The sequence below is a fragment of the Dasypus novemcinctus genome, chromosome 29 (genome assembly GCF_030445035.2).
Source record: "Dasypus novemcinctus isolate mDasNov1 chromosome 29, mDasNov1.1.hap2, whole genome shotgun sequence".
Taxonomy (NCBI): domain Eukaryota; kingdom Metazoa; phylum Chordata; class Mammalia; order Cingulata; family Dasypodidae; genus Dasypus; species Dasypus novemcinctus.
This window is the reverse complement of record NC_080701.1, coordinates 17,093,886-17,382,243: the sequence shown is the minus strand read 5'-3', so window position 1 is coordinate 17,382,243 and position 288,358 is coordinate 17,093,886. Positions and strand designations below refer to the sequence as shown.

The following is a 288,358-nucleotide window of genomic DNA, read 5'->3' as shown; positions in this document are numbered from 1 at the left end:
TTAAACCCATGGATAGAAGTGCCACGTGGTTTTTCTCTTCTCTGTGGAGGTGTGCTATGTCACCACAGCCCCTTTTCTACTGATGACTTGGTGCTAAATGGGGCTTGATAAAGAGCAATGATCAAGGCAGAAAATCTGAAGAACTCTAGGTGCATGATATTTGAGATAACCTTCAACATGAAACCACTAGAATGAATGGTAGAAAAATACAGGGTTCTAGCTGTACCTCTTCCACTTTCTATCTTGTACTTTTAATATCTTGACCACCAGTTTCTTTGCATTCTAGTCAGTTCTCCAAATAATTTCTACCTAGCTGTCTTCCTAAAAGGCAAAGCTAATCATGACACATCCCTCTGTCAAAACACCAAGTAATTATTTACAAACCAATGAATAATATTAAAATTATTTAGATAGACATATAAAGTCCTTCACAACTGCAATACCGATGTCCTTTGGAAAGCGTGGACAGTCTCTCTAAGTTTGCTCCACTCAACCTTATTCTTGAGGAATTGCCTGAGAAAGACAGAATGGAATGATCAATAGCCTATGATATGACCAAAGGTGAGTGATGATGATTGATTGAGACAATTTGATTCCATCTCTGAAATTTACATGAAAAAATATGGGTGGGATCTCTAATCGTTAGAGAAGTAGCCAGACAGGCATGAAGAGTAGCAGGTTTGAAATAATGGAGAGAGGGAGGATGAAGGCTCAGAGCTCTTGCTGCCATGATTCTTAGAGCTTTTTTTGGGTTCCAGATGCCCTCCCTAGTCCAGGCTCAGGGCCATAGTTCTGCTGTGGTTCCAGCTCTTGGAAGACAGCTGGGTTATTTGCCTTTGCCTGGGTTGCCTTGAACCCTGGCTGTATAACTGAGGTCCTTGTTTAGTTACTCCCTTGCGTATCTTGCAATAAACTCTCCCTAATTTAAGTGAATTATGTCAAGATTACTGGATCCAAACATCACCACCCCTTACTCCTAAATCTCTCATTATAGGAATAAAAGAGCAGCCTGGTTCTAAATTAACTTCATCTGGCATATGCCTCTTCTTTCTTCAAGACCCAGAATAAATATACTTTCCTTTGGGAAGCACACAAGCCAAACTGCCCCCAGGCAGAGTTTTGTTCAACTTCATTTCATACGTATTTTCTCCTATAACTATTACCGAAGTCACCACGTTATAATTCCATTGTTCTCTTATTGGTGTCCTAGACAGAACCCTTCATGGATAAGACCGTGTCTCATTCATTTCATGACCTGGTATTTAGCAGAATCTGCCATATGGTGGAAGCTCAATAAATGACACATTGAGTAAATATGTGGATGAAAAATCTTGAATGTTTCCTTCCATATCTCTAGGCTTCCTAATCTTAAAAATGAAAACTTGGTTTTGTTGATTTGTTTGGTACCTTTCAACATTTGATGAATAGAACAAATAAGCAGAGCACTAAAACCTGTACCCCACAGCCGCTCCACAAAATGTTGCCAAAAGATTCTTCCTTTTATCGTTTGATCACTTAAAATAAATAGCTCTGAAAAGGAAAGTGGTCTTTTTCTTGTTTAATGTACACTCTACAAGGCTTGCTTCGGAGGTAAACCCACACATACAGGTTTGGCAGTATACATTCTGTGCCATTATGAGGACACAGAGAATTTATGAATTGAAAACTGGGACAAATGAAGCTACAGCTAAGAAGATATTTATGGGGATAGAGGATAGAATATTTTTAAATGTGTATAGTGGATGTTATGGTATATAGCCTAGTTTCCCCTTGCAGGGTTAAGGCAAACATTCTCCCAACTGCTGGAAGAATTGGCAGAGGATGATGACTAACTGAATCACTTTCTGGGAACTGCCTTCTCTGGAGGAGCCCTTCCATGCCCAAGTCATGAGTTTCACTCAGTCAATAATAAGTCAATGTGGTGGGTGGTGTTGGGGAAATAAAAGTCCAACTCCCTTGCTTCTAGGACAACTCTGAAGGGTCATTTCATGGTGGGACAGCTCTCACTAGGATCAGCATTGTACTTCAACACTCTTCTTTGCCCAGTCGTGGTTCTCTCACTTCCCATCAAGAGTGATTCCTGAAGGCACTGTCCGATACACTTTTTATGTGTACATTTGCCCCAGAGACTGTTTCTTCTGGGACTAGATCTAAGACCCTGGGTCTGTTCTAGATCAGTCAGTATATTTCTTGTGCAGCCTTATTCTTTAGAGCTGCATGGTCCAATACAGTAACCACTAGGCATAAGTGAGCATATAAATTTAAATCAATTAAAAGTAAATGAAGTTAAAATCTCAATTTTTTTGGGCAATGCTCACCACATTTTAGTATTGAACAAAACAGATATAGAATATTTTCATCATTACAGAAATTTCTATTGAACAGTGTTACTTTAGGATGCAGAACTTCAATTATATTTCCCAACCTTTCCTCCATTCCTAACGCAAACCTCAGGTGATCCCTAGTCTTTGGTTATTATTTATCCAGTGTTGCATCATTTCCCAAAACCCCATGATTACTTCTGAAATTGTATTCCAGTATCACTGTTCTATTTCAGAGGGAGTGTGTAGATCTGTTTTATAGCTAAACGAGTTTAACTTTCATTTCCTTCATGAAAGCATCTCTTCTGAGGAGGGGATGTGATAGAAGAGATAACAGAGATGTCAAACCAGGAGATTCTTGGTCCCTCATGCAAATAACCTTCTGTGATTCCCCCTCATCGGCTTTTGGAGAAGAGTGCTGAAGTCTGTGGCCCGGCAGAGTGTTCATGGCCTCTGTCTTCTCTGCTGGACCTCTTTCAGAATCAGCTCCTACTCTTCAGTTCTTCATGGTATGGCCCCTGTGAGGAGCAAGTGGCAGGATTCTAAAAAACTCTAAGAGGACATAACAAGGAAGCTCATTGGAAGGTCACTTCTACAAGTATAGAAATAAATGTGGGAGATGGGATGGAAGATGGAAAAGAAATAATGCATCAAATTGAAGTTAAGGATAAATTTTCTCGTCCATTTCAGGGGAAATTGAATGGCAAGAGGTATGAAGGTTTGGTCTTGAATCCTGGCTCTGTCACTTACAACCTATTGAAACTTATGTAATTTCCTTCGTCTCCTTTAGCCTCAATTTTTCATCTTTAAAATGGGGCTAAGATATATTTTGGGACTTGAATGAGAAAATGTGTAAATTTTATTTACATTGTACATAATAGAATGTAGTCTGGCCCCCAATATTTGTTTCTTCTCTCTACATCCTACTCAATAAAGTAATACAGCCATCTTCCTCAGATGCTTCTTTCATTTCTTTATTATTATTATTTTTAATATCTTTTTATTTATTTATTTTTTAATATTACATTAAAAAAATATGAGGTTCACATATACTCCCCCACGCCCCTCACCATACTCCCCCATAACAACAACCTCCTCCAACATAATGGGACATTCATTGCATTTGGTGAATACATCTCTGAGCACTGCTGCACCACATGGTCAATGGTCCACATTATAGTTTACACTCTTCCCCAGTCCACCCAGTGGGCCATGGGAGGACATACAATGTCCAGTAATTGTCCCTGCAGTACCACCCAGGCCAACTCCAAGTCCTGAAAATGCCCCACATCACATCTCTTCTTCCCACTCCCCACCCTCAGCAGCTACCGTGGCCACTTCCTCTATCTCAATGCTATATTTACTTCCATTACTAATCACAATAGTTCCAGGATAGAATATCAATAAGTCCACTCTAATCCATACTCTATTCCTCCATTCTGTGGACCCTGGGATGGTTATGTCCACTCCACCTCTGTATCAAGAGGGTGCTTAGATTCCACTTGGATGATGGATGCAATTCTCCTGTTTGCAGTTGTAGGTACTCTTGGCTCCTTGGTGTGGTGGTTGACCTTCTTCACCTCCCTGTTAGCTGGCTGGGGTAAGTCTCATTTCTTTAAATGAACTAGAAACAATAGTCTCTATATCTTTACCTTTACTTTTGTTTTACCTTAATCCAAAAGTATAAATAGTGAATCATATATTAATAGTACAGTAAATTGGAATGGAATAATGCAGTATAAGAAGACAGTTTTGAATATAGGCTTTCAAGCCATACAGACATAACTTTGAATCCTGGCTCTGTTACTTACTTTCTTTGTGGCCCTTGGAAAGTTAGTGAACCTCTCCAAGACTTTGTTCACCTGTAAAGTGAAGTTAATAATCGCATGCATCTTGCTGGCTTTGTGAGAATAAAATCATATAATATGTGTACAGTGCTTAACTCGATGTCTGGCAATTCCCAAGTTCTCAATAAATGCTAGAAGCTGCAATGAGGAGGAGAGGGAGGAAGAAAGGAAGGATAAGAGGGGACAGGGATTGTAAAGTTAAAGAAAACTTTAAAGAAAAATTATTCTTTATACCTTCAAACTTCAGTGGATCCCACTTCTGTTCTTCACAAGGTGAGACAGTGAGCCACAGTTGAATAAACAATGGTGGAGGTGGAGGGGCATTAAAATCCCTGTGTACAAATTTTTTTCCCATCACCTTCACCACTGTCTAGCATTTAAACAAGTAATTTCAATGGAATCTCCCTTCTCTCGTCTTGAAATTAGACATGAAAATACACTTTCAACTGTGTTGTTTCTTCATCTGGTGGTTTCTGGTACTACATGGGTGGTATTCAAAAATTTTAGCTGAGATAGAATCAATACACGTGAACTTTTTCCACCCCCTTTCTTAGGTATCCAAAAGGGAAAGGGAATTAAAATTAATCAAGGATCTACGATTTGAAAAGCGATTTACATATGTTATTTTCATTTATTCAAAATGTAGTACAAGGAGAAAAAGATAATTACCATTTTGTAACACCTCAGAAGCAATCTTGAAATAGCTGATACTCCCGTGACTATGTACATATAGACACACACACACCATTCACACACATATTCTCATATGTGGAGATTAATACCCAACATGTAGTATGTGATTGCAAGTGTTTGAATGAAACATTATTCTAGTTTAGTGAATATTTTTATTTTCTAGTTTTATTCCAGGTCACTTAATTTAGAAACTGTACAGATTCTGTTTTGTTCATCTTGTTTCACTAAATAAGAAGCAAAGAAACAAAAACACCATATTTTGATTTGGTTTATGGCTCAGTAAAATAATAAACCCAAACAAAGCAACATAAAAAATCCTAAGGGCTCAGTTTTGGACTTAGAATATTAGCTGTTTGTTATGGTTTTTAGTTCACATTTAGCCTCACTTATGTCCCCAATAATTATTATAGCCCTTTTGATTTGTGAAAAGGATGGGTGTTTCTTCCTGTTATAGAATGATTACTTATTTGTTCTATTACTTTGAAAGGCTTGTGGGTCTGGCAGTAAATTGAAATGAAAATGATAATTTACAATGTCCTCTTTGCAGTTGATTCATCTTCAACTTCCAATGGTCTGCGACAAGCATGGCAAGCCCATTTGTGCCACCTATACTTGTGTACGTCCTCTCAAGAGGTGAATGCCCCTGCCTATCTGAAAGTTATAAATTGGATCTCTGTCATTGTTAAGTGAGGAGGTAGGGACACAATATAGCTTAAGATAACAGCAGACACATACTAGATGCCTGAATGGAGCTAGAACAGTAAAAGCCCTGTCCTGTTTTCAACAAGACATGTGTGCAGTGTACATAGAGCATATAATTTTTTTAAACAAAAGATCATTGACGAAAGGCACTGCATTGCAGAAGGTAAATAACACAATTGAAGGAAAACAAATCTGCCTGAAATGCTAATATCTATTTGTCCCTGTGGGACACAGGAAGAATGTTAATAAAGCTGAGTTTTGGACCAGTGATTCTGGCCTCTGTGCTTATTTTATAACCAGTAAAAATTTTAAGAATCATAATTTTTAAAATAATTTAAAAATAACTTTTACCCCATTCTCCTATTCTTACTTCATGTAAGTTAATTCAAAATATTATGAACAATGCATTTCTCACTGGGCTTTTTCATTCCTTTGCTTATATTAAGTGGCTTTCGGTGACTACTTATATCAGTTCAGCAATTACATTGTGACTTTCTAGCTCCATTGATACTTTACTTTTTGTAATTCATATTCCTTAACTCCTTAGGTTTCTGTATCTGTAGACATAAATCTCTTTCCTTAGTCCTATTTAGTTTATTATCCCTGCCTAAATCCCTTGTCATTTTCCACACTTATCTCTATACTTGTAATGGCTAGCTTTCCAATTGTCTCCCTTTCTTTCCTTCTTCTCAGGGTTGAGGGAGGGGGAGAGGAAGAGAGGGATGGGGAGAAAGAGAAAAAGAAGAGAGAAATGAAATACACACATTTGGTTTAGAGAAAACGACAAATGAGAGAGGTGATTAACTAGGTTATTTCTTAATGTTGCCATAGTTTAAGTTTCCCTAAGATAAGAATCTAAATTCTTCCTAAGTGTTGATAGTTTTTTGGGGAAGTGACTATAGGAAGTTTAAATGACCAGAAAGTTATAATGAGATAGGAAATGGGAGAAACCCCCTAAAGCATGAGTTAGCACTGGTTTTCAGTATAAGAAACTGAAGCTGAATCCCTCTGGTGACCCTTGGAGAAAGTGTGCACAAGGCACCTGAAAATTGTCCCTCCCAAAGGTAGGAGAGCTGAGGTATTTAGCCATTGATTCTAAGTACCTTCTGGTTGAACATCAGTTATGGCCTGGGACATTAGCTTCTCTGCATTTCTTGAATCCTTAGGGCAGAAAACAGAGAAGTACTACATCACTTGAAGTGAAAAGCCTGTCCACAACAGCTGTACCTGAAAAAAGAGACAGATCAAGGGTAATAGTGAAGCGGGGTGCCAATGGCATATGCTATCACAGCAAATGACTTAAATTTTCCTTTAGCTAGCAGAAGGAGGTACCATGACACTGGAATTAGAGCCAGAACATTGGGGTTCATTAAAAGGAATCAAATTTAAGACTATCTATTATCTTTCCTACTCTCTCACAAACACACAAATATACAACTACACATGGTAATGATGGATAGTTGATATTTAGCCTAGGAATAGAATGAAATATAGAGATAAAGAAATAATGTATTTTTTTCCCCCACAACAAAATAGGGCTTGTTTAGCTAAACACTAGGACAGCCCTGGGAATATCAGAAACTGCAGAACACATCACCATTGTAGCTGAGGGCTGAGATGCCACATAGCTGGTGCAGTTAAAGTGAAGAGCAGAGGGAAGCAGCTGCTGCCAACAAGAAAATATGAAGAAGAAACTGTCTTATTAGGTTGAAGTAACAGGGGAAGAAATGGAGGTTACACAGCTTAATTTATTGAACACGTGTGTATGTACTGTGAATCAAATAAATATGATTCTGAACTCATACAGGCTGAGCAGACTTCAGAAATAGAAAGTGTGTGTATGTGTGTGTAAAGATGGGTGAGAGAAAGAGAGGAACAATGCAAGTATTCAAATGTATGATAATACAGGGAAGTTATGGCAGTTTGAGATTATTTATGAATTCCAAGAAGAGAGATTATGTTTGTAAACTGGTCTGTACCTCTGGGCAGGATCCCCTTTGATTGTATTAGATTCGGCTGAGAAGTCTTCGACTAAATAGTGAAGATTAGGATATTGATTTGGCCATGTCAGTAGGGTGTAATTCAGGTTGAGTCCGTCCTCTTAGTGGGTGGATATAAACTCAAGAAGACACAGAGGAAGACACAATGGAAAAAGAAAGAGAGATAGACATGGCTGAGGAGAGAACTTTGGTTCCACAGTCCCGGGAAGAGAAAAGAACCATTTGCCTGGTAGCTTTCTGCTGATCTGAGGCAGCCAGGAAAGAAACAAACCCTATACTAGTCACAGCGGAGATCAGAATAAGCCAGGCCCACAAAGGGGAAGAAGGAAAGAGAGACCAGGCCCGCCATCTTACTTCAAGCTGTGACAACTGACTTGGGTGAGAAAGTACCTTCTATGGTACCTTGAGTTGGGCTCTTTAGGGTCTTGTAGCTGTATGCTTTTACCCCACATAACATGGCCCAATAACTTCACTAAACAGAAAGCAAGAATTTGAGATTGGTGTTTTCAGGTTTTATTGTTGTTGATGTTGTCGTTGTTTCCTGGGGATACTGCTATGTTTTGTGGGGGGGAAATCTCTAGAAAAATCAGGCAATTATGTTGGTCCTGATACCACTATATGGTAAAATTATGTCTCTTTTGTCTCTTCAAATTTCCCAAGGCTTGGTGCTCTGCTACAACTTGGGTTTTAAAGATACTATCCAGAGGACTTCATCTATATTCCCAGTTGTAGAACCTTGCTACTATGTTAACTGCTGTGGTCTTTGTAGCTCAGGTTTGACCACATGCTTGTATTCTAGTATTTGCTTGGTCAAATTTGACTTCTCTTGTGATAATTAGGGCTCTTAGCCTCCGTCTCTCTCTGCTGCGGCACTGTTAGTACCTCTCAAGCATATACTGTCTGTGTTCATGTGCCATAGTTTTACTTAATTCCCATTTTGAGTTTCACAAAACTTAGTGAACTTTTCTTCTGTGTTACTTCATATTCCCTGAAAATTATGGTCTCAACCATCCAATATAGGTTTAAAACAAGCACCAAAGAGAAAAATCAGAAAACTAACCACAAAGCAGTACATGTTTAGAGGTCTTTGTTGGATGGATGAGTGTACTTGGATTGATATACACCATTTATCAGAAGCAAAAACTTCCTAAGTTTATTCAGAAAAACTATTAAATTCCTTACAGGTGCTCCCTTGTTATTTCTCATCACTTATCTTTAGTATGCCCCTACTATGATTTGTCTTTTTTCCTTATTAACTTTCTACTGGACACCAATTATAGTTCTTCAAGAAAACCAAAGACAACTCTCTATCAAGTCTTTCTGCAGGCGAAATTATGCCTTTTCTGTTTGTTTGTTTTTTAATAATTGAAGATGAGATATAAATACGTATGTGTTTTTCCCCAAAAATGCATAGAAAGGAATACAAACACATTTCTGGTATTATGCAAATTTGTACAGAAGATTTATGAATAGATGTATGAATTGGGGTGTGTTTTAGTTTCTTAAGCTGCTTAAAGCAGTTACCATGAAATGGGTTTGTTTAAACATGGGAATTTAGTAGTTTACAATTTGAGACTGAAACAATGTCCAAATCAAGACATCATCAAGGTGTTGCTTTCTTACCAAAGGCTGGCTGCTAGTGATCCCGGGCTCCTGTCACAGAGCAAGGCACGTGGTAGCAGCTGCTGCTCTCTCCATTCTCTTCTGGGTTTCTTTGCTTCAGTGTCTTGGCTTCCATGGTTTTCCCTCTCTCTCTCTCTTTGTCTTTTTTTTCTCTGTATCCATTCTGTTTAAAAAGGACTCCAATAATCGGATTAAGGCTCATTCTGATTGAAGTCGGTCATACCTTAACTGAAGTAGCCTCATCAAAAGATCCTACTTATGATGGGTTCACACCCACAGGAATGGATTAGATGTAGGAATATGCACTTCTGTGGTACAAACAACTTTAAACCACCTTTGGGTAGAAACCATAGACATTTCTTTTTTTTTTCTTCTTTATTTTCTTTTAAATGTTACATTCAAAAAATATGAGGTCCCCATAACCATAGACATTTCTAGCTTAGTGGTATAGAAGAAGTGGGCTTGGAAACTGAGGAGTCAGGTCAGCTTAGTCCTCTGGGGTGGGTAGAAATAACCAGTCTCGGTGACTGAGAATGTAGCGTATTTGAAGATCTCTAGGCTCTACTATCTACACAGCCTTAACACAACACAACAGATCCAGAGCAGACTGTGATCACATGTCTTAACCTAAGAGTATACCGCTCTCTGGAAAGTTCCTGTTGAGGTCACAGTGAAAAAATCAAGGATTTTGATAGAAAGAAAATAGTATGAGCATCACATGAAGCATAAGCAAATGAAGAAACTAAATAGACTCTGTTATACCACATCTGTTATCAACTCCCTTCCAAGATACATCAGTACATCATGCCATCATGGGAGAAATGGAGGAGTGGGATGGGGTTGACTGGCTGGAATAATATCTTGGGGAAGTTGGTCAGGTTGTCAAAGCTGCGGGCATTATTCTGATTCTGATTGTTTCCCTAGTTTTCTCCCAGCTATTTTTAATCATCCATTGCTTGTTTCCCTTCTGGATCCTATTGCCCATTGTCAGAATGGAATGGTTCAGATTATCTCTAATATAATTTTCATGGTAATACACACCTTTGCTATATAACTGAAAAGAGGCTTCCATCAATGGCCACACAGATGGGACTAGCCATTGCCCTCTTCAGTACTTTTTCATGCCCTCGGGGATCTCTCTTACATTTAGTTGTCTTGCCTGTTAGGTTGTACATATAACTTTCATCCTGTACACTTTAGGGGTGGGCATCTTCAGAGTCAATGCACAGTTCTTCTGCCCATACTGGATAGCATTAATCATGTAGCTTCCTCTGCAGTCATCATTCTCAGACATGCAATCCACCAGGTTCTGGACGTTACAATATAAGAGTTTTCCAGTTTCCTTGTGTTAACCTTTCAAGGCACCCTCAGAGCTAAAATATCCCAACAGCAACCCCACTGACCTGATTTTGACAGGGATAACATTTCCCTTCTCTCAATCGAGAGAAAGTTGATAGAATCTGGGGCTCTGTCCTCCCAGTCTGGAAGGGTCATTACTGCAGGAATAAGAGAAGAGGAATCTTCAGTCCCATTATCTTCTGAACTGCCTCATCACTGCTCATGTTCCCCACGTGGTTCATAGCCAGTTCATATGTGTGGACACCAAGAATGGTTTCAAGGTTGTGCATAAGCTCCCACTGGGTGTCCAGGATGTTCTCAGGATATAAAGGAAAGAGCTCACTATAGGCAGCGGTAGTAGAACCCTGAGCCCACATTCTCATGATAAGGATCTGTTCTTTGGGCTTGTTTTAGCAGGGAAGTATAGACAATGTGTGCAGGTATCTAGGGGAGCTAGATTTATTCCATTAGGATAGAGGAAGTCAGCTCTAGCAGTTGACTAGAAAATTTGTATATATTCCACTTCTTTTAACATTCCTACCAAGCACCATTTTATCTCATTTGGGTCCTTTGAGGTTCTTCTGTTTCAATCTTTGTCCTGATGTTTATTGGATCTGGCTTAACTTAAGAAGACATCAGAAGGTAGTGGATGTAACTCAGTGGTTGAGTGCCTGCTTCCCAGGTATGAGGCCCTGGGTTCAATCTCAGCTACCTCTAAAAAAGAAAAAAGAAAAAAGACATCAGAGAGAAGGGGTCACAGAGATATTTTTGTTTTACCATCCTAACCTGTGATATTTCTGACTTTATGACAAAGCTCAGTCTTAGGCCTCCCTGCAATGTTGAAAATTCAATAACATGCAATTAGCTATTGCCCTGGCATATATTTGTTGAGAAGAGTGGGAGGTACAATATAAATCTTGGGTTCTATCCCCATCAATGATGCCATTTCTGTCCATCTGTCTAATTGCTATTGACCATGGAAAGCACTTTTTGACTGAGGTGCAATGTAAAGTAATATTGATTACAGTAAATGAACTTTTCTGTAGTCACTTGGTCAATTAAGGAAAAAAATATCTAGAGTTGCATCTCATGTAACAAAATCCAATTTGCATATTCCTGATGGTAGCCTGAGTTCCTTGGCCTCGGCAAGGATATTTGAAGTAAATCTCTTCTTTTATTTAATATTGAAATCTCATTGCCCTGAGAGAGAAGGCTAGTAAAATATAATTCTGTATTCCTGCTGTAAATATAGAACAGAAGGGAATTAGAACAAAAACAGATCTCACTTTTAATTCTTCAAATAAGAAGCTTTGCTGCATGCATTTTTTATCAAAGCAATATACATTTTATTCTAGGTTAACAATAAAAAAATCCATATCAAAAGGATATCGGGAGTTTGCAGCTGCTGTCACACTGCAAGAAGGCTCAGCTCTGATTTTGCTGAGATGACTGATAATGATAGCATTGTAGGTGGATGAAGCACCTTTCACCTGAAATGCTTTAAAGAAATCACTCCTGCCAGCTGTGATTGCTGATGCTTAGTCCTCCAGAGACTTAGATGCAGTAACAGAAGTGCCGCATGGGGGAGAAATGGAGAGGAGAAAAGCACAAGGCCATGGGACAGATAGAAACTTATGGCTAGTGACTCATTCAGCAACAGGGAGGAATCCATTTTTTTTTCAGTTTTTTATTACATAAATGTTATGTAAAAAATATAGGGGATTCCCATATGCCCTGCTCCCAACCCTTCCCACATTTTCACACATTAGCAACATTCTTCCTTAGTGTGTTACATTTGTTACAATTGGTGAACACATTTTGAAGCATTACTACTAAGTGTGGATTATAGTTTACATTGTTGTTTACACTCTCTCCCACATCTTTTTGTAAGTTATGGTAAGATATATAATGGCTGTATCTTTCATTGGAGTGTCATTCAGGACAATTCCCAAGTCTCGAAAATGTCCCCATATTACACCTGTTTTTCTGTCTCTCTCCCCTCAGAACATCCAGTGGCCACTGCCTCCACATCAATGATAAAAGTTTCTCCATTGCTAGAAGCACAATAAATCTATAGCATAATACCAGTAAGTCAATGCTAGTCCATCATCCATTCCCCAATCCTGAGGATTCTGGGATGGTGATGCCCATTCCACCAGGGAGGAATTCTTAAGTAATGCAAGACTCTTGAGATTTGAACATGGGATCTGAAGGTTTACAGCCTAGAGATCTGTTGTGTTAACCCATTCAGAAAAATTCACACAGGTCTTTGATCCCAGGGCCACAGTATTCTTGGGGTATAAAGGAGGAAATCAACAAGTTCAAAACACATTTTCAATCTATCCCTTATAATTTTATTGACTTTCCATGGTAATATGTTCATGAAAACAAAAAAGCAAGTGAGGTGGGTGCTCAATGCCTAGAAAATAACTGTATCAAACTAAAATTCATAATTCACTTTTTAAATAATGTATTACAGTTTACCATATTATATTATATAATTTTTTTCCCATTTGATGCCCCAAACTGTAATAAGTATCAGGTAAAGTGAAATATTTTTGTTTTGTTTTGTTTTTTCTCTGTTTCAGAAGTAGAAATGAAGGCGTGTATAACTTAATTTACTTGTACATAACTATGCAGGTAGCAATTGGTTGTCTGACACCAGATCAAGGGATACTATTCTTTAGAAAATGCTGCAAAATAACAGTTGAGGTTACTTTCATTTTGCTGACATGTGTGTCTAACATTTCCATGGAAAACTTTCTGCTCCTATGCCAATGAGTCTCAAGCTCCTAATTCACTAAGTATCTCCCCTTTATGAATTTGAATGGGAAATGACTACTGGAATGTAATCTGTTTTAGAGTTTTGCAGTTTGTTTTAAAGTTGAAGCGCACATTCTATAATTTGAGTAATTCATAATTGACTTAATGATGAGTCTCTTCTTGTGCCAACATTAGTCAGGTAAGCTTTCAGAAAAAATGCTCCTTAATATGTCTGTTTTATAGATTGTTCAATGTATTTCAGGACTCTGGTTTCCAGACCAAACACAAAGAACATTTTCATTATAGAATTTGATTGCTACTAATTTATTATAAGACAATAATTAGTGTAATTATATTATTCTACTGAATAAATCAACCACTTATCCTCCATCCAGCTTTCTGCAGATACATTCCTTGCTACAGTTCTAATGTGAGAGTGGTCAAGGCTTTTGTCAAGCTGTAATATATGCTGTAACTTTCACCATATGGGGGAAATCATTTAACTATAAACTTTCCACTCACCCCTTTAACTTTGTAACTCCCTTATGAAGATTAAAACCATAGTCAGAAGATAAAGTGTTTGTTGTGCTTTACCTTGGTAAGCTGCCTCCTATGGATGATTGAACAGGTTGCAAACTACACAGTGATATTTAATGGCCTTGTACCCACAATGATGAAAATGATTCTTTCACTCAAAACATTGAGTCCCCACTATGTGTATCTTTTTGAGTATGGATATAATTTTAAAAGATAGTCTAAGTATCTATTTTGATAGAACCAGTATTTTTGTGGAAGGGAGAAATAAATTATGAAAAAAGAAAATGTATCAGGTAGCTAATTGGTATAATTAAAATAAAGTGGGTTGTTTGAGAGTAACTTGAGGACTCTTTCATATCAAGTGGTCAGGGAGGGCATGACATTTAAACTATGACCTGAATGATAAGAAGAACCCAGTCCAACAATGATCTGTGGAAGAGGATTTTCAGTAAGAAAATAGACCATCTTATGGTCCAAAGACCATAAGATGAGAACAAGCATGACTGGAGTTTACTGGTAAGGAGAAAGTGATATTATATAATGTTAGGGAAGTAAAGAGAGGATGGCAGACTGTGTAGGTACTATCTGACAAGAAGAAAGGGTCACATGCTATTTTAAATGCAGTATGAAGGCACCAGAGTGCTTTCAGCAGTGGAATTACATGGCCTGAGGGGTGTTTTATAAAGGGTCTCTCTGAGTGTGGCATTTCAAATAGAGGGTTGGCAGCTAGGATACTAGTAGGAGCTGCTACTGTCATCCAGATGCAGAGTAAAGATTGCATGATTGAGGGGAGCAACAATGACTGTAGTCAAGATATGTTTTGAAGGTAAAGTTGAGAGAATTTTCTTAATATAGTAAATGTATGATCTGTAATAAAGCAAGACATAAAAGATAACCCGTAGGTTTTATTCTGAGTAACTAGGAGAACTGAGATGAGAAAGTCTGATGGAGAAACTAGTTTGTGGTGTTGAGTTAGTGAAATAGAGTTATTAGAAGAATATACTAACCTTAGGATTCTTTTTTAGATATTCGAGAAAGAGATAGAACTAGCTGTTTGTTATACAGGTTTGTGATTCAGGGAGTTATTTGGGGGGTAGAAGTGTTAGTTTATTCAATTATAGATTAATATCAAATCACATAAAACATCATGAGAAAAAAATATGGGCCAATATCTCTTATGAATATAGTTGGGAAAATCTGCAACAATATTCAAAGAAACAGAATTCAGCTACATAAAAAAAAGTTATACACCATGACCAAGTGGGATTTATTCCAGAAATGCAAGGTTGGTTCAACATATAAAAAATAATTAATGTAATACATTATATTAATAGAATAAAATGCAAAAATTATATGATCATTCAGTAGTTGCAGGAAAAGCATTTGGCAAATCCAATACTCTTATTTAATAAAAAAACACCAAAAAACTAGATGTAGAAGGACAATTCCTTAAGGAGATTAAAAAAAAAAAGCACAGATCACACATAGTGGTAAAATATGAATATTTTTCTTCTAAGGTGTGGAAAAAAACAATGGTATCCATTCTCTACACTTCTATTCAGCATGGTACTGACGATTCTAGGTAGAACAATTAGGTAAGAAAAAGGTAAAAAGGACACCCAAATTTGAAATGAAGAGTAAAATTATCTCTATTTGCAAATAACATCATCTTGTATACAGAAAAGTCTAAGGAATGAGCTAAAACAACTCTTAGAGCTAATTAATGAGTTCAGCAAGGTTTCAGGGTACAGAATCAATATACATGATCAAAATACAGAATCAATATTATTTCTACTCACTAGCAGGGAACAATCTGAAACAAAATGAAGTTAAGAAAATACTTCCATTTACGACATTACAAAATTAAAATAGGTAAAAATACATTTCACAAAAGAGGTAGAAAATTTATACTCTGAAAAATGCAAAACATTGCTCAAAGAAACTAAAGAATATCTAAATAAACAGAAAGGTTCCCCATGTTCATGAACTGAAAGACTTAATATATTTAACATGGCAGTACTGCCCAACTTGATCTACGAATTCATTGAAGTCCCTATAAAAATCACAGCTCACTTTCTTTGCCAAAATTGAACAGTTGACCCTGAAATTCAAAATAGTCAGTATAGCCGAAGTAATCTTGATGGAGAAAAAGCTGGAGAACTCATACTTTCCCATTTCAAAACTATTTCAAAACAATAGTAATCAAGACTGTGGTAGTGGCATAAAAAAAAGACATATACATCAATGGAATAGAATTGAGAGTCCAAAAATATTACGGCCAATAGATTTTTGAAAAGGATATCAAAATAATTTAATGAAGAACCATTTTCAACAAATGGTAATGGGACACCTGGATATTTGCATGCAAAAGAATGCAGAGGGACCTCTTCCTCACACCATACAAAAATAAACTCAGAATGGATCATGGATCATAGACCTAAATGTAAGAGCTAAATATATGAAAATATTTCAAGAAAATATATAGGAATAAATCATCATGACCTTGAGTTAGGCAAAGCCTTCTTAGATATGACACCAAAACCACAAGCAACAAAATAACGAAATAAATAAATGGGACTTCATCAAAATTAAAACCATTTGAGCTTCAATAAGCACCATCATAAAAGTGGAAAATCAACCCACAGAACAGGGAAAATATTTGTAAATTAAATATCTGATAAATGACTAGTATCTACAGTATATGAATAACACCACTCAGTAATAAAAAGACAAATAACCTGATTAAAAATGGGTGAGGGAGTTGAATGCAAATTGCCAATAAACATGAAATTATTTTCAAAGTCCTTAGTCATTAGGAAAATGTAAATCAAAACAACAGTAATTACAGAGTCACAGTTACTAGGATGTCTGTAATCAAAACTACAAATAACACCAATTGGTGAGATTGTATAGATATTGCTAGTGAGATTGTAAAATAATGAAGTCATTTTCAAAAACATTCGAGCACTTCTTCAATAAATTTGAGTTCTTATGACCCAGTTATTCAACTCCTAACTATCTACCAAAGAGTAATGAAAATATGTCCACACAAAAACTTGTAGACAGATGTTAATAGTTTAATATTCAGCCTATTCATAATATCTAAAAAGTTGAAGCAACCCAAATGTACATCAAGTAGTGAATGGTTAAACAAAATGTGCTATATCCATACAATTGAATTTTAGCAAGCATGAAAAGGAGTGAAGTACTGATACTTGCTGCAAATTGGATACTACTTGAAAACATTATGCTAAATGAAAGAAGCCATTCACAAAAGACCACATATTGTATGATTCCACTTACATGAAATGTCCAGAATGGATAGATGTATAGAGACATAAAGCATATTAGTGATTGCTAATAGGTACATTGTTACTTTTCAGGGTGGTAAAAATGTTCTAAAATTTATTATGATGGTTGCTCAATTCTGTGAAAGCAATAATTTTTCATTTTATATAGGTGAACTGTATGGTATATGAATTATATCTGAATAAAGCATTTTAATAAAATAAAAAACTTATTTAAAAGGGGAAAAGAGTTAATACTGGCCCCAATAAATGTTTACTTCTAATATATAAGATTAAAAAGAAATATATTTTTGGCAATAGTAATCCCTAAAAATAGCAAGACAGCTATTATTTCATCCAAGTAGTCCCTAGCATTTGATGCTGTCTCTGTATCTGCTCACTATTCTTATTTTCTAATCTGAAAAACCCTTATACTGTCATTTTAAAGTGATCGTGCCCCAAAGTGAGCCTAATGGGCCAGGGTGGGACAGGTCTACCACGTCCATTGTCCTAGATTACCCTCTTATAAACCAACAATTCGACTAGATCTCACCTTCCCTTTCTAACAACTCACAAAACATCCTTGTATTGAGTAGGTCTAATCTATGGACCAGGACGAGTATCAAATTCACTTGCGGTAATGTAAATAAGTCACTTTCTTTCACTTGAAAATTGTCTTCCAAGTCCTCTCCTATGCTTCATCCATTCTCAAAATTCCTTGTTCCTATTTCAGGAATCTCATTACTTTGAGCTTATTCAGAACACAAGTCTGCTTCTTAATATCTCTTGACTGTTCTGCAGTTCCATTTGCTTGTTAACAAAGTTTCTTGTACATTTTTTAAGTCTGAATCTCATTTTCTTTGAAAACTGAGAGATTGATTTATAGTTTTCAGGTGATTTCGTTGTGTCATAAATGTCAAACTGAAATGTATCTTTCTTTATTCTTTTCCTTCAGAAAATTGCTTAGAAAGCCACATTCTTGTTGAATTTAGCTTTTCTTTTTTTAACAAGTTCATGTGCTGCTTTAGATTTCTTATAACATTTCTATAATAATTTTATTGACTCATTTCCCTCATATTGTTTTGTAAACTGTGTTTCTCCAAAAACTTTCTACATATTCTAGTTCTCTATCTTGTTGCCTAAATTTTGAACTTTAACAAACTAGCTTCTTCCCCTGAAGTTCATCCTTCCAATCCTCTCTGACTGTGTAATGGGTTTAACATTAACTAGTATTTGCTAAATGCGTGGAATAACCAAGTTCTTTCTTTTATTTGTCATAATTTACATTATGACATTTAATCTTTACACAAATCTTATGAGGTAGGCCTGCTTCTGTAGATGTCAGTTGAGTTTTGATAAGTAAAATACTGTGGGAAGAAGCAGTCCTAGTGAAAGTCAGCGTATGTTGGTTTGGTAGGAACAGAGTACAGGGTATGTGGGGGTGGGATGGGGGGGTGGACTAGAGTGAAGCTAGAAAGGCAGAGACAAGGCAGAGATCTGGAAGGAGGTTGTAAGTTCTATGAAAGCAACAGGGATGGTATCTTTAAGCATTTGGCAGGGGAATGATCAAATCATATATGAATTTTAGAACAATAGCCCTGCTTTAAGATTTTGTTTCAAAAAGGGAAAAAAAGATATACTGCACATGTGGCCAGACATTTGGCAAGAAATATAACTAAATCTATACCTATATCAGTATTTCTCTTTCTTTCATCTCTCTTATCTAAGTGACTATTATACATGTATTTTAAATGATAAATTTATCATTAAAATAATAATAATAAAAATTACCACACTGGTGGAAATGAGGAGAAAAATTGGGACCCAGGAAAGGAAGACCAAGAGGTAGAATTTAGTTGTAAGAGCATTACAGTGATAGAGGTGAGAGATAAATGAGCATGTTCATAGAGACAGAAAGCAAAATAGTTGTGAATAGGGGGCAGGGGCAGGGGAAAGGGGGATTTATTGCTTCATTGGTACAATTTTCTGTTTGGGATGATGGAAATGTTCTCGAAATAATGGTGAGTTGTGTAAGGAGTCAGAGATGACTAAGTTTTCTGATGGAGTGACTGGGTAGATAATGCCTCATTTATAAGGGAAAGTTCACATTCCCAGTAGTTACATAAGGAAGGTCAGATTTAGAGGGAAAGAGATGACTACAAGTTCAGTCATGTTTAGGCAGAGTTGTCAGATGGGGATGTCAAATATTCGGAGCCAAAGATATATGATGTGAGGGGTAGAAGTTGACATATGTCATCATTTAGAATCTAAATTTTAGATGAGGATGTAGGAGTGTATGCTATGGACAAAGGAAATAGTATGGTAAAAGAAGAGGAAGAACACAAAGTCTATAACTTTGGAAAACGTGAGCAATTACAGGATTGAAAGAAGGTATCTGCTCATCTTCAGGTATTTGAGAAGAAGGCAATGGCTACATTGTTTGCCTAATGGTGGGGCTGGGGATCTTTCGAATTTGCACTGACACCCCAAAACTTCCAGTCTCTTGATCCTCTCACTTACACCTTAGTAATATGCTGTCTACTTTTCCCCTGGGAGCTGACACAAGTTGCGTCTGAGTATGTCTGAAAGAGTTGATTGTCTGCTCTACATTACTCATCCCTGACCTTTGAGTCACAGTGACATGCCTCTGAAGTTTGCCTAGAATAAAATCTGATTCCAGAATTTCTCTTTACCCACACTTTTCTCATATTTGTCTACATTAAATATTTAAAAATCCTGCTGCCATTTTGGCTATTTCGATCACTGGACATATTTCTAGTAGTTTGCTGGGAAGGGTTCCCGTATTTGATTCTATGTGCAATATAAAGATTGATGTGCAACAACCAAGTTGGACTGTCTAGGCATTAACCATTAACTACAACAACATCAAAACTGAGACTAAAAATAGATGTTCTTAGAATTTATTTTAGTCCTTCTAGCTATGTCAGTTATGAATTAGGAGGGTGAACTTGGACTGTCCTCGAATTCTATGCTGGTGACCTTAGTACTGAGCATAAAGCTTCCTGGATGAGTGCAGACTTATTGATCACTCTGTAGTTTAACTCACTTTGTATTTATTGTCAGGACTGCACAACTACCAGGTTGCTATTTATTGTTCCACTCTTTAATTGTGCTGCGATTCTATTGTCTGTTATTGAGATCTATAATAACTCATTAACTGTTTTATGTGTGTATACCTTGTTTTCACAGTTTGTATTAAATCTTGTTTGAAGAGGAAGCATGTTTTATACTTCTGAATTCTGCTGTTTTTGGAGTAATGCTGAATATAAGGAATGTACTCAATAAAACCTTTTTGGTTTATTGATCAATGCATTGATTCCTTGCTACCATTACTATAAAACCATGCTAGTTCAAATAGAAATCCTAATGACACGTTTGCCTGCCTCTTAGATTTGTTGTCAGGATCAAATCAGGTATTAAAAGGGAAGCTGCTGCAATGTTACACTACGATTATGGAGCTGTATTAGATTATTAAGAATAATTCAGTTGAAATTGTTCTTTATTTTATAGGATATTACTTGCTTCCTACTTGGAATTTCATCAGAACAGATAAAAAAAATTCTGAGTATGCACTGCATGGTTTGGATCTAGTTAGGTGACTTTGAAAATTTGCTCAGGTCTGGGCTAAACACAGTACAGAAGACAACCCTGCAAACTTATATAGATGATTATTTTTCAGCTCTAATAGATAGAAACAAGAAGCGTTTTTTTTTTTGCATTATTTATTGTAATATACAAATGAACTTGTTTTGTTTTTGTTTTGAGGGTTTAATCACCTTCCTTTTGGTCACCAGGAAATAAACACAAACACTCAGCTGTATTCTCAAAGCTGTACTGAGTTCCCCCATGGACATCACAGTGATTCACAGACACACTTGGGTATAGTCTAAATTTTTAAAGTAAATATAATAGTTGATGTTTGTTGGGCATTGGCTGACTACTAGTTAGACTATGGTAGTTCACAGTTTTGACACCATATCCTGCGCCATTCCTTTCAATGACGTAATTTGTGAAGTTGAAGTTTTGGCAGTTACTGTGATAAAAAGTAAATAAGATATGAAAATCAGTGTGAAACAGGAAGTGATGGTTGTAACTTACTTTCAGATTCTAAGGCTTGAGAAGCTGTGCAGTGCCTAACAGATGCACATGCCCCTTAGTAAATATGGGGATGATTTATGAAGTAACATTGTTGTTTTTTTTCCTCTCATTTCAAGTGTATTATTTTTTTCTGACAGCTTCTAAGTTATTAAGACATAAATGCTAAGTTGCTTGGAACTAATTTTTTAGTAAAGTGAATTGTTGGGTGTTTCTTTTGGCCCATGAGTGCCAAGAAAAATTAGTGAGGCATTAAGGACACTTAAAACCTAGAAAGATTGGGAGCCTCTCACCTAATGCAATAAACTATTTTGAACTTTTACTTGTATGCACAGCTGCTTCATTTTTATGTTAATTCTTTGTTCTCCTATGAAGGTTTAGAGAGAGATTTTTTTTGAACAATCTCTCTAAATAAAATCTTTTATATGACCCCGTGGAAGGGTTTCTGATATATTAATGTAACTTTTTTATTAAGAAAGTCACCTTAGCACTGTAGGACTTGCGATCCCTATCTGTGAAATAGGAGTGTGGACTATATGATATCTTTGGTGCCTTTGTACTCTAGTGTTCTAAAAACTTAGAGGATTCTTAAAATAAAATTATAGAGTCATCCAACTGATGCAATAAGGCGGGCCTTTCACTCGTGTTTCAGGTGGGAGAGAGTAAGTCCTCAGTCTGGAAGCAATGACCTACATCTTTGATATGTGTGAGGATGGCAGTGATGTGACTATTGTCCAGTGGGAGGCCCTGGGTCAATACTGGTTGGCTCTAAATACTTGAGCCAGGGATAAGTATCTGTGGAGCAGACATTTTTTTTTCTACTTTACAATTTTGCTTGTGTCTTGTAGTGTAAGAAAATCACCAATTTGTGTATAGCAATATACACAGAACTCTGTCACATTCCAGCCTGTTCTTCCAAATGTCCTGAAAGTCATGTCATATGCATGAAGTAAGAGTTCAAAACCATTTTCCTTTGATACTTAAATGCAAACTCCCATGGTAGTTGTGTCAGGGAGGTAAATAGCTCAGCTAAATTGTGCACACCGGCAATCATCTGCTCTCTAGATAGTTACGATGATATAAAGGTCGATGGCATTACGTTTCTAATATTGCAATGGCTGCTTTTATGCATGAATAAACTTTTAATTACAATTAAAAAATACTTTATCATCGTGTCAATGCTATTTAAAGAATTATTGAATGCTTTCTCAGAAGTTGTTCTTTAAAGTTCTGCTTCTGTGCAGTATGCATCTTCTTTCATGCCTGTCACCTACCTTGGCTCTTTGATGCTTTGAATAGTTCTGTGTATTGTATTAATAGCTGTCATTTATTCGTCTCTTTTATCCTTTTTTATCTCCATCTTCTTGGCTCCTTTGTGGGCTGAACTTTAAATTATTTTCCCTCTTTCTTTTTACTCACTCCGCAGTTTCTTTCTGATGTTTCCTCACAGTACTTTCTATGATCTGTAACGTATTTATTGTTCTGTGCAGAAACCTTCTTACTGCCATGTTCATTTATTTTCCAATAATCTTTATTAGATCTTTTACTTTGTAATTTTTTCAATTCTTTTTTAATCCCTTTTTTATGCTAATTCATTTCTTTATTTAATTCTTAGTTTGCCTCATCTCTGATCTTCCTTTGACAATGTTATTACAGTTCTCTCTCATCATCTTCGCTTCTCTTGATGTTCCTGGAATATGATTGTTCCACTTTCTTTGACTTGTTCAACGATTCCACCTCTCAATCTCATCCCCCTTTCTTGGCCTTCTAATTGTGAATAATTCATACTCTTAGCCAATCTCTTTGTCTTTCTCTACTTCCTTCCCTCTTATTTGTTTGGCATTTTTCTGCTCCAAAAGGCTCCCTTAGCTCTGTAAGGGAAGACTTGACTGTTCTGCCTGAATATCTGAAGCTTTACAGTAAATAAGGCCTGAGATACACTCTCCTCAAGGTCAGGTCTGGAGGCTACCTTTGTGGGTTGAAGGAAGAGATTCCAGTCAGGTCTAGTTGCCTTATTTCAGAGGTCACTTATATGGTACACATCCTATGATTTTAAATATAGGCCCAAGAAAATACAGTGGATTGGTGGGTCCCTGGCATGTTGGCTCTCACTCCCTCCAGTAGATACTGAAGTCCAGGCTTCTGAGTGACACTTAGAGTGAAAACACCTTTTTTGTCCTCTGCCCTGTGTATTTGCTAACTTAGAATGAAGAAAAAAAGTATAGGGAATAGACAGCTTGTCACATTCCAGGTTTTTCATCCATCTTTTTAAGGCTTGGCTCTTGCTTCTGGGTGAGGTATAACAAATTTAAAACCAACTCATTCTTCTCTGAAATAGGATGGTCCTTGATTAAAGCGTATGCTTATCTAATGGTAGTAACATTCTCTAGGTAAGACATTGCCATCTTCCTCACCACTTCTAGGTGCAAAGCATCTTTTTAGTGTACTGTTTAGTATGATAGAAAAGCTACTGCTGCGTGGATCCTGGGCACCTGTCCACTGATCCTGCTGCTGTTGCGTGTGAGCGCTGAGTAGGTAGGACAGGAAATGTTTGTGTTGACAGTGAGATAGCTGCTGCTGAGTCACCCCTCAGAGCACGTGGCATGCCAGGCACAGCATCCAACTGTGAATCTGATCACTGGTGTTTCTGCCTGTGTTATGGACCTCGGGCTTCAGGGCAACTCCTGACGTTTCTTTCTCTAAGTTTTCTCATCCATAATATGAATTGGCTGTGCTCAGTGGACTCTAAAATCCCCTTCTGCTTTTCTCCTCTGTCATATTTTAAATTCTACCATTAAACATTGATTTCTTTTGGTTTTTAAAGCTTTTAGGTTTTCAAAGATTGCCATTAAAATGCACACCCTTTGGAAAGAATAACACTCTGTAGTGATTTTAGCTCATATCTTTGAGTGGGTTGACTGATATCCTAAGGGCAGTTCTTTTGGGAATAAGACATGGAGTTATCAACTGAGAGAAAGGGAGCCACTATGATCAGAAAGAGGCACAATGGGGTGACAGAGCAGCCAACAAACAAAAATAATCAAGTGATAATCTCTTTTAGATATATGTTTTCAATTCTTGCAGAAAGCCTGGGATATAGTACTTACTAAGTACACTTTACATACGAGAATACTGAAGCCGAAAGCTATGAAGTAATTCTCCTATAGTTACACAGGGAAGCAAAGGTTGAGGGTTGGAACCAAGGTTGTTTGACACCAGAGTCCATGTCCACATCATTTCCACTACAGGAGTTGCTTTTGGCCTTTCCTCCCTTCTCTCTCTCCCTCCCTCCCTTCCTTCCTTTTCTTCCCTTATATATTTATTTTCAATGTTACTCAATACGTGAGTTCTGCAAAAATAAAGGAATTTACATGGATTATCACATTCAGTCCTTATAACATAAATGTCATTATTTGTCAAATTTTCAAATGAAGATCCTAAAGTTGAAAGGTTTAAAACCTGCCTATGCACACAAAGCTGGTATATGTCAGAACAGATAAAATAGGCATATACAAATACATGGAATGTATGTTTTGGAACTTGCAGCAATTTAATTATTTCAGCACCTCACTGAATCACAATGGTCCAAATATCTTTCCATCTCTACTTATCTTCTATCAAATTACTCATTTTGATAATCTGTTTAATAAATTGGGACAAAAGCATATGTAATAATTTATCCTTCTACTCACCCTTACTTTTCATCAGCTGACTATTTCCTGGTGTGTCTCTTTGAAATTAGACTGCCTCAGTCTTTGATCTGAAAGTCAAGGTAAGCATCTGTTTTGCTTATTTTGAATTCTGTCAATTCAAAATTTAAAGGTATGCTTTTAAAGGTTAACATATCACATTAAAATTCCTGAAATACTTATTGTTCAATAACCAAACAATTTCTGGAACCAGATTGAAAGCAGTTTGCCTGCTCTCAATACCACTAGATGGTATTGGACAAATTACAACACCTCTCTGGGACACAATTTTCTTATCTATAAAACAAAAGAGTGCAGTAGATAGTCTCTAAGATGTCTTCCAGCTCCGAAATTACATGCTTCTAATCATGCTAATCCCTTTGTTATTTTATTTGAAAAACATTAACTAAGAGCCTATATTAAGCCAAATACTGTGTAAGTCATTGGAAATATAATCATTAACTCTTGCAATAGACAGCTAAGAATCTGCTATTATGCTCATTGTAGTAGAATACCATCTATTTATGTTTGCCACTTTATATATATTTTCCATACATTTATTCTGTCCTTACTTTTGCCACTCCCTCTCTTCATCCCATAGCTGCACATAGTTTTGGTCTCCTTCCCCCTCCATCTTTGGGCCCATTCTTTATCTGTCCAGATATCAGGGTTCTCCCATGTTCCATATATATATAAAAACATAGTTAGAGGTGGGCTTAATAATGACTTGAGTAGGTGCCTGGCTTCCTGATATGATCTGAAGGAGGTTTCTACCAGAATTTTATCTTTTTATTATTTTATAGTGTTTAATAAAATATAGTGATAATAAAGATTTTAGTTTGGAAGAAAATTAGCAATGGGAAAAGTAATAGGCATCAGACGTAGAGAGCAATTGGGTGTTTGGGTATGATAGATTTGCCCATTCAAAGTCTTTTGTGTACCACACGTATTTCTCATCCTACCATACCGTGAGCCATTTTAGTCTGAGAGCCATACATTTGCGTACAGTGGCCAGCTGGTTTAGACATTTATTAATGGATTGATGTTTGCACTGTTTGCCATTCCTTCTTTGGAACATGTCTTCTTTCACATCCTTGATCCCACACTGTTCTGGCTCTTCTTCCACTTCATTCGATGCTCCTTCACAACCCCCTTTGCTAGATCTACTTCCTAGGAGACTTAGGATATACTAATAAGTCTAAACTTACTTAAACTACCACAGCATCTTCTAAACTCCATACTCATGTATTTATCTGCCTTCTTGACATCACCACTTGGGTGCTTAATAGACATCTTCAAATTAATACATCAAAAGCACCTTTAAACCTGTCATTTACTAGTCTTTCCCATTTCAGTTTAGGCCCCTTCAATCCAATTACTTTTGGCAGAAATAGGGTTGCTAATATTTTTTATTTTTTTCCTCCCACACACCACAAAATCCATGAGCAAACTCTTTTGTCTCTAATTTCAAAAATATATACTGGATGTGATACTTATTCCCTTCTCTCTCATGAGAGGTTTATCCCCTTAGAAGTTATTCTAATTATAGCCAAAGTCATCTGTAGCAGTGAGATATGGTTATGAATTCCAATAATAGATATTGGATTATGTTTGTAATCTGGTCTGTACCTGGACATGATTACGTTATGATTAGTGCTTTGATTGGGCCACATCATTAGGGTGTTGAGAGTTTTTGATGTTGGAGTTTTGATGTTGGAGTTTGATGCTGAAGCCTTAAGCTGGAGCCTCAGGAAGTAAGTTCACAAAGGTAAAAGAAGCAAGCCCCAGGAAGAGAGGAACCCTGAGCCGGAAGAAGCAAGCCCTGGGAAGAAAGGAACCTTGAGCCCAGAGAGAAGCAAGACCCTGAGAGGGAGGAAGCCAGGAAACCCAAAACCTTGCAGACGTCAGTAGCCATCTTGCTCCAACATGTGAAAATAGACTTTGGTGAGGGAAGTAACTTATGCTTATGGCCTGGTATCTGCAAGTTCCTACCCCAAATGAATACCCTTTATAAAAATCAACCAATTTCTGATATTTTGCACCAGCACTCCTTTGGCTGACTAATACATCATCTTTTAAAAATATACCTTTATTCTAATTGGACTCCCTTGTACCTAACACATTGCTTTTCTCCTGCAGCTTTCAGAGCTGTCTCCTTGTTTTTTGCATTCAAAAATTTGATCAGTATGTAACAGAACTTTTTTTTATTTCTTCCAGTTTAGCCTGTTTGTTATTCTCTGGGCTTCTTGGATGTGCATATTCATGTCTTTTGCTAAGTTTTGGAAGTTTTTTGTCATTATTTCCTTGAATATTCCCTCTATCATTTTCTTTCTTTTTTTCTCTTTCTGAGATTACAGTAATGCATATTTTGGTATACTTCATAGTGTCCCAGAGGCCTCTTAGAGTATTTTCCCTTTTCATAATTCTTTCTTTTTTCATTTTTGCTCTTTTGCCAGACTCATATCAAATGTCTTGTCTCTAGTCCTACTGATTCTTTCTTCTGCCAGATCTAAGCTGCTGTTGAAAATATCCTGGGATTTTTTTCTTTTCCATTATTGAAAGAGTTGAGGGACAAAAAAGGTATAAGATTTAAAACACTAAAAAACAAAATGTCTAATGGAAGTCCTCCATTATCAGTAGTGATTTTAAATGTAAATGGATTAAAGTTTCCAATTAGAAAGTAGATATTGGCAGAATGGATGAAAAGAAAAAAGTATGGCCCAACTGTATACAATCCACAAGAGACTTAAATGCAAACACATAAGTACGTTGAAAGTGAAAAGATGGAAAAAATATATACCATGCAAGTAGTAACTTAAAGAGATCTGGGTAGCTCTACCATTATCAGATTAAAATAAACTATAAATAAAAACTGATAAAAGGAACAGCTATGATAATTATATATTGATACAGGAGTCATTTCAATAAAAAGACAAACAGTTCTAACTATATATTCACCTAACAGAAGAGATCCAAAATATATGAAACAAATATTGACAGACTTGAAGGGAGAAATAGATGTTTCTAAACCAATAGTAGGAGACTTTGATACACCACTTTCAATCATGGATATAAAATCTAGGCAGAAGATAAATAAGGAAATACAAGACTTAAACGATACTCTAAACCAACTGACCATAATAGACATATATAGAATACTTCACCTAACAAAAAGAGAGTACTTCTTGAGTGAACATGGATCATTCTCTAGGATAGACCATTTGTTAGGTCACAAAACAAGTCTTAATAAATAAATAAAATCACAATCCTACAATGTATCTTATCTGACCACAGTGGAATGATTCTGCATATTAATAACAGAGTATGGATAATTCAAAATATATGGAATTAATTGGTTGTACACTTAGCCAACCAATGGATTAAAGAGGAAATCACAAGGGAAATTAGGAAATACCTTGAGGAGAATGAAAATGAAATTGCAATATACCAAAACTTATGAGATGCAGCTTAGGCAGTATTGAGAGGGAAATTTAGTTCTAAATGCTTACATGAAAAAAGAAGAAAGATTTCACTTCAAAGACCTTACTTAAAAACTGGAAGAACTAGGAAAAGAAGAGAAAATGAAGACCAAAGTGAGCAGAAGGAAGGAAATAATGAATCACATAGTTTTTATTTTGAATGATGGAGAAGTTTTGGTAATGGGTGGTGGTGATGGCATCACAACATTGTGAAAGCAATTAACAGTACTGAATTATATATTTGAATGTGGTTAAAAGGGAAATAGATGGTATAAATATTACTAGGATCAAAAACTTTAAAAGTACATAGGACTATACAACAAACAGTGAATATAGAAACATGGTCTTTAATTAATTACATAATTATAAAAATATGCTTTCATCAATTGTAACAAATGCATCACACACCAATGCAAGGGGTTAATAATTGTGTGGTGTATAGGAATTCTGCATTTTATACATGATTTTTCTATAATCCTATGAATCCTCCAATAATAAATAAATAATACTATATAACATTTGATTGTCTTCCCTCTTTCTCAGATCCCTCTAATGTTTTCCCATCTCATTTGAAATGAAATATGAACTTACTGCCATGGTCCTCAAGGTCATACACGGCCTTGTCCCTGGGCACTCTCTCAGCTCTTCTCTTATCATTCTCACCCTGACTTTGTCCACTTTACTTCTCTGCACTTTTTCCTCTTCTTCCCACTGTGTCTCAATCCTATCAACCTCATTCTTCCCTCAGAGCTTTTGCTTTGACTGTTTCATTTGCCTGGGATGCTCTCTGCCAAATGGTTGTATGAGTAATGTCCTTTGCTTTTCATGTATAATTCTCCTCCCCACATTTTTCTATTAGGACCTTAACTGTGTCATACTACTGCCTTTTTGCCACTATAGTTTCAGATAAGAAATCAGCACTTAATCTTATTGAGCTTCCCTTTTATGGGATGGATCTCTTTTCTCTTGCTGCTTTCATTATTCTCTCTTTGTCTTGAGCATTGGAAAACTTGACAAGTATATGTCTTAGGGTAGGTCTATTAGGATTTATACTGTTTGGGGTGTGCTGTACCTCCTGGACATGTACATCCATGTCCCCCAATAGAGCTGGAAATTTTCAGCCATTATTTCCTCCAACACTCCTTCTCCTCCTTCTCCCACTTTCCCTTCTCTTATCCCTCTTGTATTCCTATAATGCATATGTTTGTGTGTTTCATGTTGTCATGTAAGTCCCTAAGTCCCTGAAATTTTTTCTATCTTTTTATCTGCCTGTTTTACTACCTGTCTGATTTCAGATGTACTGTATTCCACATTGCTGATTCTTTCCTCTGCCTGTTCAAATCTGCTGTTATGTGCTTCCAGTGTATTTTTGATTTCTTGCATTGTGCCATTCATCACCATCATATCCATTATCTTTTTATGTATGTATAAAATGTCTTTGTTATGTTCTCCCAGTATCTTCTTAATATCCTTAATCTCTTCCTTCACTTCATTAAGTTGATTCATAATATTTGTTTGGACATCTTTTATTAGTTGTTCCATGTTCTGTTTTTCAGTTTGTTCATTGGACTGGGCTATGTCTTCCTTTTTCTTAGTATGGCTTGTAATTTTTTGCTGCTGTATAGGTATCTGTTTATATTGATGGGTTTATGCAGTTTATTAGCTTCTCTTTCTACTCTAGGGTTTTATTTTGTTGTTGTTGTGGTTTTTTAAAAAGATTTATTTATTCATTTATTTCTCTCCCCTCCCCCCCACCCCACCCCAGTTTTCTCTTCTCTGTGTCTGTTTGCTGCGTCTTGTTTCTTTGTCCACTTTTGTTGTTGTTAGCGGCATGGGAATCTGTGTTTCTTATTGCTGCGTCATCTTGTTGTGTCAGCTCTCCGTGTGTGTGGCGCCATTCCTGGGCAGGCTGCACTTTCTTTCATGCTGGGCGGTTCTCCTTATGGGGTGCACTCCTTGTGCGTGGGGCTCCCTTTGCGTGGCAGGGCACTCCTTGCGTGGCAGGGCACTCCTTGCGTGCATCAGCACTGTGCGTGGGCCAGCTCTACACGGGTCAAGGAGGCCCGGGGTTTGAACCACGGACCTCCCATGTGGTAGGCGGATGCCCTAACCACTGGACCAAGTCTGCTTCCCATTGTTCTTGTTTTTGTGTGTTGTTTCACTTTGACACTTTGTTCCTCTTATTCTATTTCATTGCTGTTGTCTATGTTCCCTTGAAAAAAGAAATTAGGGCCAGAGAAAAGGAAAGAGATAATAAGAGGAAAATAATAATAAAAGTAATAATAAAAAAGGTAGAAGGGGAGCCATACAAGACCTAGGAAAATAAATAACATGAGGAAAAAGTCATAGGAAGTACACAAGAATCAGATTTTAAAAAAGTGGAATAGAAAAAAATGAAACAAGAAACAAAATAGGTAAAATATATAGACTGAATTAAAAGGACAGAATGATGAGAAGAAAGGAAAAGAAGATGGAAAAAATAAGGAAACAGGAAAAAAGAGTGAGAGAAAAATAAAAAAAGTAGAAGACCAAACAAAATGAGGTGGAATGAATGAAAAACAGCAGAAAACAAAAACAGAAAAATGAAGGAAAGAAAAGAAATTATGCAGATTAAAAAAATCAATAAAAGAAAACAAAGAGGGGAGCAAAGAAAGGGGAAACACAAGCAATAAGAAACAAAACTGGAGCAACAACAGCAACAACAACAACAAACAACCAAGGAAAAACAGTCTTCCCTTTAGTCGCCTAAGGAGCTTCTCAGGCTGCTGGTGTTCATCAGTGAGTCACCCTGCAGCCTGCCCTCTGCAGGTGATGTACTGGATATTAGCAATTAAAATTAAAAATTTTAAAATAAAAGAAAAAGGATCCTTAAACAAAAAAAAAGCAGATCCAAGAAAGCCTTGAACAAAAAGGATGTCTTTATGTTCCCTGTCATAAAGTATCAGATGGTTGCCTGATATGAGGTGGATCACTCTCCACCCACCTCATATGTGCCAGTCAGGAATTCCTCCCCTGAGCTAAATAGTCTCCTTGGGTTTATCAGTCTTGAGAAAGCAATCTGCCCCTATTACTCCCAGGCGTTTTTAGACTTTTATAGCTTGCTAGAGTCCTTCTGATCAGGTGCCTGTCCCTGCCCCTTCTCTACTCTAATTGCTTTCTCTCTCTAGGCAGTCAGCTGGGTTGTGACAGTCTGCCTGAGCAGATCCCCTCTCTCCTCTCCCTGTTGGGTCGGGGTCCCTTCCAAGATTCAAAGGGGGCTCAGCTGGCCAAACTCACCAAAAAGAAACCACTCTCCACCCTCTGCCAGAGCCCTCTCCCTCCAGGGACCGCCCCCTCCTAGTCCCTTGGCATCAGTGAGCCACGGGCACCAAGGCTACTTGCCATGAGGGTGGGGTATTATGTGCCGTGCCCAGCCACAGGGGTGAGCAACTCACCATGTTCTTCTTTATCTTTCCACCACCCTCCTAGATGACTCAGAGCACTGTCCCATTCCATATATCCAAAGTACCTCCTCTGTATATTTCCCTGCTTCTCTCTGCTTTTGTGTGTGTGTGAGAGAGTCAGTCCCTGCCTACCTACTCCATCACCATTTTCCCAGAAGTCTCCCCACATTTTTCTATACCTGCTCATTTTCTTTTATTTAGCAAAAACATATTTATAGCCTAGTCCATGTTAAGTAGCAATAGTTATACAAGACAAAACACAAAGAAAAAATTACAAGGCAGCACTTCTCAAAAGGCATGATAAGATGTGATGAAGTTAACTGAATAGAGAGTAGGGAAAAAAGTTGAGCCAGATAGAAAAAAGGAACATGCATAGAGGCCTGGAAATGAGAAAGAGACTACTGTTTGGAGCAGTAAAAGATCAGATTGGCTAAAGCCTAGATGTCAAAAGGATGTATGCCTGAGAGTTAAGGGGAAAATAATTCTGGAGAGGTGAGTGTCAAGTCATGAAGACCTTTAATCTTAGTTATGAGTTTTTAATTTTGTCTGTGAAAGATGAGAAGGAGACAGTGAGTTTTAAGCAAGAAATTGACCTCATCACATTTGTGATCTAGGAAGATAACTTTTAATAGAAGAGCAAAGATACTACTGTGACATGGGTTTTTTCTGTTTACATCTATCTTCATTAGATCTCTGACCCTCAGTGGTGCCATTGAGCAACTAGCTCCTTGCCTTTTAACTTTAGATAGCGCTACAATAATTTATCAGTAAAATAGAAAAACCACACACTGATTTACACCTGGATATTATACCTGTTAACATTTATTCTGACTGGATATAACACAGTTCATAAAACAAGAATAAGATTTGGAATTTGAAGACTTGGGTTTGAATCCAGCTCTGCTTGTATTGGGAGAATCATAACTTTTTGAAGTCTCTTCTTCCTCATCCATAAGATGAAACTAATAAGAATATTTCCCCTGCAAAATTATTGTGTGACTATAACAACTTAGTGAAATATAGAAGTCCAAGTATGTGAATTATAGTAATTTTCATCTCATGAGTGCACAAGATATTTGACATCAAATAATACCTTATCACATCATAAGCTATTTTTTAAAGATTTATTTACTTATCCTCCTCCCCCCCTCCCCCGTTGACTGCTCACTATGTTCATTTGCTATGAATTCTTCTGTGTCTGCTTGTTTTCTCTTTAGGAGGCACTGGGAACCGATGCTGGGACCTTCCAGAGTGGGAGAGAGGTGCTCAGTCTCTTGTGCCACTTCAGCTCCCTGGTCTGCTGTGACTCTTATTGTCTTTCCTCTGTGTTTTTTGTTGTTGTGTCATCTTGTTGCACCAGTTCTCCACTAGGGCCAGCTCACCATGCTGGCCAGCACTCCATATGGGCCAGCTGTCCACTCAGACCAGCTCGCCTTCACCAGGAGGCCCTGGGAATCAAATCCTGGACCTCCCACGTGGTAGATGGGAGCTCAATTGCTTGAGCCACATCTGCTTCCCTATAAGCTATTGATGCTAAAAGGGCAGAAGGTATTAATAGCAGCATACAGGATACCCCAAATCTCTCCGAAAATGGACCATCCAAACAGGAAATGATATACCATGCTAAGAGAGATTTAAAATACCACCCGTTACCACAATAAGCACTGAGAATGATGATCCTAAGAAAGAATGTTGCTGCTACAAGGAACATGGAAAATACACTGAGTAGTCAGGTTATGGGTTAGATATCAATAATATTCCATGGTTACTATTAGTATTTTAGTGACTATATTCAAAGAAAGTTAACTCCTTTTATTCAAATCAAGTGAAAAGGGCTTGGATCCTACAAACCCATAAAACTCATTGGTATGGACCCTGATACAAAAAATTAACTCCCTGGTAGAGACAATAAGAAACAGGTAAAAGAACAGCCCATGGATAAAGACCCTCACTGTACCAGACATATTCCCTTTGTAACTCTGACTGAATGGTTGTTGATTTCCCAGTGAGAAGAGTCTGGAAAGCGATATAGGATTTATATAATTTCCCTCTATGCTATCATCACAGAATGTTGGATTATTCACTCCTCAAACTTTTTTATAAACCTCATGAAATCACATGATAAAGAATCCTCCCAGGAGGGAGCAGCGAGTGATCATTAGGTGTGACGGAAATGTTCTATATTTTGATGGGGTGGTGGTGGCTATACAGATGTATGGATCAGCCAAAATCAACCAAACTCACATTTAAAATTTGTGCATTTAGTATAACTTGAAGGTAGCTTTAAAAAAGATAACTCCCTTAAGGTATTAAATGCACAGCTTATTAATTTGGCTGATTAGAATTTACCTGACTATTGAGTGCTCAGAGGAGCTTAACCTAGTAGGAGAGTTCTCCCCTCCCAACACTCACATCAGCTGTACAGGGTCTTTGCTGTAAAAGTCTGTTTCTGTTTCTCTATAACATATTACTCCATAAACATGAGAAAAAGCCCTGGTATAGACCCAAGCATCACTCCTTTTCCATCTGCCTTTGCCCAGACTTTTAACATTTATTAAGAGCCAGAAACAGTCTTTTTGACCATCTCATAAAGTTCCGTGTTTACCAAAAGCCATATTTGTACTTCTTTGCTGACTTTGGCCCTTACGAGGGCGTGCACACTTACGCTGGTGGTTAAGTTGCTGCTACACACTCCTACAAGAGCTAGAAGGCTGAGGAAGCCTCTAGTGCCCTTGAGTTCTGGTGAGAAGCCCTTCACGCTCCCTGACGGTCTTCTCTCTTTCCTAGATTGTTTTTTCCTTTCTCTTCAGGTCTGCTGAGGCCAGCTCAAGGCCAGAGCATTTCGTGTGTGTTAATGACAGATTGGGTGAAACTGAGAAGGAAGAATGGCAAAGAAGATGGACTAAGTTCCCAAACAGTGGCTTTAATTGCTTTTGCCTGTCAATATTGAGTCATGTGGAAGGACAGAAGAAGCGAGCCTCAGTATGGCTGAGGCCAGCCCAGCAGCTGCTAATAATTGAATCTTTCATGATTTGAATTATTTCGGATTTCTTCACCACCTCCCCACATTATGCCTTTACATTTCTTAAGTGTTTATCGAGGTTTTATCATGATAGGGACTAACATTTATATTGTACCTATAGCACTAGTGGGTCTCTAGGCAATTACAGAAATGACACATAAAATCTAATATATAAACTAATTAGAGGAAACCCCTATGCCCAACCACTTCTAGAGAAGGAATAAAAATGTACAGTAAATGTATCAAATTTAATATAGTTGGAAAGAAAAATGCGTAAGTATGAAATAATACCAATGTTCATAGTGGAGTGCTTGAGAAAATGTTAATACCCCTTTCCATGGATGTTAATGGATGTTATCTGGTGGCACATGTAGAAATCATTGCAGAGGAAACACATGAGGGGTAGGAGAGTTGGATAAACCAGAATTCTGGTCCTCTTCGCCAAGCACTACATGGCCTTGGAGCAGTGGGAAAAGGATGGGCTTTGGATTTAGACTGACTTAGTTACTTTTCTCAGCTTTGTCCCAGACTATACCACTGAATTTAGAAATATCATCAGGCTCTTTAACTTTTAGTTCTCTCTTCTGTGAAGTAGATTAAATAAGCCTTTTCAGTAAGGGTTGTGTTGAAATTTTGTAAGTGGTCAGTAATTAGTAGCTCTATTCTTACTCTGCCCCCTAATGTTTAAGCTTCCCTCATACTCATCGCATGTTCTTCTAATCGATGGTTTATAGGCCTGTCTTCCATGTTCTGTTTTGAGTTCCTGGAGGATGAGGACTTGGTTTTATGCATCTTTTTATCTTCTATGGCTAGTGTATACTTGTCACATGGTAAGTTATTTTAAAATTTTGAATGAAGAAAATTATCTGGTGCCTAAATTGTTTTACGTAAGTTAATGATTCATTTAATTTGCCTTAGTTGAGAGGCCAGGGGCCTAAGAAAACTGAAAGCATTTAAGTTATTAGAACGTATTATAAGAATCTCTGGGAATATAAGATTGACTAGAAAGATGTTCCCCTTGATGCTGAGGTAGCTGGGAATGATGGGGAAGTGCTCTGATGACCAGTCATCTCATCATTCTCTCAGGAATCCTACTCCTCCTGACTTTGATTATAGCAAGAACATGGAAAGTCCCATGCAGAAAGGCAGACCATATCATGCTAGACCCAATTATTTTCGATGTCTACCCATTCCTAAGCTGAGTTTATACCTACAGGTAGTAAGGTTTTGAAAATATATAAAGTATCAGATATAGGACCAAAGTCCTCCATTTACCTCCACTCATGATATTCTCCAACAAACTCCATGAGATACATATTATTTCCCTCATTTTATAGATGGCAAAGGAATACTCAGTAAATTTCCTTGGCTCCCATAAGCAGTAGTTTCCAGAACTATAATTTATATCCATATTGGGTAAGTTATTTTAAAATATTTAATGAAGAAAATTATCTGGTGCCTAAATTGTTTTACATAAGTTAATGATTCATTTAATTTGCCTTATTTGAGAGGCAAGGGGCCTAAGAAAACTGAAAGCATTTAAGTTATTAGAACATATTACAAGAATCTCTGGGAATATAAGATTGACTAGAAAGATGTTCCCCTTGATGTTGAGGTCCCAAAGACCATGCATGCTCTTTCCTTTATATCTTCTTGCTGCCTTAGGGTAAACACTAGAGGATTCAATTTATGAAAAGCATCTCTCTCTAGAATAAAACATTGCTATAATGGGTATAAAATCCCAGTCACCAAATAAAAGAATGAAATTTTGTTTTTTGCGTAACGTAATTTAATTTACATTAAGTGAGCTCCTGTGCTGCCAGGTGGTAGAAACTAAATCTCAGTTAATTCAGATTCACTCATTTAAGCTCTCCCCTCTTCTCTAAGGCCATGTCTAAGTTTGGGTGGGTGTGGGACGTTACTAAAGAGTAACTACAGAAAAGAGTTACTAAAGAGTTACTACAGAAAATATTTTGGGTAGGGAGTGCAGCATCTGGTTCTGGATTGTTATCCATCCATGGTGGCTTCCACTGAGATGTCATTTTTCACATTTGATTTCTAAGCATTCTTCCAAATAAATTAATCCTGATTAATGAACATCATCATGCCCAACAAAAGACTTTCCAAGTCTTCATATCCCTAATTTCTTGTCTCACTGAGTTTGGGGAACTCTGGGAAGTCTCAGGTCTGTTGGCTTAGGAACCAACCCCTACATACCATCTCTAATCCACTGACCCTGAACCATTATGGGCCAGGAACTCTGTTGAACTTGCCACAATTCAAAGACCTATCTGGAGACAAAGGCATGAGTCATCTCCTCACTTACATCCTCCAGATACATCCATCATTGTATGAATTTGTATGACCATGGGGACATGATACAAAATGTGAAAGGAAAAGATGGTAGATATGGTAGGCATTAGCGTCAAGGTATGAAGTGAAGCAGATAATGTGGTTACTGTCGAGCATTGTTACAATGTGTCCATCTAGTCATAGGAAACAGAAGACCATGGGGTAGCCTGGACACTGGTAACACCACCCACCCACATGCATTAGGAATTGTGATCACATAATTCACTCATTTGAAATCAAAGAAACCACATCTTGGCTGCCTTGAAACTGGTAGAGGCATGGACCTGCTTTACTATAATTTTGTCCCTGGATATGGAGGTAACCCTTACCATAAACTTTGCCTGACATCTAGGGCCACTTCAGAATGCACAGCATCCTTCAAAACAGCTGAGGAATGGGGTAAGACTTAGGGAAAAGGCTGACAATTCATCTTTAGCAGGATAGTCTGAGGTATGTTAGTCAACTTCCTTCCCTTTCTTGGTAGGTATACAAATTGGGATGTGTGGTTCAATTATTCATGAAAGCTTTCTATTTCAGAAAGTCCCCCACCTCTCAGAGCAGGATTGATAGCTTAGACTACCATGTCCTGAGGAATATCTTTGATACATCTCAACTGAGATCAAAAGGCTTTATCATTTCTGTTTTTTCTACCTTTTTAAAAGTTGTTTTTATAAGATATATTCACATATCATACAATCCATCTAAGGTGCACAATCAAAGGCTTTTAGCACAACTACAGAGTTGTGCATTCATCACCACAATCCATTTTAGACCATTTTCATTATTCTAAAAACAAGAACCCCATACTCCTTAGCAGTCACCACTCAACCCCTCTGTCCTTCCCCACCACTATATAATTACTGATCTAATTCTGTCTCTATAGATCTAGTTTATAAATCTGCACATTTTATACAATATGTAGTACTTTGTGTCTAGTTTCTTTCCCTTAGCATAATTTCAGATTAACATTTTTAAAATTAGAGAAGTTTTAAGTTTACATAGAAGTCATGAAAAATATACAACATTCCCATATATCCCCCTATTACTGATACTCTGTATTGGTGTGGTATCTTTGCTTCAGTTGATGAAAAAATATAAAATATTACTGTTAACTGTACTCCATAGTTTGTATTAGGCATACTTTTCCCCACATACCACATTATTATTAATCTCTTATAATGATTTGCATTTGTTATAGTTCATGAAAGAACATTGTTATATTTGTACTATTGACCATAGTCACTATGTTATAGAGTTCCATATTGTTTTTCTAAAGAGATAGCATCTTTATTTTTTTAAATTTGTTCCCTTCCCCTTCCCCTCCCCCACCCTGCTGTTTTTGCTGTCTGTGTCCATTTGCTGTATGATCTTCTGTATGTATTTCTCTTTTTGTCTTCTCTTCTCATCTTTCTCCTCTAGGATTCACTGGAATTCAATACTGGAGAACTCTGATGTGGAGAGAGGTTCCCTGTCAATTGCACCACTTCAGTTCCTACTCTCTGCTGCACTTCACCTTGACCCTCCCCTTCATCTCTCTTTTGTTGTGTCATCATCTTGCTGCATGACTCACTTGCATAGGCACTGGTTCACAGCGTGGGCACTCGGCTTGCCGCGTGGGCACTTGGATCACCATGCAGGCACTGGCTCACCATGAGGGCACTCATATGGATACTTGGCTTGACACATGAGCACTCAGGTGGGCACTTGGCTCACTGCACAGGCACTGGCTTGCCACGTGGGCACTGGTTCACCATGCGGGCACTCACACGAGCACTTGGCTCACCATATGGGCACTCGTGCAGGTACTCAGCTCACTGTGTGGGCTCTTGGTTTGCCATGTGGGCACTCATGTGGGCACTCAGCTCACCATGTAGGCACTTGACTTGCCACAGGGGCAGTCACTTGGGCACTCAGCTCACTATGCGGGCACTCATCTTACCCCATGGGCACTTGGCTCACCCTGTGGGCATTTGACTTCCACATGGGCACTGGCTCGCTGCACAGGCATGCTTTCTCTTCTTTTTCACCAGAAGGCCCCAGGGACCAAACCTGGGTCCTCCCATATGGTAGGTGGAGGTCTTAATATGTAGCCATATCTACTTCCCAGATTCCCATGTTTTAACCCCTAACTTTCCTTCTAATAACATACACAACCCAAAACTTCCCCTTTCAGTCACTTTCACACACATAATTCAGTGATGTTAATTATATTTACAGTAATGTGCTACCATTACTTCTATCCATTTCCAACTGTTTACAATCAAACTAATGACAAATTCTGCCTAATTAAATGTCCGCTCCCTACTTTCTACCCCATTCTATTTCCTGTTAACCTATATTCTAGATTCTAACTTTGTGAATTTGCTTGTTATACTTAGTTCATATTAGTGAAATCATACAATATTTGTCCTTTTGTGTCTGGCTTATTTCACTTCACATAATGTCCTCAAGGTTCTTCCATATTGTTGCATCCAGTAGTACTTTATTCCTTCTTAGAGCTGAATAATGTTCCATCATATATATGTACCATACTTTATCCATTCATCAGTTGTGGACACTTGGGGGTGGCTTCAATCTTTTGGCAATTGTGAATAATGTCACTGTGAACATTGGTGTGCCAGTGATCTGTTTGTGACCCACCTAGTGGGGGGATTACCAGAACATATAGCAATTCTGTAGTTAACTTTCTGAAAACCTGCCAAACTGTCTTCCACAGTGACTGTGCAATTTTACATTTCCACCAGCAGTGAATGAGTGTTCCTCTTCCTCCACACCCTCTCCAATGCTTGTAGTTTTCTGTTTGGTTTTGATAGTAGTCCTTGCAGTATGTGTGAAATGATATCTCACTGTAGTTTTGATTTGCTCTTCCCTAATAGCTAGTGGTGCCATTGAACATGTTTTCACATGCTTTTTTAGCCATTTGTATTTCCTCTTTGGAAAACTATCTATGCAAATCTTTTGCCATTTTTTATTTTTATTTATTTTTAAATTTTTATTAAATTTTTAATTTTTTAATTTTTATTTTTTGCCCATTTTTAAATTGGGTTCTTTGTATTTTTATGGTTGACTTGTAGGATTTCTTTATATAGTATAGATAGTAAACCCTGATAAGATATGTGCTTTCCAAATACTTTCCCCATTGTGTAGACTTCATGACAAGGTCCTTAGAAGCACAGACTTTTTAATTTTGAGGTGATCCACTGATCTATTTTTCCTTTCATTTATTGTGCTTGGCAGGTAAAGTCTGAGAAACCATGGCCTACAAGATCTTGAAGATACTTCCCTACATTTTCTTAAAGGAATTTATGGTCCCGGCTCTTATATTTAGGTTAATTTTTGCATGAGGTGTGAAGCAGGACATTCTTCAATTCTTTTGGAGGTGGATATCCAGTTCTCCCAGCACCATTTTTTAAGGAAGTATTCTGTCCCAGAGTATATTTGACAAGGCTGATATATATACCAAATATATATATTTGGCAGCCTTGTCAATATAAATTGAACATAGATGTGAAGGTCTATTTCTCAACTCTATATTTGATTCCATTGGCTGATATGTCTTGTTTTATGCCAGTACCATACTGTTTTGATCAATGTAGCTCTGTAATATGCTTTAAAGCCAGGAAGTGTCAGTCCTCCAAACTTGCTCTTCTTTTTCAAGATGTTTTGGCTATTCACAGCCCCTCACCCTTCCAAATAATTTTGTTAATTGACTTTTCCATTTTTGCAAAGTAGGCTATTGGGATTTTGATAGGGATTGTGTTGAATCTGTTCATCAGTTTGGGTAGAACTGATGTCTTAATGATAGTCTTTCAACCCATGAACACAGAATGGCCTTCCATTTATTTAGATCTTCTTTGATTTTTTTGTGCAATATTTTGTACTTATCTGTGTACAAGTCCTTCGCATCCTTGGTTAAGTGTTTTCCCAGATAATTGTTTCTTTTACTTGCTATTGTATATGGAATTTTTACTAGATTTCCTCCTCAAATTGCCCATTACTGATGTATAGGAACTGTATTTATTTTGTATCCAGCCACTATGCTGAACTCATTTCTTAGCTCTAATAGTTTTGTTGTAGTTTTTTGGGACTTTCTACATATAGGTTCATGTCAACTGCAAATAATGAAAATTTTACTTCTTCACTTCCAATTTGGATGCTTTTTATTTCTTCTTCTTGCCTAAAAGCTCTAGGTAGAACTTCTAGCACAATGTTGAATAATAGTGGTAACAGTAGGCATTCTTGTCTTGTTCCATATCTTAAAGGGAAAGCCTTCAGTGTTTCAAACATTGAGTATGTTATTACCCGTAGGTTTTTCACATATACCTTTTATCATGTTGAAAAAGCTTCCTTCTATCCCTAACTTTCAAAGTGTTTTTATCAAGGCAGGATACTGGATTTTGTTTATTGCCTTTTCTACCTCAATCATGGATATCATGAAGTTTATCCTCCTCAATTTGTTAATGTGTATTAAATGAATTAATTTTTTTTTGTTAAACCATCCTTGCCAGCCTGAGATAAAACTCACTTGATTATGGTGTATACTTCTTTTGATGTACTTTGATTAAATTTGCCAATATTTTGTTGAGGATCTGCGTATCTATATTAAATGCAGAAATTGGTCTGTAATTTTCTTCTAGTATGTTTATCTGGCTTTAGGAGGTAGAGTTCCCTTCTCTTCAATTTTTTGGAAGAGTTTGAGAAAGATTGGTATTAATTCTTCTTGGAATGATTGGTAGGATTCACCTGAAAGCCATCTCTTCCTGAGCTTTTCTTTGGGACATTTTTAAACTTTATTTTATTTTTTACAGATACTTAGATTATACAAATGTCACATGAAAAATATAGGGAATTCCCATATGCCCTGCTCCCCACACCTCCCACATTTTCCCACGTTGACAACATCCTTCATTAGAGATGTATAGTCATTAAAATTGATGAACACATTTTGGAGCATTGCCACTAAGCATAGATTAAAGTTTACATTGTAGTTTACACTCTCTCTCACCCATTCTATAGGTAATGGCAGATTTATAATGGCCTGTATCTGTCATTGCTATGTCGTTCAGGACAAGTCCCAAGCTGTTGGGATATTTTTGCTGACTGATTCAATCTCTTGTAATTGGCCTGTTGAGGTCTTCTATTTCTTCTGAAGTCCCTGTTCATGTGTTTCTAGAAATGTACCCATTTCATCTAAGTTTTCTAATTATATTTTTTAACATACGGTTGTTCATAGCATCCTCTTAAGATCCTTTTTATTTCTGTGTGGTAGTAGTGATGCCCCTCATGCTTATGTCTCATAGTATTTATTTGCATCTTCTCTCCTTTCTTTGTCAGTCTAGCTAAGGTTTTGCCAGTTATATTATCTTCTCAGAGAATCAACTTTTGGTTCATTTTCTCTATTGTTTTTTTACTCTCAATTTCATTTATTTATGTTCTAATCTTTGTTATTTCTTTCCTTCTTCTTGCTTTGGGATTTGCTTGCTGTTCTTTTTCTAGTTTCTCCCAGTGTGCAGTTAGGTCTCTGGTTCTAGCTCCTTCCTTTTTAATGTGGTTGTTGAGGGTTATAAATTTCCCTTTCAGAGCATTACTGTATCTCGTAAGTGTTGATATGTTGTATTCTCATTATCATTCATCACACCTAGAAATCCTCTGCCATTCATTTAATTTTGGAGAAAAGAAACATAGGCTCATTAACTCGGCAATGGAACTTATGGCCATCTCAGATCAGGTTCTCACATCTACTGTACTTCTAAGTGGACCAGAAATCACAGGGATTAACTCTCTCCTTTCACCTTAATCAAATCCCAAATCTGAAAGTTTTCATCTTAAAAATTGTATGTCCCAGCTCTCATAGAAAATGAGAATATACTGGTAGGAAAGAAACAGATATTAAGCAGAGAAATAAGAAGATAAGCAGGTAAAGTTTAAATAATGATAAGTGCTCTAAAATATGTACCAGAGTATTAAAATAGAAAATGAGGGAGACGGTGGTATATTTCTTTATATCGAGTTACCTGGGAAGCATTCTTTGAGGAGATTATATCTAAGATTATGTGCATTCTGAGAAAGAGCCAGGCTATGATGGTCTATAGAAGGGATTTACAGGTAGATGGAAAGGAGAATGCAAAGACACTAAATTGGAAATGATGCTATCATAAATTAGGAGCCTGTAAAGGTTGCTAGGGCATAGTAAGACAGGAGATAGTATGAGATATCATTGGTGGGACCTGTGTGGGGAGGGCAGAGAGCCAAAGAAAACAGAGGAATGGAAAAGATGGAAATAAACAAGTAGTTCATCTACTATGAGCACAGAAATGTGCATGGTATTGTCATATTTTTTAATATAATTGTGACAGTTTGAGATTACTTATGAATCCCAAAAAGAGAAAGATTATATTTTGTGAAATAATCTATTCACCTGGGTGTAATACTCTTTGATTGCATTAAATTCAGCTGAAATGGCTTTGATTAGATTACCTGTTATGATTAGGGCTTTTTTTTTTTAAAGATTTATTTTTTATTGATTTCTCTCCCCTCCCCCCCCCAGTTGTCTGCTCTCTGTGTCCATTTGCTATGTGTTCTTCTGTGTCGGTTTGTATTCTTGTCAGCAGCACCGGGAATCTGTGTCTCTTTTGTTGTGTCATCTTGCGGTGTCATCTCTCTGTATGTGCAGCATCACTCCTGGGAAGGCTGGACTTCCTTTCATGCTGGGCAGCTCTCCTTAAGGGCACATTTCTTGCATGTGGGTCTCCCCTACACAGGGGACAGCCCTGCATGGTACGGCACTCCTTACATGCATCAGTAACACATGTGGGCCAGCTCACTACACGGGTCAGGAGGCCCTGGGATTGAACCCTGAACCTCCCATGTGGTAGGCAAATGCTCTATCTGTTGAGCCAAGTCTGCTTCCCAGAGCTTTTTTATTTGACTATGTCAAAGGGCATAACTCAGGATGAATCCCTGCCCCCTTCTTGGTCTGATATAAATGGACACTCATTCAAGAAGACACAGGAAAAAAGAGCTCAGTCATTTTTGGTACAGCCATATGACAGAGGAAAAAGGCTCAAACAACTGAAGCCCTGGGGAGAGATGACTCATTTTTCCTAATAGCTTACAGTTGAAATTGGGAAGAACAGCAGACACTGAGTAGAAAGCCCTATGTTATCCTGCATTTGAAACTGGTAAGAAGCTGGACCCACAGAGCCTCAAGAAGAAGAGGCACCTCCGAAGGGAAGGCAGAGACAAGCCAGAGATCAGTGACAATCTTGCTTCAACATGTGGCAACTGACTTTGGTGAGACAACAACCTTGAGTTGGATTTTTCACAGCCTTGTAACTTGTGAGCTTTTACCCCACCCTTTATAAAAGTCAACAGATTTCTGGTACTTTATATCAGCAGCCCTTTGGCAGACTAATACAATAATTAAAAATTCAAGAAAATCAATTAATGTAATAAACCACACTGGTAAATTGAAGAAGAAAAATCACATGACCCTCTTGATTGATGCAGAAAAGGTGTTTGACAAAATACAGCACCCTTTCTCTATAAAAGCACTCCAAAAAATATATGAATAGAAGGAAGCTTTCTCAATATGTAGAGTGCATGTATGAAAAACCTACAGCTAGCTTTGTACTCAATGGTGAAAGACTGAAAATTTTCCTACTGAGATCAGAAACAAGACAAGGATACCACTAGATAAAGAAATAAATGACACCCAAATAGGAAAGGAAGAAGTAAAACTTTCACTATTTGCTGATGATATGGTCCTATATCTAGAAAATCCTGAAAAATCCACAACAAAGCTACTAGAACTAATAGATGAGTTCAGCAAGGTGGTGGGATACAACATTAATATGCAAAAATCAGTAGGGTTTCTTACACTACTGATGTGCAAACTGAGGAGGAAATCAGAAAAAAATTCCATTAATAATAGCAACTAAAAAAATCAAATATTTAGGAATAAACGTAACCAAGTACATAAAGGACCTATATCCAGAAAACTACAAAACATTGGTAAAAGAAACTGAAGAAGACCTAAATAAATGGAAGGACATTCTCTGGTCATGGATTGGAAGATTAAATATCATTAAGATGTCAATTTTACCCAAACTAGGTAGAATTTACCATTTTATTGCAATCCCAATAAAAATCCCAAAGGCCTTTTATTTTTGCCAAAATAGAAAAGCCATTTATCAAATTTATTTGGAAGACTAAAGGGCCCCAAACAGCCAAAAATGCCTTAAAAAAGAAGAATGAAGTTGGAACACTTTCACTTCCTGACCTTAAAGCATATTATTTAGCTACAGTGGTAAATACAGCATGGTTCTGGCATAAGAACAGACACATCGACCAATGGAACCAAATTAAGAACTCAGAAATAGACCCTCACATCTGCAGTCAAGTGATTTTGACAAGGTAGTTAAGCTCTCCCAGCTGGGCCAGAACAGTCTATTCAACAAATGGTGCTGGGAGACCTGGGTATCCATATCCAAAAGAAAGAAAGAGGCCCCATATCTCAAAACCTTATGCAAAAATTGATTCAAAACGGATGAAGGACCTAAATATAAAAGCAGGCAACCATAAAACTCCCAGAAGAAAATGTAGGAAAACATCTTCAAGATCTTGTAGTAGGTGATAGTTCCTTAAACCTTACACCCAAAGCATGAGCAACAAAAGGAAAAACAGATAATTGGTACCTCCTCAAAATTAAACACTTTTACACTCAAAGGATTTTGTTAAAAGGGTGAAAAGGTAGCCAACTCAATGGAAGAAAATATTTGGCAATCACATATGCGGTAAGGGTTTAATATCTGTAATATATAAAGAGATACTACAACTCAACAGTGAAAAGACAAACTACCCAATTAAAAAATGGGCAAAAGATTTGAAAAGACAAGTTGTCCAAAGAAGAAATATAAATGGCGAAAAAATACATGAAAAAATGTTTAAAACCACCAGTAATTAGGGAAATGCAAATCAGATATCATTTCACACCTATTAGATGGACCAGAAAAAGTCAGATAACTGTAAATGTTGGAGAGGATGTGGAGAGATAGGGACATTTATTCACTGTTGGTGGGAATGTAGAATGGTACAACCACTGTTTGCTAGTTCCTAAGGTAGTTGAATATAGACTTGCCATGTGACCTGGAAATACCATTACTAGGTATATACCCAGAAGAACTGAGCGCAGTGACAAGAACGACAGCTGCACACCAATATTCATAGCAGCTTAATTCATAATTGTCAAAACATGGAAACAACTCAAGTGTCCATCAACTGAGGAATGGATAAACAAATTGTGGTCTTTATACATAATAGAATATTATGCAATGGTAAGAAACAATGAAGTCATGAAGCATATGACAACAAGGACAAACCTGGAAGACATAATGTATGATTGCAGTATTATGAACTAAACATATGTAAACTCATGAAATTAATAATTAGAATATAAGTCACCAGAAAATAGAATGAGGGTAGAGCTGAGGGTTAGTCTGTGCAGAATTGGTTAAAAGATTGTTTGTAAATATTTGGAAATGACTGGAAGTGGTGAAAACATAACATGGTGACTAGTAGAGCTATTAGAGGGATATGACAGTGGTTGAAAGGGAAATGCGTTCTGAACATATGATGCTTCTTAAGCCCAGCATGTTAGGAAGATTCCTCTTCTCTCTAAGGGATCTAGTTCTAAATATTCATTAATTAATATTTCCAAAGAATGTTTGGCATATTTTTTTTCTGGTGGTAGTATCTATATTCAACTCAGCCAGGCAAAAGGAAGAAAGGTTCATTTGCTCTTTCCAGTTTTCTCCACCACAGCTGGGGTTGGCAGGCTAAGGAGTAACTTAGCTAGGAAATCAGGTTCTTTTGGAATATTCCCAAACAGTCTATATGATGGAAATAAGAAAGTATGGTAATTTTGAATTATAATAATTCATACTCTTACCCCCAGCCCCCACTAAGGTCTAAGGTCCAGAACTTAAGGAACATCATAACATGTTTAGAAAACATCCTCTTGCTTTTCACCTCTGAATTAAGATCCATTAATGTGAACCATTTCCACTTAAATGCTGCCTTCTGTCCACAATCCTTACTTGTACTCATGAATTTGCAGTGAATGATATATTTCAGAAGCCCTATGGAAATTTTATGGAAATGCCAATAGTTTCAGCCTCTCTGTGGGCTCATTTACTCTGTTTATAAACATTATCAAATGTCGGTAACTCATCTGTGATTCATTTTCTGACATTTAATTATTGTTCACTAAATCATTTACCTGAATAAAGGGAAATAGCGCAAAGGGATTTTAGAAATGTTTCCTGATGATATAATTATATCACTGGTGGAAGCACAAAGTCCCTCAGTAAATAAAAGAAAATGAAAAACACAAAAATGAGAATAGTAAAATTGATAGAAACAAAACTAATTGTAGCCACAATTTACTGAACACCTATTAAACTCAAGTTCTATTTGGGGTCAATATATACTTTTTCTGAGATAATACAGGAAAAGTTTGCAATGGAAGCATTACTATGGAACAATTCATAGATGAGGAAAGTGAAGTTTAGAATAATTTTGTGATTTTCCCAGGTCCACACAGTAGGCTCTGGTGGTGGAAATCAAAGCCAAACTCTTCCTTCTATACTATAGTGGCTCTCCTTAGCAAGCGCATTTTTGAGAACTGAAGAAAGCATCTTTCATGCTCAAATATTGTTTCGTGCCTCCTTAAACTAGTAAAAAGTATTTTGCAAACCAGTTGAGAGAAGCTAATTAATCAGCTAAACCAAGGTCCAAACAAGTAGCAAATTACACCAAAACGTATTAGTTTAAAGCAATAGTTACTATATCAGAGTTTCTACGTGTGAGGAATACAGCATAGCTTACCCAGGTTGTCTGCTCCAGAGTCTTTCAAAGGTGTAATCAAAATATCACTGGGACTGCAGTCATCTCAAGGATCGACAGGGGGAGAATTTGCATCCCAGCTTACTCAAGTGGGTGTTGCAGAACTCTGGTCCTTGCTTATTGTTGGACTGAGCTTCAGTGGTTGTTGGCTAGAAGCCACACCCAAGTTCTTGCCATTTTGGGTCTCTCCAGAGGGCAGTTCACAATAAGGCAGCAGGATTCATTGGAGCCCACAAGGAAACAAGAACAGCCAGAAAGAGAGAGAGAGAATGTCAGCAAATGGAAGTCATAGTTTTTGCAACCTATTTTTTCAAGTAACAACTCATCGGTTTTGCCATATTGTATTTGTTACAGTTGAGTCAGTAGGTCCAGCCTACATGTGATACTGGGAGGCAGAGATCATGGAGGTCATCTTAGAACTTGTCTACCACATCTTCCAATTTACTTCCAGTAATTCTATAGTGCTTGATGTGTCCTTCTCATTTTCCAGAGAAAAACACAAAGGGACACTGAGGGGCAGTGGTAGAGAAGGGAACAGCAGTTAGGACAGATCTCAGGATTCAATGTGCCCTTTTTGCTTCCATACCTACTGCCAACTTAGAGCTGATAATCAGATGAAAAATGCCTAGAAATGTCAACCTGACTCTATTTGACATCTATTCTTTCTCTCTTCAGTTGAACTCATGTAAGCAAAAACCTTCCATTAACCCTCTAAGCACCTTCTAGAGTAGTTGAATTTCCCTCAAAAATCAGTTGATAAAGTCATTCTTTAATATTGTATGCTTTTTATTGTCTGATGTGTACCCACATTGTTTGAGATTTTAACCAGAAATTCATTTCAAACCTTTGTCATTCCATTTCTCTTTTCAAGGAACCCACTGCATTCTCTCTCCTTGAAGAACAGGAACAATTTCCCAATTGATAGATGACCTCCCACTCTCCAAAGTTAGGGGAAAAAAACCTGTCAGAGTTCTGCATTCCATTCACATAACCAAATGTCTTCAGCTGATGTAATTATTCCCCTTTCTGCCTGACTTTGAACTTTGCCTCTCCTACATCCCCATCCTGAGCCCTGAAAATAAATTATTCGACATAGATGTTACTTTAGTATGTTGGAAAACAATTTCTACACATTAATAAACCTATTACATTTCTCCTTTGGAAATGTAACAAATTAATTAAAATCTAGAAATCTTTTGAGAGAAATGGGAAATGATGAAAGGACAATATCCTGGAGAGGTTGTGAATTAATTGTCATAAGTTTCTCCAGAGCCACTAAAGATTTCCCAAAACTGATACCCCTACCGAAATTCATAAGACAATAAAAAGGAAAAATAAATTCCTGAACGTCTATTATTGTATTAATTCATTCTTCAAATTTATGAGGTCCTTTCTTGGACTGGCATTGTCCTAGGCAGTAGGGATCAAATGTTAAACAAGACAAATCCCTGAAGTCTGGAACTTATGATCAAGTGGGGATGGTTTGTGGAACAAAAACAACCAATACAAGAATGCTTTGTCTCAGATCTGGACAAGTGATTTACTACGTTGATATATATGTGCATGTGTATGTATGTGTATATATGTATATGCATATATTGGCAATGCAGCACATCATATTATCTTGTTTCATCTTCACTTAAACCATGTTTGCTTTTTTTTAAGATTTATTTATTTATTTATTTCTCTCCCCACCCCCACCCCTAACCCCCGCCCTGATTGTCTGTTCTCTGTGTCTATTTGCTGCGTCTTCTTCTTTGTCCGTTTCTGTTGTTGTCAGTGGCACAGGAATCTGTGTTTCTTTTTGTTGCATCATTTTGCTGTGTCAGCTCTCCGTGTGTGCGGCGCCATTCCTGGGCAGGCTGCACTTTTTTTCGTGCTGGGTGGTTCTCCTTATGGGGCGCACTCCTTGTGCATGGGGCTCCCCTGCATGGGGGACACCTCTGCGTGGCAGGGCACTCCTTGGGCACATTAGCACTGTGTATGGGACAGCTCCACACAGGTCAAGGAGGCCCAGGTTTCGAACCGCAGACCTTCCATGTGGTAGGCGGACGCCCTAACCACTGGGCCAAGTCTGCTTCCTCTTAAACCTTGTTAATCATACTCAGTACTCTTATTAGCACAATTTGAATAAAGGAAATGTAAGAATGATCTCAGTCAAGCGGTTTGACATAATCACTCAAATTTTAAAAAGACATTCAGATACTTTAACATCATTTTTTGGTTCCAAATCTTTTATTCCACGTTGTGATAAAAATCCTGATGGCAAGAAAATGCAACAAAAATTGAAGTTTTTAATAAAAAAAAAGGAGACAGACAATGTTGAACAAAGCCAAGAACATTTCCATTTTTGTAGTTTCATTTTCACAAGAGAACTATATTGTCTTACCACCTTTGTTTTTCTATTCCTATCACCCACTTTCCTAGCTGCAACAGACTTATAAAATTCATCTCTAGCATTTCATTAATAAAATGGAATACATATAGAAAAGTCAACTGTTGGAATATATACAGAAAGGGGGAGCACATATATAAACATCTTGCTTAGTATCCATAGTTAGGTACTTGTCTTGCTGAGACTACTTGGAGATGTTTCCTAGGTATGGGTTTAATAATATAAGAAATATCATTTGCAAATGAGCAGAAAACATATTTTCTTTGAAGAAAACCTCCTCTGGACCAGCCCAGTGAGAGAGGTTTGCATCTTGCAAGCCCCTTAGAGGCTAATTGGCTTTTAAGTCATTAGAGCTTGTTCAAGCCTCAGTTGCACTCATTTTCAGAGGACCTATACTGGAGACTATCTGCTAGAGGAAGGACTCTTTCTGCTAAAGAATCTCTCCTCTTGGGCCACTGGCTGGCTGGCATATCTGAATATGGCAGTATTTAAAATTCTAGGTCATGCCTCCCAGTCTCTGAATCTTGCAGCAGCCAGAAGCAAGATACAAGTCCAAGAAAGTTTCAAATTCATTCTATGAGTGATGTCAATACGGAATTATGGGAGCAGAGAGGTATGTAAGATGGTATGAGTGATATGTGGTGGTAGGCAAACAAAACATGAAAGCACTTGCTTTGTTATTGATGATTCTAGTGCAGCAAGCCCTCACAACCAGCCAGGAGGCCTGGGAGCCTACCAGATCAATTTTATGGGTCACCTCATAGAGTAGACTCACGTTAGAACTGAGAGAGATCTCAGTGATTATATGGTTTGCTGGTCTTCATTCTTTGACGTTGTAAAATTATTTCTTGACTTTTTCAACATTCAATAAATAGTAAGTGAGTGCTTGGATTTTGGAGGCAATATTTTAGATGTTTAATATGTACCAGTGGGAAAAATGTTGGCAGAAAACTGTCTATCAGAGGGCTTACATTCTAGCAGTGGCATTTGGCAATAAGTAGGAGACAATAAATAAAACATGTCAAATAAAAATGGATGAAGAAAAAAGAAAAAGAAGAAGAAATAGAGAATGAGAAGGATAAGACCTGCAGGTGGTGGGTTGAATTTTAAGTACGTGTTCAAGGTAAACCTCACTGAAAAAATGAAAGTTCACAAAGGCTTTAAAAAGGTGAGGGAGTAAGTCATTTGATTGTGTGAAAGGGCCTTTCAGGCAAGACAGTTCCTGATGTAGGAGCAGATTCAGCTTATTGAAAGAACACCAGGGAGGCCAGTGTGGCAGGAACAGGAGGGTAGAAGTGAGAAAAGTGGGAGGAGATGCCAAAGGGATGAGGTCCCCAAGCCACTTGCAGGTCAGATCATTAGGACCTTTTCTTTCATGGTACTGATTCTATTAGTGATTTTGAGTAAGATGAGGAAATTCTGAATAGCCTGAGCATCAGAAGGGCATAGTCTGACATTTTTTAATAAGGGTTCATCTGGCTGTTGTGTGGGGAGCTGACTGAAAGGGACAAAGTTAAAAGCAGGGGAAGAAGGCTTCTCCAGGTGGGAAGCTACGGTGGCAGGCTCCAACAAGAAGATGAGACATGGAATTATTCTGGATAGGTAAAGGCACACCTACAAGATATCCTGAAAAATTGGGTGGAGGGTGTGAGTGAAAGAAGAGAATCAAGGATGACCTTTCAGGTTTTGGGCAGAGCAATTAGACAGATGGATCGGCTCTCAGTCAGATGTGGAAGACTCTGGATGGAGCGGTTTTGAAGTTAAGATCAGCAGCTCAGTTAGGAAGCTGATTATTAGACAACTGGATAGAGACATCGAGTAGGTCATTTCTTCCAAAGAAATCTTATGGAAGCACAATAAGTAAAAAAGACGAAAAGAGAAACCAGTGCAAATGAAGTGAGTGAGTGGAGGAAAGTTCTCACTATGCATCCTCACATTCCTATTCAGTGGCTTTGGAGGTACCCATGTAACATCCCAGAATCCCTCAGAACAAATTTTGGAAACCAATATTGAAACGATTCCCTGACAATCACATAGTCAATTAGTAAAAGAATCAGAACTTAAACTCCAGCCATTTATCTACCAGTCCGTTGTTCTTCGAAGAGCTATCAACAGTTTTACTCCAGATCCTTGGGATCTGCCTCGTATCCAGGATTTGGCTTCCATGGACCAGTTAAAATTTTTAAAAGCACCTTTAAATTCTACTTTGGTACTGCTAAATTTTAATGAACCCAGGTAAGGACCTTAAATAAAGAAATGGAAACAAACAGCAAAAACAAAAATTAAAAGCAAAAGAACAAAGAAATAACAACCAAAGAACAAATACACACCACTATCACCACCATTTCTGTAATACAGGAAATAATAACAGGTAGAAATTAGAAAGAATTTAGTATCAGAATGAGGGACAGGAGAATCTTTGTTAAGGACACTTGGCAATTTGATACTGGATTCTCAAACATATGTATCTATACTTGTATGTTTGTATGTCCCTTATTTTTCCTATTTTGCTTTATTTCTAGCAAGGGCATGAAAAATGCATCACAGAAAATTTTATCTGTAGGGTTTCCTAAGCCATAGTTCTACTGTGGGCATGTGAGAAAAAGAAGATTGTCCAAAAATATCTTGCGCTACTCATGGATGCGTCTCCTGTCATCTAAGCAATATTACCGTCTTCTGGTTTATTTTCACAGGACAAACATTTTCACTGAGGGACCAGGCCTCTAAGCTGGCTTGAGAGGAAAGAATGTTTACTCTAGGAGAAAGATGGAGTGATGCTCCATTCACCTCTGAACTCAAAAGAGCACGTTACCATTCTCTAGGCACTGAATGATCTTCCACTCCTTTATATTAAATGTTAATGACTATTTTTCATTATTTCACTTAATTTAATTCTCTTGTGTTTAGAAGAATTCAACCACCATTGTTTTGCAAGTCAACTAGGTGCCAGGGACTGTGTAAGACACCAGGGGTTCAAACATAATATGCCTTCTATAATTATACCTTTTATTAGAGAAAACCATGCAATGTGCTAAGAGTGCTAAGAGTGGTCAGAGAATTGCGTTGAAAGCGCAGAAAGAAAACAACTAGTGTTGGTGAAGGGTGAAGGGAAACATGCTATCAGAGGTGGTTAAGGGAGGAAGGTATGGTTGAATTGAAGTTTGACATAAAGGTTGAAGTTTACCAGTCAGAAACACCTGTCAGGATAAAGAAAAAGCAGGAGCAAAGGTAAAGAAATACGAAATGGCATGTGTGGGAGAAAACAATAATCTGGTTTGTCAGGAGATGACGGAAAAGAAGACTGGCCCCTGACTGTGAAGGATGTCCATGTCATGCCAAAGAATTTGAGTCTCATCCTGGTGTATTTTTATGCAGAAGATTGATGTATCAGATCATTTTAGAAAATTCACTCTGGTGGCAAAGGGCCTGCTGCATCCCTGGAGATACAGAGGAAAGACAGAAAGAGCAATCAGAATGCTGTTAAGAGATGTTAGGGTTCTAAGCTAAGTGTGGGAAAAAAAAGAAGTAAAGATTGAAGAAATGTGATCTTCGAATAAACACAAAGTAGTTGTAAAGGTTCAATAATCCTCTCCCTCTGGCATAACCTCCATTCATTTGAAAATAGCAGTATTAATTTTGGCAAAGTAAAGCATCCTAGTAAAATGTAAAATATGGGTAACCACTGCAGGCTGCATCCTGGAATCACTGTGATGGGTAGTAAAAGCCATCCTCAGCCAGCCGCTAAGTCAGACTATAGAAATTCTTAACAGCAATAATAAAATAATATAGCCCCCTAGAAAGTTAGAAATGTATTCAAATGCACAGATTTTTACTAGCTTCACACACTTTTCGTCAAGTATCCTGCATCTGACTTGCCACAGCAGTAAAGTGATATGTCAATAAGCAGAGAACAGGTGACATCAACATGAAGATGTGGGTACGGGGCTTTGTGTTTCAATGTAAGATTTACTGGCTGAGATCGTCATACTTGTCCAAAGCACACTGCCTTTTGACTGGAAATCTAATTTGACTTCCTTGATTTTTTCTAGAATATTAAAGCTGGAAATGCCAGAAATGCAATTTTTAAACTTAGGCTTATTTCCATTCCCTTATTTTATCTCTTTGAATAGAATACAATGATCTACCCAAAGTTGACTGCCTGATCGGGGACTGATCTAGAAAGTGACAGCTGTCCTGACTCCAAACCTTGTGCTTCCTTTGCTCTACGTCACTGATTGTCCTTCCTTGGAAGACTCCAACTCTTATAATGTGTACCACACCATGATTTTGTCCCTGGTGTGCTAATTTCATTTTCCATTTCCTCATTCTTCATGCAGTGCTGCCTCCCGCAAACTCTTACTTTAACTTAGTTAAGTTCCTTTAGGGTTGGAAATTTTTCTAGACCTTTTCCTCCCTCCTCTTTAGGTGTGTGCTTAAATTTTGTTTGGTGTTTCAGGGACTCTGCTCTCTAGCCTAGAAGTACATCACCTATATAGTACTTACTATTTTATAAGCACGTGATCAGAGAAAGCCCTTCTGTAGTCTGCTCATTTAACATCAATCTCTGATGGTGCAACACTTCTCCAGCCCAGTTACTATCCAAAGGTTTTATGTCACACCAGCCATTGTCTTTTCTCTTCTTCTGCAGGTTTTTCACAATCTGATTTCCCATCTTAGTAAAAATAGCTAGGTAGTTCAACATTTCACTTCCTTTGTAACTTGAGACTGGTTCCATTCATTATGTCAACAAATAATTTTGTGTCTACCATATGCTGGTCACTCTGCTAAGGTAAGGGGACACATGGTTGGCCAAAATAGCCATGAACTTCATTTGTCAGTGGGGGAGACAAGAATGAAATAGGCAAGCACATCAAATATAATTATAAATTGATAAAATTTATGAAATTAAATGAACATGTATACTAAGATGATTTAGTTTGCCAGTTGGGTTGTAGAACAGAGAGGAGCAGTCAAGAGAAAGGTTCATGAGAAACTGATATTCACCAAAGGATTGATCCTGGTGAAGAATGGGGAGATAAGCAGGACACTTCACACCAAAGGAAGACTGGAAGGACAGGGTATAATCTGGTTGACTTTGAAGAACCTAATGGCCAGCATGGCTGGGACAAGGTAGGCAAGGGAAAATGGGACAAAATGACACTGAAGAAATAGGCAGGAGTGAGATCATGCAGGGCATTGATCAACGTGGTGAGGCCTTGGATTGAACTCTAAGTGCAGTGTGAAGTGTGATAAGGGTTTTCAGTGGCACAATAACTAAATCAGCCTTTCATTTTAGGAAAATTACTCTAACTTCTGTGTGGATAACTTCTATGTTGGAGGGAGAGTCAAGTGCGATGGTGGGGAGACCAGTCAGAAACCAATTCTTGAATTCAGTAAAGAGATAATGGTGGTTCTTCCAAGATGGCCTGTGGTCTGAGCCTCCTCATTGCACATCTCTAGAGGCACTATTCATATTGTTGTCTACACCAACGGTTCCCACTCAGGTTCTACAATCACGTGGCCTACCACTCTCCCTCTCTCACTTTCATTTCTCTTTCTTATCTTCTTTCTTTCAGTCCTGGAGATTGATTCCTTTTAGACTCTGAATCTACCCTAATTATATAACCTGAAACAACATAAATGTTATTGAACTAATGTACAGAATGCATTCCAACAATAATTTGATAATGGTGTCATCCTTTGGCGTGTTTCTTCGATGTCTGTGTTACTTGAATTCTCTTTATTTTATCCACAATTTGAATTTGCTTGGCCAATTTGTTTTTATTTGTTATTAGGAATGCATGCCTCTCTTCACAAAAATAAAAACAGAGACAAAAATTAACATAAAACAACACAGACAAATCCACAAAATACTGTGGAGGGTTTTCAGAAAGAACTTGGGATGTCATAGTCAAAGTGAAAACTGTACTTAAATTATTTAGAAATTTAAAGTATTTTAGAGCTGGAAGAGAGTTTAGAGATCTTATAGTGCAACATCTGTTTTTAAAGATGAGGAAACTGACGATCGGTGAGGGGAATTGATATGGCTCAAATCACACAAACCAAAATAATAAAGTCTGTGGTAACCACAAATTCCTGACTGTTGGGTCAGTATTTATGTAATTATAGTTCACTGACTTTTGCTTTTCTTCCTTCCTCTATTTCTTAAATCTCTACCTTCTCTAAATACTGTCACCGTTTTATAACCATTATGATTTCCACTGCAAAAATCCAATAAGATAAGCAATTCAATCCTAAATAGTTGGCTAATGTTCCACACTAGTAGGATTTCACATTATCAATCGAATTGAAACAATTATTTTCCCACTCCAAGCCCAGCATTGTATTTATACGCACATATTTGGACCATAAAGGGTGAGCATTTAGCTGATTAAGATCAGCTTATAAATACTCCTATCAGTAATATTATTTACACCAAAGGAAAACCATCCCTAGTTTCTTGTTCAGCACTCATATTATACAATCAGATAGAAATATCGTTCTTGTAGTCAATGAGAATTCAATTACACCAATTTAAAGACTTGCATTAAGAACTTAATGGACTGTTTTCTCTCTCTTATTCTGTAAAACTCAGCTCATTTACCACAGAATAATTTAATGTGCTTTATTGAGATTTGACAAGTTGCCTTTGTCTTAACCTGTAACCTTTACCCTTTCAACAACCATACCCAACCTACAGTTTTCTGGTTAATGATAGAAATGCTTCAAGGCAAATACTTTCTTTATTTTATGACCATATTTCAAGCTTTCTTTTTTATTCGTGGTGTGCCAAAAATATAAACTAAAAAGATTCATATATTGTTGATCTGATGTTCTTGTTGCTTAGAAACAGAGGCCTCAAGATCCAGCATATCAATTAGGAGGGTGTTCATATTGCAGTGTATAAGGCAACCAACAGCTAGAGGTAGAGGTTACAATGCCCACAACTTACCCTGAATGTAAGCTAGAAAGGAGCTGTTAAAATCCTGGTCTACTGCTAAGTCTTAGCAGCATCATGAGTCCATTGCGTCAGCTGCAGAGTAGAAAGTCTTCATACAGTTATTGCTTTGTTTAATATTCAAGGCAGCTTAATCTACAATTGGGTTACTAGGCTCTAAATCTCCTGTAAATTTATCCTAACTACATACTTATTACGTGATTGGACCAGGTTTGATTAAAGGGCTTTGAACACAGTTATCCTAAGAGTTTCAATTTCTTTTCCTAGAAAAATACAGCTTCCAGGAAGGCAGAGAAACAGTAAAAATTTGAGAAGCCTTTAATTGGAACTTAAGTCTATAAGATCAAATTCATTATTTTCAAATATTTGAAAATAATGAATTTGATCACCACAAATATTCCTACACCTCTCATATTTGTCTAGTTTTCCACTTGGTGTCTGCTGCCATTGTAGAGGGATTCCAAACAAAAGTCACTGATAAGCAAGCATGGAGCCTCATTGACTCTAATTCTTATCCTACTGCACTTGATCACCAGGGCCAGTTCCCTGCAGTTAATAGCAGAGGAGGAAAGGCAGGCTTTTATAAGCAAAAATCTGTGTATATGTGTGTATATGTGAGGCTGTCTTGAGGTGAGAGAAATAATTGCTTTCTGGTATTTGTAGAAACATTTATGGAATATAGTTATACTTTAAAATATAATTGGGTAAACTGATTTCCTCATTGCTTATTCTTCAAGCACTTTTAGACTTGCGAAATGTCTACTCCTCCAGAAAAAAATTTATCTCTGACATTTACCCTTGAGATAACTATGCTGTTCATGTGAACTCTAAACACACGGTCTCTTCTAGTCCTTTTCTCTTGGCTTTGACTTTTTTTTGGATTCACAGTCTGCATATATGGTCTTCTGTCCATTTGCATTTTTAAAGAAACATATATAGAGCATTAATATGATGATTCCAGTTCCTACCTTTTCTTTCTTAAATCTTCAATTTAGAAAATGAAATGCTTTAATTTAAAGATGGGTGGAATACAAATGAAGTTAAAATTCCCAACTTTATTCTTTCTAAGGCTTTTAAAGGTCATAATGATGGAGGCAAAATCTTAAACATGGGTGCAATTTTCATGGAATCAAATACAAAATCAAATATATCTTTTTATATAAATTAATGTCGATTATTTACCATTTTTTTCAATATCTTAAAAGGTTTCTAACGTCTTCTGAAATCAACGGGGCTTCTTTTCTTAAGAAATAAATCTTTACTTAACGTGATCTTGGCTCCTGTTGAAATTGCTTTCTCTGTTTCTGAGATTGGTATCAAGCATCTGAAAATAGAAAGGCAGAATATTATTTCCATCTATTTCCATCTTTGCCTTATCTTAAAATGCCACCCACTGATTAGATAAATAGATGAACCAGATCCAGAAATCACAGGTTTGAGTAAACAGCAGGGTTTCAGGAGCTGCTTATCTCTTTTTCTTTTTCTTTCTTTTGAGAAATATATTCACTGTTCGTACTTCCTCAGGTACCCTGCATGGAGGCCTATGGAGTTGTAAAGAAAATGTGTACGAACAAAAATGCCTTAAGTTTCCCATCTGTAAATGTCCTTGACTTTCCATGAGTAATGGGCCCCTGAGGTAAGGTCTATATAGCAATTCAGTATCACTTTGAAATTTCCAAAAATACAACAATGGTCTTTATCACAAAGATACCCATACCTCTTTTGTTCAGTCTTAATGTTTTTCATCCAAATCCAGAAGATTTTCACTTCAACCACTTAGTTCTACTCTTCTTCATCCTTTGCTATTCCTAAAACTGTAAACCGTGTGTAAGATTGCTACGAAAGTCATTTGAGAAGATTTCCTTATAACCCCATATGGTGTTGTCAATTTGGGGGCAATTCATCTGGAGCATTCAATCTTGGCTGCCAGGTACCTTTACTTGTAAACTAACATTTAATTAGGTCCTCCTCTGTACCTGCGTTTGTTCTAAGTGAAGAATATTGTTTCATTTAATCTTCACAGCATTTTAAGGTACACATTTATTATTTGCATTGCAAATAGGGGAAAACTGATTTGAGGAAATGTGCAACCTGTCTATAGTCACGCAACAAGTAAGTGGAGGGTAGAAGATTTAACATTAGGGTATATGGCATAGAATTACAAAGGTTTTGTTATTGCTAGTTTTCTTCTTTCTATGCCTTTTAAAATTTTCTAAAATAAACATATACTAATTTAAAAATAAAACACAAACGTGTTATTGAAAAAACAAAAGAAAACAAAAAACTTTGCCTGTGTTGCTTACTTTTCTCAGACATGAAGATATAAGAAACTAGGGGTCCATTGTCTTTAAATATTCAATGATGATGCTAAGGCTTCCAGTCTGAACTGTGTCAATGAGAGCATTTATTAAAGTGGGTGAGTACTTTCTTTTTTTCTTTCTTTCATTCTTCTTTCCTTTCCCTCCCTTCCTCTGTTGTTCCCTCCCTCCCTCCTTCCTTCCCACCTTTTCTTCCTTCCTTCCCCTCTTTCTTTCTTTGGTGGCATCCAATTTGATCATTGCCAGGTATCAAATTGTGATTTGGTTTGGGTAACTCCAGTATGAGAATAACAGACGGTATTGCCTGGCCTATTCAACAGAGGATTTCCAAGAAGCTCTCAACTCAGAATACTACCATAATAAATTATGTAAATAAGAAGGCAAATCATATTAATGGGCCTGTGTCTGCATGCAGTTTTACAAATGGAAGGGCAGTTGTGTTTGCTATGCAAGAGTATTGAAATGGAATGCTTAATTACCCTTAGGTCAGGATAACAGAGAATATTATTGAAATAAAAAACAATTTGAAATCATTGTTTAAATATTTTATTAACTATTTAATAGGGTTTGGAGAGTAAGGATAGAAGGTTTTGCTGGATAATTACCAAGTAATGCTGGAGATTAAATGTGAGGAAAAGCTTGCAGCTCTCAGTGGGGTTCACATTTTCATGGGGAAATAATTTTATTATTTACGCTATGATTGCTTTCTTTTTAAAACATGGAGTAATTTCCTTTAATTTTTCTGGGGATGGTATTGCATAAAAGGATTAAGAAAAATAATTTGATAGCATAAACCTTTCACTTGAGGTTGTTATCATTGCTTTAATAACAGTTAATGTAAATGATCCCAAATATCTTAACTGCTCTGAATTATCCCCATTTGTGCATTTTAGATGGTACTTAAAGCTTTCAATCAATTAAATATCTGCTTATCTCTGACTGATCCAGTAGTAGGAATCACCTATTAAATCTATTTTATTTCTTTCTTTATTTTTTTAGGCTGAGTCTTCCATCTATTGGAAGAGTTCCCTCAATGTCACTGGGAAACTTTCCCCCTAATTCATGATTCATATGGCATATTGCTTACAAATATATTCATTCTTTTGTTCTTCCTTTCTTTCATTCTTCCTTTCTCTCCCTCCCCTACTTCTTCCCTCCCTCCCTCTTTCTCTACCCACTCCCTTCCCCTCCCCTGCCTTTCCTTTCCCTCCCTCCTTCCTTTCTACCTTTCTTCCTTTGGTGGTATCAAAACAAACAAAATCCACTCTTGCTCTTACCAGCACTTCCTAATGGAATCATACATCTGTATCAGAAAGTCATGGACTCTTAGGTCTAGAACAGAATTTCCAAAGGCTGCAAAATGAAATCAAGTCTATTCTGGTGCAATCTCTTCATTCTGGGGTTGTGCAGGTGAGACTTGAAGTGTCTTGTTAAATGGCAGGTTCCTAATTAGAAGCAGAGCTGAACCTAGAACACTTCCTCTCTTGAGCGCTCTGTGTTTTCTTTCTTTCTCCCTTTCTCCCTCCATTTCATTAGAAAAAGCCCTCTTTCTTTCGTTCTATAAGAGCTTCTGTTTTGTTCCATCTGTAGTCCAGCTTCAGCTAACAGATATTTTAAAAGGGAGCAGCCCTCAGATAGAGACTTGTTGCCTTCAGTCACCAACTTTTGTGATCCTGTTCTAGTTCCAGTGAATCACTTAAAGGTGTATGATATAGTGTAGTAAACTAGTGTAGTTAATTCATACATCACCTAGAATAAAGGGTCTAATGATGGTCAGACACATGACAGGGATGGAGGCTATAAATGGACTTCCCCTTTTCAGTGCTGGCCTGGTTCTTGATAGAGCTGAGTTCCTCATATGCCAGCAGCAGTGAACAACCTCGAGTCTTTATGTGGTACCACAACTTACAGTGACCCATTAATTCCCTGGTGGCAAGGTGCTTAAATTGACCCCTTTTGTTGGAGACGGGAAAAAATTGTCCTCATTAAAAGATATTAACTGTATGGTTGTATTTGCTTTTGTTGACTACCATTCATCTTCCAGCATTGCCATTGGTGATGAATTTCTGGACACCTATGGAATTGCAAATTATATTGAGCCGTGCCAAATGATTTAATTTATAGTGAAAGAAGTTAGCTAATGAATGGATGCCTATTGGATTTACAGATCTTATCTAATATATCATCACCCAGGAATGACAGTCTTACAGCTTTATATAAGCCCATTGAAAATGCAGCTATGGCACCGGCTCGAAGGCACTGCCTATGAGTCTGGGGTGCTGTCTTTAGCATGGGGTACAATATCTGAATATTCCACCAATATGCACTGTGCATTGGTACTTTTCCCACAGTCAATATTCAGAGTCAGTGTTAATGACAAGGAAATGGGGAGAAACCTCACATAATCCCTCCTACGTAAGCAGAAAGCTGCTTCACATATCAGTGATTTGGGGCTAATAATTAGAAAATTTTGGAACCAATGGATTAATGCTATTGCCAAGAAACACATCAGTGACTCCAATGACATAGGAGGCTTCACTGCAATTTAAGCTTTTTATGCTGCTGGGTCAAAGGACAATGCAAGAATTATACTGTTGGTTGTATAGATTCAAACTGACTGCCAAAAAGAAGCAGCCCTGTTACTGTCTAAAAGAGGTAGGGAAAAACATGACTAGAACACAGGGGATCACTCGTTATACTTCTCCATATTATTACATACAGGGGTAAACATGTATGGGGCTCTACTGCAGCCCCAAATGGGCCAGATTCCTTCAGAAACAAAAGTCGGGGCCCCTCCAATGAGTGAAGAACCCAGATCAGCTGGGACATGGACTGAAGGCAAGCAGATGTGTAGTAAAGAAGGGACACCATAGATGTCATCAACTGCCTTGGGTTCAGTTGCAGAACTGAGGACTATAGCCACATTCTGTGGACAGCATCAAGAGAAAAGAGGAAACACCTGAATGTGGCAGGTTCCTGTGGACTCCAGAGGCAGGCTACCTGGACTGCATGCTGGTTTACTAATTGTGGGGCCTCCTAATCTCATTGTGCCTCAGTCTTCTCCCCTTAAAAATGCAGATACCAAATGCACCTACCTAGCGCCATATAGGATTACATGAGATAATGTAAAATCAAGAACAAAGTTAAATGTTTAATAAATACCAGCTATTATTATTGTTCTTGTTGATTGATATATTTTCTCTTTTCATTCTTGTAGTATTATATATTTCTTTAGGTAGTTTAATAAACCTCTGCGGCAGCTTGCTCGGTCGGTAGAGGTGGGGTCTGGCTGCGGACGAGGGGTCGGTCCAGCTCTGGACGAGGGGTCGGTCCCGCTTGGGACGAGGGGTCGGTCCCACTTGGGACGAGGGGTCGGTCCGGCAGCAGACGAGGGATCGGTCTCACAAGGGGTTGCGCGGTTCGGCTGACGGGGTCGCCCGGCGAAGCCAGTGATGAAGGGGTTGCCCGGAGAAGCAGGCGACGAAGGGGTCGCCCGGAGAAGCAGGCGACGAACTGGGGACAAGGGAGGCCAGGCCCTTGTCGGGGGCTCTCAGGACTGGAGGGCGCACGGCAGAAGAACTACCGCGGAGACAAGGTAAACACGCAAGTCCACTTTATTGAGGGAGAGGCAACAGTTTTATAGGGGCTGGGGAAGGCTGATTGGTCGAAGCCACGCCCTGTTCTGATTGGTTGCCGGCGAAAGGTCAGTGGGCGGTACTGGACGGGGGAGGGGTGGTGGTTAGGGATTGGCTGTCGCTGTTGCTGGGGGAAGGGGCAGGGTTTAGGGATTGGTGGCTGCTGTTGCTGGGGTGGAGGGCAGACTTGAGTTTCCCGCCCACGCCTGGCTGTTGCTGCTGTCGGGGGAGGGGAAAAGGGCAGACTGGAATTTTCCGCCCTGCGCCTGCGCAGGGAGAAAGAAGAAGAAGGGTGCTGCCCCACAGGCATCATGTGGCGCCATCCGGGAGGAGGGGCAGCCGCGGAAGCATGGCTGCCGAGAAGGGGAGACCCGAGGGCACTCTGCGCCCATGCCGAGCTCCCTTCAGCGGTGGAGGTGAGTCCGAACAGCCACCCTATTATGGGGGCAGTGGCTTGGCCTGCCGCGGCTGCTCCCCCGCCAGGCCAGCAAACCACACTTCAGCCCGAGGGGTGACCGCAAACCTCTTTCTTTAATTGTCTCTACTATTGAAAGGAGGGATTGTTAGTGAAGTTGAACTTTACTATGGAGTCAAGATTATTGCATATTGATGAGATCACTGCAAAACTGGGGGAGGAAGAGCCATCAGAGATTTTCATTGTCTTACTTTTAGGTAGGGAGCATTCCCAGTAATAGGAGAGTAGCTGCATTCTGCTATTTGGGAACTGTTTATTTTTATATACTTAAATGTTTTTTTGAAGTATATTTGTAGAAAAGGGGATATTTTGGATGTTTTGGCAGGCAGAGTGTTGAATTTTAGTGAATGTTTGCCTTCTAATTTTATTCCCAATATTTTATTTTAATTCCTTTTGGAGAAGTGTACATTGAGTGTGTCTTGGTGTAAAGAGTAGAAACCCTCTCATTGTTTGCAGGGAGGCGGGCACCTGTGACCTAACCACGGCTCATTGGCTACTCTGGCTTAGAACCTTGACTCTTTTGAAAGTGCTGTAAGCCTGCAGCTAATGACCCACTCACAAAAGCAACACCAGTGAATACACTACCAGCAGCAGGGGCTGTGGGGTCGAGTGGCATTCCTAGTGACAACAGCAGTACCCATACTCACCAGCCTGTTAACTGTTCCTATAGTCTGACCCTAGCTGGAACTCCCTGTTCTCCGATCCAGATTTTCCAGCCTTCCCACTGATACTGAAATTTGCCAACTACCATTATAATAAATTGCCTTGTGCTTAAGTTTCACCTTAAGCCTTTTGCTTAAATTTCACCCCTCATTTAAAATTTTTTGAATAAAGCATTGATATTAAAAGATGGAAGGAGACTCCCCTCCCCCATTCTTTTCAGTGTTCACTGTTAATTTGTATAAAAAAGCGTAATTATAATTCCCCAAATCTATCAAATTATCATCATCCTGCTACTAAAATATCGAGCATCAATATTGCTTTTGCTATAAGAGGTAATGGAATTCATAGATTTTTCTGGCCACTTCTCTTGCCTTTGGTCTCCTATGTTTGAATGTCCCTAAAGGATTTCAGACATTGATGGTGGTGTCTCAAGAATAAGTTTATATGTCCGTTTAGTCCCTGATATAAATTTAGGAAAGTTGGATGCAGCTCCATTCATAGCAAATGATATTCTATTTGCATATTATTACTGACTGCTAATCTTATTCCTGCTGTCATGTGATTCCCATTATGTATAACCTTTTCATTTCTATATATCTTTCATTTGCTTTTATTAGAAATAACATCAATGTGGCATAAGATTTTTTATTTTTTATCAATCAACTTTATTGATACACATTCACAAACCATAAATCCATCCAAAGTGTGCTATCAGTGATATTCAGTGTAATCACATATTTGTGCATTCATCACTTCAATCACTCTTAGAGCACTTTTGTTATTCCAATAATAATAATAATAAACAAACAATACTCTTCACCTCTATGCTTCCCCTGCCATTTTTTCCTTCTCTCTAATTTATTTGTATTTATATTTTGTAAAAACATCTTTATATCCCCCATATTAGTGTTTCACATGAGGTTTTACTATTTTACACATTCCCATGTTACAGTTTTTAGCTTTTCTTTTAGTAATATACATGACCTTAGACTTTCCCTGTCAACCAGTCACACCCGTATAACAGACTGCTAGTTACCAACACCATGATATGCTTTCACCATTTCTATTCCTTTTCAAAGATTTACAAACAACCTTTTACCAGTTCTGCACAGATTAACACTCAGCTTTCCATGTGCTACCTTCATTCTATTTTCTGATGACCTATATTCTAGTTATTAACTCCATGAGTTTATACTATATATTTTGTTCATAATAACACAGTCATACAATATTTGTCCTTCTCTGTGTGACTTGCTTCACCGAACATCAGGTCAGGTCCTCCAGGTTCATCCATGTTGTCATATGCTACTTCATTGCTTCTTACCACTGCATAACATTCACTTGTATGTATACACCACAATTTGTTTATCCAGTCAGCAATTGATGGGCACCTGGATTGTTTCCAACTTTGTCAATCATGAATAATGCCACTATGAACATCAGTATGTAGATGTCTGTTTGTGTCACTGCTTTCAGTTCTTTGGGGTATATACCTGGTAATAGTATTTCCAGGTCACATGGCAAGTCTACACTCAACTTTCTTAGTAACTGCCAAACAGTTCTTCACAAGGGCTGTACCATTCTTCATTCCCACAAACAGTGAAGTGTTCCTATCTCTCCATATCGTCTCCAACACTTACATTTTCTCTGATTTTTTAATAGAGACCAGTCTAAGAGTTGTGAAATGCTATCTCATTGTAGTTTTGATTTGCATTTCTCTAATTACTAGTAATGTTGAACTTTTTTTCATTTGTTTCTTTGCCATTTTTATTTCTTCTTTGGACAATTGTCTTTTCAAGTCTTTTGTCCATTTTTTAATCTGGTACTTTGTCTTTTAATTGTTGAGTTGTATGATCTTTTTGTATATCATGTATATTAAACCCTTATTGGATATGTGATTTCCAAATACTTTCTCCCATTGAGTCAGCTGCCTTTTCACTCTTTTGACAAAGTTCTTTGAGTGCAAAAGTGTTTAATTTTGAGAAAGTCCAATTTATCTCTTTTTGTGATTGTTACTTGTGCTTTGGTTATAAGGTTTAAGAAACTATCACCTACCACAAGATCTTGAAAATGTTTTCCCACATTTTCTTCTAGGAGTTTTATGATTGTTGCTTTTATAATTAGGTCCTTGATCCATTCTGAGTTAATTTTTGAATAAGGAGTGAAATAGGGGTTCTCTTTCTTTTATTTGGATATGGATATCCAGTTCTCTCAACACCATTTGTTGAAAAGACTGTTCTGGACCAGCTGGAGGAGCTTAACCACCTTGTTCAAAATCACTTGACTTTAATATGAGGGTCTATTTCTGAATTCTCGATTTGGCTGCATTGGTCAATGTGTCTGTCCTTATGCCAGTACCATGATTTTTTTTACCACTGTAGCTAAGTAATATGCTTTAAAGTCAGAAAGTGAGAGTCTTCCGACTTTGTTCTTCCTTTTAAAAGACATTTTGGCTATTTTTGTCCCCTTATTCTTCCAAATTAATTTAATAATTGGTTTTTTCAGTTTCTACAAAAAAGGCTGTTGCGATTTTTATTGGCATGTATTGAATCTGTAAATCAGTTTGGGTAGAAGTGACATTTTAATGATATTAATCTTCCAATTCATGAACACAAAATGTCCTTCCATTTATTTAAGTCTTCTTCAGTTGCTTTTAGCAATGTTTTGTAGTTTTCTGAATACAGGTCTGTTATGTCCCTGGTGAAGTTTATTCCTAAATATTTCATTGTTTTGTTTGCTATTAGAATGGATATTTTTTCCTGATTTCCTCCTCAGATTGTACATCAGTAGTGTATAGAAATGCTATTGATTTTTGCATATTAATCTGTATCCTGCCACTTTGCTGAACCCGTCTATTAGTTGTAGTAGCTTTGCTGTGACTATTTAAGGCGATTCTAGACATAGGATCATATCATCAACAAATAGTGAATGTTTTACTTCTTCCTTTCCTATTTGGGTGCCTTCTATTTTTTTTTGGTCTGGCCTAATTGCTCTAGCTAGAACTGCCAGCACAATATTGAATATTAATGGTGACAGTGGGCATCCTTGTCTTGTTCTTGATCTCACCAGGAAAGCTTTCCATCTTTCACCATTGAGTACAATGCTATCTGTAGGTTTTTCCTATATGCACTTTACCATATTGAGAAAGCTTCCTTCTATTCCTGTCCTTTGGAGTTTTTTACCAAGAAGGGTGACTGTATTTTGTCAAATGCCTTTTTTGTATTATTCAAGAGGCTCATGTGATTTTTCTTCTTCAATCTATCAGTGTGGCTTATTACAGTGATTGATTTTCTTGTGTTGCACCTCTGTTACATACCTGGGATAAGACCCAATTGACTGTTGTATATAATTCTTTTAATGTGCTTTTGGATTGTGCTTGCAGGTATTTTGTTGAGGATTATATTATTACATCCATATTCATTAGAAATACTGGTTTGTAATTTTCTTCTTTTGTAGTATCTTTATCTGGTTTTGTATTAAGGTGATGTTGGCTTCATTGAATGTGTTTGGTAGCATTTTTTCCTGTTCAATTTTTTTTTGTCAGATTTTGAGAAAGATTGGTATTAGATTGTGTTTAAATGATTTGGTAGAATTCAACCATGAAGCCATCTGGCCCTGGGCTTTTCACCTTTGGGAGATTTTTGATGACTATTTCAATCTCTTCACTTGTGATTGGTTTGTGTCTTCTATTTCTTCTAGGGTCAGTGCAGGTGGTTCATGTGTTTCTAGGAATTTGCCCATCTCATTTACATGGTCTAGTTTTTCACCATACAGTTTTTCATAGTATCCTTTTATGATCTATCTTATTTCTGTGGGGTTAGTGGTAATGAACCCCTCTCATTTCTGATTTTATTTATCTTCATCTTCTCTCTTGTTTTCTTTGTCAATCTAGGTAAGTGTTGCTGATTTTGTTGATCTTCTCAAAGAACCAACTTTTGGTTTTGTTGATTCTTTTTATTGTTCTTTTTGTTCTCTATTTCCTTTATTTCTGTTTTTTGGTCATTATTTCCTCAAATATTCTTTCTGCCCCTTTTCCATTCTCTTCTCCTTGTGGGACACCAATAATATGAATGTTTGTGTGTTTTGCATTGTCAGTTAATTCCCTGAGAGTTGGTTCCATTTTTCTCATTCTTTTCTCTTTCTTTTTTCTGTTTTTTTTCCAGTTCAGATGTTCTGTCTTCAAAATCACTAATTCTTTCTTCAAGCAATTCAAATCTGCCTTTATGTGTTCTCTAATGTATTTTTTTAAGATTTATTTTTGTTTATTTCTCTTCGCTTCCCTTCCACCCCTGCTTATCTGCTCTCTGTGTCCATTTACTGTGCATTCTTCTGTGTCCACTTGTATTCTTGTCAGCAGCACTGGGAATCTCTTTCTGTTGCATCATCAGCTCTCTATGTGTGCAGTGCCACTCCTGGGAGGGAAGTGCTTTTTTTTTTTTGCATGGGGTGGCTCTCCTTGAGGGGGGCACTACTTGCATGTAGGGCTCCTCTACATGGGGACACCTCTGCATGGCACGGCACTCCTTGCATGCGGCAGCACTGCGTGTGGGCCAGCTCACCACACAGGTCAGGAGGCCCTTGGTACTGAACCCTGGACTTCCCATATGGTAGGCAGGCACTCTATCAGTTGAGCCACATCTGCTTCCCTCTAATGTATTTTTAATTTCCATTGAATCTTTCATTCCCATAAGGTCTGTTTCTTTACTTTGCATCCTTTTAAATTGTTCTTAATGCTCACCCAGTATCTTCTTCATATCCCTTATCACTTTAGTCATATTATCCTTAAATTCTTTGAATTAATTCAAGAGAGTTTTGTGATTATCTCTGATTAACTGTCTTAAATCCTGTGTCATTTCAGGATAGTTTGGTTTGTTCCTTTGGCTGGGTCATCTCTTCCTGTTTCCTAATATAGCTTGCAATTTTTTGCTGATGTCTAGGCATCTGAATGTATTGGTGAATTTATTCTGATGGCCAATTTCTCTCTCTTGCCTAATGTTTCCCCCCTGCCACACATATACCTACAGGTCTTCTTTGGTATTTGGTTCAGCTTATTATAAGTCTTTAAAACTGCCCAGCTTAAGTTATAAAAATCAGGTCAGGGACTTACTTAATGGAGCACAGGTTTTCTTTTAGGGGTTAGGATACAGACAGAACTGAAAACAGCTTTTGTCCATGCAATTTCCAGACTGACCAGGAGTTGGCATGTGCCGCCATACCTTTCAACAGAGATGTTTCAGTCTCAGCTTTCTTGTGTTCTTGTGTTAAATCTCCAGAGTAGAGATTCCAAGTGGGCTCTGCTGGCCAAATTCACTGAAGAAAAGCTCCCTGAGTTCTCCTCCCTTTTCCTTGAAACAGCTGACAGGGAGGAGATGTATGTTCCCCTCTCACTCAGCTTCAGTGAGCCAGGGGTTTTACCCCAGCTTAACATTGTGGGGGTGGGGGAGGGGAGCCCTTTCCAGGCACCATGTGAGCTTGGTAACTCACATTTTTTTGGGGGGTGTTCTTCTCTCAGTCCCTCACCCTTCTAGGAGTTGTGTAGCATTGCCCTGGTCTGCTTACCCACAAAGCAGTTCCCTCAGACAGTTTTTGGCTCTTTCTCTGTTGTTTTTGTGAGAGGATTGAGCTCTGCCTGTTAGTCTGACACCATCTTCCCACAATCCTCCAAGATTTTTTATTTTAATTGACAGTTCATTACTTTTAAGTTTTTTGTATGCAGAGAATATATACAACACAGTTTTATTCACATGAACTATTCTGATTTATTGTAGAATTTACTGTTTGAGCATAAGTGCAGGATTCTTTTTCCTGTTATGTTGAAATCTTATTAGTTTCAATCATTTGAAATGCTCCTTTGCTGTCTCTTCCCTCACTCAGCAAAGCTTCTAGCCTTTGGGGAAAAAAAAAAAAAAAGAGCTTCCAGGCTTTCGGTCCCCCATGGACTAAATGCTCGCAATATGTGCTACCATCCCGACATCAATTGACCACATTGTATCCTGTTTGCTCACACAAGCAGAAACCATCTTTGTGGCACAGGTTTCTGGAAAGGAGACATGCACATTTTGTCATATGCTGAAAAGTAAGAGTGCAGCACTCCCTCTGACTTTGCCTGGGATCTACACAAATGATCAGGTTTAACATCTTGATAGGGAAAATGTAGTATAGCTGCATCTCTCTCACAGTACCCCCAAAAATTCTGTTGTCCACTTAGACTTGTTCTAACAACTGCCGTTTCACCTTCTGGCTTGCTTCTTCTCACCATACTTTCCCTGCAAGCAACTGGGGGGAAAAAATGAGAAGCATGGAAGCCTGAAACCATTGGAGGGTATCAGTCTCCAGTGACAAAAAGGTCAGTAGGTGTCCAGAGAAGAATATGCCACTTGGTGAATTATTTTAATAGCAGGAGGAAAAAATGATTCATATGAGTAGGAAAGAATGTGAGAAGAGGAGCAGAGAAATAGCAACATTTTCCATCATGAAAAACCTGTCAACCTTTCACAATAACTCCACAAAATGACTAAGATCCAAGGCAACAGAAAAATGAAAAGATATGATTTTTTTGAAAGAAATATTTAAAGGCCACTTGGGGAGGAGGAAGTCAACTTCAAGATAACTGCCAAGAAGAAGAGAGATTAAAGCATCATGCATGAAAAAGCACTTCACCTCTCCCTGGAGTGACTTCAGAAAATACACAAGTTGGTCAGAGATTTAGGTGATGAAAACATTCAAATCTCTTGGAAAAGATGGAACAGCCATCCCTAGAGTAGATACTTACAAAGGTAGAAGAGAACAGAGAGAATTGAGCAAAAGCAGAAAGAGTTCAAGTGCAATTTGTAGCCATTAATCCAACAGCTAAATATTTGTATGTTTACTGTATAGTTCAGAGTTTAACTTCTAATAAAGCAGTGGATACAACATACACAGAACTGGCTTGAATATTAGAGGGCACATGCTCAACTGGATTATGATTCTGCCACTGGGTTAGTTTTCCAATTTCTCTAATCCTTAATTCTCCATCTATACAATGGTAAAATCTGTGTCCTATCTACCTTGTAGTAAATAAGATAACATGAGTAAAAGAAATACATATATTTTAAAGTAGTATGTGACGAAGCATTAATTATATTTGTAAAGTCTGACTATGGAACTTCTCAAGCCTGACTTAAGTAGAGTGATATCATTTCGGATCTGCAATGATCAATGCATAACCTGTGGGATATTTGTAACCTATGTAGCTTTGCTAGAGTGATCATAACCTAATTTCAGGAATAATGGTCTAATCCTGTTAAAGATGATGAAGAATGACCTCCTTCATTCCCGTTCTCTCTTACATGAACTTTAAGGAACCTTGTCTCAACTTAGCTATTCTAGCCACACCTCTAATTCCCAGGGCTGTTCTGTAATTTGGAAATGGCGACTAAAGAAGGATCAAGCCCTGTCTTGGCATTACCTCATTACTTATGGTTCAGCAGTACACCAAACTGGATGCAGAGATCAGCACTTCACTACTGTGCCATAACACACTCCACAAAGCATAATACAACATAAGAAAATTAACCAAAAACTTCATAGGGAGGATAAGGAAAGCCTACCATACAGCAAACAATTCCCTTTAAAGTTTTCTCATATCTTCCAAAGTTCCCTTTAACCACCAATCCTTAAATTTCTCTTTCCTTTTACAGCATCTAATTCCTCATCTTCCATCCTACAAGGTTATTTTGATCTATCTCCTCTCTATGTCTCACTCTTTCTCTCTGTCTCTGTCTCTCTACCTCTGGATCACTCTCTTTTTCTCAGTCTTAAAAGTCAGTGGCTGCACAGGCCCTGGAGTCCCAAGTATTCGTCTCATGCAATCAAGTCTCAATCTAAGGGGAATCAAAACAAGTTTGTCTCCAAAGAGTAGCTTCAAAGGTTTTGTATTCCCGCAATCTCTCCATCCCAGCCCTTGGGCTCTCTCTGCACTACCAAAATCTCTTTGGCTTACTTTGAACCTCTGTGGGAGACAGACACATGTCAATGTTAAATTTCTGGCTCCCTGGTGATTGGGTAAAGCCATAAGTCTAGTTTTGTCTAATGAACTTTGAGTAGAAGTGATATACTTCTGAAGAACTTGCTAATGTGGCTATTCCCTAAATTTCCAGTTTTTTCCTCTGCCACAGAGATGGTCTAGCTATAGATTGAGAACTGGGTGGGGACTGTGGGACTTTCTATCAGCCCAGTTCCCAAGGAAGGAGATGTGAAACACAGCGCGTGGCTGACCATTAAAATATATATATATAACTTGAGAGAGAGAGAAAAAAGATCCTTTAAAACTTTGATATAATAAACCACTAGTAATCTTGGATAGTTTGTTATAAAAAATAGCCTCTTTTATGCTGAATGATAGCACATTTATATCCCAGAAAGGTTAACCCTGCTTATGATAGCTTTTTAAGTTGTCCCTAACCTGTGTTTGACACTGGTGGCAATTTACCTCCTAGACTACAAATTCCACCCTCAAATACTATAATACTTGCAAATGGCTCTTATGGCACAAAAAAATGTATTCAAGAGCAGAACATGATATAATATTTGAAATCCCATTTTGTAATTTCTAAAATTTACATCACAAAGAAGTTTTCATCCCTCATTGTGTTTTAATTTTCTGATAAAAAGAAAAATTTTGTAATCTACTTTGCCTGAAAGCCTCTTCTTATGCAACTATTGTTCAACACTGGCCTATACTGGCTCTTCAGTTAGTACATTTTGTTAGAGTTTGAGTCTTGGATTTAGTGAAATATAGGTCAAAATCCCTGTTTAATAAATGGCAAGAATATAAGTTTGAGCAACTTATATAATATCTCTGAGCTTTGATTCATTTTTCTGTAAAATGGGACAATGTTAGAATGCTCCCTTACATCATTATGAAGATTAAATTAGATAATGCATGCTAGGTGCTAATTATAGCATCTGTCAAATAGTAAATACTTGTTGGGGATTGACTCATTTTCCCCACAAAAGACATGGTCAAGTTCAAACCCCTCGTCCTTTGGTTGTGAACTCATTTATGAGTAGGATCTTTGAAGATGTTTTTAGTTACAGTGTGGCTGAACTGAAATGGGGCATTCCTTAACCCAAACTGGAAATTGGACATGGAAGTAGAACCAGAGGAGAAACCAAGGACACAGATCTCCATGTGACAGAGGATTGCCAGAAAGCCATCACCATGCTACAAACCATGGAAAAAGAACGGTCTCCTGGCTGTGGTGGTTTGAAGCTATATGTACCTCAGAAAACCATGGTCTATAGTTTAATCCATTCCTGTGGGTGTAAACCCATTGTAAATATGACTTTTGAAGAAGTAATTTCAGTTAAGGTGTGTTCCACCTCAATCAAGATGGATTTTAATGAAATTCAGACACACAGAGAGAAAGCCACAGGAAGAGGCTAGACATCAACTGAACCCGGAAGAGATGGGAGAGACAAGGAGACACTGCCATGTGCTTTACTATGTGACAAAAGAGTCAAGGATTGCAGCAGCCAGCCCCAGAATGCTGCTTGTAGGGACGAAAGCATTGCCTTGTTGACACCTTGATTTGGACTGTTTTCCAGCTTCAAACTCTCCCGGGCCTCCTTGACCCATGTGGAGCTGGTCCATGTGCAGTGCTGATGGGCGCAAAGAGTGCCGTGCCATGCAGGGGTGCCCCCTGCATAGGGGAGACCCACACACAAGGAGTGCGCCCCATAAGGACAGCTACCCAGCACGAAAGAAAGTGCAGCCTGCCCAGGAATGGTGCCGCACACACGGAGAGCTGACACAACAAGATGATGCAACAAAAAGAAACACAGATTCCCGTGCCGCTGACAACAACAGAAGCAGACAAATAAGAACACACAGCAAATGGACACAGAGGACAGACAACTTGTGGGGGGGGGGGGAGCGGCGGAAAGGGAGAGAAATAAATAAAATAAATCTTAAAAAAAAAAAATCTCCTTTGCTTAACCAAACCCATTTTATGTCTTTTGTTTGAGCAGTACAGGGAACTAAAATACTGATACACTGATTTTGGAATTCTAACCTCCAAAACTGAGATAATAAATTCCTATTGTTTAAGCCAATTAATTGTAGGTATTTGTCATAGCAGCCTGGCAAACTAACATAATATTCAATAAATAATTAATATTATTAATATTATAACTATTGGTTACTATGACCATTTGGTAGTTCAATAGATAGCCTTAAAAAGTTATATGTTTACTGGCAAAGCAACATTTGTAGCAGAAAAGCAAGTTTGTATTTACCTGAAAAAAAACATGTGTTTGTGGGTATATTATATACATACACATACATATTCATATACTTATATATGTATTTATATATATTATATAAACACACAAATGTGTATATATGTGTGTGTAGATATAAATACAGATATAACTGTGACTTAAAACAATAGCATTGTTCTGATCAAAATAACCCGAATGAATGATACCTGCATGGATTTGCACATTTCAAATTCAGTGTCTGTGCACAAACAGTAGTCCCATTCAAAGAGTTCCCATGGTTAAAAACAAAACAAAATAAACACAAATAACAACAACCATGCCATTGCAAGCTGTGACATGAATGTTGCTGCATGTTTTATATACAAAGAATGGAGAAAAATATTGTACATAGACTGTTAAAAATAGCCTCCTTTTATTGCTTGAAGGAAGCATCCAAAGGGATTGAGAAGATTTCTTTTTCTTTGGGAAGGGACACATATTGTATGTTGTGGGCAAGCAGTTAGTCTTCGTGGGCCAACTTTTTTTCTTTAAATAGCTTTTCTGTACATTTTTCGTATTTTTCCCTTATTTCCTCTCCCTTGTCCCCTACAATTACCAAAGCACAAAAATATACTATTGGAGGGAAGCAGATGTGGCTCAAGTGATTGGGCTTCCACCTATCACATGGGAGGTCCCAGGTTCAGTTCCCAGTGCTTCCTGGAGAAGGTGAGTTGGTGTGACAGGCAGGCACAATGAGCTGACACACAAGGTGATGCAAGAAAGAGACGCAACACACCAGGCAGCTGAGGTTGCTCAAGAAATTGAGCACTGCCCTCCCACACGGGAGGTCGCAAGTTCAGTTCCCAGTGCTTCCTAAAGAGAAGATGAGTAGACACAGAGAGCACACAGCGAATGGATACAGAGAGCAGACAGTGACCTTGAACAATGGGGGAGGGGAGAGAATACATAAATAAATCTTTAAAATATATATATATATACACATTTGGAGAAAAAGAAACAAGGAGAGAAAGGGAAAAAAAATCTACTAATTCTGTAAAACAACAATATGCCAATGATTTTACTAGGTGCTTTCCATTTATTCACGTATTTCAGATTCATAACAATCCCATAAAATATGTGTATGCTCCCTTTTGTATAGATGAGGAAGCTGAAATCCAGAGGGAGGGATTGGAAGTTATTGGGTGTGTGTATATATATACACACACATATACACCCAAGAATTTACAGAATATTCTGTATATTCTGAGCTTGCATGTGGATTGAACCCCAGGCAGATCTGACCCTCAAGACTACCCATTTCACACTGCTCAGTACCATCCATCAGTGAAGAAGGGTGTTGTCTATCTAGATTAACAGATGATGAATTCACGGTCAGCCTAAACCACTCTCCATTTTACCTGTCATCTTTGCCTTGGGGCAAGGGCCCTGGAAAGCAGACCTTTTCAACACAAAATAGTAAGTTTTGGTAGATTTTTATGTTGCCATGATATGGCAATCCAGATTTCCTCAGCCAACTGGAAGCTCCCTTACCTTTAACACACAAAGCTTCATTCCTATGCCCTAAATATAAAAGAGAATTCACTAAAAATTTGTACGCCTCCCCTTCTCTCTTAACTGTCATTGTTAATTCTGCCTCTAATGTGCAACTCTTAACAGCTAACCATTTCTATACCTCCTATAAAACAGGTTCATCTTACTGTACATACAAATATATTTTCAAAGGTCTAGTCTCCCTTTAATCACCAAAGCAAAGAGAGCTCATTTTTTTTCTTTCATCTGGTGACAAATTAATTATAAAAAGCTGTATGTTAAAATTAATATTATTTCACTATAGATCAAGACCTTTTATTACATTTGAATTAAAAATTTCCAATTTGATGACAAAATTAACAAAAAAATTCGGAAAATCCAAGCTGATAAATTTGCGTAAAGGTTTACATGAAAGTGTTTTATCTTTTAATCATTCAACCAACCTCCAATTTAGAAACATAATCTGCTTAAACTGCAAGAGTCCTCACATCTACAAGAAGAAAATGAAAGCAAGTTTTAAGACCTTTTCTTATCATTTTCACTACTTCTCTTTGATGCCGAGAGGCAACAGGTTGGAAGGAATTATTGTCTACCAGCCATTCAGCCGGATCTAAAATGCTTTAGGACAGACTTAATATTGCTCCTTTCCTTCGTGGTTGCATGAGGGCAAACAAAAGGGTTTTCTGTGAATTCATCATATTGTTCTCCCAGCAGTGGAAGAAAGCAGAAGAAAATACCGATTTCAATCATAAAGCCTGACATGCAACTTTACCCAGTTTCAAGAGGAGTAAATTTGATTTACTACTCCAAAGTGGATTTCCTTGTATAGTTCTTAATTTAAGGAGTGGTCCGTATGCTGCCTTTTGAGTAGCCATAGCCTCAGAACAACAGGGTGGTCTTGGCTTCTGGAGTCTAGGCTTTGTCCACTCAGAATGGAACAACAGAAAATGAGAGCAGCAAGAGAGGTAAGGAGAGAGTTCCCTGTGGCAGAACCTCTTCTTCCCTGCCTGCTGCTAGTCATTGTCAGGTCTGCCCAGAGCAGTAAATGACCTAACAAAGCAGGGCCTCATGAGAAACCTTGGAGGGTGTCAAGAGCTTCAGCGGCAAAGAAGTTGCCAAAGAGGTAATGCTTGAGGATCAGTTAAGCAAAACTTGGATAGAGATGTAGCTGGGACTTTAGCCGCCTAAGATTATAATTGATTTCAGGCCTGAGCTGATGTCCAGCAGGAGAGCAGGGGCTGTGGGTCGTAAAGGTTGAGCCAACACTACTCTTTCATCTCCTCTTTTTGTTTTTTATCATCTTTACTATTTTTTTCCTTGTTTCTGTTTGTGTTTGCTCCTTTTTTCCTGTTTGTCCTATTCCCAGTTTAGGTTCCCTTATATTTTCATTTTGCTCTACTCTTTTTAGCCACCACTTACTAAAAAGACTTCCAATATAATGCTGCTGCTATGATTTTGTTTCTTCTGACGGTGACAAAGAATGCGGGTGGTCCAAAGGACCTCTGGCTCACTAAAGATCACATGACCAGAAATTTAAAAACAAAAACAGAAAAGAAACACATTTGAGAATGGTTACTCTTGTCTTAGCATTTGACAACCATCCCTTTTACATTTGTATCTAAAATCTGAAGGCTTTGAAAACTGGGCAAATTAGTGTTTAAATAGTGAATCTGTCACTTTAATCAACAACAAAAATATGGATGCCTAAATGGCAGCATATAAAAATCATATTGGTTGCAAAGGGTGATCTGACCCTTAACTGAGTCTCTTTAGGAAAAGTGTAGTTAGATTTCACATGCAAACAGAACTCCATATATGTTTCCTTACTGACATCATATCCCCTTTCACGAGTTTCAGTCCCTTCTGATGAGACTGATATTTGTGGGCTCTTCTGTAGAAAAAGAGATTTGCTCTGGTACACAGTCATTCTGTTATTCTGAGAACAGAATACTAGATAGGAAGTATATTCTTAATATACCAGACTGCCATTAACAAAACCATTTTGTTGGTTTAAATGACAGAGTTGCCATTAACTGGTTTGGGGAAAGAAAATTCATCTTGCTAAGCTTCAATTCTCACATCAGTGATCAGACAAAGCCATCATTTACGTTCCTTCCAGCTGTAACATTCTGAATTTAAGGCCAAATTTATGTGTACACCAAAACAGTTTAACTTCACCACTCTCTCAAAGCAATAGGTTCCAGGGACATTGACTATTCATTACATTTATCTACTATTAATTACATTTTTCTATTCATTAATGCTATTGTTAATGGTGGTTCTATCTCAATTACTTTCCATTTTAACTTTAGCCATGTTCCTGATCTAGGCTTACAGTATAGGGGAGTTACCAAAGAAATAATGAAAATGAGAATTTTTGAGTGCTCTCCCTGAACCCCACTCTGGTTACGTAAAAATACACAAATCAAACAATAACTTATGATTAATACATTATTAAATTGAATATATCCATGAATAAAACCATGAGTCAAAGTTCAGCTGATTCATTCCAAGTCATTATGTAACTGAGTAGTAGAGCCAAAATTTGAAAAAAGACTACCTGGTTCCAAAACCCATCCTCCACTATATGGTTCATCAGATGGCTCTAGAGATGCCAATGTGATTCCACTGGGCTTGGATAGACTCTGTTGGGTTCAATTCTAGGTTGAGGGTCTGCTCTACATGTCTTCAAGGACAGAGAATGAAGTACGAGGCCATATGTAGGCATATCATTTCTCCTGCTGGAGAGGAGAAATGCAAAAGAAAGAACAGAAACATTCCATATCTTGGAATGGTAAATTTCATGTGTTAACTTGACCAGGTTATGGAGCCCAATTGTTTGGTCAAGCAAGCACTGGCCTGATTATTTCTGTGAGGGTATTTCATAGATGGATTTGCATCTATAATCAGTTGCTTACATCTATGGTTGATTCATCTGCAGTCAACAAAGGAGATTGCCCTCAGCAATGTGGGGAGTCCCATCATATTGGCTGGAGATCTTAAAATGCAGAACTGAAGGTCTCACAATCAAAAAATAATTTCTGCTTCACCTTTAATCAGTGAGCTTCTCTTGAGAAATACAGGCTTGCCAGATATCAGAATCACCTTCATCAGAATCTCCAACTTATGACCTACCCTACAAAATTCAGATTTGCCAACCCTCACATTTCATGAACCAACTCATCATAATAAAAAAGTTATTGTGTGTATATATATATATATATATATATGTATTATATACTTCATTTCTGTTTCTCTGGAGAAGCCTAATACATTCCTCTTTCACTCTGAGCTGAAACAGTCACTCCCACCCATGTTCAACTGGCCAAATTCACATAATTTTGCACCTGGATGTAAACTTTACCTTTTTGGGTAACCACGGGCCAGGGAATGGATTAAGAAAGCTCCTGGAGTCAAGGTTGGGAAAAACAATTGATCTATTTTGTGAATCCAAGGTATAAGTTGATGTTGGAGATAAGGGACCTCTTTTCTTAGAGATCATTAAAAATAGGAAGAATGAGCAAATTAATTTCCATTTTGTGAAATCCCAACTGAAAACAGGACTATATAGCCACTGAACAGTTCTTCCTATCCCATGATTATAATATGAGCATCATTTTCTTCTAATTTTTCAAAGGCTATATTAAATATTAAATATTAGATCCACAATTCCAACTAAATCTACTCATTTATCCAATGGATTGCCATCATTTCCAAGGTTTTTAAGATCACATATTGACTTGTGTGTCATATAGTCCATCCTTAGAAAAGGCAAAAGACCAAGAAACTGGTCTGTTTGCTTTTTAGGCCAAGCATTCTGTAGGATTAGGTCTCATTTGGGTGAAATTGTCCTTATCCAGTGATTATATACTCCTGGTCTTGGAGAAGTCCAAATTCTAATGGCTCATAGCTCTCACCTTGAGAAAATAAGTTGTTTCTATAATAAAAGGAGACATTCTAAATTCACACAAACCATACTTTATCTCCTAAACTTCAAAGTATTCCTGTATGTATTATGTGCATGTGTGTGTGTGTGTGTGCATGTTTAAAGGCAGTATGGTAGAATCTTGGCTGTTGATTTCTGGCAAAAACAAACTCCTAATGAGCTAACTTCGCATGGCAGGTAACAACAAAGTCAAACTCTAAACTTCCCCACTCTTGATTTCACTGCAGGATCCATTCCCTTTCATCTAACTGCAAAGGCACCAAAGACAACTTCTGGCTTTCATGGAGACAGTGCACATTAAGGGTCTGCAGAGCCGAGCCTGTTCCTCTGCTCACAAAGTTATTTGTCTTGCGACAACAAAGGGAAGCCACCATATTGAGGTCACTCTAATTACTCATCTGTATGCAAGAAATAGTTTTCTAACTGACCCCTTTTTACTCTTCTTTTAATTATAATTTGTTCTCTAACTATTGAGAGATTAAATTGAATGTGCCAAATCAAGGTATAGAGTTTACAGCTTTAAAGTGTCTTGAACCAGTGCTTAAGCAAAATGTGATGCTAGTTTTTTATTTTTTACCATGACTTAAAATGAACTAAGTACTCACAGAGATTTTTTTTTAGGGTTAGGTTAAAACCATAGCTTCCTTTTATGCCTGTAAATTTACCAAAGAGTGACAAAACAGACATTTTTACAAATTATGACTGCCAACTTAAATTATACAGGGATTGCATTAAATCCGGAATGGTATGTAGTGAATTTTAGGGAGAATGGTGTTCCAAAATCAAGCCATGAAATACTAATAATAATTAACAATAGTAACAACGACTTCATACATATAAAATTTTATGGTTATAAAACCTATTCAATTGCATCATTTCATTTGATCTTTTCTGCACTTCTGAATGTCAAATGTAACTATAACTTATAACCTGTTTTTTTCCAAATAAAAGAATTAACAGTGCTTCTCACATATTAGTAATGTCTAAGAACTTGCATCTGTATGATTCTATAACATTCTTATATGTAAGCCAAACTTGTGACAATTCAGAATGTTTTGTATAAAACTTAAGTTTTCTCTTAAATGGATAAATGTATTTCCCTTCTAAGTAAATGAGTTGTGTAAGCGAAGCTGCTAAGAGAATGAGAAAGCTACTAAATAGGACACAGTTTTTCAAGGGTTTAAAATACTTGGATATGATTGTTGACTATATCAAAGTTGATGGATAAAATAAAAATTATTCTTAATGGATCAAACTACTTTCCTTTAAGATTTCCGTTAAATAGTCTGCATAGAAATTATTCTAATTTTTAGACATTCTAGGAATTTCTATTCATATTTATCATCAATTGACTATAGATATTAATCAGGGGTAGTTTTTGTATCAAGTTAGGTCAAAGAACTGTCTCTTTGAATACCAACAGCAAAATAATACCATAGCAAAATAAAAATCAGGCAAGCCATTTCTGAATTTAATTTTCCCTATATAAGACCCATTAATTCTCCCAACCAGTTTATCTTCTTCTTTGATTGACTGGATAATATTAAAAAATTTTAATGTGCCCTTTAAACAAGCAAACAGACAAGAAAGCAGAAATCCATTTTGTCCACAATCTTCTTTCTTTAAACTTACTAATTTTGAAATAATTGTAGATTCACATGAAATTGTGTAAGAAATAATAGAGAGGGATCCACTGTACCCTTTATACAGCTTCCCCAATGGTAGCATCTTGCTTAACTATATTACAATATCACAACCAGAATATTCAAATTGATAGTCAATATAACGAACAGTTCCATCACCACAAGGATACCTCATATCTCCCTCTTATAACCATACCCACTTCCTCCCTTATCCACTCCCTCTTTAACTTAGCAACTACTAATCTGTTCTCCATTTGTAAAATTTGCCAGTTCAATAACTATTTTCAAATAGTATCATGTAGTATATAGTTATTTCAGATTGGCTTTGTTTCATTCAGCATAATTCTCTGGAGATTCAATCAGGCTGTTATGTGCATCAATTGTTTGTTCCTTTGTTCCTTTTTATAGCTGAGTCGTAGTCCATGGTATGGCTGTAGTGCAGTTAGTTTATTCACCCAATGAAGGAACTCTGGGTGACTCCAGTTTTGGGACATTATGAATATTATAAATAACTTTTCTATAAATATGTGTGCACTGGGTTTTGGATGAACATAAACCATTTCTCTTGGACAAATGCCCAAAAGTGCAATTGTTGGGTGTCATGCTAGTGGGTATGTTTAGTGTTTTGAGAAATTGCTAAACTGCATTACAGAGGCTACACCATTTTACATTCCCACAATCAAGGTATGAGTGGTCCAGTTTCTCCACATCCTCCCGAGCATTTGGTGTAGCCGCTATATATATATATATATATAAAATATATATATGTATATATATAAAAGTATATATAGGTGGCGGACTTGGCCCAGTGGTTAGGGCGTCCATCTACCACATGGGAGGTCCGCGGTTCAAACCCTGGGCCTCCTTGACTCGTGTGGAGCTGGCCCATGCGCAGTGCTGATGCGCACAAGGAGTGCTGTGCCATGCAGGGGTGTCCCCGTGTAGGGGAGCCCCATGCGCAAGGAGTGCGCCCCATAAGGAGAGCCGCCCAGCGCCAAAGAAAGTGCAGCCTGCCTAAGAATGGTGCCGCCCACATGGAGAAATGACACAACAAGATGACAAGATGACGCAGCAAAAAGAAACACAGATTCCTGTGCCGCTGACAACAACAGAAGTAGACAAAGACGACGCAGCAAATAGACACAGAGAACAGACAACCGGGGTAGAGGTGGAAGGGGAGAGAAATAAATAAAAAATAAATCTTAAAAAATAAGTATATATATACTTTTAAAAATCATTCTGAAAGCTCTGTTGTGATTATTCACTGTGGTTTTAATTTGCATTTGTCTAATAGCTAATAATGTTGATTGTCTTTTTATGTGATTATTTGTGTCAGACTTCAGCACCCAGCTCACTGTGCCAAAATATCAGTAAATAATGGGACACCTATTATCACCTCCAGGGGAGAGGTCTCCTGTATGGAGGGTAGCAAGGAGCTTAACAATGCCTGACACCAGAAACAGCCATCCTGGGTCACAATCCACTCCATGGTTTGCAGGTTGCTATCTTTCTATTACAAGCACTGATGGAAAGAAGAGACAGCACAAGGCCAGCTTCATTAGAAGGTGCTGTCCTCCATGACTGGTCTCCATCTGTGGCCAGCTCTGGGAGACGTTCTACATTCAGCTTGTGTCTTTTTTTTTTTTTAAAGATTTATTTATTTATTTATTTATTTCTCTCCCCTTCCCCCCCACCTGGTTGTCTTTCTCTGTGTCTATTTGCTTCATCTTCTTTGTCCACTTCTGTTGTTGTGAGTGGCACAGGAATCTGTGTTTCTTTTAGTTGCGTCATCTTGTTGCGTCAGCTCTCCATGTGTGCGGAACCATTCCTGGGCAGGCTGCACTTTCTTTGGCGCTGGGTGGCTCTCCTTATGGGGCGCATTCCTTGTGCGTGGGGCTCCCCTACACGGGGACACCCCTGCGTGGCAGGGCACTCCTTGCGCGCATCAGCACTGCACATGGGCCAACTCCACATGGGACAAGGAGGTCTGGGGTTTGAACATAGGAACTCCCATGTGGTAGACAGACGCCCTAACCACTGGGCCAAGTCCGCCACCCTCAGCTTGTGTCTTAAGAGAGGGAACTACTTTCTCTTCACAGGTAACAGATATACCACCAGGAGATGAGCCAGACGTCATAAAACATGGCCACTTGAGCCAGATTTTCTGACTCTTTACCTAGTCTTTTTTCCTCTTAATTGGTTATTTCAAAGAACTAAAGTGTTTAATTTTGTTGAGGTTCAGTTTACCATTTCTTTTCCTTTGATGGATCACGCTTTTGTTTTCAAGTCAAAGAACTCCTTCCCTAGCCCTAGATGCTGAAGATTTCCTCCCATGCTTTTCCTTTCTCTAAAAGTTGTATATTTTTATATTTTACATTTAAGTTCATTAATCACATTGCATTAATTTTTGTTTAAGGTGTGAGACTTAGGTCAAGGTTCATTTCTTTGTGAATGGATATCCAATTGCTCCAGAACCATTGTATAAAAAGACTACCTTTCCTCCATCAGATTGCTTTCACATCTTTGCCAAAAATTAGTTGGGTATATTTGTGTGGACCTATTTCTGTGTTTTCTGTTCTGCTCCACTGATCTATGTTTCTATCTCTCCACCAATAGCATGCAATTGTAATCCTGATAGCTATACAATAAGTTTTCAAATTAGGTGTCTTTTCTTCCCAATATAATCTTACATTTCAAGACTAGCTGACTACTTCACCTTCCCTGCCACCACCCTGGGAGTAGTGTTGTGGCCCCTTGATACAGCCTCAAGCGGTGGAAGTTGAGCCTCTCCACTCTGCCTTGTTAAAATGGGTGTGTGTGTAACCAGTGTTCATTCTGCTTTGTTTGCCTGTAATACGGTAGTTCTTGTTTAAAAGTTTTATGTTTTGTTAAGCTGTACCTTCCCCAGGTTTCAATAAAGAAACCAGCCTTCTGTTGGGGCTTCTTTTAGTTTACAACCATTGGTATTTCCAGGTTATTGGATTCTTCAACTCCAAATATGGGATATATGAGGCAAAAAGAAAACCCAAGGACAGATTACCATGTTGCTCCTTGGGTCCTGAGATCCCGAGCTGGTCTGCCTTCTCTCCATCTTTCAAAGTCATCTAATGCTTGTTTTATTTATAATGCCAAGAGATTTTAGTTGTACTTAACAGGAACAAAAGGGAAAAGCGTACTCCATCTTCTAAAAAGCAGAAATCATGTCCATAATCTGTATATAAATTGAATATTTCAAACCTGTATGCAAATGTTTTTCCTATCTGATTTCTTTCAGCTTTAGTGAAATATTTCCACATTTTCCAGGGCCTATCTAATAGTCATTGGCCAACCACTTTTACAACTTTCCATTATTTTGTGTCTATATTAAAATGATAATTTGATGCTTCATTGTTACAAAGACTTCAAGTAGAAATACAATGCATAAACATTGTTTATCTACCTAGCTAACTTTGTGTGGTGTGAAATGGTTTTAATAGGCGATTTTCTCATTTTGCTTTTGCAAAGCCAGTTCTACAGTGTAGCAAAAGCTATTATCATTTGAATTAAACATAAGCCATGGAAAGGAAAATGAAACACTACTTGAGGTATATGCATTTGTGGCCAGATATTAGGTGCTTTTAATAATTTCAAAAACATTATAGACAATTAATTCACCAGTTGTTCCTCTAAGTGTTGAAAATGTGTGTCTGCTTATGGCACTAAACCAACTGGTACTTTCTGAGCCTCTTTGATTTTACATGACAAGGGCATTCCTGAAGAGTTAGAATTATTGACTCACAGATTACTAGCAATGGAAAGGCACTTATAAATTCATCTCTCAATTTTCATCTACTTGCCTGCATAGGTATATGACAGTATGCCTGGGCTGCATAGAGTCACAGTATTGACAGAGTCCACCTTCTTCGGTAATGAATTAATTTAGAAAATAAAGACGGTGATGTTTCAAACTTTTATGTTCTTACAGTCACATGTTTACATATATGAACAAAATCAGGAGATAGTGTTTTCTATTTTATCTTGTCTATAAGTATTGCTGTTGCTCTTCCTTTGAAAAGACCCAAGGAGTTGAGCTATTATATGTAATGAGGTATTGGGTTAGTTTGATATTTTTATACCAAATAACATAACCCAATGTTATTATATTTCAGTATATATAAATATAAAAAAAGAAAGTAGCTATCCATACTGAAGTGAGAATCAATTATGTTAATGTCATTCAAAATAGTATTTATGAGTCCATGAGAGATGTCATGGTGTGTATTAAAAAGGAAATAATGTGTGTACTTATGAAACCATTTATTTACTTGAATTGTATTCAAAATATCTCTCTTAAGTTCTTATACAAATGAATATTTTCCCAATTATTCATTCAAAAATATTTAGTACCTCTTTGTACTAGTACTAGGCAGTGAGGGTAGAGTAATATTCAAGACATACATATGTTTCCTTTATTACATCCACAGTCCAGAAGAAGAGACAAAAAAATAAAGAAATAAAATGGAATTTGGACTATGAGAATTTACAATGACATTTTGACCTCCTAAATATAAACATATTGAAAAATTTGTTAGGTGACTGTTAAGTGAAATGTTTGTACATGTGTATATATGGTTTGTGTGTTCTTCATTTACTTTTTTTATGAAATGCATCAATTTTAAACTATGTTTTCCAAATGAAATATATGTTTTTGGCCAGAAATATAAAATGTGAATTACAATCTTTAAATGAAAAAAATGATAATGAAAAAAAATTAGAGCAATATGAGCTCCAGTGTTGGGGCAGAAGATATTTTTTCTACAAATCTAGGCAATACATCTTCCAGTGAAAAAAGTGATATAACTACATCCATTCCTACTGACAAAGAGCTGCAGTTAATCTAATAATTGCAGGTTGTATTTAAATACTTATATGAAAAATTTATTTTTGTCATTAAAATGAAAATCAACCTCCGTCTCTTTTGTGAATAAACCCTATGTAATAACTCCATGACACTATGATACTTGCAGAGACATTTAAAATACAAAATGAAAATGATGGAAGGAAATTACTAGCTTTTGCAAATAAAAAGAAAAGTCCCTGTCTAGGTCCAACATAATGAAAAGAAAAATCAAATAAGCAAGTCAAAATGTGTTTGAATTTTCTTCAGAGTCTTTCATATCTCCCTCAGGAGGTAACTCTTAGGTAACTGGAGAAATTTGGTGATGCCTTTCACTATTATACCCAAAGCTATTTTGAAATTAAGAGAGAACAACAGAGGATTAGAATGAGGGAAAATGAAAGAGGGAGTGAGCAGCATGTCTGTCAATCCCACAAGATAATTTTATAGAATCAGAGATAAAATAACTTATTTAATGTGTCTAAAAGTCTTATTTAGATAATAGGCAGTAAAAATAAAATTAATCAGGGTATTTAGACTATAGCTGAAAATGCTATCATTGGGTAATTTTATTGGTCTTTGTTCATTCTACTTCTAAATATGCTACAATATTCTTAATGGGAATTTGCTAATTTCAAAATATTTGATGCAAAACTCACCAGAAAATAAAATTTTGTAAGAAAAGTACATTGACTTGTGCAGAAGTGAAACCAAGCTTATAACAGATAAATCTTCAGGTGTGGTACCTTTACATCAAGGACATGGCAAATCCTGAAGGTGCAAATAACTGTTGAATTCATCAACATTTCCCCTCCTTAAAGATTACTCCTCTTGGTATTATTGACATTCTCAATATGGGAGTTGGAATGGTAAATTTCTTAATGTGACTTCTTTGCCAGATGTTCATATAGTCTACATGCCATCATGTTTTCTGTTGTTGTTTTTTTCTCATTTATTACTCTGGTTCCATTTTCCACCTTTTTCTTCCATGCTCTGAGTCTAGGAAGCTGATACCTGCCTATTCCAAGCTACTTTATAAACTGATATCTGGTTGAGATTAGTCAATGGAAGGCACTGAGATGTGTTTCTTTTCTTGCTCCCTCCCTACTCTGGAAACTGTAATTCTGGCCATATTGGTGATAATCTACACCTACAGCTCTACCAGGGAGCTTTCCTCCAAAGCTTCCGCCTATACTCAGCTTCGGTAATACTATTTCCTTCAATTGTTGCTACAGTCTTGGAATTGGTAAAGGCTTCCTGCTATTGTTAGTCTCTGGGCTCATCAACATTCCTTCTTTCCCCCAAATACCCTCTTAACACAAATTCTTCAATTGAACACTGCAAGTTGAATTATGTTTCCTGATTCGTTTCTGACAAATAATGTCCACAGTTATATTTGGAGAAAATTGTTCCCACAAAAATGTTTTTAGTATCCTCAGCATGAGTAAAAGAGTTTGATCAAAGAAAAAATGTCCTCATAATAAAGATCAGGAAGCGGACTTGGCCCAATGGATAGGGCCTCTGCCTACCACATGGGAGGTCCGCAGTTCAAAACCCAAGCCACCTTGACCCAAGTGTAGCTGGCCCATGTGCAGTGCTGATATGCTCAAGAAGTGCCGTGCCATGCAGCGGTGTCCCCCGCATAGGGGAGCCCCACGCGCAAGGAGTGCGCCCCGTAAGGAGAGCCGCCTGGCGCGAAAGAAAGTGCAGCCTGCCGAAGAATGGCGCCGCACACACGGAGAGCTGACACAGCAAGATGATGCAACCAAAAGAAACACAGATTCCCGGTGCTGCTGATAAGGATAGAAGCTGTCACAGAAGAACACACAGCGAATGGACACAGAGAGCAGACAACTGGGGGGGAGGGAAGAGAAATAAATAAAAAATAAATCTTTTTTAAAAAAGATCATTTATTGAATGTTTCCTATGTATTAGAGACTACTCTGGGCACTTTATATGAATAACATCCTTTATTTGTCAAATAACCATAGATAGCAAAATTATTCAAATTCTTATTTTACAAACAAGGAAACTGATGTACAAAGAATTCAAATAACTAGATATGAGTGGTGAGGTTGATGAGTGCCAGAGTGTGGATTCAAATATAAGCAATCTGGAATCAGGCTTAGAACCATTGTGCTATTATATATTGCCTCCACACCTTAGCTGAACTCTTAGAAAGAAGATTCACTAAACCAAATTCCTACTGATAGAGGAATGAAAGTATTACCCTCTTTTCTGAACTACCTATCTGGTACATAAATGCATACTTCCTCAGTAAGTACTCAGACAAAGAGAGAAAACTATTATCTCATTTGATACATATCCTGTAAGACTGTTCTCTGAGATGGTGAACTTTATCAGAACACTCAAGTCCTTTATTATATTTTCTTGTATGATTGTATATTTTGTTGAAATATTGCCCTCTCCTCATTGAATGACTTTTGTTGTGAAAGCATCAATGTATAGGTCTAGTTCTGCAATCTTATTTTTTATCCATTTGTCAGTCTTTATGATGGTGCCACACTGTCTTGATTACTATAATTAGCGTAGGAGACTTTGAAGTTAGGTAGTGTAAGTTTTCAAATTCTGTTTTTCTTTTTCAAAATTGATTTGTGTATTCTAAATTTTTTGCTGTTCCATATAAATTTTAAATTAGTTCATCAATCTATTTAAAAAACCTTACTGTGAGTTTTCTTGTCTAAACATCAATCTGGATAAAGTTGATGACTTGAAAAAAAATTGTCTTCCAACTATAAACATGGTATATCAGTCTATTATTCAGGTTTTTAAAATATCTTTTAACAATGTTTTCCAGTTTTCAATTTAGAGAATTTTCAAGCTTTTTCTGAATTTATCTTAAGAATATTTGTTTTTTATATTTGAAATAAAAATGCTTTTCCTAAATCCCATTTTGTAATTATTTGCTGATAGTATATAGAAACTTAATTGGTATTTAAAATGATCTTGCATTCTGCAATCAATTTGAGTTGTGGTTCTGTATATTCCATGAGGTTTTCTTTGCAAATATTTTCCTTTCTGCTATTTATGGCGTTTCCTTTTCTTGCCTATTGCAATGGTAGGATCAGCAATATCATTTTGAATAAATATATTGAGAGTAGGCTCACTTGAATTATTCCCAAATTTAGGCAGAAAGCATTCAGCATTTTATCATTACATATGATGTTAGCTCCAGGTTTACAGTAGATGCTTTTTTATCAGATTAAAGACATTTCATTCCTATGTTGCTGAAAGGTTTTATAAGGAATGGGTTTTGAAATTCATCATTTAAAAAAAATCTATTGAGATGGTCGTATGGTTTCTTTCCTTTACATATGTTCCTTCATAATTTGCTCAGTTATACTGACTAGCTTTTGTATGCTATAACAACCTTGCATTTCTAGTGTAACTCACCCTTGGTCATGATGTATAAAACTTTTTATATTTTGCTGGATTCAATTTTATAATACCTTGTTAGAAATTTTTGCATCATCTTCTAATATCTGTCAGATTTTGATATCAGGGCAGAATTCTCTTCACAAAACAAGATGATAAGTGTTCTTTCCTTCTCTATTTTTTAAAGCATTTGTATAAGAGTGATGTTATCTTTTCAATAAGTGTTTGATAAAATTAACCAAGAAAACTATTTAGACTTTTAGTTTTCTTTCCGAGAAGTTTTTTGATAATTTATATTTCATTAATATATATGGGACTATTTAAATAGGCTATTTCATCTTTTGTGTATTGTAGTAAGTTGTATTTCTGGAGGAAACTGTTCATTTAGGCTGTTGAACGTCATGGTATGAAGTTGTTCACAATATTTTATTATTATCCTATTATTTTCTGTAAGTTGGCTAATAATAACCATTTTTTTCATTTCTGATAATAATAATTTGTGATATACTTTTACCTGATCAATATATATACAGTTTACCCAATTTGTTAATCTTCATAAAAGAAAATACACTTGAATTTGTTAATTTTCTCCAATATTTTCCAGTTTCTATGTCAATGATTTCTCATCTTAATTCTCCCTTCCTTCCTCACTCCCTTTCTTTTCTTTATTCTTTCATCTTTTTCACTCTCTGTTTCTACAAATGTTGAATTTATTTGCTCTTGTTTTCTAGCATCTTAAGTTAAAACACTAAGAGTCTAGGTTTTTCTTTATTTTGTATTTACTATTTAGGCATTTAAACCTATATATTTCTGTTTTCTTAGGATTATTGGAATATATTGTAAGAATTACACTTTAAAATTTTGATTGTCTTTTTTTTTTAAGATTTATTTTTTATTTATTTCTCTCCCCGCCCCCTCCCATTGTCTGCTGTGTCCATTCACTGTGTGTTCTTCTGTGTCTACTTGCATTCTTGTCAGCGGCACCAGGAATCTGTGTCTCTTTTTGTTGCATCATCTTGCTGTGTCAGCTCTCCATGTGTGCAGTGCCACTCCTGGGCAGGCTGCGCTTTTTTCACATGGGGCAGCTCTCCTTAAGGGGCATACTTCTGGCATGTGGGGCTCCCCTATGCTTGGGACACCCCTGTGTGGCATGGCACTCCTTGCACACATCAGCACTGCTCATGGGCCAGCTCACCACTCTGGTCAGGAGGCCCTGTGTTTGATCCCTGGACTTCCAATATGGTATGCTCTATCAGTTGAGCCAAATCCACTTAACTTGATTGCCTTTTAAAATATACCCTTTGCATTCTCCTTTTAATAGTTCTCTAGAAATTACAATATATATCCTTATTTTCTCATATTTGATGTGTAGTAACTAGAAGATGACTCTTTACTTCAGCACTTTAAATATTTTCTCCACTATTTTCCAGAGTCCTTTTTTTTTCAGATAAAACTTCAGAAATTATTTTAATTGTTGTTCTTCTTCCTATGAGAAGCTATTTATTCAGAGGCTCATTTCAAGATAAATTTTCATCTCTGCTTTTCATCATCTTGATTATAATGTTACCAGGTTTGGATTTCCTTGTATTTATTCTGCTTGTGATTTATTGAGATTTCTGAATATTTAAGTTTTTCTTTTCATCAAATTTGTGAAACGTTCAGCCATTCTTCTTTCAAACTTTTTTTCATGCCTCATTCTCTCTCTCTTCTCTTTCTGTTGATCCAATTCCACTTATGTTAGATATTTTCTTTTGTCCTCAGGTCTCTTAGGCTCTGTTTATTTTTGTTTCATTATTTTTTTCTCTGTTGTTCATGTTAGATACCACCTACATTATGCATACAAGTTCATGGACTCTTTCTTCTTTCATCTCCATTCTGCTTTAAAACTATCCAGTGGATTTTTATTTCATATCTTTCCATTATAAAATTTCCATTTACTTCTTTTTTAAATTTAAAAGAATATTTTCCACTTTATATTTGAACATGACAATGCTTTAAAATACATGTCTGTTAATCCATGCCTGGGCAACCATGGTGTTAACCTTTGTTGATTTAAGCTTGATTTATGCTTTCTGTTTTTTCTTATATCACTAAATTTTGGATTGTAATGGAACATTGTGAATAATATATTATGAAGATTTTGGATTATATTTTCCCCAAACTGTATTGATTCTTTTTGTCCTTTTTGTAAGTTAATTTGGCTAAACTCAAAAGGTAAAAAGTCATCTTTTCATTAGTGTGCAGCAGCTAAAATTTCATATCAATTATTTTAGCATTTAATGGACTGCTTAGAGTTTGCCCTATACATACATGGGCCATGGGTGAGCCAGAATTTTGGGTAAAATTCATGTACATAACTCTGAGTTTCAATTTCTGGCTCTTTTGTTATCAGGATTTCCTTCTTCATTTTATGAAGGTCCTGTGAATTTCCTGCAATCCATTTACTGCAATTTTTTATCTACCCCTTGCAATTCTCTTATCCTATGTATTTTCTGTCATCCAGAATGTTATTGATTCTGATTACTCTCTAATATCCTGAGGCAGGGATTTTTTTTTCATTTTATTATTTTGTCATTGTTGTCCAGAATTTATAGTTGTAATCAATGCTGCTTGATCATGATTTGGGTCAAATTTTAAATAGAGTCTATGTCTTGCAATTCCCTCAGTTGTAATCCACTGTCTTGTACTAGAGTCTTATTTATGTGTTTGTAAAGTATTGGGGAGAGAATGCATTATAGAATATTTTTGTGATACCCTAGTATACATTATTTTCAACTGTCTTATTAACCTTTTTCATGTCAACAAAACAGAATGGTACTGTATTTTTCTGAGGGTGATTTTTATTGTATTTTGACAATGCTAAGCTTCTACTAACTTCTCTTTTTCATGAAGTGTCTTCCTGGAAATCCTTGCTGATATGGGTTCAAGAGTATCTCTAATGTTTTCAGGTGACTATTTCCCACCTAATATGTAAGTTGAAGTTTATGGCATCATTTGTCTTCTAATTATGCTATGTGCAAACTAGTGTCATTTTATTTGCTCACCTTTTTGATCTGTGGTTTTTGTGAATGGAAAGTCAGATTCAGATATCTACCATTATCCAACAGCAATCATACAATGCAAATTTTCACTACTTATGCTATTTTCTGAAATTAAACATATTGGATATTTAATAGTTTCACTAAGATGAAACTAAGATACAGTGGAGTGGTTGTGTCAAGCTATAAGAGGAAAATATGAGAAGATCTATATTATTTTCTTTCTTAAACTAAAAATATAAGAAAGCTATTAAGATTTAATTAATGAATGAAGAGTTGGATATACATACATTATAAAATAAATGTTGTACTGATATATTTCCATTATATATGAGAAACAATTGCATAAGAGTATTGTGAAGAACTCTGTTGAGGATGTGCTTTCATTTATGTCATAGCTGTTTTTAAATCTATTTTTTTATATTGTTTTTTTTTTTTCAGAAATTTTGAGGATGTGTTAGCTTTTTTTTTCCTAGTTGGACTTTTAAAAAAAATTAATTTTTTAATATCTTTTTTTAAAGCTAATAGATCGCACAAAATGTTACATTAAAAAACATGAGGTTCCCATATACTCCTCCCCGCCCTCCAACCCAATCATTTTTAATTGTATTTTTTTGAAGATACATAGATCACAAAAAATGTTACATTAAAAAATATAAGAGGTTCCCATATGCCCCACACACACCCACCCCACTCCTCCCACATCAACAAACTCTTTCATCATTGTGGCACATTCATTGCATTTGGTAAATACATCTTGGAGTACTGTTGCACCACATGAATAATAGATTACATTGTAGTTTACACTCTCCCCCAGTACACTCAGCAGCTTATGGCAGGATATCTAATGCCCAGTATCTACCCCTGCAATATCATTTGGGACAACTCCAAGTCTTGAAAATGCCCCCACATCACATCTCTTCTTTCCTCTCCCTGCCCTCAACAAATACTGTGGCCACTTTCTCCACATCGATGCTACAATTTCTTCCATTACTAGTCACAATAGTTCTATAATAGAATATCAGTAAGTCCACTCTAATCCATATTTTTTTCCTCCATCCTGTGGACCCTGGGATGATGATGTTCATTCCACCTCTATATCTAGAGGGGGCTTAGATCCCACCTGAATGATGGATGCATTTCTCCTCCATGGAGTTGTAGGCACTCTCGTTTACTTGGTGTGGTGGTTGACCATCTTCACCTCCCTGTTACCTGACCTAGGTAAGTCCAACGAACTAGAGAATAGGAGTTGTAACTCTGCTGAGGCTCAGGGCCCAGCTGTCACATGGACAGTCCAGAGATTTAATTCTTCTTCGTATACACCAACTCTAGCGCCACTAGTTGGACCTTTTAACCCAAAATAGGTAAAAGTAAGTATTTTTTTAAAAAATGAACTTTTTTGATACATATTAATAAAACCTAAATCCATCCAAAGTGTACAATCAATTGTATTTGGTATAATCACATTGTTGTGCATTTATTACTTCAATCATTGTTCGAGCATTTTTATTATTCCAATAATAATAATAAACAAAAAAGACAAAAACTCATCACCTCTCAGTCTCTTTATGCTTCCCCTGCTATTCTGTTTCTATCTCTCTAATTTATATGGATTTATATTTTGTAAAAACAGTGTTAATATGCAATATCACCCATTTTCATATTTCACATGAGGTTTCACTATGTTATACAATCCCATGTTACATTTTGGAGCTTCCATCTAGAAATACACATGTCCTTGGAATTTTCCTTTCAACCATTGTTATACACATCCATATAACAGCTCTGCTAGTTACAAACATTATGATGTGCTTTCACCATTTCTATTTATTTCCAAAGATTTACAAACAACCTTTTTACCATTTCTGCCCAGAATAACCATTTGCTTTCTATTCTCTACTCTCATTCTTTTTTCTGGTGAACTATATTCTAAATATTTTAACTCCGTGAGTTTCTACAATATGGTTCATAATCACGCAATCATACAGTATTTGTCATTTTGTGTCTTGTTTGCTTCACTCAACATAGTATTCTACAGGTTCATCCACGTTGTCATATGCTTCACAAATTCATTTCTTCTTAGAGTGCATAATATTCCATTGTGTGTGTATGCTACAGTTTGTTTATCCATTCATTGGTTGATTGACACCTGTGTTGTTTCCATGTTTTGGCAATTGTCAATAACACTGCTATGAACATTGGTGTGAATATGTCCGTTTGTGTTACAGCTTTCAGTTCTTCTGGGTATATATCCAGGAATGGTATTGCCAGGTCACATGGCAAGTCTATGTTCGACTTCCTTAGGGACTGCCAAACAGTCCACCACAGTGACTGTACATTCTACATTCCCACCAACAGTGAAAAAGCATTTCCATTTCTCCATATCCTTCCAACACTTGTAGATGTCTGACTTTTTAAAAGTGGCCATTTAAGAGGTAAATAGCTCATTTTAGTTTTGATTTGTATTTTCCTAATTGCTAGTGATATTGAATATTTTTTCGTATATTTTTTGCCATTTGTATTTCATCTTTGAAGAGTTATCTTTTCAAGTTTTTTGCCCATTTTTTAATCAGGTCGTTTGTCTTTTTATTGTTGATTTGTGGCATCACTTTATATACTATGGGTATTAAAGCCTTATTGGCTATATGATTTTCAAATATTTTCTCCCATTGAGTTGGCTGCCTTTTCATACTTTTGGCAAAGTCTACTTTGAGGTGCAGAAGTTTGAGGAGGTCCCATTGACATAGTTTTGTATTGTTGCTCATACTTCGGTGTAAGATTTAAGAAATTGCCATCTACCACAAGATCTTGAGATTTTTTTACATTTTCTTCTAGAAATAGTGTGGTTGTTGATTCTATATTTAGGTCCTTGATTCATTTTGAGTTAATTTTTATATAACATGTGGGATAAGGGTCCTCTTCTTTCTTTGTTTTGGATGTGGATATCCAGTTCTCCCAGCCCCATTTGTTGAACACACTGTTTTGGCCCAACTGGGAAGGTTTGAAAACCTTGTAAAAAATCACTTGACTGTAAATGTGAGGGTCTATTTCTGAGTTCTTGACTCAGTTCTATTGGTCAATCTGCCTTTCTTTGTACCAGTACCTTGCTGTTTTTACCACTGCAGCCATGTAAAGCCAGGAAGTGAGAGTCCTCCAACTTCGTTATTCTTTTTTAAAGACATTTTTCAGTATTTGGGGTCCCTAACCCTTCCAAATAAATTTGATAATTGTCTTTTCCATTTCTGCAAAAATAGGCTGTTGGGATTTTTATTGGGATTCCCTTGTTTCTGTAAATCTGTTTGGGTAGAATTGACATCTTAAAGATATTTTGTCTTATAGTCCATGAACATAGAATGTCCTTCTGTTTATTTAAGTCTTCTTCATTTTCTTTTAGCAATGTTTGGTAATTTTCCAAATATAGGTCCCTTATATCCTTGGTTAAGTTTATTACTAAATATTTGTTTCTTTTAGTGGCTACTAGAAATAGATTTTTTTCAGATTTCCTCCTTAGATTGCCAATTTGTAGCATATAGAAACACTATTGACTTTTATGTATAATTCTTGTATCCCGCCATTTTGCTGAACTTGTCTGTTAGCTCTAGTTGCTTTGTGGAGACCTAGTAATGGTGGAATAGAATCAATTAATTTCAATTTGTCTTGTGGAAAGAATTTTCAATAATTATAACTACATTACTCCAAAACCCTTGAACTAACTTTGCTTTGCTTCTTCCTTTGTAGTAGAACCTTAAAAATGGACAGCTAACCCTGGATATATCTTGAGTAGCCATAATAATAATGCATTAAGTCAGTAGAAACTCTATAGAATATACAGTACAGTGAAGGCAAATACATCACATGCTACTCTTCACTCCCAATGAATGATAATCTCTGTTGTTCATAGCACTCACCCATATTGGACCTTCACAACCCATCTCACTAGAGTGTTCTCAGGAGACAAAATCTACTGAATTTGCTAGTTGACATAAATATTTTGCCTTCCCTAAAAGAAAAAAAAGTGATTCAGGCTTAATAGAAAATTATGATCTTTTACATATAAAGGTCAGCTTGACCTAAATCTCTGGCAAAATTGCAACCAAAACTTCAGAGATACAGCTTCTGGGAGATCTGAGCAGAATCATTTGAGAGTATCAATCTCAAATATGGTATTAATCAATTTTAGCAGCAACTAGGACTTATTATGATGTGAACAAAGATAAGTTAAGAATATACAATTCAGAGTACTAGAGCTAGGACCTGAGATATCATGACAAATTGCTCTCATTTAAAAAAATTTAACAGGAACCATCAATATAGACAATCTTAGAGACTCCAGAATTTGATAAGTCTTTTAGGTTTTTCGTGTCACTTTCATCATTCTCAAACACCCAAAGGGTCCTGGAGATTTTCTGGAAGGTACAACACTGTATATGCCCCACAAATAGTGAGGGTCACTACTGCAGACTATTCCCTGGAATGTAGGGATACCAATCTCCCAGAGCCAAATATTCCACTTGATCAGATCCTTCTTCACTGGACTGTCATCTAGCACCTCTTCGATTCTCTTTCTTGGCTTATCATGACCGAATTAAAGGCTGGAGTGGGGGAGATAAGACAGAGAGGTCATTCTATTTGGTAATTAATGTGCTATGGGGCTTCTTTGATTATACCCTAAGTCAGTTAGCACAAAACATGATACAATTATTAGCCTGTGCAGGACCCCAGCCCAGAGCCATGCTCATAGTTTAGAGTTGTCTGAAATTATATTGGATAGTAGTTAGGTGTTCTTTCATTACTGCTATTTTTAATGAAACTAGTCATTTTTCACCTAGCTCGTTTCATAAGTAGTACTTCTCTCTAGACAAATTCTGGCTGTGACCAACAGTTGGAAGCCCAGAAGGACTATAATTTTAAATAATCCTATCCATGGCTACTCACCTCTCCCCCAACTGACATCCCTTTCTCATTCTTACTTTTGAGTATGAAGCTTTTACTTAAAATCCACCCACTCACCAAATTTGATAGACATAGGTAAAAGAATGAAATAAAATTTAAGATAAGTAGTCTCCTTACTTCCACAATGGCAGAGGATAAAAGGGAAATTTTGCCGTGAGGTTTTAAATGAACTGGTATGTGTGTGTGTATGTATTGTGTGTATAAATTTACATGAATTTAAACAGCATCCTAATTTATTTCAAGGTGGTATAAATTATAAATAAATTGTTGGTAAGGGGTATAAATTCATTTTTATAAACAGTTCTCATTAAAAGAAAAAATTATATTTTCCTTTTCTTTCATGAATCCTTATATTTGAAATTTTTTCATTAAAAATATTCCTTGTGAGCAAAGGTATGTGAGCTCTGCTGCTTGTGCTGCCTCTTTCTTCAGTTGCAGTCAACATATTCTCTTCACTTACTCAACAGCAAGTCTAAAACTGTTGGCATTTTTCACTTCCCAATTAATTCAACAGTGTCTTCCTTTTTAAATAAAAATGTTCCTCTCAAATCACTGCCTTTCAATTATTTGATAAATTTCCTATGTGTAAGCAAATTTTAAATAGTATGGGGATAGAGTGAAGGATATCTAAGAAAAGCATTTAGTCTCAAAGTGCCATGAATTTAAGATGGATTCTCAGATATTATGCTCAAAATAGTCAAGGCATCTTATACTCCACACAATACTTCTCACGACATGAAATTCATGTTTACAAAATCAAATTGAAGAGGAGATGTTATAAAATTGGTGAGTAATTAACAGACAATTTTGGAAAAAATAATTTGAAAAGTTTTGCCTCTAATTACTTAATTTCCATATCATTTTAAGTCTCATTCCATCATTTCAAATGCATTCCTAATTCTGGCTACACTGATGTAAAATTCTTTGTATTTCTTATATTTGATGGTTTATGACTCAAGCTTTTGGGTAAGTAAATTCTCAGCAAACAGTTGACTGATTTTATTTGCCAGGGTGAGATAAAAGCTTAAACAATCAATCTGAAAATCTCAGTGTCTCAATAGATTAAAAGCATATTGTTTGCTCACACGATATTCCTTATGGGAGTATGGTTTGGAGGATGATACCTTTATATGGTTTTTTAGGGACCCTAACCATTTCATACCATGATGCCACCTTCCTCCACCCTTTTTTCCTCCCTGGTCACAGGAAAAGGAAAAGAAAGAGAAAGATTACTTATGGGAGCTTGTTTGTTTTAATTGGCCAAGTATGGAAGTGGTGACATATCTACCAGCATACTATACTACTGGAAATCAGTATACATACAGACCAACCTAGAAAGAAGGAGGTTGTGAAAAGTAGTTTTTTTATGTGCCACCAGGAATTAAATTATATAATTTGGTGAAAATATAGCATTTAGTCTGCCATAAAGTTGAACAAGTAGGGAAGCAGACTTGGCCCAGTGGATAGGGCATCTGCCTAACACATGGGAGGTCCACAATTCAAACCCTGGGCCTCCTTGACCAGTGTGGAGCTGGTCCATGTGCCGTGCTGATGCGCGCAAGGAGTGCTGTGCCATGCAGGGGTGTTCCCCGCATAGGGGAGCCCCATGCACAAGGAGTGTACCTGGTAAGGAGAGCCGCACAGCGTGAAAGAAAGTGCAGCCTGCCCAAGAATGGCACCACATACACGGAGAGCTGACACAACAAGATGATGCAACAGAAAGAGACACAGATTCCCAGTGCTACTGATAAAGATAGAAGCAGTCACAGAAGAACATGCAGTGAATGGACACAGACAGCAGACAACTGGGGGGGCCGGGGGGGGGGGAGAGAAGGAGAAGGGGCGGGGAGAAATTAAAAAAATCTTTAAAAAAGAAAAGTTGAACAAGTAAATTACATTTTACCTTTTATTCACCTTTACTCTTTTTTAAGAGTTTAAATTCAGTTTTTAAATTTTTTTTGTTTTTATTTTTTTTAAAGATACATAGATTACACAAAATGTTACATTAAAAAATATAAGACACCCCCCACTCCTTCCACACTGACAACTTCTTTCATTAGTGTGGTACATTCATTGCATTTGACGAATACATTTTGGAGCACTGCTATACGGCATGGATTATAGTTTACATTGTAGTTTACACTCTACCCCAGTCCACTGAGTGGGTTATGGCAGGATATATAATGTCCTGCATCTGTCCCTGCAATACCATTGAGAACAACTCCAAGTCCCAGAAATGCCCCAATACCATACCTTTACTCTTAAAAATACAAATAAAAATAAGGACATTTTTGTAGCATCATCAAACTAACATGAGAAGTTTCTTCAGCTGGCCTCTTATATTCAGACTTTACACATACTTAACATGGGTTTTGGTAGAAATTGCTCCTAGGAAATAGAGTTGAAGATGGCTAGGAAGAGTGATGTACCATTAGAATTGATTTCCTCTCTGTTTTAAGCAAAATAGTGGGTTTCCAAAAATGTTAACATTGTAATATTCCAGACCTGTGAAGATGCTACTTTACGTATCAAAAAGGAATTAAGTTTACAGATGGGATTAAGGTGACTAATCAGTTGACCTTAAAATAAGGAGATTATCCTGGGTTATTTGAGTGGTCCCAAATAATCAATGAATCCTTCAAAGTGGAAGAAGGCAGGAAAGTTGATCAGAAAGATATGGCAATAAAGGTATGGAAGGTAAAAGAGAATGGATGAGAATGAGTACATACACCCAGTCATAATAAATCTGGAAATGGCACCCACATGTCCCCTTACTTTCTATTGTTGATAAGTAGTCACAGGGCCAAACCTAGAGTGCAAAGGAAGTTTGGAAATGGATTCTCCAGTTGAACAGGTATGTGTCAGCTACAACTCCATTACAACATAATTTTGGGTGCACAAAGAGGTTCCACTACTCACATATCAAAATACATTTCAAGTATTCCAAACATATATAATCTTTGAATGGAAAAAAATTATTCAGCATAAAAGCAATGGAATTTATTGGCAAATAGATGCACATATATATATTTTTTTAGACAGAGGGATTTTTTTCATTATTTTTTTAATTAGAGAAGTTTTAGGTTTACAGAAAAATCATGCAGAAATTATAGAATTCGCATATACTTCCCTTTACCCATACATTTAACATTCTTCATTAGTGTGGTAACTTTGTTACAAGTAATGAAACAATATTATTATAATTATACTATTAATTATGGTCCATATTTCACATCAGGCTTCATGATTGTACAATTATTTGTTTTTTTTAAAAGAATTTATTCTGCTAACATATATACAACCTAAATCTTTTAACCACATTCAAGTATGCAATCCTGGGATGTCATTTTTATTCAGAGTGTGATGCTCCCACCACCACCATCCATTACCCAACGTCCCATCACCTGGAACAGAAACTCTACCAATTAAGCTTTAACTCCCCATTTGCTACACCATCCCAGTCCCAGGCAACTGCATTATAGTTTCTGACTCTAAGAATTTACTTATTCTAATTATTCCATACAAGTAAATTCATACAATATTTTTTCCTAGTGTGTCTGGCTTATTTCACTCAACATGATGTCTTCAAGGTTCATCCGTGCCACATCATTTCTTTTTATGGCTGAATAATATTCTATTTTATGTTCATATCACATTTTGTTTATCTATTCATCTGGTAATGGAAATTGTATTACTCCCAACTTTTGGCAATTGTAAATAGTTTTGTGTCTCTGCTTTCAAATCTTTGGGATTGCTGGATCATGTGGTAATTCTATACTTAACTTTCTAAGGAAATAAACCATTTTCTGTATCAGCCACACCATTTTACTTTCCCACCAAAAAAACGAGTGAATGTTCCTATTTCTTCATATCCTCTCTAACACTCATTATTTGTTATTTTTAAAATAGTAGGCTTGTTAGTTTGTATTATTAATAAATGGCATCTCATTTGGTTTGGTTGTGTTTCTCTATGGGCTAATGATGCTGAGGGTCTGTTCATGTACTTTTGGCCATTTTTATATCTCCTTTGAAGAAATGTCTATTCATGTCTTTTGCCCATTGTTTAATTGTTTTCTTGTCTTCTTTTTGTCTGGATATTAAATCTTTATAGGATGTGTAATTTCCAAATATTTTCTCCCATTCTTCAGGTTATGTTTTTACTTTCATGATAATATCCTTTGATACAATTTTTTAAAAAAATTAACCAAGTTCCATGCATCTATTTTTTTTTCTTTTGTTGCTTATGCTTTTTGTGTAAATCCTAAGAAACCATTGCTTAACACAAGGTCCTGAAGATCCTTCCTTATCTTATTCCTTAGGAATTTTATAGTTTGGCTTCTTATATTTTGGTCTTTAATCCATTCTGAGATTTTTTTTTGCATATTATGTAAGGTAAGGGTCCACCTTCATTCCTTTATATATAGATGTATTAGTCAGCAAAAGGGGTGCTGATGGAGTGTACCAGAAATCTATTGGCTTTTATAAAGGGTATTTATTTAGGGTAGAAGCTTATAGTCACAGGGCCATAAAGAGTAAAGTTACTTCCCTCACCCAAGTCTGTTACCATATGTTGGAACAAGATGGCTGCCAACATCTGCAAGAGTTCAGACTTCTTCCTCTTAAGGCTCCATTGTCCCAGCTTCTTCTGACCTCAGCCGTAGGCTGGCATAAGGCTCATTTCTCTTCCTGGGACTCATCTCTTTCTGGGTTCAGCTGCTCTGCTCTCTCCACAAATTTATAAACATAATATTTCTTTTTGGAATTCATCAATGATATCAAACTGCTACAATGGATATCAGTTTACCTAGCACCACTTGGTGAAGAGGCTAATTTTTCCTCATTGAGTGCAGCTGGCACTCTTGTCAAAAGTCAATTGGGGGAAACGGACTTTGGCCCAGTGGTTAGGGCGTCCGTCTACCACGTGGGAGGTCCGCGGTTCAAGCCCCGGGCCTCCTTGACCCGTGTGGAGCTGGCCCATGCGCAGTGCTGATGCGCGCAAGGAGTGCCCTGCTACACAGGGGTGTCCCCTGTGTAGGGGAGCCCCACGCGCAAGGAGTGCACCCGTGAGGAGAGCCGCCCAGCGCGAAGGAGGGAGCAGCCTGCCGAGGAATGGCGCCGCCCACACTTCCCGTGCCACTGACAACAGAAGCGGACAAAGAAACAAGATGCAGCAAAAAGACACAGAAAACAGACAACCGGGGGAGGGGAGGGGAAGGGAATTAAATAAATAAAAATAAATCTTTAAAAAAAAAAAGTCAATTGGTAGGGAGCTGGTGTAGCTCAGTTGTTTGAGCACCTACATCCCATGTATGAGGTAGTGGATTCAATCTTTGGTACCTCATTTTAAAAAAAAAGTCAATTGGTCAGAGATGTGAGGATTTATTTCTGAATTCCAATTCATTTCCATTGGTCTATCTGTTTCTCTTTGTGCCAGACCATGGTGGTTTTTTTTTAATTTTTTTTATTTTTATTTATTTAATTCCTCTCCCCTCCTCCAGTTGTCTGTTTTCTGTGTCTTTTTGCTGCGTCTTGTTTCTTTGTCCGCTTCTGTTGTCGTCAGCGGCACAGGAAGTGTGGGCGGCGCCATTCCTCGGCAGGTTGCTCCCTCCTTCGCGCTGGGCGGCTCTCCTCATGGGTGCACTCCTTGCGCGTGGGGCTCCCCTACGCGGGGGACACCCCTGCATGGCAGGGCACTCCTTGCGCGCATCAGCACTGTGCTCGGGCCAGCTCCACACGGGTCAAGGAGGCCCGGGGCTTGAACCGCGGGCCTCCCATGTGGTAGACGGACGCCCTAACCACTGGGCCCAAGTCCGTTTCCCTAACCATGGTGTTTTGATTACTGTAGCTTTACAATAGATTTTTAAATTGGGACATCACCCATTGTTTTATAATCCTTTAATGCTTTTTATTTTCCATTCTTGCTCATAATCTTAATTTTTTTCTCTATCTCAATCTTGCAAAGGATTTATCTATTTTTCTATGTTATATATTAAATATATAGACATTTTATAATATAAACCAGTTTTCAGAATAATTGGTTTTTTCTACCTTTTCCCTTTAGTCTTGCTTTCATTAACTTTAGACTTTGTTTAACTTTTTGATGGTTCCCAAATTTCCTAAATTGATTACAGGTCTTTCTTCTTCTGAAGGTCTTTAGTCTTTAACTTATTTCTGAATAAAGCTTTACTGTGTCCTTTATATTTCATATGAATTTTTCTTTCAAATACTTTAAAAAATTATTTTGTAAATGTAGCTTTAATTTAAATTTCCAGTCACATTATCATAGAGAAGGTGGCTTATTTTTTCACTTGTTAGTATTTTTGAAAGTAACTTTTTTATCACTTGTTTTGAAAATTATTGTATTATAATCAAATAATATAATATAAAATTTTCTACTTCTAAATATTTGTTAAAATACTTGTTACCAGTTATGTGATTGAGTTTTTATAAATGTTTCCAGGTATATATATGAAAAAGTACATACTTTTTATTCAGGATATATAACTTCATTATGTGCTAATAAAATTTTAGCTGTTAATAATTTTTTTCAATGAATCTATTTCATTTTTTATTGTTGTAGATTGGACCCACCTGAGAACTCTGAAAAAGGTGTTTTAAAACTCAGTTGGGGAGCAGATGTAGCTCAGTGATTGAGCGCCAGCTTCCCATGAACATGGTCCTGGGTTCTATCCCCTAAAAAAAAAAAAAAAATCGACCAATGTAATTATTTTTTTTAATGCTCTCTGAGTATGGTATGTTCAATCAGAAAAACTGAAACCATAAACCATATGAGGAATTTTAAGCCAGGCAAAATTTAATATTACTAACTGGTTACTGACAGAACTATGAGAAAGCCTGCATGGTTGCCCATACCATCCTTCCAGTTGGCAAGTGTTTCACAGTCAGGAAGTTACAAGATCATCAAGATCTCTGCAAAACCCATGGTGTTGACCACAATTGCCTCCAGAACCAAAGCAGGTGTTTTTCAAGAAAATGTACAATGTCACTGGAAAATCTCTTTTTTCTGTGAAGTTCTTGAGGAAAAATAAGATGACTTCAAATTTCTGATGTCTTCCAAACCTCATATGTTTTTGGAAATGAAATGCCTACTCTACAACTTCTGTCATTCAGAGGAGAAACTAAGGGAGGGTGATTTTTCTGAGCCAAAAGGTAACATGTCTAATTCTGCTTGTATTTGTTTAGCTTTCAAACTTTTATTAGCTGCTATATAGTTATCTATGTTTGCTTTATATTCTTCAGGAATTTTCTTTCTTTATTACATAATTTCCTCTTGTCTTGTTTAGAGAATTTAACCAGCCATTTATCCTTACCTTAATTTAAATTTGCCTTTCCTCTTTTTTCCTTCTTTCCTTGCTTTCTTCCTTGCTTTCTTCCTTTTATCTTCCTTCCTTCTTCCTTCCCTTCCTTTCTCCTTTCTATCTTTTCTTTCTTCTGTTTTTCCTTCATTCTTTCTTTATATCTTTGCAATTGCCCGGTACCTCTTTGGCCAGTCCCTTTTTAAAACTTTCAATTTTGCAATAATTTTAGATTTACAAAAATTTACAAAGATGGTATAGAAAGTTTACATATACACTACTTCTAGATATCTATAATGTTAATACCTTACATAATCATGGTACGTTTATCAAAATTAACATTGACAAAATATGATTGCACTATAATCTTTATTTAACTTTTACCACTTTTTCAACAAATGTTCTTTTTCCTTTTCCAGGATCCAGTCCAGGATACCACATTGCAGTAAGTTGATATATATCCTTTATCTTCTCTATTCTAAGAGTTTCTTGGTCTTTCTATGACTTTCATGACTTGGATAATTTTGTGGAGTTTTGGGCAAACATTTTATAGAATGTTCCACAATTTCAGTTTGTTTTATGCTTCTCATGTTTATACTGTGGAAAAATACCACAGAGATTGTGGTAGTTTGAGCCTCTTGTGGACCCCAGAAAAGCATGTTCTTAGGGCTAATCCATTCCTGCTGATTGTTGGGGAGACCATTTGATTAGATTACTTCAGTAGGTCATAACCCAGGGTGGGTTTTAATCCTCTTACTGGAGTCCTATAAATGGGATCAATATAGAGAAACTGACAGAGAGAAATCCATAGAAGCACAGAGAGAAATCCTCAGAAGCTGAGTGAGGAAGGCCTAGAAGCCAGAAGCTGAAATCAACAGAACACAGAAGCAGAGAGAAAGCCACAATGCAGGAAGCTGAAGGCAACAGAGCCCACTGGAAGACAGAGAGCCCCACGTGCTGTGTCTTGTGAGAGAGGAGTCCAGGATTGTTAGTAGCCAGTCTTTGGGGAGAAAAGCATCATTTGAGGATGACTCGATTTGAATATTTTCATGACCACAGAATTGTAGGCTTATAAATTAATAAATCGCTATTGTAAAAGCCAACCTATTTCTGGTATATTACATTCTGGCAGCCTAACTAACTAAAGTAGCGATGAAGTGTCATTCTCCTAATGTCACATTAGGAGGTTCAAGTTGTGTTAAATTCATTCACTTGATAAAAGGGTGTCTGCCTGACTCTAGTTATTATTTTTTCCTTTAGATACTCCAGGGCACTAAGTCCAGGCATAATCAAGGGGAAGGATTTTTTTTTAAACTTTTTTCTTTATTAGAGAAGTTGTATGTTTACAGAACAACAATCATGCAAAAAATACAGGATTCCCATACAGCACCCCACCACCAACACCTTGCATTGGTGTGGAACAAATATTATAATTAATGATAGCATATTTTTATAATTGTACTACTAATTAAAGTACATGATACATGGTTTAATATAGGGCTCACTGAGATTGTAGAGTGTAGCTCCATGAATTTAAAAAAAATGTTTATTCTGTTACCATTCTCACAATTTAACATTTTCCCTTTTAATCATATTAGATATATATTTCAGTGTGACTAATGGTGTTCAAAATATTGTGCTACTATCAGCACCAAATATTATGCAAACATTTCCATCATAGCAAATAGGAAAACTGGGCATTTTAAACCTTAACTTCCCATTCTCTATCCCTACCCCATGCCTTGGTAACCTGTAGTCTAGATTCTGAGCCTATGAGTTTGCTCATTCTAACCATTTCAAATTAGTGAGATCATTCAGTAGTTGTCATTTTGCACATGGTTTATTTCACTCAACATGATGTCTTCAAGGTTCATCCATGTTGTTGCATGTATCATGACTTCATTACTTTTTTGGAGTAATTTTATTTAACCATTTATTGGTTGGTGGATGCTGCATTGCTTCCATCTTTTAGAAATTGTGAAGAATGCCACTAAGGGGAAGGAAATTTAAGCAACCCCCTCAGGAGAGAAGAGTATCAAAGAATTGATAGACAAATAATAAAACCAACACAATTATTAATATATATTTGAGGAAAGATACATTAGGAATTAGCAAATATTCTCTTTCTCCTCAAGGTGTTACCCAGGAATTTTAGCAATATTAATGAATCTTTCCTGGAACAGTTATTAGTGAGGTATCTATTTTTGCTTTTTTTCTCTTCCCCACTGCTTCTACATTTATTATTTGGAAATGTTCTGTAAGGAAGATTTGTTTCTTACCCTACATTTACCTGTACATTTATTTATTTATATCAGTTTGTGTTCATAGAAATTTATTCTTTGGGTTTCAATATAATAGTGGTTTATTCATTTTTTGTTGTTCAAATTCTTCCAACTTTGAACACTGATAGCTCTTTCAGATTAGTTCCTTTTAACATGCCCCTCACTATTTTGTTTCACCCTTTTACTTTTTAGATCTACAAGATACTACAGGCTCATCCTGTATTTTCATTGTCTCAAGCCTAGATTAATCCATTTTTGCAGAATGGTATTTAGAAACCAGTATCTGGGCACAGGGTATTCTCATTGTTACTGAGGTGTCTTTACTTATAGGACATCTCAATGGACAGTGCTAGAAAACATGTATATGTATTCTAATCCAAGTATACACAAATACCTATTTATCTATCTGTACATATACACATAAATGTTAACTTATAGTAGTATCTCCAATTTTAACCCAATACCATGGGATTCATCTAGCCTTTCCCTATTATTTGTAACTTCTTTCTCAGATAGTGAGAAATTGGTCTCTTATTATCTATAATTTATTTGCTTGTTTCTTCAATGCTAGTATACAGTTTAAAGCATTTCTGAACTTCTGATCTATATCCCAATGAGAAACAGGATGGAGTACAGTTCTGTGTACATTTCTTTTTCTCTTTTTCTCTATCCAGTCAGATTAACTCCTCTTTATTTTTGACTTTGCATTATTAATTAGCTTATTTTTATTTAAAATAGTACATAGTTTGTTTTTGTTTTATTTTCTTTTGCTTTTTTGTATCTGTTAAACTCAATAGGATAGATTCTTTTAATGGGAATGTATGTCTAGTTAAAATTAGCAATATTTCCTAAGAAATTTTAACATTTTAATATATTTCCGTAATATATTTCTTTATGAAATTTAATGAACACTGTCTAAGAGAAAGTGTGAATAAACAATAATCATATAAGCCAATGAAAGAGCTTAAAGAACTACCATAAGTAAAAAAAAAAAAAAGGACCAAGCATTACACACATGAGTTGTGTCCTATCATTAAGGAATAGATGATTCCAGTGCCATTTAATTTTTTCAGATCACAGAAAAAATAGGGAAGTTGCAAAGTTATATTATTAACTAAGTATGAATTTAATAACAATCCCAGATGAGATCGTCAGAAGCAAAACAACAATAAAGCAAACCTATAGACTAACCTTATTTATGAATATATATATATTTATGAATATATATATGTATGTGTACATGTAAATACATACAAGATAGGATGTTTATTCCAGTAGTGAGAAGATTCGTTAATATATAAAAAGTCTACAAACATAATTTATACATCAATAAATTTATCAGTAAAACACATCATGCCAATAGATGCTGGAATATCATTTGATAAAATCAACTAGCCATTCATAATAGTAACTAAACTTAACTAAAATGTACACAATTGAAAATACTTAAAATGATAAAGAATACTTACTAAAAGCAAAAAGCAAATTCTGCTTTAAATGTTGAAGTATTAAATGCATTTAAAGAAAAATTAGCCACTTGTGAGAGACATATTCTATCAATAATGTTGCTCAAATATGCTCCTGAACTTCTAGACTCTAGATTGTAGAGTTGTGTTGTCCAATAGAGTAGACACTAGCCATATATAACCATTTATATATAAATTTAACTAAAATTAAATAATGAAAATTTATTTCAATCACGCTAGACATACTCAAATTCATAAATTTTAAACATTTTTATCTCTGCTTAAGGTACTATTAGACAATTAAGTAGGGTGTTCTAGAAGATGCAATTTATAGGAATTGCAGTTATACAAGGAAATGAAATAATCTGTATAATCGTAGAAAAAGATATAAAATTATATATTTTTCTATTTATATAGCTATATCTAAGAATGATTAAAATTAAATTATTATATTATGCTTATATTATTGATCAGATTTGGTTAGGTGGCTAGATATTACATAAAAATAGAAACATCAATAGCTTTTTATTAGAATAGTAACAAATGTATATAAATAGGGGAAAACTCTTTAAAAATTAAAATGAAAAATAAAAAATATTAAGGACAAATTTAACAAGAATGATGTCTGACCTATGTAAAGCAAATGATAAAAACATGAAGTACCAAATATATTTGTACTGATAGGAAGATATACAATATTCTAGGACAAATTAATATAATTAAAATTCCAATTCATCCAAAATTGTCATATAAATTAATTTCACTACAGTGGGCTGAATTGTGCCCCCCAACTATATGTCCAAATCCTAATGCCTCATATCTTTGCATATGACCTTATTTGGAAATAGGTCCTTTGCAGATGTAACTAAGTTAAGGATCTTGACTTGAGATCAGCCTGGGTTTAGATCATCCTCAGTCCAATTACTGGTGTCCGTATAAGAGAAACAAGAGGGAGACTCAGAATAATGACGTGGAGGAGCCACAGACACACAATGATGGGAGAAAGCCATTGGAGGTAGAAATTGAATGATGTGTCTTCAAACCACGGAACACCAAGGATTTCCAGAGCCACCCGAGGCTGGGGGAGAGGTATAGGATGGATTCACTCTCAAAACCTCCAAAAGAAGCTAATCCTGTGTAGCAGTTTGACATTATTGATTAATTCCAAAAAGAAATATTGGATTATGTTTGTAAACTGGTCTTTTCCTCTGGGCATATTAGAGTGTATTTGGGTTCAGAGGTTTTACTTTTACTTGATTAAATAATGGCTAAGGGTTTGATTGGGCCATATCAGTAGGACATTGAGTCCTTGGTGGGTGGGGACTCACAGAGAAGCTGCACTGCAGAGAAGGGAGGTTGGAGTTTTGATTCTGAATCCTGGGAAGTAAACACACAGAAAAGAAGATATGTGAGGAAGGAGAGAAGTCTCCATTAAACATAGGCAGAGGCCTCTGGGAGAGAGATGAGCCATTTGCCTGAAATCTGATAATTTCGCCTATTGGAGAAATCACAGCAGCTGAGCCTGTAGAGAAATTAGCCCCAGAAAGAGAGGAACCCAGGAAGCCTGAAACCTGTGAAATATAAGCAGCCATCTTTCTCCAACACCTGGTCCCAACACCTTGGTGAGGGAAGTAATTTGTGCTTTATAACCTGGTTGCTGTAAGCTTCTACCCCAAATAAATACCCTTTATAAAAGTGAATAGATATCTGGTATTTTGCATCAGCACTCCTGACTGACTAATACACCCTGAAAACATCTTTAGTTTGGACTTCTAACCTCCTGATCTGTAAGAGAATAAATTTCTATTGTTTTACGGCAGCAAATTTGTGGCAATTTTTTATGGTAGTCGTAAGAAAATATAGTAAGTATAATCAGAATATAGACAGAAGTAAAGGAATTAGATAAATATTAAATATAAGAATATAGTAAATTTCTAAGGACAACAAACAGTATAATGAAAAGCACATGCCTTATAAGATATTAGAATGTATTATAAAACATGGTCATTAAATCAATACAAAATAATTATGATTATGACAGATATTTTTCACAGTACATATATCTGAGACAGATGCAGAATATATGAAAAACTAATATTTGACCAAAATCTAAATTGGGTTTGTGACAAAAATTAAATTAATTCACATATAATACTGGCTACTGGCACAGCAGTTCATCCATTTGGAAGCAAATAAAATGTGGGCCCCTGATTAAATCTGTATCAAACTTAAATCCAGATATAGTAAAGATTGAAATGTTTTTCAACATCCTGAAAAAGTGCTTTGAGACTACATTTAAAATCCATGACCTTGGAAGAAAATATTGACATATTTGAGGATGTGGAAGATGGAAAACAAACCAAAAAAAAAAAGTGTGCAGCAGTAGACACTTTTAAAAAACAACAAATAAATATTTAGGCAAGCAATATTTGTAAAGCTCATAATGGTTGATAATACATACACAATATAATATAGATACATAATTTGTTCAAAAATTAAGAAAGATAATAGTCTGGTGGAAAAATGGTCATTTCACTAAAGAGGATATTTAAAAGTCCTATAAAATTATGAAAAGATATTCAAACTTTCAATTTATCAGTAAAATGCAAATGAAAGTAATAACAAGATAAAAATGTGTAATCTTCAAACTGGGAAAAGGGCAATACATGTATAAAAACCCAGCTGAAGAATTGGAAATTGTAAGAACCACACTGGAAATCAACCCAGAAATATCCAATTTAAAACAAAACCAATTAATCTGTATCCTTTGACTCAGAAATACCATTTAAAAATATATATCATACATATAAAGTCTCCTTTACCTAAGAAGATCTTTATTTCAACATTGTTGCAATAACAAAACCTTGGAACAAAAGCCAATGGCCATTTGTCATTATAAGGGAAATGGTTTATAAAATTTTGATAAATCTCTATCACATATATCATACAAGAATTAAAAAGAAATATAGTGGAACTATGCCTCTGAACTTCAGTGATTGCAGTGATATAAAACCAGCACTTTTAAAAAAAACTATAGTGTCATCTATTATGTGAGTGAAAAGAAAATATGAAAGAAATCTTTTTAGGAAAAATAATCTGAGGTAGGTTTTGAGTAATGTTGGAAAAGAGCAGAATTGCATAAAGGAGACAAGAAAACATGAAAATGGTAAAATAAACACTACACCTAAAAGTAAAACAGGATCCCTTTATTGAATACTGTGGCAGTTTGAGATTATTTTATGAATCCCCAAAAAGGAAAGATTATGTTTGTAAACGAATCTATTACTCTGGGTGTGCTACCCTTTGATTGCGTTAAATTCAGCTGAGGGACCATTAATTAGCCTACTTGATAAGATTGCTTTAAGACTTTTGATTGGGCTACATCAGTAAGGTGTAATTCAGATTGGGTCTCTGCCCCCTTGCTGGGCCTGATATAAATGGAAACACAAAAATTGATTAAGACAGAAAGAACGGAGAAGTCTCAAACAGCTGAGGAGGTGGGAAGAGAAGAGCCATTTGCCTGATAGCTTACAGCTGAATTTTGGATAAGAGCATAACATTGGAGACTGCTAAAGGAAGTGCTGAGAGACAAACTCTATGTCACCTTGCAGCTGAATTCAGGAAGAAAGCAGAACAGGTGAGCCTGAGACAGAAAGACTAGAGGGGAAGGCAGAAACCCCAGCAGAGATGGCCCACCAACTTGCTTCACCATGTGGCAACACACCACAATCAACAGTAGTTGATTTCGGTGAGAAAGTACCTCTTACGGTGCCTTGAGTTGGACTTTTCATGGCCTTGGGACTGTAAGATTTTACCCCAAATAAATACTTTTATAAAAGCCAACAGATATCTGGTACTTTGATGGGCACCCCTTTGGCAGACTAAGACACATAAATAGTTGAGTATATTGGCATAAGAAAGTTAAAGTAAATCATCTACAAGCATATCACATTTTCCCAGAAACAGTGTTAAGAGAGGGAAGAAAAAAGCAAATTGCAAAAATATGGAGATAGTTTAAATCAAACAAACACCCTGAATAGATGTATACATGATGGTGTATATTTTGTATCAACAAGAAGACATCCATGGGAAGATATCAATAGACTGTTAACATGGGAAGGAATTAGTAGGAAACTATTTGCTTTTTCTTCCTAGATCTTTTTATTGTTTGCTATATGCATATGTCACAATAAGAATGGAAGAATGGTGAGAAAGAAATCTCAAAAAAGGATAATTTCAAGCTGTAATTTTTAAAATAACATTTCCAAAAAAGGTCATCAATATTTAGAAATACCTGCTGTCAATTAGAATTTCAAAATTCTTTGTATTCAGTCACATAAACTCAATAAGAAAATAAGTCAGCAATAGCTAAACCAGGAAAAAAATTCATAGATAACTCAGAAAAGAAATATCTAAAAAAAGTCCTAATTTACTCGAAAACAGAATAATAAATATTTTAACTACAAAGATGTTCCTTATTACCTTTCTAATTAGCAAATATATATTTAAAATATTGGTGAGAGCGCAGCATGAAAAACACTCCAAAATTCTGCTGGCAGAAGTGTAAATTAGTTGTATTCTTGGAAAGACATTTGACAATTCATCCTCTCTAATCTAAAATATTAATATGTTTTGACCAAATGACTCTAACCCTGGAAATATATCCTAAGAAAAAAATTCAGAATATAAAAATCAGTATGAATAAATTATTGTGTATTCATATATTTATCATGAATAATTATAAACCAAAAAGTCCAGTGCTAAATTTATGACAAGTAAATTATTTGTAAGCAATGGTAGAATAGTATGCAACATTAAAAATTATACTTAACTTTTTAATCTCATGAGAAGATGCTTATGTTTAAAATTATAAACACATAAAATAGGGTAAATATTTTATTTACTATTTTGATTTTAATTGTTAAAATGTTTTGGCAATGCTGAAAGTAAAAATGCAAAAATATCATTAACATTAGAAATGGAATGTTCTGTTTATAAACATCTATACCTTCTATTCTTCCATAAAGAACATGTATAATCAGATATAAAATAATTTATAAAAATAAAGGAAAATAACTGCTTGGATAAATATTTCTCTTTAAGGTGTTTACTTTTGTAACGTCATCCTTACAATACCCCTAGTAACTGGTTACAATTATTGCTTTTTTCTACATGTCATCAATTAGTATATTTTGGGTACAATTGTACCTTTTTTTCCTATATTTTCTCCATTCTCCTTCTCTCCTTTGTGTGTTGATTTGGTATGGAATTGACCCTTTGTATGTGTGTATTATTGCTTTTTTCTACATGTCGCCAATTAGTATATATTGGGTACAATTGCACCTTTTTTCCTATATTTTCTCCATTCTCCTTCTCTCCTTTGTGTGTTGATTTGGTATGGAATTGACCCTTTGTATGTGTGTATGTGTATTTGAGTCTTTTGTGGACCACAGAAAATTATGTTCTTAAGCCAACTTATTCTTGTGCATGTATTCAGTTAAGGGGACTTTTAATTAGGTCATTTTGGCTAAGGGCTTTTGATTAGGTAGCAGGACCCAGGGCAGTCTTAATCCTTTTACTGAAGACTTATATAAATGGGAGAAACATTCAGAGAGACACAGGGAAAGAAAGTCATGGCCATTTTTACCCTGCTATGTAAGGGAGGACTCCAAGATCACTTATAGCTACAAAAAGACAGAGAAATCTTGAGATGCTGAGAGAGAGGCTGGAGGTTAGAACCAACAGAGCATCCAGAAGCTGAGGAGAAGCCCGGGAAGGGAGGAGCCATATGTCTGATCACCCAGAGCTGAGCTCAGGAAGAAAGTGAGCCCGGAGGAGAAGGCACCGATTGCCTGCCATTTTGCCTTGCTGTACAACAGGTGTCCAGGCTCACTAGAAGCTAACCTCTGGAGAGAAAGCATCTTTGATGACGCTTTGATTTGGACATTTTCACAGCCTTGGAACTGCAAGCTTTTATTCCAATTAATCCCTATTGTAAAACTACCCCATTTCTGGTATTTTGCTGCCAGCAACTTTAGCAAACTATAACAATGTGTATCTTTTGTATGGCAATGGAAATCTTAATTCGGATGTTTATTTTCTGTGGTTGTAGACTAAATCACTGCTCCTGAGAGCTAAGGGCAGAATTGCCCTTGACAGATGCAAACATCTACATCAGCCATGAGGAATTAGGTAGATTTGGCTGTTGGAAATAAAGTCTTGGAAGTTGTGACATAACTGGAGACACAGCTCATCTTCACCCTAGACCTTTGATTTCTCAAGACATTTTCATGAGTTCTACCCAGTCATGGGAGAAAGTCTCTGCAATATGGTGGCAGGATTTTCAAGGAAGAGACACAATCTCACTGGGCTCAAAAAGATATCTCCAAAGATGATCTGTGGGTACTAGTCACATTCTGTGCTCTAATATCTTCTCTGTTCTCCCTGAGGGAATTAAAGTTTATTAAACCTTAGAATGTAGATTTAATTCTACTGGGATCCATGCCTTTGAGCAAAGTGGGATGGTGGCATAATGACTGCTGAGATGTCTAAGAGGAAGAGAATTTTAGAGAAAGGAACTTGAAAATTTTCTTTGTCAAAACACAGTCACACATCCCACAGTAAGATTTCTATGATGCTGGCATAATTAAGAACCACAGTTCCACTAAGAGAGTGTTTTGGTCTGCTAGCCTATTATGGCATATACCACACAATGGGTTGGCTCGAACAATAGGAATTTATTGTTCACTCTTTTGGAGCTAGAATCCAAAATCAAGATGTTGGCAAGGCAATCTTTTCTCCCATAAATCTGTAGCACACTGGCATTGGATTGCTACAAAGTTTGGTGTTCTTTGCTTCTCTGCTACCCATCACATGGCAATCTGGCTCTCGTTGTGCCTGCTTTTGTTGTTTCCAGTAGCTTCTAGCACCTGTGTTCATGGCCTTCTCTGACACTTGGCTTGCAGCTTCTCCTCTTTGTAGACTTCTCTAGTCTGGACTGAAAGCCACCCTGGTTCAGTTGGGCTGCACCTTATTTATTTAAGTTTGTTTTTTCTGTTATTTTTTTTTCTATTAAAGATAAGTATATTTAATTCAACAGAAATGGGTTTTCACTGAATCTGAATGACCTGCAGCAGTATAAAATTGGTTGCTGTTTTCTCAGTCAGAAAGTAGACTATGTGGAAAGCCAGAACTCTCCTTCTACATATAGTGCAGAGATTATGCTGTGGTTTTTATTTATTGTTTTAAAATACACTTTATTTTTAGAGAAGTCTTAGATCACAGAAAAGTTACATCAAAAGTTTAGGGGATCCTATAAAACCCACCTTCTCCCCCTCCCACATTTTCCCCTATTATAACATCCTACATTAGTGTGGTACAATTGTTACAATTGATGAAACAATATTGAAGCATTGTTACTAGCCAAGGTCTATAGCTTTACATTATGGTTTATACTTTGCACTGTACAATTTTATAGGTTTTAACAAAATGTATAATGGTCTATATTCACCACTGCAATATCTTGTAGAACTATTCCAATGACCTAAAAATGCCCTAAGTTCCACCTATTCTTCCCTGCCCATCCCCTGAGAACCTCTGGTAACCAATATCTTTATATCAGTGTTGCAAGTTCTTCCATTACTGCAGTACTAATAAGTCTACTTTGTTCTGTGGTTGTATTCTTCCCCTTATATTTGTCTATTCCTCAATTTTGAGGCTTTTGGGATGATGTTGCCTGCTCTGCTTCAGATTAGGAGTGGGCTTGGATTTTATGGGGCAGATGGAAGGAATTATTTTGCTGGCAGATGTTGATACCATTTTGGGAGACAGGGTTGGGAGTAGACCATCATCATTCATTTTGTTCGTTATCCTGAGTGAGTCTGATGAACTGGAGAATAGGTGTTGACTGTGACTCTGCTCAGATTCAGGGCTCTACTAGCATATGAACAGACCAAATATTTTAAGTCTCTGGGATATAAAGTTAATGGGCCTATGCTAATTATAGGTTGAAATAAAAGGAGTAGAAAAATCTTGAGTAAAGTATTTATAAATGAGTTGAGCTCTGTTATATTGGGGAAATAGATTATCATATATCCAGCTTAAGGTTCATCAACAGGGTGCTAATTTCATGAGGCTTTGTGTCCTGCCTATAGTGCCCAGATGTTTCTAGAGCCCTCAGGAGCACCCCTGTATGAGGTTTTGTTTTCTGTAGCACTAAGGGGGATCTGCCTAAGACATGCATAAGTGTAACTGCTGAAATGGCCTCCCAACTCACTTTGAAATCTCTGAGCCATAAAAAGTCTTTTGTAATTAATGTGTCTCCCTTTTGGTCTAGGTCTTTTACCAAATGCACTGCTGGTTAGAGCTTGGTAGTAATCCCATGGTGCCAGGAAGGCTCATCCCCAGGAGTCATGTCTCAGGTCTGGGGGAAGGTAGTGAGTTTATTTGCTGAGTTGGGCTTAGAGAAGCCATATTTGAGTAATAAGGAAGTTTTTATGATGTAACTCTTAGGCATTAGGTGTTATTAGGCTAAGTTTCACTTTTACAAGAATAAGATTCATAAGTACATGCATTAATATTGAATGCTTGTCATATTGGCCTGTTTTCTTTTATTAGGTACTGCCAATATAATCCAGAGATTGCAGCTACTCTATTTGAGAAAGTAGCAGGACTCCACAGGATGAAAGTTTAATATTTTGTTGGTTATTGTGTGGATTTCCAATCACCAAGAAAATACCCTATGACAGCATAAACACATTTGTTTTCCATAGCGGCATGCCCCAGATGCACCTCTCCCTACTCATGCCCCTACCACTGACTTTTTGCACAAGTGACATTCCCTAGCCATAGTTGCCAAAAGAAGACTCCCACCATAGTGCTCTCAACCACAGTCCTTGGCCTCCCCAGAGCTCACCGAGCCACACGTTCACCTGTTCCTTCATCCAGCCCTTCCCCAAGTTCCATGGATTACCCAAACCATCCCCTTTCCCACTCCCACTCCCACTACAGCACCATCACCCCCCTCATGTCACTGCACCACCCTCACCCTTGTCCACTCCCAAACCACCACCATCCACCTTTTCATAAATTCTTCTCAGATTGAGCATTGGCTTGTCACTCTCTACTCCCTTTTTATCTCCTAATAACCTATCTTCTAGACTTTACCTCAGTAAGTCTGCTCAGTAGCCTTAGTTCATACCAGTGAGAGCATACAATATTTGTCCTTTAGTGATGGGCTTACTTCACTCAACATAAGGTTCTTGAGGTTCATCCATGTTGTCACATATGTCAATACTTCATTCCTTCTTACAGCTCAGTAACATTTCATCATATGTATATACCACATTTTGTTTATCCATTTATCTGGTGATGGACATTTGGGTTGCTTCCAACTTTTGACAATTGTGAATAATGCTGTGATGAACATTGGTATGTATATATCTCTTCTTGTCCCTGCTTTCCCTTCCTCTGGGTATATACCCAGAAGTGGGATTGCTGGATCATATGGCAGATCTATACTTAGTTTCCTGAGGAATCATCAAAACATCTTCCACAGTGGCTGTACCATTCTACATTCTCACCAGCAGTGGGTGAGTGTTCCTATTCCTCCACATCATCTCTAACACGTGTAGTTTTCTGCTTTTAAATAGCAGCATGTCTAGTAGATTTAAGATGATATTTCATTGTAATTTTGATTTACATTTCCCTAATCACTAGAGATGCTGAGCATCTTTTCATGTGCTTTCTAAAAAAGATTTATTTATTTATTTCTCTCCTCCCTCCCCCCATTGTCTGCTCTCTGTGCCCATTCGCTGTGTGTTCTTCTGTGTCCGCTTGTATTCTCATCAGGTGACACTGGGTACCTGTGTCTCTTTTTGTTGCATCGTCTTGCTGTATCAGCTCTCTGTGTGTGTGGGACCACTCCTGGGAGGGCTGCAGTTTCACGTGGGAAGGCTCTCCTTGCACAGGGGCCACTCCTTGCATGGCGGGCACCCTTATGCGGGGGCATCCCTGTGTGGGCTGACACTATTTGTGTGCAGCAGCACTGTGTGTGGGCCAGCTCACCACATAAGTCAGGAGGCCCTGGGTATTGAAACCTGGACCTCCTATATGGTAGGCAGATGCTCTATCTGTTGAGCCATATCCACTTCCCCATGTGCTTTTAACCATTTATATTTGTTATTTTGAAAAGTTTCTATTAAAATCTCCTGCCATTTTTTGAATATTTTTTTTATTATTGATTTTTTTTGAGGTACTGGGACAGGGATTGAACCTAGAACCTCTTATATGGCAGGCCATCACTCAACCACTGAGCCAAATCAGCTCCCCTGAGTTGGCTCCCTTGTCTGTTTACTCATTGCTTTGCTCATTGTCTGCTTGTTGTTTTGTTCATTGTTTGCTTGTTGTTTCTGCTCATTGTTTGCTCTTTGTTTTGCCTGTTGCCTGTTCATTTTCTTTAGGTAGCACTGAGAACCAAACCTGGGACCTCCTATGTGGGAGGTGGGTGCTCAACTGCTGGAGCCACATCCACTCCCTATTATTGATATTTAAGATTTTTTTTATGTATGCTGGATATTAGACCCTTAATGGATGAATGGTGTTCAACTATTTTCTCCCATTGAGTAGGCTGCCTTTTCATTTTCTTGACAAACTCCTTAATAGTGCAAAAGTTTTTAATTTTGAGGAGGTCCCATTTATTTATTTTTTTCTTTCATTGCTTACTCTTTGGGTATAAAAACATTTCCTATCACAAGACCTCATAGATGCTTCCCTACATTATCTTCTCGGTGCTTTATGGTCTTGGCTCTTATACTTAGGTTTTTGATCCATCTTGAGTTAATTTTTGTATAGGACATAAGATGGTAATCCTCTTTTATTCTTTTGGATGTGGATATCCAGTTCTCCCAACACCATTTGTTGAAGAGACTCTTCTGTCTCAAATAAGTGGGATTGGTGGCCTTGTCAAATATCAGTTGGCCATGGGTCTATATCTGAGCTCTCAATTTAGTTCCATTGGTCAGTACGTGTATCCTTGTGCCAATGCCATACAGTTTTGGCCACTGTAGCTTTGTAGTATGTTTTAAAGACTGGTGGTGTGATTCCTCCAATTTTGTTTTTCTCTTTCAAGATATTTGGCTATTTGTGGCCCCTTACCCTTCCAAATAAATTTTATAATTGGCTTTTCAATTTGTGTAAAAAATGCTCTTGGAACATGTATAGGATTGCATTGAATCTGTAAATCAATTTGGATAGAATGACATCTTAATGATATTTAGTCTTCCAAACCACAAATATGGAATATTGTTCCATTTATTTAGGTCTTCTATTATTTCTTTTAGCAATATGTGTATATTCCTTTACATCCTTAGTTAAATTTATTCCTAGATACTTGATTCTTTTTTTGCTACTAGAAATGGAATTTTTCTTGATTTCCTCCTCAGATTTCTCATTATTAGTGACAGAAATGGTACTAATATTTTCATGTTGATCTTATATCCCAGCACTTTGCTGAACTCATTTTTCACCTCTAGAGGCTTTGTTGTAGATTTTTGGGGACTTTCTATGTATAGGATTATGTTATCTGTAATCAAATAGTGAAACTGTTTTTTTCTTCTTCCTTTCCAATTTGGATTATTTTTATTTCTTTTTATTACCTAAGTGTTTGAGCAAGTATTTCTAATACCATGTTAAATAAGAGTGGTGATAGTGGTCATCCTTTCCTTGTTCCAGGTCTTAGTGGGAAACCCTTCAGCTTTTCAACATTGACTATGTTAACTGTGGGTTTTTTTTGTTATCATTCAATTCCCTGTTGAATTTTTTCCATTTTTGCCTATCTGTTCTACTATTTGTACGATTTCAGATGTCCTGTCTTCAGAGTTGCTGATTATTTCCTTTGCCTATTAAAATCTGCTGTTATGTGTTTCTAATGTATTTTTAATTTCTTGCATTGTGCCTTTAATCACCATAAGATCTGTTATTTTTTATGTATGTTTACAATTTTTTCTCTATGTTTCTCCAATCTCTTTTTAATATCCTCTCCCTTCACTTCATTGAATTGATTAAGGATATTTGTCTGAACTCCCCATGGACTGGCTGGGTGCTTGTTCCTTGCTAGATCACCCCATCTTCTGTTTTGTTTTCCCCCTGAGCTGGCTAGATGTCCACCCCCAAGCCTGATAGCCCTGCAGCTTCCCTCCCCTCAAGAGTCTGCTGGGTAACGACATGCACACCAGGTTAACTGGTGGATTTCCTCACTCTCAGAGCCTGCTGAGTGCTGGTCAGCCAGCTAGATCACTTCCCTGGCTTCCCTCTCCTTTGGAGCCAGCTGGTTGTTGGCTTGCCTACTCTATCTCCCTCAGCTATTCTATCCCCCAGAGCCAACAGTGACCACCCACCCGTCTCTAGCTGTCTTCTCCAATCACTCCTGCAATCCTGTGGCTTCCCTTATGCCAGGCAAACCTGCCTAGCTTCCCACAGTTTCTGGAGGAGGCTCTGTAGGGAGCAGAGTTAATTGTGCTCATTGCAGATCTGCAGGGAGCAGAGTTAACCTTGTGCACATACTGAGAGCATGTATGTGTGGCTCAGTCTGTCTAGAAGACACTGAGGGACTGACACAAGACACTTGTCACAGGATTCCTGCCCCAGAACTTGCCTTTCATGGAGAAGGAAACTCAGAGAGCACTCCTACAGAAATCTGTTGGAAAGTAGTCTAGTTGTAGGTACCTGGAGCAAGAATTGCTTGTGGGAGAACATACAGAGCATTGCCCTGGACCATGACAAAACTGTTTCCTAGGGTAGAGGGTACATTCTTAAAGCAAAAATATTGCCAAAGAAGTATTCTGTATCTCACAAACTGTCTTTCAAAACTGAGGAAGAAATTAAGCCATCCCCAGATAGACAAAAGTTAAAGGGGTTCCTTACCACTAAATGGACCAGTCCTGTAAAAAATGCTAAGGAGAATTCTGTAGGTTGAAAGGAAGGGCCAGGAAAGAATATAGACTGAATATAGACTGAAGCCATATGAAGCAATAAAGAGCCCCCATGAGAGTTAGAGCATGGATAAACGTACATGCCAATACTATTGTATTTTGGTTTTAACTCCATTTTTTATTTCCTACAGGATTGAAAAACCAAATGCATAAAATGTAATGATAAATCAGTGGATTTCGACCCATAATGTATAAACATGTACTTTGTGACAAGAACTGCATAAAGGTGGATGGATAGCATTTTAGGAAGATAGTTTGTGTGTATTACTGAAATTAAGTTGGTGTAAAAGCAAGTGAGATTGTTACAGATTTAGGATATTAAAATTAAGCCCCATGGTAACTACAAAGAATATGCTGGAGAATACGCAAGCCCATAGAGACAGAAAGTAGAGTACAAGTTGCCAGGGATGGAGGGAGGATGAGTGGTGGGAGGTGACTAATACAGAATGTGTGTACAGTTTCTGATTGGGGAGATGGAATTATTTTAGTATTGGAAGATGGCAAAGTTAGCACAACATTGTGAATGTGAATAATCCCACTGAATTATAGGCTTGGAAGTGGTTGATATGGGAAAGTTATGTTGTATTTTAATTGTTTCCACAATTAAAAGGAGAGGGAGACAGAGCAATTAAAGAGACAATGACAATTAAATCAATACACATTTCTGGACAGGATCTATTAAGGGAGGAAAAAAAGCATCAAAAGCACATTTTTGGGGAAATGTAAAAAACTGGAATACAGTGTGTAAACTTTATATCCATGTTAAATTTCATGAACTTGATAACTGCACATACGATGCATGTACGATAACTGCACATAAGCAAATATACTTGTTCTTAAGAAGACACATATGGTAGTATTAAGTGTTCAAGGAGCATGATATGTAGACAACTTAAACTCATATATTCAGAAAATGCATTTATAAATAGTTGTATAGACATAGAGATTAAGAGACAGATGAACAGATAAATCAGAGTTTTGACTGGTTGATAGATGGATATATAGCAAGTTAATACTGGTGGATTGGGTATCTGGGGGGATAGTTTCATCATTTCTTGGAGGGCAAGTCTTTTGGTGACTTTCTCAGGTTTTGTTTATCCATGAATGTCTTAAACTCTCCCTCATTTTTGAAAGCCAGTTTTGCTGGAAAAAGAATTGTCTCCTTAATATCCTTTAGTTCTATATCCATATTTAGTTTGTTTCTATTCATATTTTCCTTCAACTCTGTGAATAGGTTTTAGATTTGTTTGAATGTCTTTGATTAGTTGTTTCAATATCTGTATTTCTTCTGAAGTTTTAATTTGTTTCCTTCAATGAGCCAGGTTTTTGTGTTTCTTATCATCACTTGTGATTTTTTGCTGATACCAGAGAATTTGATTATTTTGATGTGCTAACTCTGAAGACCTCTTGCCTAGGGTATTATTCGGTATTGGCTGTGTGTTAAGGCTCTTCTTCAAAGTTTAATCTCGCTTATACTGAATCTATAAAACAGCTCGTGCTTAACTGCTCAGAATTCCTCAGTCTTCTGCACTCGCCTCTCATGCTGGACAACTTCGAAGAGCTCCCTATTATGTTTAACAATTTCACCTCCAGGTGTTTTCCTTTCCTCCACTCCTTTTCAGCTACTCCATGATCAGAGCTACCTTCCTGCTACAGCTTTAAGTCCTGGTGCCTGGCCTGTCTTACTGCGGTTTGGTTTTCATCCTTTTTCATGTGTCTTTTCTGCCTCTAGTAACTTTCCTATTGGGTATCACACCCCAGGAGCCACGTGGGGTCAATGTTCAAAAAGCCCACTTTTTTGTTTTGGTGCATGAGTGATTAGAGACAATGTTGGGTGTACACCCTGTGCCAGCAGTTCCGCCATGGGCCTCTTTTGTTTTCTGGGGACTATTTTGTATGCATGTGCTCACTGACCACAGCGCCCAGCCCTGGCTGTGTGTGGCCTGGGTCTCTGTGCTGGGGCTCTAAGTTGCTGCCGTGAGTGGCTTTGTGGTCTGCGACCATAGCAGGTCTTATCAGGGCTGGAGAGCTGTCACCCTGTGGCTTAAACCACATAGGACCAAGTGTGGGGAGGGGTCCAGACTCAGATCTGAGTCACAGATCTCTTAACCTCTGTTTTGGTGCTTTTTCTTCTTTTTCTTCAATTCAGCATTTGTGGAGACTTTCTCCAGTCACTTTTGTCCTCTAGAGCCATGCAAGTGGGATTTGCCCTTTCATTTAGTTATCTCTGAGAGGAAACGTTCCCAGAGACGTCTTCACCATCTTGATGACTTGACTCAATCTGTCCAGTCTTGAGTAGACCATGGTTGGTTTCTGTAAAAGAGAAATGCTCAGTATTTGTTAGGACCCTTTTTCCTACACACCCAACTGAAAACAAGAATTTAAAACACGAGAACAGGCAAGAGCCTTTTACTGCTATACCTCACAAGGTAAGGGGTGTTGCTGTATTAGTCTTTTGCGCAACTAGATCCACAGTCTCAAACAGTTTCAGGGATTTGGGGTCTGTCTTGGTCTTTTCTTTCTTTTTCATTTCTTGCCACAGCTTCTCTCATTGCATTGACCTTTCTCTCTCCGGCTTTTCTTTATGACAGTGACCATGGTTACCAGTACTCTGCGCTCAACATAAAAACTAAAAGAAAAGCTACTCCTCAAACTCAAATTCAGGAAAACCCTGGGAAGAAGTCAGAGTGACTAAGCCAAGTTCATGCCTAGCTTCAGAAAATGGAGGTTTTAGCATTTCAGAACAGCGTGGAGTGGGAAAGAAGTGAGAATAGGTCTTTGAAAGACTGGGGGAATTAGAACCCCCCACTGTTGGAAACAGATGCTGGTGAGGTTTTTAAAATAATAATAAAAAGTTGTAATTAAAACCTCCCACTGTTTCCAAATCCTTGGCATGTATTAATCCTTGGGATTTTGGCATAAGAAACCAAAGTTCCAGGGATGTTAGGAGTTCTTGAAAATCATGTTATTCTATATTTTTATAATGTGTTTTTAAATAATAATGAATGGCCATAATAAAAAGTGTGAATCATTTTTCTGTAATAGGACTTTATTAAGAGTTTTAGAGGTTTTGTGCTAAAATACACAATATTAACATACGCATGATTTATTTTTGTTATCAACCAAAATATTGTGACAAGGTTATGTATTTCAATATCATCTACAAATGATCCCTATCTGATATAAATATTTATAGTAGAAAATACTAAAAGTTCCAAAACTGATTATAAATAAATGCCAATAAAGTCTTTTTTTTTCAAATTTGAAAGATAGTACCACAAAATGTTATCATTCTTAAAATGAAAATTTTTAAATGTCCAACCCATTAATTGCTTATACTATAGTTTTTTTTTTCATTGAGGTGAAACTGTCATAACACACAGTTGACCGTTTTAAAGTGTACAATTCAGTGGCATTAGTGCATTTACAATGCCACTACAGCGTCTCTCTAGTTTCAATTTTTTCTTTGCCCCAGAAGAACACCTTATACCCTTTAAGGAGTCACTTCCCATTACCTCCTTCCCTCATTCCCTGGCAACCACGAATCAGATCTTTACAAATCCCTACATATAGGAAACATCGTCTAGCTTACAAGGAAATTAGTTGAATCATTGACTGCATCCAAAAGCAGCTTCATGTTGGACATTATGATGCATGTTTCATACAAACTCTTTTTCCTTTTTAATGATAAAAATTTTTGGGTGCTTATCCTATATTGGGTTTTGCCTTTGATATTATTTTTGCTAGTTCATATTTTAGATCGGTTTCTGATTTCAAGTCTGATTTTATGCCCCCATCTTCTTGTTATGTTTCTTCTTTTCATGTGTTTGTAGAGAACAATAGCAAAAAATCAAAACTGTAATGTGACAGTGAATTACCACTCGTCAAATAACATTAGGATCATCTAGCCAAGTTAAAAGCACGACACATAATCAAGCATTAAAATTGGCAATTTGGGGCCTTAGCTTGCTTCCAAATTTCTATTTCTTGGACAACCATTCATAGTATTATTATGAAATGTACTATGCATATAAACTTATTAATATATGTTTTATTTGCAGGAATGAATGACTTACTGTTAGAAGACAGAGCCATGAGCATACGCTTGTGTCAGGCAAGGGCTATGAGTGACTGACTGATCAGATTGTTCTATTACCTGCTTCTGCCCTTGTCTCCAGAAATGTTGACCATAACGTTGATCTTGCAAATGTAAGCATTTCTTACTCAGCTTCCTACCTGACTTCAGTGGATCCTTTCAAAGCAATAACGTGTCTATGCTGATAGTTAAGTTTTCATTCTCACAGGAAAATTATATTTTTATATTTTCTTGATTCTGTAACTGCTTTTTCCTCAGAATTCAGGATTTTGAAAAACAAAAAAATTTCCCAAGACATGCTGAGAAGGAATACCAAGATAGATACACTGAATTTTCCTAAATTCCTTCAATAGCTCACCTCAAATTAACAACTTGATTCTGAAACATGACATTACTTTTGACATTATAGAAAGAGACTGGGTTCACAAAACAAACTAATTGCTGGTTGTACTCCCTCCATCTTCTGGTAATAATAATTCCTATAATCCCAATTGCTCTAACTCAATTGCAGAGGTGTTATTTAGTCTAGGTTAGACTTAACAGGAAAATTATTCAATGCACAAATAATGATAAAATAATGTGTATGTATGATACTATTTTCTATTCAAAATATCCTCTGAGGGAAGCGGACTTGACCCAGTGGATAGGGCATCTCCCTACCACATGGGAGGTCTGCGGTTCAAACCTCGGGCCTCCTTGACCCGTGTGGAGCTGGCCCATGCGCGGTGCTGGATGCGCGCAAGGGGTGCCGTGCCATGCAGGGTGTCCTCATGTAGGGGAGCCCCACGTGCAAGGAGTGTGCCCTGTAAGAGGAGACACCCAGCATGAAAAAAAGTTCAGCCTGCCCAGAAATGGCACCGCACACATGGAGAAGTGATGCAGCAAGATGACACAACAGAAAAAAACACAGATTCCCATGCCGCTGACAACAGAAGCAGATAAAAAGAAGAACACACAGCAAATGCACACAGAGAACAGACAACTGGGCAGGGGTGGGGGGGAAGGGAAGAGAAATAAAATAAATCTTAAAAAAAAAGGAAATATCTTGGCAAAAAATTCCTCTGATAAAATAGTATAAATTTTATAATTGTTTTCTAGAAAATATGAAAATATAAAGGAAATAGAAATAAAGGCCAATTTAAAAGATTAAAAGGAATTAAATATTTTCTTTTTCTATTGATCAGAAGCTTCTTGAATTTTTATAGGGCTAAAAATATCTTAAATCTCTTCTTTTCCATATTTTCTCTTTTTTTGATAATATTAGAGAATCACAGACCATAAGTGCTTTGATTGAAACAGTTGTAACTTTTTATGACATTATTTACTTTTTTTTTTTTTTGCAGTTATTTCAATCAATCCTTCCTCCAAGCAATAATTACCTCTCTAGGAAATCTTTTGTAATGCTCACCTATTATGAATGTTACACTTGATTCTTACCTGACCTTGCATATGATCCCTTTCTTGTGATAATTTCCTTAGAGGTAAAAACCAAAAAAAAAAATCTTAAAAAAAATTCCTTTCTACTTTCCAAACTCACATGGGGAGATCTGCAATCCCAAATCAGGACGTGGTTACCTGGGTAACTAGGATTCCACAGAGAAAGTGATACTTGATCACTTGCCTCCATGATCTTGAGTTTCTTCCTTGATCAATAGTTAACTGCATTTTTTATCTTTTCTAGAACCAAAGCATTCCCAATTGCCCAAGTGTTTTACAATTCTTATTCCATAGGTCTTGTGCTTTCCTCCCATTGAGTTAAAGTCTTGCCCAGGATACAGGCTGAAGGCACTCTATGCTAAAGCAGACTGAAAGGTTATATAATCAATCAACAGGCTATTGGGAAAAGTCAGTAATATTGCAAGTTTTTAAAAGTATGTTTTCTTTTGGGATCAGAAATAAACGATTAGTTCTTCTCAAAAAAGAACTAATGAAGCTAAAGTTTGCATTTCTCTGTTTACACATTCCAGGTGTGCAAACTTCAGAAATTGTAGATTGTTTCAATTCCTGTATGGAAATTCTAATTTCCTTGAATTGCAAGTGGAGCTGTGCTGATCTGTTCAACTATATGCTCAGATAAATTACACCCAGAATTTCAACTATGTCTTTCTCTTCTTCTGCTTCTAAAACTTTCAGCTGATTGTAAACTGTTTCAAATAACAAGGGAAACAGGAAAATACTAGATTTGGTTTCATCTTGCTTTCTTCCAGACTTTTTACCTGAAACCAATTACAAATGGTCTCTGGAAAGGTGCCCTGCAAATGGGTCCATACTTGACTGATGATTTTTCTCTGTCTCCCTAAGATACAAAATTTTTAGAGGTGTCAGTAAAAATAGAAGATGGGTAGAGGGGACTAGAGAAGTGAGCAGAATGTTTCTGCATTATTTTCCTTTGAAGTTTATTCTTGTCTATTTATTATAATATTTTCTATAAAGCCTAATGGAGAGAGCAACAAAATTTTTGTTTTCAACTACAATGGTAATCTAAATTTAAAACAAATTAAAATAATAATAAATACTATAGATCATAGTTTGAGAAATCTGTATATGCTGATTAACGTTGCATATACAAGATGGGTATTTTTCTATCCCACCAATACAGGAGGATAATCTTTCAGAAATAATTCCCAGAAATGGGGCAGAACTGTTAGAGACAATCTAGCTATTCTGTAATAGACAATGTGAAAGAGTGGAAAGTACTTTGGTGATACCTCCAAAAGTAAGAGGCAAGTCAACTTTTCTGAGCCTAGATTCCTTCCAAGTAAAACAGCATAATGTCTCCACATGTCTTTCCAAAACTCAGGACTTTTGTGAGAACCCCATGAGATACACAGTGATCTCTTAAGTGCCTTTATTCCTAGTTTGAAATGATAGAGAAAAATAGAACAAAATTAATTACTAATAGCTTAGAAGGGATTATATTATTATTCAAAAATTTACTCCTACTGCTTCTGTAGGAGGATATCACCTGCTGTGTTTTCATTTATGCTCAATCTTTAACTTGTTCTGGTCAAACAGATGTTACAAGACTTGATTTAAGTAAGGGTTTGGAATGCATGTGCATGATTATATCCAATTTCACTTCTGCTATTGTATGACCATGACAAAAACATGTGCTAGCTAGCACTTTGGTCTAAATAGGGATGCTGAACTCAAGGTCCAGGCAAATCTGGAGCTTGAAGAAAATGCTTACAGACGGCCCAGTTAAGATTAACCAACCTTCAACTAACTAGTCAGAGCAATGAGAAAACATGCTCATGTTTATATCCTGCTAAGATTTTGTATATGTTTTCCAGTCAGTAATAGTTGAATGATACTATGACCAATGAGATTTAAACCTGACAAATTATTCTGGAGTAATTTTTTTTTTTTTCTCCTTTTAAAAGTACATATGAAAGATATTTTACTCTATTTTTTAAAAAATTATTTATTTATTTATTTATTTATTTCTCTCCCCTTCCCCTCCCCCCACCCCCGGTTGTCTGCTCTCTGTGTCTATTTGCTGCATCTTCTTCTTTGTCCGCTTCTGTTGTTGTCAGCGGCACAGGAATCTGTGTTTCTTTTTATTGCGTCATCTTGTTTTGTCAGCTCTCCATGTGTGAGGCACCATTCCTGGGCAGGTCGCACTTTCTTTGGCACTGGGCGGATCTCCTTACGGGGCGCACTCCCTGCGCGTGGGGCTCCCCTACGTGGGGGACACCCCTGCGTGGCACGGCACTCCTTGCGCACATCAGCACTGCGCATGGGCCAGCTCCACATGGGTCAAGGAGGCCCGGGGTTTGAACCGTGGACTTCCCATATAGTAGACAGACTCCCTAACCACTGGGCCAAGTCTGCCGCCAGATATTTTACTCTTGGTAGTGATTTTGAATTGCTCTTGATGCAATTTTGTACATGGTTCTTATTGATGAAAGAAATTTTGGAGCTGGCGTAGGTGAAAATATTTTGGACTCAAATATGCTCTGCATAGTCTCACCTAAACGCTTCTAAAGTTTAGGGAAACAACTTTCAGTCTTATGAAAGTTTGTTTCCCATTTGACTTTTACTTTTAAGAAAGGATTTCTCAGTTAAAAGAAGTTAGAACAAATAGCCTTTTTTTGCAATGTGAATGAAGGAGATATTAAATCAATAGTGCACTATAGAAGGAAATTTAAAAGATGCAACCAGACTCAAAAACAAGACAAAATTTAATGTACTAGAATCAGAAGAGAAATGCAATGTACTGAGAGGTGCTAAAGCCATGAACCAGCTGAGTTCCGGGGTAAGAAACAGGAAATGGTGGACACATGTTTAGATGCTTAAAAAATATTTTAAGGAATACTTTTATTTAAAGGCACTGGCACCAAATTCATAACTCGAGTTCAGACGCACAGGAAGAAGTTTCCAGGAGACTGAGGAAGAATAAAACCAATACTTGATCCAGCAAGTGAACCAAGTTATCCGCTAACTTACTGAATGGCTCCAGATAGCCTTAAAATCACTGTAGGAATTAGCCCCTGACGAGTTATCACTGACCCGACAACTGCACTGCTGACTCTGGAGCCTGGAGGAAGGCAATCACAAAACGGGTAGATACAGTTAAAGTTGATTAATTAATTAATTATTAACTTCCCACTCTTCCTGGCCAATTTGGAATAACAAAGATTGGATTTTACTCTCCCATCTCAAATAGCATCAACAGTAACAAGAAAGGACAGAACAACTGAAACAACACTTTTCAAGTGCTTGAACCTCAGGAAACAAAGGCCCGTGATCAGAAAAGGACAGAAAATGAACAAAATGAACTCAGTGAGTGTCCCAATATGCTGCCTTCAGGAAGTACACAAGGTTTGTTTCAGGGAAAGAAAATTTAGATCCAGGTGGATTCTCGAAGTTGAGGAGACAGAATTAAAAACTCAGTGAGATCAAAGCACCTGGAGTTCATAAGACAGAAAGAAAACTCTAGGGACTTATCTTGAGGGTCACTCCCAGATATCCAGCAGAGTACAGATCACCATTTATGTCATATGTGTGAGGGTAATACTCAAGAACCACCCTAAAGGATTAGAAGGGATTGTTACTTGGTGCACGTTAATGTGTTTCCACTAGACCCCCTGGTAAACATTAGAACTTATGGTAGAGAACACAGTAGGCTCCTCAGAAGTGCTCTGTTTTCATAGAGACAAAATAAGAGCATTGGTAATGCCTAGCAAACCAGACAGAAAAGATCAAATTCTTTCTAAGAATTGCAGGAGCTTAATAATAGTTAAAAGAATGCAAAAAGACCCAGCACCTAAGAAAATAAAATCCACATTGTATGACAGCCAATAAAAGATTTAACAGATATGTAAAGAAACAGAAAGAACACCCTATCATGAAGAAAAAAATCAGTCAGAACAATCTCCGTATATGCTCTCTATGAGAAATGCAGTTAAAATATATATATTAAAAAAACAAGTAGGTTAAAAGTAAAAGATTGGGGAGTTGGAGTGATAATATTAATATTAGACAATTATTAATATATCAATACTAATATTTTACGAAGTAGATTTTAAACAAAGAATATTACCATGGATAAAGAAGTCAATGTCATAATAATAAAGGGGTAAATCCATGAAGTGGTACACAATCCTAAGGATTTATGCAACTAATATCTACTTCAAATTGCTCATGATGCAAAAAAATGATAAAATTGCAAGTACAGAAAGCATGTAACAGTTTAACATTTGAAATTCAACCAATAAAATTTATCATATTGACAGACTTAAAAAAACAAGCCATTTGGTCCTTAGTAGATACAGAAAAAATATCTGACAAATTCAAACTTCTATTTCTGACAAAAGCTGTTAGAAAAATAGGAATAGAAGGAAAACTTCAATTTGATAAAGAACATCCACAAAAAAATGACAGCAAACATTATACTAAACATTGAAAGCCTGAGTGCTTTTTCCCTAAAATCAGAAACAAGAAAAATTTGTCCTCTCTCACAATTTCTATTCAGCATTGCTCTGGAGGCTCAAGCCAGTGTGATGACAAAGAAAGTAAATAAAAGCATCCAGGTTGGAAAAGATTAAATAAAATTTTTGTAGTAATATTTTTTGTCTTTATTTACTTTTTTAATATTACAGTAAAAAAATATGGGGTCCCCATATACCCCCACACCCCTCACCCCACTCCTCCCCCCATAGAAACAATCTCCTCCATCATCATGAGACATTCATTGCATTTGGTGAATACATCTCTGAGCACTGCTGCACATCATGGTCAATGGTCCACATCATGGCCCACACTCTCCCACAGTCCATCCAGTGGGCCATGGGAGGACATACAATGTCCAGTAACTGTCCCTGCAGCATCACCCAGGACAACTGCAAGTCCCGAAAATGCCCCACATCTCATCTCTTCCTCCCATTCCCCACACCCAGCAGCCACCATGGCCACTTTCTCCATACCAATGCCACATTTTCTTTGATTACTAATCACAATAGTTCATGAATAGAATATCAGTAAGTCCACTCTAATTTATATTCTATTCCTCCATCCTGTGGACCTTGGAATGGTTGTGTCCACTCCACATCTACATCAAGAGGGGGCTTAGATTCCACATGGATGCTGGATGCAATCCTCCTGCTTTCAGTTGTAGGTACTCTTGACTCCATGGTGTGGTGGTTAAATAAATTGTTATTCACAGATGAAATGAGCAGCTCTATAGGGCATAGAATGAGTCTACAAATATAAGCTAAAAGAACTAATAAGTGAGTTTAGCAAGGTTTCAAGATACAGATCAAGAGAAAAAATTCAGTTGTATGTCTATGTACTTATAACAGTTATAAATTGAAATAAAAGTAGAATTTACAATAATATAAAAGTATGAAATGCTTTGATATAAATCTGGCAAAATATATGTAATAGTTATACACTGAAAACTACAGAACATTGGTGAAATAAATTTGAAGAAATCTAATAAATTGAGAGCAATAACTTGTTCTCATATGTCACAACATTCACCGTTATTACTATGTCTCCCCAAATTGATATGTAGATTCAATGTAATCCCAGTCAAAATCTCAGCCAACTATTTGGTATAAACTGACAAACTTATTCTAAAATCTATATGGAAAGTGTAAAGGACAGAGAATAACCAAAACAACTTTGAAAAAGAAGGTCAAATTTGAAGGACTGGCATTACCAGATTTCAAGGTGTATTATGGAGCTACAATAATTAAAACAGTGCTATATTTGTGCAATAAAAGAAAAATAGAGTAATAAAACAAAATAGAATCCAGATACAGACTCACACCCACATAAACAGTTGATTTTTGAGGAAGGTACAAAGTCAATTCAGTGGAGAAAGAATTGTGTTTGGACAAATTGTGTGGGAATAACTGGATAACCATAGGCAAAACACTGGACTTTGAAATATAATTAATACCCTATACACAGATTAACTCGAAATGTTTCACAGACCTAAATGTAAAACTTAAAGCTATAAAATTTGCATAAAAAATAAGAGAAAAATTTTTGTAAACTAGGGATAGTCAAAGATTTCTTAGATATGACATCAAATCCATGGTCCACACACACAAAAATTTATAAATTGTAACTTCATCAAAATTAAGACTTCTGTTCTTTAACGGTCTATGCTAAGTGAATGAAATGAGAAGCCAAACACTGGAAGAAAATATTAGTAAATATTTTTTACTTGTATCGTTTAGTAAGATGTGTATCTAGAATATATGAAGAAAACTTGAAATTCAACAATAAGAAAACAACCAACTAAATAAAAATGGTCAAATATTTGAACAGATAATTCATCAAAAAAAAGATGTGTAGACGACAGATATGCACATGAGAGTATGGTCCACATTATTAGTTCTTAGTAAAATGCAAATTAACATTAATATGGCAATATTTTAAATGACTGACCATACCAAATCTTGGTAAGAATTTGGAAAAGCTGAAATTTCCGTATACTTCTGGTAAGTAGGTAAACTGGAAGAACTTTGGAAAAGAGTCTGATGATTTCTTAAAGTATTACTGTCATGTACCATATGATGCAGCTGTTCCACTCCTTGATATACCCCAAAGTAAAAATAGTATATATGCAAACAAAGATTTGAACACAAGTGTTCAGAGCAGCTTTATTCTAATAGACAAAACTGGAACCATCCCAAATACCCATCAATAGACAAGTAAATAAACAAACCATGGTATAGCCATAGAATAGAATACTAATCAGCAATAAAAGGAATTAATTATTTACATATAATACAATATGGATATTAAAATGTCTATCTTTTGGAGAACCAGCAAGATGGAGTTGAGTAAGTTACTCCTAGAGTCAGCTCCTGCTACAGGGCATTTAGTAAACAACACAGAGCTGTCTGGGACTAGCTGAAGAACCTGTTTGGGGGCTTCAGGAAGCCAGAAGAGTATCCTAATACATCCCTGAAGGAATGGAAGGAGGAGACTGCCCATCTGCAGAGAAGATTCCTAAGTAGAGGCTCTTTGCCCCAGAGGCTGGTGCCCATCCTCTACTGGAGGCACAAGCTGCCTCAGGAGCTGTTCTGCGGCTGTAATTGAAAGCTCCACTTCCCCAAAAAGGGGGAGGAAGAGATGGTTGGGCACCAACTTCAGCTACTGATGAGTAAATTCAGTGGGTTAAAGTACAATCCTGAGAACAGCTAAAGTCTGAGCCTGTCCAAGTCAGAAAGAGGCTGGAAGCTGTCATCTTAACTCTGTGCCCGGCACGAGGGGAAGCGGGGTGGACTCCTGGTGGGGACTGGCTTCTTTCCATCCAGAGCAGATTGAAGCTCTAGCCTAGACCCCAGAACAACCTCCAGCAGGGAAGAAGTTGCGGGCACCTGTGCCAGCCTCTCCAGGAAATTACTGGCCAAGTTGTGGAGGCCAGTGATCACCCTACTCTGGTGGACCAAGCTGCCCCTGGAGTTATTCTGTGGCTGGAATTCTGTGGTTCTATTTCCCAAAAACAGGGGAGGAGGAGATGGTTGGCTGCTGATTTCAGCTACTGATTGTTAGACTCAGTTGGCTAAGACATAACCTTGGGAACACCTAGTCAGAAAGAGGCCTGTGGCCCCATTTTGACTCCATCCCCAGCTTGAGGGGAAGCTGGGCTGATGGAAAATCACAATGATGGTAGAGAACTGGTTTCTTTCACCCAGATTGGCCTGCAGCCCTAGACTAGGCTTCAGCCCGATGGCTGGTAGGGAGGAGCCTGGTGGGCCCTGCACCAGCCTATCCAGGTAACTGCAGGTAACTTTGACTGGCACAGACTGAAAATCAGAAGTCTGCAGTCATCTTGGATCCACACTGCATAGATTGCTGCCCACACCTGGAGCTCCATCCCAGCCCCAGGCAGGGGAGAAAGGAGCTTCATCAATCTCTCTAGGCAGCTACACTCTAGGCCTGCACAACTTGGATTATTCCCCACATCTGTGACTCTGTCACTATCCCTGTCAAAGGAGAAAGGTGAAAGAAGCTTCATTGGTCTCTGGCACAATGAGGGCAGCTTGAGCCTCCACATCTTATAGCACAAACTACATGCTTGGCTCCTAGTGCACAACCAGCAAGGAAGAAAGGGCAGGAAGCTCTAAACTAAAGAGAAAAACTGCACTCAGAATAAATACTCAAGTAAGCCAGATGCCAAAACACCAACAAAAAATTACAATCCACACCAAGAAACAGGAAGCTCTGGCCCAGTTAAAGGAACAGGATAAACCTCCAGAGGACATAAAGGCATTGAGACAACTAATTATAGATGTTCAAACAAACCTCCTTAATAAATTTAATGAGCAGGCTAAAGAGATTAAGGAAATTAAGAAAACACCAGATGAGCACAAAGAAGAATTTGAAAGCATACATAGAAAAATAACAGATCTTATGGGAATGAATGAAAGGCACAATAAATGAAATTAAAAAAAAACCATTGGACTTATGTAATAGCAGATTTGAGGAGGCAAAAAAAAAAAAAAAGATTGGTGAGTTTGAAGAAATGGCCTCTGAAAGTGAAAATACAAAAGAACAGATGAAGAAAAGAATGGAAAAAATTGAACAAGGTCAATTTTTAAATGACAGCAAAAAGCATGCAAACATATGTGTCATGGATGTCCCAGAAGGAGAAGAGAAGGGAAAAGGGGCAGAAGGAATATTTCAAGAAATAACGGTAGAAAATTTCCCAACCCTATTGAAGGATATAGATATTCACATCCAAGAAGCACAATGTACTCCCATCTGAAAAAAATCTGAATAGACCAACTCTGAGACACATACTCATCAGAATGTCAAATGCCAAAGACAAAGAGAGAATTCTGAGAACCTCAAGAGAAAAGCAATGCATAACATATAAGGGACATCCAATAAGATTAAGTGCTGATTTCTCACCAGAAACCATGGAGGCAAGAAGACAGTGGTTTGATATATTTAAGATTCTACAAGAGAAAAACTCCCAGCCAAGAATCTTATATCCAGGAAGACTGTCTTTCAAAAATGAGGGCAAAATTAAAATATTCACAGATAAACAGACACTGGGAGAATTTCTAAGCAAGAGACCAGATTTTCAGGAAATGCTAAAGGGTATGCTAGACCCTGAAAAGAAAAGACAGGAGAGAGAGGCCTAGAAGAGAATCTAGAAATGAAGATTATATCAATAAAAGTAACTAAAAGTGTCAAAAGAGTGGTGAAAACAAAATATGACAGATAAAACTCAAATAGTCAGGAATATTCTTAACTAATGATGTAAAGCACTTATATTCAGAAAACTGCAACTCAATGTTAAAAGAAATTTTAAAAAGGCCTAAATAACTGGAAGAATATTCCATGCTCATGGATTGGAAGACTAAATATCATTAAGATGTCAATTCTACTCAAATTAATATACAGATTCAATGCAATCCCGGTAAAAATTACACCAGCATTTTTTTTAAAAATTGAAAACACAATCATCAAATTTATTTTTAACAGTAATGGGTCCGGAATAGCCAGAAACATCATAGAAAGGTAAAGCGAACCCTCATCTCCAGACTTTAAATCATTTTACCTAACTATAGTGGTAAAAACTGCATGGTCCTGGCCTAAAGACAGACATATAGACCAATGGAATCAAATTTATGGTTCAGAAACAGACCCTTACATGTATGGTCAAATGATTTTTGACTAGCCTGTCAAACCCCACAGCTTGGGCAGAACAGTCCATTCAAAAAAGGTGCTGAAAGAATTGGCTATCCGTAGCCTAAAGAAGGAAAGAGGACCCTTATCTCACACTTTATCCAAAAATTAATTCAAAATGGATCAAAAACCTAAAAATTAAAGCAAGAACTATAAAATTTCTAGAAGAAATTTTTAGGAAAATATCTTCAAGACCTGGTGGTAGGTGATGGATTCTTAAAGGAGATAAGAGGAGGACTGAGATGGACTACTGATGTCTAATGTGTGAAGAAGTTTTAATTAGCTTTACTGTAAAAGTATGGAAATGTATAGAGTGGATAGTAACACATAGTGAGTAACAGCTAGTTTATAAATGGAGATGTGGTTCAAAATGGTAGCCTAGGTATATAAATGCCCATTGACAGAATGCTAGATAATAATCTAGGAACTGAATAACACAGTAAACCCAGAGGTGGATGAGAATTGTGGTTGATGGCACAGATGCAAGAGTGTCCTTTGTGAGCTAGAGCAAATGTACATCACTATTGCAGGGTGGTGGGAATGTAGAGAAACATGGGAAAAATACAACTGGAGTGATCTATGGACTGTGGTTAGCAGTAATAATGCAATATTCTTGCATCTATGCCAAAGATGTACTGTGTTGATAATGAGGCAGTATGGAAAATGTGAGCCAAATGCACACTTTGGACATGGTAACAATCAGATGATATTATCTTATAATCTGTAACAAATGTTCCATCACAGTGTGGTGTGTTGATAGAATTTTGCATATGTGCATGATTGTTTTATAAATTTACAACTTCTTTCATAAAAATATATTTAAAAAATAATAGGGTGGGTTGGGGGAAAAACACACCAAATATAAGATAAGGACTTTGATTAGTAGTAAGATTTTTGACAATACTCTTTCATAATTTATAAAAAAATGTCTCACAACAATGCAAGGTATTGGTGGAGGGTTGATGTATGGGACCCCTGTATGATGTTATGCATGTTTGCTTTGTAATTTCACAACTTTTACTATACACTTAATTGTTTATGTATGTTCATATATAAATGATATAAAGATAATAATATTAAGGTTGGTTGGGGGAAAATACTTTGGTTAGTAGTAATATTTTGACAGTGGTCTTTATTCATTAGTTAAAAAGGTTTAACAACAATGCAAGTTATTGTTGGTAGGGTAAGTTATGAGAGTCCTGTATGATGTTATATATGCTTGTTTTTTAAGTTCACAACTATTATTATACACTTATTGTTTATGTATGTTTATGTATGAGTATGAGTATATACTTCAATAAATTAATTTTAAAATGTTTTAAAATCCTAATAATGCTATATAATATGGAAGAAAACAGATGGAAATGATCATGCCTGGGCTTAGCCCACACACTACATAAAGAATCCTCTAAACTTCAAGTTTCTTTTGGGTGAAGTGATTAACATTTCCTACTGTATTTGGTGGTTATAAATCTAAAAGGGGATATCCCATGTCAAGTTCTCAGCATGTTTCTGGCCCCTAGTAAGTATCTCAAAATAAATATAAACATTTTTAAAGATGTTTATTATTAAAAAGCAAAAGCATAAAAAAAAAAGTCTATCTTTCTTCTAAAAAGAAGAAAGAGGTACAGAAAACAGATCAGTGGTTGCCTGGGAATTGAGGATGGGGATAGGAGGGAGGGATTACAAAGCAGCATGAAAGATACTTTGGGGTATAGTGGATATGTTCATTATCTTGATTTTGCTAATTGCCTCATGGGTGTACACAGATGCCAAAACTCATAAAATTGTACAATTTAAATATTTGCAATTTATTGTATGTCAATTATATCAAGAAAGCTTAAAAAACAATGAAAACTGAACCTTCAAACTAAACTTCTAAGTGGCAGGAATGTTAAAACAAACAAATTGCAAGGGAAGATGATGTGGCTCAAGTAATTGAGCTCCCACCAACCACACAAGAGGTCCCAGTTTCCGTTCCCGGTGCCTCCTAAAAAGAAGACAAGTAGACACAGAGAGCACACAGCAAATGAACACAGAGCACAGACAGCAAGTGCAAAGAATGGGGGAGGGAAAGGGAAAATAAGTAAATAAAATACATCTTTAAAAAAACTAAGCAAACTGCAAAAGCAAACATTTGACAATCAATTTAGTTCCACATAATATTAAATTCACAGAGCAGTGAAAAATTTTAAATAAATATGTTTAAGATCATAGAAAAGATAAACAGTGGGAACATATCCACCCAAATCAAACAAAATATAAATAAACAAACCATATCCCCCCCAAATTAAGAAATAATGGAACAATAAGAACAACAAAAATACAGCTAAAATAAGAACAAGATCATATAACAAAGGATTATTAGAGTTTTGGATAATGATATTTAAATCATTAAAATTAAATACCTATGGATGGAATAAACTGTAGATAGATACAATCAAAGGGAGAAGTTGTAACCTGGAAAATAACACTGGGGAAGCCATTCTTTACAAAACAAAAAACACAAAGTAAAATATGTATATTGATCAGTTGAAAGCCTTGAAGGACAGTTTGAGAAACTTAAACACATACCTAATAAGAGTTCTAGAATACATGAATTGAGAGAATGCTTGTGAAGAGATAATGTCTGAGAACTCTTCAGAATTGAGGGTGTGAATCCTCACATAAAAAATACGAAATAAAAAACCTTCAAGAAACAATGCGGATAAGTAAAATAAATGCACCCTTGAAATGGAGAACATTAATAGAAAGAGACTAACACAAAATAGCCACAGACTGACAGAAGATGATTCCTCAGCAACAACAGACTCCAGAATAAAATAAACCAGTATTTTCAAAGGTTCCAGAGAATTAACTCTATTGAGCTCAACTATCTTTCAAGAGGTGGTGACATAAAACTTTGTCAGATATACAAATAATAAAACTATATATACATATATATATATTTCAATTTGAAAGCAGTCACTTTATTTACCAACCAGATTACAAAAATAATCATTGTAGAACCTTAGTTCATCTTTCTAACAAACCTATTGATCTGGTCTTCCCTGTTGCAAGCACCTTCCCCTTCTACAAAATGCATGGCCTTTTTCTTTATTCCACTTCTAGGAGAAGATAATTGAAGGGCCATAGGAAGTGGTTTCTTCTTTGAAGCATTTCCCAACAGTATAGATACCATCAATCAGATTCTACAGGCAGATGATGCCATATTTACCAAGAGATTATATAATCAGTGGGATATCTGTCAAGGCAATCCATTTCTTATAGAATATATAGATCAGCTCACTCCTTAACGCCAAGAGACAGCAGTGGACACAGAAATCAATGAATAGGTTGATAGATTCAATTAATCATTGGCTGTTAAATTAGTGTTTTTACTATAAAAATGGCAGAACCAAAACTCTGACAACATTATTCAAGCTGGGAGAGGAGTTTTTTGTTCAATGCAGAAATCATGCTAATATTTTGTCATGTTTCAGAAGAGAAAGAAATTCTGAATAATTTAGTTTTGTTAAAAAATTAGACTAAATGTATATTACAATTTTATGGGCCACACTAAAAAATAAAAGTCACCTCTCATTTCTTTTTATTTAGAGAATATATTTTAAAAGATACTTTTTTTTGAAAATTAGAACTGAATAGTAGAAAAACTTATAATAATTGTGACTCATATGAAATGTACTTTGATTTTTTTTAAAAAGTCAAAATAGATCAAGGTTCAATCAGTGTAAGATTGCTATGGTGGGTCCATGAATTTCTGTTTTGACCTGTTAGCACTGGGTTTCTTCTTCTAGTTTGTGTTTAAGTATAAAACTGCTGCTGCTCTGAGATTCAGGAAGAAGAAAGGGAAAAAATAACACTCATTTCAGCCAAGTCAGCTCCCGTGAAGCCTCATGCAATATTTCTGCTTATATCTTTTCTGTTATGCTCAGAACTTAAACAAAATGTCCACCCATGGTTGCAAAGGAGTCAAGAAAAGGTAATATCTGTGAATAGAGCAAAATGTGAAGCTAACAATTGTGGAATCAGGTCGATTTTATGAATCTCGAAACAAATCAGTTAGGAGCTTAGATGAGACTGATCTCTCAGCTGAAATGCTTAGTGTTCTTTCTGGGTATATGACATTAGTATCAAAGTCAAAAGGCCATGTAGATTGAGGAAAAAGTAGAAAGATTTGTCCTTCATGGATTAGAGAAAAATACCTTAATTTACCTGATTCAGTGATTCATGAAAGTAGGTATTCAATTGATTTTTGACAAAGGAATGATTTTCTTTATCACATATTTTTGCTAAACACTGAGAATTTCATCAGTGCCAATCATGATAGACTCGTACTATTGTGCAAAACCTTCACTTGGCTAATATGTGATTTTCTAACATGGTGGCATGAGATTTGAAAGATACAAAATGCTTTTCTATTAAATAAAGTTTTTCCATTTAAAATAATTCAAGAGGAGCTAGTATATTTGGTTTTGTGAAATGTATCACATTTATGTTTCTCACTCTTTCCCTCCCCTTCTCTCTTGAAAACCAAATGACATGCAAATTCAATGTGAACAGTATTAATTCAGTCACAACATGACATTTCCCTGATAAATTTGAACTGGGAGAGAGAACATAAAAGCAACAGGATACATTTTTTATCTAATAGGATCCTTTGTTCCTTGGTTTGCAAATCTTTCTGACTTAGTTGTGGCACCTCTCACAATTCCCCAGCTCCTACAGACAAGTCTTAGGAATTCAGTTCAGAAGAAATACTGTCTAGTGCATACACTTTCCCTTCTACCAGAGGATTTCTGTGCTAGCCTCAGAGGGATTTGTTGTAATACACTTGTTCCTCTTGGGTAGATTACTTGTGTAAGAAACTATTCCAAACAATAGCTGCAGAAAACAGTTGAGAATATATTAGCAGCAAAGAACTTAGTAATATCATTCTATCCAAGAAACGATAATTACCTAAAAGGAAAAAAATGATAAAAATCTATTGCAAAACCCATTGAATTGCCCATTGGCAAGATGAAGATAATTCAGTGAAAAACATCTAAAATTAATTTTCATTAAATTTTTTCTTTTAAAATTTCAAAGAGCTTTGTAAGAAAACCAGAGTATTTTTTTCCTCATCTGTCCTTGCCATTATCTGCATCTGGATATTTAAAAACAACAGAAAAAAATTTTTTAATCTATCACCAACACAAGATATCTATCTATTTAAGTGATGTTCTTTTGGCTCATTTTACATTCCCAACTCAGTGTAGAATTTAAGAGAGTAGTTGACGTTTGATGCTTTGGTGGATTAATTGTATAGCCCAGTTTGGGCATGTTCTTGTCTTAGTCTATATTCTAGTGGATATGGACCGATTATAAATAGGATCTCTTGAAGTTGTTACTTCAGTTAACCTGTGGCTCAAGTGAATAAGATTAGGCTTTAAACCTGAACACTGTAGCCCTTTTTAAATCAGAATGAAGTACAGACGTAGAGAGATAAAGCCATGTGAAGAAGCTGGCAGGCAATGGAACAAGAGGAAAAGGATAAGGCTACTATGTGCATGGTCATGTGACAGAAAAGGCAAGGACTAAGAATGGCTGGCAGCCCAGCCCCAGAATGCCAGTCTTGCAGGACAGAGCATTGCCTTGCTGATGCCTTGATTTTGGACTTCTTTTAGACTAAAAACCATTAGCTAATAAATTCCTGTTGTTTATACCAAACTTTTGTGTGGATATTTATTTTAACAATCAGGAAACTAAGACTAATGCCAAGAGGAGTCTGTGTGTGTCGGTAATTCAACTACAATTAAACTCACTCTCCTACCTTCTGCTTTGTGATGCTGGGGCTAGAACTCTGACAACCACATCTCAGTGTTCCCAATGGCTACTTTTTATACCTTGCCAATAAGGAGGACTACTCCTGAAAGATCTGTATTTTCAATATCACTTAATTCCTCATCTAAGTTGTAATATTTACAAACTTTTCCCTTTCCCTCCACTACTGAAGGATTACAGCTGCTTCTTGTAGCTGTTAATTGTACTATACATCAGTGTTCCCTTTTGAATTTTCAGTTTTTCATTATGTAGTCAATAATTCCCTATATTAAATTCTCTCTATTAAAATAGCCAGTGTGTTATCTTTCTTTTGAATGGTCTCATTTAATACACTTAAATCATTGCCATACTTATAAGAGTAAAAACCTTCTGTTTAGAAATTAAGTGACATCTAAGACTAATTTATTCTTCAGAACAGTTACTTGGCAGCTAATAGGTATAAATATATTTTGATAGGCACTGCACAGAATTCAGAAATCATTGCCCATATTTTCACCTATAGCTATTTTAAATTCTAGAGCCTAGATATGCATACAAATACTTATACTATATTATACTTATAATATAGTATAAGTATTTTTTGTGTATTATAGAAAGTAAGCTTAAGAGTAGCTAAGAGGAAGGAAAGTATTGTCTTTGGAAATCAGAAGAAATCAGGTAAATTTTAACAGAGGATAAATGATAGTGGTTGAAACTCAAAGGTAATGAAGAATATGGAAACTATAAATTTTGAATGATGGTGTGCTATGTGAGAAAAGAACATGTACAAGGGCAAATGTTAGAAGAATCTGCAGCCTACAAATTTCAAAGTTTTTTTTTTTTTTTTTTTTAAGATTTTATTTATTTATTTAATTCCCCCCCCTCCCCTGGTTGTCTGTTCTTGGTGTCTATTTGCTGCGTCTTGTTTCTTTGTCCGCTTCTGTTGTCGTCAGCGGCACGGAAAGTGTGGGCGGCGCCATTCCTGGGCAGGCTGCTCTTTCTTTCCACGCTGGGCGGCTTTCCTCACGGGCGCACTCCTTGCGCGTGGGGCTCCCCCACGCGGGGGACACCCTTGCGTGGCACGGCACTCCTTGCGCGCATCAGCACTGCGCATGGCCAGCTCCACACGGGTCAAGGAGGTCCAGGGTTTGAACCGCGGACCTCCCATATGGTAGACGACGCCCTAACCACTGGGCCAAAGTCCGTTTCCCCAAATTTCAAAGTTTGGTTAGAATAGAGGGTTTATAAAAATAGTAATGGGAGATGGAATCCACAGTGAAGACTTGGGTGAAGTAATAGAAGATCCTGATTAAGGATTTAGTATTTTCCCCCAGGGAACCCAGATTCATTAAGTTTCTGAAGAGAAGTGGTGGTTTAAAAAGACTTACCTGAGACATGCACAGAATTTACTGGAGTTTTAAGAAACTGAAGAATGGAAAAGGATTTATCAATCTGGGTAAAATAGCCTACTCTCTGCTTCTCAAGCTGGGGAATTCATACCAAAGGGGCTCTCAGAAGCACTCCAACGACTTGTGGTCTAAGCATCTGGGGAATAATGAAAGTAACGTTTATTGAGACAAGAATATAGGACCAGGAGTGTACATATGTGCTAATAAATCAAGGATTCAGTTTGAGCCTGAAAAGTTTGAGTTGTCTATGAGACCTCCAAGTACAACCATTGGGTAGGTGATTGTGCCACAGAATATGGAATTCAGAAAAGTGGGAAGGCGGAGATATACATTTGAATGAAGGTAGACAGTTGGTACTTATGACCATCAGGCTAAATGAGATCACTTAGGGAATGGTTCGATAGAGGGGCCTGATCCCTGGGGCACTCAGGCATTCAGAGCTTAAGATGAAGAGTAGGATACTCCAAAAAAGATTAAGAATGAGCTGCCAATGAATTAGAGGAAGCTAACAAAGCGTGTGGTACTCTAGAGGCCAAGGCATGAAAGTATTTCAGGAAATATAAATTGAACTACTGTGTCAAATAACCCACCCAAAGAGACTAAACAGGATTAAAACTGTGAAATGATTATTAAATTTGTCAATATTGACACCATTGGTGACTTCATTTAGAATTTTCAGTGGAGGAGTTTGGGGACAAAAACTCACAGAGGGGTTCAAGTGGCAATGAGAGAAAAGGAAGGAGATGAAACAAATGTAAACAAGTATTTTGAGAAGTTTTTTTTTAATTTTTTTAAGTAGAGTAGTGGAATAGAACAGTAAGTTATGGGGCAAAATGGAAGTTTAAATACATGATAGCATGTTGGTATCCTGATGGGGATTATCGTTAGAAAGGAAGAGAAAAATCATGATGCACAACAGAAACAAAATAATTGCAGAAATGAAAGTACTTGAATACGTGAGAACTGATGGGATTAAATGACGAAGTTGAAAATGTTAGTCTTAGAGAAAAACAAGGATGGTTTACTCATTATGAGATCAAGGAAAATAAAGCTTTTTGTTACAAAAGCACATAACTTGATAGATTTCTTAGGAGGCACATATAGGAGTTTTCTTCAAATTGCTTCTATTTTTTTAGCAAAATAAGTCATTATGACTACTTAGCTTGAGAAAGTAGAGAGATTATTGGGTATTAAGGAGAGATTAGAATATAAGAAATAGTTATTTCACAGAGTTGGAGAATGGACTGAATAAGAAAATTCAGTTATTTGCCTGGGAACGTGGAGATCTCTTTCAGATTTTGTTGAAAATTGGTCAGCAGCATTTATCTGTGTTTTTCCAAATGTTCAGCCTTTAGGAACAAGGGAAGAAATAAAAGCATGAATGGGATGATCTGATAAATAATAACGAAGCTTGTGCATTTTAGATTCCAATAAAGAGTAGCACTTATGAGAGATGCTGAACCATTGTGAATATTCTGAGAATGTAGAACATTCTGTTGAAAAAATATTCCTCTCAGGCAGGTTGGTCTGCACACAGGGGCCATGATGCTGCCTCTGCTACTCTACTTGGCCCATTGAACCCAGAAGTTTTTGGTGACTTTTTAATAAAAACAACACCTTAATCTGAGAGTAGGAAATAATACCTCTCTTACATTATTCTCTTCTATTCCAGAATGTCACTATGAAATGGTTAAATATGATTTCAACACCAACAAGCTCCTCTCAGCGACTCAACATCATTCTTATGGAATATCACTCTCTTGAATATGTGCCAAAGTTCAAGAACATAAAAATTCTTTAATACAAAGAAGATTGAAAAGATAAAAGCAGACAATACATCTGCTTTATGGAGCTAAACAAGTCCAATCCAAATCTCAGCCAAAATGGAAAAACAAGAAGCAGATTTACCCTTCTGCTATAAACAACAAAAACCCTACTGTACAAAAGATATGAAAAAACAGTGCTTGAATATTTTGAACAAAAGGCGGAATGATCCCTAAGAGAAGAAAACAATGAAAGTGAGTTCCATGATCCCCCTCCCTAATGATTAGAGACATTAGGATTAGCATTAGAATTAGAATTAGCTAGCTAGAATTGGCTAGAATTCATGGCTGCACAGAAAAAGAGGGTGTTTTAGAGAACTGGAGATGTTTTTCTGATGTCTTTAGAAGAATATTAACCAGCACAGGCACATAAGGAATGAAACAAATAAAAAGCAGGAGCAACAATCCCTAGAGTTCAAACAAATCTGGCAATAGTTCATGTTCCCACCATCCAGAGTGGAAAAACATCATAAAACATGGAATACAGAGTAGGTTCCTCAGGAAATCATTAAACTCTTGCTTCAGTAGTTGTACAAAATTATTCCTCAGCTTAAAGTTATTTTGGACCCATTCAGCAACACTTAAATGTAGTTACTAGAGGATTTAATAATTCTAAGTAACTTTAACTACATCTTAGAAGAGCCCAAAAGAGTTAAAAGAATACAACAAAATATAGCAAACATTATGTAATATTTATAATGTCTGACACACAGTAAAAAATTACCAGGCATGTAAAGAAGCAGTAAAATACAACTCCTGAGGAGAATGAAACTCAACTAATAGAAATCAATCCACAATTGAAACAGATGATAGTATTACTAGACAAAGATATTTTGATATATATCACTCATCATGTATCACTCAATATGTTAAGAAATATAATGAGAAATGGGAGATATAATAAAGATGCAAATTAAACTTTGAGAGAAAAAGATATAAAAATACCTGATATGAAAAATACACTGGGTAGAATTAATAGATTAGACACTTCAGAGGAAAAGATTAGTGAACTTGAATACAGACCAATAGAAACTATCCACAATGAAGCAAAGAGAGAAAAATAAATCAAGAGTAAATTATGACCATGGGAGTTATGGTCATGGCCGATGGGGTTAACTACCAGGGCAGATGGCCCCTCTTTGGAAATGGTGTTTATGTGTGATGAATCTGGACTCAAATGGGATCTCCCTTCATAAGACTTTCATGCTAATGTGCTGGAGGTGCAGTTAATGTTGGGGTTTAAGATATATTTAGGGGATTTGAATCTCTGGACTGACAATGTGATAGCCAGGTCCTGAGCCTCAACAGACTCCAGCACCTACAATCTGATCTATTGGACTTACCACACTCAGCTAAGATGGAGTTGAAGAAGGACAACCACCACACCATGGAGCCTAGAGTGATTACAACTGAAAATGGGAGGATTGCATCCAGCATCCATGTGGAATCTGAGCCTCCTCTTGACATAGAGGTGCAATGGACACAACCAATCCAATGTCCACATAGAAGAGGTGGCATTGGATTGGGAAAAGTGGACATGGTGGACGATGGGTATGGGGAAAGGCAGGAAGAGATGAGAGGTGGAGGCGTCTTTGGGACATGGAGCTGCCCTGGATGGTGCTTCAGAGGTAATCACCGGACATTGTAAATCCTCACAGGGCCCACTGGATGGAATGGAGGAGAGTATGGGCCATGATGTGAACCATTGTCTATGAGGTGCAGAGGTGCCCAAAGATGTACTTACCAAATCCAATGGATGTGTCATGATGATGGGAACGAGTGTTGTTGGGGGGGGGAGAGGGGGGGTGGGAGGGTGGGGTTGAATGGGACCTCACATATATATTTTTAATGTAATATTATTACAAAGTCAATAAAAAAAAAACGGAAAAAAAAAGAGTAAATTATGAAGAAAACATCACACAGCCAAACATCTGAATGGAAGAGAGAAGGAAGGACAGAAAAATACATTTGCAAAATGAAATGCTAAATTTTTCTAAATCAAATAAAATCTATAGACAAACAGAGGCCTGAAGTTTAAAACACCCTAAATATGGCTGAGATACTTATAAGCAAAGGGAATTGGAAATGGGGCAAGAAACCACTATGAGCGGTCAGAAACTGGAAGTCAATGAAATCTGGAAGAGAAAGGAAAAGATGACACTATGTGCATTGCCATACAACGGAAAAGCCAAGGAACTCCAAAGTTAGCCAACCTGCCAGAAGATACCAGCTCCTGGAGGAAGCAAGCCTTCTAGCCCCTGAAACTGTGAGCCAATAAATTCCTGCTGTTAAGCCAGCCCATTTTATAGTAACTGTTTTAGCAGCTGGGAAAACAAAAAAAGTAAAGTCAGTGATAAAGAATGCCTTACAATTATCTGCAAGAAAGAAAAGACCTTTGTCTAAGAGGAGATATGAATGATGGCAAAATTCTCTGCAGAAACAATCCAATGCAGATGAAAGCCACATCCTTAAAATATTGAAAGGAAAATAAAAATGTTGAATTAGAACTCTAAAGCCAGTTAAATTATCTTTCAAAAACAAAGGCAAAGAGATTTTAAGATATAGAAAAATAGAGATGATTCATTGCCAGCAGACTAGCTTTACAGGCAATATTAAAGGAAGTCCTTCAGGCCAAAGGAATATCAGATGAAATTTGTATCCATTCAGAGCAATGAGGAACTCTGTGTGTACTTTAAAATATTTGTTCTTAATCTTTATATGATTGAAGAGATGTTTTTTAAAGCAAAAAAAATATTGTATTGTGGAGCTTACAGAAGTGAAATGTATGACAGGGATAGCACAATGACAGTGAAAGGAGAAATGGGTAATATACTATAGTGAAATAATTATGCTATATGTATAGTGGTTAAACAGTACTTAAAGGTAGATGGTGATAAATTGAAGCTGTACCCAATAAAAATTAGAAAAGTTACTAAAGTAGAAAAACAAACAAGCAAACAAACAAAAAATTGTAGGTTTAATAAATCTGCAATGGCAGTAAAAGAGGATAATAAAATACACCAATTCAAAAGAAGGCAGAAAAAAGAAAAGGAAACAAACAAACAAACAAAAACCAATGAGACTAATAAAAAACAAATAGCCAGATGATAGATTTAAACCCAACCATGCCAGTAAACATTAAAAACACATGTGCGTGAAGACTAAACACCATCTTTTCAATAACTGATAACATTATCAACACAGCTTGATCTACTTGAGATTCCTAGAACACTGTACTAACAACAGCAAACTATACATTTTTTTTCAAGTGCACATTGAATGTTTACCAAAACAGACCATATTTGGGACCATAATCCAGTCTCAGTACATCTAAAAGGGTTGAACTCAGGCAAGGTATATTCTCTGACCATACAAAATTAAATTATTCATGAAAAACAAAGATATCTGGAAAATTTCCAAATGTTTGGATGTTTTTTTGATATAAATTTTTTTATTATTCATTTTTTAAAAAATATTACATTCAAAAAATATGAAGTCCCATTCAACCCCACCGCCTCCACCCCCCACTCCCCCCACAGCAACACTCTCTCCCATCATCATGACACATCCATTGCATTTGGTAAGTACATCTCTGGCCATCGCTGCACCTCATGGTCAATGGTCCACATCATAGCCCATACTCTCCCATGTTCCATCCAGTGGGCCCTGGGGGGGATCTACGATGTCCCGTAATTGTCTGTGAGGCACCACCCAGGACAACTCCAAGTCCCGAAAACGCCTCCACATCTCATCTCTTCCTCCCATTCCCTGCACCCAGCAGCCACCATGGCCACTTTTCCCACACCAATGCCACATTTTCTCTGTGGACATTGGATTGGTTGTGTCCATTGCACTTCTATGTCAAGAGGGGGCTTAGATTCCACATGGATACTGGATGCAATCCTCCTGCTTTCAGTTGTAGGCACTCTAGGCTCCATGGTGTGGTGGTTGACATTCTTCAACTCCATGTTAGCTGAGTGGGGTAAGTCCAATAAATCAGAGTGTAGGAGTTGAAGTTATTTGGATGTTAAAAAACACACTTCTAAATATCCTATTCATCAAAGAGAAATAGTGTAGAAAATTGGAAATATTTTCCAATATTTGAAGGGGAAAATGATATTAAAATTGGGGCATGCATTTAAAGCCATGTTTAGAGGGAAATTTTTAGTATTAAACACATAATTAATAGTGAATGGATTTTAAATCAATGACATAACATCCTTCCCAAGAAACAAGATAAAAAGGAACAAATAAAACCCAAAATAAGCAGAAAAGTGGAAATAATAAATGTAGTCTGAACTTTTTAAACTGGGAAAAAACAATAGAATGAGTCAATACAACATGTTTCTTCAATAAAATTGCTAAACTACTAGTGACACTAATCAGGCAAAAAAGAGAGAAGACAACAATACCAACATCAGGAGTGAGACAGAGAACATTGCTACAATTTCTGCAGACATTAAAAATACAATGAAGGATTATTATACACAATTTTATACCAGATAATCCACCAATTTGAAGAAAATGGGCAGATTTCTTTAAAGATATATATTATCCCTCTCTTAAGAAGAACTATATAACCTGAATATTCCTGTGTATACTAAAGAAAGAGAATTTGCTGCTAAAAATATTCCTACAAAATATTTCCAACACCAGAAGTTTTTATAAGAGAATTCTACCTAATTATCTAAGGAAGAAATAATAGTGAATTTATACAAATTCTTCCAGAAAGTTGAAGAGGAAGGAAAGTTACTGATTTTATGAGGTAAATATCACCTTGAAAACACCAAAGACTTTACATTTCAATCTACAGAAAAACACAATTCATGAACGTAGACCCAGAATTTTTAAAATAAAATTCTAGCAGAAGAAGTCAAATAAAATGTAAAAAGAATAATACAATATGACCAATGAAGTTTTGGACAGGATTACAAATTTGATTTAACTTTCTCATATCTATTAATATAATCATCACCTTTCAATGTGAAAAGAAAATCCAAATCACTGACTTTTTAGATGAAGAAGAAGAATTGGACTAAATTCGAAGTCCATTCTAGAAATAAAAAGGACTTCTGCAACATATAAAGAGTACTTAAAAATCCTATTGCTAACATACCTAATGATGAAAAATTGAATGTTTATCTGCTCTCATGACTTCTATTCAACATTGAACTTGAAATTCTAGCAGTGCAACAAAGCAGATAAAAGAAAAAAGTCAAATAGGAAAGGTTGAAATATAATGTTTTATTCATGGATCATTTACACTTACTATTCCAGTGACTCTGGGAAAAAAGTTTCTCCAACTAAAGTTTAGCAAAGTGTACCAAAGTTTCAGGATACCATGTTAATCATATTAATATACAAAAATAAATCATATTTCTATTAATTAGCAATAAGCAATAGAAAATTGAAATGAAAAGAAACAATTATTTTATAATAGCACCAAGAAATATGAAATTCTTACAGAAAAATTTGATTAAAAATGTACAAGACCTATACAAAACATACTACAAAATTGTTGAAAGTATAATTGGAGAATGCCAAAACAAATGGATGTATATAATAATCATTGATCAGAAGACCCAATATTGTTGAAGAGTCAATTCTTCCCACATAAATTTATAGATACAATACAGTCAAAAGCAATTTGTCAGTTGTTTTTTTAGAAACTGAAAAGCTTCTTCTAAAAGTCAGAAATTCAAAGAATTTTGAATAGCTAAAACAGCTATGATAAAGAAAAAGTTGCTTGGCTTACTCTATCTGATTGCAGGATTTAGTGTAAATCTTCAGTAATATAGAAAGACAGATATTGTCTTAAACACACGCACACAAACACACATACTCACACATAAGTGGAACAGGTGAGAAAATCCAGAAAGGAACCCATATATTTGGTCATTTGATATTTGACAAAGTGTCAAGATAATTCAATGGGAAAAAGGTAATCTTAAAAAAAAAAAAAGGTGTTGGATGGTTGGATGATTTGAATAACCATAAAAAATAAAAACAAAAACAAAAAAAACCACCTTGACCCTTACCTCTTACCATATACCAAACGTATTTCAAAATGGATCATTGACCAAATATATGAGTGAAAACTATAAAACTTCTAAAAGAAAACAAAGGATAAAATCTGATGGCCTTGGTTTTGGCAAAGATTTCTTAAATAGGACACCACAGACAGGAGGAAAATATTTACAAGATACGTACAGGGAATTGTATCCAGTCCAACTGGATCCAACTGGATCCAACTCCTACAATTAAATTTTAAAAAAAGAGCAATAGATTTTAAAAGATACTTTACAAAGGAATATGGGGCTTGCAAACAGCATGAGAAGATTCTCAAAATCATTAGTGATAAGGGAAATGCAAATAAAAATCACAATGAGATACTCCAATACATTCATTAGATTTACTAAAATTTAAAAAGACTGCATCTGAACTACTACTGAGCATGTGGAGCAACTGGAGCAACTGATCAGAATTTAAACTGAACACCACTTTGGAAAACAGTTTGGCAGTTTCTTAATAAATTAATATCCACCTACAATATGACTCAACTATTACACTTCTAGGTACTTGCTGAAGAGAAATAAAAGCACTTTTCCACACAAGATGTGTACAAAATTGTTTATACCAGGTTTATTTCTAATAGTCCCTCACTGAAAATATTCCAAATATCATGGACTGGTGAATGGATAAATTGCAGTAATATTACTCAAAAACAAAAGAACAAGCTATTGGTGTATGCAATGTGAATGAATTTTAAAATCATTATGCTGAGTGAAAGAAGCTAAACACACACACACAAATAACCTAGAGTGAAAATTAAGTGTGATTAATTTTAGAAAATGCATTGATCTTTAGCAACAGAAACCAGGTCAGTGGTTGCCTAGCAATGAAGGTGGAGGGGGTACATATTAGAGAGGGCAGGAAGAACCATTTGGCGGTGTTGGAAATGCCTGTTAATTGATTGTGATGACGGTTTCTAAATGTACATATTCCAAACCTCATCAAATTATATACTTTTTACTCTGTGCAGCTTATTGTATGTCAGTTGGACCTCCATAATACTATATTTATTTTTAAAAGAGGATCCAAGTCAATGAAGAAAATGTTGCTTTATCCCCTATCCTCAGCAAAGAAGAATAGTTGAGAAGCAATGGGACTCTCAAGGCAAAGACAGTGCCAGATTGTTGGAGAGAGTAATGCAAATATTTTCTGGGAAAATTCCATTCTTTACTGTGTGTATTGGAAGGCATTAAACTCTCTGAGTCCAAGGTTCTTACCTCACATATATGTAGCTACATGAATTAGGATATATAGGTGTAATATATAGAATATATATAAAGCATTAGAGCAGGGGTTCTTAACCAAGGGTCCATGGACCTCAAGCTTTTAAGGGGTCCCTGAGCTTGAATTGAAAATAAAAGCAATTTAGTCTATTTATTTTCTCTGACCTCTGATGTTGAGTGTCATAAAACCATCTGTCGCTACATTCTGCGAAAGGGTCCGTGGTTTTCACCTCACTGACAAAGGGGTCTGTGGAGCAAAAATGGTTAAGAACCCCTGCATTAGATGTGCATTGTTTATATATAATATCTATTATATATATTATATAATGCATACATTGTTTATATAGTAGATACATATTTTTATGCATTATATAATACATATTTTATTTACATATGTATAATAGCTGTGCAGCCTAATTTGTCAGATTCTTAAGATGACCTTATGAAAGTTCTTTGAAAGCATACATTACTATACACATTAAAGCAGCATTAGTCTCTCTATTTTCTTCACAGCTCTACTCTTTACTTCTTATTCTAAGAAGAATAGTGCCAGATATTTGGATGTATGTTGTCAACTCTGTCTTTTTTTTTTTTTTTTTCGCTTGTTATTTTGTTCTTTGGCCTTGCTGGATGAATCCCACTCACATTGTCCAACTGCAATGAGAAAATCCTTGCCCTTTCACTGATACAGCTGAAGTAATTCATATTTCTGTTCATACAATTCAATTCGCTTTCCTCCCTGATGGACCATCCTGATAGCCTGTTTCCATCTGTTTTATCTGTTCTTGCAATATTTCCCTCTTCATTACTTTTCTTCGCCACAGTTCTCTTCTTATTCTTGTAAGATATTTCTAACACTCTCATCCTCCTAAGAGCTTGGCCTCTCTCCTGGTTTCCCATCTTCCATTGGTCTTCTATTTCTGGTTTTGTTTCTTGTGTTCCAGCCTACCTAAAATCCTTTATTTTTCTATCCTAATTTAAGAAAGAGATATTTAATCCCTAATGTCCAATTAGACTTATTTACATTTAAAAACTTTTATTGTGGTAAAGGATATACAAAACAAAATTTTCCATATTGTCCATTTGATGAAGATATTAAATGCCTACTCTCATCCTCACAAGACCACAAAGCAAATTCCATGGCTCGTGGGACAATCAAATTTACACCAGAGATATTGTTCAGCATAGCTCCTGAGAAAAGAGACAAAGTCTTGCATTTGATGACACATGGCCAGCTGCCTTCTGTCAAAAAGACTTGATAGCCTCACTTAAGCCTCTTGCTGTCTTCAGCATCAAAGATCTCTTTTTTTCATTCGGAAGTTTTACATTTATCAGTTCCAGGGCTTCGTGACCCAGCTCCACTTTTCTCTGATTATTATTGTCAGGCCACTCATCTCTAGTGGTTGCTTTGACAACAGGTGAAAAGCAATGGATTAACAGCTTTCCAGGAATATCCTTTAGACATAATTAATCCTTGCCTTTGGTATTTACACCTCATGCATCAGTGCCATCCCTTCCTGCTAAATTTCTATTCTAACAGACTTAGAAAGAACCCTAGATTCACCTCCTGTTTTAGTACAGCTAAATTATGTATTTTTCCCTTCAACTTGAGGAGTTTTTTTTTTCCTGGCCCATTGTTTTGGCAAATGTATTTTATGAATGAACAAACACCAAACCACAAGCACTATTCAGATCTCAATGCATATAATTCAGAGTAATTAACTAATTGTAAATCTCAGGAAAGGCATTTAATAAGTATGGAAGTCACAATATGAATAAGAGAGAAGAGTAGAATTCCTGTGAGAGTAATTCATGGATATAATTATTTTTGCTACAATATTTGTATTAGGCAGGAGTTTGCTAACCTCTTTAAAAAGCAACCCTAAAATCTCAGCTTTTCAATTAAAAAAATATATCCTGACTCACTCAAGTTCTAATAGAGATATTTGTGGTAGAGATGACCTCTGGGGAGACTCCTTCCCAAGTGGGGTTAGGGAGGGGATCTAGAATCCAAGCTGCCTTCCATCTCATGGGGCCACAATTCCACAGGGCCTTAGAAACTTCCTCTGTAGTCCCTATATCTAATTGACTGGCAAACCAAGAAACAAGAGTGGAAGATCTCAAGCGTGATATTTGGGGGAGATGTAAAATAGCGTTCCTCACTTCTGCATTCCATTGGTGAAACCTAATTTCTGGCCCCAAATGATACCAGGGGACTGGGAAACCTGTTCTCCTGCAAGACCATGGGATTTGTGGGCAGTGTTGCTGTCACAACTGCATTTCAGTTTTCAACACTATGTACATGCCATTATTTCCTCATGGGTCAAGACTTATCATCTATTTTTCCTTTTTCCACTAACTCTCTTGGATAACTTTATATCACTAAAACTTTCTGGGCCCCAATTTCCTCTAAGGAAATGGAGATAAAAATAATAATCTTAGAGAGGAGCTGTGAGAATTACAGCTAGAGAAAGGAGGGAAAGTGATTCAGATGAAAGATACTGACATAAAGATTGCTATTAAGGTGCGTTGTCAGTTCACCACTTTTTGTGAAGGAGGAAAAATGTCAAAGTTCATGAAGAAACCAGTCACCTTCTGATTGAAATATTAGAGAGAGGATCCCCTAAATCTCCCCCTAAAATTATTCTAAATGTCATGTATTATGAAAAATCCAATTTATACCTAAGAGAAAGAAGTCAGGAAAACATCGTTAGGTTTAGTTGGAACAAGGAAATGATCTTCTGTTCCCTTCCTTTCATAAATCTGTTATAGATTTGATTGAAGACCCTTGAGAGTTCTATGTACAAATAGGAGATATTTCAATTTTTTAAAATGATTGTCATCAACTTCGTTTTGTCCGTTCCTAACCCTTCTGTGTTCTAGGGCAGAAGGTGAAAGCTAGAGGGAGGAAAAAAAGAGAAAAGAACCTTAGAGCTGCCCATTATCAGTGTTTGCATCCCTTCTAAGATGTTTAGTCCAGTCCAGTGATTCGTGGTCCAACCCATTTTTAAAGTTATGTAATTGTAACTTTAAAATATTTAGTTATTTTAAAGTAAATATTCAGTCCCATTTATATCCAGTAGCCTCCATCATTGCCAGTTCTGAGAACCTCTTTCTCTTGTTACAAATTGTACTTTTCATAATTCCTGACATCTGCACACCAGCAATGAGCCCTGGTTGGCATAGGGAGGTGTGTCTTACTTTTCCTTCCCCTCTCTCCTTCTCACATCTTACATAAGCTAGAACCCTGGAAGGGAGGGAGAAGTCACCTTTTCACGAGTGGGATCCCACTTGGTGATAGAGAGTTTGTTAGCCTACCATCTCTCAGTCATCTCTTCTAATCGAGGTCTCCAGACTCTGCCCAGGCAGTGGAAGGTCTTCAGAACTACCTGGAGCAGATGTACCCAGTGCAGTCCTCTAAGTACCTAAAATCCCCGTAGCCTTTTGAGTAGAACTTCTGCTTGACTCTGAATGGATGGCATCATGCATATTTTCCTCAGAACACTCATTCCTTGTCTCAAAAAGCAGTAGCTCCTGCCTAGTCTGCATATCCCCACTCTAATCTGCTACCTGAATCTCTAAGGTGAGGCCTAGAGAAACTCATAAACCCATTTATCAGTCATATAGGTACTGAGTAAAACTTAGCGGGGGAGGTTTTGCTCATTCCCTTCCAGTAACTCAATCATGCTATTTTCCCCCTAAGATGTCCGTCCCCCTGCATTGCAGTGTTGCTGATGCTAATGGGCCTATGACTCCCAAGTGTCTAACCAAGGAGAAAAATGTCTAATCCCCTATAACTTCATGAATGGAACTAAACAAAATAGATTGAAGTAGACAGAGACTAAAAGCAGAAACCCTTGCTGGGAGAATGCTAAAATTGTCTACATAAAAAAAAATTGATGATAATTTAGATAAGGGTTCTGTTAGCAAGAATAGCATAGAGGAGTCAAATGAGAGACTTATTCATTAGAGTGACAGTTATTAAACACTATTTGCCAGGCACTATGCTAGGGTCTAGAAATATGGCAGTGGAAAGATGAACACCGATTTTGCAAAGCATTTAGCCAAAAGACAGAAACAGATTTAAATAAACATTTACTGTAAAATATCATGCACATAATGAAGTTGGAAATATAGGACTGATGAAATTATGCTATAGGAAACATAGGATAAATTAGGGACTGGGAATAAAAAATATGATGATGATGATGGTGATGGTGATGATGATGATAAACCTTATATTAAATCATACAAAGCCTTGCTCTAAATTTCTCACATTCATTAGTTTAGTACCTCTTTAACTATGAATCAGATGGCAATCTCATTGAAATGAAGATTCTGATATAGTGAATTTAAGGGCGGGTTCATTATTCATTTCTGCAAGCTTCCAGGTGATGTCATTGGCTCTGACCTGAGAATCAATTTTTGAGTTGCAAGGGACTAGTTAATTTAACATTCTGAATTCTCTTGTGTTAATATTACTATTAACATTATATCTACTTTAAGGTAAGGAAACTACAGGAAAGAGACTTTAAAACTCTTTAACAAGATTACAAAGCTATTAAATGAAGGTGTGGTTGATGCCAGCTAGTTTAACTGGAGTTAACCTCTCTGATTTCTTGAATTAATGTCTTAAATTGGTACCTAACAGATGAAAACTAGCTAAGTAAGAGTATAAATGTATGTGTGAGCTTGTGTGTGTTCATGTGTTGGAGGGATGGCATACAGAGATGAGGACAATGTAACAAGGGAAGGAAACATGTATGGAGGCTCTGAGAAACAGAGAAGCATCTTCATGAATCCCAACACATTCATGAATGTTTTCAAAGCAGAATCAACTGGATATAAGATATGGGCGTTGAGAACAGGAAAAGCCAGGTGCAAAGAAAGAAGCTTAAGATTTCCAGCTTGGGCAGCGGGATGGGGAAATAAAGCCATTTAAGAAGATGGAAAACACCAGGGAAAGCTCAAGTTGGGCGATGGGAAGAAGGGAGATGAAGATAGGAGCCTGATTTTAGATCAGGAGAAATAGTATTCCATCCATGATAACCCTTCCTGGCTCTGACGAGGCTGATTACAAGGCATTTGGAAAGGTCAGCAGAAATGCATACCTCAAGCACTCTTTGGGACTTCTGTAGCCTTGGAGAAGCAGTCATAAATGATTTTCCAAGTCAATAATGAGGAGTTGTAGCACACAGCTGGGGAAAATGTATTTCCTCTGGACTCCCCCTTACTTCAGTCCATGCAGATCCACTGTTCTGCCACTTGTGTTTATCTCGACTGACATCAAAATCATGGAGAAGAAAAGGAGAGGAAGGTAAAAAGTTGAGGATTGGGAGGGGAGAAGAATTTGTATTTCCACCAAGGAAATGAGCCCATTCTTTCCTTTAAGCTCTGTCTCTTGGCAATATTCAATAGTACCCTTAGCCCAGGAATTAAATCACTGTTAAGTAGAGACTTGCAACCTGCCTCAACAATGCAAATCATGAATTTTTCCTTCATTGAAGATGTTCCTTTATTCATTACACAGAAAATGGTTTGTACAATGTAAAAACTCATATATATTACAAATTTTGCTGTGAATCAAGACCCCCCCCCACCAATATACACACATACCTCCACCCAAACACACACACCAGGGGCTTCAGAGGTATTTAGAGGCCTGTCTGTTCTTTATTTCTCTTTTGGACAAACTCAGTGATAAAATGCCCAAGCAATTGCTCTTTCCTGAAATGACAAACATCTGAAACCTAAACTCCTGATGTTTCCCGTTAGAAATAAAGTTCTCTTATTTAATATCAAACCCTCAACTTTGTTTCAAATTTTAAAGGCAGAGAAATGAAAAATCTCTATGGTTAGCCCAAGTCCAAGGTTGCATGAAGTATAACTACCCAGCTATAGGAGCATTGGAGAAGATAGGAAATCAATTTCTCCTAAACAGAAAGATGAATATAGATATATTAGCCAAACTTAATCCCTGGACTAAGATCTTAGAATCTGCTGCCCCCCACTCCATTAATTTATATATATATACTCTGACACACACACACACACACATATATATATATATACATTTATATCTTTAAATAAATGTCCAATCTAGTTTGACAGAAGTAACTGAGATACTCCCTCCCAAACGTACACTTTAGGACTACAGAGTAATTGCAGGAGTTAATAAAAAAATAAAAATAATTTTAAAAAGCTGTGCATTTAACACTAATGATTTCATGGAATTTGTCAAAACCCTAAACTAAGTACCTTCTGTGAATCTAGGGTTCAAGAAAACATGGCATTTATTGAAATGTCCTATAGTATTTGGTTAAAGCATATGACCATGCAGTGACAATTAAAACATAAGCAATTCCACATATAAACATGCATACAATAAACAGGAAAAAGCTGGTCATTGCTGACAATAAAGGCAATACATCTATGAATTTATTGCATAATTTCGTCCTTGTTATAACAATGTACAACAGTGACAAGCAAGCCTGCTGTTCACAAACAAATTTATTACTTCTGGTTGCTTTTCTATTGCTTTCAATAAGAAATGCCAAAATAAATGTGATTTAAAAATGCTATCAGCTGATTTGAATGCTCAATAGATTCAGTGCATTATAATAAAACTTGCCTCTAAGTGTCGTACTTAGAAGAAAACACTGTATGGACCTAAATCCTCTGCTTTGGCTGCACTTTTCTGTGGATGTATTTACTACAGACCACTGGAAGTCAGTCTGGTTTCTTATCTGCATATTCATAAAGCTGTCAAACACCTCAGAGTTTTTACTTAGTTATCCCACTTTAAATATTAGGACTTGCTAATGCTCAGTTTATGTAAATCTCGCATCGTGCCTCTCTAGCTGGGGGTCATAATTCCTCTACAAGACAGCACAGAGACTGCAGGCAGCTGGGCTATTTGCATCTCTACCTATTCCTGGTGATGCTCCCAGGCTTTTCCAACCTGGGACCAGGAGCCTCCTCCCAGGAAGGCAAGTCAAGGTCTTTACCAGGGACTCTTCTCATTGAAGAATGAGGAAAGGTAGGGGAAAGGCCAACTGGTAAAGCAGGTAGTACAGTCCCCTACACAAACACACACCCTTTACTCAAATCTGTACCAAATCTGTCTCTGCTACATACTCATTTTTAAATTATGGGGAGCTTGTATGTGTGTAGATATAGGAAAATGAACTGTGTCATACTCTAAGAGGGCCCTTTCCAACTTGAATCTATTACTGACTACCTGTCTTGCACCATGATGGGAACTGTAGCATCTGATATGTATCTATTAGGGACAGATATTATAATTATCTCTGTTTACCTCTAGATTACCAAAGGGTTCCAGTATCATAGGATGGTATTCAAGGTATAGAATTGCTTGGCCTATTTGGACCATGATTAAAGCAGCTAAACTATTGAAGACTTATGTGAACCAATGTTTTAAACTGTCCAGGCAAAAGGTAATTTTGCTTGTGTGTATGTGTGTGTGAGTGTATATACATTTTGAGGTTATTGGGTTTTTTTTGGTTGTTTTTTTTTAAGATTTATTTATTTATTTATTTCTCTCCCCTTCCCCCTCCACCCTGGTTGTCTGTTCTCTGTGTCTATTTGCTGCGTCTTCTTTGTCTGCTTCTGTTGTTGTCAGTGGCATGGGAATCTGTGTTTCTTTTTGTTGGTTCATCTTGTGTCAGTTCTCCGTGTGTGTGGCACAATTCCTGGGCAGGCTGCACTTTCTTTCGCACTGGGTGGCTCTCCTTAAGGGACGTACTCCTTGCACGTGGGACTCCCCTATGCGGGGGACACCCCTGAGTGGCAGGGCACTTCTTGCGCGCATCAGCACTGTGCATGGGCCAGCTCCACACGGGTCAGGAGGCCCGGGGTTTGAACCGCGGACCTCCCGTGTGGTAGACAGATGCCCTAACCACTGGGCCAAGTCTGCTGCCTATTGGTTTTTAATTATGAATTCTATCCACCCCTTCTACGCTTCACACTTCATGTAAGGACTTCTGAATTCTCTTCCTATCCTCTCTGGTACCCATATTGTCCAAAGACAATAGTGTGCATTAGTTAAGTGTGAATTGTGTGTGAGCAAAACCATCATTTCCCCAGCCATCCGTTCTTTTAAATTAATATCTTTATTAACATGATCATTTTTCTGAGAGCAAAGCTGGCCCTGCACAGATGGAAAATACATGGAAAGTATTCAGAAAAGCAGTGGACATCTATCTGTTGGTGATTTTGAAGTAGAACTTTATGCATCAGCAAGGCCTTGAAGAAATGATGTTGATGGCTCTAGAAATTTTGAGATTTATCAGCATTACATTCAGTTCAAGAAGTGTAGGTGAAAGGACATTTGGAGCAAAATGTCATATATATGAAAATTTTTTTCACTATATGTGTCCCAAATAATAACCTCATTTTTAAACTTATGCGTGCATGCATTGTCCAATTGAGTTGATGACTCGTATAGTAAGAATACCCTTATTGATATAAAATTAACACTTCATTTTAATTTACTTTTGACCCACTTAGTATTACCAGGGAGAATTTAGTAGGTTGTTGCCCATAAAATCTAGTACAGGATTATAGGTACCTGGGGGCTGAGATTCAAAAAGGTAGGAAGAAAGCAGTATAGGCAGAGATAAAATTTGAAGAAAGGTTGAACTGGGAGATAAAAGTATAAAACTGGAAAAATGGCACCGTGTCAAATACCATTTAGCAATTTAGGAGATTAAAAGAAGATGAGCTCCAAGAGTCAAAGTAAGGAAGAAGAGAAAAACAACGGAAAATTTGTTACAAGATGAGGTAGTCTACATGGTTCTGTTGTGCTAAAAACAAAATGAACAGACTTAAAAGGGAGACATGGAGCAAGTTTATTGAGCCGAAATAGCATTAATGCAGAGCAGGACCAAAAGAGGTTTTGGGGCAAAAGGCTCAGCTGAGGGAGCAGCTCCTAGGGTTGCTTGAAACAAAGGGAGGGTGTGGGGAAATGGGGAGGGGCCAGGGAGACCTGAGCTGAGAGGGGGTGATGAATTGTCTGGAGCAGGATGTCTGTTGATCAGTAAAATGTCTAAGTAGGAAGTTGAGGCAAGATTGTGGCCATCTGGTCAAGGTTAGCAGACTCGCTGGCTCCGCTTGATTTGTTTGTTATCCGTGCTCCTTTCTGGAAGGGGCAGGGGTCTTGATCAGCACCACACGGGATCATTGGCATGTCAGTCTGCTTCTGCTGATTCCCCTTTCTTCTTGGTAATAATCCCTTGGATAAAATGGAAGCTCAAGCAATCAAGATGATTAGTAAAATTATTTATCATTCCAATTTCACAGTTCCATATTAAGATAAAAAATGAAGATGTGGGAGGCTTTTGAACGTGTCAATAAATATTCAGTGGTTGAGAAGAGAGCTCAGAAACAACCACCTTGCCCCTGAACTCCACCCAGAGTCAACTATACTTTTTTACTTCATTTCTACAAAAATCTCAATACATTAAATGCTTGCCATGAAAATAATCACAATGAGTGGATTGTTACTTGAAAGATTGTGTGTGCACACTTAACATCCAGTTTATGATCCCAAACTAGTAAAGACTCCTTTCTCCCCCAAATGTATGTTGTTGTCTGACTAGATTGAGTATAAATAATAATTTTTAAAAAGTTCGATAACAGATTTACTGGCTACTACAGTACTTTCATGAATGATTTCAGGCAGTTATGAATTAAATTAGTCTCTTTGCTGCTTCAATGAAAGTACCACTGAAGTGGAGCCAGAGGGTGATAAGTATGTAAGTGCTGTGAAAATATTAATTGATCCTTTGGATAATTTGGAGTCCTGAGGTCCAGGGGCTACAGTGAGATGCCACTCGAGAACTTGAATATGAAGAAAATAATATTTTCCTCTCGTAACTGAACTCTATTTTCTACACTTCGTGATTCAGAGCAGAGGTAAACAAGGTCACCCTGAAGAGCTTCACCTGAGAGGAAGACTTGATCTAATGTGTTCCTACACATCGATAAAGCATTGGAGAGCTTTACTCACCAAAACTCCTCCTTGAACAATCTCTACTGGAATTTCTCTTGAGCAAAGCAGGAAGAGGGAGAGAAGAAATGCATTCTCAAAGCGCTCTGAATTTTGTTCCTTGCAGAGTGAAGGAGCTTGAGGAATGGAGAGATGCTGGTTCCTCCAACCATCTAAAAACTGCTCGGGAGAGCTGGTGGGTAGGAATAACAGGATACACAGCTACTCTCTTAGAGTAGGGGTACTGCAGGATTCTAGGGATGGAGGAAAGAAAAGGTTCAACACAGGCAGCGTGTTTTGAGGGGTGATAGGGAGGAAAGCTGAGAACAGTAAGATAATGGGTGTCTCAAATCACCTGCAGTTTGTGAAAGAATTAAAGCGAAGAGAGGGAATTCTTTTTGTGGCTTCCTGCTGTGTGTTAAGACTCAGATCCTCATTAATGTTCTTTGACATCTACTAGTAAAAGCCAGAAGTGTTTTTTAATTACTCTTGCTAGACTATGTTATCTTTAAAGTGTTACCATATAAGCAATGGACCATATGGGATTCCCATTTATTGCTGAACAACATTAGAAAAATAAGGAAGGTGGTTCAACCATAAAGTCATGGAAGGAGGAGAAACACTTGGGCAAATATTGGCAGTGCTTATCCAAGCACTGTCTGGTAGAAATGTTAGCCTACGTATTCAAATCACCTGTATTTTTGGCCTCAAGAATTTTAGCTTGATATCTTTAAATAATTAAGTTATCTGTTTTGTTCTGATGACATGCAATCTTCTCATTATCTTCTGTCTTCTTACGTTGTATGCATGCAGGAAAAACAGTGCAGTGGGTGAATGACTCATTTCCAGTCCCTGTAGCATTTGTAATTCTCATTGCACATTAATAAATGTATTTTCTGATTTTGTACCTCAGTATCAGTGACCTTGGTTAAAGTGAGTCTGCCTCTGAGAGAGTAAAGCAAGTCCTGAGGTTTCTGAACTTTTAAGACTAAGGAATTTATAATTATCCTTGGAAAATTAAAAATACTGCCTGTTTCCTAACATCACTCTAGCACATTCGCCTTTCCTATTTAAATTACCCAACAACCATATCAATCATATGTATTTAAGGGAGAAAACAACATGCACACACATATACACATTTTAAAAACAACAAAAATCATCTTCACCAAAAAAAAAAAAAGGGGGGGGGGGAAGCAATAGCAGGCATCAGGACCCATGTCACCTCAAAGCACTTTCTCCTTGCCACCCTGTGCTAACATCGGGAGCTCTCCCTCCCCTCCCTGCCATTATTCAAGCAGACTTGGCTGGTCCCCCGGTAGTGATACTACTTTACTTCCAAGAGATTTATTTTTATCATCTGTCCCTTAGACTGAAGTGAAAATAAAAGTACATAAAGTCTTCTGCACAATGATTATGTAAGCATTCAGTAAATTCTTGTCATTTCTGTTGTGGCTGTTATTTTGACATTGTAGGAGGGAATCAAGTATAAAAATTATGGTCATAATGGATAAGGATAATTTCATTTCTGCCTTGAATATTCTATGTTTCTACCAAAATCAATGATATTTTGATAATGTGAAAATGAGTTAATTTATGGGCATTAATTAAATAACACCATTAACTCAACAATGTGTACCACATCCTTGCTACAACCCCATCCAAGTTTTTACCTGGCTTACAAAGTCCTACACGATCCATGCCCAAACAATCAAACCTCCTTTCTGACTTCATTTTCTGGGGCTCTCCCACTGACTCAATCTCTTCAGACACACTAGCATCCTTGTTGCCTGCTCCTCCCTCAGGCTTGTGTAATTCTCTTTCCTTTACCTTCAATACTCACCTCCCACCCCCAGCATCATCGGCTTACTATATTTTCCTTCATAACCCTTCATAATACTTTTCAAGCCCTATCTTTCCATATATGATATGTTTTATGAATATATTTGCCTGCCTCTGTCACCTCTACTGGAATACAAATACCATGGGAGCAGGAACTTTGCTTTGGTCACTCTTGTATTGCCATCAACTCGAATAACGTTCAACCCATAGTAGACATTCAATAACAATGTGTTGACTCCCCTTGCTCTTGCTGGTGCTGCTCATTCTGACTGGATATCCTTTCACCACTGCTAGCCTTTATCGATCTCCCTTTCTTTAACTGACTACCTTCTACTCATCTTTTAAGACTCAGTTCAAATGCCACTTCTTCTCCCAATGCCTGTGCATAGCTTCATCATCATCATCACCTTTAACACAGAGGAGTGTGACCATCTGTGTGTGTCTTTTTCTTTTTTCTCATATGTGTGTATTTATTAAGTAATTACCCTTTGGCAGGCACTAAGCATGCTGTTGGCATTATCTCATTTAATCCTCCCAACAACCCAATCAGCTAGCATTGTATAAATGAAGAAACTCAGTCTTAGATGAGGTAAATGATAATGTCATAAATCACTAGGAGACCAAAGACTATGTCTTTAATTACCAGAATCATCCCTCTTGAAATTATTTTTGTAATTCCTGAACAGAACACATTGCCTGGCAAATAGCAATTATTGAATAAGAAATGAGTGAATGAGCCAACCAGCCTATGGAAAAACAAAAGTAAATTTCTTTCCTAAATTGTGAAGTGACTTGGCAGAGAGTGTATCATTTAGATAGGGAAGAGTCAGGATTTAGAACCAGCATGTGCCTTGGAGGTGAAGATTTAATGACAAGAACAATGCTGGAATCCAACTGTCAGTGTTAAACCACAAGGTTAGAACTTACCTAGCAATAAGTGAATTCACTGAAGCCAATGGTGTGTTTGCTTAGAATTTCTTAAATCCCCACTGAGGTCAGAATTGGCCCCAGAGTGTTAAGAAGACAAAATCTTGAGTCAAAGTGCATGGACCCACATCCTAGCTTAATGGTAAATTGTAAGTTTGTGAAAGTTCTTCAAGTTACCTAATCTCTGTGTTTCAGTTTCCTCACTTGTGCAATGAAATACCACCTACCTCATACAATTCTCCTGATGGTTTAATGAATTAGCTTAAAATAGTGCCTGCAGATGCAAATGTGAAATTACTAGCTACCATTATTTTTAACATGCAGTTGAAGGTCAAGTGGCTCCAACTATGGGAAGAGATAAATTCCCAGCACCTGCTCTTCATTATTGTCTCTGAACCACAACTTAAAAAATTAATACCCTACTTCTGCCTGCAAAAGAAGTAGATTCTTCAGGCTATTGATTAATGGTGACTCTGATTATGACAAAAGCCATCACACACTGCAACAGTTTCTATTTCAACAGTTCAATGATTTGAGATAATTTGAGCAATAGGACTACTCGATGAATTTTCTCGGTAATTGTCTTTGTCTTCCATTTTGCTTTTACTTTGGGCACCAGGTCATTGTGTTCTGAGACAAGTTCCCAAAATACCCATGGACCCAGTCTGAAAAGTGCCTGAGTGCAGTTAAAGCTTGGGTCCTGAGGTTGCCAAGCAACAAGTCATGTACCTGCCGTGGTAGTTAGCTTCCAGGAAACATTTGAAGAAGCGACTCAGACATGCCCGACTCTGCAGGTGTGTACAGGCCAGGTTTTTAAGTTATTTCCTGACAGCAGAACAATTTCTAATGTGAATCCTCTGAACAAACAGTCACCACAGCTTCATTCCATTCAAAAGCAACCATGGGTTGAGTGAATTAAACAAAACATTTTAGAATAAGAAAATAACAAAACTGCTGCTAAGAATTAATCTTCCCTTTTCTATGCTACTTTCTATCACCTTTCCAGTTTCTTTTCTTTTTCTATTTCCTAAAATCAATCAATCCATTGCTCAATCTGAGAGCATTGTAATTGTTCTGTGACAGGAATATTTTTATCACGTGCTTGGATGCTCAAAGATTTGCATATGATATAGTTCCTATTCTGCAAAGATTTTACCATTTGTTGATAGAGTCAGATAACGATTCTGGAAATTTCTTTTGACTTCCATGACTTTCCAAATGCATAATTTAAGAAAGTCACTCTTCTAGGTATTTTCAGCCCATTGCACTGAAAAGCAATCCTCAGATTCAAAAATTTAACTAGCTCTACATAAACTTGCAATATAATACTAAGAATGTTTTTAATTAAAAAATACTTTCCAATGAGAGTAACTCAATAGTTATCAATTACTAAATGACTGCATCTAGTTTGCTTTCAAGTAAAAACTTTTAAGATGGTCAGTTTCAAATTCTCACACAAGCAGAGAAGATCAACTTGTACTCATCACCAACTTCAGCAATCATACATTCATTGAATAACAACTCCCCCTCTACCCCCACCCCCAGTCCCTGGTAACTTCTAATCTATTATCTGTTTCCATAATTTCTCTTCTTTCATATACGCAAGATCATACAATATTGTTTATTTTGTACCTACATTATTTAAGTCAGCCTGATGTCCTCAAGACTCATCCATGTTGTCAAATGCATCAGAACTTCATTCCTTTTAATGGCTGAATAGTATTCCACTGTGTATATATACTATCTTGGCTTATCCATTCATCCGTTAATGGGTGGTTGACTCTTTTTTGTGCTGTTAACAGTCATTGATGATCTTTGCCTAGATTCAATAATTCACTATGGTTTGTAAGAAAATAGCATTCCATTTCTATTGTCCCACTGTGTATAGTAGCTTGGATGTTTGTAAATGAGAAAGTTGCCCTAGTGAATGATTTGCTTACACTTAAATCTGGATTGTATGTGAAAGACAGGATAAACACTTGCTTGGTTCTTTGTATTTATTGATTCATTTTCATTTTTTTTTAAATAGAGAAGCAGTAGGTTTACAGAAAGACCGTACAGAAAATATAGAGATCCTGTATAACCACCCCATTTTTTAACATTTTTTAATTGGTATAGTACCTTTGTTCCAATTGATGGGAGAATATTATTATAATTATAATATTTTCTATAGTGTACAGTTTCATTAGGGTTCACTGTTGGTTTTGTACAGTCCTATGGTATTTTTTAAAATTTCCTTTTATTCTAGCAATATTTATGTACCCCTAAAATTTCCCCTTTTAGATAAATAATTCAGTATTGTTAATTACATTCACAAATTTGTGTTAAACCACTAAAAGCTGGCTTCTTATTCTCCACCAAGAATGATTAAGGGTTTCTTAAGAAAACTAGGAATATAAGGAACCAATGTATGTAAGTCTAGTATCCTCATTAGTGCTGAATTGTCCCCATCCTTTGTTAGTGGAAGCTTAACCAGTAGAGGCCTAAGTCCTTCATAAACCACCCCTGTGGTCTCAGCTATCTTGCTTTATGTGATGACTAGTTGTCCCAGACTCATCTTTCTATTTCTTGCCTTAGACTTGGAATTAGTCACTTCAACAAGAAACTCTGGTTCCAAATGCTCATTAGAGAGTAAAATCTGGTCACAAGGAATGCTCATGCTACTGGGTAACCTAATCCTCCAAGATCGTTCTAATGGTCAGATTGAAGAAAAAGGCATTTTTGTCTTAATGATAAAATGCACTATAAATTCATTCTGACACTTCTCATGCAAATTTAGAACTAGAGAGGTTTCACTTCTCATCAGTTTTTTGAACTTTACTAAGATTTCTGTTCTAAATAACACCAAAGTATTTACTTAATTTATTTATCCTACAGTACATACAAAACAGTCTCCGAATAAATATTTCAGCACTACCATCACCACATTAAGATTATTTGTAGTTTTTACGTCCTTAGTCCTTAAAAGGACTTAAAGTCAAATTACTATGTCTTATAGACACTTGGAATAGCTATTTTCTGGACTAATATGCCACCAACTGCAAAGTTAGATTCATTTATTTCATCTTACGTTTTTAGGAACTGACTTTTTGCATTTAATTTTGTTTCATAATAAAATAAAACTGTTACAAAAATTCAAAATCTAATCAATTAACAAAAGGTGTAGGGAGGGGCATATTTAATAACTATTGCCTCATTCCTGCCTCATCCACCCTATTTCTTTCCTATGCCTTAAATAAAATTTGATAATTTTATTCTTTCTTTAAAAATGTACATGTTTCAATTTCTTAGGTTACCTAAAGCAGATGCCATGAAATGAGTTAGTTAACATTGGGAATTTATTAGCTTACAGTTTTGAGGCTGAGAAAAATGTCTACATCAAGCTATCATCAAAGTAATGCTTTCTTCCAAAAAATCAGATCCCAGTGATCCTTGCCATGTTGTTCTGCCACATGGCAAGGCACAACGCAACATCTGCTGGTCTCTCCCTTCTCTTCCAGGTTTTATTGCTTTGAGCGTCTTGCTACTGTGGCTTTCTCTCCCTCTGAATTTTATTCTCTTATAAAGGACTTAGTAAGAGGACTGAGATTCATCCTGAATAAGGTGGATCTTACCTTAACTGAAGTAGCCTCATCAAAAGGTCCTACTTACAATGAGTCCACACTCAAAGGAAGGAATTACTTTAAGAACATGCTTTTCTGGGGGTACATACAGTTTCAAACTACCACAATACATATGTCTAATCTATCATTCCATCTATCTATCTATCTATCTATCTATCTATCTATCTATCTATCTATCTATCATCTATCTATCATCTATCTCATCCATCTATCTCATCCATCTATCTTTCTGTCTAATCATCTATCATCTATCTATCTATCTATCATATATCTATCATCCATCTCATCCATCTATCTCATCCATCTATCTATTTCTGTCTAATCATCTATCATCTATCTATCATCTATCTATCTTTCTATCTATCTATTTATCTATCTTTCTATAATGATCCTGCCATCTTTTTATCAAAATAATCCAATTCCTCCAAGGGACACATGGTTATGATAGCCATCTATCAAATGAATAATGTTTTGCTTGAAATTTTAAATCTCATGTCTAAAGGACACATTCACTATATCTAGAACACTGTGAATATTCTGATATATTACCAGATGATTCTTTAGAAGAGAGAACTAATTTCATTTAGTAGTAACATCTGGGCACCAAAACAATGCACGAGTATCATACCAGTAAGTACATTATTCAAAGGGTACAAATATTCATTCACTCTGTGACTATGCTAGAATAAGCTGAAATGCTAAAAATGATGGCTCAGAGAGTTAGAAAACAGCTGATTTCTAAAGCTCTTATTTTGCCTTGAAGAAGACATAGTCAGGAAACATATCTGTGAGTAGATTCCATATGAGCAGAAACCTGAAGGAAGTGGATGAGGAACCAAAAGGACATGTGAGGGAACAATGTACCAGTCAGAGGGAATAGCAAGCACAGTCAAAAGAGGTAAACCGTAAAGAAAATTTTAGAACATTTCCATTTGGGAACATTAACAGAGGAGTAAATGTGGTAAAAAATAGAAAATAAAACAGGTCTGAAAAAAGTAACCTCAGACAAACTATGGAATAATTACAAAAGGAATGGCCTTCTAATCAATATTTTATTCATTTACCTTTTTTTATTTAAGATTTATTTATTTATTTAATCCCCACCCCACCCCCCCAGCCTGTTGTCCATGTTCTGTGTCTATTTGCTGCATCTTGTTTCTTTGTCCGCTTCTGTTGTCATCAGCTGCACTGGAAGTGTGGGTGGCGCCATTCCTGGGCAGGCTGCACTTTCTTTCACACTGGGTGGCTCTCCTTATGGGGTGCACTCCTTGCGTGTGGGCCTCCCCTACGCGGGGGACACTCCTGCATGGCAGGGCACTCCTTGCGCGCATCAGCACTGCGCATGGGCCAGCTCCACATGGGTCAAGGAGGCCCAGGGTTTGAACCGCGGACCTCCCATGTGGTAGACGGACGCCCTAACCACTGGGCTAAAGTCCATTTCCCTTATTCATTTACTTTTGCCATTGGGTAGCTTTTGGTGTCAGTTGTTTCCTTTGAGTTATATATAGCCATATTTATTCAATTAATATACTTTTTTAAAAATTTATTTCTCTCCCCTCCTCCCCGCCCCCCGCCCCGCTTCAGTTGTCTGTTCTCTGTATCCATTTTGCTGCATGTTCTTCTTTTTGTCTGCTTCTGTTGTTGTCAGTGGCATGGGAATCTGTATTTCTTTTTGTTGTGTCATCTTGTGCCAGTTCTCCGTGTGTATGATGCCATTCCTGGACAGGCTGCACTTTCTTTCGTGTTGAGCGGCTCTACATACAGGGCACACTCTTTGCACGTGGGGCTCTCCATTCATGCATCAGCTCTGCGCGTGAGCCAGCTCCACACAAGTCAAGGAGGCCCACGGACCTCCCGTGTGGTAGACGGACGCCCTATCTACTGGGCCAAGTCCGCTTCCCCTCAATTAATATTTATGTACCAGTTCCTATGTACAAGTCACTGCCTTATCCTGTTTATGCATTTATCATTATCTGCCTGAACTATTACAGGAGATGCCTTCATGGTCTCACTGATTTTAGTGTTTCCTATACCTAATACAATTTCTCTTGATCTGCAATAACTTTTCCCAGGGAAATGTTCTAGCTCATAATGCTTACCTTAACACTAAAAATAACTGGAACCCACCAAAAGAAGCTGAATTTTTGAACGCAAGATGGAGTCTATGCAATAAATTATGTATTAAAATTCCACAAACATTGAAAATAAGAAAAAATATTGTATGTAAACTTGCTTTTTATTTAAGAAGTTGGGAGTTTACAAAACAATCATTCATAACATACAGGATTCCCTTACACTGCCACACCACCAACACCTGACATTATTGTGACACATTTATTACAAATGATGAAAGAACGTCATTTAATATCACTGCTATCTATAACCCATTGCTTATGTTTGCTGTGTTTTTCCACAAACCATCCTATTATTAACACCATGTATTATTACTGTATATTTGTTATAGTTCATAAGAGAATGTTCTCATATTTGTACTGTTAACCACAGTCCATCATTCACCACTTGGTTCACTGTGTTATATGATCCCCTGCCTTGTACAATCCCTCCAAAGTCTACCCTCAGTGGCTCCCAGTTTCCTCACAGAATTGTGCTGTCATCAGCTCAGTCCATTTCAGAATGTTTTCTTTACTCCAAAAGAAAAAATCTCATACTGCCTTATACAGTCCCATTATTGTCCCTTAGCATTGATAAAGTACCTTCTTTGCCATTGCCATAAAATTATTGCAATATTACTGTTAACTATAGTTCATACATTACATTAGTTGTATTTTCCCATGTATCTTCATATACTTAACATCTTGTAATAGAGGAACATTCCTGTGTTTGTAGTATTAACCACAATCATCATCCACCAATGAAATCACTATGTTATATAGTCACTAGATTACTACCCCATTAAACTCACTGTAATGTGTTACCATTACACATTACATTTCCTGCATTTACAATCAACCTTATTAAACATTCCACATACATTCACCATCAGCTCCCCTTCTCAAACCATAGTCTATCTCCTAGTAACATTTACTCTACAGTTTAACTCTCTGAGTTTCCTCATTGCATTTAGTTCATAGTAGTGAGACCATATAGTTATCCTTTTGTGTCTGACTTATTTCACTCAACATGATGTCTTCGAGGTTCATCCCATGTTGTTGCCTGCATCAGAACTTCATTTCTTTTTACCAGGTAAAAAATATTCCATTGTATGTGTATACCACATTTTGTTCATGCATTTATTGGTTGATGGACACTTGTGTTGATTCTATCTTTGAGCAATTGACAATAACACCACTAGGAACATCAGTGTGCCCATGTCTGTTCATGTTCTCACTTGCACTTCTTCTGAATAAATTCCTAGTAGTAGGATTGCCAGATAATATGGCAGTTCTATATTTAGCTTCCTGAGGAACTGCCGAACTGTCCTCCACAGAGGCTGCACCATTTCACATTTCCACCAAAGTGAAGGAGTGTTCCCATTTCTCCACAACCTCTGCAGCTCTTGCATTTTTTTTTTGGCCATTCTGTAAGGTGTTAAATGGTATCTCATTGAAGGTTTGATCTTCATTTCCCTAATGACTAGTGATGTTGAGCATGTTTTCATGTACTTTTATACCATTTGTACATCCTCTTTGGAAAAAAAACAAGTAGTTTGCCCATTTTTTTAATTTGGTTGCTTGTCTTTTAACCATTGAGTTAAACATGGAGATCAAAGCGTTATTCGATATGTGGTTTCTGAACATCTCCTCTCATTGCGTAGGCTGCCTGCCACCTTCTTAACAAAGTTATTTGAAACACAAAAATGTTTAATTTTGAGGAAGTCCCATTTATATATTTTTCTTTCATTACTTTTGCTTTGCCTATAAGGATTAAGAAGCCCCCCCCCCCAACCCACCACAAGATTGTGAAAATGTTTCCTGGTATTTTCTTCTAGGAGTTTTACATTTCCAGCTTTTATATATAGGTCCTTGATCAATTTTGAGTTAATTTTTGGATAAGGTGTGAGATAGCAGTCATCTTTCTTTCTTTTAGCTATGGATATTCAGTTCTCCCAGCACCATTTTCAGAATAGACTGATCTGACCCAGTTGGGTGGGTTTGATATCCTTGTTGACAATCATTTGACATTAGATGCCAGTCACTAATTCTGAATTTTCAATTAGATTTCATTAGTCAATATGTATCTTGGTGCTATTATCATGCTCTTTTCACCACTGTAGCTAAGTAATATGATTTAAATTCAGGGAGTTACAGTTCTCCAACATCATTCTTCTTTTCAAAGACAGTTATGGCTATTCGGGGACACGTAGGCTTCCAAATAAATTTGATAATTGGCTTTTCAATTTCTGCCCAAAAAAGGCTGTTGGGATTTTTATTGGTATTGCATTGAATCTGCAATTCAATTTGGGTAGAATTGACATCTTAATGATACTTCGTTTTCCAATTCATGAACATGGATTGTCTTCTGTGGTTTCTTTTAGGAATGTTTTGTAGTTTTCTGAATACGGATCCTTTATGTTCTTGGTAAAATTTAGTCCTAAATATTTTATTTTTTTTAGCTGCTATTGAAAATGTAGTATTTTATTTGAATTCTTCTGCTAACTCTTTAGTACTCTTTAGAAATGCTACTGATTTTTGCATATTAATCTTATACCTGACCCTTTGCTGAACTCAACTCTTAGCTCTAGTAACTGTTTTATGGATTTTTTTGAATTTTCTAGGTATAGGATCAGCAAATAGTGAAAGTTTAACTTCTTAATTTTCTATTTGAGTGACTTTTTCTATTTCCTGCCTAATAGCTTTATCTAGAATTTTTAATACAATATTGAATAACACTGGTGACAGTGGGTATCCTTTTCTTCTTCCCAATCTCAGCAGGGAAAGCTTTCGGTTAGTTGTGGGTTTTTTATATAAGCTCTTTACCATGTTGCAGAAGTGTCCTTCTATTCCTCCCTTTTGGAGTGTTTTTATCGTGAAAGGATGCTGTATATTGTCTAATGCATTTACTGCATCAATCGACATGATTTCCGATTTTTCTTCTTCAATCTATTAATGTGGTTTATTACAAAAATTGATTTTCTTCTGTTGAGTCACCCTTGCATACTTTGGAAAAATTCCATTGGATCATGCTATATAGTTCTTTTAATATCCTTTGAATTCAGTTTTCAAGTATTTTCTTGAGGATTTTTGCAGGTATATTCATCAGAGACATTGGTCTGTAATTTTCTTTTTTCATAGCATTTTTACCTGGCTTTGGTATCAGAGTGATGATGGTATTATAGAATGAGTTTGGTAGCATTCCTTCCTGTTCAATTGTTTTGGAAGAGCTTGAGTAAAATTGGTATTAGATCATCTTTGAATCTATAATTCAGTTTCAGTAGATTTGACATTTTAATGTCATCTGGACTTCAAATCGTGAACACAGAATGTCCTTCCATTTATTAATTTTTTTCATGCTACAGTTTATTGTGGGGTTAAGAGTAGAACACATAAGACTTTAAATCAATGCTTTTTTCACTTTTACCATGAATGGTATATTTTTTAAAATATATATTTTATTTATTTTTAAAAGATACATAGATTATATAAAAAGTTACATTAAAAAAATATAAGGGATTCCCATATGCCCCCACTCCCCACACCTCCCACTTTTCCCACATTAACAACTTCTCTCATTAGTGTGGTATATTAATTTCAATTGGTGTGGGAAGCAGATGTGGCTCAAGTGATTGGGCTCCCATCTACCATATAGGAGTCCAGGTTTTGATTCCTGGGGCTTTCTGGTGAAGGCAGGCTGGCGCATGCAGTGAGCTGGCCCAATCAGAGAGCTGGCCACGCAGCATGCTGGCCTGCATGGAATGCTGGCACAAGATGGTGCAACAAAAAAAAAAGACACAGAGGAGAGACAATAGGGGATGCAGCAGACCAGGGAGATGAGATGGCACAAGAGATTGAGCACCTCTTTCCCATTCTGGGAGGCCCCAGGGCTGGTTCTTAGTGCTGCATGAGGACCTCTCCTCATGGTAGACATAGAGGAGTGCACAGTGAATGAACACAGAGAAGCAGACAGCAAGCACAAATTAATGAGAGGGGTGGGGAGAAATAAATAAATCTTAAAAAAATTGCAATTGATGAACACATATTGCAGTATTGCCACACAACATTGATTATAGATTATATTGTAGTTTACACTCTCTCCCACTCCATTCTGTAGGTTATGGCAGGATAGATAATGGCCTGAATCTGTCATTGCAATGTTATTCAGGACAATTTCAGGTCCTGAAAATGCCCCCATATTACACCTCTTTTTCCCTCTCCCTGCCTTCAGCAACCCCAGTGGCCACTGTCTCCAAATCAGTGATATAATTTCTTCCATTGCTAGAATCACAATAAGTTTATAGTAGAATACCAGTAAGTCCACTCTAGTCCATATTCTATTCCCCAATCCTGAGGATCCTGGGATAGTGATGCCTACTTCACCTATAATTGAGAGGGGGCCTTTGATCCCATATGGTTGATGGATGGTACTCTCTTGCTTGCAGTTGGAGACTCTTTTGGTTCTTTGATGTGGTGGTGGTTCATCCTCACCTCCTTGTTAGCTGTCTTGGGTGAGTCCAATGAACTGGAGAGTAGGTGTTGCAACTCTGTTGAGGCTCAAGATCCAAATATCATTACTATCTTATTTTCTTATTAATTGAATTTGGCAATATATTTGGCTCCATTTTTAAGGAAGTTTTGGATCACAGAGGGGCTCAACTATAGAAGGGGACGAGTGTTGATGTGGGTTGTCGGTGATGGGGGATGCATGGCAGGAGGTTCTCCTGGGCATACATATAAGGTATATAGGTGTGTTTGAATGTTCATGGGGCATTGCCACAGTGGGTGGAGATTCACACAACAATAGAATGTTCTATTGTCTGCCTTCTCACCTTTAGTTTACCCTTCCTAATAATCTTCATCTCTAAACTCTTCTCCAAATCTCTTTCCCTTCTTTTTTACCTTTCTCATTGCTGCACCCCCTTTAGTTACTCTTGTTAATCTGGTCTTTTAGTAACATATTCTATTTGCTTTTCTTTATCTGTGAATAATTTGAACTCACCCACATTTTTGAAGAACAGCTTGGCTGGATACAGAATTCTTGGTTGGCAGTTCTTCTCTTTCAGTACCTCACCTACATCATAAGAATATTAAACAGAGGAGGGTGGAGTGGTTACCATCCTGATAGTAAGCATACTATGGTTTCCTCTGAGAGGTTGGCACTTAATCTTATCAAGTTTCCCTTGTATGTGATGCTTTGATTTCTCTTGCTGCTTTCAGAATCCTCTTTGTATCTCTGGCACTTGTCATTCTGAATAGTAGTTGTCTTGGGGTAAGGGTAGGTCTTTTCAGATTTATTTTGTTTATGTATTTTTAATCTCATCCATAGTGTCCTTCATTCCCATAAGGTCTATTACTTTTTTTTTTTTTTTGCAGGCCTTCAAATAGTTCTTTATGCTATTCCAGTGTCTTCTTAATGTTTTTTATTTCTTTCTCATATTTTCTTTAAGTTATTTAAAGTGATTTAGGAGAATTGTGTGATTATCACTGATTGTCTTAAATCCTGTATCTCTTCAGGATATTTGTTTTTTCCTTTTGGCTTGGCCATCTCTTCCAGTTTCCTATTATGGCTTGCAATTTTTTGCTGATGTCTAGGCATCTCAATATGTTTGTGAATTTACTCTGATGGCTAATTTCTTTATCTTGCCTATGTTTTTTTTTTTCCCCTCAGCTCTTTTCTGATATTTGGTTCAACTTATTCTATGTCTTTAAAATTTCCCAGTTCGAGCTTTTAAATTTGGATCAGGGACTCACTAGTTGGGCACAGATTTTCTCCCAGAAGTTTGATACAGAGAATACAGAGAACAGTTTTGTCTTTGCAATTTTCAGGCAGGTCAGCAGATGGAGCTTTTCCATACACATTTCCACTGAGGTATTTCAGACTCTACTTGCATGTGTTTCTGTGTTGAATCTCCAGATAGGAGATTCAAAGGAAGCTGTGCTGGTCAGATTCACTGAAGAAAAGTGCCCTGACCTCCCCTCCCTTTTCCCATGGAACAGCTGACATGGAGAAAGATATCTGTTTCCATCTCAGTTGGCTGCAGTTGGCCAGGGATGTATCCCATCTTAATATCTTGAGGGTGGGGGAAGGGAGACTTTCCCAGTAGCCATGGGGGCTTGGTATCTCACATTTGTCATTTCAGCTTCTTTGTCTCTCTGTACCTCACCCTCCTGGGAGTTTTGTAGTACTGTCCTTGTCTGCTGACCCCCAAATGGGTCCATCAGACTGCTTTTGTCTCTTTCTCTGTTGCTTTTGTGAGAGTATTCAGCTCTGCCTGTTACTCCATTGCCATATTCCCACAATCCTCTCTGATTTATTTTAAATCTCTTCCATTGTGTCTTTCATTCCCATAAGTTCTGTTACTTTTCTTTGCAGGCTTTCAAATTTTTCTTTATGCTCACCCCTAATATTAATATCCTTTATCTCTTTAGCCATATTTTCCTTCAGCTCCTTGAATTGATTTTTTGGAGATTTGTATGATTATCTTTGATTAGTTCTGTTAAATTCTGTATCTCATCAGGATGTTTCATTGGTTCCTTTTGCTCAGCCATTTCTTCTTGTTACTTACTATGGTTTGTAATTTTTTGCTTATTTCTAGGCATCTGATTTTGTTGGTAAATTTACTCTTCCACTGAGTTTGTCCCTCTTGCTAAATTTTTTTTTCATGGCCATTCTTTGATTTTTGGTTCAATTTATCTATGTCTTTAAAATTTCCCAGCTTGGGTTCTCAGAATTGGTTCAGGGACCCACAGATGGGTTCCAGATTCAATGAAAAGTGTCTGGGACATGAGAGATTCCAAAAAATGTTTTATTTTTTCTGCAGTTTCTTGACCTGCCCCTGATGGTGCTCTTTGTTGAATCTTTCCATGGAGGTGTCTCTGTCAATGTCCACTTGCCAGTGATTACAGTCTGGCATAAGCCAAGATTCAAACCAGGTTCTGGTGGCCAACTTCACTGAAGAGAAACCACTCTTTGCCCTCAGCTGTATCTTCTGTCTTCCTAGGAAGGAAAACATCTGTTCTCTTCTCAGTTGGCTGCAGTGAGTCATGGGTTTTATCCAGGCTCTTTCCCTTGAGAGTGGGGATGGGTGCCGTTCCCAGCAGCACTGGCTAATAACTCATGGTTTCCATTTCACCTTCTTTTCTGTCTGTGCCTCATCCTTTTGGATGATGCTAGCATTCTCATGGTTTGCATATCCCCAAAGTAGATCCCTTGAAGAGCTTTTTGCCCTTTTCCCCTTGTTGTTGTAAGAGTTGAGCACTGCCTACTTCACCACCATATTCCTTTAACTCAGCCTGTGTGCAAACTTTCAATATGCTAGAGTATTATCTGACACTTATCCAAGGGTCAAATGACTCTTTTGGGCATTATTACTTTATTGGACATAATATTTACTTTTGATTGTGGCCCAGATAATTTACAAACTCTTTAAGCTAGAGGTAACTCCTGTAACAACAATAAAACAAGATGACTTTATATTGCAGTTAGGAAGGATAAGTTAAAGTCTATGACTTTATTGAAGTATAAGATATGAAATAGTTTGTTTTAAATAGAATGTACGAATCTTATATCAGCATTCCTTTTAATTTCACTGATTGTATAAAATTCATTTCTTTGATATATTTTAAAATTAGTTTTCTCAAATTGCTGGTGCCCTAATTAATGAATTAAACAAAATTTTGAAAAATGATTACTTTTTATGTAAGAATTGTTTCTAACATTTTGAGGATCTCAAGCTTTGACACAAGGTTGATTTTATGATATCAGATTCAAATAACTAAGACAAGAATTAATCAAAGTTTTCTTATATAAAATTCCAAAAATCATCTACATGTAAGACTGTTCTACAGATGCTTTGCAAGCCAATTTTGCTTAATTTCGTTATGATTTCCTGACAAATATAAATTTTAAATGGAATCTTCAAAGATGGGAAAAGGCTGGTTTACAACATATAGATTACATTTCTTTGTTATATATTGACAGCTTTTTATGAAAGCCCAGCCAAGGGACTGTATCAATGAATACCTTTAGATATAATGAAAATAAGAGTTTTTATTCACTGGCATTTAAAACGTAACTTGAAGCATTTGGAAGTTCATACCAAATTTGCGCTTGAAGTGAGCAAACATATAGTCAAAACTCTTGTAAAGAAATGGTTTAAAATAGACCAGAAATGAAAAGACCTGAGAATTTATTTTTTAAGTCTCCATATAAATTTAAAAATATATTTTAAAAAAAGATTATATATATAATTCATTGAAAAGAGAGACCTTTATCATTACATTACATGCCATTGCAAAATTCTATTACCATTTTAAGATGATTAATAAATCCTTTAAGTTATGTATAGTGAATAGTTATTATAATTAGGGATTTGCTAGTGTAACTGAAGGTTAAGAATTAACAAATAATTATTATTTTAAATCATTAGATAGGTGCCTTTATATTATAAAATAGCAAAGACTAATATCTGAAATTACTGAAGCTAGCTAGAGAAGTCCCACCCCTGTGTATGGTTAAGTTAGACTTAATCTCACCTTTGTGTATGCTTACTATCACGATGGTAACCACTCCACCCTCCTCTGTTTAATATCCTTATGGAAAACCTTGTGACTGTCATCTACTTTCAAAGTTCCTGTCTCAGAACCTTGATCTCTGAAAATGAGTGTAACTTTGCAACTCCCCCTGGTTTGAGATCCACCCCAACTTGTTCAACCACTTAATGTTTGTTAATGAAGGTCCTATGTCCAGCTCCACCCCAATTATTCATTAGCACCCTAATGTTATAAAATATTAGAATTTCTACACATCAGGGAGGCAGTTCTAGGGGTGTCTTTGGTGAGGTGGCAGACTTCCTTTGGTTGCACAACCAAATAAGCTTTCTCACTTTGAAATTCCAGTGTCTCAGGAATTGGCTTTAAAGACATATGGAGGAAAAAAAAGAACCTGCTTTTGGTTGCTATCAGTAATAGGAATGAAAAGATAAAAATAAATCTGGGGGAAACCATAATTTCTGAAAATAGCAAAATTTCATCCATATACTAAGTTGAGAACAGCAAAGTGATTAGGATGAACCTTGGAGCTAGACTCTCTGATTTCAAATTCTAGCTTAGGCTCTTATTAGCTGCGTGACCTTACGTTACTGAAGCTCTCTACATCTTGTTTTTCTTATTAGTAAAATGGAGTTACTAATTATACCTAATGGATAGAGCTGTTAGGAAGAGTAAGTTAGTGAATAAATATACAGGACTTAAAAGAGTTGCAGGCACACAAAAACACGCACAATAGAAATCTTAGCTATTGTTATTTTTGCAAGTGTTGAGTGTAGCAGGAAAACAAAAGAGAAGGAACTAAAGTAGCTCCAGGGTTCTGAAGCTGTTGCCTCTAGTGATTAGGAAGCTAAATAAAACGGAGCTCATGAAAAAGGCAAAGCTTTCTTTTTTATTTTTAAAATTTTCATATCAACATTATAAGTTACTCCAAAAACAGAATATAACAACAGTAACAATAAATATGCTTTGGTCAGTGGTTACACTTATTTTTGTTCAATCCTCAATCTTGAAGGTTTCAGGATGATGTCTGCTTTGACTGTTTCAGGTTGAGAGTGGACTTAGATATTATGGGGAAGAGAAAAGGAATTGTTTTGCTTACAGTTGAAGATACTCCTTGTTTTGGGGGTGGGACTTGTCCATCATCATCATTATGTTGGTTGTCTAGGGCAAATCTGAAGGACTGGAGAGTAAGAGTTGACTGCAAGTCTGCTGGGATTCAGGACTCAACTGTATGCAAAGTTTTCTTAGTTAAGTGGTGAGGATTTTCATAAAGAGTTGTACACTAGATTTTTGCCTGATGAAACATTCTAAACTCATTTAAGTTAGATTTACAGACTCTTAGAAAGTCAGGACAGAAAGGAATCTTGAAAACTATTGGGTCTGTTGTTCCCAATCTTTGCTGTGTATCAGAATCACTAGGAAAGATTGTTTAAAAATACACATATCTGACATATTCAACAACACATAGAGTGAATTATATACCATGATCAAGTCATTTTATTCCTGGTATCCAAGGGTGGTTCAACACAAGAAAATCAATCAATGTAATATGCTACATTGACAGATCAAAAGAAAAAAAAATCACATAATCATCTCTGTTGATGCAGAAAAAGCATTTGATGAGATATAGCATCCTTTCTTGATAAAAACACTTTGAAAGATAGGAATAGAAAGAAACTCCCTCAACATGATAAAGAGTATATATGAAAAACACACAGCTAACATCATAGTCGATATTGAAATTCTAAAGGCTTTCCCTCTAAGATCTGGAATAAGACAAGGATGCCCACTGTCACCACTCTTATTTAACATTGTGTTATTATAAAAGTACTTGCTTGAGCACTTAAGCAAGAAAAAGAAATAAAAGGATAACAAATTGGAAAGGAAGAAATAAAAATTTCATTATTTTCAGATGATATGATCTTATATGTAGAAAGTCCTGAAAATTCAACAACAAAGTTTCTAGGGCTGATAAAAAAGTTCAGTAAAGTGGCAAAATATAAGATCAACACACAAAAATCAGTAGCATTTTTGTAGACCAATAATGAGCAATGTGAGGAGGAAATTAAGAAAAAAATTTCATTTACAATAGCAACTAAAAGAATCAAATGCCTAGAATAAACATAACTAAATATGTGAAGGACTTGTACACAGAAAACTACACAAAATTGTTAAAGGAAATTGAGGAAGACCTAAATAAATGGAAGAATGTTGCATGTTCAAGGATGGAAGACTAAACATCAAGATGTCTGTCATAGCCAAATTGATTTACAGGTTTAACACAATTCCAATAAAAAGTACAACAGCATTTTTACTGAACTGGAAAAACCCATTATTAAATTTATTTGTAAGTGCAAGAGTCCTTGCTTGGACAAAAATCTATTGAAAAAAGAAAACAAAATTGTAGGAGCATGCTACCTGACTTTAAAGCATAATACAAAGCTACAGTGGTCAAAGCTGCATGTTATTGGCACAAGGATAGACACACTGACCAATGGAACCAAATTGAGAGTTCTGCTATAGATCCGCCCATATTTGGTTGACTGATATTCTATAAGGCCACCAAGTCCACTCAACTGGGACAGAACGGCCACTTCAACAAAAGGTGTTGGGAGAACTGGATATCTATATCCAAAAAAATAAAAGAGAATCACCATCTCATGATCTATACAAAAATTAACTCAAGATGGATCAATACCTAATTATAAGAGGCAAGATTATAAAACTCCTAGAAGATAATATAGGGAACCATCTATGAGATCTTGTAGTAGGATATGATTTCATAAACTTTACATCCAAATTGTGAGCAATGAAAGTAAAAATATACTAATGGGACCACCTCAAAATTAAAAATTTTTATGCTTCAAAGGAACTTGTCAAGAAAGTGAAAAGCCCACCTACTCAATGGGAGAATCACTTACCTGGTAAAGGTCTAATATCCAGAATATATAAAGAAACCCTACATCTTGAAAAGAAAAAGGAAAACAACCCATTTTAAAAATGAGCAGTAGACACAACTACTCTCCAGTTCATTGGACTCACCCAGGGCAACTAGCAAGGAGATGATGATGGGCAACAACCATCCATAGGAACTGAGAGAGTCTACAACTGCAAGCAAGAGAGTCCCATCCATCTGCACCATGGGATCAAAGCATCCTCTCAATTAGAGATGGAGTGGGCATCACCATTCCAGAATCCTCAGGACTGGAGAATGAACTATGGACTAAAGTGGACTTACTGGTATTCTGTAGACTTACTGTGATTCTAGCCATGGAAGAAATTATATTATTGATGTGGAGGCATTGGCCACTGGAGGTTCTGAGGTCAGGGAGAGGAAAAACAGGTAAAATATGGGGGCATTTAGGGACTTGGGAATTGCCCTGAATGACATTACAATGACAGACACAGGCCATTACATATCTACATATCAAAATTGTACAGGAGAGAGTGTAAATTACAATGTAAACTATAATCCATGCTTAGTGGAAATGCTCCAAAATGTTTTCATCAATTGTAACGAAGGTACCACACTGATGAAGGATATTGTTAATGTGGGAAAATGTAGGAAGATGTTTGAAGCAGAGCATATGGGAATCCCCTATATTTTTCGGGAACATTTATGTAATCCAAATATCTTTTAAAAACATAAAAATTTTATTTTAATATAAAAAGCAGTAGGTTTGAATAGACACTTTTCCAAGAAGGAAATACAAATGGATAAAGAGTACATGAAAGATACTCAGCATCACTAGTTATTAGGGATATAACTTTCAGAGATACCATCTTATACCTATTAGACTGACAACTATTAAAAAACACACAGAACTGCAACTGTTGGAGAGGATGTGGAGGAAAAGGAACCCTAATCCATTGCTGGTGGGAATGTAGAACGATGCAGCCATTGTGGGATGGTTTTGTGGTTCCTCAGTAAGCTAAATATAGAATTTCCTTATGATTCAGCAGTCCCACTGCTTGTATATATGCAGAAGAATTGAAAACAAGGGCACTAACAGATTTATGCACACCAATGTTCATAGTGGCATTCTTCACTAGTGCCAAAAGTTGGAAGCAACCCAAGGTTCCATCAATAGATGAATGGATAAGCAAAAGTTGGTATTTACACACAATGGAATATTAGTCAGCTATAAGAAGGAATGAAGTATTGACACACACAACAACATGGATGAATCTTGAAGCCTTTATGTTGAGGGAAATAAGCCAGTCACTAAAGGATAAATATTGCATGACCTCACTAAGATGACCTAAGCATATTAAGCAGATTCATAGAGCTAGAGTCTGGAAGATAGGCTATCAGGTGACAGAAATGGCCCAGAGTATGGTGAGCCAATGCTCCTTCGGGATGTTGGTGGTGCATGGATGTGTATGGAGTCAACGGTGCTGGGATGTGAGGGTGAACAGGATAGGGGGTTTGGGTTGGACTATCCATGGAACTGGGAGGAGGGCTAGAGGGAAGAACAGATGAACTTTGGGGATTAGTATACTTGTGGTTTAGACTACAATTGTGGGAGTGTTCTTTTGGCAAATATGCCAGGGTAGGGTCATGGGTGCAGGGTATTGGTGGTGGGGGGATATGTGGGAGAGGGTGCACTTCTGGCATGTTCCTATCAAATATGAATGTTCATCTTGACATAGGAATTTATCTCAGTGGATGGAGATGCACACAATAACCAACAAAATATTAAACTCTCATCCTGGGGAGTTCTGCTATATTCTCAATCAGAGAGGCAAGACTCTCTCAAGTACTTAGTGTCTAATAAAATAAAACAGAACAGTATTTCAAGACCTCAATATTAATGCATGTAACTGTGAATCTTATTCTTCAAAAATTGAAGCTTAGTGGCTACTATAGGTTCTGAGGGGAGTGGGAGGGAAGAATAGGTAGAACATAGGGTATTTATAGGGCACTGGAATTATTCTGCAAGATTGTGCAATGATGGATACAGGACATCATATATTTTGTCAAAAATCTATAAAATTGTATGGTGCAAAGTGTAAACCATAATGTAAACCAGTGACCATGGCTAGTAACAATACTTCACTGTATGTTCATCAATTGTTACAAATGTACCATACTTATGTAAGATGTTATTAATAGGGGAAATGTGAGGGGGAAAGGGTAGGGTATATGGGCATCCCCTATATATTTGATATGACTCTTCTGTAACCTCAAGTTTCTTTGAGACTGATGGAACATACAGAAGAAATTGTAAACATACATAAAAGATAAAAGATACTATGGTGATGAAAGGTACAATGCAAGAAAAAAAATGGCTTTGTTTTGAGGAATTTTGGATTGCAGAAAAGTTACAACTGTGGCAGGGGAAGATCACTGGTGGAGGATATCAGTGGTGGGGGTATGTGGGGAAGGTTGCGCGTGGGGCATACTTCCATGGAGGGTCAATGTGTTCATGTGGTCATGGGGTCTTATCTCAGTGGGTGGAGACCCACACAACAACCAACCAAATATTAGATTCCCATCCTGGAGAGTCCTGCTGCATTCTCTAGTAGAGTGGTGGGAATCTTTAGAATACATAGGTGGTGCATAGCAAAAGAGGACAGACCAATACACCAGAACTTTAATATTGTTGCCTGTATTTTTGAACCTTGTTCTTATGAAATAAAGTTTGCCCCATAATACATATTGCCTAAGAGTTACCTCCAATGGTCTCCTTGTTGCTCAAATGTGGCCTCTCTCTAAGCCAAACTCAGCATATAAATTCACTGCCTTCCCTCCGATGTGGGACATGATTCCTGGGGAAGAGCTTTTCTGGCACTGAGGGATTAATGCTAAGCACAAATTAATGATGCATTTGAATAAAGACTTAGACCAAAAGGGGGAAATATTAATACAAATGAGTTTTTATGGCTAAGAGATTTCAATGTGAGTCGAGAGTTCATTCCAGAGGTTATGCTTATGCACATGTCAGGGGGATCTCACTGACCGCCACAGTAAGCAGTGCCTCAAGTGGGGGAGAACCTAGATGGGGTTCTCAAGGCAGAGAACCCCAGGAAATCAGCACCCTGTCAGTGGGCCTTACCATAGAGTATATGATATCATATCACCCCCAATATACCAAAGTTTAAACTCATTTATAACTTTCCTACACATGGTTCTTCAGCCTCATTTACTTGAACCTATAGTTAGCACTGCACATATTAAATTTAGGTCCCAGCGACTTAAATCCTCCAGCTGCTCACATGCCAGGTGAGCCCAGAATCTCAGCAGAATTGCAGCCATCACCTACTCTCCGATTCATCAGACTCACCCAGGATAACTAACAAAAGGTTGGTGATGGAGAACACCCATCCCAAGAAGCAGAGAGTATCTATAATTGCAAGCAAGACAGTTCCATCTATCTGCCCCGTGGTATCTAAGCCCCCTCTCACTTGGAAGCAAGAGTGGACCTCAGCATCCCTGAATCCTCAATATTGAGGAATGAACAAACATAAGGGAGAATGAAACTGTGGGCCAAAGTAGACATTATTATTGTAGCAATGGAAGAACTTGTAACGTTGATATAAAGACAGAGGCCACCAGCGATCCTGAGGGGGGAGAGAGGGAAGAATAGGTGTAACATGGGGGCACTTCTGGAACACTGGAATTGTTCTGCATGATACTGCAATGGCAGATGCAGGCCATTATACATTTTCTCAAAATCAATAAAACAGTACAGTGCAAAGTGTAAAACATAAATAAAATAAAAACTAAATGAGTTCTTGTAAAAACAAACACAGATACCTGGCTGCTCTCTAAATCTACTGATTCAGAAATCATAGGAATAGCTTCTTCAGTTTGTTGTGATGTAAGTAAAATTTGAGAAAATCTACTGCAATGCCCTTTCACACATTGGGAAACTAAGGTCTGGACGGATGAAACGGTGTAGGAAAAGTCGAACACCTAATGGCATCTTTGGGGCTGGAATCCCAGCCTCAGGTATCCAGATTGGCGTCCATCACACATCACTGTGAGGAATTCAGAGCACAAAGGTAGAACTGCCCATCCCCACACCCCGTTGGGCAGAGGACTGATGCATCCTTGTGAGCTCTAACTGAGCACAAATTATACCTCCCTATTCACCTGGATCTTGAAAGGAAATGTCTGGTCTGTTGCTTAGCAATGGCATTGTTCAGAAGACTTAGGATTTCAGCAAAGAAAAAAAAGAGGGAGGGGTCAATTGCTAAATAAGCTTCCCACATCTCATTTCCATGCTTCTTTTCACAGTCTTACATTTCCAACTTCCTTACCAATGAGGAGAATGCAGACTCTTGGCAAAGACAACACAATACCATCTTTTATGTGCCAAAGACTGTTTCTTTTGTGGGACTGAGGATAGGAGAAATGACTGAGATGTCAGAATATAAACTGATTTTTTTTTTCCTCATCAGAAAAATAAGACAGAGTATAGAAAATTGCTGTGTTTAAGAGATATTTCTTGCCATAGATTTTTAAATGTCCCCCTTTTCTTTATTTTCATAGCTCTTGAAATTTTCTCTGCAGGGAATTCCACTCTAGGCTCAAGAAGACATCTGGCAGCAGAGTGTGGAGCAAGATCTGCCTTGTGGACAGTTGCTGGAAATATGTGATAATTCCATTCTCTGTTGAACAGCCCAGAGTACATGTTGTTAAATGTCAAGTACTTCCACAAACAGCTGGAAAAATGAAGCCACAGAAAGTCTTGTTTATTACCCTACAGCTTCTTATCCTGCACAGGAAACATAACTTTGTTTGCCCATGTTGTTCAGAATATTAATAGCATCTCTATCCTAGATAGATTTACTCCCTCTTTTAACAATAAATATGTCTATTTTTCTTCCTCTCGTTTTTCCTCTCACCAGTTCAACTCAGAAGTCATCTGAGGAGGATTTAACAAATCAACTTTCAAATTGAGAAAAAAAAAAGAGTCATTTTACACTTAATTCCAGCATACAATAAATTATGAATTGAATAAGGATTGATAGAGTTACAGAGCCAGACCATGAAATCTGAACAGTCATTGTGAAAATGAAGATTTAATCACTGCTATGATGATACGGGCACTTAAAAAACAACAACAAGGAGTCAAAATTCTATGATTATTTTTGTTTTTTTAAAAATTCTTTTTTAATTAAAGCAGTTGTTGGTTTACAGAAATATTGTGCAGAAAGAACAGAGTTCCCATTTACCCCCCAAAGTTTTCCTTATTAACATTTTGCACTAGTGTGACACTTTTGTTACAATTGATTAAATTAACTATAGTACATAGTCTGCATTAAGATTCACATTTTGTGATGTATATGTTTCTATGCTCTCGTTTTTTTTAAATTTTTATTCTGGTACCATATATATGACATAAAATCTCCCTTTTTAACAACTTTCACGCATAAAATTCAGTGGCGTTAATTACCTTTACAATATTTTGCTTCCATTATCAAGAAATTTGTATCATCTGAAAGAGAAACAGTACCAATTTAGTAAACATTAATTTCCCATTCTCCATCCCTTCCCTTACCCCTGTTAACCGTTATTCTGATTTCTGATGGTATAAATTTGCATATTCTAACTATTTCATGTAAGATTGATCATAAGGTATTTGTCCTTTTGTATCTGACTGTATTTCACTCAACGTGATGTCTTTAGTGTTAAGGAATAATAATTTCTTGAGATATCAACATATAATGTTCCAGTTCCCTGTTAATGCTCTAGCCAATCTGGCTAATCACCTGTAATTTCTGTGTATTTTCATTGAGGAAGTTCCTGAATGCTCTTCTATGGATGGTATTTTATTTAAGGAAAATATTTTTAGAGCCTGAAGCATCATATTAGAAAGATCATATGATCAAATCATCTCATTAATAGGTTATGATTTTGAGGCTCAAAAAAAGTTAAGTTAATCCAATTTCTAATATCGGAGTTGATATTAGCACCAAGGTTTCCCATCTCCATGTCAATTCAATCCAATAAATTAATAGTGAATTAGTGAGGTCTATTATGAGTAAGTGTAAACCAAACTGGGACCTAAATGTGACTTGGCAATAGTTTATTACTACTCTTTCTTTTTATTGTCTGAGATAATAAAAGAAAGAAGGAATGGAGTTGGGGTGGGGGGGGGGGTGGAGAGAGAGAGTGAGAAAAAGAAGGAGTGCAAGGAGATGAATTTCTTATGGTGGGAACATAGAACAGGAGGGTAAAGATGGTAAACAAGACACGTGATGTTATGGGTTTGGATGTTATTCTAATAAAATCAAGAGTTGCTGAGAGCAAATGTGTTCTTGCTAATATCCCCATACCACATGAAAATTTTGTACTCTAGCTAGGAAAGGAAGACAAGGGATAGTGTCTGGGGTACACCCATGGGTAAGTGGAGTGATTTGAGGGCTAGCACAATCAGGTCTACTTTCCCCAAATATATCTTGTTAACCTATCCCTGCTCTCAAAGTCCCCCATTTTTCTCTCTCCATTCAGCATGGTTAGTCTGATGATCAGGTCCTAAGTATGGAGTAAAGAGAATATATCTTAATAAAGAGGTGAGGAGAAACCTGGGGCGACCAATGAAGGGTCAGGGGATAGATGCTCACAAACATGAAGTGAGGAAAGATCTTAAGGGGACCAAGGCACATACAATATTCATAGTTTCTGATTTAGTAACTTATAGGTCAATGAAAGCATGCCCACCAAGAGGATGTGGGAAATATTATTAACTCTACTTAAGTGCTACCCAAAGAAGGTTGTAGAGCGAATTGCTACACAAAGAGTTCTGGGAAGCAGGCTCAGGCCCAAGAGAAATTTCAGCAAACAACCTCTTTATTATGTCCACAGCACAAAGAGTAAGAGAAAGACAAATGTGTGCTGCCCAAGAATGGGGTATTTATACAACCCCAGAAAGAGGCCCTGCCCCTGGCCTTCCACCTTGATAATCAGCTGAACTGCTTGGCTTGGAGGCTTTTAAGGAAGGGTCAGGCCTTCCTTTTAGACTTAATGTCACCCCCCACCAGCTGCAGAATGGAAACAGACTGAAACATGTGAATACTCAACAGAAGAGGAGGCAGGCAAGCAAGGTCTGGGGGACAGCAAAGGTACATGACTTGCGACTAACCAGTGTCTTATAGTCAGGAAGTAGCAACACTTGCATTTGAGCTAAGGTTTCTTCTGGCTTCTGATCCAGTCTTCTCAAACTACACGATAGCTGCTTTGGGAATGAGGTTCAACTACTTCAACAGCACAAATTCTGGAGTAGCCACCATGGATGCTATTTCTCATTAACTCATCAAAGATTTGTGTTGACTGCTTGCTTGGGGAGACCCTCAGACAGCACCACTGTCTGCTGTTACTCCATTACCTTTAAAAATCCAGATAAATAACCAAACTGCATCCCTTTGGGAAGAGGTAGAAAAGTCATAAATAAGAGAAAGAAAACAATATCTGTGATTAGAAATTGCCAGCAACATCCAGGTACATCTTTCTGTTTACTTAAGAAGCCTGCCTTTGAATCTCTCCAGCTTAAGTGTTGTTAGCTAAAGCTGACTTGCTCTGCTGGTAGCTGGAATGTTATTTAGAACCCCACCTCCACCCTCACTCTCTCTTTATCTCTCTCTCTCTCTCTCACACACACACACGCACGCACACACATTTTCCCCTTTGGCCCCAGTCACCACTTAGTCCAGTAATATCAAGTTAGCACTAAAATCCTCACTTGCCAGATGCTCTGCAGTCCTGCCATTTCTACTCATTTGTAAAGAAAAAAAAAATTCGCATACTTGGTTGCCAAATAAAACAATCAACTTCAACTAGCATTTTAGCTTAATCAGATAGATGAAATGGATTTTATTAAGTTTCATTTTTTTTCCTCCTCTATTAGAGTAAATGGTCATGCTGCCTCTCTGAATATTTCATCCACATAAATAAGTGCAATATTTTGAAGGCCATGATTTCCAATTCAATTTCTTTTTTCTCTATGAAAAAAAAATTATTCTGCTCTGAGTCTGGCCATAACCTCGTGTATTAGTCAGCCAAAAGGGGTGCTGATGCAAAATACCAGAAATTGGTTGGTTTTTATAAAGGGTATTTATTTGGGGTAGGAGCTTACAGACAGCAGGCCATAAAGCATAAGTTACTTCCCTCACTAAAGTCTATTTTCATGTGTTGGTGCAAGATGGCTGCCAACATCTGCAAGGGTTCAAGCTTCCTGGGTTCCTCTGGGCTCAGCTCCTGTTTTCTCCATGAGGACAGCTATAGACTATGAGGCTCTCCAGGCTTTGCCTCTCTCCACAAGGTCAGCTGTAGACTATCAGGTGAATAGCTCTGTCTCTTTCCCCGGGGCTCCAGCTTAAGACGTGAGCATCAAATTTCAAAATCAAAACTCCAACAATAAAACCCCAACTCTGTCCTTTGCCATGCCTTTTATCAGTGGGTGGGGACTCAATGCCCTAATCATAACTCAATCATGCTCAGGTACAGATCAGATTACAAACATAACCCATTATCAATTTTGGAATTCCTAACCATATCGAACTGCTATACCTGGGAAGCTCTTTCCCTTGCTGCCAGTCTTCAGTGTTTGACCCAAAAAGCATCTAGCACAGAGTATGGCACAGAAGAAAGACCCAATAAGTGCCAGCAGAAATGGAATGCTTTTCTGTTCTATTTCCAGAAAAGAAAAGAAAAATGAGTTGTTCAAGACCTGTAAGCAGGTATCCCGGGTGACTGATGCTAATCACAAGTTAGGACAAGGCCAGCTGTCAATGCTAAGAGCTCTCACTATCATAAAATGACAGGAATGCCAAGAAGTACAGCATGGCAATGAAACAGCACAGACTTCGTAATGATCAAATTTGTATCATTTTTCCTGAGATAGTGCAAAAAAGACAGCTTTCTGCTGTCCATTTCAGACTTGATTTTCCTAGGAGGCACTCTTGGGTTCAGGCCAATGGGATGCTGATTTGTTTGAAAAGAAATGTCTGTATGATAAGGACAAAAGGGGAAGAAATTTAAAATCTATTTTCTGGGTGTTTTCTTTCTCCCAGAGATAATCAGGGGCAAGTCATAGCAAGGATTTACTACCTGTGTGTTTACTTGGAGATGCTAATCAATGGACTGTCTTTAGAGACCTTCTCTGAGATCAGTTATTCATGAAGGAGAAATCACCATGTTTTCGTTACTGGAAAAAAGAAAACCCTAAAACTTTTCTAACATCTAGCATTAGAAAGGGTTACCCTTTGAGAAAGTAGTGCTTAATTATTAGAAAGGGTTACCCTTGAGAAAGTAGTGCTTAATTGGAGTGAAAATTCAAGGATAGAACAGCAATTTTATTTTCTTTAAGACTAAGGGGTTAAGAGTTTTGAAATTTATCATTTAAGAATTTTAAGTTTCAAGATTTTACTGTAAATAACCCAGTTATCAAGGATTTGACTGGTGTTCAGGTCAGGGGCAGAGTGGACTCAACAAAAATTCATGAGAAAATTGAGAAAATGAAACACCTATTGGCTCAGACCGATTCATCTGTTCCTGGAGTAAAGAACCATGAGTTTTATTAAGGAACCTTGACTGCTGGGAGTTACCAACCCAAAGAAGAGACGTGTCTGGACAGTGACCTGGGAAAAAAAAAGATCAAGATCTAAAGTGAACTCAGCAACCAGCTCTCATGTCTTGTTGGGATACCATGAAGGAACAGATTCTCCATTTGAGTTAGATTTCACTATAGTAATCAATCCCTGTAAAAAAAAAAGGAGGGGGGGGGGGGACATGCACGCCTAAGTAGTAAAACAACTATATGACAGGATTGATTTCCTGAACCAAACTTGTGAAATGGCAGAAAACAAAAACGAAGTGTGTCAGACTAAGGCAAAACAAGCGCACAGGAGCACGGAGGGTGCTGATGTCCTACAGGAATCTCTACTCAGGGTCTTCGGTCTCTCTCACAGCCCGCCCCCTGCTCACTCTCCCCCACTCCCCCAGCGTCCTGCCTTTCTTGCTATTCCTGCAACATGCAGTGTATGCCTTCCTCTGCACTGGCTGTTCCTTCTGCCAGAAGCGATCTTCCAGCTGAACCCACTATTTAAAATCGCATCCCATACACTCCCTCATTCCTCAATTAGTATCTATTTATCTATTTGGTTTAAGTTTCCATGACACTTATCATCTTTTAAAGTATAATTTGCTGATTCATTGTGATGACTATTTTCCATCTTACCCCTGCTAAGATTCAAGCTTTCTGCAGGATTGGGTTCTTCTGTATATTGGATATATCCCAGGAATGCCTAGGACAGTGGTAGACAGAGTAAAATATTTTGAATTAACTAATGTATACACAGATGATAGAACAGAGTAAAAATGTAACTAGATAAAATGTATGAGATTTAAGTGAAAATCAGTTTTCACAGTCATTCGATCAACATTTTTTCTCCCACTGCTGATAAAACTCTCTAGAGTCAATTTGAAAATTAATATCATCCTCCTCTCATCCCTTGCAATATCCTGGAGTCAACTAAAACACTGATCAAAAATTGTTAAATCATGGACTTTGGAGCCAGACAGACCTGGATTTGAATTTGAATTCAGCATAAATGATAATGCTGGTAAAGTGCCTAACACAGTGCCAGGTGGAAACTCCATCAACAGTAATTATTATTATTAGATTATCTGCAAGCACTTCCTTGCCCTGACATTCTTAAAACCTTCAAATGTATATAACGCTGCATAATAGGAATCAAATCAGAGATGGTACTAAACGATCTGGAAAATTTCCAGAGTGTACAGCTGGAATATGTATTATCAGGAGTGGATTATTACATCTCTCTGGGCCTCACATTCCCTTTCTAAGAAGGAGAATTTCAATTAGCATATGTGCTGTCAATATCAACTATCAAATGTTTATTTAACAACTGGAAAATGAAACTACTTAGATTCTGATATGATGAGTTACTTAAATCTTGCAAATACTTTTGGGGAGAAATGACCAAGGTGTTATTAATCTGTATATTTTTGTAAGGGCGTGCAATTTCATGGATGCACAAACACATACCCCGATAGAAAATTCACTTTAATTTGGCCCAAATTAATTCAGAATTGAGGAATCAATTTATTTTAGCAAAAATACTTCAAGTATCTGAAATTTGGGAATCCATGCCTAGAAGAATAGAAAATAACAGGACAGAAAAGACAGGGTCATTACATTTAAGAAATATATGCCTGAAACTTTCTATAGAAGAAACCTGGAATAAAATAAATGTGAAAATAGATGTATAAACATGCGCACCTTGTAAGAAACGAATTTTTTTATTTATCTATAGTATGCTCAGAAAAGCTCTAGAAGGAATTGAAATTTTAACTTGAGTTAAAACTTGGATGAAAAGAAGAATTTTGGAATATGTAGAGAAGTATGTGGGTAATTATAGAATAAGGGCAATTCTAGGATATGTACAGAGGCAGGAAGAGTTGAAGGTGACTGCCCAGTCCAGGAATGTTAGTGATCAGTTGTGAATGGACTGAAAGTATGAAAGATGCTAGGGGCACATAAAGCCAGAAGAATTACTCGAGACAGTCTAACTTTTAACTCTAAGTAAAGACCTTGAACTTGATTCAAGTTTTGAAGTTTTAGGTATTTTGGCAGGAAAATAACACAAACTGATGCATTTGGATGATAACTGAAAAATACTATGGATGAATTGGAGAGGCACTTACAGTTTGGGAGAAAATGAAGAGCAATCAAAAATATCTCATGAATAAAGGGCAGAAGCAATAGAAATGGGAAAAGAGAAACTTGATGTAAGAGGTATTGAGTAGGTAGAGCCTTTACGCAGAGCTGTTTTAACACTGTTGACTGCTTCCTCCTACATTGGCTTCTGAAGTTTTCCGTCTTCATCTTCACTTCCTCTTTCTCTGCCTTCCCCATAAGCTCTTTCCTCCATCTACTCCTTAAATATATTGTTGCTAAGGACTCTGCCCTTGGCCATTTTCTTGGGTAGCTTCCTGACTACTTCTACTGCAAACTGAGTCTATGTATATGGCATCTATATTTATATCTTATAGTCAGACATTCCTTCTCAGCTTAACTTGTATATTCAGCCTTCTACCAAGCATATTCTTACAGAGCCATTACCTCTAACCTATTGTCTTCCCTTGAAAACTTGATCCACTTCTCTTATAGTCTGCATTTTAGGTGGTTGGTTGTACTGAAACGCACACTTGTTATTCTGTCTTTATTCCCCTTTATTCCTCTTTCTCACATGCTGTAGATCACCAGTATTTAGTAATAATTATGCCTTCTATCCTTTTAGCTCTTATTTTAGTTTCATCTGTAAGCCAAAGACAGGTCCTGAAGGGAGGACATCTAGGTCTGTCTGGATGTACTATTATATGAGTAAGTTCAAAGATGCAGTGCAAGGATAGAAAGGAGAAGACATCTCAGAAGGAATAAGAGACATGATTGGAAAAGGTAAACAGTAAGTTTAAGGAGTTCACATTGACAAAGCAAAGTAAAACAACAACAAAAATATATATGTATAAGCACCTAAGTTGGTGCCTGCAGTGAGAACAGAGAGCAAAGACCAAGTGGAATGTATAGATCAAAGCCAAAAGTTCAGGAACAAAGTAGATAAGGAGAAGATATATCCTTGAAAACCTCAAGGTGACAATTCAGTTAATAGTAAATCTTTTTTCCCCAAATCCTGTTCTCTTTAAGCATATCCTCCAAGGTTGTCAGAATGATCTTTCTAAAAAATCATTGTGAGATGTCATTCCCCAACTTCAAAACTTTACAAGTTTCCTCTCACCTTCTTGATAAAATCCTCACTTCTTTACACGTGATGAGTTTCTTCATGATTGGGCCCTTGCTTCTCTTTCCCTTGCTGCTTGTCACCCAGAAATCTTGACCCATTAAAGCTGAACTATGTCAGTCCCCTAAATACCTAATCCTCTCCTACTCCTACATTACTTTTTTTTTAACATGTAATTCACTCTGCCTGTGATACCTTCTGTAGGATAATTCCTCCAGTTCCTTTAAGATGCATAGTGAGCGTCTCTTCTCCAAAAGTCTTCATTTACCACTCATCCAAACTTTCTCCCCTGTTTTGGGGCTGCCTGTAATATATTCCTCTATTACAGTACTTAATCTGCATGGTGCACAGATGATCTTATCATATATCATATATATCATACATTGTATATTTATTATATTTATTTTTATGTATTATAATATCATATTAATATTTGCTGAGCGCACAGATTCTCTTTTTATGTTTGCTACAATGACATGAACAAAAGAAGTAATCACTAGATATTAACTGAATAAATGAATGAATAATTGAATAAATTAGTGAATAATTGGATATGAAAAATAGATAGAAACCTGAAGTTAAATGTCCCTGAGGTTTACAGCCTAGGGGGTTGAGAGAAAAATTAAATGACTCCAAATGGTGGTCAGATTCAATCCATTCTCCACATGCTCACTATTTGTACCCTCTCTGCTAAAGATTGCTGGGGAAAATATGTACCGTGTTGATTGTATTTATTTCAATTTTGTGACCTCAAATCTCATAAACCTCAGTGCTACCTGGCAATTCCACCACATTTCCTTAATCTATTCCCTCTCCCACACTTCCAGATTGCTATTTCATATCTTCTTCTCTATCTCAGATTTTTAGCACATATTCTCCCCCTCTTATCTGCTGCTGTTGATCTTGCTTTTTTTTTTCTTCTTAGGAAACAGATGTCCAGAAAATATCCATTGTCCCTACCTCTTCTCCACACCTCCTATTTTTCTCACTCTTTAACTTATTTTTCCATAGTATTTATAAATTCTACTTTGCCATAAAATTACTTATTTATTTTGTTTTGACTTACGTCAGTGTAAGCTCTATGAAGTCAAGGATGTTTGTGTGTTTTGTTTACTTCTGCATCCCCAGCTCTTAGAATAGTGCCCAGCACATCAAAAAGTATTTATATAATGAAATAATTGATTCTACCACAAATAAATTTGCCAATCTCTCTGTCACTGTTGCCATGCATTCTACTTCTCATTCTATTTTAATGGATGAACTGTCTTTTCTCCTATCAAAGGCCAACTTTCTTTCTTATGACCTGGACACGGGGCCAGTTTGTTGTAGTACAGTAGTACATAAGTGAGGGGCAAGTGGAAGCTGAAAGCTATCTGTCTAGAGGACGAGATTTGTACTTTATCATGCACGTAAATCCTATATGGGACAACAGCCCTCACTAGATTTATGACATTTGCCTATTCAAGAACTTTTAAGCAAACATGGCATTAAACCTCCTATCTTACAAACATACACAAAATCCTTCTTTCTATATCTTCTTTCTGCTATTACCCCCTTTTTTTTTTCTGACTTTTAGAGGAAAACTTCCTGAAATCATTACCACTTCAGTAGGGATAGATACGATTATGCTGCAGTAACAAAAAACCTCTGAATTTGAGTGGCTTAGCACAGCAATAGCTTATTTTTAAAAATTCATTTAAAATTGTCATGAGCCTGAGCCAGCAAGGATATTTTGATCTGTTGTATCTTTCTATCATTAGGTGCCTCTACTTTCATCAAGGAAGGAAAAGAATGGACTGAAGTTGAAGAAACACTATTTAGAGCTTTCATTAACAAATGATGCCTGTTACTTTAGCACACGATTCATTGGCCAAAACACTTTCCATGCCTATGTCCAAGTCTAAAGGAACAACAAGGCTATATCCTTCTGTGTGCCCAGGAGAGAGGAAAACCAATATTGGAAACTATTCACAGCTAATATAACTATCTTTACTTTGTCTTCCCTCATTCTATTTTGAACTCATGCCAATTAGTTTTTTTGTCTCCACAGGAACGCTGAATCTCTTGTCAATATCGTCACTGCAAAATTTTACTGCAATTTATTAAAACAGCTTCCATGAGATACAAGCAGCACAAATAAACTGCATATAATTTAAGTCCATTACCATATTCATGGTAATGAACATATCCACTACCCCTTAAAGGACTCTCGGACCTGTTTTATGGTCCTTCTCACTGAACCCACTCTGTGTTCCTTTTCCTAGGCAACCACTTATCTGATTTCTGGTAAATTAATTTGAATTTGAAGATAGGCTAGAATCTCCAGAATTTTAAATAAATGGAATCTTAGAGAACATATTTTTTTGGTCTGACTTCTCTTACTCCACTAAATTATTTTGAGATCCATCCATGGTGTTACATACTATAAGAGATGTGTTTTATTGCTGTGTAGAAATTCAGATACAGGAATCTAATACAATGTATCCATTTAACTACTTACAGATATTTGGACTGCTTTCAGTTTGGGACTATTACAAATAACATTCCTATGAACAGTCTTGTACAAGTCTTTAAAAGGACATATGCTTCACTTGCTCTTAGGTAGCACCTAAGAAAGTTATGTCTTGGTTGTAGAATAGATAAATATTTAACTTTCTGAGAAACTATCAAAATTTCAAAAGTGGTTGTCATTCAGCATCTGCTTTCAGAATATTTATGTTCTTCTGCATCCTCAACAACACTTGACTTGGTCGGTCTTTCTTCACTTTAGGCATTCTAATAGGTGTGCAGTGGTGTTTCATTGCAGTTTTACTTTTCATTTCACTAATAGCTAATGATGTTGAGCATCTTTTCAGATGCATATTTGCCACCCATAAACTCTGGGAATTTTCTGTTCAAGTATTTTGCCCATCATTTTATTGGGTTCCTTGATTTTTGATTACTAAGTTTTGAAACACTATATCTGAATGCAGCCCCTTTATAAGATATGTACTTGGAAGATATTTTATTCCAGTCTGTTGCTTGATTTTTCATTCTCTAAACATTGTCTTTCAAAAGGCAGATGTTCTTCATTTGGATGAAGTCCAATGTATCAAGTTTTTCTTCTTTGGTCTCATATCTAAGAAATCTTTATCTAAACCAAGGTCACAAATATTTGCACCTATATTTTCTTCTGAAGGGTTATAGTTTCAGGTTGTACATTTAGGTTTATAATTATTTTTGTGTTAATTTGTGTATATAGTACAAGCTTACAGATGTTCTGCTTATTTTTCTCAATTTTCTATCTATATCTTGCTATGTCTATATCTTCAAGGTCCTTAATATTTTCTCCTGCAATGTCTGAGCTATCACTAACCACATATGGTATATTTTCTCTCCTCTCAGACATTGTAGTTTGATCCTTTCATGTTTTGATTTTAAGCTCTGTAAAGTGGGATCAGAGAAGCGCTTTGTCTAAGGCTATTTGGCTATCAGTGTGCTAAGACCTTTCTGCCTTCTTCACCTAATACCATGTGAGTTATGTGGTTCTCCACCATGGTTGGTGGAAAGAGAAATTCTTTCTGTGCCTGTGCAAGTCCCATGTATTTCCTCTTGTCTTTCATGTGGCATTTTCTGGCCTCTAGTGATGCCTTATAGCTACATTGATCACTACCTTGCTGAATATTTGAGGCGCACCCATTACAGATGCCTGCGGTTTCTCAGTGCAGCACTCCCCTCTCCTGTACTTAGTCCTGTGAACTCTATCTGCCTTGGTCAGCACTGACCCCCTCTGCTTCTCAACTGGGGAAGACCATCAGGCTCCCCACCCTCCAGTTTCTCTCCATGGAGTGGGGCAGTTTGCAGAGGGAATTGGGGGTTCACCTTGTTTATTGCCTTTGTCTCTAGGTTTACTCTTGGCCAGAAAGAGAGACACCCAAAGAGATGTCAACTCACTCCCACAGAAGTGTAAGAGTTGCCAACTGAGGCACAACTCACACAGCTGTGGGGGGAACAATGTTTCACCCACATGGAGAAGAGACAGAGCAAAGTTAGCTTCATTAGTGGGTGCCAGTTTCCCCGAGCCAGTGAGTTTCAATACATGGCATACTCAGGAAGATGTTTGTGAGCAGCGCCCCTCTCCTGTGTGTGTGCTGTAGTGGAGGAACCCCTCTTCCTCCCACCAGGGACAGATAAATCACCTGCACATGATCTGGATGCTATGAAACATGACCATCTTAATCAGACTGTTCCCAGTGAATATGTACATGTGCTCAGGACAATAAGGGAAGAAATGTACCTGCAGTCCCCTTTTCTACTAAGGGATTGTTTTTATCCCACCAGGCTGGTCCAGAGCACAGGATATATTTGTGGGGCCCAAGGAAAGGCGGCAGGCTGTGCCATGACTGTCCCCTACCACTATCACTGTATTTTGTTGCCTTATTTCTAAAGTCTTGAAAACTTATGTTTCACATATTGTTTCTAGTTTTGTAATTGTTTCAGATGGGAGAATAAAGCTGGTCCTTTTTATTCCTTGTCCAGAAGTGCAAGTCAGCCAGAGGCTATGACGAGTTTTTCACTCCAGTCTTCCTGATACATTTTCTTACTAGAAGCACATTCCTACTGTTTTCTTTATCATTTTGAACTCTAAATTTGGAGTCCACCCAGGCTAAGTTCTCAGTTCTCTATCCATCCTTATCCACTAAGAGCTTTCATTCAGGTTTATGACCTAAATATAAGCTCTACTCTGGGCCTCCAAATTTGTATTATTCTCTGAATTCCAGACTCATACATGCAATTGCATATGTAATTCTTCCACTGGGATTTCTAGTCGATATCTCAATCTTAATTTGTTCTTAAGCAAATGCTTGATCATCCTTCTTACTCATTACACTAACTGGCATGTCCATTCATTCCCTTAAGAAGAAAAAAAGCCTTTGAGAAAACTTCGACTCATTTTTTCCTTATAGGATATTGCTTCCAATTCATTAGCAAATCGTTTCTAATCTACCTCAAATTTTTCTCGTGTCTGGCACTGCTGACACCATCTGAAGAAGATTTGTGTTATGTTTTGCCAATTCTGTTTTGCCTTGAAAGTCAACCTACCAAATAAAATACGTTCTTTTAATCTTACAAAAAACATACCTACCAAGGTAAAATAGTTTCCGCATGTCTCAGAATAAAACAAAGATATTGTTTACTGGTGTATCTCACAACTCCAACCCTTGACAGTCCACTTCCCTTCTCTTTGTGCATGGTTGGATTTTGTGACCCATACCAGGTCACACTTCTAACCTTGTTCTAGCAGCATCTTCTTTTAGCTCCTAGAGCGAATGATTAACCACCCCCTTCCACTACTCTCCAACCATAAATTTATTCCCAAATGGGCTCTGCTAATTATTTTGGTGAAGGGATGATGGTTTTTACTGTTGTACCATCTGTTGTGCTGTTGGGCTTTGGAAGAGTATAGCACTCCCCATTCTCCCTCCCAACCCCCCCAGGGTTTGGAGCAACTGAGATGTGGATGCAAGAGTTACACAGACAAAATTAAAACTATCAGCCTGGGAATAGATGAAAACTAGGTTGAAACATCTGTTTGATGGGTGGACACAACAGAGTTTATAATATTTCATCCCTGTAATAAATGGAACCTCCTTGTTTCTTATATGTCTCGAAAGAACTCTATATCCTGAACTAGAATTCCCTCTTCTTCTATAGGTAAGAAAATTCAAATAGTGCTCCTGGAAGGAGTTTAGTCATGCCTGTTGGTTCCTTCTCCAAAACTCCTCCAAAAGGTAATTTACTTCTTCCATGGTTAAAACAAAGAGCGAGCATAGGGTAGGAAGGCAGACGTGTTAGATAAGTGGAATTCACTCCCTGTAGAGACAGAGAATCAAGAGAATGGAAATATCCTTGGCAAACAACTGAAGGAAGTGAGACATTCAAGAATAAGAAAATAGTTTTGAATACTCTTCTACAACCTTTTTTATCAAAAAAAAAGAAAATAATAAGCACATGTACTGATATTTAATATGCTGTGTATATTATGCAATATTCCAATATAATAGGAATATTTTTATATTTATCTACCATTTAATATATAATTCTGTATTATTTATTAAAGAAAGTATGGATCCATTTCAATAATATGGATTTTTTAAAAAATTACAATGTTGTGTATTTCAAAAGTCAAATTCTAAAGAGTGTTTAATTTGATTCTTATTTTTAACAGCTTTATTGGGATATAATTCATAAACTTCACTCCACCCAGTTAAAGTGCTCAATTCAATGTCTTTTTTTTTTTTTTAGCATATTCACGTGTCACCACAATCTTATTTCAAAATATTTCTGTCCTTCCTAAAAGAACCTAAGTGCCTTTATCAGCCATTCCTCCATCCTCTCACCCCTTTCCCCAGCCCTGGGCAACAGCTGATCCACTTTCTCTACACATAGATTTGTCTACTCTGAACATTCAGGGAATAAAATCATGAAATACATGGTCATTTCTGTCTGGCTTTTTTCTAATATAATTTTTAAAGTTCATCCATGTGTAGCATGTATCAATACTCATTCCTTTTTATTGTCCAATAATATTTCATTTTATGCATATATCACATTTTATTTACCATCCATCATTTTATAGACATTTGAGTCATTTCCATTTTAGCAATCATGAATAATCCTACTATGAACATTCATGTACAATTTTTTTGTGGACATGTGTTTAATGATGTGTTTAATTTTTCTTGGGCGTATACTTCCAGTGGAAATGTTGGGTCAGATGGTAACTCTGTGAAACTTTTTGAGGAGCTGCCAAGCTGTTTCCAAAGCAGCTGCACTATTTTACATTCCTACCAGCAGTGTATGAGGGTTATAATATCTCTATATCCCTGCCAATACTTATTATCTCTCTTTTTAATTATATCCATTCTAGAGTGTAGAAGTGGTATCTCATTGTGGTTGTAATTTGCATTTCTCTAATTACTAATGATGTTGAGAATCTTTTTATGTGCTTTGAAAAAAATTTCCATTCAAATCCTCTGTCCATTTGTATTGGGTTATTTGACTTCTTAATTATTGAATTTTAAGAGTTATTTATATATTTTTGGATATATATCCCTTATCAGTTATATGCTTTGTAGAAATCTTCTCCCATTCCATAAGTTTACTTTTCACTTTCTTGGAATATTGTTTGCAGCACAGAAGTTTTTAATTTTTATGACATCCAATTTATCACTCTCTTCTGCTTTTGTTTTTCATGTTGTATCTAAGAATTTATTACCTAGCTCAAAGTCACAAAGGCTTACTCCTATATTTTCTTCTATTTTTATTGTTTTTGCTCTTATATTTAGTTATATGATTCTTCTTGAATTAATTTTTACATGTGGTGAAAGGTAGTAGTCCAACTTTAATCTTTGCATGATGATATCCAGTTATTCCAGCAAAATTTGTTAAAAAGATTATTCTTTCCCTATTGAGTGGTCTTTCCACCCTTGTCAAATATCAATTGACATACATGTAAGGGTTAAATTCTCGAATCTCAGTTCTATTCCATTTTTCTATGTATCTATCCTTATGCAATACTGTGGTGTCTTTTTTTTTTAAGATTTATTTATTTATTTATCTATCTATCCCCCTCCCCCCCGGTTGTCTGTTCTCTGTGTCTATTTGCTGTGTCTTCTTGTCCGCTTCTGTTGTTGTCAGCAGCACAGGAATCTGTGTTTCTTTTTGTTGTGTCATCTTTTTGTGTCAGCTCTCCTCCGTGTGGGAGGCATCATTCCTGGGCAGGCTGCACTTTCTTTTGTGCTGGGTGGCTCTCCTTATGGGGCACACTCCTTGCGTGGGGCTCCCCTATGCAGAGAAACCCCTGTGTGGCTGGACACTCCTTGCGCGCGTCAGCACTGCACATGGGCCAGATCCACACGGGTCAAGGAGGCCCAGGGTTTGAACTGCAGACCTCCCATATGGTAGACTGATGCCCTAACCACTGGGCCAAGTCCGCCGCCCAATACTGTGGTGTCTTGATGACTGTTGCAAGGTAGCAATTTTGAAATCAGGAAGTGGGAGTCCTCCAGACTTGATCTTCTTTTTCAAGATTTTTTAATGTTCTGGCTATATACACACTGAAACTTTTCATGGGGAAGATTTGTAAACATGTTAGAAAGTTCTGTTCCCAGGTTATTTTTAAAAAACTTCAGATATAGAAGTTTTAAAGGTAACACATTTACATATTCTCCAGGGACCAAATCATTTCCTTATGAAAACATTTCAAATTTCAATTTAAAAAATAATCTCTTCATAGAACAAATTTTAATTTCCGGGAAAATTTATTTGTTTTAGCTCATTATGAAAATGTTAACTTTTCTTTGAAAGGTCTTGAGTGTGTTGTGTTGTGTGTGTGTGTGTGTGTTTGTATGTTTTCATAGCACTCTTTGATGTATTTATATTATATACATTTCTGTGAAAGAAAACTTTTGAAGTACTTTGCCATGATATGGAAGTACCCTCTATGTGCAACAAAAGACTCTTAATCTCATTATAAAACAATGCAGAGCACAATACCTAAAATTTATAGACTGACTTAAATCCACTTAAGTGAACATACCGAAACTACTTCATAATATGCTGAAAAAGACTAAATTATATGGACCACCACTGACAATCATCCACATTTAGGAACTCACACTCTTGACTCAGGACACTCCCAAATTTTCCAGGACATAAGAAACTGATAAAAATAAGCATAAAGTTATACACACACATACATACATATATATATTTCCTGTCACCATGGCTCATCTTCAGCACCTTCTAAGGTACATAGATCCCATTTTGTAGACCAGTGGGCAAATGCTATCAAACGCCGCCATGAAAACAAGTGGATTGGGAATGGAAAACAGGCAAATACATTTTGCCAAGTAATTAATATGTGACTTTGATTAAAGGTGATTCACTATAATGGTAGGAACATAAGTAAGATCTTAAAAAAGAAAACATCTTAATAAAATGAAATATGAGATAGAAAAGTAATAGAAGAAGGATAGCGTGATCAGTTATGTTAAATGGTGTGAATAAATTGATTAAGGCAAAGTTAGAGAAGAAAACATTGGAATATGAAAATGGAAGTTTTGCAGAATGGTTGTAAAAGCTTCCATGAAGTAGTCTGATTAGAGTAGGTTGAGGAAATCATGGGTGGTAAGGAAGTGATGACAGAAAGTTAGACAATTCCTTCATATTTTGCTGCATAGATGACCAAAGAAATTGGTGACTGGGAAGTTGTGTGGCTCAAAGGAGGACATTGTTTTCTTAATATGGACTATGATTTCATGACTTTTACTTTGGAGAATGATCCAAGAGAGAGGAAAAATATTAATACAATAGAAAGAGAAGTTAATTTCTGTACCGGAAAAAGACTTACCATACGTAGGTCAGTGAGTATAGTATCCAGAGAAAAAGAAGAGAATCGACTGTCTTGTGTTGGTATGTATCTATCCAGAGAAAAAGTGTAGGAGGCCCATGAGATAGAAGCATGGGTTCTCCCTCCAGGGTAATGGGAGAAAAGGCAGTATGTGGGTAGATTAGCAGGCAGATGGGCAGAACTCATGGTACGTGCGTGACATCTCTTTTAGAGAGTTTCTCTAGGAATTTATAAGTGATGGGAGAATAGGATGTATATATATCTTGATGGACACAGAGATTTGGAAGTATTTATGTAAAGAAAATATTCTTGAGTATATTTATAGATAATGGAGAGTAGTCATATTAACAATTTTGCAGCTGAAGATTTAATAGAAAATAAAAAATATTATAGGAACACCAATTAAACTTTTAACTTGGGAAAGGGTGTGTAAGTTTTTCTCAAGTTTAGGAGGAAATTAAGAAAGGATAAGTAAAGATGGAGGTAGAAGCACAAAACAATAAAGAAGAAGAAAATTGAATGAGCCCAAGTTGAAGTTCACTTCAAACAGCGAAGGATTAAACAGCCACCTTTAACAATTGATATGTTAAGTAGAGAAGAATAAAACACAAAGTGAGGTGAAAGAGCAGCATCAGTGGTCCTAAGTGCCTTGAATACTATTGACCTGAAGTTACATCAATAGACACAGATATTTTATTTTCTCCATCAGGTAGAAAAAAAACAGTCGATTGATTTTGTTCAAGAATGGGACGAGGTGGAGTTGAGAACAGAGACAGTTCAAGGGGCTAAGAAAATCTGAGCATTGATGAAACTTAGTTGGCCTGGTAGACCAAAGGTGTGAAAAGTTAGGAAAGCATGTATTCCTTGAGTTGATTGGTTTGGTAAATTAATGGGAAAAGAAAGATGGCCAGAAGGTCCTGCTGAAAGTCATGCTGAGAGTGAGGAAAGACCTCGGGGTAATGAAGGAATGGATGCTGTGGGTTCAACTTCTAGCAAAGAAAGTAATCCAGAGATTCAAGTCTGGAAATGAACCTGCTTGAGCTGATAAGAGTTGTGGCTCTGAATTGAGGCTACGTGTTTAGTTAAATAAAGTGGGTTAAACAAGGTTCTGGAAGAAGCAGAGGATATTAAGGAGAGATCTGACTCCTATCCTCCCTCATTTTCTGATCTCAATATGGAAAGGGAAAGAATTGGCATATCATTTTGAGGGGCCACAGAAAGTTGGGTAACATCTAAGCCAGGAAGTAGAGGAATTAATTTGAAGTTGTTGAATTTGTTGACAAATGCAAGGGACCAAGGACATAAAAGAGGAGGTAGTAGAGATTGACAAGAGAGAAACAGTTAAATATATACAGATTGTAGATAAGAGATGGAAGACACAAACATGGAATGGAATATAATTTCACAGGAATTTGTTCTTGGTTACTGATTGTGAATCACGGGAAGTGAAGGTAAAAGTTTGGAAGTTAAGACATCTGTGTTTCCACAACTCTTCTGAGTTTTCTGAGGTCATAATTACAAATTAATCCCTTAATCTTATCCTTTTTAGTATGGATTAAATATTGGAAAATGTTAATGGGATATGGTTTGATAATAGACTATGCATAATCTTTTAGTCTCAAGGAGAACATTTCAATCTTTAAAATCCTCTTTCTTGTGTTTCAGTCTATTGGCACAAATAATGTGCAATAAAATGCAGGGAAAATCATGAATGGGAGTATCCAATTCATTAATTAGAAGGAGTAGGGAGAACCACTAAATTATCAGTTGTAGATCTTGGTAAATTCTTTATTATGTAATAATTTTTATACCTATGCTCTCTATAAATTAATCATTTAACCCCCCAGAGAGACTTTCTGAGTACCCTTTGAGAATATTTATAAGCTTGGATTGAGGCATTATTTTAATATTTAAAAGAAAATGATATTTTACCATGAAATTGAGCCAATTTACTGTGCAGCAAGCATAGTCAGTTACTACAATTTGGATTCTATAAATACAGTGTGAAAAATGCATATATAATGTGAACTCATTTCATGGTTTGCATCTATATCCCCTTACTAGATAACATTGGCAACTCAAAGCCTCCTGTATGGCTCATATAAACTATGCCCTTGGCAATGATGAGCATGCTGCTTTAACTACAAATAGCTAGATTTCGCATTACCAACACCTTTCTGAGCTGGGTGATGAGTACATAGTGAGAGTTTCACTGTTAGGCTAGCTAAATGTCCCCATGACACTAGTGTGCCCAGGGAAGGGAGAATGGCATTTTTATGAAGTTACTCCCTTTCGAAACGTTGCCATTCAGAGTCTAGAAGATACAAATGACCCCACTATCCCCAAATCTCACCTGTGATGTTTGCAGAGTTTTACTTTTTCATAACACAGCAATAAAGCCCTACTATTTAAAAAGCATCCAACACTCTATCACGCAGTGTTTACAGTCTGTGATCACTTCAGATAGAAGAGCTGGCATTCTCCCAGAAGCAGAAAAATAGCAGGTTTTTGTGTTCTTCTAACTACTAAAATATTCTTATGCATAAGGGGGAAAAAGAACAATGCCCCAAACAAGGTGCTTCTGCACCGGGTAAACAACATTGTGATTTAATTTGCTAATTTTCAAATTTGCCTTAGAAAAGAAAAGGCTACCTGTAAGCTGTCAGCCTGGAGATAAATCTTATTGTTAGTATGCAAGCTTGTTAGCACACTTTTTAAGATTAGATCTGCTCATTACAGGTAGTATACCTCCTGCATATTCCATGAGCAGAAGAAAGCAAGAATGTGGCTTTGATGAGCATGGTCCAGCATGATTCCCAGGTGAGAGCATTATCTAAAGGGGTTATTTCCTTAAAACTCATCAGAATCTCTAAAGTCTGCATAATGAGCCTGAATCTTTCATGATAGGAATTCACTAAGTGAGGTTAGAAACATCAGAAGAGACTTTCTGAAAATGCACCTGGTCAGAATACAGTCATGTTTCCACATTTGTGAAATAAACAGATAGTGATTTAGGCCTGAAGAGCCAACATCAGCAAATGTCCTCTTTCCTCTTTATGCAGAGAGCAATAAGCAAGTTTGATTTTTGGTTTGATCTATTCAAGGATAATATCTGGACCTGCTTTTAGCAAGGTCACATGTAGGTAACGGAAAAAAATATACGAGAATGCTAACTGAAATCTGTTTTGAAACGAAGTGGGTTATAAATAGCTTTTAAAGTGCAATTAAAACTATTTTATCATTCCCATTAGGTTTGAAAGTTCTTGAGTAAAGTGACTCTTCCTGGTACTGCTCCCAGCGGGTATTTCTATATGTCCTTCTGTACAAACAAACTTGAACTATCTCCATATCCACACACATTTGCATTTATACCATTTGTATTTGTCGATAACATTTTGTTGTCACCATAAGCAGTCCAATGATAGCAGCAGCAGCAGCAGCAGCATCCTTCAGCATTTCCTGAGTGCTTTTCTCTTTCACGACTCTCCATCATTTAGTCACAACAACACGAGGTAACGTCATCATTCTCTGAATCCATTTCACACTTGCTAAGGATGAAGGCTACAAATGCGACTTTATGTGTAGGAGCAAACACATAAAAGCCGGGATAAGTATGAACAACATGGTTTACAATACATGGATGAGCAGATAGTTAAGGAGAAGCGTCCAAGGAAAAAGCCCTGAAAAGATGAAAATACAGAGAGGTGAATGCACTATGAACCCAGCATTTGTTCTAAAACATTAGTTTAAGCATTTTAAGGCCATTAACTTAGTCTAATGGGCTGCATGAGGAAAATGCAGGAGAAAAAAGTAGGGCATGAGCAAAGGAGGGAGGTTGGATTAGACTCCCTACATAAAGCTAAGATTCCCTCCTCACCCCTACCAAGAAAAGCAGACAGACTGTGAAGTAACAACAAAAACCTTTTCTGTACAGGGAGGCTGAAAGAGGGTTGGCACTAACCCATTCATGCTTAGTTCTGGTGATCAAATTCCTGCTCACCACCCATTTTCTCTCCATGTACACTAAAATAAAATTGCCTTGTATTAAAGGTCGTCCCAGGAGAAGTGGATGTGGCTCAACGAATTGGGCTCCTGTCTACCGTATGGGAGGCCCTGGGTTGGCTTCTCAGGGCCTCCTTGTGAAGGCGAGCCAGCCAGCGCACATGTGGAGCTGCTGGCCCCGTGCCCGCGGGGAGCTGTCACACCAAGATAATGCAACAAAGGGAGACAAGCAGACACAGAAGAACACACAGCTAATGGACACAGAGAGCAGACAGCAAGCAAGTGTGTGGGGGGAGGGGAGGATAAATAAATAAAATAAAATCTTAATAAAAAGAAGTGGCCCCAGGTTGATGGTGTCCTCAGGTACCAGGCAGAAGCAAACTCAAATCCTCTTTCAAGAAACACACTTTTAGATGGAGAAACTCAGGCAACAGAGATAAAGTTCCAGGGAAAATAAGCTTGCAAAATAATAATAATCCTAACACATACAAGTAAATAAGCCATTGCTGAATGAGAGTCAGTAGGATAAAATATTGCAGAAGACCTTCAAAGAATTTTCAAAATTCGACTATAAAATACAAGAGCCTAATATGTTTAAGGAAATTTTAACGAAGTATAAGGAAATTTTAAAAAGTTCTGGCTAAGGAACAAGAAACCATTAAAAATAGCAAGGAAAATAAAATAATTTGGTAAAACTTTTAAAGTCATAATTTATATTAGCAGGTTAGATGTGTGAAGAGATATTTAGAAAAGTGAGGGATAGATGGGAAGAAGTTATCTAGAATGTAGCATATTAAAAGAGAAGGAATATATGAAAAATAGATGAAGAGAAATGTAAGTTAACATCATGAAATTTAGGTTTTCTGGATTTCTGAGGTTGAAGAAGTATAGAATGGAGAAATGGAGTGAGTGAGTTAGGGTAATGCTAGCTGTTTTTACTCTTATGTATTAGTAGAATAATAGAAAATAAATTCATTTCTGTCTCACGTGATGTCTTAAGCAAGTGGTCCTGATCTATAGTTTGCCTTCCCCACTATCAGAGGCTGGGGACAGGTCATGTGCTGGTCTGCGTTTTTTGTGGTCCCCAGAACATCCTGTTCTTAAAATGAATCCATTCCTGTGCCTGAAACCCACTGTAGATGTCATTTTGTTTCCTTTTGTTTTGCTTTGCTTTTAAGAAATCACCAGTTTATTGAATAAAAAATCCACTGTCAACTCAGCCTCTCCTGCCCCCACCCCAAATGTGCATTTACTCTTCTCCCCACATATTAAACCCACCCATGCTCTCCCCAGTGGAAATAACCTAAAGTCCAGACCACTAACTGCTCACACACGAAAACATAAGATTTCCAGTTGATGTGCATTACTCTTCATTTGCACAAACTGTGACTCATATTCCAGCAAACTATTACCTGAAAGAGACAAGCTATCTCCAGCCTCCCTCCATTATCCCTAAAATACAGTGGTGAAAGAGGGGCAGAGAAACCATAATAAATATTCCCATTCAAAGTAGGGGAGAGAGTGAGATATGTGGCAGTTACTGATTCCCAAACCAAAGAGAGCATAATATGTGAATGTCGGAGGCCAAGTTCACTCATGAACTGAGATGAAAACATCTTCAAAAAATATTAGCAAATCAACTTCAGCAATATATAAAAAGGTAGCCCACTTGGTTTGCTCAGGGATGCCAAGTTGGTTAGCATTTGATAACCAATTATGTAGCTCATCACCATGAAACTGTGTGAAAGATTTCAAAACCAAATAACAAGTAAAATAAGCAAGTCACAGGAGGGAGCTTAGTGTATGATTCACTGCTATACAGTTTAAAACATATAAAAGTAATACATGCATGTTTTTAGGGATATATACATATTATTAATATTATCAGGATAAAACAAGGGAATCATAAAAACAAATTTCAGAGATATGTTTATATCTGAAATGAGGGACTCCACAGTTATTGGTAATATACTCTTTCTTAAACTTAGTGATAAATTCCTCATTTTTGTAACTACATATCAACATAAAGAACCTTTTGTATGTAATTGATATTTAATTTTGTTCCTTATTAGAGAAGTTGTAGGTTTACAGAGCAATCATACATAAAATACAGGGTTCCCATATACCACCCCACCATCAACACTTTCCATTGGTGTGAAATATTTGTTATAATTGATGATAGCACGTTTATATAATTGTACTGTTAATTAAAGTTCATGGTTAAACTTAGGGTTCACTGCTTGTGTAGTAGTGTAGTTCCATGTATTTTTTTAAAAATTTATTCTGTTATCATATATGCAATCTAATATTTTCCCTTATAATCATATTCAGATATGTATTTCATTGCCGTTAATTGTGAGCATATGGTTGTGCTACTGTCATTACCATTCATTATCAAAACATTTCCATCATCCTAAATAGGAACAATGTACATTTTAACCATTAACCTCCCATTCCCTATCCGCACCCTATGCCCTGGTAACCTATATTCCAAATTCTGTGTCTGAGTTTGCTTGTGCTAATTGTTTCAAATCACTGAGATCATATGATATTTGCCCTTTTGTGTCTGATTTATTTTAATCAATATGATGTCTTCAAGTTTCATCCATGTTGTCATATGTATCAGGACTTCATTACTTTTGACGGCTGGTTGATATACCATTGTATGTATATACCACATTATATTTATCCATTAATTGGTTAATGAATGATGCTGGGATGCTTCTATCTTTTGGCAACTGTGAATAATGCTACTTTGAATATCAGTGTGAAAATATCTCTTCAAGACCCTGCTTTCAATTCAGTTGGGTATATACCTAGTAGTGAGATTACCAGGTCATATGTTTTATGCTTAGATTTCTGAGAAACTACCAAACTGTCTTCCACAATAGCTTCACCATTTCACATTGTCACCAAAAATGAATGAGTCTTCCTAATTCTCTGCATCTTCTCCAACACTTTGTATTTTCTATTATTCTAATTGCACCCATTCCACTGTGTGTGCAATGGTATCTCATTGGGGTTTTGATTTTAAGTTCCCTGATGGTTATTGATGTTAAACATCTTTTCATGTGCTTTCTGGCCATTTATAAATCTTCTTTGGAGAGGTGTCTCTTCAAGTCTAGTGGGAACCCAGGGCCCCTCTAAGTCTTCAGGATGTAGCTGCCTGCATGACCTAGGCATAAGTTCAAGGTTAACAACCCTCCCCAGTGGAAAGAGAATATATTTGTTGAGTGTGCATTTTCATACCTCCAGATGGTAATATTAAATTTACAAGTGAAAATTCTTAAAAGAGCTCTATTCAAATCACTAAAAATTAAATGGATGCTTAATAAATGAATACTCCTGAAGTCCAAATTAGAAAAAGCCAAACAGGATAAAAAGTCACATAAAATCTGAATAAAGAAACTATTTAAAGGAAAGGAACTAAAATTTATCCTGAATTCTCCCATAATCTTTCTATAGCCTATCATGCCCCCAGGGTCTTCTAATTTTAACTGAATTCCAATGACTCATTAAAGCCAGTTGAAAAACTAAGGGGATGGACTGGATGTGGAAAGATAGGGGAGATATGAGTTTAGCCTAGAATTCTGTCTACTAAACCTGGAGAATAAAATGATAGGGACAGAGGGGATATTATAGAATAAATCTTGTTTTGTATATTCTGTCCTCTAATTCCCCAATTAAATTTTAACAGCTTTTGAGATGGCAGTAATAATCCAATGGCCAAATTTCAGTAAGTAAAGAAAAAGTCCTTGAAAGCTACGCAAAGATATTTCTAAATCGTGATGAAAACAATTTAAACAATTATAATATATTCCAGAACTTGGCAGTCAGTATGCTTTTAAGGTTATTCACAATTTTAGAATTTTATTAAAGAAAAAAGAGGTTTTAGCCTTCTGTGGAGGAAGGAAGAAAAAAGAACATTTCTTGCAAAAACTATAATGGTTTCAATTTTATTTAGCTTACGCGTAATTCCCCTAGGTTTATAGGATACTAATAAAATAAACTAGTATTATATGTATTAAACCTTTAAGATGATGAAAGTTTAAGTTCTTGCCTAATGAAATTATTACAAACCTCATTTAAAAAATTGTTTTTGCCTAAATTTAAATGAAAGTTTTTTTCTTTTCTTCACAGGACAGAATGAGAGATATGAGATTTAAATGGATATAGAAAGAAGTAAAAGGTTTGTGAAAGTGAATTCACAGTCAAAATTGACTAAAATTTGATAAGTTTATTTAAGGGAATGTTTTGTCCTAAGATGGCTTGTTTTCTTAAAATGAGGGTGGAAATATGTAAGAGAAGGCTTGAAAATTTGGAAATTTGTGGAAGGTATTGTAGAAGGTAGCACTAATTAAGGGAATGTATTTTTTAAAAGGTGAAATTTGACTTGAGATGAAGTAACTATAGTCTATGTGGTTATTGTTGGTTATAAGAAGTTTGCAAAAGCATTTTTTAAACTGAAATATTTAAATGGCTAATTCCAGGAAGCTATTATTAAATGGAAACTTGAATTAATGTTGATTTTAAAAAGTAGCTTCATAATAGGGAAACTTTTCAGAGGCCACTTCAATATATATCTTAAACTGGTGGTGGGGGAAATACCTTTGATTTCACTGGGACTCTTAGATTTTCATAAAATTATGGAGAAAGTAGTTTTTCCTATGCTGCTAAAGTAAAATACCTGTTAATTAACATAATCATGGTAAAAGTATAGAAGTAAAAAGTAAAGTACTAGAAATAGATAAGTCCATTTAATTTGTTATAAACTGCATTGGAATTATTTATAAAGTGTATAAAAACTAAGAGATAGAATTCAGTATTGTCAAACTCTCTTGTGCATCCAGTGTCTCTTGCATGGTGCCTCTCCATGTGAGTTATTGGCTAGGCTGATCACTATGACCCCTAAAATAATAAAAGAACCTACCACATCTCTGGACATACCCCTGAAGTGGATGGAAAGTACATTGCAGTTTCAGACTCATGCAACAGCTGGTGATGCTTGATATGGCCAGATTTATGATGGACATTGCGTCTAGACTGGCTCTGTTTTGTAGCACTGAAGGGCAGTATGCACCAGGTTGGTGAAACTCTAGGGCTTCTCTCGAAGGGCCAACAGTACTGCAGCATGCTGACTGTGTGAAGGACATACCAAATAGAGCAATAATTACCAAAGTAATGTAAGTAGAACCTAAACATTCACAATTGGTATTATGGCCTGTTCCCATGGAAAGCCAACATGTATGGTATTGCAAACCTGGATCTTAGATCTATTAATTGCAGCTCAAAGAGGAACTTGTGCATTGATTAGGATTACATACTATACCTATATACCTCATGAATATGATAATATCTCTTCTATTCTAGATCGTATGTAGAAAGGATATTGAGCATTTTAAAGGTCTTTATAAACTTAATTCATTTTTTTAAATAATTAATGAATGTGCCTTTAAGATAAAAGAATGGATCTCTGAAGTATTGTCTTTACTTTGCTTGTCATATGCTTATCTTGTTGTTGCCTATATTGTTTTTGTGAGTGTATGTCTAGGGCAGTGTCTCCTTATAACTTTCCTAGCTGTCCTAGGTATAACCACAGTTGTAGAAAATGGGGGCAACAGTTTTCTAGACTGCATTTGAAACTTACAAGATCAAGCTCGTGAGCTTTAGGAGGACGTAACCTCTGGAGGTACCTGGACGTTCTCATTCCCACAGTCCAGTATAGCCCCCTTTTTGGAGCCATATACCACCATTTTCCTTATTCTTTTAGTAGGACCATGTATCTTCAAAATTTAAAACTAAATTTATTTCTTCCAGAATCAGTGCCTTCCAGAACAAGGTATTAGTTTTGCAGGGATTTCGTCCAGTTGCAACCATAGTACTGGATTCACTTTCCCTCAACCTCAATAGAATAGCCAGAGAGTTTCACATCTCATCAGATAGGGTCTTTTGCTCCTAACCTACAGGAAGCAGCTGTAGAAGAATGACCATCACCTTTCAGCTCTGCCTTAAGAATAAAGATGTGGTCTCTCTGAGGGGGAAGTTGAGGCAGGTTAATATAGGAAAAAGGGAAGGCAGCTGGTCATAATAAATCCCACCAAAGACCTTGGTCATGGGGTCCAGTTTGAAAGTCCTAGACTCAAAAGAAGTCCTGGATAACTCCAAACAGAAAGGCCTCCTCATTGGTTCCTTGAAAACTGACAGGAGAAGGTAGAAAGGCAAACAATCAGAACAGCAAATAGTTGGGGCCCTATGTGTGTCTATGCGGCCTTGCCTTATGCCTAAACTAGCTTGTCCTATGGTCAATGTAGGCTGCTAAGTGGGGGGAGATTGTGGGGACCCAGGGCTTCCCTAAGTCTTCTGCACATAGCCGCCTGTGTGACTTAGACATACATTAAAGGTTAACAACCCTCTCCAGAGGGAAGAGAATGTGTAAATGTTATCATAAACTATGATCTTCCCAAAGCAGTAAGTGTCCTTGGTAAATGTCCTTCCTATGAGCATGTGAAAACATCACCACACCCCATATATATGCTTCATGTGACACTAGCAGGAACTCTGCTCTCATATTCTATGGAATGTCCTTGTTCTGAAACCTCTTATATATCACCCGTCATTTTCTCTTTCCTTTGCAGAGTGCTAATTTCATTAATTCTTTGACTGGCCACCATCAAAGAAGTCTCTCCTGTTCATAAGTCTCAATAAAGCTTACATCTGGTTCTATGCCTGTTGTGTTCTTTGGTCTTGCAGTCTTACCAACTCATGCCCTTCAGGAGATGGGTTGTAAGAAGCCCTTAACCCATTTTTTAATTGGGTTGTTGCCTTTTTGTTGTTCAATTGAAGGTTTTCTTTGTACATACTGGATATTAACTTTTTAATGGATATGTAGTTTTGAAATATGTTCTCCCAGTGTGTAGATTCTCTTTTTGTTTTCATGATAAAATTCTTTGAAGTGAAAAACTTTTAAATTTTGATAAGGTTCCATTTATTTTTTTGTTTGTTGCTTATGCTCTGGTTGTAAAGTCTAAAAAACCATTGCCTAACACAAGGTCATGAAGATGCTTCCCTTCATTTTCTTTGAGAAGTTTGTTAGTTCTGGCTCTTATATTAAGGTCTTATTTTGAGTTGTTTTTGTGTACAGTGTGTGGTTGTTTTTTTTTTTTTTTCTGCAAAGGAACATCACTTTCCCCAACATGGTTTATGTAAGAGACTAGTTTTCTCAAGTAAGTGCTCTTTGCTATCCTGTCACAAATCAATTTAGTCCATAAATGTGAGGGTTGATATTTAAACTCTCAATTCTATTCCATTAGTCTAAGTGTCTCAGCTGTTTTGTTACTTGGTTTTGTAATTAGTTTTAAGATTGGGAAGTGTGAGTCCTCCAATATCATTCCTCTTTTTCAAGATGGCTTTACCTATTTGGGGCACTTTACCCTTCCATATAAAATTGATGATTGGCTTTTCCATTTCTGCAAAGGTGGTTATTGGAATTTTTTTTCAAGTTTATCCTATTAATTCCTTTTTTATCAATATTTTTTATTAGATAAGTTGTGAGTTTACAAAACCCTCGTGCATACCATACACGATTCCCACCACCAACACCTTACATAGTTGTGACACATTTGTTACAAAGGATAAAAGAACATCATCACAATATTTCTGCTATCTATAGTCCATAGCTCATATTTGGTATATTTTCCCACAAATGATCCTATTATTAACAGCATGTGTTAGTATTGTATATTTGCTATATTTCCTGAAAGAAAGTTCTCATATTTGTACTGTTAACCAAAATCTATCATTCACCATGGAGTTCACTGTGTTTTGCAGTGTCCTGCCTTGCACAATCCATCCAATGTATATACCCCGTGACTCTCAATTTCATCACAGAGTTATGCTGTCATCACTTCAATCCATTATATAATTCTTTCATTACTCCAAAAGTTAAGAATCTCATTTGCCATTATCCCCCCTCATTGTTCACCTTTTGCATTGATATAGTACCTAGATTGCTAATAGACAATCCATGGACTATATAAGATAGTGATGGTAGTGGTGGTTGATGACTGTAGTTAATAGTACAACTACAAAAATGTTCCTGTATTATGAGGTGTTAGGAATATGGTGATAACACGGGAAGACTATTTTAACTTATAGAATATGAAGAGTAATATTGTAATATTTTAGCAGTATAGGCTCTTGGAATTTTTAATTGGAATTGCACTGAATCTAAACATTTCTTTGGGTAGTATTGACATCTTAATGATATTTAGTCTTCCAATCCAAAACACAGAGGTTCTTCCATTTATTTAGGTCTTCTTTGATATATTTTAGAATATTTTATAGTTTTGTGTGTACAAGTCTTTTACATACTTGGTTAGATTTATTTCTAGATATTTTATTCTTTTATTTGTTATTGTGAGTGGAAAATAATTTTTTTTTTTATTTCTTCCTCCAATTGTTCATTGCTTCTGTATAAAATCACTAATGATTTTTGGGTGTGGATCTGTAATCCATCATTTTGCTGAATTTGCTAATTAGCTCTAGGTACTTTGTTGTCAATTTTTTAGGCATTTCTGTATATAGGACCGTATCATCTGCAAATATGGAAAGTTTTACTTCTTCCTTTCTAATTTGTATGCGTAATTGCTCTTTCAGCACAATGTTGAATAACAGTGATGATGACAGTGGGCATCCTTGTCTTCTTCCTGATCTTTGGGGGAAAACTTTCAATCTTTCACCATTAAGTAGGACGTTAACTCTGGGATTTTCATATAAACACTGTCATATTGAGGAATTTTATTTCTGTTCCTAGTGTTCTAAATGTTTGTATCAAGAAAGGGTGCTGTGTTTTGTTAAATGACTTTTCTGAGTCAATTGAGATGATCATGTGTGTGTTTGTGATTTTTTTACTTGACTCTATTAATGTGTGTATATTAAATAATTGATTTTCTTACGTTGAACAACACTTGCATATCAAGGACAAATTCTGCTTGGCCATGGTGTATAATTCTTTTAATTTGCTATTGTATTCAGTTTTTTTGTAGGTTGTTAAGGATTTTTGCATCTATATTCATAAGAGATACTGGTCTATTGTTTTCATTTCTTATGGTATCTTTATCTGGCTTTGATATGAGAGTGATATTGGCCTCATAGAATGAGAGAGGGAGCATGAGGCAGTGTTGCTCCCTCTTCAATTTTTTAAAAAAGTTTGTGCATATTTGGAGTTAAGTCTCCTTGGAATGTTTGGCAGAATTCCCGAGTGAAACAATGTGGTCCTGGGCTCTTCTTTTCTAGCAGATTTTTATAACAAATTCAGTGGTTTTGCTAGTCATTAGTTTGTTGAGATATTTTATTTCTTTCTTGGTCAATATAGGTAGTTTGTGAGTTTTTAAGGTTTTGCCCATTTCATCTAGGTTACCTAATTTAGGTATTCAGTTCATATTATCTGCTTATATTCCTTTTTATTTCAGCAGGTAGTAATGTCTCTCTTTACATTTCTGTTTTTCCTTATTTATATCCTCTCTATTTTTTTCTTTGCCGTTCTGGGTAAATGTTTGTCAATTTTGTTGATCTTTTCAGAGAGTCAACTTTTGGTTGTGTTGATTTCCTCTATTTTTTTTTTTTGTTATTTTTTGTTTTCTAGTTCATTTATCTCCATTCTAATATTTATTTCCTTCCTTCTATTTACTTTGGGTTTAGTTTGTTCTTCTTTCTCTAGTTCTTAAGTTTTGAAGTTAGGGCTGTTATTTGAAGTCTTCTTTTTAAATGTAAGCAATTTATTATAAATTTCCCTCTTAGTACTGTCTCCATTGCATTCCATATGCATTGGTATGTTGCGTTTTCATTTTCATTTGCCTCAAGATATTTCCTCATTTTGCTTCTAATTTCCTCTTTAACCCATTGGATGTTTTAGTATGTTGTTTAATTTGCACATATTTGTGAATTTTCCCTTTCTCCCTCTGTTATTGATTTCTAACTCCATTTCACTATGATCAGAGAATATACACTGTATGATTTTAATATTTTTAAATTTATTTTTGTGAGACTTTTTTGTGACCCAACATATGGTCTATCCTGGAGAATGATCCATGTGTACTTGAGAAAAAATGTGTATTCTGTTTACATTGTGTGCAGTGTTCTGTACATTTCTGTTAGGTCTAATTGGTTTAGTGTATCATCCAAGTCCTGCACTTCCTTATTGAACTACTGACTAGATGGTTCATCCATTATTGACAGTGGTGTGTTACAGGCTCCTACTATTAACATAGAACTGTCAATTCCTCCCTGTAAATCTGTCAGTATTTGCTTCATGTATTTTGGGGCTCTGCTGTTAGGTATATATTATATTTATATTTATTTAATTGTTACATCTTTCTGTTATATTGTCCCCTTTTTCAATATGAAATGAACACCTTTGTTCCTCATAAATATTTTTTTATTTAAAGTCTATTTTATCCAATATTAGTATAGCCATCCCAGCTCTCTTTCGGTTACTGCTTGCCTGGTATATTTTTTCCATCCTTTCACTGTCAATCGACTTGTATCTTTGACTTTAAGGTGAGATTCTTGCAGACAGCATGTAAGAGGGTTATGTTCCTTTATTCATTTTGCCATTCCCGTCTTTTGCCAATAGAACTTAATCAATTTACATTAAAATAGCTACTGATAATGCAAGTGTTTCTTCTGCCATTTTGCTATTTAACCTTTGTAAATCATACGTTTTTGGCTCTCACTTTTGTTAAAGCCTATTTTTATATTTACTTGCTTTCTTGTGTTGTACCATATTGAGTGCCCTCTCATTTCTATCTGTACATATTTTTCATCTGTTTTTCTTGTGGTTAAAATTTAAAACCTTAAACATACAAAAATTATATTTGGTTTGATACTAACTTAACTTCCATTCATGCACATAAACTTTTTTTATAACCCTCTTTTGGCCCAACATTTTTTTTTGTACTTTGTTACCACTTATATCTTTGTACATTGCATGTCCAAAAACCTAAATTTATCATTAATTTTTATGCATTTGCAGTTTAGCACTTGTAGGAAAAAAGAAAGGAGTTACATACTGAACAAGACAATACAATAATCCTGGCATTTATAATTACCCGAATGATTACTACCTGTACCGCAAATCTCTATTTCTTTATGCTACTTTAATCATTTCCTGCTGAAGAACTTCCTTTAGCATTGCTTGTAGCCCAGGTCCAGTGGTGATGTAGTCCTTCAGCTCTTGCTTATCTGAAAATGTCTTAATCTCTCCTTTATTATTATTATTATTTAATGAAGACCACTAGTTTTTCTTTTTTTTTCTTTTTTTAAAATATTTTTTATTTCTTTCTCTCCCCTTCCTCCCCTTCCCCCAGTTATCTGTTCTCTGTGTCCATTCACTGTGTGTTCTTCTGTGACCACTTCTATCCTTATCAGTGGCACCGGGAATCTGTGTTTCTTTTTGTTGCATCATCTTGTTGTGTCAATGCTCCGTGTGTGTGGCACCATTCCTGGGCAGGCTGCACTTTCTTTTGTGCTGGGCGGCTCTCCTTAAGGGATGCACTCCTTGCGTGTGGGGCTCCCCAATGCGGGGGACACCCCTGCGTGGCAGGGCACTCCTTGCGCGCATCAGCACTGCACATGGGCCAGCTCCACATGGGTCAAGGAGGCCCGGGGTTTGAACCAAGGACCTCCCATGTGGTAGCCGCTTCCCATCTCCTTTATTATTGAAAGAGTGGCTCACTTTTCTCCCACAGCACTGAGGAGGTCCTCTATGTTTAAATCTCCACCACCATTGCCCCTGCCTGTGGTGGGTTGAAACAGTGGCTGCCCTCAGAGCTGGGACCCTGCTATCTTGAGTTCACTAATCAAATCTGTGATCAGTGATCAGTAGTGCAGATCCCTGTACTTGGAGAAGATGAATTTATGACCCTTTCTGTCAGCAGCAGCTAGCCATGGATTGATCCTCATGTTGGCCTGTTGCAAGCGTGTGGGTTGGACATTGGTAGCTGTCACATGGAGAGAACACTTTATACTTCTTTATAGTAATTTATCAGCTTCTTCCCCCCACTCTTCCCCGGATGCTGGCCTCTGGAGTTTCAAAATAGTTGTTTTAGACAGTTCCTGACTATTTAATGGTTGGTGAAGGACTGAGTCCTGGAGCTCTCTTCTTGGACATCTTCCCTGGAAGTTCATTATTTCATTTTTAAAAAATACAAGTGCATAATAATTAAAGAATTTAACTGGAGCTATTTTTGTCAGGGAAACAAATAGCAGTGGTATGTGAGGGGCTAGAACAGAGTATTTTCCGCTCTTTCTGGAAACTTGGTTTTAGCTCCTGGATTCAGAGGTTTGAGGGTCATAAATAAGTTGCTTGAATTATTTTTATGAGAGATTTTGGGAGACTAAGCACAAGCAAAACTGATTCAGAGCCCAAGTGACAAAGTGCATCATAGAGATGAAGAGAGGCCCATTCTCCCATCCTCTTTTCAGAGCCCAGCTTTACACAGGAACCCTGAGAGCCGACAACTCTTTGAGCAGTGGGACCCCCAGCAATGATCTTTCCTGATGGGCACTGTGAATAGGATCAGCGTGAGCCTCCTGCCAGGGGCCTGGTAAACACCAGAGAAAAAACTGTGGCAGTTAGATCACAAGAGGCAGAATGTAGTGTCACTAGTGGTTCCACCGACACCAGGAATTATGGCCCATGCAAGACACTCCTTTGGGAAATGCCAAAAATAATTGTCTTAATCTGCATGGTCAGCTGCAACAGGTACCACACACTAGTTGGCTTAAACAATTGGAATTTGTTGGCTCACATTTTTGGAGACTAGTAGTCCAAAATCAAGATGTAGGCAAAGACTTGCTCCCCCAAAGTCTAGCATTCTAGAGATGAAATCTCTCTATTGTTTTGAGATCCCTCTCACTTTCAGTCTGCTACGCTGATTTCTGCTAACTTCTGGCTCCTGGCTTCTATATGCATGTCTATTTCCATTGCTTATGAGGGCTTTAGCCATATAGAAACAAGGTCCACCCTCATTCAGATTGACATCACCTCAACTAATAGCGTCTTCAAAGAACGTATTTTAAAGTGGATTCACACCCACAGAAACACGGGTTAAGATTGGACCTGATTTCTGAATAGTATATGATTCAATCCCCACGTAATAGAAAGAGGCACTTAGAGGACAGTAAGCTCCTGCTCTGAATATTCATAATGAGTCTATTTGTATCCACCGTCATTTAAACCACTTGATATTTTGGACATACTCATACAGAAGACATACTACACACAGAAACACACAACAGCCCAGGTTGAAAATGTGTATAGGTATAACATATTTTGTGACTCTTTGATTTAGGAAGGTAGAGTCAACTATATTAAGGTTTCCAAAAATTTAATGTTACATATTCCTTAAAAGGCAATTGAGATATGACATAAAGGTTCTCAGATTTTATTAAAAGTATTTGAATGAGGGATTAGGTGCACATTTTGTTTCGCATGGGCTCCTTTCTTAAGTTAAAACCATGCAGCGCTCCACCTGTAGACCTGCTTATCATGTTGTTTGCTTATGGCCTTCTCATCTGGCACCATAGAATGAGTGAAGAGACCTGCTCAGAGGCCTCTTGCTTTCCTTGGATTTCCATAGATCTGATTGTTTATTTGTGGACACAGCACTTAGTAGCTTTGCCAAGTCCTCAGATCTCCTGTGACTGAGACATTGTAGTCAGTTTTCATCTCATAAAATAGCTACAGTTGGAAAATCACTTACTAGAGAACACAAACTCACAAAGATGAGCAGCGGAAAAGCATTTCTGCAATGAAGATTTCAACAAAATTCCCTGACAGTTGTTTGTGTCCTTTCTATTAAGTCACTCTAAGTTCATTTCCTCATTTTAGCTCTCTTAACAAAATGAAGCATTTCTATACACTTAAACCTGCTTACCAGGCACTTTCCATAGGCTTATTATTGTATTTTAAAATTAGCTTCTCTTTTACTTTCAAATGGATCGAAAAGCAAAAAGCAACATCCATCAGATGAGGTCATCTCGGCAGGAAGCCCAATTAACTCAAAATAAAGCCTCAAATGGTAGATGAATCAGAACTCATAATAAGCTTCCCCCCAGGGCACTGTGACCAATTCATGCATTAAAATGTTTTAATGTGATATTTCCCTACCCTTTCCAATTCTGACACCTCTTTTACCAATATATTATTGTCTTTAATGCATAGCTATTACGTTTCAGATATATATAAATTGAGTGTGCTCTTTTTCCAGCTCTTTTGATTGATTTGCCTACCATTACTGGGATAGAAACACTTGCTTTTGTCCCCTCACAGAGAGTAAAGATTACCAGCTGTTTAAAAAAATATGCCAATTCACAGTTATTCATTGAGATGTTGTTAACAGGATGAGTGGGGGGGGGGGGGGGGGGAGTAAGGGAGAAAGGAGAGAAGAGAAAGAGAGGAAAGAAGAGAGAGAAAGAGAGATCCTAATTATGTAGCAGATGCTGGGAGTGGTATTTATTCACCAAAACCACACGGGTCATTCATTAAAATCTCAGTTTTAATTAGCAAACACCTGTTTTCTGGTTGATTTTACACTGATATCTACTGTCTGCAATTTGCTTTCTTCAGTACAAGCAATAAGATTGCCCTGACAGTAACAGTTATTCTAATTAGTCCAGTGGTGCCCTGGGAGGCCACTATCGACTTTAAGAAATTACAGATACAAGTGATCACAGCTTCATTCACCTGATTCCATAAGATGTGTGCACAATTACCATTGGGTGTCACCTTGCCCCCTGGTCCTTCCTCTTAAACTTGCATTTAAGAAGAGTGATCTAACAGATATTTTTGAGTGCCTACTGTGTACCAGTCACCTTGCTAGGTCCAGAAAACACTAAGATGAAACCATCACTGCTCCTACCTTAGAGATGGCTATGGTGAGAAAGATACATAAAGAGAGTATTGTGGGAGCCCAGAGGATAAATCTGGCATGTGTCAGCAAGAACTAATGCACTTCTGTGGTGAACTCTGGTTGCTACCAAAGCAATGTGATAATGGCATTGGCTCTTTCAAACTGAGAAAGAGGTGTTGGCTATCAAGGTGATAACTGACTTATAACCTTGTAATCTGAGAGACTTTATCAGCAACTTGTCATGGAACTTAATGAAGGTCTCTGATAGCTCTTCTTACATGGTTATAGCATGAAAGAGATTATCCTTCCTAATTCTGAAGTTTAGGTAAAGCAAGTTCTCATTGAGTCCTAATGTCTAGGAATTGTGCACCCAAAAGGGATAAGTTGTCAATCCTCATTCAATATGCACCTTTAAAAACGGTGCAGATAAATGATTTAGAGTGACTGTTTTTACATGGAAAGTCCAGAAAATGGTGCTAAAAGAGATGTCGGAGAAAACTTTCTCTTCCTCTGTGCCAGTCCAAATCTGGTATACTTGTTTTGAAAAGATGAGGGCCTTGGGCTTTCCTTGGCTCAATTCACAAATTGAATCCAGAAGTAGAAAACCAATCTATTTCTCAAGCACACACAGTTTGATGCCCGTGGCGGCTTAAGGTGGAAGCTTCTATGCATTACACAAATTAATGGAAGCAGCCTCTGCCTCTTTAGAATCACATTATGCTAAGTGTTGTGAAAGAGGCATGACAAGGGGACTTTTAACAATGATGCTACAAAAATTAAGTTATACTCTTCCTAAAACTTTCGAAGGACTTCTGCTGGAACATATGCATCTGCTGGCTGGTTAACAGTGATAATTAATTAACTGGAACTTTGTTTCTTCTTTATAGAACAGAAATGCATCTAAAATGGACTATATTTGGATCTCCTCTAAGAGATTAGGCATAGAAACATTGAAATATTGAAATATCATGATGTTGAGATGCTTCATGTCCATACAAGTTGCAGTTGGGATGAAAAGGATGATCATTATTGGAATGCTTGAGATGAACGTCATTAGATATTAGACAGTTTTACTCAGAAAAGTTTCTGTCTATAGGGGAAAAGATGAGAAAATGTCAGGCATCTTCCATATGCCAGCAACATACTGATTAGGAGCTTCACATATTATATTATTTTAGTTCTCATGTTAGTCCCGTGAGCTAGGTTTTATTTGTCTCATTTATAAAACGTGGAAACAGGTTCAAAATGGTTAACTGATTTCCTTTAAGGTTATATAGGTAAGAAGGAGGAAAGCATTGTTTTCAACAAGATGCCTCTGATTCTTTACACTCTCTGGTTGTCTCCAAAGAATGACTAATAAATACTGATTTTCATATCATCCTCTGTATTTTACAGCACACTTCTAAAAAATATATGTATGTCTCCTACCTAGGGCAGTGCCTAGCACTTGCATTCTATCATTTGATTCCACAATAATTCCAAGGTATTTTGGGGACAGGTAATATTTCTTTTCTGTTACAAGTGAAGAAATCAGAATGTAGCAAGCCTAGAAATCTGCAGGACTCTACTAGACACCAAAAACCCTAGGTAAATGAGGATAAATAATGCATGGTTCTACCCTTAAGGAGCTCACCATGTCATGGACAAGAAAGACATTGGTAAATAGATTGCAAAACATGATAGAGGCAAGGTCAATGAGGACAATAATTGGGGACTGAGTGGATAAAATAGAGATTTCCCCTTCAAAGCAATAGTGCATACTGCCATTACTAAATACATTGTGAGTGATTCAATATTTACCTGTCCTGTGCTGCATTCCCTCAGAATAAAGTAACTCGGACTAAAAGTATTCATGGTAACTTGTATGTGTTTCTGAGGATCATCAGTGATCAGTGTAAGTATTTGGCAGCTGGTACTCTGGAAGAAAAGGTTTGCAGCATTTGCCAATTTTGATGATGTAAATACCCTGACAGTGGCCAATTTCAAGCTACCACCACAATGTCACTGAATGTGAAGGTAGGAAGAGATGTTCCCAGTCCTGAGAACTGGTAGGAGCTGGCTCCGTCCCACCGCTGGCCTAGGAGATATTGAAGTGCGGACAGCGTTGCCTTCGCAGCCCAGAGTCCTTTGCAGCACTCGTTCCTCCCTCACCCAGTTAAATATCCTGATGCCCTCACAGCTTCTCACACTCAGAGGCAACTTGAAGGGGAACCTTGAAGACAACTGGTCACCTTCCTGAGAGATGTTGTGTGCTTTACTGCTGAGAGAAAACTGATGACGAGATGAACATGTAGGGAATGCCCTTTAAAGGCAGCGCCCCCTCTCAGGTTCATGCCATCACAAAAATTAGTTGGTTGCCAGTGTTAGTTATACTTAAGGGAAATCTGGCATTACTGGCCCTTGTCTCCCACAGGTTCGGCATATATTTGTAAGAATATTTCAGCAGAACCAATACACCAACACAAAGGAGCCACCATCATGCAGGAACCCGGTAGATGAGAAAACAGAGAAAAGTAGATCCTTGCATTGCCATTCTCTTCCAAGGCTGCTGAGGCTGCCAAGACAAGTAAGTTCATTTGTTTTCTAAGTGTGACCTGTAGAGGACTGGGCTTTTTTTTTTTTTTTCAGCGTTGGGACTGGGGATTGAACCTGGTACCTTGCATGTGGGGAGCCGGTGTTCAACCACCGAGCCACACCGCCTCCTTGAGCTGCTTTGTTTTGTTTGTTTTAAGGAGGCACCAGGGACTGAACCTGGGACCTCCCATATGGGAAGCATATGTGCTCCCAATTATGGATATTTTAAGCCGTTATGTTTGTGGTAATTTGTTATAGCAGCTCTAGGAAGCTAAGACATGTCCCCTTTGCTATTTTGTTGTTGAACCTCTACCTCAGTAGGATTTCTGTGTCCATTCCTACCATCCTTACCTCTAGCCCAGACCACATTGCTTATTTCTAGACACTGTCAGGACTGTGGAACTAACTGTTCAAATAGAGTTTTGCTGTTCTGCTGAGGGATATTGGCGAGAGTGCTTAATTGGCTCTAAGTCACTCCTCAATACACAGAGCTGTTACAAGTTATGCTGTCTCCCCCTCCCACCCCCCAATCTTACTTATTTGTCAAACAGTAAAACAGCCCTGGCGACTTTCTCATTTCATATTCAATGACTTGATTTGATTATTGTTCTAATACTTCATCAGAAAATTATTCTCTTTTCCCTTTATGCATGCAATTTTAAAAGGTTTGCTGAATTTTAAAATGTCTTTTTTTGTCATATCTTCAGGCTTATATTTTTTTCATGAAAAAATATACTTCCAATTTGACAGTGTAGGTCACTGAGAGACTTATGTTTTCATGTTTTGAAATGTATTCTTCAGCAGGTCATTTATTTAATAATAATAACAACAAATACATATAGTTCTTGCTACATATGTGACATCAAACCATTCCAATCACTTTACATATACTGATTCATTTATTTCTCATACAACCTTGGAGGTAAGTATTTCTTTTTCCCAAATATACAAATGAGGAAGTTGAGGTACAGAGAGTCAGGCAAAATTTGAATAGCAGAGCTGGAATTTGAGCCCAAGTTGGTTGGCTGCTGTCTCTCCCCTGTATTTGGAATCAAAACAAAACCAATGATCTTTTATTTGACTTATCAAACTGTGGGTATTGAAGATATTTAAGACTTTTGATAGTTATGATCAGCTAATAGACATGTCAGATGCTCTCTTCTAGAGTGAATAGGTTCTTAGTGAAAACATGCAGCCGTGGAACAAATTTGGGAGTGTGACTGGGATGGAAAAAATATATATATATATCTTATAGAATGTAGATTCTGAGAAACAAATGAGTAGATTTTGGGATGAGGAGAATTCTGAAAAAGCTGAAGTTTGGAAAATATGTCAAGCAAATTATTGAGATAAATTTACAAATAGAGGTACAGGAGTTATCTAGAAAACAGATTGGTTCCAAAAAGTAAAGGTAAAGGGTAGGCAATAAAGTCAAGAATTTAATCCATGGACAAGAGTTGAAAGTTAAGGATAAAAAAAGATGGGGTATTGGAAAAGCAAGGTTCCCAAAATGGAGGGCTAATGAACAGTTGCAGGAGACTTGGTCATAGCAAAGAAACACTGCAGGGCAATAAGAAAAAGAAATACTTTCCAGCTCAGCCAGAGTTGTACTCTTGAACAGTTGAGTCAGACAGGCATTAATTTATGTTTGCCTCATTTTTCAAAAAGCAAATCGTGTTTGAAGCTGAAAGTGGCTCTATAAAGATGAGCACCACATTTTAAAAGCTCACCAGATTAGCTGAAAATATACTTCACTGAATGTTATCCTTCTCTTAAAAAGGCTTGATGAGAAAGAACATATCCAATTAATTACTGGAAGTGATAGCTGAAAAGAAGTCAACAACATACTGTTATTAAATGTTGATGTTAAGAGTTATAAAGATATTCAGGGTATATGTGTGTGTGTGTCATTTAATTGATTTGTATATAGTAGAGAAGAAATATTCTGGTCTTGTCCCAACAGGCATGGAATTATACACGTCATAATATAATGATTTAGGGTCCTTCAGATCCCTAGCAACTTCTTCATCTAAGTAACATTGAGAAGTATGTCAGATCAGAGTTCATGTTGTTACGCAGTACAATTTACTGATAGTTCACGTGATCGATTTGTAAGGCTCTCAGTCTGACCAGTCATTTTCTTCTCTCTTCGTCTTTCCATTACCTCCAGTAGAATGACTAAGCTTCAACACAAGCCCTCTATTCCTATACTTGGAGCATGCTCTGTGACTCACAAATTTAAATATCCCACGATGTGCATGAATGAGGCTTTAGGGTTTTTCCAAATTAGATGTTAAATCAGAACGTTATTTCTGATTTAACATCACACAAAGGAGGACTTTCTCATAATTACTTTTCCTGGAATTTTGGTTTAGTTACTTTTTTTTAATGCTGTCCTTTCTGTGTCTCTGCTCTTTTTCAGGGGGGTGACTGACTTTTCAACTCTCAAAACTCAAAACTTTAGCCTCATATTCCTGATTATATACTGATTCTGTGTAATAAAACCTGTCCAGACTCTTGTTTAAATATTAGAAGAAATGATAATTGTTAATAAATAAATATCTGTTTTGCAAATATACTTTTCTAGTAAGAAATAAGGCAGATGGAAATCACTTACTTTTATTAGGTATCTGACAAATAATGCTTTGTTTATGACTTGTTTATAGGAGAGTAATGAGTATTTGGCACACAAAGCCCATGCTGTAATCACCATTTCTCAGTTGTAAAATATTTCTGATCAAATTTCTCCTAAATGTAGCTTGACTTCTTTTTCATGTGACACATTGTCATGCAGTATGTTCTAGCATTACAAACAATGGGTTTTTGAGTCAGAGAGGCTTGTGTTCATTCCCTGTTCTTTCACAACCAGATGTGGGCCTTGGACAAGTTAGCATTTTAAACATCATCAATCATAAAATGAGAATAATAGCATTTACCTCCTAGAATTGATGTAATTAGCCTACTATAGAGCATGGCTCATAGGTAAACACTCCACTTATGTACACTTAGTTCTCCTCTATGCTCAGTCGTTTTTGTGCCCATTAGACTGCCACGTCTTGTCTGGTGATACAGAACTGGAAGACATCAGCAGCAGGTAAACGTCACAGTGAGAACTGTGGCATGGACAGATGGACACCAGGCCTGCCTTGTTGACCATTACCCTTACTACTGTGACACTGACTTGATACTTAAATGCTATTTATATTTTCCCATGGGCTACATTTACTTAGGTGACCTTGAGTGAATCTTCTGCTGTCTCCTGCCTTGGCCTCTGGATGCCAGTTTCGCCAAGCCCAAAGGGCTTTAAGTGTCAAGTCTACCTAACTAGCCAAGAGTGATCTTAAAGCAACTTTGTAATTTCTTGCACTTGATTATTAAGGTCCTGGGCCAAGAAGCTCCTCAGCAAATTGAAAGCATGGATCATACAATTAATTGTCAGGCATAGAGTGAAATTTATTTAATCCAGCAACTCTAATCACTGCCATAGATTCCATGAGTGTCTCCAATGCCTCTGCCAGCTTGCTCCTCAGGTACTTTGTTTAAAATGCTTCCGTCATGCAAGCCTCCCAGGTTTTAGAAGGCAATGGTAAGGAATCTTACTTGCCTGGTGGAGAAGATGAGATGTATCTTTCCTAATATGCAGCCATGCAGCTTCCTATAAAAGACTTTCCAGCTGTGCTACAGGGGATGTTCACACTTGGTTTTGTTTGGAAGTCAACCACTGTGCTATTAAATTTCAGTGGCCAGGGTAAGAGTTTTCCAGGAATAGCAGCATTGTTCCATGTAATTCCAACAAGGGCTTGCAAATTTCAGTGGCCAGTGTAAGAGTTTTCCAGGAATAGCGGCATTCTTCCACGTAATTCCAACAAGGGGTGTCCCTCATTCCTAGTAGGGCAGATGAGTTGCCCTAGTGTTAGCATTCCTAAAAGCAGGACCTGAGCACTTTCCTGCCACTCATGTTCTGTTGTGAACTGCCTGCCCTAACTTTTCTCGGCAGCATTAACCATCTGACTTCTCCTTGTTCCTCCATTTATAGCTGCACCCAAAAGATTTGAAACTTGGCACTGTTTTCCTGGCTAGGACCACAGCTGTTTTCTGTGGTCATAATGCTGATTTTACTCCCTTGCTATGCAGTCGGGATAATTCTGGATAAACATTGTCCTCTTGATTCAGTCCCTGAATATCTTACCTTAGCACAGCTCCTTCCACCTTTCAAACCCAGCCCATCTGCAGGTTCTCAGGCCCCACAAAGCGAGACCTCTCGATATTATCCATACACCTCTCCCTCTTTCTTCCTGTTTCTTCGGACCTTGGCATTTGGTTCTCATTTACTCCAAATACGGACATGGGGGACCTTTCCCAGCTAGAGGTTGCTGGTCTGACAATCTCTGTGTGTTATACATGCAGTGGCTGAGAGAGAAGAGGGACTAGGTGGAAAATTTTGACTACATCAGCCAATTTCAAAACCCAAAGGCATAATTTCTCCCTGAGCAGAGAAAGAAGTAGAACATTTAGAAATAAAGACATCTGCTAATTAAGTTAAACTGTGTAGCCTGGGAAAGTTGAGCATTGTAATTAATCTAGCCCCCTTACAGGACCAGAGGGGAGTTGTGTCCCCAGTGCTCTGGGCGGAATTTGGTGAAGGAGACTGAAATGACTTCCGTTTCCTTGACTCTAAGCAGATGAAAGAGAACCTGACTGAGCAGGGCAATGATTCCCATGAAGGACCCAGAGCCCAATATGACTAAGATAGTTGAAGTCTGCTGAGAGAGAGTTTGAGCACAGATAAGGCATATCAGAGAATACAAGATCATTTTCAAAATTATCTTCAAATGCTCTCTCCTCTGATAGATCCACTGGGAAAGCTTTGATATTACAGCTCCTAAAGAAAGCCCTTGTAAATGTATTTACTTATTTAACAATTCTTTAGAGGATATCTACTATGTGATAAGCACGGCTTAGAGTAGTGGGGATGGATAGTTGAATAAAATAGACAAAATTGCTTGGCCTCAAGTCTAATAGTGGAAACCGACAGTAAACAAGACAGATAGCTCAAATATATACCTGTTAGAAAGTGATTAAAGTATGGAAGAGGGTATAAAATTCCATAGAGAGGAGGTGTAAAATTTTAAGTCACGGGGACAGAAGGGTGACTTTTGTGTAAAGATATGAAGGTAGAAGAGGAACTACCTTGGAGATATCAGATGGTAGATTATTCCAGAAGAGGGGAAAAAAGGGCCTTGAGAAAGACTGTTCCTGGACTGTTTGAGAAACAGCTAGGAAGGTGGTGGAACAGGAATAGAGGAGCTAAAGAGAGAGTACTGGGGGATGAATGTATGTGTGATTGGGGTGGGGAAGAATTCCGTTTATAGTAAGAACTCCAGCTTTTATTCTGAGATGGAAGCCATCTGCCAATTTTGAGCAGAGCGACATCATTTGACGTGTGATTTAACAGCTTATCTGGTTTCTCTGTCAAAAACAGATTTCAAGAGGCAAAGACAGAAGCAAGGAGACCAAATAGCTGTCTACCCCAACAGTCTAGGTGGGAATCAGGGGAGGTTTGGAGTGGTGGTAGTGAGGGTATTAGTAAGTGGTAAATTCAGGATATATTTTAAAGGTCGACCTACAGATTTTATAACAAACTTGATATAGAACGTGAAAGAAAGTTCAGGATTAAAAGCTGATCAACTAGAATAGAGTTACAATAACAGACATCTGGGAGAAGAGCAAGTTTAGGAGGCAAAAATTAGAGGATCCTGTTTCATTGAGATACACATTAGATATCCAAGTGAAGTTGTCAAGAAGACAATTTGAACTTAAGGTCCTCCCATTTTCATATCTTTATTCAGAGACTTTAAAAAGTAAAGGAGAACATAAGGCAAGATCCAAAGACTTAGATTCATCCAAATGCTTTGTTATTCTGAATGTCTCTTGGAACATGAGGGCACATCAATCCCCAAGGTAGCAGAAGGTGAAGAAGTTGTTAGAGCACAGGAAAGCACACAATTTCTCAAAAGGGTATACTTTTTATTATAATGGAGTTTTAAAACTCTCATTAGTTGGTGTTGTATTAACATCTAAGATTTTCTTTTGTGTTTTAATCCAAACAGGAGTGCAATGATTTTATCTGTCAAGGTTGATCATCAATACATTTCACTGGCAAAAGTTAAGGCTCCCTGAGATCCATATTGTTAATTTCCTGACTAGGAAACCAAGGCCAAATGACCTTGGTATTTATATTTTCATTCAATGGCTCCAAATCACTAATAAGCTAAAAAGACACAATTTAAGATTCTGATTGAATGTGCCTCTTCTTCTCCATGAGGCATTGAGTACAAACTTAGATTCTATGACTTAGAGACAGGAGCCTACAAATGTGTACACTTTCCATAGTCAACACTGACCAAGAATGTCCATGGTGCTGGTTTCTTCTCTCTGGATTCAGAGACTCCAGTGCTGACTCATTCACTCACCATTGCATTCTGTCCTCAGAATTCTAGGAAAGAGTTTTCATCTCCGTAAATTCTCCAACCATAAGTATGACCCGTATTTAGCAATATGCAGGCTCCCATGAACAGGCAGCTTTTCAACATTTTTAACAAATGGCAATCATTTCCCCTCTAGCACAAGGCATTTTTCCATTTATTGCCTATTTAAGTGCTCTTCAGACCGCATTAGCTATTTATATTTTTAAATTGCATTTTATTTAATTTAAACACTGAAACATGATGAATAAATGTTTGGTCATTTCCCCCAATTATACTACAGCAGTGTTTCTCAACCTTTTTTTCATTACTGGGAGAAAAATAAAAGGAGACTTTTTAGATAATTTTTTCTTCCTAAGTACCCCACTGCTATATAATTTTTAACACCACAGCTACAGTTTATCTGTTTACGTGTTATGTCCCCTTGGAGTAAAATATAATGTGCTCCCTCAACAAAAGCCAATTTTTGCATTCTTGGGGACAATCTTGCCACTCTTGAGAAGGTACTATGGTATTTCAAATTCAGGACTGGGAAGGAAAGGTACAAGGGAAGGAGAGGAAGTGTGTCATTTCTGCTGCTTACATCATTACCACTACCTCTTTCTTCGAGGTACAATGCTCTCTTAAAAGGCAGCATCAATAGGATACCTTTATTCTTTATGCACCAAGTGGTTCATCAACATCAAGCAATCTAATGTTGCTTGAGACAAGTACAACTGCTACTCGGAATCAAATGGCCACAGTGTACAATTTCTGAATTCATACATGATTTTTCTAGTTTTGCCATTTAGTAAAACTTCCTCACAGACATAGTTTTCCCTATAGTTAGGAAATTACTAAAGCATGGAACTAGTCCAAGTGTCCATCAACCAATGTATGGATAAACAAAATGTGGTATATACACACACACTGGGATACTCTTCAGGTCTAAGAAGAAATGAAACTGGGATGCATAAGACAACATGGATGAATGTAGAGGATATTATGTTGAGTGAAATGTCAGACACAAAAGGACAAATATTGTGTGTTCTCACTAATATGAACTAAATACAATGAGTAAACTCATGGAGGTAAACTCTAGAGTGTAGGTTACTAGGAAATAGAATGTGAATAGAGAATGGGAGCTGATGCTTAGTGTATGTAACATTATTAATAAGGTTAATTTTTAAAGTGTGGAAATAAGTAGAATTCAGAGTAACACATTATGGGGGGTATAACAGTGCTGATTTATAAATGTGACTGTGGCTGAAAGTTGTAATTTGTAGACATAAATATCAATTCAAAGGAAACTAGAGACTAATCTAGGGAATCTGTAACATAGTGATATTGGTGGGATGAAAATTGTGGTTAACTGCATAAATATATGAATACTCTTCTTTTGCAAAATGCTAAGAATATGGTGATTCATGGGAAAATTACACCAAATGTAACTTATGGATGAGAGTGAGCAGTAATATTGTAATATTTTGTAGCCATGGCAAGAAGACAGTATTTCAATATGAAGGGACAACAAAAGGGACGTATAAAGAGTTATGGAAGTTTTCCTTCTAGAGTAATGAAAATGTTCTACAATTGAAGTGATGACAACACAACTCTGCAATGAAAATGAGACCCACTAAGTGTACACTTCGAGTAGATTGTACAAAACCTGGGACTGTATAACACAGGGAATCCAGTAGTTGATAATGTACTGTGGTTAACAGAACAAATATGAGAGCACTTTCTCCTGAACAATAACAAATAAATGACAATAGTATAGGGTATTAACAATCAGGTGTGTTGGGGAAAAATACCACAAATATAAGATATGGGCTTTAGTTAGTAGTAATATTTTGGCATTGCTCTTTCATAGTATGTAACAAATGTTTCACAATAATGCAAGGTGTTGTTGGTAAGGATATATATATGGGAGTCCTGTATGATGATATGCATATATATTTTGAAAATTCACAAATTTTACTATACACTTACTGTTTATGGATGTTTATTTATGAATGCTATACTTCAATAAAATTTTATTTAAAAAAAAAAAAAGCAAACAGTTGGGAACTTTCAGAAGTAGTCTTATTCCAGACCTTTCTTAGTAGTCCTTCCAGGAATGCACTGTAACTTAGTCAGAATAGATGAAATGAAGAGAAATAAAGACTAGATTTGAATGAAACCCTATATTCTTCTTCAGTAGGAAAAGTTCGTGTCAAGAGAAGTGTACTCATCAAATGGCAAGAAAGGTCAGTATTTAGGGTACCAGAAATTGATCTGGAACAGAATGGCTGATTTTGTTACAGCAATAGGATGTGGCCTTCATATAGATTTCCTACATAAAGGCTATATGGTTGAACCTGGATTTATAAGAAAAATGGCTGTTGAGTTTTAATATGTGACAGTCTACTGGTCTTCATGGCATCCGTTGCTGTGTTTTTATTCTTTCATAGGTTCCAAGTTTACTGTTTGAACAATTATTTCTACATAGAAAGTTTACAGTTGTGACGATATTACAAAAGCCTTTACATTTCTAATGTGGATAATATAGTGTATGAAAATATATGAGATGCCTGCTATTTATAATTTGGTACAGACGTCAGCTCCATATTAAAATAAAATGTTAAAATGTTATTTATTAGTAGTATTAGGTGATTTTAAATGGGTATACATACTGAAGATGCGAAATAAAAACACCTGCAATTAATTTGTTCCTTTTCACTAATTTTCAAGTTTCAACATTGCTTATTCTAATTCTAAGATAGAAGAAAATAATTCTTATTTTATTATATTTTATTATTACTTCATCATTTTATTTCAGAAGATACCTAGGGTGGAGACTCAGTTCTAGTTTTTCATCAGAGGTGCCTGGCATCAAAACCTCTTTTAATAGTTTTTAGTTACCAACATACTTATAACTCACAAGAAAAACTTTTAAGTCTTTTTAAAAATGTTTTTAGATTTTTAAAATTGACCACTCTGCTCACATTTATCCCTGATTTTTCTACTCTTCGTGGGCATGGAAAGAACTTATTAATTTGAATTTCTATTTTATATAAGTTATTCTAAGCTAAAAGAAAAACAAATTCCCCCTTTATGGATTTGGGGGGTTATGGTTCCTTTGTGTTGATATTGTGTAATTAGGAGTAATTTACACAGCCATCTACCTCCATTATTTCACTGACTGACAACTAACTGCCTTACTTGATATATATATTTATTGAACACTAACGGAGACACTTGTCATTAAGTAAACAAACTTCCATTATTTTTATAGTTTTCATCATTTGAAACACATATTTGGAATACATCTGATCATAGCACAGAGAGTATATAATTTTAAGACTGAAATAGAGTTATTCTCTATATTCTGTCATTCGTATAGATAATTCATATAAAGTTATTCATTTAATTTTCACATCTAAATTTCTCTTTTATCCATGACAACAGTTCTGTGAAGGCAGAGGCTATTCTTCCTATCTGGCAGAAAAAGAAAAAAATAGCCCAGGGAAGTTGTTGTCTGTCTGGTTTAAGGCCAACTGAGTCTGTGAGAGAGATGAAAATAAAATCCTAACTCTTAGCCCTTTCCACCAGAACATATTTTCTTTGGGAAATTATCATAGATAATGAAGAAGCACCTCATTTGAGAAAATAGATGTGTATATGACCTCCAGGGCACCTGGTTCAATTCAGTAATATTTATAGAGAACTCCCTATTTTTCAAACATTGAGCACAGCGATACCAACTCTGTCTCCCAGGAGTCCACAGTGCAACGCCTCTCTCTCATGAAGCAGGAAATGTTCTTTTCCCCTTCATTTCCAGATTGTAAAACAAAGGCTGTCTGTATACCTTTACCTGCCTATCCAATGCAGTTGCTATATACCAATAGAAGATAGACAATTTGTAAGGAGGTATTTTACATTCACCTCATTTGTTAGCCTAATGGGCCAGTGAGGAGCACTATTTCATGCTTGGTTGATTCCTCTTTTCAGGCTCTGCCAAGGGGATTAGGGACTTCCTAGGATTTGAAAAAAGAAATAATTTAAAGGACAGGAGGCCAGTAAGCTCAGAAAGACTTAGATTGTCTCTTCTATTGGTAGAGTTGTTCCCCTTATTATAATGGGGGCAGTTTTGGAAGGTTACTTGAAAAGTTCACCATAGTTTAACAAGCTACTTTACCACCATGTTTTAAAGGGAACACCCTAGCAATGAAAACTGGACTCATAATTATGAAAAATAATAATCTCAGCTATAGTCATCACTTCCCTTTTACTTGTTTTGTGATCTTTGACACAATATTGGTACTCACTTTCCATTTATATATCCTTACAAAAGTCCTGGGACGTATTAAGAAAAATAGATGAAATAAATTATTGAACTGATATTCAACCTCCAAATGCTTCATTTAAATACTCAAGAACATATATGGCAAAGAAATTTAACTTAACTGTAAATTAGAGACAGGAAGAATTCCTTTTCTGAAGTCTGAAGAAATCTCCAACAACTGTGAAGGAGTACTTTTAGTCTATAGTACACTTTCCCCAATATTTGGCCCAGGACAGCATAAATTATTACCTCCAAAAACGGAAGGAAATAATTTTACCCTCTCTACACTTTGTCCTAAACTCTAAGATGGATGGCTGCACTGATAAGAAAAATAGGCAGCTGATAGTCCAGGTGTCTGGGAACAATTCTTACTAAATCATAGTTATGACTATCCTCTTCTCATGTCTCCCCAAATCACTAACAAATTCCTACTTATACTGAGACACAACAGCTTATATAATCCAACAAAGCAAGAAGTAGACTTGGATTGGTAGAAGTACACTGAATCCACTAAACCATTGAGATCTTGTCAAACAAAATCTTTATTTTCAGGGAAAGTGATCCATGCTGAGATATGCGATCTTTCCTGGAGACCACCATGCAAATATTAGTTGAAACTAGTGTCACATTTTGAAAATTTATAGAATCATGGAATATTTCTGTCATCAGTTGAGCAAACCTGAAAACATGTTAATATCTAATGTTATTAAGAGTATATACGGAGTGGGATAATCATTTGGCATAAACGTTAGAAAGATATTTTGAAAATATCTACGAAAATTAGTAATTCACTTATTTTTAGTCCTAGCAACTTTGCCCTAAAATTAATAAAAATAGAAACACCTCTCTCATGGGATTTAGTAAGAAGCAAAATTAAAAGTTTATAAATGGGATTGTGGGAAGACGGTGGAGTAGGAAACACCGGGAATTAGTCCCTCCAACAGAATAACTATTAAACAGTCAGGAACTATTTTGAAAGACTCTGGAGTCTAGTAAAATGCCATGCAAAATTCAGGAAAGAGTGGGAGGAAGAGGCTGGTAAATACTGGGAAATTTCCCATCCCCCAGGCTTGTGACAGATGGCAGTGAGGTATCCAAGCCTGGTCCCTGGTGCAGCTTGCTGGGGCCAGGGTGAGACATAAAGACATAGATCCAGGTGTGCAGTTCAATAGCTGATCATTGCTTTTGATTAGCTGCTTCAGATAGCTGGGGTACACAACTCTGAAGGCAGTCATTGTTCCAAACCATACTGAAAAACGAGCAAATGAGAATTAAGGACTATTCCTCAAGACAGTAGAAAACGCTTAAAGAGGTGCATTTACTGGAAACGTGCCAAATCAAGTAAACACAGCTTCAAAGAGCCCATAGAAGTTCCCTCCATTACTTGCTCCCCAGGAAGTATGGAACCAGCCAGCATGTCTTTTGTGAGTGCTGGGCCTCCTTTATGTAGTAAAAACTGACCTGAGAAACCATCCTACTTGTCCCATCTCAGAGAATTTGACCTGCAGAAAAAATGAAGCTTGAGATAGCAAAAAGCAATTGAGTCGGGAGGCCTGGGGCAAAGGCTTACTTGCTTTAATTCCTGCACTGGGGCACCCTGGAGAGGGATAAGTTTTGTTCCCTGGTGGGTAGAGGGAACATTCCAAGTCTTGTAAACAGGGGAATTTCTAAGGCCACTATCAAGCATAAGCCCAGGACAAAACACAGACCCTGGAATAACAGGAAGGACACTGCACTTTGCATTTACTTAAAGCTGAACTTCTTGATAGGAAGGCTGAACACTGAAGGAGAAGACCAGCCATACAAAGACATTTTTGCAAAGACTACAAAGATATTTCTGCTTTGTTTTGTTTTGTGTTATTGTTAGCTCTCAGCAATCAAGAAAATCTTGGCCATGACACTAGCTGGATACAAACTGAAGAAACAGCTCAGGAAATAAATCCTATGGTTAGCATTTTAAAATATTAAAATGTACAGTGTGTAAAAAGGGACTACAGCAAATAAAGAAATAAGAAATGATGCCCCATCTACAGGAAGAGGCTAAAAATCCAGAAAACATCAATGAAAAAGAAAAGACTGCGGACATGCCAGAAAAGATATTTTTAAAATGACATTTAATATGCATAAGAAGATTAAGGGAAATACAGAGAAAGAAATAAAACATATCAGGAAAACAAAGGACTAGCAATATTAGAATTGCAATAAAGTGATAGAAATTTTAAAAACGGCATCAAATAATACTTCTGGAGTTGAAGACCACAATAACTAAAATGAAAAATTCCCAAAAGGGCTTCAAAAGCAGATTGGACATTGTAAATCCTCACAGGGCCTACATGATGGAATAGAGGAGAGTATGGGCCATGATGTGAACCAATGTATATGAGGTGCAGAGGTGCCCAAAGATGTACTTACCAAATCCAATGGATGTGTCATGATGATGGGAACGAGTGTTGTTGGGGGGGGGGAGAGGGGGGGTGGGGGGGTGGGGTTGAATGGGACCTCACATATATATTTTTAATGTAATATTATTACAAAGTCAATAAAAAATAAAAAAATAAAAAAAAAGAAAAAAAAAAAAAAAAAAAAAAAAAAAAAGCAGATTGGAGATGGCAGAAGAATCCGTGACCTTAAAAACAAGACAAAGTGAGTCAGGCTGAAAATCGGAAAGAAAAAAGAATTTTAAAAAAGTGAAATAGCCTAAGAGAAATGTGGGACACAGTCAACTGTACCAATAAATGCATTGTAGGGAAAAAAATGGGAGAAGAAATAGTGAAAAGGAGCAGAATGAATATTCAAAGAAGTAATAACAAAGTTTTTCAAACCTGGCAAGAAAATATGAATATGCACAACAGAGAAGTCTATTAAACACGAAGGATAATACACCTAGACACATGTGGGTCAAACTTTCAAATGAAAAAAACTAAGAAAGAGTTCTGACTACAGCAAGAGATAAGCCAATATGATACATACAAGTGAGTCCACATAGATTAAATGCCAATTTCTCATCAGAAACCATGGAGTTAAGGAGGCAGTGGGTTGAAGTACTGAAAGTTCTGAGAGAAAACAATTACCAAGAATTGTATACCCAGCAAGAATTTCTTTTAAAAATGAGAGGGACATTAAGGCATTCCAGAGAAACAAAAGCTGAGGATGATTATCACCAGAAGACCTGCCCTACAAGCAATGTTGAGGGGTTTCTTGAGACTGAAAGAAGAAAAGGACACTAGACAATAGGCCAAAGTGGCATAAACAAATAAAGACCTCAGGTAAAGGTAACTCTTGGGTAATCATAAATGCCAATACTATTATACTGTATTTGTTGTTATGTAACTCCACTGCTTCCATCTTAAAGATGATAAAAAGCAAATGTATAAAAAGTAATGATAACTCCATGGTGTTGGACATACAGTATATAAAGATATAGTTGATAAATAGTACAAAGAAGTTGGGGACCAGAGGCATATAGCAGCAGTGTACATTACTGAGGATAAGTTGGTAACAAATTTAAAAAGCATTGTTATATATGTAGGATAGTAAATTTTAACTCCATGGTAAACACAAAGAAAATATGAAAACAATGTATCCAGAAAGAAATGAAAAGGGCTCAACACGTTAAAATTTTTAAAAAACATGAAAGTACACATTAAAGGAAGAATTAAAGGCAAAAGTAGTACCAGACTTACAAAGACAAAATAGCAAAATGAGGGGAGGAAGTACTGTTTTATCAGTAGTTATTTTAAGTGAAAATGGATTAAATTTTCCATTTCAGAAGACAAAGATTTGCAGACTATATAAAAAAGCATGACCCAATTATATGCTGTGTATGACAGACTCAACTTAAATTCAAAGATATGAGCAGGTTGAAAGTGAAAGGATGGAAAAAACAAATACATATATACTACGCAAGCAGTAAAAAAAAGAGAGTTGGGGTAGCTATACTGATATCAGATAAAATAGACTTTAAGCTAAAAACCATTATGAGTGAGAAATATTGTCATTATATATTGATACAGAGGTTAATTCTAGAAGAATATACAACAAATTTAATATGTACCTTATAGCAAATCCCAAAATATATGAAGCATATATTTGACAGATTTGAAGGAAGAAATAGAAAATCCTATATTAATAGTGGGAGAGTTTAGTACACCACTTTCAATAGTGGATAGAAGATCTAGACAGAAAATCAGTAAGGAAATAGAAGACTTAAATGATACTCTAAGCCAACTAAACAGCATTATATAGAATACTTCACCCAACAATAGCAGAATACACAGTTGTCTGTACACAGCACATTGATCATTCTCCAGCATAGACCATATATTATAGCACAAAAAAAATCTATAAATTTAAAAATATTGAAATCATCAATGTATCATCTCTGAACAAAAAGGAATGAAAGTAGAAATAAATAATAGAGGGGAAAATGAAAGTTAACAAATATGTGGTAATTTTAAAAAGGTACTCTTAAGCAACCAATGGGTCAAAGAAGAAACCACAATGGAAATTAAGAACTATTTTGGATTAACTGATATAAAAACAGAATCTACTAAAACTTATGTGAGATAGCAAAGGGAATACTGTGAAGGAAATGCATACCTCTGAATGCTTACATAAAAAAGGAAGAAATATCTCAAATCAGAGACTTAACTTCAAAAATTGAGGTTCCAGAAAAGGAAAAGCAAATTAAACCCAAAAAAGAAGAGGAAGGAAATAACCAACATTTGAACAGATATAAATGAACTAGAGAAAGAAAAACACTACAGAGCATTAACAAAACAAAATGTTGGTTCTTTGGAAAGATCAACAAAATTGACAAGACTGACAGAGATAAAAGAGAGAGGATACAAATAACTAAAACCATAGAGGATAAGGAGGACATTACTACTGACCTCAAAGAAATGAAAAGGACTGTAAGAGTATACTATGAACAAGTCTATGATAACAAATTACATAACCTAAATAGAATGGAAAAATTCCTAGAAATACACAAAGTAAATACACTGACTCAATAAGAATTAGATTTAAACAAACCAATAACTAGTAATGGTATTGAATCAGTAATCCAACAAACAAAAGCTCAGAACCAGATGACTTCATTGGTGAATTTTACCAATCATTCCAAAAAGGACTAACTCCAATCCTGACCAAAATCTTCCAAAAAAACTGAAGAGGAATGCTTACTAACTCATTTTATAAGGCAACATCACCCTTATACCAAAGCCAGATAAAGATACCACAGGGACTGAAAACTACAGAGGAGCATCCTTTATGAATATAACTACAAAATTTCTTGACAAAATACAAGCAAACCAAATCCAACAGCATATCAAAAGAATTATACACCATGATGAAATGGCATTTATCCCAATTATGCAAGCATGGTTCAGCATAAGAAAATCAATAAATATGGGAAGTGAATTTGGCTCAACTGTTAGAGCATCCACCTACCGTACAGGAGGTTCAGGGTTCAAACCTCAGGGCCTCCTGACCCATGTGGTGAGCGGGCCCACGTGCAGTGCTGATGTGCACAAGGAGTGCCGCACCACACAGTGGTGTCCCCCTCATAGGGCAGCCCCACACTCAAGGAGTGTACCCCACAAGGAGAGCTGCCCTGCGCAAAAAAAAAGTGCAGCCTGCCCAGGAGTGGCGCCACATACATGAACTGATGCAGCAGGATGACGCAACAAAAAAAGACGCAGGTTCCTGGTGCCACTGACAAGAATGCAAGTGGACACAGAAGAACACACAATGAATGGACACAGAAAGCAGACAACAGGGGCAGGGGGGAAGGGGAGAGAAATAAATTTTAAAAAATAAATCTTAAAAAAAAATCAATAAATATAATTCACCACATTAACAGAATGAAGGGAAAAAATTACCTGTCATCTCAAATGATGCAGAGAAGGCATTTGAGAAAATCCAGCCCACGTTCTAGATCAAAACACATAGAAAACTAGGGGTAGTTTTCAAAAATGATGAAAGGCTTATGTGTAAAACCCACCGCTAAAATCATACTCAATGGTTTAAGACTGAAAATTTCCCTCTAAGATTGTGAACAAACAAGAATGCTGACAGACACCACTATTATTCAACATTGTACTAGAAATTCTAGCTAGAACAATTAGACAAGAGAAATGAATAAAAGGCATCCAAATTGGAAATGAGGAATGACACTTGCCCTATTTGCAGACATTGTCCTGAAAAATCCACAACAAAGCTACTAGAACTAGTAAATGGGCTAAGTTAATTGGTGGGGTATAAGATCAATATGTAAAAGTCAGTAGTGTTTCTATACTATACACTAGTAATGAACAATCTGAAGAAGATAACAAGACTAAAATCCCATGTGCAAAAGCAATTAAAGAATCAAATATCTAGATATAAATCAACCAAGGATGTAAAGAATTTGTACACAGAAAATTGAAAACGTTGCTAAAAGTTATCAAAGACCTAAGTCAATCAAAGAATATTCCATATTCATGAATCAGAAGATTAATATTGCTCGAGTGTCAATTTTACCCAAAGTAATTTAGAGATTCACTGCAATCCTAATCAAATTTCCAGTAGCCTTCTTTGCAGAAATGGAAAAGTCAATCATCCAATTTATGTGGAAGGATAAGAGACCTTGAATAGCCAAAGCCGTCTTGACAAAGAACAGAGATGGGGGGCTCACAATTCTGATCTTAAAATTGATCACAAAGCCACAGTAATCAAAACATCATGGTACTAGCACAAGGGCAGAAATATAGACGAATAGAATCAAATTGAGAATTCAGGAATCACCCTTCACATTTATCAACAACTGATTTTTGACAAGGGTACCCAGTCCACTCACTTAAGAATGAAACGTCTCTTCAACAAATGGAACTGGAGAAACTGGATCTCTATAAGGAAAAGAATGAAGGAGGACCCATATCTCAGACCATATACAAAAATCACCTCAAAATATATCAAAGACCTAAACATAAAAATGAGAGCTATAAAACTCCTAGAAGAAAACATAAGTAAAGATCTATTTTCCTTTTGTTAGGCAATGGTTTCTTATACTTTATACTCAAAGTGCAAACAACAAAAGTAAAGGAGAAAAAGGGGGAAACATTAAATACTAAAGAGTGTTTATGGCTAAGAGATTTCAAAGTAAGTCGAGGGGTCATTCCAGATATCATGCTTATGTACATCTCAGAAGGCTCTTACTAAGCCACAGTAAATAAAGCCATGCAGTAAATCAGTGGAGTGTTAGTCCCATAAAGTATCTTCAGATTCATATAAGATAGGCTGATTTATAATTCTGTAGCCTATGTCGTTGTCCTTTTCCTTCTGGCTGCCACCTAAAAAGTAGGAGAGAAAATTTTGCTTACCCTTATATTTACAAAATTTGGTGGCTCTATTTCACTAACCCAGCTGTGATCTTCTAAAATACCAAGCTTGTGACACTAAGCCTAAACAAATGCCACATTCAGAGAGCCTTCCTTAATTTCTCAACAGTTATGTTCCTTTCTGTGTTCTTCTTGTATAATTTTTGCAACTTTACTCAGTTTCAATTTAAATAAAACAACACATATGCAAAAGGTATAATTTTATGTTTCCACCTATGTACATACACCTGTTGAACCTTCACCACACTGAAGATAGTGAGCATTGTCATCACCTCCCAAAATTTCTTTGTGACACTTTTTTTTTTTTAATTTTGATTTAAAAGGTCAGTTGTCTTTTTTTTTTTTTTTAATTTTTTTTTATTGACTTTGTAATAATATTACATTAAAAATATATATGTGAGGTCCCATTCAACCGCACCCCCCCACCCCCCCTCTCCCCCCCCCAACAACACTCGTTCCCATCATCATGACACATCCATTGGATTTGGTAAGTACATCTTTGGGCACCTCTGCACCTCATATACATTGGTTCACATCATGGCCCATACTCTCCTCTATTCCATCATGTAGGCCCTGTGAGGATTTACAATGTCCGGTGATTACCTCTGAAGCACCATCCAGGGCAGCTCCATGTCCCGAAGACGCCTCCACCTCTCATCTCTTCCTGCCTTTCCCCATACCCTTTGTCCATTATGTCCACTTTTCCCAATCCAATGCCACCTCTTCTATGTGGACACTGGATTGGTTGTGTCCATTGCACCTTTATGTCAAGAGGAGGCTCAGATTCCACCTGGATGCTGGATGCAATCCTCCCATTTTCAGTTGTAATCACTCTAGGCTCCATGGTGTGGTGGTTGTCCTTCTTCACCTCCATCTTAGCTGAGTGTGGTAAGTCCAATAAATCAGATTGTAGGTGCTGGAGTCTGTTGAGGCTCAGGATCTGGCTATCACATTGTCAGTCCAGAGATTCAAATCCCCTAAATATATCTTAAACCCCAACATTAACTGCACCTCCAGCACATTAGCATGAAAGTCTTATGAAGGGAGATCCCATCTGAGTCCAGATTCATCACACATAAACACCATTTCCAAAGAGGGGCCATCTGCCCTGGTAGTTAACCCCATCGGCCATGACCATAACTCCCATGGGTCTCTTTAGCCCTCAAAGGAACCAATATCTGGGGGTTGTATCTGCTTTATGTGTCTCTCTGACTCTGCTCAGTTGTGCATGAGGGCAAACCTTCTGCCAGCCTCCAGACTCTTTTTTAGAAACTCGTAGCCATATAAACTCATTTCTCCTTTCCATTTCCCCCTTACTTTAGGTCAAACAGCATTTTAAAGTCATGGTATTTTATGTAGACATGGATATTCTGCTGATCCGCATTGAACCTTCCGTATAAGGTCATTTTCCAGTTGCATCATCAGTTGGTAGTTGATAGTGGTCCCTCGTTGCCAGGGAGGCTCATCCCCGGGTGTCATGTCCCACGCTGGGGGGAAGGCATTGCATTTACATGCTGAGTTTGGCTTCGAGACTGGCCACATTTGAGTAACATGAAGGCTGACAGAAGGAAATTCCCAGGCACAAAGTTGCTCTAGGCCTTGTTATTATTTTGGGTTTATCAGCTCACAAGCATAGTCATTAGTATCAGGGGCTCACTGTTGAACCCTCACTCCCTCCCGGTCCCCACCACTGTACCTGGGAGACTGTCGCTGCTCCCCTAGGGACCACGACAGAGCACCACTGGCCAGGAACCCAGTACCCCCCCTACTGTGGTTTTTAATTGTTGCCACTATGAGTATATCCAAACATTACCATGCACCCTGGACATATGTTCTGTACAGCTCCCTGTCAGTCATATATCATCTGTCATTGGTATCCCATACCAGTATCCCTCCATTGCCATTGTTGAAACACTCTGTGATCCAGAACTCCCCGAAATTTGAAGCCCAATATAATGTCATGGTCCCTTACTAGGGAATGGCATATAGCGATGAGTTTAAAGGATAGATAAAGAACTTGGATAAAGTTAGATAAAGAACTTAGATAAAGAATGTTGACTTGAAAAAATTCCACATCCTATTTCCCCCCCCCCCCCCTAATTATTCAGCTTTTCTTCACAGGAGTCCTAGACCACAGCAATGTATATATATAATATACAGCACTCCCACACATCCACCAGAAAACCTTTTCCCTTCCACAGTGATACTCTTACGCCCTATTCATATCATATTTACTTAAAGTGATGTACAGAGTCTGAGACATTAGCTTTCTAACAAGGTGACATCTGTGTTTACATTATGGTGCATACTTTAGGATACACAGTTCTTTACATTTTTAGTTATCCTATGTTTTACATTATGGTTTACATTATCAGTCTGTCATCTCCTATATGTTATGGTGTAATATTACATGTTTTATATCCATCCTTGTGTACTCTCAAGAAACTCCTCTCTTACCCCCCATTTACTTTGGTTCCACACATTTAACGTCCATTTTCCCTTCCACCTTGGTGCCCTCAGTGATAGCCAACCTCCGTTTCCTGAGGAGCCACTTCCAGAGATAGATGGAATAGTGTTCAGGGCCTAACTTGCTCAACTGCCCCAATGCCCTGGGAGCCACCCTTTCTCTCGAGGGATACAGTTCCCTCTATTGGATGGCATTAGTCCTCCCCAGGATGTGGGTCCACCCCCACTCTCACTACTTGGGTTTCTACCCCATGGTGTCACCCACTCTGGCAGAATGAGCATTTAGACATTCCCCAGGAGCCCGTCCTGCATCAGACCCTCCCCTCCGAGCATTCTAAACAGGTAACCCTCTTTATTATATTTTGATATGATTTTCTCATCATTTTACTCTCCACCAACACCTGACCCTCTCCTGGTTCGTATGCTACCCCTCCCTCCCCCCACTTTTGGGCAACGTTACCCACCCGTCCCTCCCCAGCCACCCTCAAACCCGCAAAGCCCCAAGCAAAGGCAACCCCTTGCCCCCCTTTTATCTCTTCTTTGTGTTCATACTTACCACCATCTCGTCTTAAATTCCACCCCTGCAGACATCGGCTCATATCCTTCCTCCACCCTCCGATTTCCTGCAAGCCTATCGTTCAGTCTCTTGCTATCTAGGGCAGCTTGTTTATTTCATATCATTGAGGTCATGTAGTATTTGTCCTTCAATGTCTGGGTTGCTTCACTCAACATAAGGTTCTCAAGATTCATCCATGTTATCACATGTGTTTGTAGTGTGTTTGTTCTTACAGCCGAGTAGTATTCCATTGTGTGTATATACCACATTTTATTGATCCACTCGTCTGTTGATGGGCATTTGGGTTGGTTCCAACTTTTGGCAATAGTGAACAATGCTGCTATGAACATTGGTGTACATATATTGGTTTGTGTTCTTGTTTTCAGTTCTGCTGGGTATATTCCCAGCAGTGGTATTGCTGGGTCATATGGCAAATCTATGGCTAGTTTTTTGAGAAACCGCCATACTGTTCTCCAGAATGGTTGGATCCTTCTGCATTCCCACCAGCAGTGGATGAGTGTTCCCCTTCCTTCACATCCTCTCCAGCACTTGTATTCTTCTGTTTTTTTCATAGCTGCCAATCTTATGGGTGTAAGATGGTATCTCATTGTGGTTTTGATTTGCATTTCCCTGATAGCTAGAGATTTGGAACATTTTTTCATGTGCTTTCTTGCCATTTGTATTTCTTCTTCGGAGAAGTGTCTGTTTAAGTCTTTTTCCCATTTTTTAAATGGATTGTTTATCTTTTTATTTTCAAGATGTAGGAGTTCTTTATATATGCAAGTTATAAGTTTCTTATCAGATATATGATTGCCAAATATTTTCTCCCACTGTGTGGGCTCCCTTTTTACTTTCTTGACAAACTCCTTTGAGGTGCAGAAGGCTTTAATTTTGAGGAAGTCCCATTTATCTATTAGTTCTTTTGCTGCTCGTGCTTTTGGTGAGATATTCATAAATCCATTACCTATTACAAGGTCCTGTAGATGTTTCCCTACACTGCTTTCTAAGGTTTTTATGGTCTTGGCTTTTATATTTAGGTCTTTGATCCATCTTGAGTTGATCTTTGTATAAGGTGTGAGATGGTAATCCTCTTTCATTCTTCTACATATGGCTATCCAGTTCTCCAGACACCATTTGTTGAATAGGCCACTCTCTCCCAGTTGAGAGGGTTTGGTGGCTTTATCGAATATTATGTGGTTGTATATGTGAGGTTCTATATCAGAGCTTTCAATTCGATTCCATTGGTCTATATGTCTCTCCTTATGCCAATACCATGCTGTTTTCACCACCGTAGCTTTATAGTATGTTTTGAAGTCAGGTAGTGTGATTCCTCCAATTTCGTTTTTCTTTTTCAGTATGTCTTTGGCTATTCGGGGTCTCTTTCCTTTCCAAATAAATTTCATAGTTAGTTTTTCTAGTTCCTTAAAGAAGGCTGCATTGATTTTTATTGGGATTGCATTGAATGTGTAGATCAATTTTGGTAGGATAGACATCTTAATAATGTTCAGTCTTCCTATCCATGAACAAGGAATAGTCTTCCATTTATTTAGGTCTTCTTTGATTTCCTTGAACAATCTTGTATAGTTCTCAGTGTATAAGTTCTTTACCTCTTTAGTTAAATTTATTCCTAAGTATTTGATTTTTTTATTTACTATTGTGAATGGTATTTGTTTCTTGATTTCCTCCTGATCTTGCTCATTATTGGTGTACAGAAATGCTACTGATTTTTGCGCATTGATCTTATAACCTGCGACTTTACTAAACTCATTTATGAGTTCTAGAATCTTCGTTGTAGATCTCTCAGGGTTTTCTATGTATAGGATCATGTCATCTGCAAATAATGAAATTTTGACTTCTTCCTTTCCAATTTGAATGCCTTTTATTTCTGGTTCTTGCCTCAGTGCTCGAGCAAGTACTTCTAAGACAATGTTAAACAGGAGCGGCGACAGTGGGCATCCTTGTCTTGTTCCTGAGTTTAGAGGGAAGGAGTCTAGGATTTCTCCATTGTAAACAATATTGGCTTTAGGTTTTTCATATATACTCTTTATCATGTTCAAAAAATTTCCTTGTATTCCAATCATTTGGAGTGTTTTTATCAAGAAAGGGTGCTGTATTTTGTCAAATGCTTTTTCTGCATCAATAGATATAATCATGTGATTTTTTTCCTTCAATCTGTTTATATGGTGTATTACGTTGATTGATTTTCTTATGTTGAACCATCCTTGCATACCTGGGATGAATCCCACTTGGTCGTGGTGTATAATTCATTTAATGTGTTGTTGAATACGATTAGCAAGTATTTTGTTAAGTATTTTTGCGTCTAGGTTCATTAGAGAAATTGGTCTGTAATTTTCCTTTCTTGTGATGTCTTTGTTTGGCTTTGGTACTAGGGTAATGTTGGCATCATAGAAGGAGTTGGGTAATGTTGTTTCTGTTTCGATGGTTTGGAATAGTTTCAGCAGGATTGGTGTCAGTTCTTTCCGGAATGTTTTATAGAATTCACCTGTGAAGCCATCTGGCCCTGGGCTCTTCTTAGTTGGGAGATTTTTAATAACTGATTCTATCTCTCTGCTTGTGATTGGTTTGTTAAGATCATCAATTTCTTCTTTTGTCAATATGGGCTGCTTATGTGTTTCTAGGAATTTGTCCATTTCCTCTAGATTGTCATTTTTGTTGGAATATAGTTTTTCAAAATATCCTCTTATGATAGTCTTTATTTCTGTGGGGTCAGTGGTGATATCGCCTTTCTCATTTCTTATTTTGTGTATTTGCATCTTCTCTCTTTTTTTCTTTGTTAGTGTTGCTAAAGGTTTGTCAATTTTGTTAATCTTCTCAAAAAACCAGCTCTTGGTCTTGTTTATCTGTTCAAGTGCTTTCTTATTTTCTATTTCATTTAGTTCTGCTCTTATCTTTGTTATTTCCTTCCTTCTTCTTCCTGTTGGGTTACTTTGTTGTTGTTTTTCTAATTCCTTCAAATGTGCAGTTAGTTCTTCAATTTTTGCTCTTTCTTCTTTTTTGATATATGAATTTATGGCTATAAACTTCCCTCTCAGTACTGCTTTTGCTGCATCCCATAAATTTTGGTATGTTGTGTTATCATTATCATTTGTTTCAAGGTAGTCATTGATTTCTTTTGAGATTTCCTCTTTGAACCACTGTTTTTCTAAGAGTGTGTTGTTTAATTTCCAAATCGTGGTGTGAAATCTGGGCTTCTTTCCCTTGCAAATCTCCAGCTTGACTCCACTGTGGTCAGAGATAATGTTTTGTATGATTTCAATCTTTCTGAATTCGTTCAGCCTTTCTTTGTGGCCTAGCATATGATCTATCTTGGAGAATGATCCATGTGCGCTTGAGAAAAATGTATATCCTGCTGTGTTTGGGTGTAGCGATCTATATATGTCTATTAGATTGAGCTCCTCTAATATACTATTCAGATGTTTTGTTTCTTTGGTGATTCTCTTTTGAGATGTTCTGTCCAGAATTGATAGTGGTGTATTAAAATCCCCCACTATAATTGTAGATGTATCTATTCTTTCACTTAGTTTTTCCAGCGTTTGCCTGACGTATTTAGAGGCACCCTTGTTAGGGGCATAGATATTTATGATTGTTCGATCTTCTTGACAGATTTTCCCTTTGACTAAAATGTAGTATCCTTCTTTGTCTCTCACAATTGTTTCACATTTAAAGTCTATTTTGTCTGATATTAATATAGCTACTCCTGCCTTTTTTTGGTTATTGTTAGCTTGTATGATTGTTTTCCAGCCTTTCACTTTCAATCTCCATGCGTCTCTGGGTCTAAGATGTGTCTCTTGTAGACAGCATATGGATGGGTCATATTTCCTTATCCAGTGTCCCAGTCTGAATCTTTTGATAGGTGAGTTTAATCCATTGACATTCAGTGTTATTACTATCAAGGAATTATTTGTGTTAGCCATATTTTGATTGGATTTGTGTTTGTCATATTTTGTTTGTATATTTTTTTTTGTCTTTTTTGTTGTTGTTGTTGGTCTTATACTCTCCTCCAACTTTGCCTTTCCTGTTTTTTCCTTTCTTCCTGCAGAACTCCCTTTAGAATTTCTTGAAGGGGAGGTTTCTTGTTGGTATACTCTTTCAGTTTCTGTTTGTCTGCGAATATTTTGAACTCTCCATCATGTTTGAATGCTAGTTTAGCTGGATAGAGTATTCTTGGTTGGAAATTTTTTTCCTTTAGTACCTTGACTATATCATACCACTGTCTTCTTGCCTCCATGGTTTCAGAAGAGAAATCAGCACTTAATCTAATTGAGCTTCCCTTGTATGTGATGGTTTTCTTTTCTCTTGCTGCTTTTAGGATTTTCTCTTTGTCTTGAGCATTGGATAATTTGACAAGTATATGTCTTGGGGTGGGCCTGTTGGGGTTTATGACTTGTGGAGTGTGCTGTGCTTCTTGGATATGTACATCTGTCTCTTTCAGTAGATTTGGGAAGTTTTCAGCCATTATTTCCTGCAACACTCTTTCTGACCCCTTTCCCTTCTCTTCACCTTCTGGAATGCCTATAATACGTATGTTTGAGCGTTTTGCATTGTCATTCAGGTCCCTAAATCCTAATTGGATTTTTTCTATCTTCTTATTGACCCCTTCTACTATCTGTTTGATTTCTGATGTACTGTCTTCCACATCACTAATTCTCTGCTCTGTCTCTTCTAGTCTGCTGATATTTGCTGCAAGTGTATTTTTGATTTCTTGAACTGTGGTGTTCATTCCCATCATATCTGTTATGTTTTTGCGTATGTCTGCAATTTCCCCTCCAAGTGATGTCTTCATGTTGTTAACCTCTTTCATTACTGCATCAAATTTGTCGGTGATAAATGTTCTGAGATCTTTCATTGCTTGTGCCAAGTTTTGCTCCCCTTCGTGATTATTGGTTTGTTGATTGGATTCAGCCATGTTTTCCTGATTATTGGTTTGGTTCGTAGATTTTTGTTGCTTTCTGGTCATCTCTTTATTTTGACGAATTTAATCAGTTCCTTAGCTTCTTTGTCTGCTCTTGGAGGTTAATTAGTTGTTATTTTTGCACAGGTGTTATATCTTCTCTTTGTCACTTTTTTTCTTCTTATTCTAGTTACTTGTTGTTGGTTAAGTTCACTTTAGAGGAAAGTATTAGTGTTGGAGAAAGGCAATTGTGTAAGCAAGGGAAAAGTGTAAAGTTGTATTGGTGACGTATGTTAATAAAGCAGGAATATGAGATCTGGAAGGATGGAGGTTAGATTCATGTAGATTGTATAGAGTTATAGCTGTAGGTAGAGTACCTTTTATGAAGTTGATGACTGAATTTGGGAGGAATATGGTATGAACTACACAGCTATTGTTTTCATGAGAGAGGGAAAAAGAAAAGAAAGGTAATAGTTTCAAGAGTGGATAATAGACAGAAAACAGAACAAAGGTATTAGAAATTAAGAGTTAGACACTTTGTGGATCAAAGAACGGGAGGTGGGGGGTGGAATATAGGAGAGACAGTAGATGATAGTGGATATCAAGATGCAGGGGAAGGGGGATAGTGTAGGTAGCCTAAATCAGTTCACACAGAAATGAGGCAGTGGAGGATGGGAAAACCCAGCAAATGTGAGGTGTTCCCTGTAGCACCTATTGTATACTTGAATTAAAGTAAAAATAAGTGGAAGATGAGGGACAAGAGGGAAAGAGAAAACCGAAAGAAAAAAAAAAAACAAACTAATTATAATAAAGAAAAAAGAAAGGCAAGAAGAAAGGAAGAAAGAAAAAGAGGATGGGCAAACGGTGGGGAACGGATAGGGAGAAGAGAGATACAGGTACACACGTGTCACAATTGCAACACTATCTAAAACAACAACTTCCCCCCGCTTTGCCCTAAAACCCCCCCGTCTGTCTGCCCAAATGGGTCTGCAAGCACCTCCCTTCCCACAAACCCCCAATAGGCCGCCCAGGGCCCACGAACTCCCCAGTACTGCAGATGCTCAAAAAAAAAAAAAAAAAAAAAAAAAAAAATTAAGTAAAATTAAAAAAAAAAAAAACAAAAAACAAACAAAGAAACAAACAAACAAAAAAAACAGAAACCCCTCCGCAGGCCCGGCTCCGCCCGCCGCGGAGGCTTAGACCGGCTCTGCCCGGCTTCTCACGCCGCCTTGGCCTGGCCTGGCTCCGCCCAGCTCCGCTCGCTACAGCGGCCCAGCCGGCTCCGGCGTCCACCTCCCGCCACCGCGGCCTGGACCGGCCCTGCCCGGCTCCGTACCCGCCGCGGCCTGACCCGGGCCCGCCCGGCTCCAAACGCTACCGCGGCCCGCAGCCGGGGCCTGACCCGGGCCCGCCCGGCTCCAAACGCTACCGCGGCCCGACCGGCCCCGCCCGGCTCCAAGCGCTACCGCGGCCCGCAGCCGGGGCCTGCACCGGCCCCGCCCGGCTCCAAGCGCTGCCGCGGCCCGCAGCCGGGGCCTGCACCGGCCCCGCCCGGCTCCAAGAGCTGCCGCGGCCCGCAGCCGGGGCCTGCACCGGCCCCGCCCGGCTCCAAACGCTACCGCGGCCGGCAGCCGGGGCCTGCACCGGCCCCGCCCGGCTCCAAACGCTACTGCGGCCCGGCCCGGCCTGGCTCAGCCCCACCGAGCGGGGCTAGATGCCTCGTCTCCGCCTACCCAAGAAGGGAATCCTCTACAGGTAGCTGGGATCTCCGTGTATATTTCACAGACGAATCCTCTCTGTTACCTTCCCTCCAAATCGATGTCCAGACACCTCCGGACCAGCAAAAATCCCGAAACAATCCGGTCCCAAAGAGTCTCCAACGCCGCCCAGCCGATTCCCTGCAGAAGACTCTAACAGGGATGTTCACTCAGCCGCCATCTTGCCCCCTCTCCCTCTTTGTGACACTTTTAATCCTTCCATACAACCTCAAACCTAGACAACCACAGATATCCATCCTCTCCCCATATGTACCCTTTGTTAATCTGGCTTCCATCATTCAGTGTAATGATTTTGATATTCATATATCTTTAGAGTGTATATCTATAGTTGTCTTTCCCTTTTGATCGCTTTTATTGCTGAGTTGTATTCCATTTTCCTTATAAACATTAAAATTTGTTTATCTGTTAATCTTTTGATGGACATTTGGGTTGGTTCCAGTTTGTGAGTGCCATAAATGAAGCTTCTAAATCTTAGTGAGGACCCATGCTTTCTTTTCTCTTGGGTGGATATCTGGGAGTAGAAGGACTAGATCATATATTGTCCAACATGATGAATACTTTGTTTTCCAGAGTTGCATTAGCCATTTTGCATTCCAACTAGAAGTGTATGAGCATTCCAGTTGTTCCTTATTCTCATGGACACTTGGTATGGTCAGTCATTTATTTCAATTTTAGTTATTCTGATATGCATGAAGGGGGATCTCATTTTAGTTTTCATTTGCATTTCTCTGATGACTATGTTGAGCACCATTTATGTGCTTATTGAACTTCTTTTCTGAAACATATGATACTTTTATCCATTTTCATATGTTTTTTCCATCTTGTTATTGAGTTGTAAAGGTTTCTGATTTATTGGTTTTAAGTCCTGTGTCTCAGATACATGTTGAAAATATTAATTTTTTCCCAAGTTGTGGCTTGCCGTTTTTGTATCCTTAAAAAAATTATCATTTTATTTTATTGTTCATGCTTTTTGTGTTCTATCTAAGAATCTGTTGTCTAGCCCAAGGTTGGAAAAACTGTCTCCTGCTTTTCTTCTAGAAATCATATGGATTTAGATTTTATATTTAGGCTATCATGCATTTTGAGTTAATTTTTATGTATACTATAAGGTAAACATCAAAATTAATTTTTAGTCCATGCAGATATCCAATTGAGTCACCACCAATTGTTGGAAAGAGATTCCTTTCTAGTTGAAATACCTTTTTAAGTTTGTTGAAAATCAATGGCCCATATGTATTGAGGTTTTTCCTGGCCTCTTCATTCTGTTCCTATGTTTAATTTTTGCTAATGAAACTCTCTTGATTGTTTGAAATTAATTAGGTAAGTAATTCCTCTGATTTGTTCTTATTTATAAACATGTATTTGATTATTCCTTTCTATTTATGTCTAAATAGAATATCCTTATCGATTTCTATCTTTAAAAAGCCTACTGGTACTTTTATTGGAGTGTTTTGATTCTAAGATTAATTTGGTGAGAATTGTTATCTTAACATTATCAAGACATTCATCCCATGATCATGGCATATCTTTATATTTATTTAGTTCTTTGATTTTTCTTAGGAATGATCTAGAATTTTTAGTGCAGAGGTCTTAGACATGTTTTAATAGATTGAGTACTAAGGTTTTTTTTTTATATTTTGGAGCTACTATTAATACAATTTTTAAAATTTCATTTCTCTATTATTTACTGCAAATATGTAAGTTGAAAATTTGAATATAATCTTGTATTCCTAAAACCTTGCTAAATTCATGTAGGATTTCTAGCAGCTCTTTTGCATATCCACTTTTCCAGTACCATTTATTGAACAATTCTTACTCAGTTGAGTGGTCTTCACCCCCTTGTCAAAAATCAGTTTGGCCATAAATGTGGGAGTTGATTTCTGAATCCACAATTCGATTCCATTGGTCTATATGTCTGTCCTTGTGCCTGTGCAATGCCGTTTTTATTACTGTGACTTTGCAACATATTTTAAGTTTGGGAAGTGGGAGTTCTCCAACACTGATCTTGTTTTTCAGGATGGCTGTAGTTATTCGGGTCTCCTTAGACTTCCAATTAAATTTGATGATTGACTTTTCCATTTCTGCAAAGAAGGCCATTGGAACTTTGTTTGGGATTGCATTGAATCTATAAATTGCTTTGGGTAGACTTGACATCTTAACAATATTCAGTCTTCCAATCCACTAATATGGAATGTCCTTCCATTTATTGGGTCTTTGATTTCTTGTAACAAAGTTTTATAGTTTTCTGTGTACAAGTCTTTTATATCCCTCCTGGATTATATTTATTCCTAGATATTTGATCCTTTTACTTGCTATTGTAAGTGGAATTTTATTATTGATTTCTTCTTTGGATTTGTCATTACTAGAGTATACAAACACTGGGGATTTGAGAGTTTTATTCTTGTATCCCTTCTGAAAGTCTGTATTAATAAGTGATTCTCTGAACATTGAAAGAGAATGGCGGACAAATTTATGAAGAGGATCATGATTCCCATCGATCAAAAGTTTGTCCCATGAAATATTGATTCCCCCACACAAGGGTAGAGCAGCCCTGTGACATCTCAGGCTTCATCATCAACAGAACAGGTCCTGGATTGAAGGGTAGGGTATATGGCAAAGTGCTTTTGGATTGTGCCTACTTGATGTTATATTTTTTGGAGTCCACATGTTGTTGGAGTGGGAAAACATGGCCAAAGGCCACACTTGACTTAGAAATGAGGTCAAGAAGATTTAAAGTGAAGTATAAGAAGAGTCTCTTGCAATAGGTGCATTTCACCACCTGAGATGCTGACTCTGAGTCTTCATTCACTATTACTTCTGGAGAATGAGACCCATCTGGACACTTGCTAATCAGTGTCTCAAAGAATTGATTTGTTATGCAACTATATAACTCTTCTTTATGGGGGTTATCAAGCTATTACTGCATTATCTGAGGGAGGGAGAGTGGGGAAAGGGAAAAATATGTATCAAACATCACAACTATTTAAAGCACTCTAGATGAGAGCCAAATGAAAGGTGCGGCTCCAATAAAAATGCAACAGTAATCACACCGTGACTGTTCTGCTGAGGAATTCTGGAACACACCCTGGTAAATTGTTTCCACTACTTGGCTCCCCTCTACCGTTTCCCAATTCTACCTACCCTTTTCCTTTGTCTTTATGGTTGCCCTCTGGATCAAAGGGCTCTCTGGGCTTACCTTGCTAAAACTGTTGTCTGCCTCTTACACTAAATTTTTAGAATGTTCTTCTCTACTGACTTAATAGTTTCACTTTCATAACACCTTCTCCCCTCCATTTGCACTGGCTATGGCAATACTAACTGGCTGGAGGTAGATTGTGGAGAGCCAGGCTAAAATTGAGCCAGCAAATTCATTTCATGACTGGATGTATTGGGTGTTGCATATGCTATTACAAACAAAGGTACAAATGCTAGAGCAGGCAGATGTTTGTGGCTAGTTGTGCTCAAATGAGAGTGGTGTAATGACTCATGTGTGTTGTAAGGTGTCTCTCCAAGAACTCTCTTGGACTCTGGATAGGCAGCATCATTTCTGCAGATTTTCTTTGAATGGAATATTTAAATAGGGTAAATATGGCCATTCTTTTCCTCCATTTAGTACTGGCAGAACAAATAAGACCCTCCAAATTTATATGCCCAATTACTTCTAGGTTAACAAGCTCTGAAAATGTGGAAATGCTCCCCTAGAGTTTCATTGTGGGTTAATGGAGAATCATCCAAACTTTCATCAGGACTATTAGAATAATAAACACCAGGCAGTTCAATCAATTAGACATTTCACCAGTACCATCACTCAAGTGGACAAGCAATCCAGACTATTCCCCAAGGAAACTTGGCCTCAGTGATCTCTGTTCTTTGCCAAAACCCAGGTGAGAAACAGTTAAGAATTATTCTTCCAAGAATACAAGGCAATGTCTCCAGGGAGGCTCTGCCAGTGACTATCTTTAAGGAGGTTAGATAAAAAGGACAAGGAACACATACCCAATACAGGCACAGAATTCCTGCCCTTTATTCTTGGACTTAGAAAGTCATAACCAACATCTCTGAATGGCAAAAGAATACAACAACACCTCACTATTTCTGAGTTTAAGTGTGTGGGGTGGAGGAAAGAGTAGATTCCCATTTGAATATGCATAAAAGACCCTGAATTTCATAATATTTTCAAGGCAGTTTTGTGGCTTTCAAATATATACAGTACATGGAAATAGAGTAGCAAAGTGTTTTTTAATAGAGATCATTTGGCAGCCTGTTTTTTCACACACACACAAGGATGATTTATAAGTAGCATGTCAATTAATTGTTTACAAATTGTGCGTGTCAAGTGCTAGAGGGCCATTGCAAACAATTGTTTCTTTTAAGCTTTTTAAATATCTTTCCAGCACATTACATATACGATGAATTATTTAGGAAACTCTGTATTGCTAGCAAGCAAGAAAATTTCAGCCCAGGTCTAATCAAAATTATCACCAATTTTTATTTTTTGCTACCTGATATGTCTTTTGTTGTTAGATGAGTAGTGCTCTATAAACTTAGTTGCTATTATAAAGCAGCAACTTTTTTCATAGCAAGTAATTTTTATTTCTGAAAGACAATAAGAAGTGGAAACAAAAAAAAGAAAAATCCGAACTATGAGGAGTGGTTTGACATTTCTAATCCTAAAAGTAAGACTCTTTTTTCCCTTATCATTCATTGTAGGATCACATTTTAAAATAAGAACAGCACCCTTGTGTGTGGGGGGTGGTGGGGAAACTTGCCAACTGTTTTTCCCAGTTCCTATAATTAACCAGGGGCATTGGCAATCACGCAATTTGCTAGTGAGCTAAAGTTTACAAACAAGGATAGTCTTTGAATACAAGTTTTGAATTTGTAGTAACACTTATATTATTAGCCTGATGTACTTATGAACCTACACATACAAGTACATACACACAAATATACGCTTTTTGTAACATTTTATTGATGAGATAAAATAAAACAATGCAGCTTCCCCTTTGAAGTTGGCAAGTTAGATAATATTCTAATTTTAAAATTTATAATAATAAACTTTATTTTTAGTGAAGTTTTAGATTTACAGAAAAATTACACCAAAAGTATTAGGGAGTTCCCATATAAGCACACACCCCCCTCCCCGCCCCATCCCCCCCAACACACACATAGTTAGCCCTATCACTAACGTCAAACATTAGTGTGGTACATTTGTTACAATGATCAATTCATTCATTTATTTTTTAAATATATTTTTGTTAGAGAAGTTGTGTGCTTATAAAACAATCATGAACAATGTGCAGAATTCCCTATATCACCCTCCACCAAAACCTTGCATTGCTGTGGAACATTTGTTACAGTTTATGAAAGAACATCATCAGAATATTACTACCAACTACAGTCTATTGCGTACATTTGGTATGTTTTTCCATACACCCCCTATTGTTAACACCATGTATTTGTATTGTATAGATAACATTCTCATTTCAATGGAGAGAAAAAGAGGCCTAGAATCATTTTAATTCACTGGACTATCCATTGACTTTTAGACGAGAACTCTGAAAATAAAAGGAGAGTGTTTCCAGGTCTTTCAGAAGAAATGGATAAGACAATTTTTTTTTTTTATTGTGGTAAAATATACATAACAGAAAAAACACTTTAACCTTTTTTCTCTTTGGAGGTACCAGCGATTGAACTCCAGACCTCCTACGTGCAAAGCAGGTGTCTCAACCACTGAGCTATGTCTGCTCCACACTTCAACCATTTTTTATTGAAAAATTCTACAACATCAAATACATTGGCAATATTCTGTTACCTTCACCACTAACTCTTTCCATTCCAACAGAAACTTGTACCCATAAAGCAATAACTTCCTTTTCCCCTCTCCCCAAGTTGCCTGGTAATGACTATTCTATTTTCTGTCTCTTTAAATGGGCTTTTTCTAGGTCTTTCATATAAGAGAAATCATAAAACACTTGTCCTTCTATGTCCTTATTTCACTAAAAGTTTCTTCCCTATTGTAATCATTTAATTTTTCGTTCAACAGTAACTTAATGAGCATTTACCATGAGCCTGGCTTTCTAGGCACTGGAGATAAAACAGAGAACAAAATATTGATCTCACCATCATGAATCCTGCTTTCAAGTACCTATCTATTGTTTCACAATCTTTTAACTTCCTAATTATGTAATAACAATATATTTGCGTACCTTTGTAGTTTGCAGTGCATTTTCATTTCCTAAAATGCACTATTCCAATTTGATTTCAATTCTAGCAATCATCATATCAGTTAGATAGTCCTTTAACATATCTAATAGGCAGGAAAGGAATGATTGATCCTCAGTGAGGTTAACTGGTCGGCACAGGCCAGCCAACTGGTTAAGAGAGCCAGGGCTTCACCCAGGACTTCTGATTCCATGTTTAGGACTATTAGAGATAAATCACATATAATTTGCTATTTATTCACAGGAGAGGTAAAAAGCCCTCTCAATGATTGTTTATTTTTTAATGTCACTAAAGTCTGTAGTGGATTTTATATTTGAATGTGCCAGTTTCAATTTTACATCAAAAAGTGCAGTTGTCTTCCCAACATTACCCCTTCAGTCCTCTATCCCACAATTTCAAAAAAGGCACGACTATCTAATCCCTCTTTGTACCCAGGGCATAATTCTCTCTGCTTGGAATGAGTACTTGCCCATTTCAAAATAATTCAAGGAAATCTTCTCCCTCTAGCACTACGATGTCAGCAGGAATTCTTCCTATCAAAACTCGGATTGGGTGACTTTATACTTTCATGTTCAAAAGGATTCAAAATAATGTCTGGAGTGGTGTTTTTGGGAAGACAACCTGGGTGCTTGAATTTTGAAGCTAGCATTTCCACAGTAACGTAGACATTATGAATACAGGATGGAAGTTTCACTTTATTGCTTAAGCCTGTTATTTGAAGCTATTCTAGATTTAATATATCTAGAATCCACTTCATCTCTTTGGATTTATTATTTACACACACTTAAACCCTAGCATTTATTTAGGTGGCAGGTAACATTATTCTTGCCGAGAACTAGATCCCATTTCTCAAAGGTTGTGGCATCCAAGGTGGCTTTAATATTACATTTTGGGAACTTCTGACTTTCTTTGGCTTCTGATCCATGGATGGAAAACTACAAATTTGATAGTAGCTTATATTTGAAGCCATCAGTACAACTTTTTCAAAATGGGAGACATGTTGAAAAGTAAAAACTAAACGTGTGTTTTTTAGAAAAACAATTTTATAGAGAGAACTTACTATTACCCCATTTGGAAGCATTTGCTGTGTTTTCTTTTCTTCTTCCTTTAAAACTTGGTGGCAGGTTTCCTAGGTTTCTTGAAATGGGACCCAAGAGTGACACAGTCTAACAGTCTGCACTTGATTACAGCATGTTCTTTTTATGTTAAATGGCTTGACAATGCCACTAAGAATTGTACCTTGTGTATGAGCACAGCTGGATCTGAAGTTAAAATGCTGGGTCCCCAGGCAGCCAGTAATTTCATCCTACACCCAGGCAGCTAAACAGTAACTAATAATGTGTCCATAGTTTGATCTGCCATGAATGAAAGACCAGTGCTGTTTATTCTACAATGGAGCACACAGCAAGATTTTAATACTCATTTCTTAACCAAATCTTCCCCTTAAGTTTTCTCAACTGTGGAAGAAAAACATCCAAGCAGGGACCTTTTTTTTTTTTTTTGCCATAAGGGTGTCTAGGAATAATTTTGAAATTTATTTTTAAACATGGTAGAATTATAGAAGGGAGAAACCAGATGGAGAGTGAAATATATTGTCTAGTTGTCTATCAATTTATCTAGTTAAATGTATGGGGATTTGTGTTTTCACTTAGTTTGGCCTTTATGAATATATGAATTTCTGTAAACCCATGTCCTTTTCATTAGAAATAATGAGTGGAAAGCTTATCTGTCAATGACTGTGTTCTCAGGGGCTCACTCTAGAGGAGACAAATGTGTCAGTTACTGCTCTAGAAGCTGGATTTAGAGCACAAACAAGACTAGATCTACTCTTGTGGAATATACACTCTCCTAGGGGAGTTGGACAATCAGCAAATTGACAGACAAAATAAATTCAGATACATGTAGACCACTAAAGCAATAACCAGGGGGATGGGACTGGCAGGACAGCAACTTTAGGTCGGATAATGAGGGAAGATGTTTGAAGAGATGGCTTTCAGATGAGCCCACATGATAAGGAGCTGGCTTTGTGACAATCTGGAGAAATGACATTTTAAGCAGAAGAAATGCTACCTATTATTTCTCTCTGCAGCCCTAAATATGGGCACTAATAGTTCCATTTCTTTGATGATGGAGCATGCTCAGTAGGGTTAGATAATTTTTCCCAAATTTACACAGCTAATGATAAAGGAGCCAGAATTTAAACAAAGTTCTCCTTTACTCCAAGATCTTTCCAATAATACATACTGTTTCTCCTTAGAAAAGTCAGACTCCTCACACTTAGCTGGCGGAAGAAACTTTTTGCTCTAACTCTGCCCTACTAGGTCAGAACCATTTCCTATAGGTTATTCTACATTAGGAATAAATAATGAATTTATTTGCTTCCTTCAGACAGATGTCCTGTTGATAAAGAACTGTCAGGAGGTACAAGTTACTGGGAAAGTATAAGCCAGCAAAATCTCTAGGGAGTCAACAATTATTTTGACTCTCTATAAACTTTTCTCACATTTTGAGTACTTTGAGCAGGTATGTGAGGGAAGTGAGTTTTAAATTAATTTTCTCTTGGCAGGTTGTATCTGTGATAAATGAAGAACTCCACAAAACCATCCACATAGCTAGGTGTTTAATAGCTCAGCCACTTCAATGCCCCATTGGGGTCACTTTGGGTTCTCTTTTTTCTTTCTTTTTTTCTTTCCATCTAAAATAACATGGAGTCTTAACAAGACTTGGAAGCAATTTTGATATCAAAAACTAAGAGACAGCTCTACTTTTAATAAGCTTTAATATCAGGGTATCAGCAGCACCCTTGTTGCTATGGCCAGAAATGACAGTTTTATTAGCCTTGCCTTTGAAACTGATAAATTGGTTCAGGCTAAGGGCAGCCTTTTTAGCTGCCACAAAAAAAAAAAAAGTGAGAAAAAAGAAACTATCACTGGAGTTATTTAAAGCTCTATAGAAAATTCTAATAGACTGGAGATTTCATATGATTGTTGTCACTGAGTGCTGAGTCCTCGGTATTTGCCAAATCGAAGGGACATGTATGTATGTGTGTGTGTTTGTGGGGGGGGGGGGAAGCAAGAGAGAACAGGAAGAGAGTGGGAGAGACTTAAAAACGAGTATTAGCCTCGGCTCATCTTTGTCTTTGACTTTGCCTATTGCACGGTCTCGCTAACTTAGACAAATCAAGCATTATCAGTACATAATAGGTTGCAACCACTGTTTATAATGGCACAGGTCTCCATAGTCATACCTATAACTTAAAACCCCAGAAAAAGCCTATGAATAGCATTTTAATAATGTCACAGATGCAACAAATGAAGACACAAATTTGGCATCATTTCCTCTACAGGAATCAATTGACAGATTAAGATTCACATGTGCCCCAAGTGCCCAGGATCTCTAAATTGTAAGCTTCAGAAATCTACCTCAGATGTGGCTGACAGTGTGTTAAAATAGTCCTTTCATAAGGGAATGCTGAATGGTGCCACTTATAATCAGCATGATATCCTTGAAGACAGAGGGCCATGACTATCACGATGATGGATCTTGTGTGCGCTGGCACTTAGCAACGGAAGATTGTTCATACCCTCTATTGCAGTTTACCTGTTCTTATTCCAAGTTAGAGCACTATTTGTGAAATATCTCCAGTCTCAAAAAGCTGATGAAGTGATATCAGGAGAAAAGAAGTTCTGCATCAACTATATCAAATTCACATTGTCAATTTTAATAAATTTGGAAATTAAAATATATTACTATTTATATGGGGGTACTTTTTTGGTGTGGGGTTATGGGTAAATTATGAACTTCAAGGTCAGACATACTAGGGTTGGACTTGCGATTTACCACTTTCATTGGCCTTGGAAATTGATTAACCCCCTTAAAAACATTCCCTCACCTAGAATAGGTGGCTGCAGTACCAGTGCAAAGTGTTGTTCTGCCTGCTGACTAACTAAAGATTCACTGCCAAAGTTGTGCCAGCCATTTCCCACCTACTCCTCAACTTTCATTCCATCTTCTCCTCTAGGGAGGGCCTGTTCCACAATTGAGGCCCTGTGTTAGCAAAGTGGGGAGTAGGGGAGCAGGGAGAAAAACAACCACATTTCTTTTCAGTACACTCTGTTGATGACTGCACCCTGAGCTGCTCACTGGCTCCTATGGAAGCAACTTGTCTCAGCTCTGAATGCCTCCCCAACTTTTAATAGGAACTAACTGAGATGCCAAGTGAAAATTGTGAAGCATGTGGACCCACCCAAAGCTGTAAAATCAATAACATATTTACAACAATTTTTCCATTTTATATGTTTAGTTTTAATGGAACAAGATTTATTGCAGAGGAAAATTTAGAGGTGAACCTTATGCTAGAAGAAATCTTCAAATCCAGAAGACAAATATTTGACTCTTCCAAATATCCTCCTTTCATTGAATCTTTTAATACGGGGAGTGATTAATTAAAAACAACTTCTCAGTAATACGAATGAGTTGGAAACGATGCATTTTTGTTTGTTTTCATTTAAATTACCATTCTCAGTAATGCCAAAGGACTTGAGGAAGTCTATGGATATAACCCTGTTTAATTTAGTAAATTTGAATTCCCATTTGGCTGGATATATTATGTAAACTGCAGCATCTGCAGCAACATTGCAGTGAGGATCAAGTTGTGCCAAACACTATGTGTTCCAGTCTGCAAATATTTGATGCTTTGGTCGTGGAGGTTGACATAGCATTGCAATCAATTAAACAAACAAGCTACAAGGGTACTATTGACTGGAAACACAATGCTTCAGCAAATCTGGGCAATGGAGGGCACATGTAAAAAAAATCCATCGTGCTCTTTCTCAGCCATTTATGTATGCAAAGTTAAAGCTCAATATAGTCTGTCAAATACAATAAAATGATCTGTAAGCCAAATGGACTCTTATTTAAAGGACTCCTCTTAGCACTGCACTGTAACAGACATTTGTCCTCACAGTTGTATTAGTTGCTTTTGTTTATTTTAATGATTAGTCTGTTCCTTCTTGAAGCTTGATGAAATTGACTCCTATCACTTCTTTTTATAGGTATACATTGATTTTTCTCTAGCCAAAGACATTGGATTCAACGTTTATTTTTCATTGTATTGGTCTTGATTGCTTCCTTGGACATGATCACATCATCCGATCTCAGGCAGCCTTGGGAATAGGCCTAAAGTTATTAAATGGGAGAAGATTTTTAATTCCTCATATCCTACCCTGTCCTCTCTGCAAAATATGATGCAAGATTCTGAATTACATTTTGAGTATGCATATCGGAAACTCTTAAAAAAATTTTTAAATTTATCATTTATCAGTTTTGATCACAACTTACTATCTTATATTCTTCTAAAAGATATTATCTAAAATCCAACTTAGAGGTGGGGGGGAGAGTTGTTAATGACATGGTTTTCATTCAAAATTTATCCAGGGTTTTTATGTTCAAGAAACGTAGCTGACCCTGTCTCATTTTTACCCATAGAATGTGGTATAAGTGACATGTCATGATTTTTAAAAATACATCATAAAAAGTGTTGCAGCTTTCATTGGGATCTTTTGGAATACTTGTTCTTGGGAAGATCCTGTAGGAATCTACCTTATTCTTAGAACTCAAGCAACATAGAGACATTAAGTGTAGGGTTTTGATCCACAGCATCAGTCAAGATGGCAGCCAACAGTCAGCATCAAATGTCTGCGAGGTGAGTGAGCCATCTTGGACATTGAAGCCACTCATGTCTTCAGATGACTGCTGCTCTGGATGACAGCTGACTGCCAGCCAGAAGAGACTCCAAAAGAAAATCACCAGCTAAGCCCAGTTAAAATACTTTCCAATGGGGGATAATAATAAATGTTTTAAAAACCACTAAACTGTATGAAAGAATAGATGACTGAAGAAGGTATTTTAATTGATGGGAGTTCATTTGACCATACCAAAGTCCCTACTAAGGAAGTTGTATTTGATCTAAATCTTAATAAAAATAAAAGAGCAATTCTGCTTAATACTGTTCTCTTTAATTTTATTCACTCCACTGCAATCAGGCTTATGATAATTCCTACCACTGAAGTTCATCTCTTAAAGGTCATTTGTGACCTCCTACTTGTCAGTCACCTCCTTACTGTAAAAGCTAATGATCCCATTCTCCCCCAGCCTTTTTTTTTTTTTTTTTGCTTCTCTAAAACATTTGCATGCTTTCTGTCTTGAAACTCTTAAGCATCTTTGGTTTCATAGCAGTCATTTTCTCATAGTTCTCTTCTTCAAAGTAGGAGAAAGAGGAGGAATGTCATCTCTTCCCAAGTAAGGAAAAGGCCCCTTGTCTAGATTATCAAGATGAAGTGGAAGAGAACAGTGGAAAAACAGACCAAATAATCAAGAATGGGAAGAAATCTACATAGGACAGGCTGAAGGGCAATGAAAATTTTAAACCTTTTATTGATTCACTATACCTGTGACCCAACTGCTTAAGAGCAAGGAATTGGCAGAAAGAAAAACTCCTTGATATTTTTCAAAAGTTATAACTTGAGGCCAACATTTTCTTAAAACCATGACCACTTTTATATTGCAAGAATTTCTTTCATCCTCAGTTAGATTTTGAGCTCACAGCCTATCTGTAATAACTGTTTGAATGACAATTCCTCAACAAAGCCAAGCATTCTTTTAATTTTTGAACCAATGTGAGTAAAGGGCACAATCATCATCACTTTTAGAAAAAAAAATGTGGCCCATTCAATTGTGGCATGAGATGGTAAGAAAGTAATGGACTTGGGGAGAGGAGATAGAGAAGGGAATGTGTGGGATTCCAGGACTCCACCTTCCAGTGTGTTCACATTTATTAGGACCTTTCTTTTTCTTTCTTTGCCTGCCTTTCCTTTTCTTTTCCTTTCTTCTTCTCACCTCTCCTTTTTCTCTCTTTTTCTCTTCATTGCTTTCCTTATTTTTTTTTTGTTTCTTAAATATGTGATGTAGGTAAGAAAAATAACAGGGAATTTTCTCATATTGAGAATTTTTCATAAGCGGAACGCACGGCAGCACAAGTCTGTCAATAGCAGTGCAAAAATTGAGATATCAATTTGTGTCCATCTGTGTTATAATACAGAATACTAAGAAGATGAGCAACTGTTATGTTTGAATATTTGTCAGCTCTGTGGCTCTGATCAAATGGGCATCCTGAGGAGATGTTTTGTTACTGAGCAGCTGTTGTACGTGTCATCCCTTTGGTCCCTGAACACTTCAATACTGGGCATTGGCATGGTTATTTCAGACTCCTGAATGCCTGGTACTTCCTGGAACACCAGTAGAAATGAAAACCTTTTTTTGGCAGAAGAAAGAGAATTAACATTGCATCTAAAGGATTTCAATCCTGGTTCTGACATTTACTAGTGGTGGGATCTCAATCAAGTAAATTTACTTATCTGGGGTTTGATCTTTTTATGCCTAAAATAGGGAAATATTAAACAACACCAAGAAACACCAAGGATCTGCAATGACAGGATACTTTCTGGTAAGGCTTATTATACTATCAGTGTAAGTTTGGTTTCAAGTGGCAAGAAAGAACTGACCCTATGATGCTGATTTTTTTTGCCCTGGCTGCAGATTTAGAGAAAATACACCTCAGGTGCCCCTCTTCCAATTTTACTATCTGATCCCTATACAGACATAAAGCTCTTTCTTCCCTAGTTTCTATTTCACACAATAAAGAAAGGCTGCAATTTTCCAAACAATTTTTTCAGAGTACCAAGGAAGAATAAAAAGGAAAATGGAAACAAAAAGTAGTAACATTATAGAAATAGATGGCATATATTTCCTAACAAGGAGCTAGCTTGCTAGATACATGATAGAAATGTAGATGGAAGGAAGAGAGGAAGGGAGGAAGGAAAGAGGGGGGGAAGGAAGGAAGGGAGGAAGGGAGGGAGAGAGGGAGGGAGGGAGGGAGGAAGGAGATAGTAGGTGCATGCTAAATTGTACAGTTTCTCTTTGGGTTGATGGTAAACTTTTGGTAATGGGTAGTGGTGATGGAAGCACAACATTGTGAAAGTAATTAACAGCACTGAATTATTTATGTAAATGCAGTTAAAAGGGGGAAGTTTAAGTTGGGCATATGCTAATAGAATAAAAATTTGAACACCACATAGGACTGTACAGCACTAACAGTGAGCCCTATTATAAATGATGGATTGTAGTTAATAGTATAATTAAAATTCATTCTTTCATGAATTATAACAAATGTACCACACTAATGCAAGGTGTTAATAATAGGGTTGTATATGAGAATTCTGTATTCTATGCATGATTTTTCTATAAACCTACAATTCATAATAAATTTTTAAGTAGTAGTATTATAAAAGCAGATGGCATACATTTCCTAGGAAGAAGATAGATAGATGATGATGATAATGAAGATAGATAGATAGATAGATGATGGTAGATAGAGGGATAGAAGGATAGATGGATAGATGATAGATGATGAATATGAATACATACATATACACACACATCTCAAAGAATAGATGAAAGCTATGTTTTCCTTCCTTATTTGTCAGCTCCAGGTTGTCTGCTCTATCAAGAATTTCATGTGATCCAGAAGCAAAAAAACTACTTTTTAGGTAACTGTTGTCCTGATTTGAGTTTTATGGGTCCTGGAAAATTATGTTCTTAAGCGAATCCATTCTGGTGACTATAAACCTATGTATGTGTTTGGGCCTTTTGGTTAAATTCAGTTTAGCAAACTGTTAATTAGATCATCTTTATTAGATCATTCATTTAAGGACCTTTGATTAGATTGGGGAAGCTTTGACTGGATTAAACACAGTTGGGGGTTTTTGATTGGAGTACTTCAGTGAGGGATGACCCAGGGTGGGTCTCAGCTCATTACTGGCATCTTTTATAAGTTGGAGAAACATGCACAGACACACAGAAAAAGAGAGCTGTCATATTACCTTGCCACTGAGAGAGTACTCCAGGATTGCCTGCAGCTGCATAAAGATAGAGAAACCCCTGAAAGGCTGAGAGAGAGGCCAGAGGCTGGGATCAGCAGAGCAGCCCAAAGCTGAAGTAAGGAGGCCTGGAAGAGAGAGGGGAGAGATGAGCCATTTGCCTGATCACCCACAGCTGAGTTCCCAGAGAAAGTGAGCCTGGAGGAGAAGACAGACCAGCCACAATTTTGCCTTGCCACATGACAGGAATCCAGAATCAGCACAGCAGCCGATCTTTGGTGAGACTGCCTCTCTGATGATGTTTTGATCTGGATTTTCACAGCCTCAGAACTGTAAGATTTTACCCTAATAAATTCACTATAAAATCTAATCCATTGTGGTATTTTTGCTTTGACAGCCTTAAGTATATTAAAACTTCTGTCTCCTTTTTGGTCAAGAATGATTTCTTACTCTCCCTCCCATCTACGACTCTATTTAATTCTGTGATCACATCTGAGAGAAGTACTTCCTTACACAGAAAACCATCTCTTTGATATGGCCTTAGCATGTGTAATAGTTTCCCAGTAGAGATCCAATACATAAAAGGCATGAAAACCCGAAAATTAAGTTGTTTTTTTTTAAGTGTATTTTTTTTTATCAAAAATTGAGTATTGAACATCTAGTGTAATGGGCAGGAAGGGGTGGGGGTGCCTATTCTAACTTGCACATCTCACTTCAGAGGGTGCTGTGAAGGTTGACTATATAGTATATAGGGAGATACCTAGTAAACTGTAAAAATATGAGGTCAGTTCACACTTGAAAGAAGACAAATTTTTTTTCTTTTGCATCAATTCAGTTATATATGGGGGAGAAATTTCATTCAGGAGCCAGGCGATGTCTGTTTATCCTCATTCACCTTTCAGTATTCATGGGCTGGTTGCTCATTTTGCCCTCTGATTTGTTCTTTTCCTGATGGACATTTTAATTTCTTTCCAGTAGCCATCCCTGAGAGTTATCAAAAATATTTAGCAATATGCAGGGCACAGACACTGGTCCATTAGAATGGATGCCATCTGCAAACATCTGTTACTGGTGCACACGCTGGTTGAACATTAGGCCAACTTCATCGGGAAATGCAAGATGGAAGGAAGATAAATGGCTCCTTTTTGGTTCTGACTTATTCATTAGCTGATATAATACCTAATAATGGAATGTATTTGATATATCCGTTAATGTATTTAGAGAGGATTCCATACCAATTTTAGTGTTTGGTGACATTCAGAAGTGGGAGAAAAAGAAAAAGCAAAGGAGTAGGGCTTCAGCTTTCTTGGCAATAATAGTTTTGTTTGTACTTCCCCATTTGTCCCAAGCATGGTCCTCAACGTAGTCCCACAGATGTGCCACAATGCCCTAAGAGCTAGATAACACTATTCTTATTTTATATAAGAGAAATGTGAGGCAGATGGAGATTCAAACCTTACCCATATTTGTAGTACGTGGTTCCAGGAATAGCCTTAAATGTTCCTAATGATCTCAGCCATCCGTCTTCCCTTGGAGAAGTGAATATGATGAATTGAGGCATAACTGTCCTTTTGTGCTTTCCTAAATTTTAGGGGAGAGAAGGCTGAAAAAAGTCCATTTCCCAAGCTTCCCTGTGGGTAGCTTGGGGATATGATGACATTTATGAGTTTTGGAGGGTGGAAGTGAAACTAAGGCTTCCTTTTGTGCTGCTTTGATTTTTGCTGGGAAGCATGTTCAAGGGGCAATTAGGTTTTCCTGGGACAGTATGAGCAGAGACCTTGGTATCCATTCAGGAACTAGGTTCACCGGTATCAAGGTGTGTCATACCATCTTCTGCTAGTATGACATACAGAAAGTGCAGCATGGTTTGGCAGCTTTCTGGTAAGTTTTGTAGTTGTGATTATTGCCTGGTCACAGCATCTTCTGGCCATTAATTGCTTTCTCACTGTGCATTGGTAGCTAGGTTGGCTTTTGGGTCCTGAATAGAAGTTACTAATAGTTAGGTAGAATCTGTTTCTTCAGCCCTATCAACAATTCCAAAAGCCACTCCATAAACTGTGTATTGCTCAGATGAGTCAGAAAGGACTCTGTTTTCTAAAAGTAAACCCTGATTGCACCATAATTGGAATCAGAGGTGATTTCAGGTAGTAGGCTAACTGAAATGGGAACCTGACTTTAGTTATCTGAACCAATTAGGTGTGAATACAAAGTTGATCCCATTAGCAAGGTGATCCATGGCACCAGCTGGTATATTTAACTATAGAAAGGGTGACTGAAGGCAAAGATTTAGTGTACAAGTGGCTGCATGATGTTGAGGAGCATTATTGCACAAATAAAGACTATAAGAAATGTGCTTGTGATGGAGGATGGGAAGGAAACGTGGTAAGCTCATGACTTTACATTCTTAGCAGATATCATGATCAGAAGACCACCAGAGCTTCTATGACCACCCAAAATAATTTCTTATCTCCTGTTATCTCAGGGAAGACATTTAAATCTGAAGCAGTATCTGATTCTAAGTGTTGTGGAATCACAATAAATTTGAATGTAAAGAATGAGCAGCTTTCCTAGCTGAGGGTTGGGTAAGAATTAACTGAGAACTTACACATGGGTTTGGCTGATCTGAGTACCTCGGCCCTGAAAGCCCCCTGGGCTGAGCTGCCATTGCCAGCAGAAGCAGCCCGTCTTTCTTATTGGTGAGGCCAGTGCCACCTGGCTTGAGCTGTAAAATGACATTACCTGAAAATGGACTTTTTAAAGGAAAGCCATTTCTCCTAATACCTCCCGTCTGTTGGCACCTCCCAGACCCGTAGCTCAGCACACTTGATAGGGACAAAAATAAAGTCTGACCTTCAAGAAGAGTAAGACACCAAAACACTGCATGATTTTGCTAATTTTTATCAGCAGGAACTTTGAGAATATGTGTGGAAATTGATTTTGTTGGTCTTATAGCAGGGTGGAAGGAATGTGATTCATACCAGGTCAAGTTTAGGAAACCCTCAACAGAGATTCTGTATTTGAAGTATTAATTTATATAGCTGAGCATAATTATAATTGCTGCTCAGCTGGTACACTGAAACCTAGACTCAGGGGCAGCCTATGCGAAATGTGGTTCAGATGCCAGAAACTGCTTGGTATAATATAAAGAAATCGAAATATTCAGGGCAGAAGAAAAGTGCTTTATGTTTAACCTATACATTAAGCCCCTAAATACACTCACTTGGAGGATCCAGAGGACACTACCTTTGCTAAGGCTTAAGACGTACATTGGTGAAGAAAGAAACAACATTCTTAAAAAAAAAAAAAAAACCTCAAAATATCAACAACAACAACAAAGCCCACCCACTGTGACTGTCCTCTAGAAAGAAAGGACGAAGGTAGGAGATGCTGCAGGAAATAGCTCCCTGATTTTGCTGAATACGTTCAGAGCACAGAGTGTCAGAAGTTACATGGCAGCACTGTTTAGCCACCAGAGCTCTGGTGAGCATAGGCTTAACTTGAGATGGCCCAGTCCCCAAATTTGAGTTGGTTCATACACAGAGCTTTCTGCAGAAGGAGAGAGAGCCTGGGAAACGTTCAGCAACAACCCTGCAATAACACAGAAATTGTGACTCTTAAATCTTTCTTGTCGCCATCCCCTAAGGGACCTGTGAACATTTACCAGGGAATCTGTACATTAGAGAAAGAAAAATTCCCAGACCTTTTGCAGCTCTGAACAAATGTTAATCTCTACAGATAAAGAACATCATTTTGGACAACTTACCAAGATCCACGTTGTGGAGTTCAGGTGATGAATTCCTTACTGTCTATGTCAAATTAACTCTGGGTCTAAGGATTCTGTCAAACCAAGATTCTGTTATTTCTTTGATTGCTGAATGCAAAGTTGGAATAAATATATTTAGTTACCAGCTACTGGCAGACTACCCACATAAGCTCCTGAAGCATGGTATAAGGAAGGAAGGAGCAAGAGTAAGCTCCCAGAACTAATGTTTCCTACCACGATAGTGTTCACAACCCTTGTGAATAAAAAGAAAAAAATTAGTGCCATCATCCAACAGTTTAAAGATTCAGGTTAGTAATTCTGTTTACAATCCCATCTAACTTCCCATTTTCAAATATTCCTGGAAAATGTCAGTGGGCTTCACACATTTTATCAGATGGCGAATAAATTGCCATCATTGTTCCATTTGTTGTGTCTTCTTTGGAGTTAATAACACAGGTCCTACTTCTGCGATGCAGATATTGAACTGACTTTTCCCCTCCACCTGCCCAGTTATCAGGAGATACCAGAATTGGTTTCCATTCACCAGACAGAAACAGCAGAAGGCTATCATTGTCTTATCTTAGTACCACATCAACTCTATGACTCTTTTCATGATTTACTCTGCAGAAGTTTAGGTGATCTCCCCATCTTCCAGAACATCCACTGGTCTATATTGATGGCATCATGCCAATGATCAAGAATAAGCAGGTATCACCATGCTACAGAAGGTGGTAGGTAAAGTCCCCAAATATTCTGGATTCTGACATTTCTGTGGCATTCTTGAGGGTGGAGGGAATCAGTGCTTTAGAGCATGTTGGCATATCCCTACCATGGGAAAGAAAAGCTGCTGTACCTTTTGACACTTAATACCCTGAAAGAGGCACAGGGTTTGTCGGGCCTCTTTGGACCTTAAAGCAAATATTTAACATTTGATTAGAGCACATCGATCCATTGGCCATGTAAACTATAAAGCCACTAACTTTAGGTATGACCACAGCTCCAGATTTGAGTGGGACCTGATTGAGCTTCAGGGCAAGCAACTCTGCCACTTGACCAGTGCATCAAGTAGTGCTTCAATTGCATACCCCAGACGGGCTGGGCATGCGACAGGAAGCCTGTGAAAATCACCGGTGGAGGAACCACCGAGCCTCGAGGGTTTTAGAGCTGAACCATATATTCTTGCTTGGTTAGTTTTACTCTTTTAGAAACAACTCCTACTTGTTACTGGATGGGCAAGGTAAAAGGAGAAAAGGAGAGTATTCCATGTGGCAGGATTGTCTGGAGCACACAGAAAGTACATATGGTATGTTCCGGAAACCATAAACCTGCTTGTTAGGCTAGAACACAAAGTTTCTGCAAGTGAGTAGATTTATTAATGGGAATAAAAGCTCTCCCTGTTATATTGTAGAAAATGTGTCCAAGTGAATGAATACCAGTCTGATTCACTCCTGGTTTTAAACTCCGATAGCCAAGGAGGCTTGGTTGAAGATATTTTTCACTTTGCTCAAGACAAAGTGTTCTATCCTGAGCCATGCCCAGGTACAAGGACAGTCAGTACACAGTGTGACACAGCTAGAAACGACTCTTGTGCTGAAATCAACTCAGCATCCAGGAATGGCTTAGAAAACAATGTATAGCAGAGAACATTTGAGCTCACCATAAAGTGACAGTATTCCTAAAACAGGCTTTATACAAAGAAACTGCCCTTTGAATTTGGAGCTGGTTTTTTTTTTTTTTTTTTTGATTGGGGGCAGGGATTTACATTTTGAAATGAATTTGAACACTAACAATTGAACAGTTGAAATAAATGTTATATTGCCACAGACTAAATACTATATGGCTATAATAACTGTATTTAAATATGCTATGTCATTTGGGATTTGAGTTCTTGGCAGGTGAAATATAAAATATTCATTTTCTTACTCATTGTTTTTCTGGCACTAGAAATAAAACTTTCAATAAAGGATTTTTTTTTAATCCACCAACCTAAGTTCTAAGTAAGAAAAGAGAAAGTTAATCTGTCTAGTCTTTCTCTCTGTGTGTTTTTTTCTCTCTGTGTGTGTGTCTTTCTTTCTCTATTTATCTCTCTCTCTCTTGCATTTCACTTTTGGGGGTCAATGTTATCATGGATGAGCCAACTGTAAACTCAGTCCCTATTGCTTTTGAATGATGGATGAGTAAACAGCAGGTAACCCACTTCACTGGTCCTTTTTCAGATTAGGTACCCAAAAGAAAATCAGCTTGATTTTCTGTGATTATATATATGTGATTATTTATATACGATCATGATACATATACATGTATATATGTGGTATGTATGATATATATGTGATATATGATATAGCTATGTGATATATATGTGCCATTCTATGATTATGTAGGTAAGCTTATATGCATACATATAAAATCTCAGTATATATATCTCCAACTATATCATCTATTATCCAGTGTCACAAAATTCTCAAAGCACCCTTAAAAATATTAGGTTTGTTCTATTTTTAATCCTATTTGTTCTTTTACTTTTCTAAAGGGCAGAACATAATCATTGAGATATATGAAATAAGACTTACGCCGAGTATGCCATTGCCAAAAGAATGTGCAACTTCACATCATCAAATTGATGGTCCGGGGTGAATTTTTAGGACTGTCAGTTTGAATAACAGCCAACAATGGGGACTCTTACATTGCCTTGTACAATATCAATTTTTCCTGGGGGAGAGGGAACATGCCTTTTTTAATCTTTTACTATCCACAGAGCTAAAAACCCTTACTTTACCCATATAGACACTCAAATTAATGTTGTTATTTATTTTGATTTTTTTCCATAGCTTCCTTTGTACAGGTGAAAGAAGTAAAGCACCCAAGTTTTTCTTCTGGTATGGCTTAGCACTTTATGAGGGGGTGGAGGAGACTGAAAGATCCTAGAAGGGAAATATAATTAACAAATTCAGGTTTTCCTCCTTTGATTCTAGTTCCTTTCATGGATGGGTGGGTGAGGAGCAGTGTTGATTTGAGGAAATCAATGTCCAATGCCAGACATAGTGAGCAATTGGTACAGGATTGGCATATAAAGCATCTCAGTGGTTCACCTTGAATTTCCAGCACTACTAACAAAAATGTGCTGATTGTGCAGAACATTTTTGGCTCAACTGTAATAATGCTAATTCAGACCCTCCTTTGAAAATTGCAACTGTGTCATAAAATTAAACACACATACCAGAAAATCCAAAGGCAAATCTCAGGATAATAGTAAAAGACTAAAAAGAATCTTAAGAATACCAGAGAGAGAGAGAAATGAATGCCTAATGGAAAAAGGGAAGGGTTCAATAATAGTGTTGGTAAGATTTCCAGAGTCTTGGTATGTTGATAATGGATACAATATCACCCAAAGCGGTAATGCAATCAGATTCCCTAATCTGGGCATCCATTCCCTAACCTGAGAGAAGAACCCCTAGGGTACATTTTATAAGTTTGAATTTGAGGAGAATTCTGAAATGAAAATGGAGAGAAAGAAAACTGAGTATAACTTTTACAACTCTCCTTCCTCTTACCGAAACAATTATTAGATGGACTTAGATATTTCTCTAGTCCTTTCTTGAACTCAAGAATCAAAATACATATTCCTCCATTACTTTCCAAATCATACTTGATTTTTTTTGGTAATTGCATTTTTTAAAACATTTTTATTTTGAAGTAATTACATTTGAATTATACTTGAAGTAAAAAGTGGCCCTATCTATCCTTTTGTGTTTTTTAAGGTTTATTTTTTATTTATTTCTCTCCCCCTCCCCTCCAATTGTCTGCTCTCTGTGTCCATTCACTGTGTGTTCTTCTGTGACCGCTTCTATCCTTATCTGTGGCACGGGGAATCTGTGTCTCTTTTTGTTGTGTCATCTTGCTGTGTCAGCTCTCTGTGTATGCGGCACCATTCCTAGGCAGGCTGCACTTTCTTTCGCTCTGGGTGGATCTCCTTACAGGGCTCACTCCTTGCGCAAGGGGCTCCCCTATGCGGGGGACACCACTGCATGGCAGGGCACTCCTTGCGCACATCAGCACTGCGCATGGGCCAGCTCTACATGGGTCAAGGAGGCCCAGCTTTGAACCAAGGACCTCCCATGTGGTAGGCGGACGCCCTATCCTTTGGGCGAAGTCCGCTTCCCCCTATCTATCCTTCACCCAACTTTCCCCAATAGCGACAGCACATTTTCAAAACCAGGAAATTGACATTGGTACAATCTTCAGACCACTTTCAGGTAGCACATAATTCCATATGTGAGTGTGTCTTCTTACCTTTACCAATTTTTGTACCTGTGCATATAATTCTGTGCAATTTTTTCATTACCACCATCCTTCACCAAAACATTTTCATCACCCAAATGGAAATCTGTACTTATTAAGCAATAACTCCACATTCCACACCACTTCACGCCCCCCCCAACCAGACCTTGTCATATGTACTCTATATTCTATCTCTTTGAATTTGCACATTCTATATGTTTCATATAGGTAAAATCATCCAATAGCTCTCCTTTTGTGTCTGGCTTATTTCACACAACATGATGTCTTCAGGGTTATTCCATGTTGTAGCATGCATTAAAACTTAATTTCTTTTTATGACTGAATAATAATCCAATGTTGTGAATATATCACAATTTGTTTATCCATTCAACTCTTGATGGACGCAACTCTTGATGGCTATTGTGAGTAATGCTATGAACAGTGGTTACAAATACCTGTTCAAGTCTCTGTTTTCAATTCTAATGGGTATATATCTAGAAGTGAAATTATCAGTCATGTGATATTTCTGCTTAACTTTCTAAGGAACCACCAAACTGTTTTCCATAGTAGCTATGATATTTTACATCCCCATCAGTAATGTATGAGGGCTCCTATTTCTCCACATCCTTGCCAACACTTGTTATTTTCTGTTGTTGGGGTTTTTTTCAATAATGGCCATCCTTGTGGGGGTGAAGTAGTATATAATTGTGTTTATGATTTGCATCTCCCTAATGGCCAGTGACGTTGAGCATCTTGTCATGTGCTTATTGGCTATTCTTATATCTTCTTTGGAGAAATCTCTGTTCAAGTCCTTTGCACATTTTTTAAATTGAGGTGTTCATCTTTTTGTTATTGAGTTGTATAGTTCTTTATGTTTTCTAGTTATTAAGACCTTATATGATTTCTAAATATTTTCTTCCATTCTATATGATTTTTCACTTACTTAATATTGTCATTTGATGTGTAAACGTTTTTAATTTTGATAAAGTTCAGGTTATCTGTATTTTCTTTCACTGCTCATGCTTTTGGTATAAAGTCTAGGAATCCGTTGCTGTGGCAGGTTGATATTACTTATGAATTCCAAAAGGGAGATATTGATTATGTTTGTAAACTGGTCTGTTCCTCTGGGTATGATAACCCTTTGATTATATTAGATTCAACTGAGGTGTCTTTGATTAAAAAATTATGTTAATATTAGGGCATGTAGGGTTGAGTGCCTGCCCCCCTTGGTAGGCTATATAAACAGACGCTCAATCGAGAACACAGAGAAGTAGACACACAGAGAAAATACACAGAGGATCCTGCAGCTCAGGAAGAGAGATGAGCCTGATAGTTTACAGCTGACCTCTTGAAAAAACAGAACAGCTGAGTGCAAGGAAGAGAGACAAGCCTTATGCCAACCTAAAGCTGAAATTGGAAGAAGCTCCCATGGAGCCTCAAGAGGAAAGAGGAAGGCTGAATTCTCACAGACATTGCCTGCCATCTTGCTTCAACACATGGCCCACAAACTTTGGGTAAGGAAGTAACCTTGAATTGGACTCTTTAGAGCCTTGTGACTGTATGCGTCTACCCCAAATAAATACCCTTTACAAATACAAAGAGAGTTCAGGTACTTTGTGTCAGCACCCATTTGGCGAATACAAGTGCCTAACAAGTTCTTGAAGATTTTCCACTAAGTTTTCTTTAAAGATTTCCATAATTAAAGCTCTTATATTTAGGTTGTTGACCCATTTTGAATTAATATTTTGTATGTGGTGTGATACAGTAGTCACTTTCATTATTTTGTATGTGGATATCCAGTTTTCCCAGCACTATTCATTGAAGAAACTATTTTTTTCCTCATTGAGTGTCCTTGGCACCCTTGTCAAAAATCAGTTGGCCATAGATGTGTAAGTTTATTTCTGATCTCTAAATTCTATTTCACTGGTCTACTTACCGATCCTTATGCCAGTCCCACACTATTTTGTTTACTATAACTTTGTAGTAAGTTTTGAAATTGGGGAGTGTGAGTCCCCCAACTTTGTCCTTCTTTTCAAGGATGATTTTGAGTATTCAGGTCCCCTACCATTCCATATGAATTTCATGATTGGCTTTAAAATTTCTGCAAAGAAGGCTGTTGCAATTTTGATTGGGATTACGTTGAATCTATACATTGCTTTGGTATGTATTGACATTTTAATAATACTAAGTCTTCCAAATCCATGAACTTGAGATGTCTTTGAATTGATTTATGTCTTCTTTAATTTCTTTCAGCAATGTTTCATTCTAGCTATTTTTTATTTATATTATTAAGCATATCATTCATTTAAACTTAAGTACATTTCAAAAGGAAATTTTGTATTACCTCCAATATCATAAATATACATACATGGGAAACAAAACAATGTCATTAAGTTCTAGGTAACTATTGTTGCTTATGGAAGGGTTTAAGGTGGAGGCCTGCTCTATGCAAAATAAATAAATAAATAAATAAAATAATTAATTACAGAATGTCAGAGAGGATTTAAAGAACTATTAGTACCAAATGGAGATTTTCTCCTTGCCTTACTTTGGAAGGGAAAACCCAAAATCATCTTTCTTGTCATCTAACATTGTTCTATCATGCACTAGCTGTTGAGTTCTCCACTTGGAAAAATATAGATCTAAACTAATTTCTACATGTTGTGGCTTATCAGAGATCACCTAGTTAGTCAAATGATTGAGGTTCATACTCTTTTACCAGGTGAGATACAAAGCAAGAAAATAAGATGGTGTTGACTAGCAGTGGCATTCAGAAATATAGATGGAAATTGGACAGTCCAAATAATAGTCTTTAGAATTATTTCCAAGATTTAACCCAGTGCTGTCCAATAGAACCCTTTATGATGAAAGAAATGTCCTAGTTCTCTATTGTCCAATATAGTAGGCACCATACTGTGCACAGTACCAGAAAATGTGCACATATGTGAAGTGCTTCTTTCTCTTGGTAGTTTTGGCATCTTTACTGTTCTCCTTCTCCTGTTATATGCAATTTTATCACAAATTTAGATTCTCATTACCACCACCAAAATCAAGATATAGAACTGTTCCTTCACCAAAAGGAGTTCCCTCTGCTACTCCTATGTAGTTGCAGCCCCCTTGCCATCCATAGCCCTTGGCAAACACTGATTTTTTTCTGCATTTTTACATATTTTTTCTCATTCTGCAAATATTATATCATTTAGTTTTGTAACCTTTTGAGATTGGTAATTTTCACTCAGTATAATGCCCTTGAGATTCATCCAAGTTAGTGTGTGTCTCAATAGTGTGTTCCTTTTTATTACTGAGTATTATTTCACAGTTGGATGTAACTGAGTTTATTTAAACATTCACCTGTTGACAGACATTTGGGTTGTGTCCAGTTTCTGACTATTACAAAAAAAGGTGCTATGAATATTCATGTTCAGGTTTGTATATGGACATCATTTTCATTTCTCTGCAATAAATGCCCAGGGATGTAATGGATCATATGGAAATTGTATGGTTAGTTTTATAATAAATAGTTGAATTATTTTTCATAATGGCTGTACCATTTTATACTCCTACCAGCTATGCATGAAGAATGATTGTTTCTCTTCATTCTCAAAAGCAGTTGTTATTTGCCATGATTGTTTATTTTAGTTGTTCTGATTGGTATGTTGTACTATCTCATTGTAGTTTTAATTTGCATTCTCAACAGCAGTTGTTATTTGCCATGATTGTTTATTTTAGTTGTTCTGATTGGTATGTTGTACTATCTCATTGTAGTTTTAATCTGCATTTCCCTGATGGCAAATAATGTTGAAATCTTTTCTTCTGCTTATTTGCTATACATATTTCTTTCCTCATTGGTAAAACGTCTGTTCATATCTTTGGCCCATTTTCTAATAGATTGTTTCAGTTTCTTTGCTTGCTTGTTTGGAGTTTTTATATATTCTAGATACAAGGCCTTTGTCAGATATGTTTGCAAATATTTTCACTCAGTTTGTAGCTTGACTTTTCACCCTCTTAGTAAGGTCTTTTTCAGGAAAAAAAAGGTTTTTTTGGGGTGATGTCCAATGTATTGATTTTTTCTTTCATGAATTTTGTCTTTGGTATCATGTCTAAGAAGTCCTTGCCTTGCTCTGTATCCTGAAGATTTTATCTTATGTTTTCTAGTAACATTTTTTCTAACGTTGGTATTTTATATTTAAATCTATGATACATTTTAGATTATTTTTTTATGTTGTATGAGATAAAGATTAACATACATTTTTGTCCTTTTTTCTTCGAAATGTTCAATTGTTAAGTTTGTTCATTTATTTAAAAAAATCCTTCATCCATTGAGATTGCTTTTGTATAATTGTCAGAAATCTGCTGTCCATACAATAGTTCTACTTCTGAGTTTTCTATTATATTCCCTTGATCTATTTTCTATTCCTCTGCTAAAACTCCAGTCTCTTGATTACTGTAGTTATATAGTATGTTTACAGAGCATATAGTATAAATAGACATATATATTATAAGTACACAAACACAATAATAAATATAAATATAGTACAAACAAATAAATTAGTGATTCTTCTCAATCTATTCTTCTCTTTAAAAATTGTTTTACTGATTCTATTTCCCTTGCCTATCCACACGTATTTTAGAATAAGCTTTATAAATAGAAAAACTTTTACTGGTATTTTGATAGAAATTGCATTAAACCTGTCGGTAAGGTTGGGGAGAATTGACATTTTTATTTATGTCAAATCTCTCTACATTTATGTAGATCTTTGATTTTGTTCCTCAACATTTTCTATTTTCTGCATGCAGGTATTGTGCATATTTTGTTATAGTTATACCTAAGTATTAAAATTTTGAACGATTTAAGGTATTTTAAATTTCAATTTCTATGTGCTTATCACTATCATATAAAAATAAATTGATATTTTATATGTTGATTTTTTTTTAAGTCAACTACATATCCTGCAACATAATAAGAAATAACTTATCAGTTCTAGGAGTATTTGTTTGTTTGTGTTTAGATTTTTGGGGAGTACTCTATGAGGATCATCACGCTACTTACAAACAGGACAATTTAATGTCTTCCTTTATAATCTATCTTTTTATTTCCTTTTCTTGCCTTATTATTATGGCTAAGCTGTGAATGGGTCTGGACTCATGTATTTTCAGCTGTAGCTGAAGTCATATTTTGGAGAAATAATATGAATTCCAAGTCCCTACATTTACAAAAAAACTTCTCCTTGGTGATTGCGGATATAAGCAAAAATTTGGGTGGATATAGAATTAGGTAAATTTGGCAAATAATACAAGCTTATTTGAAGATTGAGCAGGAAAGATAATCAGTGCTTCTGAGGCCATGGCATATAAAAACATCTTGGGAGACCTGGTACCCTATAATAGGGTAATGCTAAGCTAGGCTTCAATAAAAAACAAACAGGAAAATCTCTCAGTGATTAAATACATGAATTATTTGTTTGTTTACTTGTTTGTTATGTTTTGCTTTGTTTCTTTCCCTTTCATGAAAAGTCCACTATGGGTCTTGTGGATCACCAGAGAATCTCCATAACCAAGAGTGAATTGGTGATGTGTGCAACTTAGATGTGGTAGCTAAGTCAAGTGAATTACTTCTAGATTTGCCATGAAAAAGGCATATAGACTTGGAGGATCATGGAGAGATTTTCAGTGCCTCAGCCCATGGCCAGAGCTACACATAACCCATTGGTCAGAATGAGGAATTGGTAGCACAGTTCTTTCATGTGACTAGAACAAAGAACTTTATAGATATTGCTATACTGGATTTCAACATTTCATTTATGACTAATATGACTCAGTCATTAAAATGTCTGTGTAAGGTGCATTGTTTGTAACAAATGTTTCACAACAATGCAAGGTATTTGTGGTAGAGTGATATAGGGGACTCCTATATGATGTTATAAGTGTTTGTTTTGTAAGTTCACAACTTTTATTATACACTTATTGTTTATGTATGGTCATGTATGAATGATATACTTTAATAATAAAATTTAAAAAATAAAAGAAAAAAAATATCTGTGTAGGTATTGTGTTTTTCTCTATCATTTGTTTGTTTTACACTTGCTGTATCCTTAGAAATTACTAAATTCACCAGGCCATGAGTAGGTATTACTCTCTCCATATTAATTTTTCCTTACTTTTTAAAAATACTATTCTATTACTTTCTTTTGGTGTCTTTGATTACATCGTTTATTTATACATTTTTATTTTTTAATCATTTTATTAGAGAATTTGTGAGTTTACAGAACAATCAATGCAAAAAATTCAGGATTCCCATACACTACTTCTCCACTAACATCTTGTATTCATGTGGAACATTTGTTACAATTGATGATAGCTTTTTTGTAAGTGTACTAATTTTTTTATAGTAGTTACCTTTGACACAATTAATGGGAAATTATTAAAATAGTATTATTTACTATCATCCATAGGTTTTATCAGGTTTATTTTTTCCAAAAACCACCTTGTATTAGTGTCATACATTTGTTATAATTCATGAAAGGACATAATTATGCTTGTGCAATTAACGATAGCCCATCATCTACAATAGGGATCACTGGGTAATAAAGTTCTATGTTTTATCTTTTAATTTTTATTCTGCTAACATGTATAGCCTAAATTTTCTACCTTGTAACCACGTTCACCTATATAATTCAGTACTATTAATTGCACTCACAATAATGTGTTGCCATCACAACCATCTATTTCCAAAACTGTGCAATCAACTTAAATGGAAATTCTGTAAAACTTAAGCATCAACTTCTGATTCTCTAAACCCAATTTATTACCTGGCAAACTATATTCTCAATTCTAACTCTGTGACTTTGCTTATTCTAATTATTTCATATCAGTGAGAACATACAATATTTGTCTTTTTGTGTCTGGCCTATTTTTTTTAGCATAATATCCTCAGGGTTCATCCATGTTGTTGCATTCATCAGGACTTCATTCCTTTTTATGACTAAATAATCCTTTGGCTTCTATACCACATTTTATTTATCCATTCATTGGTTAATGGACATTTGGGTTTCTCCCACATTTTGGCAATTGTGAATGATGCTGTTATGATCATTTGTGTGCAAATATCCGATCAATTCCCTCCTTTCAATTCTTCTGGGAATATATCAAGTAATGGATTGCTGGCTCCTATGGTAATTCCATACTTAGCTTCCTGAGAAACTGCCAAACTGTCCTCCACAGCAGCTGTCACTCTCTCCTGTCTTTTCCTATGCAGAACTTTCTTTAGTAAATCTTGCAAGGCAGGCCTTTCATTGACAAAATACAATCAGTTTCTGTTTATCTGTAAATATTTAAAACTCTCTCTCATTTTTGAAGGACATTTTTTCTGGATAAAGAATTTTTGACTGGCAGTTTTTCTCTTTCAGTACCTTAAATATATCATACCACTGCCTTTTCATCTCAATGATGTCTGACAAGAAATCTGCACATAGTCTTATTGAGGATCCCTTGTATATAATGAATTGTTTTTCTCTTGCTGCCTTCAGAATTCTCTCTTTATCATGGCATTTGACATTCTGATTAGTATGTGTCTCAGAGTAGGTCTGTTAAGATTTATTTTGCTTGGAGCAGGTTGTGCTTCTTGGACACATATGTCTTTCTTAAAAGTTGAGAAATTTTTGGCCATGTTTTCCTCAAATATTCTTTCTGCTCCTTTTCCTGTATCTTCTCCTTCTGGGACACCCATGACACATATGTTTGTGTGCTTCATGCTGCCACTCAAATCTCTGAGACACTGCTCTTTTTTTTTTCCCTATTCTTTTCTGTACCTGTTCTGACTGTATGATTTCAATTGACTTGTCTTCTAGTTCACTGATTGTTTCTTCTGCTTGTTCAAATCTGCTGCTGTATGCCTCTAGTGTAATGTTAATTTTTACAATTGTGATTTTCATCCCCATAATTATGTTTCTTTTCATATTTTCAAATTCTTGTTTATGCTCACACATTGTCTTCTTAATATCCTTTATCTCTTAGCGCATATTTCCATTCATCTCCTTGAATTGATTTAGGAGATTTGCTTGAACTTCTTTGATTAGTTGTTCCATTTTGCATCTCATCTAAAGTTTTAATATATTCCCTTGATTGAGCCATATCTTCCTTTTTCTTAGTATGGTTTGTAATTTTTTGCTGATGTCTTGACATCTGATTATCTTGATGAGTTGACTTTAAATGTCAGTTTCTTCTAGATGTCTAGAATTTTATTTTTGATTGCCTTTGTGTGAAGGCTCCCTTTTGACATTTCATCCAAAGTATTCTATATCTTGAGAATATCCTTTTTTTAACTAATCAGATTTTTTTAGCTCTTCTTCATTTTATTCTTGTCTTGGACATGTGGTACCATCTTTAAGGTTACAATTTTGCATAAGTGTTTCATGTCCAAGAGAATACCTCCATTCCTCTGTTCCTTCCCAGACATCTTGATCTGTTCAGTTTTTGTTTGTGCAGAATTTTCTCCCCAGCTGCTATGATTGATTTACATTATCTTTCTCACTCAGTGCCCCATTTCCTCCCACCTCTTTTCAGTTTCTTTGATTCAGCATTTGTGGATTCCTTCTCCATTCTTTTCTTCCTCTAGAGTTCTAAACAAGTGGAATTTGTCCTTTCATTTCCTGAATCTCTGGAGAGACTGTTTCAGGGGATGTCTTGCATTAACATGCTGATTAGGAAAGTGGGCTTGGCCCAGTGGATAGGGCGTCTGCCTACCACATGCGAGGTCCATGGTTCAAATCCCGGGCTTCCCTGACCTGTGTGGAGCAGTGCTGATGCACGCAAGGAGTGCCGTGCCACGCAGGGGTGCCCCCCATGTAGGGGAGCCCCACATGCAAGGAGTGCGCCCCATAAGGAGAGCTGCCCAGCGCAAAAGAAAGTTCAGCCTGCCCAGGAATGGCGCCACACACATGGAGACCTGACACAACATGATGACGCAACAAAAAGAAACAGATTCCCATGCTGCTAACAACAACAGAAGCAGACAAGAACACACAGCAAAATGGACACAGAGAACAGACAACTGGGGGGAGGGAGGGGAGAAGGAAAAAAAAAAACATGCTGATTATGTCACTTCTCTAGACCAGTTGATTTCTGCCTTATGTTTTCATTTATAACTGCCTTTAATTTTCCCTCAGAAACTCCATTTGTTCAAGGTATAATCAGTGTTTCTTATTATCAAAGTAAATTTACAATTAGTTCTGGGAAAACTTTTAATGGTTATCAAATCATTAATTTGATTTTCTGCAGTGTTAGTTCTGTGCTTTACTAATTAAAATTGAGGTTTTCATTCTGAAATTGCATTGAATTCCTTATTTTTTGTATTTCATCCATTCAGTTTATACCCTCTCATTTTTCCCCACTGAATCCAGTTTTTTTTTAATAATTAGGAATTCAAAGACTCTTTCATTATCTCTGCTTTTCTAAAATAAGATTTAGCAAAAACTATGATCTTGTAACTTCCTGATTCCCAGAATAATGATGTCCACATGTTTAAGTCCCTTCAAACATCGTCTATAAATCATGCAATTCAATAAGGAAAGCTAATAAAATCACCTACATCAGAAGTAGAACTGAAATACTATTAACTTGAAATTCATTGGTGAGTTTGGGAAATAAATACTTGAGATGAACAGAATTCTATCTGGTGTCTCTGAAGAGTGGAGAGTATAATTTTGGGAGAACA

The 288,358-nt window shown here is 37.0% G+C and overlaps 1 pseudogene; it reads right to left on the bottom strand.

Annotated features, from left to right (window-relative positions):
* Window positions 1-10,106: 10,106 nt before the first annotated feature.
* On the bottom strand, window positions 10,107-26,209 carry LOC101433815 (cathepsin K pseudogene; annotated as a pseudogene).
* Between the last annotated feature and the right edge of the window lie 262,149 nt (window positions 26,210-288,358).